The 288,358-nt window shown below is 32.8% G+C and overlaps 4 protein-coding genes and 1 pseudogene across 10 annotated transcripts; 3 read left to right on the top strand and 2 right to left on the bottom strand.

The window, feature by feature from the left end:
• Positions 1–7,907: 7,907 nt before the first annotated feature.
• Positions 7,908–55,158, bottom strand: LOC118187968 (polyadenylate-binding protein 2-like). Of its 4 annotated transcripts, XR_004758038.2 has the most exons (11): positions 55,030–55,158; positions 44,295–44,405; positions 41,909–42,014; positions 39,480–39,547; positions 32,617–32,723; positions 28,541–28,628; positions 24,506–24,627; positions 22,368–22,414; positions 21,238–21,312; positions 8,401–8,544; positions 7,908–8,000 (listed from the first exon to the last, which is right to left on the bottom strand). XR_004758038.2 is itself a non-coding variant. In XM_035358284.2 (9 exons), exons 2-8 carry the CDS (start codon positions 44,403–44,405, stop codon positions 22,408–22,410), a joined length of 609 nt encoding a protein of 202 aa, XP_035214175.1. In that variant the 5' UTR covers positions 55,030–55,158; the 3' UTR covers positions 21,108–21,312; positions 22,368–22,407. The 4 variants fall into 4 exon arrangements, 2 of the variants coding, with proteins under 2 accessions (XP_035214175.1, XP_035214173.1); XR_004758037.2 differs by lacking the exon at positions 22,368–22,414; XM_035358284.2 differs by lacking the exons at positions 7,908–8,000; positions 8,401–8,544 and having other exon boundaries at positions 21,108–21,312.
• A 17,800-nt stretch (positions 55,159–72,958) lies between these two features.
• On the bottom strand, positions 72,959–176,610 carry LOC118187967 (four-jointed box protein 1-like). Of its 3 annotated transcripts, none has more exons than XM_035358280.2 (7): positions 176,490–176,610; positions 102,210–102,331; positions 97,914–98,595; positions 87,754–87,930; positions 84,085–84,274; positions 80,615–80,773; positions 72,959–76,716 (listed from the first exon to the last, which is right to left on the bottom strand). In XM_035358280.2, the coding sequence occupies exons 2-7, from the start codon at positions 102,222–102,224 to the stop codon at positions 76,311–76,313; spliced, it is 1,629 nt and encodes a 542-aa protein (XP_035214171.2). In that variant the 5' UTR covers positions 102,225–102,331; positions 176,490–176,610; the 3' UTR covers positions 72,959–76,310. The 3 variants fall into 3 exon arrangements, with proteins under 3 accessions (XP_035214171.2, XP_035214170.2, XP_035214169.2); XM_035358279.2 differs by lacking the exon at positions 176,490–176,610 and adding an exon at positions 147,696–147,997; XM_035358278.2 differs by lacking the exon at positions 176,490–176,610 and adding an exon at positions 117,713–117,951.
• LOC118187966 (uncharacterized) lies at positions 137,254–211,675 on the top strand. Its single transcript, XM_085810331.1, has 5 exons — positions 137,254–137,737; positions 198,476–198,688; positions 203,690–203,745; positions 206,955–207,127; positions 211,318–211,675. Exons 1-5 carry the CDS (start codon positions 137,254–137,256, stop codon positions 211,430–211,432), a joined length of 1,041 nt encoding a protein of 346 aa, XP_085666457.1. The 3' UTR covers positions 211,433–211,675.
• Positions 211,676–224,110: 12,435 nt separating this feature from the next.
• Positions 224,111–267,533, top strand: Bem46 (abhydrolase domain containing 13-like protein Bem46). 2 transcript variants are annotated; one of them, XR_004758035.2, is made up of 10 exons: positions 224,112–224,260; positions 224,359–224,675; positions 235,065–235,296; positions 242,286–242,386; positions 244,711–244,964; positions 245,712–245,816; positions 245,915–246,022; positions 250,983–251,064; positions 253,714–253,795; positions 260,203–267,533. XR_004758035.2 is itself a non-coding variant. In XM_035358276.2 (9 exons), the coding sequence occupies exons 2-8, from the start codon at positions 224,375–224,377 to the stop codon at positions 251,046–251,048; spliced, it is 1,167 nt and encodes a 388-aa protein (XP_035214167.1). In that variant the 5' UTR covers positions 224,111–224,260; positions 224,359–224,374; the 3' UTR covers positions 251,049–251,064; positions 260,203–267,533. The 2 variants fall into 2 exon arrangements, 1 of the variants encoding a protein (XP_035214167.1); XM_035358276.2 differs by lacking the exon at positions 253,714–253,795 and having other exon boundaries at positions 224,111–224,260.
• An 18,175-nt stretch (positions 267,534–285,708) lies between these two features.
• Positions 285,709–286,849, top strand: LOC118187965 (protein lethal(2)essential for life pseudogene; annotated as a pseudogene).
• The last annotated feature ends 1,509 nt before the right edge of the window (positions 286,850–288,358 follow it).

The following is a 288,358-nucleotide window of genomic DNA, read 5'->3' as shown; positions in this document are numbered from 1 at the left end:
AATAGCTATTTTCTGTCTTTCCGGTACCGGATGCAAATGGAAGTGAGTCTCGAGGGTTTTCAAAAAAGAGGTTACGGAGTTCTTGCCATCAAATACCACTCCTGCTTTAATTGCCGCCCTCATCGTCTGTATTAGGAAACCAAATCCATCTAACAGGGACGTCACCATTGGGTCTACCACTTCTGAGCCTTGTGCAGATACTTCTTCGTTGGCCATTTTCTTTCTGGTTCGTATAAATTCGGGCGCCAAATGTAGTGTTCAGGTGAGTTAACTTCTGTCTGGATACAGACGTAGCACGAAATTACACAGAAGGGTTCAAACCCTTTATTAACTCTTTAAAATTTACACTGCGTCAACTCGACGCTAACAAACTTCGTCTCTACTTAGGCGGTAATTGAAAAACAGATCATTGAAAATCAAAAGTTGAAATGTTTAAGAAGTGCTAAACTAACCTACAGGGGTAAGCGAGATACCAAACTTCGACCTCCTCTATAACCAGTGGCAGCAGATAAATGCATTTAAGCCACTTAAACCAGCAATCAGCAATTGTACTTACGGCAGACACGGCTGCTCGAGCCCAACTCTCTAACTTCCCTTCTAAAACCTCGGTATTTAAACTTTCCTCCTCAAATAGAATTTGCATTCACGCTACCAAACTTAACTATTCTGGCACTGGCAATTAGGGGAATGAAGGCTTATAGTAAAGTCTGAACTAAAATTTAAATTATTAGTTAAAATAAATATAAATCCCTACAATGTAAACGTTCATTTTACGTGCTTTGCACGTGACACTATCATTTCGTCTGTTACTTATTTAAAATTTTCACATTATTCTATGTCTTAAAATTAGAAGTTAAAGTTAATGACCTAAAACTGCAAAAGTATATTACAGTACAAATGAAAATTGAGTTTCACTCACGTTTTTGTCGGATTTGCGTAATGCTTATGGGGTCCCACAAATTTTTGTAAATACACTGGTGTGCAAAACTTAAGCAATAGGTGTTTTTTTTTTCGCATAACTCCACGAGAAATAATCTGAGAGACATGAAATTCAGAATTAAGAGACAGCATTTTGTATTTAAACGATGACGAAAGCATAATTGCGCTAAAAATGCATACAGTATGAAATCAAACAAAAATAGGCTTTATTGAACTCATAGTATCGTTACACATGACTGTCTGTACAAGAGGAAGAACAAGCAGATATTCCTTAGCATGGGATATGCCCTCCCATTACTGCAATGGTTGCTTCGCGCCGTCTCTCCATACTCAGCACCAGACTGTCCAACAGATCTTGAGGTAAGAGTGTCCATTCCTCAATCATCATCTGCTTCAGTTGTTCGGTGTTCCTGCAGAATGTAATCTTGCCGCAAGCCATCTCCCCAAAGCATTCCACACACGTTCTATTGGATTTAAATCAGGGGAGTACGTTGGCCAATCCTTCCGATTGATATCTTCACTTTTCGGTAGCTTCTGAACAGCAGGAGTCCGGTGTAGCCGTGCATTGTCATCCATAAAATCGGTCTGCTCCAATGGCACCACAGAACAGACGCGTATGGGGAAGGATCACTTCCTGACAATAGCGATCTCCGGTTGCAGAAACTCTGTCATAAATAGGGAGCTCTGTGCGCCCGTTCAGCATAATGCCTCCCCAGACGAAATCTTCAGGACTACCGTAACCGTGATGTTACTGGAATGAAACTAGCCTGGGATCCTAGAATGAAACCATTACTGGGATGAGGGATGAAATCGACCTCTCCAAATCAGCTGGCGTTGAGAATCGCTTGTGGCACTAATCCATAAAAAGGACACGACTCCATTGATGAGATGCGCAGTTTTCGTGCTCCTTGCACCATTCTAAACGGTGTCGTCAATGGCCAACTTTCAAACGGATGCGTCTGGACACAATAAACTACGACACTTGTCGCCCCGTTGCTGTATACAGTTGTTGAGCTATGGCGCTTGCTGACTGGTTTCGGGCTCTTTTTACCTGCAAGACGATATATCGGTCATCCACTGCAGTTGTTTTCCTGGGACGGCCACCACCAACCTTTCTAACATCTGTACTTATGGTTTGGAAGGTTTTCTAAGTGCGCGCAACGACACTTTTGTTCATCCCGAACTCTTCAGCTACATTGGTCACACTACGCCCTTCCTCCAGCTTTCCCATCATTATTCCAGGTGATCTCTTCTAGTCATATTTCACGAAAGAACTCACTTGTACTTGCAGTGAATATCTTTAATTGCGTCTACGTCCTTCCTTTGATTGTAGACTTGAGCCCGCCGACCGCACGTGTTTTGCGTACGCTCACGTCGCCTGTGACGTTTTGTTCCTGACATTTGCATACGTATGAACTTTCTACTGAATTGAATGTTCATTCAGCATTCTCATCGCAAGAACCTCTTTTCTGGAATTTCATGCCTGATTAAAATTTATATTGCTGCCTAAGTTTTGCACACCAGTGTGGGTACTGGGGTCGCGAAAAAAATCTCAGTAATAAAAGGGGGTCGTGACTGAAAAAAGTTTAAGAAGCTCTGGTTTAAGGAATGGAAGACGATATGCATCTGAACCGGCCCTGAAGGCAAAACTGCTTCTATATCCCCATTTCTAATACAAACGGTGGCTGTTGGAAAGAGCGTTGCAAGTGAATGGGGTTTCAGTTCGCTAAATCCCATAGATATCGAACCTTGGTTAATGTCCATTCTAAATGTTTTAATTTTTTTTTTTTCAGATCTATTTTTTTATAGACTTTTCATTTGGTCAAAGTAGTCTATACAACGTACGTGTTTATTGTTATATCTGACACCCTCTGGACAAAGGATTTAGGTTTGTTGGGTCCAGTCCCTCCCCTTCATAAATGAGGACTTTATAGAATCACTAATCTTAGATAACAGTGAGATGAATCTTTTATCTCTCCATATCACACACATAAATTCATCATCGCTAACAGCCCAGTCATTTGAGTTTTTTATCCTCAGTAAGAATCTTTGGAATTCTTGTTTAGATTATCTGTTCCACTACAAAACTCATCTTTAGTTTCAAGAAACTGAAACAGTTCTTAAATAATCAAGTAAATTATTCATATACACCACACTATCCTAAATAATACTCCACACAGACTTTTAACAACTTGTTCACCCAAGTTTCTTCCAATTTATACATTCTTTCCCAAATATATTTCAAAGGGCTAATCATAACCACTCTCATCAAAATGCATCCAAACTTTGTATCCTCTTTTGATTGGCATGTACTATTTTACTGAACTTCTTTCTTTAACCCTTTCAGGACAGGCACAGTCCCCCAACCACTCTCTTGAGATGGCCCACTGACTGGATTCACTGCTTTGCTGCGATGGGAATTAGTGCTGCTAGACCTAATGTTGGGAAAAAATTTACATAAATTAAGTTTGTGGTTGAATTGTTTCCAATTTTTGCCAAGTTATGAGAACCCTTACATAGTTGTCAGAATTTATTTGAAAAATTTCATATTTTTCTCGACATTTGAAGTATAAAAAGTGCTTTGCTAAATGATGCACAAAATATTCGCCTCAATGAAAGCCAAACTTTAAGCAGAATGAATTAACTTCTAAAACATATATATCATATTACCAAAAATAAATAAAGTGATTAAAAGCATCGAGAACATCCCCATGCACTTATATCAGCAGACCCATTTTTAATACACAGCTCTGTTCATTTATATTACTCAAACCACGATTTCCACTTTGATTCTAAAACAAAACACCAAAAACAGAAAATACTGCTAGGAAATGAAGGTCAGCATTCTCTACTCTTGATAAATTCCACCATAACAGGACTACATACAGTGGCAAAGAAAGACACTAATTAAATGTTTATCAAAAAATTCATCTGCCTTGACAGTGCACTTAAATGGCGATTCATACATGAAACACTTCGTTCGGTGATATATTTGGTGGCCGATGTTTATATAACACACCAGTCCCGAATGGGTTGAACTAGACCACTGATTCATTTATTGATTTATTTTACCTGTTTTATACAAAGTAAAAAAAGTTCAGTGCAGTAACTTTTAGTTTACACAATTTATACAGTTAACCAAAATTTTCCTCTTCTCATTTTGACATGAGAATGTGGTCATTGAGATGCAAATACCCTAAAATCCACAAGAACTTTTTTACTGACATATGTTTTCATACATATGGGTCATACAAAATCTCTAACTTGGCAGTTTTCTGATTCCCATCAAAAGGTTCAATCCAAGAAAAGCACATATGTGATGCAGTTATGGGGGAGAGGAATATTTCAATTTCACATATATATTTGTTTGAAAAACATTTTTCTTGATAAATGGAAAAATAAACTGATGGGTGAAAGATTTTTCCATGTCAGTAATTTCCTCCATTGGACCATGCTCTCTTCAGAAAAGTCAAAAACATACTTTTGAACATTGGCCTTAGCAGTCCATGTCACTTCCATAACACTTGAGAGGCCCAGAAAATTTATTTCAACATCTTCATCACTTTCTTCTTACTCCACTACAGTCTCAATAACCAAGCAATCCCCATCAGCAGCAGGAAGAATACTTTCCTCTTCAAAATTTTCATCTTCAGATGCCTAGATTCTGAATCAAACAGAATCTATTCAAACACAGCTGAAGACTCAGATATATCAAGTCCTTTATGTACCATTTCAAAATTCAGCAAAATAAACGAAATGTAAAGAAAATTAAATAAATAAAATTCACTACTGGCCACCATAAATGCAACACACTGAAGGAAGCATGCAAATAAAATGAAATTTACACCATGCATTAGCGGAGGTGAGATATGCAAATGATTAGAATTTCAGCGCAGACGCACATCACGTGGACCTATGGCACCACTTCAAAGCACTATTTAAAGCTTGGAGTTTTAGACAAATTCAAGTTCGACAATTGTGTTTTTCTTGTGGTTTGAAAAAAAAAAAGGATCAATTATTCCTTGAAGTAAACAGCGATCATCGTTTGATCAAGTAATCAGAGTTCGACAGAGGAAGGATAGTGAGCTACCGAGAGTGTGGATTATCTTTCAGGGAAATTGGTAGTCATGTTGGATGAAACCAAACAACTGTAATGCAGATATGTGACCGTTGGATGCAGGAGGGTACGAGGGACCGACGTGTTCGATCGCATCCACCTCTGGATGCAGGAGGGTATGACGGACCGACGTGTTCGATCGTATCCACCTCAGTGCACCACTTCACGTGATGACAGAAACATTGTGCGCATGGTAGTGACAGATCCCTTAGTCACATCACAAACCATAGCACAGCACATTCAGTCTGTAATGCATCATCCAGTGTCTGTGTGTACCATTCGACACCATTTACAGAAGAGTGGTCTGTCCGCAAGACGTCCATTGCTTCGTCTACCCTCGACGCAGAAACACAGACGTCTCCAACGCCAATGGTGCGATTAAAGAAGGATATGGACGGCAGAATGAAATGAAATTGTCTTTACTGACGAGTCACGCTTCTGTCTGCAACACCACAATAGTCGGATTCGAGTCTGGAGGCACTGTGGAAAGGATGCTGAACAGCTGCGTTATGCACCGCCACACTGGTCCTGCACAGGGTATTATGGTATGGGGCGGTATTGGATATCACTCTTGCACTCCTCTAATATGCATTGTCGATACTTTAAACAGCCAATGCTACATCTCCAAGGTGTTGGAGCCAGTTGCCCTTCCTTACCTTCAGGGCTTGCCCACAGCCATATTTCAACAGGATAATGTGCAACTACACGTGGCACACATTGTCCAAGGGTTCTTCATCAATTGCCAGATTGAATTGCTTGCCTGGCTGGCTTGCTCTCCGGATCTTTCGCCGATAGAAAACACGTGGTTCATGGTTGCTGAACGATTGACCCAGATTACATCCCAAGCTGCCACACCAGATCAACTTTGGCAACGTGTGGAAACTCCTTGGTCTGCTGTACCCCAAGAACACATACAAAGTCTCTTTGAATCAATGCCGAAGCGTATGGCAGTGGCGATTTTCAACAATGACGGCTACTGATTCTGGAAGGAATAATACTTCACTGAAGTCTATAAATTTAATCATTTGATACTTGGTCAATATGTTATCTACTATATAAATTTTGTTGTGATATCTCGTCTTTCTTCAGTTTGGGTGGCCAGCAATGTATAAAATTTATCTACAACATATAGTTACTTTATAAGTCCTGAACTAATATACTGTAATAAAATCTAACAAAATTTGTTTGAAAAACTATATGAATGAAGATCCAAATGAATTGCAAATGCCTGCGATAAAACACAATCAGAAAATGTGACACTTCTCACAAATACAAAATTAGGCAAGAATCCTTTCAACCCTACAGCACATGTTCGCAATAAACACACCATACAAATACATTACCAGATTTTAGAAAGTTTGTATAAAAAAACATTCCCACAGTTGTTGCAAGAATTTCCCATACCTTCATTAATGAAATGCAAACCATTCTCAAGGCAGGTGGCATTTGCATTGCGAGAGTGTCGAATGACAGCAAAAATGAATCCCCCCCTAATTTTACTTTAAGTTAAAGCTGTATTTATATTATTTAGAATATTTTTATTTTTAAAATGGCATAATTTCGATCTTTAAGAGCAGAGTTAAATAAAAGTGCTGCATGCTTTAATCTGGCATCTGTTGCCATCTGTATTCAATATTTAGAAGTAAAGGATCAATTCTAAATATCATATGCCCTGGAAGGAATAGATTTAAATGTATAAAAAATTAAAAACGCAGCATAAACTGAAAAGCGAAGCATCTGCATTTAATAAGTTAATTATGCATAAATTAATAAGTTAATTAAAATAAAATATCATTTTAGGAAATGATTTCTCACATTAATAGATTAACTAACGAGCGTTTCTATGCATATTATTGTGAAAAACAATAACTTTTCTCCAATGAGATCTTATTCTCATAAACTTGCAGAATTTTTGTTCTTGAAAAAATTGATAGGCTTCAGTAGTGTCATACTGCCAACTCGTAATCTTATTTGCATAAATTAAATATATTTCTAGTTTGAGGAATGTTTTCATAATTTTTAGATTAGTATTCTAAAGTAATAAAACTGCATGAGAATATTAATAAATATTTCTAATCTTTCAAAACTTCTGAACTGTGTGAAAATTCTTCCAGCTTATCAACTGTAATAAAAGTATAAATAAGAGAACGCTACGCAAGTAAACTATAAAAGAGTATTAGTGAATGGAAAAAGAATGAACCTCGAATTATTGTAATTTATTAATGCATCTTTTAAGGCAAGCTGAAAATGGTATCAGAAAACCCAAATTTCGATGATAAATATTTTATTAAATTTTTTGTCGCATGGGAACCAAACTTTTTGTGTTTTGTTTTTTATAAAGACTGCAAGACTTTCCTACATATAAAAACCAGGGGAAGTCAAATTTTACATTTTGTAAAAAATTAACCTCTTTAAAAACATGAATCTTTGCATCATTTGAAATGTTTTTGTAACTGAAAGTACATATCTATGATCAATGGTTGAAAAAATAAAAGCCAGATTAGGAAGGAGTTTTGTGGGCATGATTTACAATGAAATTTGAATTACAAGAAGTGCATCATTTAAGTGCATTGCAATGACTTTCAAAAATCAACAATTACCCCTGAAATACTAAGCCATTCCCAAGTGCCTTTTCCTTTACATATTTATTTTTACATGAAACTTTCCTGAAGTTTTGCATTGAAACCTGACTATCAGTAATTAGAATTTTAAATATATACTTAATAGTAAGATTAAATTTATCTAAGTTTTGTCCAATATATATTTTACTATGAAGGCTCTGAAAACCTTTTCAGCATAGCTAATTTCTAAGTACAGACACAAGAAATTTACACAGAAACAAGAAAACAAATTTTTACATTTTTTTCACAGAACTTTTATTTCTTTTTCTTGTTTTTTATTTTCTTTTTTTCATTTTACTGCAGACTTAGCTTTCATCACTAAGCTGTAAGAAAAAATACTAAAAAATTACTTTTTAATAAAATATAAATTAGGGTAAAACTGCCAAGTACAAGAGAAATGAAGGTAAGAAAACTAAAAATCCAAAATTGAGCCTTTTAAAGATAAACACATAAATTTAGAAAATACATTACATAAATATTAAGAAAAGAGGAAAAGAAGCAAGACATATAATTTATTATTTGAGAAAAAATCAAGATTTACGAGAAAATAAATATTTAGTAAATAGAAGAAATAAGATACAAAAGTTTTAAGGTGCAATATATGCAAAGAAAACTGTTATACTGGAATAAATTTATTACAATAAAAATTCAATTTCTAAATTCTAAAGCGGTGAATTTAAAGTTAAAATTCAATAAGAATTGGAAAAAAAACCTAAAACATACCTTGCAGTAAAAGAAAACTTATTAGAATTATCACTTATAACTGCTCTTTACCATAAAATGTAGAATAAGTTATGTAAAATATTAAAAAGATTATCCATATATACAGAAGATGTTGTTGAAAGTAACTTTGAAAATGCTTGATATCTGAAAGATAAAATATTAATACATCATTATGAAAAAATCAAAACATATTTCAAATAAACACAAACACAAAAATCCAATACAAATATACAATAATGTTTAAAACTGATATAAATTAGTAATAATAAAAACTCAAAGCTGTTAAAGCATTAATTCCTAGCAGTATAATTTATTGTATAGTAGGAATAAGTGTTGATGCCATAGCAGATTATGTATGAGGAGCTTTAGACCGAAGTGAAATTTGAAGACATTTTCTTAAAAAGTTGAAAAATGAAAATAATAATTAAAAAAAAATCTGAAAGCTTTCAGATTTTATATTATGTCCAGAGGGTCATTTTTTTAAAGTTTTGTGCGTTACCTTTATTTAATAAATATCATGTTCTTCGCACTTAAAACATAAAATTCAATTCAACAGCAATATTCCAAAATATTTCAAAGAGCACATCTTTAGAATTTCCTATACAGTCTCGCACATTTGGAGATAAAAGTGTTTTTTCCCCCATCCAGTGTTGTCATTGCTTGCTTTGAAATCTTGAGTTTCTTAACCCTTTCCAGCACGCTACCTTTTAAAGTCAAAAAGTTTTGATTAAAAAAAAAAAGTAGGCAGTCTAATTAGGCCTAGAGGAGTACACAAGTAAAATTTTTTTAAGATACCACTTATTGTTTTAATTCTGTGGGGGTGCCCAAAGTGGGCACACTGATTGAATAGAGATTCGAAAAGAGTGCTGAAATGAGCATTGTTGCCAGTGAACTGACCAATGAGATGCAGAGAAACAATGAATACAGACTCTCAGTTGTCCTAGATTATCGTTGAGGCCGGTCTGGGCACATCTAGAGTTCGCCATTCGATTTTAGGCAAGATTTCAAGGTAAAAATTTAAAACTAATATAGAATAAGGAGATTAGCATACAGCCCAAAAAATAACAGAGAAATTTCTTTTCAAACAATTCCTTTTATACGCTAAAAAAAATCTGGAACATTTCTTTGAAAAATGAGGGTCTTAAAAAACTAAACATGGCTAAAATATATGGACTGGTTTGTATTGAGCTGCTATCTACTATAAATAAAGAAGGTTCAGAGTAACCTAGAAATCCTTTTTCATTCAATTTTTCTGTGCGTACAGAAGGAAATTTTTAGGTGTGTCCAGACCGGACACACTGTGCCGCAAAGGGTTAATCAAAAACTCATAAATGCTTTACAAAATATGAAAGAGGTAATAAAACAAATTCCAAATTTGGGCTTCCAAATGCCCATATTCAGGTGGAAACATGTTATTTGATGGCTCTAGATACCGTTGTTTTATCACAATGCGAGAAACATACATACATTTATGCAGATTCTTCATTATTTAATTTCTTCAAATATAATACAGAATTCTAATATTTGGTGGCAACAATTTAAAAAGTGATTCGCTATTTATAGTGAATCAATGCAAAATGCTAAAAACAATACAAAATAGCCCTTCTGGGCAAATTGCCACTTCGAGCTAAAAAAAATTGTACTCTGAAAACTTCAGATTACAATCTAATAGCCTAAGCTATTAATTAAAATTTCAAACAGAAATTTTAATATAAAAATGCCAGTATTAAAAAGATATTGCACTATAATCTTGGTATCCAAATATCAGTTTAACACCTGAAACAATTTTAAGCTTAAGAAATTACAACATGCCTACTAACTTATGAATCAGTCCTCCAGAAATTAAAAGTACATAAATTCTTGCATTTTAAATGAGCAATTCAAAATGACAGGTAAAAAAAACTATATTATTTCACCATAAATAAATTTCATGTTTTTTTTTAACTTAATAAAGAAAAAACTTAATTATTCAAGATAAAATTATGCATTTACTTCACAGGATCACTTGTACATGAGGTCTGCAAAAAATATTCTTTCAATTGGAAATACTTTTATTTTGGAAATTTTAAAGAATAAATAGAATGAAGAGGTTTTCTCCAAAAATTACTCTTAAAAAATAACCATCTGTCAATGAAAATACAGTATTGATGTTGTATAAATTATAATACATTTTAAATACAATTTAAATTCTAATACTTGTGCAATTTCAGGTACCGTGTGTGCAAAGCTTACTTGCATAACGAAGGTACATATGTGCCATTCTATCATTTAAAAAGGCTCCTTTACACAAAATGATTTTTTTTTTTTTTTTTTTCAAATAGCTGCATAATCTGGAGCTTCATACACTTATACACAAATATTTTAAATGTTACAAACGTATGAACAGAAGTATATCATTGTATTATCTGGTTTGACAGTTATATACTAGCAGCATCAATAGACATAAAATACCCCCCCCAAAATAAATTGGATTAAAATGTAATAGGGGGACCGGAAAGTAATGTCGCTTTCTTACATTAAATTCACATGAATAAATTTTTAACACGTTTTTATTTTTAATCAATAATGTAATCACTCGCGTTATCAACAACCTTTTGCCATCTAGTGTGCGGATTTTCAATCCCGGACCGATATAAATCAATTGGTTTTTGAGTAAAATATCTCAAGATGGCATTTTGGACATCATTCAAATTTTTTGGCACTAAAAAAATGTTGTAGGGATCGGAATAAATGGAAATCTGAGTGTACAATATCGGGCGAGTATGGTGGGTGATGCATTTCCCATCCCAATTAATTCATTTTTTCCAGTGTCCGTCTTGCATTGTCGCTTTGCAGAATGATGCCTTTTCTATTGCTTTGCTTATTTTTCCATTCTGCTTTAAATGTTCTTGGATGGCCGACCAAGGTTGGTTAAGAATGTTTGACATGGATTTGCTTCCACTTCTGCCCTTAGCATGTTGTTGTCGACATGCGCAGAAATGACATTACTTTCCGGTCCTCCTATTATATGAGCTGAGGTCTCATTAAGCTGCTAGTACACTGCGAAAAAAAAAGGGGGAGAAGGGACAGTTCTGCATCTCCCGTTCTACTGGACCAATTCACGAAATTCAAATTTCGTTTTTCATGTCTCGAAGACGTGACTTAAGATATAGACAGTCAAAAGTCGTTAATCCGGACTTCGGCGATTCCGGATTATAGATCATCAGTTTAAATCTCGTAAGATGGCATGCAGAAATTCTAAAATTAAAAATATGAAACCGTAATTTATGAAATAAAGAACAATTATGATCTAAAGGGTATCAAAATTTACATAAAAAAAAGCTTAATATTTATTTGTTTACTTTATTAAACACTTCTTTCAATGTAAGTTGTTTAAGTTGCTTCGTTTTATGTGATAATACTTTCTCTTTAATTAATAATTTCTTGTTCAGTTACAAAGTTTCGCTGTTCAAGTCCCGTTAATTGCTGTGCCGAGAATACCGACTAACTTGTCAATGGAAATTTTTTTGTTTTCACTAACCTCTCTGTCACATTCTTCATGTCTTTATCCATTTTTTGCAGCAATTCCACTTTTTGTTTGTGGGACATCGAAACATACTTTCATTTTGTAGATCCTTTGGAAGTTCCAGCATCGGAAATTCTATTTGACATAATCGAAAGTTCAAGTTTACTTTTATAAAATTGCTCTTACAGTCTGCAAAAAATAATAAGCGGGATCCAATTCGAAGATTAAGGAACAACGCAATCATTAACTGAAATAGATAATTAGATAATTTTAGCTTACACCGTCCATTATACATTAAACGTGCAGGCGAAAACGTATTCTGCACTTCCGCAGTAGTCAAGGTCTTACGCGCACGCGTAAAACGCCTGTGCGAATGTGCCAATGCGGCGCATGCGCAGAAAGTTTTTAGCTTTGAGGTCCGGATTAAGGGTGTCCAAATTAACGACTTTTGACTGTATTAGATTTATATATAACATCAATCTAACACAGGTATTTTGACACAAAATTGGATTTTTTCTAAAATGACATGCCATTTTTTTTTTTCTGTATTTCGATTCCACAACTCAAACTATGCCTAAATATTAAATTTTGTAAAATCTGGTGCAAAATTTACAGAGAAACTGAAAAATTTATCTTGCCATACTTTTTTCAGTTTTTGAAAAGAATAATTTACTTGGCGAACTTCTTAATTTAAAGCAACTTATTTTCCTTTTTTTTTTTTTCCATTGCAGACAAGCAGGAAGAAACTCAACGTTCATACTTTCAAATATTTCAACAAAGTGCTTGTTATCGTTTGGCGTTATTATCGCTAAAAAATTGTCAAATTTCAAAATGCTCCAATATGTAAATTCATGTATATTTTAGAAAAACTTTGAATAAAAAAATTTTTTGTAGGTGTGCCTAAAAATAGGTCTACTTTAAAACGATGTTTTTTCAAAAAATTTATAAAACATATTTAAAAATACAAATTTTTTAAATAAAATATATGTGAATTACATTTGGTTTAAGCCTAAATTTAAAATTCTGGAAGAAGGAGTTTAATAAAAAAAGAATGAAATAAGTTTAATAAAAAATATATTAATAATAAATATATATCAAATTCAATTAACAATGAGGAGCTAAAATTTTTTAGCTAATTTTTTACAACTACTCGTGCGATTTTTACAAAACTAGGCAGTTTGGCATAATTTGAGTCAGAGAATCGAAATATGGAAAAAATAGGTATATTATTTCGGAAAAAGTCCGATTGTGTGTCAAAATACCTGTTATCTAATACACATTCTAAGTTGTGCTTTCGAGACATGAAAAATGCAAGTTGAATTTTGTTAATTGGCCCAGTAAAATGGGAGATATAGATCTTTTCCTTTGCATAGTGTACATAAAGAATATTTGCATCATTTAAAATTTTTATTATTACTTTTCTATTCTTTAAATATGTTGGTAATACTTTTAAAACTTACTTCTTAAATAATTTCTAAATTTACAAATTAAATGCATCTTCGCACTTATTGATTCCTCTGCAATGTTTGTTTGTTTATATCCAAGTAAAACCACCTCCATCCAATTTCTCAAGTCCTTGACCAGCAGACTATTACTTTAAAAACACCAATAAGACTTCAACCAATTTCAAGAATAATAGAGAGCATGTCTAAAGATGAAAGGTATCCAAGACAATGACAATGTTTAAGAAGCTACGAAGACATATTCAGATAGACTGTTAAATACGATGAAGACTAAACAGTATTCAAGAAGAGATAAAGTCATCATTTTTTAAAGGGAAAAGATGACAAATGAAGATGGCTGACTGAATCATCTATGACAACTTTTCCTCTGATGCTACCTACTTTTCCCCCCCCCCATTTCTTAGATTCTCTGATGATGATCACTTATTCCAGCATGAAATAAAACTAAACACTTATTCCAGCATCAGGATGGATGAGAGTTGGATGGCATCTTCCATGACATACAGATGGCGCTGCTAGTCAAACAAGGACAAAGCTGAAACAAAACAGACGATGATGTGCTACTAAGTAGTGGCATGACGATGGACTTAAAATTTTCCTCTAGAGCAGAGGTTTTCAAACTTTTTTCAGTATTGTTAGATGATCATTTCTTCCAATCTTTCAAGTTAAATAACTTGGTGTCATTTTTTTAGACCAAAGACTCACTTGGGCAGGCCTCACACATAACATATATTTTAAATAAGTTTAGGGGTACTCAACTCCTTAATTGGACGAAACTCCGTTCTATCTATTAAAAACAAAATTCTTGTATACAAATCCATGTTGCATAACTTACACTTGCCCTGTCTAGGATTTTTTTATGTGATTCTACAACGAAGCTAATTCAGCACATCCAGAATGTGACTCTGACAGATGGCTAACTGCCTGTGGTTTATATGGAACGATGCAATTCACTATGAACTTGATGGTAATAAGATTAGTATTTGTATAGCAAAAATTGCAAAAAGGTTTTTCAGTAATATTTGTAAAGTGAATAACAGCTCCATACCAAGTTCGAATTATAACTGCTTGGATAGTGACAACAGAAAAAGATTGGCAGTGGTCCTTTTGCATTTGAATGCTTAAATTGTACATTACAGTGTGATCCATGTTGTAATTTTCCCCCAAAATAACTTAATTGTTTCATGATTTATTTTAATTTCACCCATTTTAACCTCTTAAACATATCACGCATATGTGTTGCCATTTATGGCCCACAGGGTTAACTACTCCAGGCCATCACCTCAACTGGGTCATCTAGGGGATAAACATCCTTCACTACATGTTAATTCTTTTACCTGAGTTACTGACCAATATTAATACCTTTTTCTTAATTTTAATTATTATTTCAGCTCAATAGATGTTTAGGCCGGGTATTATTTTACTTCATGATCCTTTTACTACCATATATTTTAAAATAAGTAACTAATTTATTTTCTATCATACCACCTGACATAGTTAGCTGTAGTAATTGTATATGGAGACTCATCCTACACGATGCACAAGATTTATTCTCATTTATTAACTTTGCCTCAAGTTATGTCAGAAAAGATATGTGCTTTCTCGTGTGATATGTGGCTTTCGCCCAAGCGCCTGTTAAAAACGTTTATTTAACACCTGAGTCTTCTCCTCTCCCTAGTTTCCAAAGCCCACCAGCTGCCAAGCAATAAAGTTGCTGAGCACCTGGTAGTTCCTAACTGGGTTCGATTCCAGGCGAACTAACTGGCTGCATGGGTGTTTAACATTTATACAAGTCAGTTTCTCTTAAGTCCTCCATGAAGGCATTCCTTCCCTTAGACAGATAGCCCTAGTGTTCTTTACTGTAATCTCAATAAACCAAACCAAACCTATTCTCTAAAACTCGAAAAATACCTATATATTTATTTAAACTAAGATTATTTTTTAATGTGAAAAAATGTTGATAAACACCAAAGCAAAGTAGTTTTTTTAACCTTTATAAACTTTATGAACTCAATGGGTAAATAAAAGATTGACTGTATGCCACACCCTAGTTGAGAATCCCACCTTTAGTGTGACAAATTTCTTGTATATAAATTAATGTTCCTGTTTTATCATTTCATGTATCATCTTCAAAAACATTCATTAAATGCCCAAATTAAATATTCATCCAGATTTCTGAACAGCGTGAAGAGTTAAGCCTTTATTCTATAAAGTGAATTTCACAAAGTGGTACCCTACATACAAAGTACAAAAGAAATACTCAACACATCAACCATTATCTAACAAGTAGCACAATATGATATTAAGTTGATGAATATGTGTTATCTTGGACATGGGATCAAAAGTTTCGATAGTACTGTGGTTTCTGAAATTCCGTTTTTTAAATGGTCGTAATTTTTTTTCACACTTGAATTCATCATATACTGTATAAAAAAATTTGCATTTCCTTTTTGAGCTGTGTTTTTGTAATGCAAAATGCTAAAAATTAATAAAATTCAGCTAAAAACTCCAACGCTTCTCTATCGTCCTAAGATCCTGTAATATTCATTATAGGCATAAAATGCAAGTAAATGTTCCTCTGAAAATTTTCAGTTGCAGTCACTGTTTAAGACATTTCTTCAATATCCTAAATAGTCTCAATGCTATAACTGTGTATAAAACTTTTTGCTACAAATGTTGTTACACAACTCTTTTTTTTTTTTCCTGTTTTAATATTTATTTTGTTCAACTCTTAACATTTTTCCAATCTTCTTAGCCCTCAGTAAAAGGCATCTTAATAGAAGAAATAAATTTACATACATATGAATAATTTATTTTACTATTATTACCACACACTTAAACAAATATTAATTTTTAACAATATTGCAATTTTTCTATCAGTTTCTATAATGTCTACTAAACATATGCTTGATAGTAGTTTGTTTTAATAGTGAAATCTTGCAACATGGAAATTAAATTAATTGGCTGCATAGATATATTACAATTTTGGAGAATCTTCAGTCACTGTTTTCTTCTTTTCTTTCAGTCATATGCTGCTGAACCTAAATTTTCTTCATTTTGATGTTCCTGCACAAAACACTTTCAAAATTCTTTTTTTATATATGTATAGTTTTTGTTGTTATTTACGTTCTTTTTTCTTGCCTTTCTTCTCCTATACGAACCAATCCAGATCTTTAAAATTTTTCTCTTCATTTACTGATGTTGACATGCCGACATCCCCCCCCTTTTTTTTTGTTAAATACTAAAACAAGGCACTTTCTTTTAATGAACTACATTATTTTCATACTTCAAATTTGGTACTTTTTGAAATACTGGCAAAACAAATTAAACACATTTGAATTTTTTTACCTGTAATTAAAAGAAAAAGATGCTATATGTTATAATAGCAACTGTTGCGAATATGTGAACTATGAAAAATACACATAACAATGTGAATATTTGGAATTATCACATACACACTATATATTGATACAGCATGATATTATTTTATCAATTAACTATGTCACTATGATGACAATTGTTCGCATTTAAAAAAGAATAAATTTTTATTACTGCTTCAAAAAAGACCATAATGTGATAGCTTTGGGAAGTAAGTTCTCATTTTCTCTGACCAGTTCTCAGCTTCAAAGTTACTCAATTATAGTTCTTTTTTCATGTGATTAGTTCTATGAATTTAGACTATATAAACAAGTATTTAAATTTTTAACAGTTAAATTATTTATATGAAATTTTTATTCCTTAGACTTATTTTCAATTTTTATTTAATAAATAAAGTAATTTTTAAATTGATTTCAATAGTGCAAAAGAAGTGGAACCATGTAATTTTGAATTAAAGCTTTTAGAAAATGTTATATTGATTTTAATTTGCTTCTCAATAATCTGCAAGCTAAGCCTCTTATTTTTTCTGTTCTTTATTTAAAGACTGTAGCTAAACTGAAATTGACTGAGCAAGTAATAAATAATATAACAACAGTATCTAAGAAAAATACTGTTTCTTTGTTTGGTAATGAAGGTAAGCCAGGATTTTAGATTTCACATATTTTCCCAAGTGTTTAAATACTAAAAATAATGTCTCCTGTGGTAATCTGACACTGCTATAGTTTTTGAATTCTATTCTTATAATTGCTTGAAGAACTTAATATAATAAAGTGTAAAATTTTAAAAATTTCCACATCATATTGAATTTCTGACAACCTAATGGACAGATTTTAATGAAATTTGGTATGAATATACATTTATAACAGAGGAAGATGCACCATTCAAAAGTCATTTTATGTACATGTGATTATCAGTAAAGCTTATAGTGTGAAGCTGTCCATAACTCACATTGTGATATCGAACTGAAAATAACTGTAATATGGGGTACGATCCACTCTCACAGGTAAACAGGTTGTGCAGTCTGACGGCATGCTGGATAGGAGGCAGATGAGGAGTCCTTGTAGCAGTCACACTCCTGCAGCAAGGCAGTTTCCAACTCCAGGATGGTTCTCGAAGAGAGATGGCGATACGAAATTTATCTCCTAAGATCATCCCAGGCATCAGGTATGTTCTATTCGGTTCATTTAGAGACATGGTTGGCTAATCTATGCGGCAATATCTTCAATTCCCAGGCAATCGTCAACCAGCTCAGCCTTGTGTGCATGAGCAGTCATTCATTAACAGGAACCCAGGTCCAACTGTGCTCTTGAAAAATCGAACACATGACTTAAGATCTGTTCTTTATACTTCATGGCAGTCAACAAATGCAAGAGTACGTGGCCCTCCAGCATAATGCCTGTCCAAACCATTACACAACTGGCTTATAAACTTGAACAAAGTATGACTTTCGAAAGCCTGTCCATTAGTCTGGTCTTCATTATTATTAAAGCCAAAGGCCTTCCATAACATACAAAATTGATGCTCCTTGCAATGAAGTTCAATTATGAGGACGTACTTTTATGAACAACCTACGAGCAGCGTTCACTTGGCAAAATTGTCAGCTGTAGAGTGTGTCTGCTGCTCAACTTCCCAGATTTATATCAATGCACAGCTGAAAGCTCCGGTGTTGAATGCTACGTTCATCATAGCATAACAGTGTCAGCAAAGCACATCCATAGGAATGCATTTTTGCAAGCACGTTTTAACTTTCAAAACTGCAGGTGTCAACCTAGTGCTCATGAGTACTCGACCGCGTTGTAAAAACATTACAAAAGCTCATCAATTCACGTTCAATTACCAATCTGTACAAAACAACTTTAGTCGCTTTGCACCCAAGATGTGTTAATACTAAGAAATAATGACTCTCATTATCATTGCGGATCTTTGTCGAGCATGTTTTCTTGAAACGTATTGAGTATCCTGAAACCATTTACATTAATTGCAGATGACATCATGCATTACACTGAGCTTTGTCACCACACGGTGCTTGTGATCAGCCTACCTCCAACTTATCAACAATTCTTTTCTCATTCCGTCATCCATATGTTCATGGCTCTCATTTTACCTGACACCTTATAAAATTTACTCAACTTTTGTGAGAAACACAGCAAATATTGTGAAGGAGTAAGAGCACACAAATAACCAAAAACCCTTATATCCCCTCCACAATCACAGACCCACACATTAAGCACACTTGTATTCTGAATGTTTGCATAACTCTTTGGTGGCATAATTAGCACCTTTAGTTCAATATTTTTCATAAAAAAGGACATAATTTGAAATTTCTCTTAATTTTGCACACTAGTGTACATTACAGAAACCCTTCAGCTCAAAACAGAACTGTGTCAAAGTTGCAATTTTTATTTGTTACTCAGTTGAAATAATTTCTTGTCGGATGTGAAATCCTTCAACAGCTAAACCTGTCTTCTTTAATGCTTTTGTGTACAAAGTTTGGTTTTCAGGAATTAATTCATTAAGTTCAAGAAAAGTTATTCCCAAAAAAGATCTTCAGTTGATCAAAACTAGCGTAGTACTTAGAAAGACAGAGCACTTTTAAGAAAATAACAAGCGAGGCGAGATGTTTGTAATATGGAGAAACTGTAAAGCGATATATGAAAAGTTATATTACATGAACTTACACAAGAAGTTTCGCATAAAACATGATAGTAGTTTTTAATACACAAACTAACATGAGGGATATAAGGCAGCCTAATTAGTCTAAAATCATTTGATTATTTCATCAAATCCAAGCTAAGCTTCCGCTCTTCCTCCAATGCAAATTACCACTATACATATTTCTACAATGGTCATCTGGAAAGTATGTTCCCAAGGACCATAAAATAAAATAAATCACCTGGAAAGATGTATTGTAAAAGATATAGCAATATTACAAATACTTCTTAACATAACCAACAAAATTATAACACTTGCCATATCATGGGACAAGTTTTCTGGTCCAGTGTCACAGTCTGCCACTTGGAAATCGAGCCAGCATGTGATAGTTGTCTGCACGTTTTTGTTTATCAGACAGTGATGTCCAGACAGGAATTTCTTCAGGTGCAAGAACCAGTGGAAGTTGGTGGGAGCAAGACTGTGACTATAAGACGAACGGTCAAACACCTCCCAGCGAAACTTCCTCAGCAGGTTTTTTTTTTTTTTTTATTTTTTTTTTTTTTATTTGCTGTATGCAGGTAAACACAACATCAGCACTAAGCATCCCATGTCTTCTATTCTGAATGGCTGCTCACAAGTTCTCTAGTGTTGAGCAGTAAAGTTCAGCATTCACCATAGCATCTGTTGGCAAGAAGTCAACGAGCAAAATATGCCTTTTCTGTCCCAGAAAATCATGCAAATCAATTTCTGCATGGATACAGTTTCTTCGAATTTGGTCTGGCACTGAGATCCAATGTGACACCAATGCATCGTTGATTTCTGAGGTGAAATGAGCAACCCACATCTCATCACTAACAATCCTGTTGAAGTACTTGTCGCCTTCATTGTGGTATCGCTGTAGAAAAGTCAATGCTGTTCCCATTCATTTTGCTTGTTGTTTGGGTGTAAGGTTCTTTGGCCCCCAACTGGTGCACAGTTTTCTGGAACACAGGTTTGTGATGATTTCATGCACCACAGTGCAGAATGCATTGCTGCACTTGTTCCACAAGGCCATCTCTGTTAAGGTATGGCTGAACACAGTGCCATTTGTCATGAACATTTTGCCTACCTTTGAAAAAATCCGGACACTAACAATAAACCTCCTGTTTGCTCATCACATATGGTCCACACACTAAATAGAACTGATGATAAATTTTAAACAGTGCTACCTTCTGTGTGTTCAAAAACTTTACCACGACCCTCACCTTCCAGTCGCAGAGAGAAGAAATAATAGCGAACATCCTTACACACTACTACACCGTTACTGTAAGCCATCGGGAAAAATTACAACTGCCGCATTCGATAACCGCACCCACAAAGGTATTTATTTCGAGGTATATTTTTATATCGTTTATACTTCAGATGCATAGAATACTGCACACTACTGATACTGACCCTATGCCATCATTGTTACCACAAGTAAGTAAGTACATGTTAAAAAATTTTTAAACAATAATTTAATAATTATCAAATACGAAACCAAGAATTAATTTACACTGATTTTCACTAAACAATTTGTATGGAGAGCAGAGTGCTGCATCCTTGGAATTTTCTGTTCTGAAAAGGGCATAAGTGGATGTCTCCTACATTTACATGATCTAACACTAATCTGATAGTAAATAAGCAATATTTAATACCAAAAGACACACTTTCTTTGAATGTATGAACCATTTTAATGGGAGGGGGAAAATTAAATTTATTTTTCTGACAGAAATTTAAATATAAAATGCCATAAATATTGGTAAAAAAAATAATTACAATATTTATTTAATACATTTAAAAACATAGCTGTGAACTCACAATAAAAACAAAATTTTGTCCACTTTTAAAACCTTGGAAAGCTTCAATCAATAAGGATGAAACCAACTCCGTCTCCTGTAAAAAAGATAACCTTTAAAATTACTGATTTTTCATATAAATATTAATAAAACAATGGGAAGGGGGGAATTTATATTGTCATTTCCTTTTGAAAAATCAGGAATATTTAAATGTACATGTTATAAAACTGGCATAGTTTCAAGTTTTGAACACTGACTATATGTTTATTTCAGTATCTGCAAATTAAATTAATCTTGTAAGAAACTACTATTTGTAACAAAATTATTCAAGAAGAGAGAATTAGTATGGAGACAAAAAACAAATGTGAAATAATAAATTTTAGTTAAATATCTATATATACATGATGGAACTAAACTCAGGAACAATACATACATAAGGAACATAAGGCTAATCAATGGGTGAGTGCCTAAAACTTGTTTCATACCAGAAACTGATAAAATTTAACTTAATGATGCTTCTTAATTGACAGCAAAATAATGCAGATGAGCAAATAGAGGGAAAATAGAAAACACTTCTTTTATAATTTAAGTCTCAACATAAAATAGAGATAATTAATGAATAGAGATAATAATGTTAATAAATAGAGATAATAATGTAACTAGGAGAATACAATTATCGTGCCTAGTGTAAATTTTAAAATGTCAGAAAATTTGATACTGATGAAAGTTCAGAGAAGATAAACTATTATTATACTACCATTTATACATTTTAAGCAAAATTTAATATAGATATTTACCCATTAAATACTAGTTACATTTTCATAAAATTCCCTACAAATTAAGAAATTAATCAAAAAAATTATAATGAAAATGACTAAGGGAAAAAACAGCATTTACACATGTAAATAAAGCTTCTTTAAAAGATGACAATATTGTTGTCTGGAAATATTTCAAGAGTTTCATCAAAATTTTGTTCAGAACACAGCTTTTTCCTTTGAGAATCAAGTCACCAATTATTCTTATAACTACATTTAAAGTCATAAATCAAGTCATAAAAGAGATGCTTTAAAGTCATAACTGAAAAAAAAAAAAAAAAAAAAAAAATTAAATTTTGATTAAAAATTCAGCAGTCAATTTTACAAGAGAACTTACACTTCATTGCTGAAACAAGGTTGCAGAACTGCATTTCACATCAGAATCTATATGGAATAATACCAAAATTTTAATTTTCATTGCTTATACTAATTAAGGAAATAGATTCTGGCTCAACAATTTCACCCAATTCTGCATTACAGGATCTTAAATGTAAATACGTACATAAAGAGGAAGTTCACATATCTTAAAAATAAGCGAGAAAAGTCGAGGCTAAAATTCTAAGTAAAATGTGTATTACTTAAATCCCTTCTTCATAGCTAATAGCAATAACCTTGTGATTAGAGTATATAGATCTAGTCAGAAGTTTTAGGTTTAAATTTAGCTGGAATTTGAGATTTTTTGTAAAAAATTTTTTATGTTATTTTATTCAGAAATAAAATTTATTGGTGAAAAATATTTTTAAGGGTATAGTGTTAAAAAAAAAGCAATTTTACATCATAAATAACTTCTTTACTTATTTTAATTTATTGCACTTTTCACAAAATTATACATAATTAATAGTGGTTTATATAACAAAATGTTAAAACATAAAATGACATCTAGAATATGAATAAACAATGGTTTAAATTGTAGTTTAAATGTCTATTTGTTTTAATGAAATACAAAAAGGCAATGAAGGAAAACATGGGTGCATGCAGACAAAATACGGAAGAAATTTTTATATGAAGGAAAGTGCCCTTTTCGTTTAAAATTCATAAGAAATATTACATTAAAGAAAATTTTAATTATTATAAATGATCTTTTATTCAAAGTACCCAGTAGCAATATTTTGAATGCTTTTATGATAAGTATAATTTAATGGTTTTTTAAATAAAATTTAATGCTTAATTTTTTATTATTTCTTTATACATATTTTTCTTGAGCAGTCCCCCCCCAAATAAAAGTTACATTAGCAAGTTAAAACCATTAAACAGCTTTGAAATGAAGACATTTGAGCCCTAGTTTCAGATGATTCCATTCTTCAAATATGAGAGCCAATATTCCGATGGTAACATAACCATTGTGGTTTCTTGATTTGGCGCTGTTAGCCTCTTTTTTTTTGGTTAGAAGGTTATAATTTGAAACTGATGATAAATATATAATATTTAAAGAACAAATCCAGGTAATACACTCTTACTGCAGTCGGACTATAACTATTACTGCAGATGGTTTCAAATTAGAAACTCCTGGACATTAACCATGAGATCATCAATGCTCGTTTTGAAAGAAAGAATTTAAATACTATGAATTCAGTGTTTCTCAAACTTTCCCCAATTTTGAATGATGTTATTTATTACAGTAAAGCAAAGGATAGAATTATACATATGAATCTATAAAATATATATATGAATATATACATATGAATCTATAAACCACTAACACTCAGTTTTTTAAAGGAAATATCAAGCACTAAAAAAAGTGACTTTGACTAAAAATTACATTTGATTAAAAATGGTGCTTAAACAGTTATTTATTACTAAAATCAAAAATAGCCCTTAAACAGTTATTTAATGCAATTTACAACCACACAATGCAATGACTGGCAATTTAAACTACAGAACAGCTCAGTAACAGGCCGAGAACAGAGCTATGGGTTGACAAAATTGTATCAGATAGCAGGTAAAATACTTCCTGCAAGAAAAACAAAGATTACAGTAATTCTACTTTAACTTCCCTTTTAATAGAAATAATTTTCATTTATTATGTATTATTTAAAAGAGGAGTTGAGTGAATTTATCTATACATTTTTGAAATTTTGGAAAAAAATTTCAATTTTCTCCAATTTTTTTAGAAAAATTTCAATTTTCTCTGATTTTTTGGAAAACCTGATATTTTTCAGGTGTGTGGAAGCCCTAAAATGCTACTTTGAATTTTAATGTTGATTATCTCTACTTTGAATAAAAACACAAACTCTCTCTTCACACATATATTCACATTAAAGAACCTCCTTAATTTTTGTAGAATTTGGGGAAAATTAGTAACACAAAAGTTATGCATTCCTTATGTAATATCGGAATATTTTCCATGAAGTAAAGTTATGACTAAAAATAAACCAACATGAATGAGAAAAGGCAGTTACATGATAATAGTCATTTTTAAAAATTTTTACTGCATCTTTTCTCCCCCCCCCATAAAATTTAAAATTCATAGCTCACCTGAACCTTCTAACAGGCCTATAACCACCAAAGTAAGAACCTCTGGAGGATCTTCTAAACCTTCCTCTGGGTGGTCTGTTAGTTGTACTTATGCCTGGACGGTTAGTTCTTTTAGGCATAACCTGAAACACATTTATATTGCTCATACACTATGTATTCAATAATACAAAGTTTATTACAATTCTATGTAGGCCAAATTCCATTCAAGACAATAATTAAATAACTATTTTTTTCAACAAAATATAATAGTAATAAAACAAAAGATACTACACAAAATCTTTAAAAAAAAAAAAAATTGTCCTTAGCTCTTTCCTCCATCATTTACTTTTGCAGACATTTTAACATTATAGCCTAAAAATAAGCAATTATTGATTATACCGTAAGTAAAGCATTTTGCAACAGCCATACTTATCCAGGGTTGCCACACAAACAGGAGAATGAAATTCCTTGACTTTTCCAGGCTTTCTAGGTGTATTTTAAGAAAATTACAGCCTATCCGCATAATGCATGTTGGCTGTGCTAAGAGGTAAATTAATTATGGTATTACTTGAAAACACAAAAATTTTCCAATTACATATGACTTATATGTATAATTAATACCCAAAGGATTACTATTTTAACTATAATAGAAATTGTTTTCTCCACTGAAGATTGAGATTAGAATCTGTCCAATCTGGATTTAAAAAAATCTTTTTTTTTTTGGCAGACATTTTGCAACTGAACGAAAGAAAGAAATAAAGAAATATATTTAATGATATTTTTAAATAAATTCAGCATGGGGTTTTCGTGGGTTTCCGCGTGTGAAACGTGTATACGAGCCAGTTTCCCTTAGAAAATTCTTCACGAAGGCATCACTTCCCTTAGGCAAACAGTCCTAGTGTGCTTTGCCATAATTAAGTAAACCAAAACCATTTTATGAACTCTTGATAACGTGACCTTCGAACTTCGTCACCGACTTCAAGCTTTGGCAACAAATATTTCGCGCGTGCGCAGCTGTTTCTCTCTACATTGGAACGGAGCTGCTCCTGTTGCAGAGAAATTTTTCTTCTTAACAATACATATTCTTTGATTCTAACTTCCATGGTACCGTATATTAGTATTAAACCGATTTTGTTTTATACGAGAATGTGTATTTTGTTTATTTCAACATGCACTACACATGCGCATGCGATTCTCGAGGTTACTGAAAACTTGCTTTGCCTTTCTAAAAGACAATCTAATTGGAGCTGCAAAAATTGGCTGTATGCCAGCTGCCCGAACGACGCTCACACGATACACAATTCGCCAATAAAGAGATCGTTTCCAACGTTGGCGCACAACTCGCTTTTTTAGGGGGGGATCGCCGTATAAAATTCCCAGATTTTGACTAAAATATTTAAATTCCCTGACTTTTTCCGGTTTTCCAGGTAGCGTGGCAACCCTGCTTATCATATTCATTTAAAAAAAAAAAAAAGGAAAGGAAAGTGCATCTTAAAGAACCAAATAAAAATAATCAAACATGTAAACTGAACACTACAATCTTTTTTCACTATCAAATATAATTTTCAATTTTGACTGGTTCTAAAGTAATTTTCAGAATAATCTGGTGGCATTATGGAAGTTCTAGAAAGTTCACAATTTGTCAAAAATTGCATCTGTTCAGTTAATAAGAATATAAGATCAAAAGGTAATTCATAATTTGGGGTGGATTTTAAAAACTGATAGCATATTAACAAGTACATTAAACAAAAAATGTCTCCTAACTTTGTACATAACAACTTTGTACCTACAAGTGTTCAATATGTGTAACCCAAAAGATAAAGCAGACATCATTCCCAAATTCAAGTTCTTGCCACACACACTCCCCCACCTTTCGAATTTCACTCAAAATACTTCTTTTTGGCCTGGTTTTAAACGTTTTAGCATGTCATAACTGATACCATCATTACCTTTTTCTGTCCAATAATGCATATATGCTAGTATAACTATCATATATGCATTCTTATTATTATTGTGATAAATCACAGGGCAAAGAAGGAATAAATATATACTTCTTGACATAACTTCATAAAAAAACAATCATATAGGATTCACAGTATTAGAAGACAGTCATCCAAATTCACCTACCATGAAGCTCATAACAAGCATTTTCATGAAAATATAGGGAGCTATGCCTAGTTGAAAAATAAAGTCCTGTAATGATCATATCAGTAGCTGAAATTACTCCCATTTGCATTACAAAGAAAAATTGCTCATGGTGACTAAATCTACTCTTACGCAATGCTGCGGCCTAGTAATGAATAGAAATTAGTGCTTTTTATGTACTGATACATATTTCTTTGCTGTATTTGTTATAGTTATTCCATTATAAATTTTCAAAATACAGGAAAGAATTACAAATCACCCTGCAAACACAATCTTTACACTGGGATTAAAGCAATTAAATAAATACATTAAAATATCCAATAATAAATGAATTGGTTAAAATACCCAAACTATCTCTCTGGTTCACTAACCCCTTTTATTGACCTCCATAATTCGTTAAGTGAGAAAAACTTTAAAAAAATAGCATTAACTTAGAAGCTTAAAAATATCACTGATAACTACTTTATCTCATTTGACAAAGCAAGTTTATTCCTAAGCATGAATTTTTAATAAAGTTTAAAATTATACATTTTATTAGGATGAATTTTTTTATAAATTTTTTAATTATGCGATTTATTTCTGAGCTACTTTGCAAAATGTCTGCACATGCTTATAACACTCAGCACCTTCAGTTTATAACCTTTTCAGCATGACAGCTCAGGGGGGAAAAAAAAAAAAAAAAAAAAAAGGATGCGAAATTTTTTTTTTTTTTTTTTGCTGACCAAAACTTCAGAAGTTTTCCCAAGCCTCGACCCATGAATCACGGCGTTTTTGTTGCTCCAAACCAGCCTGTTTTTTCTTTTGTTAATTTTATAAATACAACAAACACTGTTTAAAGTGATCCTGGTTAATGCTGTCATTTGGATACTGTTGTTGACATACCAAAGTTTGAATATATGTATACGAAAACATGAAAAATACTGTTACAAAATCCCCAGCTGCGGTAAGATAGCTTTCCCACAACGCGGGTTTAGGATTGTCTGATTTGGCGCAAAATATCTCATTTAGCTATAAAATTGGAGATATGCCATAGACAGAGCAAGAACACTCCAGAACGAATTCTTACCAATTTGCCCCAGAATGTTCTTGAAGGCAGGTCAAAAGCTATATAAGCCATGCCGGTACACAAAGTAGCAGTGCATCGAGTTTTATCATGGAGTGTATCTATAGTATGTTGAGTTTAGTAGTAAAGTCTTGAGCTTCGAGACCAATTAACCGGGTTGGGAGCTGTAGTTTAGCACTTTGCTGTGAAGCTGTCTTCACCGTTATAGCCTGAAGGCGGATTGTTTCATAGTCATGATGGTCATAGTTTTTTTATGACTGTAACGTGTTTTTCGAACTCTCATGTGAAATACTGGCAAATAAATTATGCTCAACAAGTGTTGTCTTCAATCATTCCAAATCCACGAACCCGTAGAATGCAATGATACTTCGTTTATCGTGATCATCATTTCAACTAATGTTATCAAAATAATACAACATGAATTTCTCAAACGGAACTAAATCTTCAGATAAGATCAAAATTCATTTTAAACATTGCAAAGTGTCAGGAAAATATCACCAAATAAGGGATTAAGTCAGCAAGCTGCTTGGTTTTTGTTTTATTCAACTATTTAAAATTAGGCAATAAAGCAACCTTTTTAGAATAGCACAGATTTTGAATAACTCTGTTGATTTCAAGAGCGATCAGACACAGGTCTCTCTCTTTTTCAGACATAAAATACCTGCCAGTGACTTTCCAAATTAATTCCAAGCACATCAGTAATCAAATTTCTGAAGAACGTCAAGATGAAATCAGTAAATTTCTTATAAATACTAATGGAAGAAACATCGTCCAAGTTTTAAGATTACGGGTATAGCATCAATCAGATAACTTCCACAAACATTTCAAATAGTATCTAATATACTAACCTTGATCTGCCGTCCTCGAAACAGGGACTCGTCTAAAGCAGTTGAAGTAGACACTGAATCTTTGTCTGCAAATTCAATATATGCAAATCTAAAAATAAGTAACAAATAAAATAATCAAGTAATGCTGAAATAACAAAATTATCCACTTTAACATAACCAGAAAATCCTTTAAAAAAAAAAAAAAAAAAAGAAACAACTCACTCACACACAATAACGGATTTTAAAAACTTGAAAAACTAATTTGCGTACTGCAATTTTCTCAATTTTTTAGAATATTTTGTTAATACTCTAAAATAATGTTTTTAATACCAAAGATAAAATTTATGTTAATCCCAAAATTTGATACCCAAAGCACTCTCACATGCTGAGTTCTGAAACCAGGCCCTCCCAACAACTACTTCCATAAATTGAATTATAGCTCACGGTTTGCAGCATTTGGATCACACAATGACATGTAACAAGGTCTTAAATTAGGAGAATCACATCCTGCATTTCAAGTATTAGTTAAGAATATGATAAACTTTTTCTAAAACAACCACCCATGGTTTCAGATTACCGTAATTTACGGAAGAAAGGCAGCATTGCGTAAACGCCGCACTCGAGAAAAATGGCGGGGAAAAAATTAAAATTACACAGAAATGCCACAATAGATTAAATTGCGCTTGACATCATCGTGGGCCGTATAGATGCAAAAACTCAACCCAAGTCCTGATATATGACATACCAGTTAAGAAAAATGCATGAAATGAAACCATAACTCAAAAATAAATCAAAGGTAAGAAATGTATAGCTTCTGTGCCGTTTAGAGACATTTTCAAAAATTTTCCGCTGCCTAATTAAAAACTATCCAACAAGTACTTGTACCCTAACTGATGGGATCTGTATTTGGCAGAATGCCAAGAAAAATCCATTCATGCTGAAGGGGAAATATGCCAGGCAGGAGGCAGGTGAAGTCGTGTCCGCCTTTGAAAAAAATTGCAGAAAAGGCAGGGGTGGAAAGAGGATGGGTCCTGGAAGATTCATCGAATGGCAGAGGAGAGAGACTATTCAAACTGATGAGAATGTTGATTTGAAAGGGGGAAGAATGTTATTTTTCTGAGATCTCGAATGGCAGAGGAGAGAGACTATTCAAACTGATGAGAATGTTGATTTGAAAGGGGGAAGAATGTTATTTTTCTGAGATCTCGTTTAGGGTGAATAAGGCATGTAGGTGCATTCAAGGGAAAGAACGTAAACAAAATAACGTTCGCAAAAAGCAACTGAGTGGTCTTTTGTGTGGAAACAGCACCAATCTATGCACAATGAATGACAAGGCCATCCAAACTATGTACAATGACCATCATAGGAAATATTTTATTTTTAGTGCACCTAAATGCCGCACCCGCTGAAAATTTAAGTTTTAAACACGTAAACGCCGCGGCGTTTCTTCCGGAAATTACGGTACTTTTCTGTATTGGTGTCATTTCATAAAAGGGCTCTGCAATAGCATATCTGCCAACATTGCGACATTAATCAAACGATTTTTGAAAAAATTCATTATAGAAAATGAAGAATTAGATAGCTGATTAAATTGAAAATTAGATAACAATAAATTTAATATATCTGCAGTAAATTTTTTTTGTTTCAGCTACTGAGTAATTTGGAAACTGCTTTATCTTACTTATCTTGTTTAAATTTCTGAATCAAGGTACATAGAAGTCACCAAAACAAAAGATAAAAACATTTTAAAACATGACAGAAGAAGATAATTAAAGTGATTATCTTAATGTTACTTTTCTGATAAATGTAATTTTATTGTGTTACCGATATTTTAATTATATTATTGATATTTTATTATATATTATTGTATTTGTTACAAAGTCCATATAAAATTTGTAAATTACCATCTAAAAATTTTTTGCAGACAACGCAGGCTTAAAATCATCAAAAGGTTAATCAGTTACTATATTTAGTGATGCACAGACAAAAAATTCATATTTGGAAAACAAAGACTTTATTTTTAATGAAATAAAGAGGGCAAATTGAATCGGTAACCAAATGCCTGTCTAGTACACACACTTAAAATACACAATTAGTACAAAATTGCACAACTTTGGCTTCTATTAAAAAAAAAAAAAAAAAAAAAAAGCAGCATTTAGGGAAAGGGAAATGAGTTTTGCAATGTAAGACTATAAAAATTGGATCTGCTTTTGTAAAAATTTCCAAACACTCGGTAAAGCTGACAAATATGTAATACCAATGTTTATTGATATTCTCCGATATACTGGTCACTTTCAGAGGTGGCTCCCAAAAATTGTTTACAGTATTTTCATAGCATGATATGTGCAAGCTAATGTAATAATAACAGTACCTGGACTGGGATACTGAACAACAAATAATGGTGAACAGTAAGATTAACTATTAATTCATTAAATGAATTTTAGAACAGTAACAATAAAAACGATAGTTTATTTTTCATACATAAATATCTATATATATGACAATTAAAAAAAGGAATCATCAAGACAGCAACTTATTTCATACTAAATTTTTAAATTGCACTGATCCATCATCTATTTTAAAGAAATGTTCTTGGCGCAAACTGAAAAAAAAAAAAAAAAAAAAAAAAAAAGAGCCAAGTTACATTTTTAAATTACTCCATAATTTATAAAATTTAGTATTTAGGCATAATTTGAGTCGCAGAACCGAAATATGAAAAAATTGGCATGTCATTTAGAATAAGTACAATTTTGTGTTAAAATACCTATATTAGAACAATGTTATATATAAATCTAATACATATCCTAAATCACACTTTCAAGACATGAAAAATGCAGTTTGAATTTCGTAAATCAGACGAGTAGAACAGGAGACATTGAACTGTACCCCCCTTTTTTGTGCACTGTACATACATACATACAGATTATTCATTATTTAATACAGTCAAAAGTCGTTAATTCGGACACCCATAATCCGGACCTCAAAGCTACAAACTTTCTGCGCATGCTTCGCGTTCACGCATGCGCACAGGCCTTTACGAGAGCGCGTAAGACCCTTACGGCTGCGAATATGTTTGTGCGCATGCGCGTTTAATGTTTAACGGAGTTATACGCTAAGCTAAAGTTATCTAATTCAGTTAATGTTGCAGATTGCGTTGTTCCTTAATCTTTGAATTGGATCCGGCTTATTATTTTTTGCAGACTGTTAGAGCAATTTTATAAAAGTAAGCTTGAACTTTCGATTATGTCAAATAGAATTTCCGATATATATTTACTACAAAGCGAAAGTATGTTTTGAAATCCGAAATCTGTTTATCAATTTCACGCTGCTCTGTGGCAGAGGTGGGGGCAGAAACGTCATTATTATATTATGATAGATTAGAAAGATTATGTCAAATAGAATTTCCGATATATATTTACTAATATGTAATTTGTATCTACAAAGCGAAAGTATGTTTTGAAATCCGAAATCTGTTTATGAATTTCACGCTGGGGATTGGAAGTTGATCTGTCAACACTATCCTTATCTTCAGAGCAGATGTTTTTATATTATTTGGATTATAATTCTGTACTAAGTTTAGTATTTCGTCTCGATGTACTCTGTCTTTGATATGATTTAAATCAAGTTCCTCGTCATTATAATTCGCTTCCGATAGTGAAGAAAGTGACCCAGAGGTTATTGAAAACGAAAACATTTCGATTGACAAATTAGTCGGTATTCTCAACACAGCAATTATAGGACTTGAACAGCGGAACTTTGTAACTAAACAAGAAATTATGTCTGTTTAATAGAATTAAAGAGAAAGTATTATCACATGAAACGAAGCAACTTACATTGAAGGAAATGTTTAATAAAGTAAACAAATAAATATTAAGCTTTTTCTTTTTGTAAATTTTGATACCCTTTAGATCATAATTGTTCTTTATTTCATAAATTACGGTTTCATATTTTTAATTTTGTAATTTTTGCATGCCATCTTACCAGATTTAAACTGATGATCTATAATCCGGAAAAATCGATAATCCGGAATCGCCGAAGTCCCGACGAGTCCGGATTAACGACTTTTGACTGTAATAGAGACTGACTATGAAATTTACCCCTTAGGATGGCCAGTATATTTATCACATTGTATAGTAACTCTGTTGATAGAACCACAGCCATGAAAATGCTGCTCAAGTTCTTCAGCTGTAGCACCATAATCCACCTATAAAATAGAATACAAAGTTTTTGAAAATGCAGCTATGCACATATTTACAGAAGAATTCTATAACGCATTTTTTGCACATAGTACTGTAAAACTCATGCTAAAATAAAACCCCAACAGAATTGCCTCCAAAAAGCCATTTTATATAAAATTATCTTTTTTAATTATTAAAGAATTTAAAGATTTAGAATTTGAATAAAATTTTGAAAATAAGTGCTTAAAGATTTAGAATTTAAATAAAATTTTGAAAATAAGTGCTTACTTAAAGATTTAGAAATTGAATAAAATTTTGAAAATAAGTGCTTAAAGATTGCGAGTTTTGCAACTGGAAAATATTCTACCTGGTAACTAATAAGTTGTAGTAAGATGAAGTAAATACAATATTACAAAGCAAGAGTGCAAAACTTATGGTGACTTAAATATCAATTTTAAGGGAAATATTTACAAACACAGGTAAATAAGAACTAGATGCAGCATAACAAATATATAAGAGTAAGCATCTGAGAACATGTAAGCATTAAATTATATGATACAGATAAGGGTGCATAACTTTTTTTCATATTATATATAAATATATACAAGATTTTATAAGCTTTACATATTTGACACTATTAATTAGTGTTGCTCATGAAAATTTCCTCAAACAGGTTAAATAAAATAAACATTTTGTCAATAGTACTATCTGCAGACTGAATTTTGGGCATTTTTAAGCTGAAATTTTTTGAAAATTACTGGTGAAGAAGCCTTTGAACATATTATATATTTCTTTAACTAATTTGAATATGTCTGAGAAAGCATTTAATTCCAAAGTCTCTGGATTTTTCCTGCTTTTTGCCTGTTTTCTTACCATTGATCTTGGGATCTTGTGTGTTGCTCTTAGCAGTGTTTCCTCCTTTGAGTGATATTTGCATAAGTTATTCCAGGTGTAACCTGTGTAGATTTCACACTATTTTTCACTTCATTACTGTTATTACTAGAATTATCCGATTTACTATTCTTTACCAGTTTGGGGAACTTTGTACAACCCCTATAATTGGCTGTATGTCCCGTTTCGAGAAAGTTACAGCACTTGACTTCAGGTAGTTTCTTAGTGATACAATTGGATGTTTTGTGGGGACCTAAAGCATTTAATGCAGTGCGGTTTAAATTTACAAAAATCAGAATGGTGGTGGAAGTGTTGGCAGTTGTGACACTGCACAACACCCCCACTGATTTTGTATTCAACTATTTCTACATAAAAAAGCAGAAAATATATGATATCATAAATTTTTTCAACCCCTTAAAACATTATCAAGCTGTACTACCATCCCTTTAAAAAAACATATGAAGCTGCTGTACATTCAAATAAGCCCTGTTCACATGCATTGCTGCCATAAGCAAGATGGGAGTTTCCTCCAAGAGTTTTCAACAGGAAGGAATTTTCTCTTTAGGACCCATTCAGAAGGCCCCCTTCCTTCCCTAATGATGTCACAATCAATGTCACAATGACAGATTTCTAATGCAATTAGTGCTTTTTAACACTGTTTACTTTTGTTATAGGCAATACTAGAACTCTTGCAATGGTTCTTGAAAAAGCTATATTTTATTATTATAAGCTTTTATTTTAGCTCACTCATGGTGTTTGCTGCCATGGTTAAAAGTTTGTTTTCTATTTTTTAACTCTTTCCTGATAAGGTGCTGAATTAAAATTGCCTGTGAATAACTGTACTGTTGTTTGCATTACTGGATAGAGCAGAGAGAAAATTCTTTTAATGGTTATGAATGAGCTCACATTTCAGTTACGCATCACAATGGTCGCAAATGAACAAGCTCCCATTATAAATTTATGATTGCCAGATACTGTACATATTCGGAAAGAAAGAAATGCTTAAGCCCCGTTCACAAGAGCAGATTCGACTGGTAGCGAAAACCGGTTCTTCCAACGTGTAAGTGCCTCACCGAATTGGAGGTAGAACTTGGTTGAATGTTCCTTACCTCTCGGGAGCAGGGCAAATGGAGAGATGTCCCGTACTATACTGCGCGATTACGCGGTTAACTTAATTTTAGTTACTGCTTGCTGGACTGTCAGCGAAACAATCGTGCTGATAGACATCTAGGGATGAGATAGCATCCCCCCAAAAATTAGATAGAACTGTACAAGATGCAGAAATTATAGACAAATACAGACAAGGTTATCTGATGCTAGGTAGTCGAGAAATATCGTTAAAATTAAAACTGAAGTTAAGACAAGTGCATATTGGCTTCAACGTGACAAGGGACTCGGTACCTTTTGAATTTTTTTTTTTTTTTATTTAAGCATTTTCATCTACTTTTTATGAATATTGTTAAATGGTTTTGTGAGACAAAATAATTTTAAGCTGAAAAAAAGTGTTAGCTAGTAATTTTTTTAAATTTAAATTTTTACAATTAAAATGCTTTTCTTCTTCTACAATTTTCAATGTCTCCCCCCCCTAGTTTTTTTCTTATATTTATTATAGAGTGTTCTTAATAACTTCAAGGAATGATTTTGCAATTAATGAATTAATTTCTGAGAAAAAAATAAAAATACACTTTTATCTAAAATCTTTAAAACAAATATGATCTGAGTCACATTTTCATTTCAAATAATTTTTCTTATCAGTATTTTGCAAAACCCATCTTTTTTTGCTATAAAGTATATAATTTAACATAAGCAGTAAAAATAATAAATAATTTAGTCCATACTTGTATAAGTTTTAGGAATTTAAGTAAAAGGATTTATCGAAAAAATGCAAAAGGTTTCTCAGTTTGAAGAATACAAACTGCCTAAATAGACATTTAATCATTTCAAATCTTTAAAATTTTATTACTGAATTTCAATATACACACACACATATATATATACATATAAATCAAACCTAGTGCTATTTATTAAGACACAATAACATGCCGAATAAATACTAATTCAGAAGTCAAACAACAAAAATCAGCGTTATAAGCGGTTTTGCAGCTAAGGATGGTGGTTCGGTAAAACCATCGAAACTAGTCCTGTGAAAAATTTTGTAAATATAACGCTGATTTTTGTTGTTTGACTTCTGAACTAGTGCTATTTATTCAATTGGTAAATATAAACATAAATTACAAACCTTTTTTTAAAACCTTATGTGGCCAGAAAAATTGCCAAAAATCATAAAATGCAAGCAAAATTTTTCTTTACTTATTTTTGTTTTGAAAAACACGTTCAAAACAATTGTAATACATTAATTAATTATAATATTGTTGCGTGCATACAGGTTTGTAATAGATTGATAATAGTTCGTAAGTGATTGTCATTGCACTCAAATCCGATGATAGCTTAATTAAATTTATTTTATCAACAGAAACACTTCAAATTTCTGGAATTTTGCACAAAAGTACTTGTACAAGTGTTTAGAATATCACTATGTATAATCAGTAGTTATGCTTCAATCTAATAAGAACGTTAAACACAACGGAATACAAAATGCATCTTAAGAGAAAGTTAACTCAGAAATATCTGCAATCTCACGCTGAACTAACAACTGGCAACAATAACAACTTATATAGTATAAATAATGTCATAAAAATAGTTTGGTATAATGAGATTATTATTTTGAAACCATGTTTCGAATTAATGCCCAAGAAAAATCAATATTTCCCATTCTGCTTCATTGCATATCTTTTAAAAAAGTAAAAAAAAAAATCATACAATTAATTTTTTATCATTTTTTTAAATGCGAAAAGTTTATTTTATAAGCTGTGAAAATGTCGGAAGTTTGTAACCAATATATTTTTAGATATGAAATTTTAAAATTAATGAGCGTCAAAAAGTCTAAAAATATGAACGATTTTCAAAAATTCTCCCAAAATATTTTTTTAAAAAGTTATGCTAAAAATTTCATTTAATTTTTTTTTCCTCCACAGTGTGTTATGGTACAAACTATAATATACTGAGATTCTCAGTTTATTTGGTAATATTTTCAAAAAATCGTTTCAACTTTAAGTTTGAAAAAAATCTAAAAAAAGCGTGACGCCACATCCACAAGCAGTGTATGTACAAAGTTTGAGTTCTATACCTTATCGGGAAGTAGTTTAAAAATCCATGACCATCTTTTAACCATAGCGACAAGCACCAAGAGTGAACTAAATAACAGCTTATAAAATAATAATAATAATTAAAAAGCATATATTTTTCAGGAACCATTACGAAAGTTCAGGTACCAGTTGCGAAAGTACAGATTACAAAATTAACAACATTAAACCACGTTAAAAATGTGTAAACAGTATTAGAAATCTGCCAATTCGGAGATGTGATTGTTCACAGAGGCTTTAGGCGCAAAGGGGAAGGAAGACGGTGGTCTTCTGAACGGGTCCTAAAGACGAAACTGTTTCATGTCTCCTTTTTCTAACAGCAGCTGTGCGAAGGAGTGTTGCATGTGAACGAGGCTTTAATCTTGCAATCGCTGAAGGGTTAAATGAAATTTTTAACAATTTTTTTTATTTCAGGGAAAATTTTTGAAAACTGCTTCAATTTTTAGAATTTTTTATGTCTATTATTCTAAAATTTCACACCTAAAAAAGTATCAGTTACAAAGCTTCGAAATTTGAAATTTTTGCAGATTATACCACTTTGCGCTCTATAAAAAAAAAAGAGAAAATGATAAAAAGACATTTACTGGACGATTTTTTTTTTTTTTTTTTTTACAGTTTAAAAAATTATACTATAAAGCAGAAGGGGAAGCATTGGTTCTTAAGCATCACATGGAGGCATCAGCTTCAAAGCTTTAATCTCATTACATGACATTATTTTTGGTGCTACTGTAAAGATTTCTCTAAAGATAAATTTTATTTACTTATTGATTTATTAAAGAATTACTGACAGATTAGTTTACTGTAAAAATCTTCTGACATTTTATAAACATTCTCCCTCTTTTTTTAAAATATAGGTTTTACATTTCATAATTCATTTTGTTTTTCGTAATTGTCACTCCCACCAAAAAAGGAGGGGTTACTTTTTAATATAATTTTCAATGAAATCTACCATGTCATTTTCTATAGTTTCCATTTCATTAACTTTACAAACATTTTTATCAGCATTTCACTTTAAAGATTGATTTTCTTAATTTTATTGTGGTACATTGTTTTCTTTTTTTATGGGCCTTAGAATTCTAACATGCAAAAATGTATCCACTACAAAGAATTAAAATTTTTAATGTTATAAAAGAATCGCTTCACTCCTTTTCAAAAAAAAAAAAAAAAAAAAGGATTTAAAAAAAAAAAAAAATATTACTTAGGTAACTTCCTAGTTTATCTTAAAACTACCAGCATTTTATAAACTTTTGCTTAATTCGCTTGTGGTATTTGTCACCACGACCAAAACTTTATCATCGATTTTTAGGCCAATTCCTTATAAGTTATGGAGCTCAAATTTTGCAAACACACTCATTGTGGATGACAACATTTTTCTAAGTTCTCTTACATTTTCTAAACTTGAAGCAATTTTCCACACATCTTCATTTAAGAAAACAAACTAAAAATTTCTGAATTTTATTGTCTGCACCACTGGATAGAATAGGAAAAAGTCATCTAAATGAAATATTAACATTACTAGTGCATTTTTTTTAACTTGGATTTTTTCCAACCACTTTGCATAACAGAATTATTGAGAGGAAAAGAGTCATTATTTATTGCTCAGATATGATTTTTTAATTGAATAATTTGATTGAAGAGATGTCACTGAGACTAAACAATCAAAGTAAAGTTTTTATTTAAAATCCATGGTGAAATAAAAGGGAAAAAAATTACCATATACTTAAATAGGGAAGAGATTAATTAATTCTCTCTAAAAAATTTATCAATATAAATCAAATAAATATTTTATACCACAAATAATATAAACCTGGGAACCTAAGAGTCGAATTGCACTGTCAAAAGTACAAGCTATTATCGTCATAAATTAATCAAGGGCACCCTATGCATGTTTTTTGTGACATAAAACTGAACTTTATGAAGAGAATTATTTTATCTTCTGTTCCTATTAAAATATATGATATATTATTTTTCTCCTCTTAATTCACTAATTATTTTGAATTTTAATTAAAAGTTTACTTTAAAAAACATTTAGTTTCTCTTTCTGTAGTTTTTTTTTTTTTTTTTTTTTTTTACATAATTTAGTATGCATTGCTCAAAGAAAAGATTACTACTTCATCACAGATGGTGGATTTGCTGAAAGAAATTTATGTGCTCCTTTTATAAATGCAACATCAATGTCACTAAAATTGGCATACTCAGAGCAATTTTATCCTTAATTTGTCGCACTGCAGATGATATTTGATTATTTGATGCAGATGATATTTGATATTATGATTTGAAGGGTACTTCTTATATACCTAGATGCAGCTAAACTTGTAAATACCTCATTAAATACTTCTGTATCATGTATACAGTATCATTTAATTCTTTTTTGAATGCTACTCTATCTCCAGATACTCATCAATATGATAGTTTCACTGACATTCCAGAAAGCGGTCAACTGCATATTGGGTATATAGTTTACTAGTGAATCAATTGTGCAATGCATTATGAGAAGTCCTGATTTGCCCTGCTCCACAGAGGTAGGAGCATTCTAATTCCAATTCGACAAGAAGTTAATGTTCGTTTGTGAAGTGAATGAGCTATAATAGCATTCTACACTTGTGAACGGGACTTCATACAAGGGTCTACAGTGCTGCTTAGTAGAGTATGCAATATTTTTATAGAATAATATACAAAATGACTTACATTCCCAACATATATCGATCGAGAATCTATTTCCATTTTTTCTTCATAAGTGAGGGCAAGAAGAGAAGCTGAAAATAAATTTATCATAACAGAAATGGGTTACAAAACATGAAACATTACAAGGCTTTCCATACAAGTGTTACTCAGATTACTCAAAGACAGTCAGTTTCAACTACAATCTTCCAATCACAATTACTTAAATATGAAAACAGATTTTTAGTCAGTACACATGTGAAATTTCTTGCTTATAAAAACAGATACAACTGACAAAAAAATCTATTTTCAGTTTTTCTTCTTAATAGATGACACAGAGACCATTAAAGAACTGCACTATAAAAGCATGAGAAATTTGCAGCAATGTGCAGCTCTAGAAGACATTTCATATGAATAATATTTAAAAATAATCATTTGCATTTATGACCATCAATGCCATTAAAATCTGAGATTAACCCTTAGTTTTGTGGAAAAGAAGTATTTTTAAAGCCAGAACTCAAGAATTTCTTAGGCACAAAGACTTACTGTGAGGGAAAGCTTATTCAAAGCTATAGGATATTAGAGAACAACTTATAAAATACAGCATTACATGAAATAAATACTTTTACAATGATCTATGATAAATCTGTTAAAGTAAGACTTTGCTTTTGGTAGAATTAACAGTTAACATACCTCTAAGAAAAAGCATGCAATTTAAGACAACTCCAATTTTATGAGACATATCCTTTAATAATCAGCAGATATATCCAGATTGTAGAAACTGAAAAACCCAATTAAATTATCTGAGATTTCTGCCTTTCAATTATCACGTAAGTAGAGATATTTGCATTGTAGCCATGAATCAATAATATGAGCAAAAAATTTTCCTGAGGAGGAACACCCACAAGTTCCTAATTTTGTTCAAAACTTATATCATAATAAGGTTGCTTACTTTAAAATTTTACATTAGCATGCTAACTTCCATTTGATTACTATTAATTATGCTTTAAATATTATTTGGATTAATTTTTATGAATATTTCTTGGTATATTATTTTTGTCTTTTACCAAATATATGTCAAAGTGTACTTTAACCTTTTCGTGATGGCGCTCATTTGTTTAAGACTCTTGTGCGGGACGGAAGGGAATCGAAGGCAGTCACTGTACAGGACGGAGGTTTTGCATCACTAAGCCTAATTTTATAAAAAAAAAAATCGGAAAAAAAAGTTTAACTTCTAGTATCATAATTTTTGGTATCATTTTAGATTATTACTTGAGCGTTTATATATATGACAAAATTAGCCCTTAATAATGTTTTTTCCTTTATTTTACATAAAAATATACTTAAAAATTTCCTTATCTTGTAAAATAATTTTCGGAAGCGCCATTCAAATTATTCCAAAGTTTTAATTGATAAAATCCATCAATAAGTTTAAAAAGTTAAATTAAGTTTAAAATTAATACAACAAAACAATTAAGACTATTTACAGTAAGAAGTAACAAAATTTAAAATGAAGACTGAGTGTGGTAAATCTCGAAGCATGGAGAAGTATCACTTTCTAATTCTTAGAAAAAGTATCGCTTTCTAACTCTTTAAAAAAAGAATCATCACTCTCATCTGCGTTAGTAAATGGTTCATTAACCATACGAGGGTATTCTTCCTCTGATAAATAGCACCTTTTCGCCATAATAGACTGGAGGTGAGGCTTTCCGAAATAAAAAGAGAAGAAACAGAAATATAGCTGAAGGCAATGCAAAACGTAACAGAATTCCACATAATAACCCTAAAAGACTGTATATAGTAGAGGGGGAAAAACAGAATAAAAAAGGGAATTTGATATAAATCAGACACACGAATATTTACATTAGCATGCTCGCACGCGGCAATTTAAAGAGCCCACCTCTGTTTATGCTTTCCCTTCCCCCACCCTCGCAACAGTTGATGAGTAAAATACCAAAGTCAGACAGAATATATCAAACTCAAGGTCAGAAACCTAAAACTATGTTCATTTCAAAAGTAATGGACATAAGATGCCATCTAGTAGCCTTCAGAAAAATGTTCGAGCTTAAAATGCGTATATGCATCATCCGTCCTCTGAATGCAATCTCTAGTGATGCGTGGATGGGACGTCCGGCTGTAAGATACGTTCTTAGGTAATGCGTATATGGGACGCCCGTCCTAAAAAGGTTAATAACCGCAAAACTCAAGATTTGCGAGATGTTAATATAGAACATTGATCCTCTTATTATTACTAACACCAAATATAACTTCAATTTTAGCAATTAAAGTTCTGTGTGTTTACTACAATACACAGGAAGATCATTAATTCCCCAATGCCTGAAGAAATTGCAGCAGCTTCCGAATTACCAAGATAATAATGCCATAATATTCTAGTGCCTTACAAGAATGAATAATACAATTTACTTATTTATTTATGTATGTTTTTTAAACCTAACCTGGGGCACTCCCATGACTCAGTTTTTCAACTTCACTCTGCATCTGCTTGATTTTTTCAGCTTCTTCTTCCATTTCTTTGACGCGAGCTTTAATCATTTCTAAATCCTGTTTAGCAAAAAAAAAAAAAATTATATGTATTTAAAAACATCGCAAAAACATCAGCTGATCAATCAATACATACAAACACAAAATATAAATACATATGTTCATAATTAATGATTAAAAATAAATAAATGAATGTTTTCTATTACAGGACAACATGATGGTACATTTTTCCTAAATGCAAGATCTTCAAAGTTAGCTATTTCAACTAACAAAGAACTAAAATAAAAGAACTTCATAAATATTTTATGTAGAATAGTTTAAAAACAAGCATGCTACAAGAGATGATAACAATTGGAAAATTTTCAAAACAGCTAGTTTACTTAGTACAAGTTTTCAAATTATATGTGTTATGAAAAAATATTTCTCTAAGGCATTGATTTTCAAAGTGCGGGGTGACAGGACATCTGAAGGGCAGCAGACGCGTAAGCGGTACTCCATCACCTGAATGCACTGCAATACCGGCAAGCTCGAATCTTAGTCTCCTAATTCTAATCTTCATATGAAATCAGGTGCTATAAAGATGATGCAACTACAAAATCTGCATAGCTCTCAAATGAAAAAATAAAGAATTTTTATAACGCGATAGATTACTGTTATCGACGGAGCTCATTTATTTAAAATATATATATACATACATAGTGCCATAGGAAGGGACGTTTTTAACTAATTTTTCACCATTCAGTAGCGCAAATAAAAAAATAAATTACTTTTGTTCTATTTTTAGCAAGGAATGTTATAATACAAGAATTCAATCTTTTTTACTAGAGTACAGCTTTAAAACTCAAAATAACAAGTTGCTTCATATATATCTTCCATTTTTTTATCATCGGGACTTCGGCGATTCCAGATTATAGATTATCAATTTAAATCTGGTAAGATGGCATGCAGAAATTATAAAATTAAAAATATAAAACCGTAATTTATGAAATAAAGAGCAATTATGATCTAAAGGGTATCAAAATTTACAAAAAAAAAAAAAAAAAAAAAAAAGCTTAATATATATTTATTTACTTTATTAAACATTTCTTTCAATGTAAGTTGTTTAAGTTGCTTCGTTTTACACGTTGTGGTTCCCTCCCCCCCCCCAAAACACACATTTCTTTGGCGCTTCGAGTTCTACTCTTCACGCATGCGCGATAAGAATATCATCTCTGCGCAACTGCAAAAGAGATTTTTTGACTTCTGTTTTTACAAGTTCATGTATGCGTTTTACTTATCGCTGAAATTCCTGTTATTTATTGCCATGTACATATTTTGATAAATTCAAGAATTTATTTTTCTAAATCGGGTGTCTAGCCATTAATCAGACCCCAAAATGTGCTAATACTTTTTCTTTAATTCTATAAACAGACATAATTTCTTGTTCAGTTACAAAGTTCCGCTGTTCAAGTCCTGTAATTGCTGTGCCGAGAATACCGACTAACTTGTCAATCGAAATATTTTCTTTTTTACTAACCTCTCTGTCACTTTCTTCATGTCTTTATCCACTTTTTTCAGCAATTGAACTTTTTGTTTGATGGACATCAAAACATGCTTTTGCTTTGTAGATCTTTTGGCAGCTCCAGAATCGGAAACTCTTTTTGACATAATCGAAAGTTAAAGCTTACTTTTTATAAAACTGCTCTAGTTAAAAAAGGTCTGCAAAAAATAATAAGTCGGATAAAATTAGAAGATTAAGGAACAACGCAATCTGCAACATTAACTGAAATTGATAATTAGATAATTTTAGCCTAGCTTATATCGTTCATTATACATTAAACACACATGCATAAACGTATTATGTGCATGTGTAAACGCATATGCAGATGCATAAAAGTATCACGTGCATGCGTAAACGCTACGCATGCGCAGAAAGCTTGTAGCTTTGAGGTCTGGATTATAGATCATTCCGGATTAAAGATTTTGTACTGTATTTACTTTGGTACCGCTAATTGCAATAAAAAAGGAAGGTGCACACAGATGTTATAAGAGTCCCATATACAAAATTTCAATGTTCAATGGCTAATCGTTTTCGTGTTAAGTATATGAAAAATCCAAGAAAATGTCAAGAAAAATTCACTTTGAGTCATTTTACAACCCGTTTTGGAATAAATAGTCTTTTATTCTGTCCCACCATACAGGCATCACACAAAAAAATAATCAGAATGGATAATTCTGTTGAAATCTGATAACCGAAATTTTTTGCAATTTCAATTGCCTTACTTCACAGAAGGAAGTAAAAAATGAATTGCATTTATAAATGCTTGGTAATTAAGAATCTTATATTAAAATGTGACTCACTGGGTCATCTGTTTCATCAGTCTGATTTGTGATGTTCAGATCATCTCCATTTTGAGCACTGTCATTGGCAGAAGCAAAGCTATCATCTGCATTTACGTTTTCGTCGCACATCTGAAAGTACATGAAATATTCATAAACCAAAACATTAATCAAAATAAAAAATACTATTCAGTTCTGATAGATGTACAAATAAAACATAGTTTTTTACACTACATTAAACAGAAATTAAAGCAAAATATTGCAACTCAATATAATGCACTAATCAACAAAAATTTCTCAATTTGTTACTGCTCTCCATGTATTTGAAATTAGCCATAATTTTCTCTTTTGAATTTAAAAGCCTGTGCTAAATAAGTCTTTAAAATTCCTCGGATGACAAACAGTTTCTTCAAAAATATCTTATAAATAATTATTTAGTACTTGGGAAGGATTTCCTATTTTCATTTCACCTATTCAAAAGTATAATTTTCCTTTCTTCCCTTATACCAAAATTAAATGCAATGAAAATGAATTAGAATATTAATTTTATAATATATGTCCCACAGCTATATTTCTTTAATATTTCATTAGGTAGGTCAAATATGAAAAGATTTAATATGCCAAATGTTGCTATATATATGGCAAAATTTACTGCGACAATTTGCCTAGCAGGGTTCTTTCATGAATGAGCTTTCTAAAAAAAAGTTTGATTTATAGCTGTTAGAAATACGAAAATCAGGGTTTGTACACATTTCCGCACAAGGAAATTAAGTACTTTTAAGGACCATTAATGAAATGCATTATTATTAAACATAACTTAATTAACATTAATATTTTAAGAATAAAATTAATTGTATGAAATTTATCAAGTAGCATTAAATATTTTACACTCATAATAACTGGACATATCTGAAAGAAGATAAGTGACATTTTAGTTACGTTTTACTAACAGTTAGCTTTTTTTTAATGCCCCATTTTGTCACATACTTGCTCAGTCTAGAGGTTTAGTAAATAGTAAGTAGATTTTATGTCAAGCAGCATAGGTTAAAATGAGCATTAAAATCATAATCAGCATGATTCATAACAAAAGACTGGCTGTTGTCACCGCTCCTGCTCGCCTATAGAGAGACCTACTGATCAGAGCAAACCTGAAAAGCCTGATGTAGGCACAGTTAGCAAGTTTTGAAATTTAGCTGACCTTGTTAGTGGTATAGCTTCGTGTAGAGTTCCAGAGGTTGTAACTCAGTTAATATACTTAAGGTTCTATTAAGCCACTAAAGCATTAGCGGTGATAAGTTATTTTGCATTAAGTCTCACTAGATGCAAAGAATAAGCTTTACATGAATTTTTATATTTTTGTGTTTTACCTTGTGACCACGGTAAAGGTTTAACACGTTGAGTCCGGGGCCGAATTTGCTGTCTTTTCTATTCAGCTGGCAGCGATCAGCCGGTGGCAATATTGCGATCAAGTGGTGCAATATTGCCGACTTAAATTATTCATAAATTATACAAAAAAGGAGACACGCACATAAAGTAGGAAAGTATTGTTCGAAATGTTATGATGACAATTCAAAACTATTTGGATGCAAGATAGCCAAAAATGTTACCAAAATAGTTGTTTCATATTGTAATATGTGTAAAGCAAAACCGTATTTTTGTTTAGAATGTTTCAATAAATTTCATTAAAACTACATTTGATCACATTTCATTGAGACTATACTTATTTTTTAACTTTAATACTGTCGGTCTCGCGGACCGTCGCGAGCCAAACGAAAATTCCAGTGCCGGTTCCCAGGGACCGACGCCAGGCTCAGCATGTTAACGAAAGGCAATAACTTGCTTTAATATAGAGAGATAATTTTTTTAAGAGAATGCATTTAATTCAGAAGTCAAACAACAAAAATCAGCGTTAATTTACAAAATTTTCACAGGACTAGTTTCGATGGTTTTACCGAACCATCATCTTCAGCTGCAAAACCGCAAATGAACAAGATAGGAAATAATGTTTAGATAAGGTAAGAAAGCCTTGACAAGAATAAGCAAGTGGCGCCATCTGTTGGCAAAACCAGAACTAAAACATAATTTCTCTAAAAGCCGAAGGCAAATTTGGATTGGAATTAGGATCGTTAACTAAAACAGAAAGATTTTTATGAATGTGAAATGCCTCTAGAAAATCCAGTTCTCCAATGGAAGATGTTTTTTGAATAATTTTGGCAGCAGAAAAATTGAAAGTGTGATTTTCGGACCAACAATGTTGAGCAACAGAAGACTTCTGTGTTTCCTTTTTTCTAACATATGCCTCATGTTCTTTGACGTGAAATTTTAAGGCTCTCTTAGTTTGGCCAATGTAAATTAAACCGCACTGGCAAGGAATTCTATAAATACCCCAGGAATTCATATCCGGAATGGGGTCCTTGAGTATAGAAGTTGGAATTTTATTGATGGGAGAGTAAACAACCCGAAAGTTAAATTTCTGCAAAATATGTGCAACTTTATAGCTAATTGATGGAAAGAAGGGAATGACAACAGAATTTTTATAATCTCCTAAAATAAAAGTGTGGCTTTTAGTGTGTTGAGATGAGAATTTTTTAACTGCTTGATTAATAATGTTGGGTGAAAAGCCCCTGTCAATAGCTATTGCTTTTAAATAATTTAGTTCTTCATCAAGGGCTAGTTTGGAGGAGCAAACTTGAAGAGCACGGAAAACATAGGAATAAAATGAAGCTAACTTTTGTTTAGTCGGATGACATGATTTAAAGTGTGGTGGAAGGCAAACCGATGAAGGTTTACGGTAAACTGTAGTACTGAAGTTGGATGTGTTACGTGTGACCAGAATGTCGAGAAACGGAAGAGAATTGCAAGTCTCAAGTTCAAAAGTGAACTGAATAGCAGGATCAATAGAATTCATTGTTGAAAGAACTCTATTTAAATCATCTTTATTACCTTCAAACAGGGTAAAAGTATCGTCTACGTAGCGGAACCATGCCGGGAAGTTTAAAGTTTCAAACAATTTTGATTCATAATAATGCATGTAGATATCAGCCAGGATGGGACTGAGGGGGCTTCCCATGGCTAATCCCTCAGTTTGCTTGTAATATTTATTTTGGAAAACAAAATGTGTTTGTTTCAAACAGAGTTGAGTGAGAGAAATTAGCTCATCAATTTCGATGCAAGAGAAATGAAATTCGCGAAGTCTGGTTTCTAGACATCTTAATGCACCCTCCACTGGGACATTGGTGAATAATGATTTTACATCAAAAGAAACCATGAGTAAATTACGAGGAGAAATGTTTTTAACCTTTTTTACAAACTCTATTGAATTTTTTATGGTGTAAATGTTATTGTCTAATAGAGTGGAAAATCTAGAAACTAAATATTTAGCTAATGGATATGAGGCAGTACCTAAATTTGATACAATAGGGCGGAAAGGAATACCACTTTTATGAATTTTGGGAAGAGCATATAATCTGGTACAATTCGCAACAGATGGGATAAGCGAATGTTTTAAGTTGCTTGAAATGATTTGCGAAGATTTAATCGCAGTTTTTATTTTGGATAAGTCCGAAGGTGAAGGATCTTTAGGGATCGGATTATATGGTCCTTCGTTTAAGAGTTTAGTGACACTATCGATGTAAGTTTTGTAAATTAACGCTGATTTTTGTTGTTTGACTTCTGAATTAGTATTTATTCGGCGTGTTATTGTGTCTTAAGAATGCATTTAGTTATAATTAAATTAGGTATTAGATAACCTTAGTCATTATGGATTTACATGGCCACTATTAAATTAAATTTAGTTTTTAATAATATTAGTTAAAAAACCCTATTAATATCACAATCTCATAAAATTTCACAGTTTAAAATACATGCAACTTATGACATTGACTTTTAAACAATATTAGGATAATTACACATTAAAAGTTACAAAACATAAAACTCAACAAAATAATTATGCCTCTTTTTAATTTGAAGGCCTACCCAGACATTTTGGCTAATTTATATCAATTTCCTTCTCCTTAAGCATATTTTCTAACAATTAGAAATTTGTTTCAATATGCAAAACAATGTTTTAATTAGCTTCTGTGTGTTTTATCTCCTAACTGCCAACCTCTCCACAATGTACTACCTATGAAGGTTTACTTAATCTGGTAAAAGTTAAATAGACCGAAACCCCCTTCCCCGACAGATGTGATCAAATTATCACTATGTCTGAAAGTGACTATAAATCAGATAATAAATTTAAATAAGCTTCTTATTCAAAAAGAACTTGGAACATATAGGCCTGATCTTATGCTAACAAAATCGATTACAGTTTGTGGTCATATAATTAAACAAGAGTCAAATTCAAACTAAAAATATGGACTAGAGGTCAAAGACGATACAATTTAATTTCAATTTAATCTGGTTCAGTAACTCTATTGTCATAATAAACTCAAATGTCAGCAGCAGTAATGGAAAGACTAATAATTACAAATTATCAGAGCTGACAGAACTAATGCAGGGGAGCAAGTGGAGGTCCGAAACGCACTCTTCTTACACTTCAAAACCCTCAGTTCAAAAACTGTCTTGTGAACAGTGATTTGCATTCTGATGAGGAAATAGAAATGGGAAATTATAGTAAGGCTGAAATTGTAAATAACTGGGTAATTTACATAATAATAATTGTACATATCTTTGAAGAATAATTTTCTTTTTCTCTTTACATATTTAGTTTCTTTTTTCAACACGCTTCCTTTTCACTTTAACATTTTGGCATTTAATTAAAGACTTCTGTTATTCTAAAAGACTAAATGCATTTAAAGTGTATGGAAAAAGCTGCTAATTTTATTTCTTTAGTACAGTCAAAAGTCATTAATCCGGACTCGTCGGGACTTCGGCGATTCCGGATTATCGATTTTTCCGGATTATAGATCATCAGTTTAAATCTGGTAAGATGGCATGCAAAAATTACAAAATTAAAAATATGAAACCGTAATTTATGAAATAAAGAACAATTATGATCTAAAGGGTATCAAAATTTACAAAAAGAAAAAGCTTAATATTTATTTGTTTACTTTATTAAACATTTCCTTCAATGTAAGTTGCTTCGTTTCATGTGATAATACTTTCTCTTTAATTCTATTAAACAGACATAATTTCTTGTTTAGTTACAAAGTTCCGCTGTTCAAGTCCTATAATTGCTGTGTTGAGAATACCGACTAATTTGTCAATCGAAATGTTTTCGTTTTCAATAACCTCTGGGTCACTTTCTTCACTATCGGAAGCGAATTATAATGACGAGGAACTTGATTTAAATCATATCAAAGACGGAGTACATCGAGACGAAATACTAAACTTAGTACGGAATTATAATCCAAATAATATAAAAACATCTGCTCTGAAGATAAGGATAGTGTTGACAGATCAACTTCCAATCCGCGGCGTGAAATTCATGAACAGATTTCGGATTTCAAAACATACTTTCGCTTTGTAGATACAAATTACATATTAGTAAATATATATCGGAAATTCTATTTGACATAATCTTTCTAATCTATCATAATATAATAATGACGTTTCTGCCCCCACCTCTGCCGCAGAGCAGCGTGAAATTGATAAACAGATTTCGGATTTCAAAACATACTTTCGCTTTGTAGTAAATATATATCGGAAATTCTATTTGACATAATCGAAAGTTCAAGCTTACTTTTATAAAATTGCTCTAACAGTCTGCAAAAAATAATAAGCCGGATCCAATTCGAAGATTAAGGAACAACGCAATCTGCAACATTAACTGAATTAGATAACTTTAGCTTAGCGTATAACTCCGTTAAACATTAAACGCGCATGCGCACAAACATATTCGCAGCCGTAAGGGTCTTACGCGCTCTCGTAAAGGCCTGTGCGCATGCGTGAACGCGAAGCATGCGCAGAAAGTTTGTAGCTTTGAGGTCCGGATTATAGATCATTCCGGATTATGGGTGTCCGAATTAACGACTTTTGACTGTAATACGAACATTCAGAAGAAATATGAAGTACATTTGGTAAAGTCTGGTCACAGAGCTGGTGTGGCATAATTTTTAGAATTTAGGGACACACTGAGTAGCAAAATATAGAAATGGCAAAACTTTTAGAATTTAGAACAGGCATTGGAAGCAGAATACAGAAAGGCACAAAGCAGCAGAATTTAGGATCCACAGAGACTGCTTCAGGTGGCAAAATGCCTAGTGCCAGATCTATGTATGATGCATTAAGACATATTAGATGAATCTTTTGAATTGTCAGTTTCCTTTATTAATAAAAAAAATTCCTTTCTATAATGCCTTTCTATGTGATAAGATTAAAAGTACTTTTGGTATTTTCCACGCTTGTATCTAGTGAAAAGTAGAGAAAATAAAGGGAAGATAAAAATGTTAAGTAAGCGGTTCTAGAATCAGAAGTAAAACATTCAACTATTATGTTTTCATTGTTCTTCCAGATGTTCTCCAAAATGTAAGAAACTGCGTGTTACTACCACGGAGACATTTTTAATTTTATCACATTTTTCTGGAATCTTAAAATCGTGGGTCTATAATTTTGCCTTAAAATCTTTCTAAACTTTCCAAGCTTCAATGTCTAAAATTCTAAAGAAAAATTACCCCTACCAATTCTGTAACAACAAAAAGCCAGAAATGTTTTTTAAAAAAATCAGAGGAAAAAAGAGCGAAATTAATTTTATAGAGAAAACTGATGCATTTTCTGAGAAATGGGAAAAATTTTTACCATGAAAAAATTAAAAAGACCTTTTTAATTAATTACATGGCTATTTTGCTTTTCCTGAAAACTGTTTTGTACACTGTGCTTTATAGCATTATTCCTTGCTTATTTTTCAGATTCAAAAAATTTTATAATATGTGGCCAAAATGGAACTTTATAATATGACAGTGAAAAATAAAAATGCTTTATTTTAATGTTACTTCTTAAATATAATTCCAATATTTACCATTATTTTAATGAAATTTATCAATGTTAGAATGTTCTAAAAAAATCATTCAAAATTTCCAGATCTCGGAATTACAAATTTTCTATAGAAACCGATCTTAAAATCGTCAAATTTAGAACCGTTTAATAAAAGAATTCACATCCCCAAAAGCGGAAAGTTGTTTGTTTGAGAGTTCTTCATTACAAAAAATTAAATAATTTTGAAATGCTTATGTTTCACTTCTTGCTCAGAAAGTCGAGTATCCCACCATTATTTATATTACAAATAGGAACAAATTATAACTCATGAACCCATTCAAAAAATAGCCATATTTGTCTGTGAATCGCCAAAAATATTCCTGCAAAACACTAAATCACACCCAAAAGTGGCAGTCGTAAAAACAGACAGACATTTCAGATGATTAAAATTAAGGACTTCTGCCAATTTTGGCCAAAATTAAGGACTTTTAAGAATCAAAAATCGATTCCAAAAAACTTAAGGACTTTTAAGGACTCTTAAGGACCGTACGAACCATGGGAAATGTAGTTAAATGATATTAATAATCAGCACAATCTATAACAAATCTAGGATTATTATATATAGTAGGTTTTATTATTTTATATTTCTTTCAAAGTAGTTAAATAATACTAGATTTATAGAACATAAGACTATCAAGTTACATTGGCACTACTAAAACACTTTGAGAAGAAATGAACTAAAATGTTTTTTCTAACTCACTTCTTGTAACCATAAAAATGCCGAAGACGAGTGCACATCAGCCACATAATATTGTTGCATTTTTCTCTCTACTTTTTCTGACACCAGTTGTTACGTTATTTTCTTCCTTCACGTTCGTACGGGGTTCGTGTAGATTTGGAGTGAATAACGACGACACTTTATGCAGTATCGAAACACACTTTATTTGCCAGTATTATCAGGACAGCTCCAAAACATGTTTTACAGCCGCCGAAGATTACCATAAACACGCTGACATGATCAGCGACACAGCCTTCAGGTTATCAGGGTGTCATGGTTGAGACAGCTTCCTGCAAAGCAGCCGACTCTGCTTTCCGGAGAACAGCTCCCGACTCTGCTTGGCCATTCTCGGAACTCCACACTACAAGTCGCGATGCACTCGACGACACACGAGCACAGCTCCTGACTCTTCGATTCAGTCTTTCCCGGAGCTCAACACGCTCTCTAGACGATGCACTAACCGCGATACACTAACACTTCTTCAGTGGACTCGACGACCCACTCGGCACTCGCTGATCGGCTGTCAACTCGATCGTCTCCACAGGGATTGACTTGCTAGACGAGGCACACACACTCTCCCTCTCGATGAAGCACACTTACTGACTGCGGACCAGCAGGGTTTATATAGCTTTCGGCTTGTGTTCGGGAACATTCTGGACTAAACCGGTAAGAATTCGTTCCAGAAGGTTCTCCAACCGTCCATGGTATATAGCCAAATGCCACCAAATGTGGTAACCCTTCCCTCCTTGCTATTTTATGGCAACCCTAAAACTGCTTTGCAGGGAAGCCATCTCACCGCGCCTTTACATTTCATAACAATATTATATCTATGATCTTGTTTTTTATTACTATTAAGCTTTTGTATGCGCTTGTAATAACATTAATGTATTTGTTACTTATATTATTTTAGTTGCAGGTAGAATATGTTATTAGTGTTAAAATCTACATCATATTATTAATGGATATATCCCTCATGACAACAACTAACTTTTGGAGACTCAAATGCTTTGCTGAGTGCACATAAGGTAAGCTGAATTTTGCTATCTTTATTCTTCACAGATTGGATAATTTAGCTTGAGAAGAAACACATAAAGCTAAGATAGAAATATTGTTGAACTTAGTTTACATAATGCCTCGAAAATTTCTAATTTTAATATTTTATTAGAGTTGAAAGATCACATCTTTGTTTTTAAAATAAATGCATGACAGCCCTTTTCAAAACTTACAATACAAAATAAAAAATAGATAAATACAAAATGAATATACAGATCTAAAAAAAAATTAATTAAAGAAAGTGAGAAAGATGAAAGAAATTTAAGTACTTTTCATTATGTAACATTTAAAAATTTTAACTAATTTAAATTTATTAAATTATTCATCTATATTTAGGGACCAAATCATTTGTTGATTCACTTCCTTAATGCAATTCATTCCTTTTAAATTTATTGGTTTGAGTGATCCAGTTTTGTATTTTACCGCAACAGATTTGAAAATCTAGGATTTACTGAGCAAACAGAGACTGTGTTCAAATAAGCATTTGTAGAAAGTCAACTATTTGCTAAAGGTTAATTAATTCTGCTACCTTCGATCTGCAAAGAAGAGAAAGGAACGTGATTTGAAAACTCTTGCATTTCGTTTTCACCAGTCCACGATTTATTTATCCCTGGTAAAAGAACTGACTTCCATTAATTTTTGTGAGGAGGTTCAATTAAATTACAACAGGATTGTAGAGTACAGCCAAGTTGTATCATTTATGGTAACCTGAGTAGTTGAATGTTATGGAAACCCTATTATGCTAGTTTTATTAAAACAAAACTAGCAGGTTGCTGTAGCAGGGTTGGTTGCCAAATTTTTGCCAAGTTACCATAATCCAAAGATTAACAACAAGCCTACGTATACATGGATAAAGTTAAAAGAGTGCGCAATGCCATTTTTGTGCAATTCGGGGATTTTTTTTTAAGTGAAAATAAGTCGATGTGTACATGGATACCGAGTTTGTGGAATTGTTTGTCTTGTTATTTTACTTTGTGTAGCGGCGATTTTTGGCGCAAAAATCGCTGCTTCGCAAGCCAAAATAACGAGTCAAAGAATTGCACAAAATCGATATCCATGTACCGCCAAAAATCGCCAAGGGGTACCCTAAACTATACTTTTACCGAAACTGTTCCTTTAGCATCTCTCTTGATGATAATACTGAAGTGAATGATGTCGCAAAACTTGTGTTTGTTTTTATGTTGCAACTGTATGTTATTTTTTATTTTAACAAATATGTATAGAAGATATGGTTAAAGATGGATATGTATAAATTAAATATTTTATTTACATTGATGGAATAGTTACATTTTATTTTATATTAATAAATACCCTTAAATGATGTATAATTAATGCATAATAAAGCTTGAAATCTGTATTCTTGACCTCTAGTCCCCAAGTCTGCATGCATAGCTGCAGGAATTAAATTATTTCAAATATTTCCTACTGTGCAGCATTCAGAATCATATTGGTAGATTGGTTTGGCACACCACAGCTACAAGGTTGCCGACTTCAGATCTAGAACATTCACTGAACCTTATCACATGGCTATGCTATGCTCCATTTTTGAAACCAGAAACAAATTTTTTCACATAGATGTTTTCTAATGAAACCACATATTATAATAAAAATTAACAACAAAAGTAAAGGATTATATTATTTGGCACTATTATTTTTCTTAAATACTTGTGAGCAATGTAAAATTCTGAAGTTATTTTTTTCTTCAAAAAAATCGATACTGATAACGTTAAAAAAAAAACGTGTTGCACATGTAAAGATAAGTCGGAACATACGTTTGTTACATTCATTTAACTTAATCGTAAAAATAATGATAGGGATAAAAATTTTAAACATATACGAGAAATAAAAAAATTAAGTTTGATAAATTTACAATCGGTTTTGAACACAAGTCTTAACTTTAATAAAAATATATCAAGAACAAGAAATCTACATATAATGAATATAAAAGTATTTAACCATTAAATCTTCCAAAAAAGGACTAATCAGAATTTAAAAAAAATAGAAGCTTACCTTGAATAGAATTATGAATTACACTCTCTTGCTAATTATGTCAATCAGCCACCGGTGTTACAAGCAAATGGCCGGATTTCAAACCTTACAGTTAGCCGCTCTCCCGCAACCGCAATCGGAAAAGACGCCACGCGTATATTTGCTATTACTTTAGCCTCATAGTTCAATTTCGGATAAGGTTCGGAGAACAGCCTTGACGCCAAAACGGGGAAAAAATATATTATACAAAGAAAGGAAATAATATATTTCCGAAATAGTCTTACTCTAAAATGAAAATATAAGCTACAAGGTTTCTTGAATATTTGCCTTACGAACTTCTCCATTTTATTAGAAATCCTCAAATCTTGCAACACCACTGGCTGTTTAGGAATAAATGAATTTCACTTGGATTATCGTATCTGGAGTATTATCGCATACTTGGAGGGAAAAAATCAAAGCAAAGAGTCATGTATTCCCAAAAATTAGCATATTATTATTTAAATGTAAGATAATTTGAAACTGACGTGAAATAAATGCAATTAAAAATGCATACTAGATTAATGAATAAGATAATGTAAACGCAAAAGAAGTTTTAAGGAAGTAAAAAGTAAAATTTGCATTCAAGCAGTACTAATTTAAAATCTTTGGGCCCTAGTCTGGACACCATCGAGATGGAAGAATGGGTCTTTCTTTGCGATCCTAAATTCAACATTCATATTAAATTGCTTTGAGTTCAAGAAATTATTTAAATAGTTTTAATTGTACAGATATGAATGTCAATTTTGAGTAGTTTTTAGAATCTGCCTTATAATTCAAGTTAAATCTACTTTTGGATATTACATCAGTTTTGCGTATTTTTTATTCATATTTAAAAAGCATTTTTGTTCTTATGTGATTACGGCAAAGCTTTGAGAGCTATCTGCCTAAGGTGAGGGTTGCCTTCGTAGATGACTTTCTAAGGGAACTAGCTCATATACACGTTGCACATTGGGAAAATCAAGAAAATGCCCATGCAGCCAGCCCGTTCGTTGGATTCGAACCTGGAACCAGTGTTCAGCGATTTTACCGCTCGGCCACTGGCGGATGGATTTAAAAAGGGTACAAAGAGGAATATATACTGCGCAATTGCTTTCACTGCATATGTTAATATATTTATAATACAGTTATATATATATATATAGATTGATTGCGCATGCTCGCGCCATGTTGGTTTGTGCTTTCTTCGGCTCCTGAAAATACGTTGTTTTTTCTGGTAAATACTATTTTATAGCTTTTTATTTTGTGATATTTTGAAGCTAATTGTGTTCCGGTTGTAATATTATATCACACTTTATGTTTCTGAGACTATTTGACGAACTTATGGACGTTTGCATTTTTATGTGTCTACGCGGCTCGTCGTGCTTTGTCTACGATTTTTGGATTATTATTTCTACGATATAAAAGGTATGAAATGATTATCACACTGTAGGTACGTTTGATTTCTACATTATTCTACTGTTTTAAAAAGGGTACTGATTGGATAATGCTTTAACAAATTTGTCAAGAAATTCAGACAGAGCCATTTAAGTCTACTGCTATATTAGCAGATGGACGAGCAATTTTAAGTTCTTTAGAAACTGTATTAGACTCAAGTAGAGTCACGAATATTTCAAAAGGAAAAATTATTTCTATGGCATATCAAATTTATGATTTATTGGTTACACAAACTTTTGATAATGCCATCCTTAAGGGAAGGCTTGAAGAGCAAACAAAAATGTTATCGAATTTTCAGCCACTTTCATTTGCAGCAGTGGCAGATCCAAAACGTTTTCCTCAGGAAACAATACAGAAAATACGAGATAGATCTACAAGTAGAAATAGGTCCGAAGAATTCCCAGTTCTATTCTATCCAAAAAAGGAAGGAACTACTTCCGAGGAGGTCAAAAACAAAATTGTAAACTCAATTAATCCCACCCAGTTACACATTGGTGTTAAAATACTAAGAAAAATTAATAAAGGAGGTGTTCTAATAGAATGTTCCAAGGCTTCTGATATTGAAGCCTTGGAAACAGAAGTTAATACAAATGATTTGCTTAGAAACGATATGGTAATTCAACGTCCTGTTAAGAAAGATCCAAAAATTATTATTTATGATGTAGATTCTGGTCTTTCTCGAGATGATCTTAAGATTATGATTAGAGACCAAAATATGGTCTTTGAAAATGGTGGTTTTGATTTAAAATTTTCGACAAAAAGGTAGAAATAACAAAGTACATTGGGTGGCCAGTGTAGATGCTAAGAAATATAGAGAACTTATAAAAGCAGGAAAACTTAGCATAAGATGGTCTCGTCTTAGAATTAAAGAATTTTTGAAAGTAACTCAATGTTTTAAACGTTTAAAGTATGGGCACTTTAAAACAAAATGCCTAGAACCGCAAATATTTGCTAAGTGTGGTGAAGTTGTGCATAAACACTGGGAATGTAAAGCTACTCCAAAATGTATTAATTGCAAAGAGGCAAATGAAAAATATAAATTGAAGCTTAGCGTTAATCATTCTATCTTAGATAAAAATTGTCTTTGTCACAAACGACAAATGGATCTTTTAATCAGTTGTACTAATTATGGATAGTAGACGTGACGAATACTTTAAAATGGTTCAAATAAATTTACATCACGCCAAAGCTGCTGTAAATCAATTATATATTGAAACTATTAAAGAGGCTATAATATAGCCTTGATTCAAGAACCTTATGTAGTGGATAATAGAGTTCGGGGAATCCCGATGAAATTTCGAACTTTTTGTGACAAAAATTATCCACGAGCGGCAATCGTTCTGTTTGACAGCTCTCCAGCAATACTTTTGAATGCTTCCTCGAATATAGTGGCTATCAAAATTATCATTAATAATAGAAACATAGTTATTGTTTCAGTGTATTGCTCCCCTAATGATGCCTTGAATGACTATTTATATTGTATTAACAGTATTATTGATTCGCATGAAGACTCGGAAATAATTATTTGAGGAGATTTCAATGCCAAGACTTCCCTATGGGGTCCTTATGATTACTCTTCTTAGAGTGATCATAAGGACCCCATAGGGATCCAAAATCCCATAGGATCCAAAAGGTGATGCTATAACTGACTTCTGCTCGACAAACAATTTGAATGTTCTTAATAATTCTGCTAGCCCGGCTACGTTTTTCGGTGCCAGAGGCAAAAGCCGGATAGACCTTACCATTGTAAGATCTTCTTTTGTCTTGAACTGGTCTGTTTCTATGAATATATCATGTAGCGATCATCGCTATATTGAGATTGGACTTTTAAACAACTTACTTAGAGAGAAGAAATTTGAACGTTTCTATATTTGGGATCTGACTTGGCTAAATTTTCGTGCAGAACTGTATAACTTTATAAATAAAGTTTCCGAAGAAAATTTAGAAAATAATTCTGATTTAAATATTTATATTAAAGATCATACCAATTCAATAGTGGATATCTGTAAGAATCCACTATTGAATTGGTATGATTATTGAATTAGAAAAATAAGAAGATGAACAAATTTAAACAGGTGCACTGGTGGTCCGAAAAACTGGCTGTTTTAAGAAGTCAAGCTCGACTGTATTGAAGAAAATTCAGAGATGTTATAATCGTATAGAGAAAAATTTGTTAAAGATTCAATATAAGAAGAAATTAGCTGAATATAAACGAGAAATCAACATTAGTAAAAATTGTGCTCGAGAACAACTATGTGACACTTTGAATATTCATCAACCTTTTGGCATTCCTCACTATATTGCTGTTAATAAATATAAACCAGCTTTACAAATTTCCTCTTTGAAATATCAAGATGGGTCTTATACTAAGAATATATAGACGAGACAGCAAATTAACTCCTACAATATCACTTTCCTTGTGACTTGTGATACTACTTATGGTGATCTAGCATGTCATTATCAATATAGATCAGATTCTAGGATATATCCAGAGACTGTAAATGATTATGATTTAACTTTGGATGAAGTGAAATTTACTCTTAAAAAGTTAAATAAAGGAAAAGCTCCTGGTAAGGATGGCCTGACAATGGATATTATTTGAGAAATCTTTGAATGTAATAAAAAGTTCTTTGTTGCTATTCTGAATGAATGTCTTCGGAGGGGGACTTTTCCTGAATGTTGGAAAGAGGCTGATTTGGTTTTGTTCAACAAAGAAAGAAAGGATAAAGAAGATCCTTCCTCTTTTCGCCCCATTTGCTTACTGCCTTCCTGGGGAAAAGTGCTGGATAAACTCATGACACAACGGTTACAATATTATTTATTATCAAATAATCTTTTAAATAAAAATCAATTTGGTTTTATGCCGGGTAAAAGTACTACCCAGGCTATAGATAATTTAATTTCTAACATCCTTCGAAATAGAAGAAATGGTAAACATACTGCAATTTTATCCTTAGATGTCAAGAGCGCTTTTAGCAATGTTTGGTGACCAATTTTATTAAAGGAATTAAAAAATATGAAATGTTTAAGAAATATCTTCTTATTAACATGTGATTTTCTGAATGAAAGAAAAGTTTTCTTACATGATGGTAATAAGTGGCATCACAGAAATTACCAAAGGGGTTGTCCCCAAGGCTCAATATTTGGTCCACTTTTGTGGAATATTATTGCTAATATAGTTTTAAACTTAACCTTACCACAAAATGTTAGTATACAAGCTTATGCTGACGATTTCGTTTTATTGGCCACGGGAAGGCCTTGCCATACTATTGATAAAGCTTTAAGTTTCGCCAATCAAGAGTTGGAGAGGTGGTCTTTCCATGTTAAACTCAATATTGATCCAAAGAAGAGTTTTCTTTTGGGTATTGCCAAAACTAAACTAACTAAAGCTGGTAATAAAATTGTCGATTGTTTCAGTGAGATCTTCTCAGCTAAAGATTTTGACTTTGAAAAAGGTTTAGACATTCATCCAGCTTTGTTGAAACAGTTGAATTGGCATAAAAGCCTCCTCAATATGACAGGCTACACGATTTTTACAGATGGACCTAAATTAAATGGTCATGTGGGGGCAGCCTTTTGTGTGTTCTCAGATGAGAAACTAAGCATACAAAGGAAATATAGACTTTCTGACAATGCCTCTGTCTAACAGGGAGAGTTAGTGGCCCTGCGAGAGGCCTTGTATTGGCTTATTTCTAATTCTGCGATAGATCCTGTAGAAATATATAGTGACTGCGAAAGTGCAATTGTTTCAATTACGGGTGTTTATCTAAGTAACGATCTAATTAAAGAGATAAAAGACATGCTCATTTTTCTTAGCGTTTTCAGAGATATTAAACTCTTTTGGACGAAGAGTCATATTGGTACCATTGGTAACGAGTTAGCAGATAGATTGGCAAAGGCTGCCACTGAAAATCACATTATTGATTTTGAAGTAAAGACTTCCTTTGACAGTTTGAAATCCTTGTTGAAAAGAAAAAGTTTGACTCTTTGGCAAACAAAGTGGAACGATCCAGATTCTAAAGGAAGATTCACTTATAATTTAATCTCAATTGTGAGAAAAGATGCCTAAGTGACAAGTATCTAAACCAAGCTTTAACTAATCATGGACACTTTCCCTTTTATTATAATAGGTTTTCAATTAAAAATTGTGCCTGTCCATGTGGCATGAGTAATGTCGATATTGAACATCTGTTGTTTAGATGCTCTTCTATGAAAAATATTGTTCTAAGATTTATTCCAGATATTGCTAAATTTAATACTCTAAAGGATTTAAGTAAAAATACAGTGACTAAATTGAAATTGTCAAATTTCATAAAATATGTATCTGTAAATGAAATGAATGGTTCCCAGACGAAAGCCCACAAAAAAAGGCCCACTATGATACTTGCCCACGCGACAAATACCTACAGCGATGAAAGCGCACATTGATAAAAGCCCACACTGATAAAAGCCCACATTGATAAAAACCCACATAGATATAAGCCCACGCTGATAAAAGCTCACACTCATAAAAGCGCACATAATGAAAATGGACTTACAGTTTTTTTATTACTAAAAGTGTATTTATAATTTTAATTATAATAAAAGGAGTATTCAGATCTGAATTTTAATGTCTCAAATATATGTCTGTTTGTATATTTTATCACTACTTTATTATTTAATTTACTGGGTAGAAAGCAAACTTTCTGCTCTCTGATTAAATGATTAGCTATAACGTTTCGATGATAAATCTGAAATTGCATTTTACTATTTCCTTACTTATTTAAATTTGGTATGTGTATGTGAATATGAAAAATATCATTGTGGAGTTTCTCACATGCTATTTTTAAAGTAATATGGCTGAGATTAAATATAATTATGTTTCATTATTAAAACTATTAACTTTTTAATTAAAAAACACTCAATTTTTTTAAAAGTTTTTCCTTTAGTTCCTTTTTAGTTTAGGAATATTAAAACAGTTAAGCACAATGAAAACTTGGCTAAGAGCTATTTTATTTTTTACTTTAGACTGAGCTTATTATCAAAGTTTAAACATATTTTTCATTGAAAGCTTTTTTGAATGTAATTAAAATTTGACGATTTCCTAGAGATACTTTCTTTTAGATTTCTGAATAAATTAAAACTGTCAGCTGACAGCCTGTCAGAAAATGAATTCCAAACGTAACCTCTTAATCTTTCAACTACAGCAATTTGGAATCGTGTTTTTAATTTTCATTTTATTTATTTATTTATTTTGGGAGGATGGAACAACTCTTAGAAGTCAACATACCTACAAATTTAATCCTCAAACTATAGTAATAAATATGTAGCATTTTATTAAAGTTTGCGAAGATTACAAAGAACTATACATATAATAACATCTAATAAAATTTTGTAACTAAGTAAATACATATTTATAGAGTCATCAGATTCCAAGTTCATCGTTTTTAGATTCTAAGTGTACATATTATATAAATTCATCATTCATTAAGTGTATTATGTATAGTAATAGAAAATTAGTATTAATGTTTCAAATTGTAATTTTTTAATAATTTGTCTTGCATTTGCTGTATATTTGTTCAAGACGTTTGGATATCAGTTATATAACATGAAAAATACACAGAAAGCAGCTAATCTTATATAACAGCTGATTGTGAAAGAAAAATTAAGTGCTCTTAATTACAGTTATAGTGCCTTTAAATCTCCCTATTGTAATAAATAGCCTTTTTCTAATTGAAATTAGCTTAAATTAATTCCGTTATCCATTAGCAAATAATTATAGTGAATTATATCTATTGACAACATTCCTAAGAAGTCGCCTTTTGAAAGAGACCTGTATTTTTTGTGAACATAAACAAACATTGCCAGTGAATATCGCATTTCTAAGACCACCATATATACAACCAAAATCCTTTAAAACCCTGATGGACATTATATGACAAAAATGGAATTAGATTCAAAAACACACTTCTTGAGCATGTTTGAAATTCATTATTCTGCTCGGAATAAAATTATCTAAAGGAAATGTTTAATAAATATTAGAACTCAAAGGATAAGTCAGGTCATAGTAGTTAGGGTCATTTCGTCTGACTAATATCTTTTCTTAATCATAAAGCGACATTTCGAACAGCGAATGAAACGGGAAAGACAGAATAAGTGCGGACGGCAGCAGACAAACGACACTATTTCGAACTCGGCATGAAAAGAGAAAGGACGAAATGGCACTAAGCCAAGGAAAGGCATGCCTTCGTGGAGGACGTTTTAAACTTGCTCGTATATATGTTATGCAAGGGGAAAACCACGAAAGTGCCCATGCAGTCAGCCTTTCCATCGGGATTTGAACCCCGGACCAAGCTACCAGTGTTAAGCGTTTTTACCGCTTGGCTGCTGGTGAGCCTTGTGCCTGCATGAAAAGCTTAAAAACTGGATGACTGATGCTTTCTTAATGTACAGCTTTTATTTCATTTTTTATTAATTTTTATTCATTTAACTAATTATTTATTTTTTCCGATATTTGAACTTTTTCTCATTTATTTTCAAAGGAACAATGTCTAGAAAGTTTTGCGAATCGAAAATAAATGATTAAGTCTTAGATGAGATACGTTCCACCAACCAAAAAAATTTTTCACGATTAGAATGTAATTATATGTCAGTTGCTATGCATACTGCTTATATCAATTATGCTTATCTCAATAAATGCTCAAAATTTTTTTGTCTTTTGAATTTTAATACATGTAATAATTTAAATTTTTTAGAAATAGTTCAGTTGTTTTACTTTTAAACAATGGTTTTGCTTCGATATAAGAAACATGTTTAATTAGTTCATCAAAAAGTTGTTAGAGACACTATCCAATCAGGAGCTAGCATATTTTTCCACTATGAAGATTTACTGCAAAAACAGTGAATTATCCTTTTAAAATGGTTAAGAAATATTTAAGTCTTATCTTAAAGACGAGTGAGAGTTTCATTAAGAAATGAAGCAAGAGAGTAATTAATTCTGTTTTAAAGAAAAATAAGTCAGAAATATATGTAGTAGAATTATTGTTACGGATTTTGTATGTAGTTGGCTATTTTTAGTAGAATTGAAATTAAAATTGTGCATCTCCCGCGTAATGCAGGGCGTGACGAGTTTTAAAGGAAAGCTGCTCCAGAAAAGTAAAAATACAAGCAAGAAAAAAGGACAATGAGGCTGACATTGTATTATTCCAATACATAATTAATAGCATTGATGAAAAGATTAGTGAAACAAGGCTTCTCAAATTAATTTAGTACTGCGCGCGAATTTAGAAACACGCATTCTAAAGAAATAAAAATATATCGAACTTTCCACAGATAAGGGTAATTTGGCCACCATAAACATATCCAAGAGCACGTCTGGGAGCATGTATTTGTCCCTGCAACCAGAACCACTAAAGGTAAAAGATTCAAAGCTAATCATGAAGTTTCTCATTCTGAAATTCCTCTTTCCAATAATTTTTCTATTTTAGAAAACTCAAATGAAGCTGAAAGTGATAATGATTTTGATCTTCGCAATAAGATGGCGAAAATTAATATCTCTCAAAATGATGAGACCAGGCTCAAAATGATGAGAGAGGCTCCCATGGATGACGCGCTCTCTGAAGAAGAACTAGTCAATGACAGCGCAGCTAACCCACAAGAATCAAGTGCTGTTGACCTACAAAATACTGCCAATGAAATGGAAGATTTTTTCTTTCCTAAGAATAATAGTGTAAGACCTCCTCCCATTGTAATTAGATATGGGAAATACAACTGGAACAAACTAAGAGAAATGTTTAAGGAAGCCCATATTCCCTTAAAACAAGGTAGAATGATAGCTCAAGATCATTATGCGTTAAAATTACAGGATATTGAAACAAGGTATTAATAACTGCGTTTTTAAATAAGAAGGACATTAACATTACCACTTTTATATTCTGCCAGCAAACAAAACTATGAAAGATGTAATATGCAGCCTACCAATTGATACCTCTGAGCAAAAAATAGCTGAATAACTTACAGAACGGAAATACTCAGTCGTGAAGTTTAATCAGATGGTCAGTCACAGAAATGGCGATAAAATCAAACTCTCTTTATTCTTAGTTACGTACAACGTAATGGATAAGGATAGATACATTTTTAATCTTACAGATCTTTTCTCTCTTAAAGTTGAAAGATGCAAAGGCAGAAAAGGGCCCATGCAATGTTTTAGGTGTCAGGGTTTTCAGCATGCGCAAGCGGGGTGTAAATATGAACCTAAATGCATGAAATGCGCTGGTAATCACTTCTCTGGAGAATATCCCAAACGAAAACATGAAAAGCCTCTATGTATGAACTGCGGATTACATCATACTAGCAATCACAGAGGATGTTCTAAATTCCCTAATTCCAATTCTCCAAACCTCCCATATAATACTTACCCATATAATACGAACAGGGTTATTATAAATAAATCCTATACATCTGCACTTAAAGGACAAACTTCTCAAGAAATTGATAGAGCTAGAAAAATTTATAACGATCTGGTCGAAATAATTCGCTCCTCAGGATTATGTCAATTAAACTTAAATTCTCGTATTAATACAAGTAATAAACTCGCATTCACACCACAAAATCATGGCTAGCACACCTAAAAGACGTGCTTCCCTGAGATCAATTGTTTGGAACGCAAACAGTCTTAGGGATAAATTAGAAGAATTTACTGATTTCATGATCGACAATGAAATAGGCATCTGCCGTGTCTCTGAAACACAGTTAAAAACTACAGATCTTTTCGCTGTGATAGGTTACATCACAGGGGGTGGGAGGCGTTGTCATATATGTTCATTGTAAATTACCGTCTTGCTTAATCGCAGTGGATAGAGCTCGCGTTTACTAAATTGTGGTCTCAGTGAAGCTTCCCAGTTATGGACGTACAAATTTCGCTGCGGTTTACTATCCCCAGATAATAAACTTGATACTAATACTCTTGCCAGCATCATCCCAAATACTAATTCTTTTATTGTAGGAGGTGACTTCAACGATAAGCACTCTGACTGGGGGTGCAGAAAGACAAACTACAATGGACTAATTATGCGAGATTTCCTAGAAAATCATCCAGTTGCCATTTTTGTACCGAATTCTCTTAAGTATAGGCCGCTTATTACTGGCCACACTCCCAACATCCTGGACTTTATTATTTCGAACGCGGGCATCAACATGGCTATGGAGGTGCATGAAGCGCTCAATTCTGATCATCTTCCTATTGTCCCCACCTTAGGAATTTTTAATGAACTCTCTGATAAGTTCATCCCCTAAACTGACTAGACACTCTTTCATAATACGAGTAGAGTCAAAAAAAGACTCCCGAGGTTCAATCCACTAATACGCGTTGCAGAGATTGATACGGAAATTGATATGTTCACTACTTGTCTGAACGATGCATACCAAGAGGTTACAAAAGCAATCTTTGAGACTAACAATATTACAAGGTTTCGCAGAAATATTCGAGAGCTAATTAAACATAGAAACAGATTCAGGAAATGCTGGAATCTCTCCTGCGACCCTGTAGTTAAAAATGAACTGAATCGCATCAGCAAGAGTATTGAAAAAGCAATCCATGAATTTAAAAGAGAAAAATGGAATAATAAGATTGAGAAATTAGAGTCGCACAGTGACGCGTTCTGGAGCTTTCCGAAAAAGCTAAAGAAAGCCATGAATGCGCTAGGTCCCACAATGGTCCTGTTACCTACTCTGGTGCTGAAAAATGTAAAATCTTTGGGAATCACCTGGAAATGCAATTTTCACCGAATTCAACACTTATGGATGTCAACTTTGCCTCCGTAGTAGAAAATAAGCGTATGGACTGGCTTAATGAACCAACTGCAGTTAATATCATTAGTCTCACCTCCCCAAAAGAAATTATAAACATTATCAAGAAGCTCAAGCAGAGAAAAGCTCCTGGCATAGATGGAGTCAGTAATTACATGCTTCGTAATTTGTCCATAATGCAGTCTCTAAACCTGCAGGAATCTTCAACGCTTGTTTGACTCAGTGGTATTTTCCCCAGCATTGGAAGATTGCAAAGATTTTACTGCTTCCAAAACCAAGAAAGGACAATACCAAAGCTGAAAATTTTCACCCTATCAGCTTACTACCCACGCTGAGTAAAATTTTTGAAAGAATCCTCCTCGTCTGTATGAACCCTTATATGCGTCTTCTACCTGATTTCCAGTACGGATTCAGGAAGGATCTTTCAACAACCAAGCAACTTCTTCGACTTCGCAGGGTCTGCCCTGCACCATAAATGTTGCACTACCATCCTCATTCTGGACGTGGCGAAAGCCTTCGACCGCATCTGGCATGAGGGACTTATCTATAAATTGATTCAATTAGAGCTTCCGAAGGAACTTATTCTACTACTAAAATCTTACCTTACTAATAGACTCTTTACTGTGAATTGTGATGAGAGCTACTCCACATATACTAGGATTAAGGTCGGTATCCCACAAGGCTCCTAGCGTACTTTCTTAAGGCAAATCTTAGTAACAATATGATTCTGGCATGCTACGCAGATGATATTGCAGTAGGTGTCAGATCAATCCAACCCAACAGAGCCATTAGCATTCTTCAGGACTTTATTATTCAAATTGAAATCAAGTTTGTGTAGTGAAAACTGGTGTGCTAATTGGAGGATCTCCATCAATGCTGCAAAATCTCAACTCCTACTTATAGGGCGAAGAAGACTTCATAATACCTCAGTGCAACCACTGTATCTTTTTGGATTAAGTGTGCAAAGAGTTGACAATGCGAATTATCTGGGGGTTATACTCAATCAGAGGCTCACCTGGCATATTCACATTAGACATATTGCTGTTAAAGCCTTAACAGCTGCTAATCAGCTATATGTCCTGTTAGGCAAAAATTATGGACTTATCCGTATTAGAAACGTCATATTTTCATTTCAATTCTACGTCCTATCATGAGTTATACATCACAGACTTGGGCCGCCGCTTCTCCTGCTAACATCAAGAAGCTGCAGATAGTGCAGAACAAAATTTTGAGAATTATTACAGGAGCCCACTTTTATATCAGAAATACTCTGCTTCCTCTTAAGCACCTGCATAGAATCAATAATAAATTTTTCAAAAAAGGACTCCTCACTGACGCGGGAAACTTCAGTGCCACACTAAATGACAGCATAGATCCGAAGGGCTTCTCCATCCGTCCATTTACTGCGCACAGATTGCGTGACCACACTTTCGCGACCTGAGCTTATTTCATTTCCCATGTATAATTGGCATGCGTTCTTAAATTTATGAGCTTGCATTTGTTTATTTTGCAGTGTATACTGTTTGTAACATATTCCTGTATATACTTTTAATATATCTGTTCATACTTTATTGAGTTGTCTGCACATTCTAGTATTTCCCATTACACATTTTCATCTTAGACTGTCTCCCTCACTAATTTACCTACTTCCATACGTCAGGTCTTATTTGTGACTCCTTCATGGACCATGGTCCCCTTTCCTCTTGTTTTTCTCCGTCGTTGCATCCTCCCATTGTGGGAATTCATATGATTGCTTCCACGAGAAGCGCCCTCAGGACTTTACATCAGCAGAGCTTTCGACAGCAAGCTTTCTTGGCTAGTAAAGCTAAAGCATTAAAGAGGGGACAACTTTCTTGCTGGAGCTATAGGCATGTTGGCTCGTTTGAACTCTCTCTCCTCGTGTATAATGGGATAGAGCATTTTTCCTCTTGACAAAATTCTGAAATTACGGGGCTAAATATATCTAAGTCCCACACTGTCAAGAATCGCAATTGTTAATGCTTTTATTTTATTAAAATTCAGGTATTGTTATAACTTGAGGTAGAAATTTATTTCAACTCGGGGTTTGTGTAGCGGTTTCGGCCACTACATCACAGAGCTATGAATCGACCGGACTGGACTAATATCGCACATGTTAAAATAGAATTTCTCAAAAAAAAAAAAAAAAAAAAAAAAAAAAATTAATTTTTTGCCATATAATTACTTGAATTTGTAGCAAGGGAAATAAAACGTATTTGACTTCGAACTTTTATTGGATTAATAACAATAAAATATTAATCTCTTTTTGGATAAAGTGCTTTTTTCATTATAATAATATCTCGTTCGTGTTAGTATTGTGAAGTTGTATTATTGTCGCAATTAATCTCATTTAATATCTCTATTAATACAGAAATTTTTTCGCACTAATTACTTTAAGAATACGAGGAAGATAGATAAATGTTTAATTACAAGTATTCAAGGAATATGGAAGGTAATTTGCGAAAGCTATAAAGTTTTAAATTTAGAATTTTTGCTTTTTGAGCTATTCATATCTGTCATTTCTCCGTATACATATCGTACTTTTCTTTAGAAATTTCCCGCAAAATTGCTGTCTAGGATCGTAAGTAGTTTGCAGTAATTGCCATCGATTATGCCGAAAACTGAAATCTTATTTTTTCCTTGACATGCAGCTATAATATCAAATTCGTAAGACAAAATATTTAGGCATTTTGGTCAGGAGCATTAAAAAGTAAAGGGCAATTTCAGTTAATTTTTTAACAAAACTAATAAGTTAGCTTTTCAATCATGGATATGCTTATAAATGCTTTTTTAGTTTTCCAAGATATAAATCACTTAATTCTCCTTATATTAAACAACATTATGCAGAAATTAATGCACACTTTAATAAGTGATCCGTTACGGTTGAATTTCTGCAATATCCACATTAATTATACACCCCTCCCCGGTGTTTAGTTCCAAAGCGAACGTGGTACTCATTTTATCGACCCACTCAAGGGATAAAAGGCTGAGTCAACCTTGCCCAGCGCGGGGATCGAACCCCTGATCTGTGGTAATGCTCAACGCGCTAGCCACTGGGCCATCGGTCATAAATATTGAATAATAATAAAGTTGTAAATAATAATCAGTGCATCATAATGATTAGGCAATGCAGGCAAAATTTGATGCTGTTTGGTGAAAGTGGTTCTAACTTACGCTTTTAGAGTCCAGAGGGATAGTTTGCAAAGTGTTGCTCATAATTAAGAGATCCCGAAATAAGAGATTCCGCTGTACAATTTATTGAAATTGTCTCTTCAGTCTTTTAAATCGGGATGCAGTTTGGTTTATTATGACGTTTTCAATGATTAAAAGTTATGATGACTTGTTTTAAATCGAAAAAGTAGTTTGAAAGAATATACATTAATGTGACAGTATTCATAGACATACTGGAGCACAGGAGAATTACCTACGGAAGGTCTAATATTTGATAAAAAGAATCCCTTGAGACAATATCTGAGAGTTTCCTCTGCCCCTGCCACAACCTCTCAAGATAACTTGTGGATTGGCTAGATAAGAATTTAAATGATCTCATTCCATAAAGAATTTACAGTTCAATTTTTGATGTTAACAAAAGTCTTCTAATAGCAGACGACAAGAAAGATTAATTACACTTAATGACTTCGTGCAGTGAAAGGTAGATAGAAAGCTCATCTATAAAATTTCGCACTTTTATGAGATGAAGGCGTAGCTAGAGGGATGGATTACCTTCATCAAAGATGAAAAACGGAAATTGATTAACATTTGAAATTCTTGATATTATATGACAAATATTTAAAGTTGAAAAAATCCAGATTTCATTTTATAAATACAGTTATGAGAATTTCGCTCCGATGCCCGTCTACGGCTGCAGCCTTACCATAAATTATGATTTAATTTTTTGACACTCCTTTTTGAAGGCCATTTTAAGGCTTCAAACCGTTTTAAGAATAAAAATAACTGCAATATTTTACATTATTTGAAAAGCTAAATATATTCTATTTCATCCACTCTTTGCTTATTAGTCGTCTGTTAAATTATACGTAATTGTTAAAAAGCTACATAAATTTTTGAGTTTGACAATTTTAATTTTAATTAAATAATAAATAAATTGCTTTTAACTCCTCACATGAGTTCAATTTTATTTTAAGGATACTGGTAAAAGTGAAATTACATCCAAAATGCTAGACAAATAATAATAATAATAATAATAAGTGGACTTTATTATTAATATCATTATTTGCTATTTTGAATTTCATCATTAATGTTATATTTGCTGTATTTGATGTATTTTATATTATTTATTATATTACATGAATTGTTTTGATAAACTAAATTATTTGATAGGACCAGATTTAACTAATTCGTATGTATTCTGGAGAATATGTATAATAAACCATTGCAATTAATGAAGAAAAATTCGATTCACAATGTCGTTCTTAAAAGTGCTGTCTTCAAGAGTTTCTTTTCTCGTGAAGATGTAATTGTCGTCCCCTTTGGTACACGTCGGCTAACGTTCTCGATAATGAGATAGCTAAATGACCGATTTGTTCGGCCATTCTCAACAAATTCTTGGCTAGTAAAATATCCGATCGGGAAACTGGGGGGGGGGGGGGAATACTGATCTGATAGCCACCAAAATGCAAAACCATTATTTAGACCGGCTATGTGTTCGGTACTGAGCTCCGAGAGAAACATTCCTGCGATATCTGATTGGTTGACTTGCGCGACGCCCAGTTCTTTGGTGAAAACCAAGCGCCAGGTTCGCAAAATATCTCGCGTATGTTGCCGGGACATAGCTTCGAGCTGGACTGTTTCGGCTAGAAACCTTGTCTTTTAAACCAATGTCCTTAAAAGTTTCTTCTAGCTACGCGCATCGCTAGCTGCGGTAAGCCTATAAGATACAATAAGCTAACCATAAACTTGACTGCTTAGAGGGAACAATAAGGAAATTTTGTCAAATTGATCTCCTGGATTTATGATAATTTGTTTTAGATCGAAAGAGTATGCACACAGGAGCAGAAACTTATACTTTATTAAACCAAGCCAGCAGAACTACACCAAACCTCAATATTTCTAACTTATAAACACTATTTCATTACCTAAAATTAGCCATTGTTTAGTTCTGACAATACAGAATATCTTTCAGTTTTCTTTATTATTTTTATTATTACTGCTATTTTTTATTTTTAATGAATGTCAGCTTATGGCAACATGCATAGCTTCGACTATATTGTCTGACAATAACTCAGAACAAGCCCACGAAATTCCTCGTGGTAAGGAGTGCGCAAGATTGCGCCTGTCATAGCAAGAGCCTTAAGCACCATACAGGTGACAGTACGACTTCGCTCAATTCCGCCCCCCCCCCCAATTTTGAGGGAGAGAACCTCTTGGGGGGGGCGTAGTTCTCCCATCTCTCTTCCCCTACCACAACCTCACGAGAGGACTTTCGGCTCGCCACATATTTAGAGTGACCCCTCAGGCCGCACGGACACTATACATTTATAAACATCCATACCTTCACAGGGATTCGAACCCGGGCCCTTCGGTACCGCAGTAGGTTCCGTCTGGGCGGCTATTGACGAGTAACATAGCGGAAAGCCTTATCAAGATATTCAATGAATGATTAGCCAATAAAATCCTCGTATATACTATTCAGGAAATGATATCAGTTCTGAAGCCAGTGTCATAACACTGAATTCATTTAAGCGCATGTTTTTCAAACTGAATTATGGAAGGGTAGTTTTAGAAAAGGAGGAAGTTCAAGCTACGCCTTCAGACAGCGGCAAATTTTCTCAGAGGAAAGGGAGGTACTAATTGAAAGACGAGTACTCTAATCTAAAATTAGATCTTATAGCCATCCCCTCCAAAAAATAATAATAATAATAAAGCCTGCAGGTTGGGTAAATTTCGAATAAAGCTAAGATTTCAGAATTTTGAACGTATTGAGAAAAACCGCTTTCAGAATTCTAATAGCTTAGTTTTTTTCAAATTTCATTATTATTTTCCTCGTCAAATGGCGTTACGTTGTTTTTCGCTTTCTTACACTCATTTCATTATAAAAAAAAGTGGTTAGTGCTATAAGGTATATCTCCCGCTTTCCTAGCGCTTTTCTAGTGGTTCTGCACGCTGGGCCTGGTATTCCATAGGTCCGTGGTTCGATTTCCGGCGAAAGCGGTTGCTAATTTGTCATCTTGCCTACTTCCAACAAAATACCTAATGTCTCTACGGTGCTTTTTTCAACTTCGCAAAAAACTTTTGCTCCAGAAGAAGGACCTACGTTTGATTGCCTCGAAATCGATGGAGTCAGTTTTATTCCAAATCTATGCCAGTAGTTTTATACCAAATCTATGCCAGTCTAAAATGCTTTCCCAGTTTTGGATGGAGGAACAATGGGTAACGGATGAATTCAACAAAAATTCTTACAGAAATTATGGCAATACCCCATCTCACACGGGGAAAAAAAGAGAGGATGCGAATAAGGAAGAAACCGTTTAGAAATGTTACTCCAGCAGTGTCACGCTTCATTAAAATAAAATAAACATTCTTACGAAATATTCATATAAATCAGTCGTATAAATATCAATAAGCCTTTTTCTAGAATTACTTCCTAGGGTGAGAAATGTTTCACAATTTCATAAATAATCATATTTTGCAAGTAAAATGAATGATAAAAAGTGTGTCAAAAAGTTTATTGCCTTTCTTACACATAAATAAATATGTTCACTTTTACAAATATCACAAAATATGGATCTGTCAACTCATTCGACAATAAAGATAAATGAAATGCAATGTAAATCCTTAATACATATGAAACACTATTTACAGGAATCCAGTCTTCAAAATTTAATGCAAAGTTATTTGTTTATATTTCCTAAAAGTAATTAATTTATAATTACTAATGCCCCAATTATAATGCTTAGAGAAAAAACAAAGTTAAAAATTTTTAAATAATAATAATTATTATTAAATGCATTTTCAGCCAGTAGTGTTTGCCCACAAATAATGTAACTTAAAACAAGATACGAATCAAATGTTAAACAGCATTCACTCGATATCAAAACAATGATTATTAGCAAATAAGTTTTAAAAATTCAACATTTTTATACTTTTTTTAATTAAAAAATTAATATTAAATATTTAGGAAAATTGAAAAATACGTTTTGTTGTAATATCTTATTCATGGTATAATGAAAATTTATTTTTCAAAAAATTAGTATCCTTACCATTTTAATTTGAAGCTTAATTAATATATTACGACCCATTCGCAATATGCTAGTTGCCTTTCATGATTATTTTATTTAGAACACTAATTATTAATTTCACAGCATTTTTCATTTTATGCTTTAATAAATTTAAATTTTCTTTATTTAATAATTATAACTTAGTTTTTTTTTTAAATTTCAGGCTTTTCAAATAGACGCACTGCGATTTTTCAGTAAAATTCTCACGGCAATGTTATTTTATTTTCTCATTACTAGAAAAATGAGAAATAAACAAAGTCTTTATTAGCCCGAAAGAGCGCTAGCTTAGAAGAGCTATTAATTTCGTTTTGTCAATTGGCGTCGATTTACTGTAAATGACTGTATCACTTTTCAAACTATTGCCACCAAATTTTATTGCCCTGTGTTTTATTTTTGAATTTCTTGGTTTTCTTGAAATTTTTAAATAATATCAAATAATGAATTCTTTTTTCTCCTCAAGATGGAATAAAAATACCAGCTTGCATGAAAATGTTAAAACAGTTTAGACAAATGTTTGTCAATAAATAATATTACAATAGTTTGAAAAATGATTTTTGGTGAAAATCAAATGTTAAACTACGTTGAGAAAGCAAATAAAATAAATACATAAAAGTAAAAAAAAATAAATGTCAAATACAAAGGAGAAAGTTAGAATAACTGTAATTTTGGTATTAAAGTATCCATGTAATATAACTTCTTATGTAAAATGCAGTTAAGAATATTAAATTTAATATAGGAAATTTCTTTCGTAACAATCTTGTTTACGATGGCAGATGCAACGTTGCTGCTGATGAAAATAATGCTGCAACGAAAGACTATATCTCTAACATGTATTGCAAATCAATGTTTTTTAAGTGAGCATACTCAAGTTCTATTTCACGATAAAGTATTTTCCCGTCGACCATAGAAAAGATCGCTCTTTAGTTAGTTAGATAATCAACAGGTACAGGTGACGTATATACCATATAAAAGAATTAAATAATTAAAGAGGTCAAACCTTGAGAAGAAAATATCTGGTAAACAAATCATTAAAATCTACACCAATCATTTCAAACCACGTTCCTTTTCAAGCCAGGAATTGTATGCCAGGACCCTTATTTTTAAAAATAATCCACTACATGCTGTTCAGTATAAGAAAAAGACCCAAATTTTAACCTTTTTCTTTTTTAGCTCAAAGGGGCAGTTTGCCCAGATGGGATATTAATTTCGTTTCGGCATTTTGCGTTGGTTTCCTATAAAAGTCTGAATCACTTTTCAAATTGTTGCCACCAAATAACAGAACATTATATTCAAAGAAATTAAATAATGAAGAATCTGCATGAATGTATGTATGTTTCTCGCATTGTGAGAAAACAACGGTACCTAGAATAATCAAATTTTGAATAGAAAGCCACACGAATATGGGCATCTGGAAGCCCAAAGTTGGAATTTTGGAATTTTTTTTATTATCTTGTGGCCTTGGCTACTAATGTTCAAAATTAATATATGATTAGGAACAGCATGAATTATAAACAAATAGCTAAGTTTATTGCTTTTTATTTTCCAGCTATCGAAATGCCACGCTACTAGAACAGCAACGTTTTGAAACCAAAACCTAGCAATCATGAATCAGAACTAGTTGCCATTCAGCATAAAGAAATTTAAATATAAATATGAACTTCTTATTGCCATTCAGCATAAAAGAAATAAAAATATGAATATTAACAAAATATTAAAGTTAATTTTATAAAATAATTAAACACATGAACAAATATATGAAATAAAAAATAATTATTTCTCATGCTATAACTGGGCCACTACAATCTATTTCATATTTTGTAAAACTTTAACGAATTTTTGATTAACAAACTTAACGATTTCAAAGCGTTCCATTAACATTAACATCGCGTGTATCTTCAAGCACGGATATTTTATGCGCGAGGTTTCTTTACGTTTCTTACTAGTATTATGTAGGTAGCAGTAACACAAAGACGTTTCAATGTCTAACGATATTTTGCGTCGAATGATTCTGAATTTCTGTATCACTTTTCAAATCCCGTTTTGAATCCACAATTGAAAAAACGCTCATTTGAGAGTAAAATAAATTGTTTCTCAAAATGCGAGTTTTGTATTTAGAGAAACTAAATTGGTTTATCGAGGACTAACCAGAGTTACACAAAAACAAGACGAAAATTTTATGAGTGTGCTGTGGCATCACGCTTATTCATTACTGGCGCTAAATTCCACTGTTTGGTGATACTTTTTGTTTGTCGAAAATGGTCGACGGGAAAAGTACATAAATATGAGATAACACAGTAACCAAAAATAATACTAAAATGAAAGTTTTAATACCTGAAACATTGGTTTTCACTTTTAATGTACTTTCCGTAATTCAGCTGTGTTTTTTTACATTTATTTTCCCTGGATTTATTCCTTGAACAAATTTCATTCTTGCTATTTCACTTTAACCAATGTGAAAATAATTTCTTAGCTTAGTAAATATTGGAGGCCATATAACATTATTCGGGTGGGAGTGAATCTGTATCATAGAACAGACGATCCATTCTTTTTTTAAAAACTGTAGTTTTGTTATACTACTGTAATTCGTGCAATATGTCTATTTCAGTGTATAGACAGATTTTACAAGGGCCAAGAAAATAGCGTTACATATTACAAAGTATATATTTGAATAACAGAAGACACAGTGTTAAGTCCGAAGTCCGATATTCGGAGATATATCAATGATATCTAAGCCTTCCGGAGTTTTGAAACCATCAATAAAATCTGGGAAATGTTCTTCATTATTCGCTACGAAAAGATAGAAAAACATCGATTTATATGATCATTCACTTCTGCGATTCGTTGCTGTAATCTTCTTGACACTTCTTCAGATCTTTCAATTGGAGTAAAAAGAGGTTCGAATTGCTTCACTAAATCCACCAATATTTCCCCTGCCTTGTTAGTTTGATGCAACCAGCGAATCCTTTCGACAGTTGAATGCCTAAATAAACAAGTTGTGTTGAGCATTTGTTTGTGAAAGGTGAGGAAGCGATTATCTTGCCCATAGAGTAGCGAATAACTATCTAAGAGTCCACTTTCATTATCAATAAGCCATAAAGCTCCATTGGATTTGGAACGTACAAGATTGTGGATTGTTTCGTGAAGTATGGACGGCTTGCTTTCTTTATCTGCAGCATCTTGCATGCTAGCAACCCTGGAAAAAGAGAAGAATTTACTAAAAATTTGGCTTATGTATTAAAAAAATGCAGTAAAATGAAAATGAAAATTACGCTAATAAAATAGAAATATAAAATCTCAACAAAATCATAATTAAATTAAGAAGGACGTAAATATCCTTTCTAAAGCCCCGTCTTACCCTTAAAACCTCCCTCAAGAGAATCCGCTATAACCCTGCCGATTAAATTAAAATTTGGCCGGTTTCCCCAACTAAGATTGGCGACATTATTTGGCGAGATTTTAGAGTTCCTTTTTTTCCGTTCCTTATTTTCCGGGTGACATTTTTTCCTTATTTTCCGGGGACATTCTTTCCGTTTCCCTTTTTTCCGGGTGACATTTTTTCTGCACACCTTCTTCCAACGTGTCCCGTTCACATGGGGCAAGCATTAACTGCCTCGCCGAATTGTAGGTAGAACTTAATTGAATGTTCCTTACCTCTCGGGATCAGGGTAAATGGGGAGATTTCCCGCACTATACTGCGCGGTTCACTTAATTTTAGTTACTGCTCGCTGGACTGTCAGCGAAACAATCGCGCTGATAGGTGTCTGGGGATGTGATAGCATCCCCCAAAAAATTAGATAGAACTGTACAAGATACGGAAATTATAGACAAATACAGACAAGGTTATCTGATCCTAGGTATTCCAGAAATATCGTTCAAATTGAAACTAAAGTTAAGACAAGTCATATCGGCTACAACGCGAAAAGGGACTAAATACTTTTTGAATGATTTTTTTAAAAAAAAATTTAAGCATTTTCATCTACTTTTATGAATATTATTAATGGTTTTGTGAGACAAAATAATTTTAAGCTGGAAAAAAGTTTTTGCTAGTATTTTTTTTTAATTTAAATTTTTGAAGAAAAATTTTACAATTAAAATGTCTTTCTTCTCCTACAATTTTCAATGTCTCCCCCCCCAGTTTTTTATTGTATTTATTAGAGTGTTCTTAATAACTTCAAGGAATGATTTTGCAATAAATGAATTAGTTTCTGAGGAAAAAAAATACACTTTTATCTAAAATCTTTTTAAAACAAATATGATCTCAGTCACATTTTCATTTCAAATTATTTTTTCCAGTATTTTGAAAAACCCATCCTTGTTTCTATAAAGTATATAATTTTATATAAGCAGTAAAAATAATAAAAAATGTAGTCCACACGTGTATATGTTTTAGGACTTTAAGTAAAAGGATTTATTGAAAAAAGTTCAAAAAGTTTCTCAGTTTGCATTTGCAGTTTAAAGAATACAAACTGCCTAAATAGACATTTCAAATCTTTAAAATAAATTTTAAAATAAATTAAATAAATTTAATAAATTTTTATTTCAAATAAATTTTTAAAATAAATTTTTATTTCAAATCTTTAAAATTTTATTACTGAATTTCAATACACACATATGTATATAAATCAAACCTAGTGCTATTTATTCAATTGGTAAATATAAACATAAATTACAAACCTTTTTTCAAAACTTTATGTGGCCAGAAAAATTGCAAAAACTCATAAAACGCAAGCAGAATTTTCCTTTACCTGTTTTTGTTTTGTAAAACACGTTTCAAAACAATTTAAATACATTAATTAATTATAATATTGTTGCGTGCGTACGGATTTGTAATAGATTGATAATAGTTCGTAAATGATTGTCATTGCACTCAAATCCGATGATAGCTTAATTAAATTTATTTTATCAATATAAACACTTCAAAGTTCTGGAATTTTCCACAGAAATACTCATACAAGTGTTTAGAATATCACTAAGTATAATCAGTAGTTATGCTTCAATCTAATAAGAACGTTAAACACAACGGAATGCAAAACCCATCTTAAGAGAAAGTTAACTCAGAAATATTTCCAATCTCACGCTGAACTAACAACTGGTAACAATAACAACTTATATAGCATAAATAATGTCATAAAAATAGTGTGGTATAATGAGATTATTTCTTTGAAACCGATGTTTCGAATTGATGCCCAAGAAGAACCAATATTTCATATTCTACTTCATTGCATATCTTTCAAAAAAGTAAAAAAATCATCCAATTAATTTCCTTTATCATTTTTTTTAAATGCGTAAGGTTTGTTTAAATATGAAATAATCATAAATAATAAATATGAAATAAGGTTTGTTTAAATATGAAATATCTTATAAAGGTTCGTTTTATAAGCTGTGAAAATGTCGGAAGTTTGTAACCTATATATTTTTAGATATGAAATTTTAAAATTAATGGGAGTCAAAAAGTCTAGAAATTTGAACGATTTTCAAAAATTCTCCCAAAATATTTTTAAAAAAAATTACGCTAAAAATTTCATTTAATTTTTTTTTCTTCCACGGTGTGTTATGGTGCAAACTATTCTGAGATTCTCAGTTTATTTGTTAATATTTGCAAAAAGTCGTTTCAACTTTAAATTTGAAAAAAATCTAATCCTCTAAAAATCAAAAGCGTGACACCACATCCACAAGCAGTGTATGTACAAAGTTTGAGTTCTATATCTTATCGGGAAGCAGTTTAAAAATCCATTACCATCTTTTAACCATAGCGACAAGCACCAAGACTGAACTAAATAACAGCTTATAAAATAATAATAATAATAATTAAAAAGCATATATTTTCAGGAACCATTACGAAAGTTCAGGTACCAGTTGCGAAAGTACAGATTACAAAATTAACAACATTAAACCACGTTAAAAATGTGTAAACAGTATTAGAAATCTGCCAATTCGGAGACGTGATTGTTCACAGAGGCTTTAGGCGCAAAGGGGAAGGAAGACGGTGGTCTTCTGAACGGGTCCTAAAGACGAAACTCTTTCATGTCTCCTTTTTCTCCCCTTGCTAACGGCAGCTGTGCGAAGGAGCGTTGCATGTGAAGGGGGCTTAAATGGCCTTTATTAAATTATTCATTTGCAAAAAACTCTGGAATATGAGGTGCTTTCAAGTTCAAAATTCTCCAAATTATTTTTGAAAACGATATTCAACATAAAATTGCAATATAGTTACCATACATATCGTTATGAAATGCCCAGCTACGGTAGAGTAGCTTCCCCGCAAAGTGGGGTTAGGGTTGCCAGAAACGGGTAAGAAAAGGCAGGGTTGCCAGATTTGGTGCGAAATCGCCCGTTTGACGACAAAACTGGCGATATGCCATAGAAGGAGCGAGAACATTCTAGAGCGAATTCTTACTGGTTTTTCCGAGAATGTCCTCGAAGGCAGGCCAAAAGCTATATATACCCTGCCTGTACGCTGAGTAGAGAGTATCTTGAGTAGTAGGGGAAAGACTGAGTTCAATATTAGTGTCCATGGCAAAAACTGCTGCGGAAAATAGGTCGAAACCTTTTAATTTGCTAAGATCTAATTCTTTCAGCACGACGATGACGATACACGTTACAATCACCAATGAAGGAAGTGTCGCGATGATCTTTAAGTACCTATTTTAAAGTAACAGACTATAGTAATTATTGCAATATTTCAAAATTTTCAAAAACAAAACAATTGGTGCGATTCATCTTACTGCGAAATTCACTTCATTGTTGAGGACTAGAACAGAATCCCGAATATCTGGATGTAGTATGCTTGCAAGAATTACTGAATTCAAAATTTGTTTGCATCTATACATTTATTCAATAAAATTGAAATTGAGGATAATACAAATATTTCATCGAATTGTATTTAAAAATATCACGTCAAAATTAAATAACTTATTTGAAAAATATAGTGAATTTCATCTTTAAAGACAATCATTAATACTGCGAGGATATGATATGAAGTATTTAAACTAAAGATTTAAATAATTATTACAATTAAGTTACGTATAATTGCTATAATTATTCAATAATCAAGCAAAAAAAATGCGACTATAAATTTCTATCAAAGATCTTACCTATCGTAATTCCCAGTGACGTAATCAAAAATGATTAAATCACTCCATTGCAAAAGCTCCACAAGTTTTGCCACTGGTAATGTGAGAAGCTCAGCACAAGATGGAGATAGGATTTTCTTTTCAGCAAGAGATGATAACAATATATTTGGCATTCTGTCCCTAGAAGGTAAAGGATAAAATCTAAATATCTTTGCTTTTTTTTTTTTTTTTTTTTTTTTTTTTACAGTAAAAATATACTTTTTAACTGCAGCTATGGAATATATTAATGTATTTTGCTGTATATAATCTAAAATTTGCAACAATACAGTTGTCTAAATGTCTAAGTAAATAATATTACTGTCTAAGCTTTTAAGAGCAGAAATATTTCCGAGCTTCTGAAGTGCATTATGCAATAAGCCTTTTTCTACGCAAATGGTTTGTAGCCTTAAAACAGCGGACAAATACGGATCCAGGAATCAGTACCCAGTGTTATAGCTCTCAGCGGTAATCCCGTTCTTCTGACAAACAGTGCTACCCCATAAAACGGTCGACTACTCACCAAAAGAAGACTAGAAGAGGACAAGTGCAACCGCTGTCAAGGCCCTCACCCGGCCTCATACCGAGGATGTTCACACCTTTCCAAGAACAAGATCACTAGAATCAGAAAGAACAGTTCTATTAAACTGGGCATGACTCACGCATAAATGAGCAGTAATCTGGCTCCAAAACCCATATACAGTTCCTTTGAATCGAGCCCCTAATTGTGCACCTTTCAGTCTGGTAAATGATAACTGTTCAACTAATAATAACACTATACGTAGTATAAAAAAAAGGGCAACATCAATCTTATTGGTAAATCTTTAAACATCTGAATTCTTGAATTTTTTTAAAATACATACGTCTGAAATCAATGAGATTTTCGATAAAAAAAACAATAATGAATGACGTTTCTAAAGTTAATATGCCTGAGTTCAGATTACTAACTGATCCAACTGACAAAATGTATATATTTATTGATATGACGACGAAATGAATAATTAAGGATCATTATAGACATTGCCATTTAATCACGATAGTTATTATTACTTACTAAGTCCTTTCTAATTTTTAGCTGTTTAATACTTCTTAATTTCAAATTTACACCCTTCCCACTCGTTTCGACTATGTTTCCAAATCTAGTATGGTTCTGAAAGAATCCACGTCCACCCATCACTGCTTGAACTGCATACTGTTTTGGCTTTTAACTCTAGCAAATACTGCTACTCCAAGTGTCCAGATGCATTTCTTTCCAATTGAGATACGACAAGTGCTATCATTGCTAAGAATTGAAAACTACAACTTTCTTCGAAAGACTACATTCTCCAGTTTGCTAAACCGTAATCTCACTGCTATCAGCTCTTCCAACAGAGCATTATTTTCGCGTAAAACTCGGAGCTGAGCCAACTTGTCATGAACAACTTCTTTCAAGAGACTAGGCTTCGCCTTTTCTCACCTACGCAACCTGTCTCAGCGTTAGCCATAAGAGAACGCTATAGTGTAGAACTATATCTAGGCAGTGTGGGGCTTACGGCCGGGAGCCTGGCACCGGTGACGCATGTTTTCCTAAGTAAGTCTGTGGCTTGAAGTTTCAATTTTTGTGTCCAGAAAGCATTTAAATGAGGTCAACCAGTCAGTTGCATTTGTGACATTTATTCCACAATCATTTCAGTAGTATTCAGAGATGTAGTTAACACTTAAGAGCTTTCTCTTCCCGTATTTGAAATATGTATAATATTGTAATTAATATTTAAGAAAATAATGAGTTTTCCTAAGCAGTTGTGTTTTCGACCCTTAGTTATAAGCCAATGAAAAGGAAAGGTTGTACCTTAAATTCCGGTAAACTTTTAAATGTTTACGGATTTAGATGTCAGTCATCGTTCATTAGATGGCTGCTCTAGATAGCGGTCATCATTGATTTTAAAGGCTTTAAAAAAAATTTCTAACTGTTACGTAATAATAGAAGTTTTGCCTTTCTGTCTATGACAGTTCCCGAGAGCATGCTGGACTTTACTTCCACCCTAAAGTTCACATCAGTTTTCTGCTTAAAAAAAAAGGCGGAGGCAAATTTCTTGGTTCACATGAAATTTACATTATCTACACTGGGAAAGCGCTGAATTGTTCTATAAACAGCTTCGAACTACTCTGAGTTTCCTTTTCTAAAACTTATATTAAAGGCCTAGAAAAAGCAAAATTTCCTGAATACTTATCAAATCGTGCTATTTATAACTTAGACGACTTTAAATGTCTTAAATTAGCGAGATGCTTAAGCCAAATGTGAAATGCACTTTCCACGATCCTCATTTTCAGCACTGCGTGGATCACGAGCGGCCAGCCTGTAAAGTAGCTGAACACTGGTAGTTACATCCGGAGTTCGAAATCCGTGAAATCTGTGGTTCTCCCCATGAATAACATGTTTTTCTTAACGGCCGAAAGTTTTATTTAATAGCCATTAGCCTTGCGCTACTACAAGGGCTGGAAGCACCTAATAGGTGCCCACCGTTACCTACTATGAAGGGACAGATAGCCACGTCCCAACCATGTCTTCTCCGGGATTTGATCCCGAGCCCAATGCTACGGCAGTCAGTGTCACGAACCACTATACCAGCTGGGCGGTTATGTATAACATGTATAAGAGCCAATTTCCCTTAGAAAGTCCTCCCGTTAGGTAAATAGCCGTCGAGTGCTTTGCCATAAGCAAATAAACCAAACCAAACCATCCATCAGAAATGCGTAGTGCGTTTGCAGTACTTGTGTTGACACAAATTGCAATAATACTTGCGAAAACCATTTAAATTTATTGGAAATCAAACTTTCAGAAGGGTTTATTGTTGTTGTTGTTGTTGTCGTGTCCATATTACACGGAACAATGGTTGCCATGAAGAAAGAAGGAACTCCGAAGAGAAGTTGGACTTTTTCTACCCCTAATTTTGAGGAAGAGCACCCCGGGGGGGTATCCGGAGTCTCCCACCCCTCTCCCCTTCCACCAATCCCCACGAGAGGACTTTCGGCTCACCGTATATTTAGAGTGCCGCCATGCCGCACAGACACTATACATTTACAAACATCCTCCGGGATTCCTCTGTCTTCTCCGGGATTCGAACCCGGGCTCTTCGGTATCGTAGTAGGCTCCTCTAACCACTAGTGGTTAACTCCCGCTGGGTTGGTAACCAATTCTGCATGGATATATCAAGTATACCTGAGTCGGAACCCAACTCAGCAGTTTACCTCCCCTAACCACTATACCGTATGGGTGACGTTTCTTGTATTTACAAGAAAGAAATGTAAAAATATGAAAGTATTTTAATTATCAGAATTATGAATACATATCAATTGCTACAGACGCACAATTAGCAAAGAGACAATAAACAAACATTTTACAAGTTTGATACTTTGTACTTTAGGGTAAACTATGTAAATTTTAATTTACATTAAAAAATAAGAAATAGCATTACCTTTCGAGGTTTTCAATCCATTGAATAAGAGCTACAGTTGTATTCACTTCCCATTTGGAAGCTAGTAGGTCTTTTTTTACCTGTTCTTTGTCCCAGATTTCACCAAAATTGTTTTTAACTGCAGCCAAAAATACTACAGGAACATTTTTGATTCCCAGAAGACGAGATAAATAAAATGACAAAATTTCGCCTAAAAAAATTAAAATTTACTTTAGTTGTATTATTTTTAAATAGGCGTTATTAATTCAGACAAATGTGAGATGGTTTAAAAGCTATAAAATATAACAACAGACAAAATACGTAAATAAATGTAAGACATATAATTGCTTTTATTCATAGGTAGGAGATATACATTCTAAAAATAAAATACCCCACAGCTAAATTAACTGCATGAATTAGAACATGTCTGGGCGGACGACTAAAATGTGTAACATATAGAATTTGAGAAATTTTTATTTGTATTTTAGAATAGTTTTTAGCATCATTAATTACACACAATAATTTTATTGCAGGAAAAAAAGGCAACATTCGTGAGACTGTCATGGAGTAAGTAGTGAAAAATCCGTTAAACTCTCACTGCCTCAGATTTATGCTAACAATTTCGTAAAAATTTCGTAGCCGAGGATTCACACTGACATTTCGGGAAAGGGATTCACCAAAAATAAAACGATTACATAAGTAACTAGCATATACCTAACTTTAAAGTCGTATTAAATATTTTTAAATTCAAATTGACATTTATAAGCCAATCAGATTCTGGAAATATATTCAACACCGTTCTTTTATATCAAGACTACAATTTAATTGGCGGTGATTTTATTACATTTTATTATAAAAATCTTCAAACTACTTAAATGAAATGAAAAAAATATACAAATATTAATAGACCATATATTAAATATAGACAAATATTAAATATAGACCATATATTTTTGTGAACATAAAATAAGAAAATTAATTTCGTAATTATATATGTTTAGGGAAGGCTTTTAAAACTTTTCAGATATAAAAATTTCAAAATTATCCATTAGCATTACAAAATCGCGAAAAATTTCAAAATATTATAATGTAATTAAATTTTCATTTGAAACATCATTTGAAATAATATACTATTATTATCGAAACTTCCAATGTACTTATTTTGTACAAACTAGAACACCCCACAGCTTAATACAAACCTATCCATCTTATGAGCAAATCCACAATAACGAATTAGTGAATGAATTTTCACCAATGGTTAAGAGACGCTCGTTCCTTGTATTATACATACATGTACTTTCTTTCCCTAAACAGTACATTTAAAAAAGATCGTTCGACATTGAAATTATCAATCGATGACTGGCAACGAAGAGTGATTTTTTATAACACTGGGAAAAGACTGGGTACTCTTAAGTCCAGTGAAACTTAGGATAAATCAATCTCCTAGTTTGGATTTTGGAATAGTTTTTTTTTTCCTCGGGATTTTGGAGGAAACTCTAACGGAAAGTAGCATAAAAATTATATAGATATAATAAATCGATTGCTACAAACATTAAAACTAAATAGGAAAATAGGAAAAAATCTGAAATTCGCCGAATACTGGAAAATTGCTCAGAATTAGCACCGAGTTAAATTTACTGCTCTAATTACACGGCGTGTTTCAAAAACTTCAATCGTTGCCATTTCTTTTCAACCACTGACGTTGAACTTACTACAAATATACTATAGATTGGGAGAGGGGATTATGTTATGACAGATTGGTCAGCATAGAAGTTATTTGTATAAAAGCGTTGAACTTAAAAATCTTTTTGAAGCACCGTATGATGGTACCCATGCTGATGGGCTTCGTTTCGAATCCCTGATAAGGCACGAAACATTCGCGATATCTCAGCTCCACCAGCGTTTTAGATGTAACATTCATCTGTCCTTTGTTGTGCACCCTAATAGCGTTCCAGGTGCTGAAACGGTGAAGAGACTGCATAGTACGCATTGATAAAAAAAAAAAAAAAAATCTTAATTTGTACCACTATTCTCTGTTTTCCACGGAAAAGAAATTTCAGAAAAAATTAAGTAAAAACTTTGAGTGAAGTGAAGTTTGAGACATTCTGTCGGCAACAGAAGTCGCATTCATCATCATGAAGTTGACAACGCCCCACGATATGGTGAACGGAGGCAGTGCAGAATACATAATTTAGCTAAAGCGAGTACCAAGGGTACCTAGGACGACTGCATATTTTGCATCCAGTAAAGTTAAGTTCATTGGAGCGGACGAGCCATTTCAGGCGTTGAAGAAAATATGAGCCGCATTTAAAATTAGCGTAGTTGCTTCTTTGGCCTACTTCTTTACACGCCAGTAATGAACAAAAAACTTAGCTTGCGACTAAAAATATGCACACTGGAGTTATACTGAATGCGAAGTACAAATTAACAACCTTAGCATAAATCTCGGCTCGTTTCTGATTAAGCGCTCGAGAAAAGATCAAGACTAGTAGAAACATATATCGGCTAGTTAAATTGCAATAACAAGAAAATTAAGTGAACGTAACCGCCAGCCAATGCTGCCAAACGCTGTCTGAAAAACTTAGCAACTCGAAGCATATGTTATAACTTACTGAAATTTGTATTCTGATGGAAGCTGACGAAATCCGACAATGAATAGCTACTAATTGTGATAATTCTGTGTCGATGACTATCTGCTAATCCTAAAGATATCAGCCGAGAATTATCATATACATATGATAGAATTCGTACCACTTTTTGTTCCATGATGTGAAAACCCGTAGGAATTTGTCAAGTACTTTATGTAATGTAGTTGCTTTGCGGCTATTACTGTTAACGGATTTTTGTTGCTCCGTCAGGATAAACAATTCCCGTAAAAAACATTTGCCAATGTAAAACCGCGTTGGTTACTGAATACTTCTGTGTTATCTCATTAATATTTGGGCTGTAGTAAGTATAAGGAGTAGAAGCCATGTGGCTAATCGTATAACATATTCATTATTTCACAAAAACACATATGTTAGCGGTCGACCAAGCCTATGTCTCTGCGTCACATTACTCATGCAACAGTGATTGTCACATGGCACGTATGCAATCTGCCAGGCATGTGCATCATCACACGACGAACTCTAAGTCGCATACATATTATGCTTGCCGTATATCGTGGCTAAAAATATTATGGATGCGCGTATCGCTTCCTGCGCTGTTTTGGAGAATGCGGGCGAATGAGAAACGTCACACCTTTCACCTGTTATTCTTTTAACATGCTTGATCACCTCTAAAATTTCGAGCCCACCAGCGGCCGAGCGGTAAAGTCGCTGAACACTGGTAGTTCGGTCCAAGGTTCGAATCCCGCGAACGGGCTCGCTGCGTGGGTGTTTTCGTGGTTTTCCCCATGTGTAACGTGTATACGAGCCAGCTTCCCTTAGAAAGTCCTCCACGAAGGCATCCCTCCCCTTTAGGCAGATAGCCCTAGTGTGCTTTGCCATAATTAAATACACCACCTCTGAAATTTCGTGGCGAGTGTTCTATGGAAACACGATAGCTTTCTTGTGAGGGAAAAACGATTTGAAATTCTTGCTCATCAGTAGAATTTTTATCCAAAATAAAATCAACGGATTGAGATCTCAGTTTTCTTCTTAAATTTGATAAAAAGCATACCAATGTTGTTTTTAATAATATCTTGTTTACCTTGCACTAAATACTGGTGTGGAAATCGATACCGTGCACAGGCCTTTGAACCATCTTCGAATACTACAAACTGATTCTTTGGTCTGCCGCAACGATTCCACGTTGGCGGTTCGACTCTTTGGACCTTTAACTTCCGCAACTTTTGCAAAGCATTTTGGACATCGAGGTCTTCTGCTCCTGGAAAACAATAAAAATGTACTTTATTTTTAGACACTGTTAAATATCTAAAATGTTAAAACACGTACACTGCGGAAAAAAAGACACTTCTATATCTCCCGTTCTACTGGGCCGATTGACGAACTTCAACTTGCGTTTTTCATCTTTCGAAAGCGTGACTTAGGATATGTATTAGATTTATATATACCGTCGTTCTATTATAGGTATTTTGACACAAAATCGGGCTTTTTCTCAAATAACATACCATTTTTTTCCATATTTCAATTCTACGACTCAAATTAGGCCAAACTACCAAGTTTTGTAAAAATCGCACGAATAGTTTTTAAAAGATTAGCTCTCAAAATTTTACCTCCTCAATGTTAATTGAGTATGGTACATATTTATTAATCTCTCTTTTTTTTATTAAAATTATTTGATTCTTCCCTTCACATTTCGAAATTTAGGTTCATTCCAAATAAAATTCACCCATTGTTTATGATTCATTTTTAAAAATTTGTATTTTTAAATAATTTTTATAAATTTTTTCAAAAACATTTTTGAATTATAATCTATAAAAATTTTACCATCATCTTAAAGTAGGAGTATTTATGAGCATACCTGCAAAAAAGTGACTGTTTTTTATTCAAAATTTCCGAAGATATACGTGAATTTATATATTGGCGCGTTTTGAAATTTGGCATATTTGTTGAAAGCGATAAAACATCGAATGTGGTTCAGACACTTTGCTAATATTATTTGAAACTAGAAACGATGTGACTTTTTTTCCGCTCATGCAGAGTGTAAAAAGGTAGGAACGAATTGCCTTTTTTTTCCGCTCCGGCATAATGGAAGGGAAAGGAAAATTAGTTGCCACATTAATTAAGACACAATAACACGCCGAATAAATACTAATCCAGAAGTCAAACAACAAAAATCAGCGTTATACCTACAAAATTTTCACAGGACTAGTTTCGATGGTTTTACTGAACCATCATCTTCAGCTGCAAAACCGCAAATGAACAAGATAGGAAATAATGATTAGATAAGATAAGAAAGCCTGGACAAGAATAAGCAAGTCGCGCCATCTGTTGGCGAAACCAGAACTAAAACATAATTTCTCTAAAAGCCGAAGGCAAATTTGGATTGGAATTAGGATCGTTAACTAGAACAGAAAGATTTTTATGAATGTGAAATGCCTCTAGAAAATCCAGTTCTCCAATGGAAGATGTTTTTTGAATAATTTTGGCAGCAGAAAAATTGAAAGTGTGATTTTCGGACCAACAATGTTGAGCAACAGAAGACCTCTGTGTTTCCTTTTTTCTAACATATGCCTCATGTTCTTTGACGCGAAATTTTAAGGCTCTCTTACTTTGGCCAATGTAAATTAAACCACACTGGCAAGGAATCCTATAAATACCCCAGGAATTCATATCCGGAATGGGGTCCTTGAGTATAGAAGTTGGAATTTTATTGATGGGAGAAAAAACAACCCGAAAGTTAAATTTCTGCAAAATATGTGCAACTTTATAGCTAATTGATGGAAAGAAGGGAATGACAACAGAATTTTTATAATCTCCTAAAATAAGAGTGTGGCTTTTAGTGTGTTGAGATGAGAATTTTTTAACTGCTTGATTAATAATGTTGGGTGAAAAGCCCCTGTCAATAGCTATTGCTTTTAAATAATTTAGTTCTTCATCAAGGGCTAGTTTGGAGGAGCAAACTTGAAGAGCACAAAGTTGCACATATTTTGCAGAAATTTAACTTTCGGGTTGTTTTTTCTCCCATCAATAAAATTCCAACTTTTATACTCAAGGACCCCATTCCGGATATGAATTCCTGGGGTATTTATAGGATTCCTTGCCAGTGTGGTTTAATTTACATTGGCCAAATTAAGAGAGCCTTAAAATTTCGCGTCAAAGAACATGAGGCATATGTTAGAAAAAAGGAAACACAGAGGTCTTCTGTTGCTCAACATTGTTGGTCCGAAAATCACACTTTCAATTTTTCTGCTGCCAAAATTATTCAAAAAACATCTTCCATTGGAGAACTGGATTTTCTAGAGGCATTTCACATTCATAAAAATCTTTCTGTTCTAGTTAACGATCCTAATTCCAATCCAAATTTGCCTTCGGCTTTTAGAGAAATTATGTTTTAGTTCTGGTTTCGCCAACAGATGGCGCCACTTGCTTATTCTTGTCCAGTGCTCTTCAAGTTTGCTCCTCCAAACTAGCCCTTGATGAAGAACTAAATTATTTAAAAGCAATAGCTATTGACAGGGGCTTTTCACCCAACATTATTAATCAAGCAGTTAAAAAATTCTCATCTCAACACACTAAAAGCCACACTCTTATTTTAGGAGATTATAAAAATTCTGTTGTCATTCCCTTTTTTCCATCAATTAGCTATAAAGTTGCACATATTTTGCAGAAATTTAACTTTCCGGTTGTTTTTTCTCCCATCAATAAAATTCCAACTTCTATACTCAAGGACCCCATTCCGGATATGAATTCCTGGGGTATTTATAGGATTCCTTGCCAGTGTGGTTTAATTTACATTGGCCAAACTAAGAGAGCCTTAAAATTTCGCGTCAAAGAACATGAGGCATATGTTAGAAAAAAGGAAACACAGAAGTCTTCTGTTGCTCAACATTGTTGGTCCGAAAATCACACTTTCAATTTTTCTGCTGCCAAAATTATTCAAAAAACATCTTCCATTGAAGAACTGGATTTTCTAGAGGCATTTCACATTCATAAAAATCTTTCTGTTCTAGTTAACGATCCTAATTCCAATCCAAATTTGCCTTCGGCTTTTAGAGAAATTATGTTTTAGTTCTGGTTTCGCCAACAGATGGCGCCACTTGCTTATTCTTGTCCAGTGCTCTTCAAGTTTGCTCCTCCAAACTAGCCCTTGATGAAGAACTAAATTATTTAAAAGCAATAGCTATTGACAGGGGCTTTTCACCCAACATTATTAATCAAGCAGTTAAAAAATTCTCATCTCAACACACTAAAAGCCACACTCTTATTTTAGGAGATTATAAAAATTCTGTTGTCATTCCCTTTTTTCCATCAATTAGCTATAAAGTTGCACATATTTTGCAGAAATTTAACTTTCCGGTTGTTTTTTCTCCCATCAATAAAATTCCAACTTCTATACTCAAGGACCCCATTCCGGATATGAATTCCTGGGGTATTTATAGGATTCCTTGCCAGTGTGGTTTAATTTACATTGGCCAAACTAAGAGAGCCTTAAAATTTCGCGTCAAAGAACATGAGGCATATGTTAGAAAAAAGGAAACACAGAAGTCTTCTGTTGCTCAACATTGTTGGTCCGAAAATCACACTTTCAATTTTTCTGCTGCCAAAATTATTCAAAAAACATCTTCCATTGAAGAACTGGATTTTCTAGAGGCATTTCACATTCATAAAAATCTTTCTGTTCTAGTTAACGATCCTAATTCCAATCCAAATTTGCCTTCGGCTTTTAGAGAAATTATGTTTTAGTTCTGGTTTCGCCAACAGATGGCGCCACTTGCTTATTCTTGTCCAGGCTTTCTTATCTTATCTAATCATTATTTCCTATCTTGTTCATTTGCGGTTTTGCAGCTGAAGATGATGGTTCGGTAAAACCATCGAAACTAGTCCTGTGAAAATTTTGTAGGTATAACGCTGATTTTAGTTGCCACATATTAAGAAGTTCGCCAAGGGAATTACTCTTGGCGCAAACTGAAAAAATTCGCCAAGATAAATTTTTGAATTTCTCCGTAAATTTCGCACCAAATTTTACAAAATTTAATATCTAGATATAATTTGAGTCGTACAATCGAAATATGGAAAAAAATTGGTATGTTATTTCAGAAAAAGTCCGATTTTTGTGTCAAAATACCTGTGTTAGAACAATGCTATACATAAATCTAATATATATCCTAAGTCGCGCTTTCCAGACATGAAAAACGCCATTTGAATTTTGTCAATCGGCCCAGTAGAATGGAAGATATAGAACTGTCCCCCCTTTTTTATTTATTTTTTTGGCGCAGTGTACATGTGAAGATACAGAACTCTTTCTTATTGTTATTTTGTAAATATTTTGAAATCAAAAAGAAATTTTCTTCATGAGAAATTGAATTCATATAAAATGAAATATGCCTTACGATGCGAAGTAAAATTGTTAAATAAGTACATTGTTACGTACACAGGATTATTTTTTAATAATAACGTCAGATGAGAAAGAAATCGACACTTCACTGAAATAAATAACAGCTTTATAGCAAAGTATACGCTATAAATAGCCTTAAGGAGAACAACAGGAGATAAAACAAATTTTCCGAAACACGCGAAGTATATCGTAGAATACTAATTTCGCTCACAGAGTAAATTTTAAAACAGCAGTTACCCTCGCAACAGCTCGATATAATCGCACAATGAGTTGACTACTGAAACGCGGCCCTGTTTATAGGAGCTACTTAGAATTTTCCGAATTTTCGCGAAAAATCATTCCTAGAGCTATGAGAACACAGTTCTGATAATTTTCAACAGATTTAACATGCATTTTGATTCAAAATTAATATTGGGAGTGGAGAAAAAAAAAAAGAATATAACTTTTTAATCATCAGTTTAAACTGCTTATCTCCAGAAAATTCTGTTAAAATTATTATGCAAAGAAAAGCACAGATATACGTAATGTATATTTTAAGTACTTCCTCTACATGTGAATTTTAATTTCGTCAAGTAGACTGTTTTTTATATTTTTGTTTGTAATGCTCCAAAAGAGACTCATCTAAGTTCTAATGTTAAATGCTTATCAAGTTTACGTCTGTACGTATTCCTTCAATCTCGATAACTCGGGAAAGGAAGTCAGAGGCACTTTGTATTTAGATTACAGCTAGCTGTATTAATCCAGACATCCACATTAATCCAAACATCTTAAAGCAACCCAAGCGAAAGTGTCGTATTAGAACATTGAACAGTTAATTTCAGATGATAATAATTATCTGCTTCCTGATCTTTTAATTAAGGTTTCGGTTTTTTATGGATGACAAAGCATGCGCAGATTACATGCCTCAGCAGGATTGCCTTTGAAAGATATCGAAGAGAGTTTTCTGAAAGGGAATAGATCGTAATCGTATTCACCTGAATTGAAAAAAAAAAGGGTCACGAAAGTTGATTTAACCAGTCCATTCAGTTAATGCGAAATGAATCCGAGAACAACTACAAGTGGTGAATGCAAGACAATAAACATTGGTAACTAACTAGGAAGGTATCTAACAGAACAATGTATTGCATGACCACATGGGATTTCTCCATGTGTTATGTAAATATAAGACAGAGTCTTATAGAAAGACCTCCACGAAGGCATTCCTCTCCCCTCGTACGCTTCTCTATAATCAATTAACTAAACAATCAAACTTTCTTGCCAGCAACCAAATTAACTTTCAAAACACACCAATCAAATTTTACATGCGTTGTTCCAAACGTCATGTAGAGAATTTCATTCATATAACAACAACAATAATAAATAAATAAATAAATTAGGTTAGGTTATGTAATTACGGCAAAGCCTCGAGGGCTATCTGCCTAAGAGGAGGGATGCCTTCGTGGAGGACTTTCTAAGGGAACTGGCTCGTATACACGTTACACATGGGGAAAACCACGAAAACACCCATGCAGCCAGCCCGTTCGCGGGATTCGAACCTCGGACTGAACTACCAGTGTTCAGCGACTTTACCGCTCGGCCGCTGGTGGGCTAAATAAATAAATAAAAAATCTGAAAAGGTTTCAGATTTTAAATTACGTCCAAAGGGGCGTTTTTTAACGTTTTTGTGTGTTATCTTTATTTATTAAATATCATGTTCTTTGCACTTAAACCACAAAATTCAGTTCAACAGCAATGTTGCAAAATATATCTTTAGAATTTCCCATACATAGTTCCGCGCGCTGGAGATAATTTGTTTTTTTTTTTTTTTTTTTTTCCGTAGAGTGTTGCTATTGCTCGCTTTGAAATCATTGAGTTTGTTAATCAAAAATTCGTTAAAGTTATACAAAATATGAAATCGATCATAAAACAAATTCCAAATTCCAAATTTGGGCTTTCAGATGCAAATATTCGCAGGAGGATTACGTCATTCATAATCGGATGGCTCTGCCGTTGTTTTATCACAATGCGAGAAACATACATACATTTATGCAGATTCTTCATTCTTTAATTTTTTTCAAATATAATACAGAGATAATATTTGGTGGCAACAGTTTGAAAACTGAATCGGACATTTATAAGTGAACCAACGCAAAATGCGAAAACGAAAATAATAGTCCTTCAAGGGCAAATTGCACCTTGGGACTAATATTGGCATCAAATAGAAAAAGAAACCTCCATATCGACAGGAACTAAGCAAATAAATAAAGAATAGCTTGTATAAACATTTTATATTACATAGAAAAAACAGATTAACTAGTTCAATAATATAATCCTTTATTGACAGTGTTGAAAAAATAAACATGATTATTTACTGATAACGCTGCAATGATAAATCAAGGCATATTGTGGTAAATTATTAACATTATGATAATTAATAAATTTAGTAAATCAGTAATTATAAATTATAATTTGTAATTTTAGTATTAATTAATTATTAGACGTAATGTTAGATTAGTAAAATTACAAATGTAAGATTACGAACAAAAATGACTTAAAAACACATTTACATACGATCAGCATATTTATTATCATTTCCTGAGAATCCCAATTAGAAACGCTGGTATCAATGCAAAAACTTTCCATAAAAAAAAAAAAAAAAAAAAAAAAAAAAGATGGACTTCTTTAAAAGCTTCTTATTTTAGATATTGTTTTCTATTTTTAGTTTATTTATTTATTTATTTATTTATTTCATATAACACCGCACTGAGCTCTTACTATGTTCCAACTCTTCCGAACAGAATCACCACTAGTACACAATCAACTTTTGTTAGACCCCTAACAGATGAGTTTATGAGGTAATAGATATTACAAAGCCGTATATGAAACAAGTCTTCCTTCTAAGATTTCAAACGCAGGTGTTCCACGAGTAAAATAAAAAGTAGTGTTGTCAGGTCAATATTTCCTTCAGGGTACTTGTAATGATACGCGGCAGATTTTTATGTACTTTGTTTATCTTCGTTAGAAGTGTACTCAACGAAGTTGGAAATTCAAGTTTAAGCTGGCAGATCACATCTCTCAAGAGACCGGAAGTGAAACGAAACGTAAGGAATACTGATAAGGGTAGTTCGAAAAACTGTTTAGGATTCTTGCATTTTTCGTAGGAAACTGAGAATGAAAAAGCAGCATTTTTTCTCTTTTATTCTACATGTGAATTTTTACGATGGACACCAAAATTATTAAGTGAGGAAATTTTTACCCTATTTTTAAGATAGTTATTTGATGCACTATATACAATGCACTTAAAACGAACCCCCTCGAAATAACGTTAACATATATATATACATATATGTAACATTTTAATTGCGTGGATGACACCGGTACTTTTTAACTTTCGATAGTCGTCATGGCTGAGGGTCAAAACATACAGACGAAGCTAACGAAACTGGATTTTGATGAATCACCAATCTTTATTTTCATACATATCAAATTATTTTGGTAGACATTTATCCAATCATAGTTAAATACGATAATTTTTATGTACACTGGCTTTAAAAATACGACGCAAGCTTCCTAGACAGGAAAGCATAAGTAGCGCGGAGATGTTGGCGTCGCAGAAGTTAAGAAAAGAAGTGACGTAGTTGACTTGCGAAGCAGTATTTATACTAAGTAGGTGCGTAAGTATAATTAAGTCGCAATTGGTTAATTTTAAGTTGTTATGTAGCGTGGAAAGATCTCGAATTTGGGAGAACAGATGAATTTAGGGGAAGAACAAACACCAGGTTTAGAATAGTGAATTTTAAGGTTGCCAGTCATTTCTTAGCTTAGACATCGTCATAGAATACCTTGTTATTTCATGTAATAATTGATCAAGTGTATAATAAATTCTAATTCCTCACATGAATTTTGTATAACCCAACTGCGCGAATCAAGAGGGGAAAATGATCCATTTCCAGGAAAAAATGAATTACCTATATCTATTTTAACTGTTATCATGAAAATTTACTGATAACGCTGCATTTATTCCTTACGTTATTCCTTACGTTTCGTTTCACTTCCGGTCTCTTGAGAGATGTGATCTGCCAGCTTAAACTTGAATTTCCAACTTCGTTGAGTACACTTCTAACGAAGATAAACAAAGTACATAAAAATCTGCCGCGTATCATTACAAGTACCCTGAAGGAAATATTGACCTGACAACACTACTTTTTATTTTACTCGTGGAACACCTGCGTTTGAAATCTTAGAAGGAAGACTTGTTTCATATACGGCTTTGTAATATCTATTACCTCATAAACTCATCTGTTAGGGGTCTAACAAAAAAGTTGATTGTGTACTAGTGGTGATTCTGTTCGGAAGAGTTGGAACATAGTAAGAGCTCAGTGCGGTGTTATATGAAATAAATAAATAAATAAATAAATAAACTAAAAATAGAAAACAATATCTAAAATAAGAAGCTTTTAAAGAAGTCCATCCTTTTTTTTTTTTTTTTTTATGGAAAGTTTTTGCATTGATACCAGCGTTTCTAATTGGGATTCTCAGGAAATGATAATAAATATGCTGATCGTATGTAAATGTGTTTTTAAGTCATTTTTGTTCGTAATCTTACATTTGTAATTTTACTAATCTAACATTACGTCTAATAATTAATTAATACTAAAATTACAAATTATAATTTATAATTACTGATTTACTAAATTTATTAATTATCATAATGTTAATAATTTACCACAATATGCCTTGATTTATCATTGCAGCGTTATCAGTAAATAATGCGTTATCAGTAATGATTTTTCCAATCAAGAACAAGAAACAGCCGCATAAAACAGCAATATTCCTGATTCCAGTTTAACACCTGTAAACAAAAACTAATTAAGATCGAAGAACTGCTGGATATACAGCAATCGTTCCGGTCGGTTGCTCAGCTCAAAGTTTAACTACCGGTAGGGGCTTATACAACACGTTTGCACAAAACGCAGTTTGTCAATAAAAAATGTATTTGTTTTAGAAATAATGATCTATGGAATTCCGAGTACCATTTTAGTTATCTTAGCCGTAATAAATTATTTTATTGTGTCTTTTTATAAATAACATTTTGCATGTTGTTTAATTGAATTAAACCTTTAACTGTCTGTCATTGGTTAATTTATAGAACTAGCTAAAGTGTGGAATTATTGCTAAGGTGTATTTTAATTTTATAAGTTATTTTAATTTTGAAACCTTTTCCTTTCAGTTCTTGTTTCACACTTACAACTCCCTACCAGAATAAGTTTTTAGAATTGCGTTGAATGCAAACGAGTTAGAAAAAGTATTTAAAGGAAGTTCAACTTACTTCGAGAAGAGTAACAGAGAGGCACCAACTCGTCCTACAGAAGCTAACATTTACGCCTTAAATCAAAAATAATGGATGAACTAAGAAAAGTTAAGTTACTCTAATGGCTGCACAGTTGGAATAACGCGCAAGCTGGCTGTGACCTAGGTCGGCGTAACAAAGTCTAATGGCGAAAATAACTGAAAGTCGCAGAATACTATTCGCAAGGGAATCAATTTAGCAACGTGGTCTTCAAACAGGCAAAACACGCTCTGGTTTTACCCCTTCTAAACCTTCTTTTAAATAGTTCTTTATTTCTAACGCAATGACGCGAGGTAGAAATTTACATTCTGGCAGGAAACTGGAGATGAGAGAGATAGGAAAGTAAATTAACATAAAATAAATGGTTAGAAACTTAGACGTGAACTCTGAAAGCTATATTCAGAATTGAGTACAAAATAATAAATTATTATTACCAGAGATAATGACGGAATTGCAGTAATGTGTGAAATATTGCATTTTGCTCTAAGGATATTCCTTTTTTTTTTTTTTTTTTTCTTACCTTTAGGAGTCTTTTCCTCCAATTCTTTTGACCAGTAAATAGTATCTTCAACAATTGGCACACCTTCTATGTTGATAAGTGTTATATTTCTAAATTTGTGTCTCATCCTTTTGCGTAAGTTTAGAGAACCGGGTGATATATACATAAACGTTCTTTTAGGACTAGAATAATTGAACTTTATACTGTTTTTATACTTTTCAAACATCTGTTGCACAGTGCCGAAGTTTGGTAGCTTATGTGCTGATACATGAAGATTAGTCTCATTGTAATCAAAATCGCCTTGCTCAAAGTTTCTGTTATACAATGCATTGTCGTCATAATCAACACTGTCACCATCCTCGTATAAATCATTGCCTTCAGGTTCATTGTAATCATCGTTATCTTCATCATTATCCTCATCATCAGAATCCGCAGCTTCATCGGAGGTTTCCACCACACGCGTCCTGAACCAAGCATCTTTGTAGATATTAAACCTAGCAGCAGAAAAGAGGTAATTGGAAGGACTGGAGATCACAGCTCTTTCATCCAAAGCTTGCACAACTCGAGTTCTTTTGACGTACGGTTGCCACTGCTGCACAGATACTGACACTTGAATGCATTTTTGAGGTGTTGTGATGAAAAGTAAGAAGGCTGCCAGGATCACGAAGGTTACAGTCGCAACAATAACTCGTAGAATATGAATCTGAAATAAAGAATAAATAATCATGTTATTTTTCAATGTTTACGAAATCATTTTTAATCTACTAATGTACAATTAATGTAATTTATAATTTAGAAGTGAAATCTTTTTAACCCTTAATCACGACAGTGCAGTATCATAACTAAACATGGATAACTAAGCTCCTCGTTTGGATGACATCTTCAATTCAATATAACAAACTAACTGATTCTAAATTTATGCCATTTCATGGCAAAATTAATTCAGAGCCGGTGCAGAGCATTTTGCCGCCCGATGCAATCTCTACGGTTTTTAAATTCTGCTTCCATAATGTTCAATGCATTTATAAAAATCTACCGTTCAGTATGACAGCTCCGACTACACCGGCTTTAACCCTTTGGCCTATAACCACGAGTCTGACTCGTGGTAAAGAATTTGTGTCATAACTAAAAGCCACGAGTCTGATTCATGGTAAAGAATTTGTGTCATAAAAAAAGCCACGAGTCTGATTCGTGGTGAGGAATTTGTGCATAAAATGCCGCGTATTATTATTAGAACAAGCGATTGGAGTTATTCTACATCGAATATTTTTCCCTTGATTGTAACGTCAGGATTTTTTTTTTTTTTTTTTTTTTTTTCAGTTGTTTCTGACGAAACTGGATGATCTGTTACTTTAGTTCCCCGTAAAGCTTCGTTACGTTCACACGTTTCAAATAAAATTTCGCATAAAGAATTAAAAAACTCTTATACCCATCATGCCAAACTCTTATACGCATCATACCCATCACGCAATTATTTTTGTCAACTGATCAATTGATTATGATTACACCCTAGACGTCTTAATTACTATTTGTACCTAACCATTATTATTTCACAATTCATTTCGTTACACTGAAATATATATGTCACAAAAAAGTATACATTTTGCATACATGAAAAGTATACATTTTGCGCCAGTTCGGGTACACGGCTGGCTGAACAGATGAATGGCACGACGCGCGACCGACTTTCTTGTTTACTATAGCTCGCGCAATTGGCCCATATCGTGTAGACCAAGGGGTTAACCCCGGCCCTGTCTGTAATTATTATAGTAGTGAGTAATTAGGAAAGATTACATAATTAGGAAGGATTAGATATTTGAAGTAATAAATTATCAGAAACTCCTAAACGCAGCTAGTTAAGCGCATCGGTATCCCTCTGTATAACAAAGAATACAATTCCCCCCCCCCTCTTTTTCTTTCGCTTCTTCCCACATACTAAAGTAAAGGGCTGACGAGAGCTTTGCTATCTTTTATTGCATTAAGATGCCTTTTGCTGCGAAATATTTAAAATATTCCGGAAAATATGGGTAATTGCAAGGGATGTTATAATGCAAATTTGCTCATCAAAATTTTAACGGGGTCAGAAATATGGGAAATCTGGAAGAAAAATCGTCCTAATCGAATCAAAGACAGAAAAAAAAATAAATAAATAAAACTATGTGTCCTAATAAGAATAAGGTAAGGTTTCAACAATTCCAACAACTAAACAACAAGCCAACAACTATTTAAATTTCATTAGAAAGAATGGATGTACAATTAATTGAAACATGATATAATTAGAGAGAATTAGTTTATTTTTCAATCGAAATTTTTTATGTGGGTTCCATATCGCATCAGACTGAAAAATGTATGACTGTGAATCTTATTTTTTGCATTGTTATTACAGAAGGATTACAGTGGTATCGTCCTCTCTGTTGTTCGATACATTACTCTCAACCTAATTTAACTGGCATCTGGTACTTCCGCTAGTATATTATTAAAAGTGAAGGCTTTGAAGGCAATTATTTACCATTAAAGTAGTGTGCTATCATACACATCAGTTAAAGCAACTTCTTCAGTTAGTTCACGAGTCATCTGATCTTTTTTATTTTCCTGCTTAGATCTTCCTCCAAGTGACTTTTTAACTCCTTGTAGGAATTCCCCTCCCCAATGGACTTGCTTATAACGGCATTGGAAATTCCTAAGGTCCGAAGTCGATGGCTAGAGTTTTGTCAGAACCAGACTGCTGACCGGATTCAGGATGAGTAGGACCAGATTTAAATAGACTATATAAGACTTCATTTATGAAATTTAAACATCATTTTACCATCTTGAAGCATATGATAGTAAGCAACGCTAATACACTGACAAGTCACTACGCTCGAGTGAGAAGACATAAACGTTTGCACCAATAAAGTAATTTTGCGGCATATGAGTACTAAATATCCAACACACAGAAAATTTTCTTACAGACATTTGTGGTAAAGGAAGAGGAATATGAGATCTTCAGATTCCATTCTCGATATATTCTCGGTAAAAACTTGTGTTTAACTGGGCTTGTTGAGTCAAACTTGTAGCTTAAGTTCTCAAGCCAGGTCGCCCAGTCGGTATAGTGGTCAGGGAAGCTGACTGCGATGCCGAAGGGCCTGGGTTCGAATCCCGAAGAAGGCATGGTTGTAACTGTCTGTCCCTTCATAGGAAAGGCGACGGTGGCCCACCTATTAGGTGCCTCCATAATAAAGAGACCACCACATCCGGCCTTGTATAGATTAATGGACTGGGTTACACTTACAATTATTCACAATCTGCCATTGGATTTAAAAAAAAAAAAAAAAAGTTTTCAAGCCAGTGACAATGGTCATTAGTCAGTTGGGATGAAGCTGGATATTAATTCCGTCACCACTCTGGTCAAAGCGCATGGTCTGGACCATACCCATCATTACTCATAAAAGCGTTTTGGAGATTGTGTGAGTGCATATGGGGTTAAGACAACAACAAATACTTCTTTATGATATAATGTCCAATCATAAATTTTAAATAGCTCTTTATGCTATATAGTGAGTTTTTTCCTTACGGCCACCTCTCTTAGACGAACACCTCTGAAGTAGACCAGCACTTCTGCTTTAATAAACATCTGTATTGAACGCTAAGGTGACCACCTCCACAGGAGATTACATTGTCTGGAACTGGTCGGTCATTTTAGTTACACTGTACTTACGTTCATTGTACTTATGCACTTTCATAGCTTATCATTATATTGTTGAGAATGCCCATCTTTCCCATTTTTAGACGGAATCCGAAGAAGAAAAGACATGCAATTCGAACTTTTAATGATGGCATGGCATTTTCTGAAGTTTTCCCCAAGACAAGTTAGGTTACTCATGAAGCCAACCGAACCATGTCAAACTACCAGTATTCAACGGTCTTTAACCTCTCGACCACGCGTGGGGTTTTTTCCCAAAACAGAGCAGAGTGACTATGAAAATACTGGACATCGGAGGACATTATCAATGAAGCAATCATCGCAAAATCCCTAATTAACCTATAACAAGAAACAAATTAGCATTCCAAAGCTAAAACACTCAATGCTTCGAGTATCATGTACGAACAATCAATTGTTCATCTGTACCTCTCGACATTACAATCAACTCACCAAATGTAATTCAATCATATTCAATTCAAAAGTTCAGTCTTGTCAGTATGCTTTATGCTTCATCCTGACAATGTTCATGTCTTGAAACGAAGGTTTTAATCGTAAGATGACATAAAAGAAAGAAAGAAGAGGAAAAAAGAAAAGAAAAAGCACAAAGTGACGACAACTTGGAATTATTTTCTTACTTTATAAACCATCATCTTGCTTTTAGTTTAGTCCTTCGCAGACGATGCAGCCTCCGACAATAAGGAATGATGTCTGCCATATTCAGATGTCATCGTCTGCCATCACAATAATGATGAATCACCTACAAGAATAAAATAAAAAATAAGAACGCGTATCTTCTTTATAATTCTATATTGTAATTGAAAGGTAGTCAAAAGTCACTGAGCATTGTTACATGGGATGCAATTAAGATTTTATTTTTCGTTTCAATCAACGAATTAAAAAATACAATTTGCATTTGGTTGGAACTTTAAAGGTCCAGTATTCTATATTTATTTTAGGATTTAGTAAATATAGTCGACGTGAATTTTACAAGAGATGCTGCATGGGATCTTGAAGATGTTTTTATGGGATCAGAAATGCATTCAATAATTTAATAATGTACTTTCTAGAGTTCTAATTAGAGCAACAAGAATCAGCAAAATATTTATAAATTTGCAGGAGTAGCTTTCGAAAGTTTAAATCTAGAGACAGCTTCTTCAGCTGCACAAGTGCAAATGACGAAAAGAGCCAGTGCTCAAGCGATAAATATGACAGGAAGGAAGTCAAGCTACTGGCGCCACCTACTGATGATTAATGAACGAACTATTAAATAATTTCTTTAAAAACGGAGGGTAAAGACGGACTGTAATTGGGATCGACAGCTAGAACTAAAAGATTTTTATGAATGTAAAACGCCTCTAGAAAATCAAATTCGCCAACGCCAAATTACTTTGGCTGCAGAAAAATTGAAAATATGATTTTCTGACCAACAGTGCTGGGCACCAGAGAACTTAATGTATTTCGCTTTTTCTAGCATATGTCTCATGTTTCTTAGCGCGATATTTAAAGGCTTTCTTAGTTTGATCAATGTAAATTAACCCACACTGGCATGGAATCCTGTACATATCCCAAGTATTCACATCCAGAACGGAGTCCTTAAGTACGAAACCGCAAATTTCATTGACAGAAGATAAAACAACCCAAAATAAGAATTTTTGTAAAATATGTACATTTTTATAGCGATCCGATGGAAAGAAATGAATGAAAACAGAATTCTTATAATCTTCTAAAATGAAAGGTTGCTTTTTGATGTACTGAGAGGAGAATTTTTAGTTCTTGACCAACAGCCGAATTGGAGGAGCAAACTTGAAGTGTCCGGGAAATGAAGGAATAAAATGAAGTTAATTCTGTTAAGTCGAATGACACGATTTGAAGTGTTGTGGAAGGAAAGAAGTCGCGACCCACCGTCGCCACTGAGAAACGAAAAATGAATTTATTGGAGAAAGTAATATAATAAAATTAAACTAAGCGGCGAAAAAGCCCTAGTAGGCCATGGCCTGCAGTGCCCCGATACCTGCTTTCTTGACCGTGGGCCCCGGTGTACGTGAGCATATGCCCTGGGGCAAGTGGTTAGCTTGTCTCAGGACACCCATTGTTTAGGCCCCAAGCGAACTTGGTACTCATTTTATCGACCCACTCAAGGAATGAAAGGCTAAGTCAACCTTGCCCAGGCCGGGGATCGAATCCTGGATCTGTGGTGCAGCTGTGCAACGCGCTAGCCACTGCGCCACCGGGCATATAGTAACACGATAATGAAATAAAAATAATTAATTACAATATTCACAAATTCCTTCTCAATTTGTAGTTTATTTAAAATGCCGGAAGTTGTATATAATTGTCTAGCAACAGAAAGAATAATTCAAAATTTTTTGCGACCGAGTAATGACTGTAAGACAATTTTTGACGATTCGCGAAAAGTGCGGAAGGTGGTTCCCAAAGTAATGATTTGCCGATTCGCACTTTGAAAACCATTAATTCAAACATTATATTCCATAATTATATATGTAGTCCAAGAAATAATACGTGCCGTGATCACTGCATAATGGAAGTCTTCAGATATCGCATCTAATATGAGGTAAATAAGTTGCCTGAAGGACAGGATATCGATGCTTTCATCCTTTTCATTCTTTTCATTAATGCCTATTATGATAGATTGCGTACACAACAAAAGATGTAATTTCCACACAATAGTTCTCAGTAAACCTAATGTATAAAATACTGATGTGACTATTGTGAATAGAAAGGTTTGGGTACAAATAGATCCACTCCTTTGGGGCTAAGGGAAACTGGCACCAAAAGACAGAGATAATAATCGCTTTCCAACTCGTAAGATCGGAGACCTATAGTGATAACGCTTTCGTTACAAGTTGTCAGTCTTTAATTATTAACACTGTAATTTAATTAATATAAGTGCTAGATGGTTTTATAAATTCCGCTGTTGATGCTGATAATTTATCAAAGAAGATTAATAGTGTAGATCAGCAGTAGATTAAAACCAGTTCTATTCCGTACGTAATTAAAATCGTTACAGCTATTAGGGAATACATTGTTGTCGAAAGAAGTTAAATAAATCTTCTAGAAAATGTACGAAGAATATTAATTTTATGAGCGGGAGCTTAAGCGACACATCTGCTTATGTACACATTGCGTCTTCAATGTTTTGAGCTAAATTCGTAAAAAGTCGGAAATTTAAGCAAGCAACATTTTTATTTCATCTTAGGATTCCATATACAATCCCTGTAAGCAAATATACGAACGTGCAGGCATTAGGCCTGGCCATTAGTCGCTCAGTGGGCACACAGTTCGTATACTTGTTTGGTACAAGCCTTCTCAACTTTTTTTTTTACCTCATGCACTCCTTTCACCGTTACTGTAGAAGACCAATCCTCCCTCCTTCACAAAACTCGAAAATAAATCTCTACATCTATCTGGATTAAAATGATTTTTTAACGGGTCTTAAAAACAACTAAAAAAGTATGGAAAATGTTGATGAATACCAAAACTTGAATATAAGTAGTTTTTTATATTCATAAATCCAAATTAAGTCCTTAGCAATTAAACAGAAGGCTAAATGCCTTCCCCCTGTATAGAGTTGTCTGAATACCTTCAATGTTATTAAAATAAGAATTTTCGAGGTAAGATTCCATTTTAAAGAACATAAACTAGACAAGAGGTACCAAATCTGGTGAATAATTAATTGATGAAAATGGAATTTTCAATGGCGTATTGTCATGCATCAGAAACCAGTTATTCGAATGAGCTTTCTTAGACCAAATGCACTAAAGTATGGCCAGAAGTCTGTTCATTAATGCTTATAAAATATGGAATTCATCGTCTATTTTCTCCCGCCTTTCTGTAGGCCTTCGTGGTGTAACGGTATCACACTCGGCGGGTATTCAAGAGGTCCAAGTTCGAGCCCCGGCGAGGGCATTGCTCATTTTTCACGTCTCCTGCTTCAAAATAACCTGATGTCTCTACAGTGGCGCCAGAACTAAAATGTGGTGAATGATGATTCTTCACCACCACTAACTTCACCGCGACTGGGTCCCCTAACTCCCCGTCGCCCTTTAAAAGGGGTAATATATAAGGTATTTCTTCCCTTTCTTCTGCATGCCTTCGTGGTGTAATGGTCAGAACGCTCGGCGTGTATTTGGGAGGTCCGTTGTTCGAGTCCCAGCGAGGGCATCGCTCATTTTTCACATCTCACCTGCTTCGAAATAACCTAATGTGTCTACAGTGGCGTTCGAACTAAAAGGTTTTGGCGATTGGTTACCCTAATCCCCAGTCTCCCTTTAAAAGAGGGAGTATATAAGGTATTTCTACCCCTTCTTAGCAAGGCTTCGTGATGAAGTGGTCAGCACACTCGGCGCGTATTCGAGAAGTTCAGGTTCGAGTTTACACCAGTGACGTGAAGTAGTTTTCTTTATTTCTTTCCAGGAAAAGACAAACTAAATATGACGTTCTTCAATCTGAATTGTGCCTGAAAGTTGTGCACATTACTTTCGAAGTTAACGCATGGACACACGTCGTTCATCTTTATTTACATTATTAAAAGAATTCGTCGAAACGTTTTCGTTTTTTTTCTTTGTTTGTATTGTCTTATCGTTGTCTATTTTCAGATACATTGTGTAAAAATATTTGGTAATTGTAAAATTATTATAAGTTAAAGAAATATCAAAATTGCTAAAATTTTTGGCTTAGCAAACAGCAGCAAAACCGCGACCATGGACACACTATTTTGGTATCCATCCAATTTACAAACATATAAGAGTAAAGAAACTGAGATCATTGAGCCGGGTAACAGAGTGGATATATAGATATAAATATATTTATATACGTTTGGTGCGGCCGATTGCAACCAAAATACGAGGTGCACATTTACATGTTATAGCAGTCCTGTGTACAAAATTTCAACGTTCTGAGGCTACTCGTTTTTGAGTTATGTGAGATACATACATACGTTCGTACAGACGCCACGAAAAATTCTCTCCAGAATTCATTTTAAAGCAGTTTTATAACATTTTTGGAGGAAACGAATCTTTTATTCTGTCCTTACGTACAGATATCACGCAAAAACTTCGTTAAATTGCATTCGATAGCGGTTAAAATGGATATTTTCGTTGAAATATGCTGCCTGAAACTTTTCGCGATTACAATACTTCCTTTTTACTTCGTACAAGGAAGTATAAACAATATTCTTTCAAAATTCTGTATAAAGGTGAGTTATAATAAAATCATTCAGAATAAATAGTCGTTCTAAACTGAAGTACGAAAATGACGTTTGTTCTTCTAAAATGACTTCCGCTTTGGTTTTGATTTCGCCTTTGCAGCTTTTAATTCTTTCATTTATGCAAATCCAATAAACTACATTTTCCTTATTTCTATTCCGAATTCGATACTGATAACCTTTATAAAGGGCTAAAGATTTTTTTTTTTCCCCTTTTGTTTCAATAATGTCTAAAACATCTATATTGATTAACATAAGATGTGAAAATAACAGCCAATATTGTAGCAAAATTATAAATTGAATAAAATTAATGATTTCGAGAGGAGCCTAAGCTTAACGAAAACTAACTTCACAAAGATACTGCTCAGCTCTTCTTAATGACTTATCGTAACATCTCCTGAGGATCTGTGGGAGGGAAACTCCGATTTCGCGGGAATTTTGAAAAACGCGGAAAGAGGAATCGCGGAAACAGAACTAATTTCGGGCGAATTTTATAGAAAATCGTTGTCGTCTAAAAAATGTGCGAATATACAAAAGTGCAAAATATTGCTGTTTGCATCACACAGGCAATTGGGAAGCCAGTATACCGTGTAAGATGAGAGATTATTGTATATAAAAGGAGAAAAAAAAATTTCTCTAGAAAAATACCACGCAAATACGAACCTTTTTAATTGAGAGTTTATAAACATTTTCAGGATAGAATAACCAAATATCCAGTTTTTATTCACGAAGCAACATGCTTTTTATTTGCGTTCTTATGAAATCGTAAAACGCTTCACAACTAAATGATTGGGAAATATTCTGAATGACACCGTTACAAGCACGTAACTGTAAATTAGCATTTATTTTGCTATTTTCACGTCACGAAATAAATCAAAGTAATCGGAGAAGATAAAATACTTTTATTCTACACGAGACACGCTAAACCCACCCATCTTTCAAACCACAATTCAAACTAATCGATTTGGGTTCATCCGCCATTGCCTTTTCTCAATTTATTTTCTTCCATACTTTTAAGATTTTAATGAGATGACTAAGATTGGCACAAGTGATAGTGTTATTTTCATCCGTCACTGTCACGGCTACTCGAAGGCGAACTGTAATTTGTTGAACAACTTGGAAGTGAAAGAGGTCTTGACCCGGTCGGCGTCAGCGTAACTGCCTTGACTTCTTCGAGGCGCCTGACTTGAAATCTGCCTTTCTTAACATAACCACACAAGGTTTAAAAAGAAAAGAGAAAGCGTGCATAGAGGTATTTTCTTGATTAGATCTGCTAAAATTGCACTTTCTTCTGAAGGTGCATAACCAGAAAAAAGACCTAAGCTACCTACGCTATTATAATTCGTTTAAAAAGAGCGCTAGGAGTCCCAATCCTTTCTATACAGGGCATAAGACTTTTTACTTATAAACGCTTAACAACTAATAAACCTCTTTAAACAAACTGATGATGCCTCCCCCCCCCAAAAAAATAGATAAATAAAATTAAATAAAATCTGAAAGGTTTCAGATTTTAAATTACGTCCAAAGGGGCGTTTTTTTTTAACGTTTTGTGTATTTATTAAATATCATGTTCAACGTACTCAAATTGTAAAATTAATTTCAACAGCAATATCGCAAATTAATTTTAAAATGAGCATATCTTTAGAATTTCCGATACACAGTCTGGCGTGCTGGAGATAATTTTTTTTTTTTTTTTTTTTTTTTTTTTTTTTCCCGTACAGTGAGTACTGTTACCCCGTACTCATTGCTCACTTTGAAATCGTTTAGTTTTTTTCATCAAAAAATCGTTGAAGTGTTACAAAATCTGAAATTAATAGTAAAACAAATTTCAAATTCAAATTAGGGCTTCCACATACCCATATTCTATGGAAGGTTACGTTATTCAAATTTCGATGGCTCTAGGTACCGTTCTTTTATAACTATGCGAGAAATATACATACATTTATGCAGATTCTTCATTATCAATATTTTTAAATATAAAACAAAGTGATAGTATATGGTGGCAACGATTTGAAAAGTGATAAAGTTTTGAACGCAAAATGCCAAAACGAAATTAATAGTCCTTCAGGGCAAATTGCCCCCTTTGGACTAAAAATCTGAAAGCTTTCAGATCTTAAGCCTAAATGGGCGTTTTGTGTGTTACCTTTACTTATTTATCATGTTCTTCGCACTTAACCTATCACTAATCTAAAGTACTAATTTCTCCCCTCCCCAAGAGAAACACGCCAACGTGATATACAAAATTAGCGAAGCAACAATCTTGTGTCTAGTGTAGATTTACACAAGAATTCAGTCGATTTCGAGGGCAAAGTGGTACAGGCCTCTCTTCATCAGGAGAAAAGACGTCATCAAGACGAAGATTGTATACATCATCACTGCATAAAATATTCTAAATAAGCCATTTTAGTACAATAACAGTTTGTCACTTTCATCTTCGTCTAGTCTCAAACGTAGATCTATCTGACTGATGATGGATGCATTAATTCAAAATACATGGTGCATGATGAACAGGAATGTTGTAGAAACAAAATTTTTGATGTTGTTTTTACAACATAAAATAAAAAGGGATCATTGAGTAAGTAAATTTTTGATGCTACAAATGCATTATTTCATGCTGTATAAATCCTCATTTCGTAAAGTTAATGAAATTGCTGCATCCTAGATAAAAGCCACAGTTAAAACTGACTTAAGTTGTAAATTATTAAATTATATATATATATAAAGGACAAATAAATAAATGCAGTAATCAAACAGTAGGTATGGTGCAACATGATTGGTCTCATAACCACAATCAACAAATAATCTACTAAGTGTTTGCACAATGGATGAAACTGTGTATTTAGTGGAAATTATTGATGCATCACTAACACTACATACAAAAGAAAATTTATTCATCCTTTCTATTGATGCCTTTAAAAAAGTTGGAAACCAATTTAAATGTAAAATTTGTAGTTTTGTATTATCGATAATGTAATTAATATGGTAAAAATTAGGAAAGAATTCGAAGTATAGCAGCTAAATAAAATGCAGACGATCTCTTGCTTAACCCGGTAGCACTCGCGCGGGGTGACTGAGTCACCCCAGCCTCATAAAACCTTTCATTCTGGAATTTCTATTTATCCGCTATGAATCAGCCCTTCAGTAGCTAACTTTTAAACGGTTTTCTTTCAATAGCACCTGCCAGCAGCAGGTGTTTTTCTTTTGTTGGGGAGGAGCAATCATTTCTTGGAACGCTACATGCAACTGGGGTAACCTGGGAACCCCCGTGACCAGATTTGTTCTGAAATTTCTCACTTTAGCTTCTTGCTTGCATAGATTGTGCATGTGTGCTATACTGTAGTCGTTCGAAAATGGCTCTCAAACGAAAAATGACAGATTATGAAAAAGAAATGGAACACTTGAGAATGTTATTGGATACTGTGGAAACTTCCGATGAAGAAATGGATACTGCTAGTGAAAATGAAGTAGATCAAGAAATTTATAGCAGTCATGACAGCGACAGTGAGTTTGAAGCTGAAAATAAAACGCTTGAATCTAATGAAAAAAGTGACAGTTATATAGGAAAAAATAAAACAGTTTGGAAGAAAAGTAAACCGAATCAGAAGGTAAGAACCAGTTCCTGTAATATTATAACCCACTTACCAGGTCTGAAATCAGTTGCAATAAGTATTATGGAACCAATTGAAAGTTGGGAACTTTTTATGGATTTCAATATTATAAAAAATATTGTGGACTGCACCAATATTTTTATTGATAAAATATCCGAAAATTTTCAACGGAGTCGAGATGCTAGGCATACAGATGAAGTGGAGATGAGAGCACTGTTTGGTCTTTTATATTTATGCGGATTGCATAAATCTTCTCATGCTAATGCAAAAGACTTGTGGGACGCTGATGGCACCGGAATTGAATTATTCCGAAAGACAATGTCTTACAAACGATTCACTTTTCTTCTAAGGTGCTTGAGATTAGACAATGTAAACGATCGCGAAGCTCGAAGACAGTTGGATAAGCTGGCAGCTGTGAGAGATTTCTTCAGCGATTTCAATAAAAAATGTCAAGAAATATATTCAGTTAGTGAATATGTTACAATAGATGAAAAGTTGGAGAAATTTCGTGGCCGATGTGCTTTTCGCCAGTATATGCCGAAAAAGCCGGCAAAATATGGAATTAAATTATTTGCCGTAGTCGATGCCAGGACATATTATACATATAATATGGAAATTTATGCGGGGAAACAATCGGATGGTCCTTTCAAAGTTGATTATTCGCCATCTGAGATCGTAAAACGACTTTGTGCTCCATTATTTGGATCTGGGAGGAATATAACCATGGATAATTGGTATACAAGTTACCCGCTAGCAAAAGAGCTCCTATCAAAGAAACTCACTGTAGTGGGAACTTTGAAGAAAAATAAAGCTGTAATTCCTGCTGAATTTTTAGAAACAAAGAAAAGAGAAGTATATTCTTCCATGTTTGGATTCCAAAAAGACATGACATTAGTATCATATGTTCCAAAGAAATCGAAATGTGTAGTTCTTCTGTCTACAATGCATCATGATGACACGATAGATGAAAACTCTGAACAAAGTAAGCCAGAAATAATCCATTTCTACAATGGAACGAAAGGAGGAGTAGATACTGTTGATGAAATGTCTACGCTTTATTCAACAGCTAGGAAAACAAACAGGTGGCCTATGGTGATTTTTTACTGTGTTTTGAACGTGGCTGGTATAAACGCGCGAGTGTCACTTATGTCTACTAAAAATCCTCCCTTGCAGTATAAAAGTAGACGAATGTTTTTGAAAACATTGGCATTATCTCTCGTAAACCCACAAATAAAGAGGAGATCAAATATGCAAATGTTACCCAGAGAATTACAAGAGAAAATGAATCAGAATTTCTCAACAGAAAGGAATGCCGTTTCTGAAGAGAACTTGCCAAAGAGAATGAAGCTTGGTAAAGGACGATGTACAATATGTCCTCGAGCTAAGGACAAAAAAACTACAATTTCTTGTATGAAATGCCAAAATTTTACTTGCAAGGATCACTCTAATTATGTTTGTGACAAATGTGTTTAAAATTCAATAAAGGTATGTAACTGATTTTTATTTTGTAATTGAGTAAGTTTTTTCCTATAAACATTAGTAGTAGAAATTAACGTAAATATATTTTCAAATTAATATTCATGCTTTAGAATATACTAAAAAACTGTATTTTATACCTTTTCAATTTATTTGCACTTAAGTTTATATGTGTATATTGAATTAAGCTTAAATTTATCGGTGGGGTTATACAGGTACCCCGCGCGACCAAAATGTGCTCTGTTTAGCGCGCGCCTTCCACCGGGTTAATATGGAACCAATTTCTGTCGTTTTGGGTAAAATCCAAAAGAATAAATACAAGTTTGGAAAGATCTTGAAAACAGCTTAAAAAATCTTGATAAAACATGCATAAAATTACATAAAACACGATATGAACAAGCGCCGCCATCGGCCCAATTTTAGCATACATTTTATCAACAAAATATAAAGCCTTATTAGCAACTGTTTTGAAAAAGAACTGGATATGATTGAAATGTTCACCACAGCAAGATTTTCATTAGCATTAATTGAAAGAACGTTTCCTATTTTGGGAATTGTATACAACTAATTCAGGTATCAGCTGCAATTACAGTTGCTTGACTTAGAATTGAATTGCTGTCGATATGTGAGTTAGAACTGCGTAACATAAAACACTATACTGAGTTTCTAAAATAAGAGTAATTTCAACATACAGTGGCTCACAAAAGTGTTCGTACACTTACGAGTTTCAGCAAAATATTGCTTTATTCATTAATAAAAATATATATTTTAGAATGAAAGATTTTTAATAATATCTTTAAATTTCTCTTAGCAAAACTATATTAATTATTTTATGAACATAACAAAACTTTTTTTTTTTTTTTTCGAAAATCAACAATACAAAAAAAAATAACGGAAAAATTATCTCACAAGTCTTAATACACTTTAAAGAAATCTGCACATATTAGTAAATATTGTAGTATTTTGTAGTATATACTGCAGTATTTATGACAGCTTTCAAACGTCTGGGCAGAGAGTTTACAGTTTTTTTTTTTTTTTTTTTTTTTTTTTTTAATGTTCCTCTGATCTTCCATCATTACTGTTTTTAGTTCGGTTTTTGTTATAATGTTGTGTCTTCGTAGTCTAACCTCTAATTCTCTCCAGGTGTGCTCTGTTGGTTTTAAATATGGTGAATGAGGTGGTGTTTTCCGAACTTGTGGGCAATTATAGACACCCAAAAGGCGAACGTTGAGGGCTGTGTGCTCAGAATCGCTATCCAATAAAAAAATAAAACTGTTCCAATATCCAAATTTTAGGCAGATAATTTTAAATTATCGTTTAAAATATTTAAATAAATAGCATGTCTCATTGTGCTATCAATAAATACTAAATTATTTAATCCTGATGCTGACATGCACCGTCATACAAGAACACCTCCACCACCATGCTTTACTGTACTAAACAAGCTGTCTCGTCTGTGCTTTACTGTCTGGATATTAAACTTCTTATTTATTTTTTCCCCCTCCATATAACTATACGCCCATCGAAATAAAAAATGTTAAATTTTCTTTCAATCTGCAAATAAGACACAATTCTAATACCCTTCGGGTTTATTTACCAGTGATTTTGAGGAAAAAATGCCTAAGCTTTCTCTTTTTCGCCCTACCAAAAATTTTTCTTTGAGCAAAGCGCCTATGTAATCCAGCTGATCTGAGTACTCGTCGAACAGTTTTAAATGAAACTGAAGCAGAAAATGTTTCAGTTAATTCTTTAGAAATCTTTAAAACACTCAAACATAGATATTTCACAGATTTCCTAACGATAAATCTGTGATCACGTTGAGTCACGCTCAGTCCTCTTTGCCGGACAACTACTTTATTTTGGATCCGATTTTCTTCTTCAAAGCATTTTATGACATACTGGCCTGTAGAATGAGATAAATTTACTAATTTATCGATATCCCGAATCGAATTTCCATCCTTATTATAAAAAATGACCAATTTTCGAATGCTGTTCCTTATTAAGAATTCCTTACGACCATGAGCCACCGTTAAACATTAAATAAAATAAAACGAAGTAAGTAAGCAAAAAATAAAGACAAACAATTTTTTAAACGTCACCAAAATGCAAAAATAGAAAAAAGAGGTAGATGATAATTTTATTTATGAAATTTTACGAAAATGGTTCGGTATACTATCACTTTTGTGGCGTGGTTTATCTGTGCCTCCTTACATTTTGAATTTTAGAGAAAGAAGATAAGTCAGTATTAAAAAATAAAAGGTTGTTTTTATTCAAAATCACATGAAGATGATATGAAAAAATATTGGGCTTTATATTCGGATTCAATTTCGGTTACAGCGCATTTTCTGTAAATTCTTAAAGCATGTGGACACTGTAAAAGGTCTCAAGGCTTTTCAATAGAGATTTTTACTTTGGGATCAGTTTTTCATTTCTCACTCAGAGAATTTTTTTATTGAAAGTACATTACGTATTGTTATCAACAATCTATTTAATAACATGCATAAAAAGAAACATTATGTTTTTCTCAACGATAAATATGCCATATCCCCGAAGGTTGTTATCGGAATATATTCTCAAGTTAATTCTCTGTTGCAGTTTTACACAAGACGTTCAATTGCCGTTGAAGAGTATAAATTAGAGGTAATAAAAAGACACATCAAACAAGTCAACAGTTTATTTTTTAAAAAAAGAAGAAAAAAAAAAAAGAGAGAGAGAGAACAAATTAGAGAGATGTAAGTTGAATGCAAAGCATTACTTCCCTCGTGAATCTGAATAACAAATGCATCTTCGCGCCCAGGGCGATACAGCTCGCTTTCACCGACAGAAGGACCTTGAGAGGCGCCAAAAGTATTGCATAAATTGTCTCTCAATAAATGCCGTTTTTAAGGTTTGAACATTAAAAATGAACGACTAGAAATTAAATAACTTCTTATCAAAATTATGTAACCTTGAAATAGTATTTCTATTTTGTAGAATTTTAAGAATCGCTTTAAAATAATAATAATAAATCGGAAAGGTTTCAGATTTTAAACTATGTCCAATGGGGCGTTTTTTTTTTTAACGTTTTGTGTGTTACCTTTATTTATTTTATTTATTAAACATCATGTTCTTCGCAGTTAAACCATAAAATTCAATTCAACAGCAATATCACAAAATAATTTAAAAAGAACATGTCCTTAGAATTTCCGATACAGTCTCGCGAACTGGAGATAAAAATGCCCCCCTCCCCGTACAGTGTGTTACCATTGCTCGTTTTGAAATCGTTGAGTTTCTTAATCAAAAGGTTATAAATGCTTTACAAAATATGAAATAGATAATAAAACAAATTCCAAATTCCGGCTTCAAAATGTCCATATTCGGGTGAAGACATACGTTATTCAAAATACGGCTCTAGGTACCGTTGTTTTATCACATTGCGAGAAACCTACATACATTCACGAAGATTCGTCATGATTTAATTTCTTTAAATATAATAGAGGGTGATAATATTTGGTGGCAACAATTTGAAAAGTGAAACGCCGTTTATAGTGAACTAACGAATAATGCCAAAACGAAATTAATAGCCCTTCTGGGCTTAAAAAAACTATAAAAGCAAGAAATAAAAATTTGTAAGGTTTTCATATTTTAAATTACGTCCAAAGGGACGTCTGTTTAACATTTTGTGTGGTACCTTTACTTTTTGAATATCATGGCACTCAAACCATAAAATTCAGTTAACATCAATATCGCAAAATAATTTTTAAATGAACTGAAATATTGAATAAGTGAAAGCTCTTGAGGTATTTTTAATGTTTTTAATTTTATTTTTTATCCAAAGGGGCAATTTACCCTGAAGGACTATTAATTTCGCTTTGCCATTTCGAGTCGAAAACTTTAAAAGGCTGTATCACTTTTCAAATCTTTGCCACTATATATTATATTATCGCCCTGTCTTATATTTAAAGAAATTAAATAATGAAGAGTCTGCATAAATGTATGTAAGTTTCTCCCATTGTGATAAAACAACGGTACTTAGAGCGATCGAAATTTGAAATAACGTAATCTTCCATAGAATATGGGCATGTGGAAGCCCCCAATTTGAATTTGAAATTTGTTTTATTACCGATTTCAGATTTTGCAACACCTCAACGAATTTTTGATTTAAAAAAAAAAAAACTAAACGATTTCAAATTGAGCAATGGCAACACTGTACGAAAAAAAAATAATTTTTATCTCCAGCGCACGAGACTCTGTATCAGAAATTCTAAAGACATGCTCATTTGAAATTTACTTAGCGATATTGCTGATGAACTGAATTTTATAGTTTTAGTACGCAGAACATGATATTTAATAAATAAAGGTAACACACAAAACGTTAAAAAAAAAAAAAAAAGTCCCTTTGGACGTAATTTAAAATCTAATACCTTTCAGATTTTTGTCTTTTCTTTCTTTTTTATTTATTTATTTTATTTATTCGCCCAAAAGGGTAATTTTCCCAGAAGTGCTATTAATTTCGTTTTGGCATTTTGCATCGTCCACTTTAAAACGGCGTTTACTTTTCAACTTGTTGCCACCAAATAATAGAGCTCTGCAATATATTTAAAGAAATGAAATAATGAAGAATCTGCATGAATTCGAATATGGGCATCTGGAAGCCCAAGAATTTGGAATTTGTTTTATTGTCTGTTTCATATTTCCTAAAACATTTAACGAATTTTTGATTAACAAACTCAGCGATTTTCAAAGCGAGCAATGGTTACACTGTACGGGGCAAAAAAAGAATTATTTCCAGCGTGAGAGACTGAGTATCAGAAGTTCTAAAGGTATGCTTTTTTTAAATATATTGTGATATTACCATTGAATTGAATTTTATGGTTTGAGTGCGAAGAATATGATATTTAATAAATAAAGGTAACATACAAAACTTTAAAAAAGCTCCCTTTTGGGCGTAATATAAAAATCTGAAGGCTTTCAGATTTTTTTTATTATTATTTATTTATTTTGTATTTTTAAATTTTTCTAAACATAAAACAATATTAAAATGAAAAGAGCGGAGATGGAAGAGTGTAAATTTAAGAAGCTCACCGCATGCAAATACACAAATTTCGACAGATTTGGTGCAGTGTATGGAAAGGAGTATGTTTTTACTCGTGTTTATTTCTCTGGAAAGGAGTATGATTCTTCTAGAAAGAAGTATGTTTTTACTCGTGTAAAATATTTCAACTGATTCTGTAACTCGAAAGCATGCACAGTCTCTGGGCAGGGGAAAAAAAAAGAGAGACATAACAGCGTATATAGCTTTAAATTTTTGATTCTAAATAAAAATCTATGCAAAGCTGTACATTGAAAATAATTAATATTAATTTAAAATTAATAAAATATAACTCAATATTAATAATAATTAACATTAACAAGAGCTTATTATATGACAGAGTTAAAATGTAATAATAACTCCTTTTTCACAATTTTAAATTTCCTGGCATGCACTGGATTCTCTTAGAAGATGCCCCTATTTTTTTTATAATTATAAATGGAGATTTATTTGATTATTGTCAAATTAAACATTTCTATTTTTTTTTCTGGCAATCAGTCTCACGATTCCGGGAGGAAAGATCCGAAACAAGCCCACACAATTAGTTCGGATAAACGGGGTTATCCGAAATGACGCCTCCAAATTAGTTCGGTTGTGTAGAGTTATCGGAAATGATTTCTCCCAGTTAAATCAGATAACTGGAGTTTTGTTGCTTTGGTGATACTGTATCTAAATATTCAGAAACTGAATGTAAATTTGAGCAAAACAAGCGAAAAGAAAATATTATTCTACAAAAATATATTAAATTTAAAATCTTACCTCCTAAAGACATTTAATAATCCCCGACAGAAAATAACAGTGTACAACGCAAGAAGTGACAAAGGGGGCCATAAAACCGACGATTACGACGAGGTGCACCATGCTTAACTATCTGCTTCCTGATAACATTGAACGTGACGAAGAACACTCTGACGAGCACCGCAACATGGATAGTTTTCCATCCATCCCCCATACTGTGCCCTCCCCCTGGGGAGGAGAGAGGGATGCTACTTCTGATAGGAGAGTTACTTACGAACCCCGTTTTCCTAAAATTCTCTCCCTACTAGGATGCTTAAACAAGATTAAAGGGATGTGTTAAAAATTGCGGAGGAAAAGCTTGAGCCTTGGGCATTTTCTTATCAGTATTATCGTTATGGTTAAGCTATAAAGATAAGAGAACCTGTTAACGAGCAAACGAGAGACGTCATTATCAGGGAAATGAAGTCGGGCTACGAAAAAAGTTTGAGGCTTGAGGCACAGCTACTAATCATTAAGATTTGTTTTATTTTTAAGTGATATTTATATAAGCTTTTTAGTTTCTTTTGCGCTTAAGAGAGCTTTGTTTTAAATTTTATGTATGGTAGAAGGAACTGGCGCCTCACTGTATATGCTCCGTTTTTCCTTACGTAAATTAGACCCTACACCCCATGGTATTTCTAACGCAATATCAGCAGTTTTATTTGTGAATATACAGTAAAAGGAATTTTTTCCCCTGCTTTATATATATATATATTTAAAATAAAAAAATATGTAAATAAGCTTTATAATTTAATTTAATAGTGGCCTCTTTATTCTTCACTTTTAATTTGGGTATTTCCTCTCTAAAAGGAGTAATAACTTTTCTGGACTGCGTCATTTCTAGATCATTCCATCTTGCATAGCTTGCATAACGCTTACGACGTAGCTAATTCGGAACCTGAACTCAAAATTCGAGAACTGAAACCTTTCTAATAAGGCAGAACCTTCTCTTGGTGAGCCTCCATACTGGATGACTAGCTCTCTTGCAGTCAAGACACTAATTTAGACTCCTTTTGCTTTGCGGTGTTGCTAATTACGCCGTTATCTAAAATGTAAACACTCTGTATAAAATTGTGGGGTGCGTGTTACACCCGTGATCTTGTGCGACAAAAAATATATTTTCGATGATTAGTTCGTGTCCAGCAATAAAAATTATATTCAATTCGGCCATATCTGTCTTCAAGCCTCTCCTTTTCGAGTGTCATTTTTCTAACTACGCAGAGAACCATTGTCAGTCCGTTGAAGCTTTACTCTAAGCAACATATTCATATATATAAATATAAGTAGTATAGTGAATACATATTTAGTAGTGACTACATATAATAGTGAATAGTATATATGTAGTATTGTGTAGTACAGTTAATTCTATTTCGTGTTTTTTAACTGTCTTCAGGTTAACCGCGATTTTGGGTTAAGCGTGGATGTCGTCTCTGGTATTTCCCCGGTTAAACGAGAAATAAATTGCAAGTAAATTTTTCCCATTCTGTAAATCCTGTTTCAGAAAGCTTATTTAATGTAACGCAAATTTTAATTTCATACTGCAATAAAGCTCGCGTATGGGCGAACATCATCTCTGGGTCAAAGGTATTTGAATGAAATATAGTAAAGTCCCTTGTTCTCCGGGTCAAAGTTATTTGAATAAAATGTGATAAAGTCCCTTGTTCTCTGCACCAAAGATATTTGAATGAAATATACTAAAGTCCCTTGTTCTCTGGCTTAAAGGTATTTAAATGAAATTTACTAAAGTCACTTGTGGCCAAAGATATTTGAATGAAATTTACTAAAGTCGCTTGTTCTCTGGGCCAAAGATATTTGAAAGAAATATACTAAAGTCGCGTGTTCGCTCGGCCAAAGATATTTGAATAAAAATTCACTTAGAGTCGCTTGTTCTTTGGGCCAAAGGTATTTGAATGAAATATACTGAAGTTTCTTGTTCCCTGGGCCAAAGATATTTGAATAAAATTTAATAATGTCCCTTGTTCTCTGGACCAAAGATATTTGAATGAAATTTACTAACGTTGTTTGTTCTCTGGGACAATGAAATGTACTAGAGTCCCTTGTTCTTTGAGTCAAAAATATTTGAATGAAATGTACTAAAGTCGCTTGTTTTCTGGACCAAAGATACTTGAATAAATGTACTGAAATCCCTTGTTCTCTGGGCCAAAGGCATTTCAATGAAATGCACTAAAGTCGCTTGTGGCCAAAGTGGCCCAGAGATGATTTTCGCGCAGATGCATGCTTTATTGCATTACGGAAATTAAAATTTGCGTTGCATTAAATAAGCTTTCTGAAAATTAATTACCAAAAATGAAACACCCGGAAAATTCCTTACATCTAAAAGAAATTTTTAAATACAGTTAACTCCTGATTAACCGAAGTGCATTAATTACGCTCAATTAAGGTTGAGTTCATTTATTCCGAAATGACCAAAAAATTACTGTTATAAACCCTCAGCATATACAAAGCTGTCAACAGAAAAACTCAAAAAAGAAAGAGAAAAATGCGTGATATTACTGAACTGATGTCAGATGATGTCTCCCAGATGAACTCCGTCCAAAAAAAGTTCTGTTTTTTTTTTTTTTTTTTTTTTTTTTTTTTTTTTTTTTTTTTTTACGCGAGTTCGAATTCAGTGACAGTGCCCCGGTTGTAAATAACGTTCTTTGGTACCATTCACAACTTTCGCCATTTTGAATGATACTGTCACTTTATTCTTTTTGTTTTGAATACTTATTTAATTTATGTAACCATGCGAACTTATTCTTCATATTAATACTATTTATAAATACAGGTAAACTGTCAATAGTATTTTTTCATTCAAGATAATATCGCTTATTTCTATCCCGTGTTCTTTTAATTGCCTTCAGATTAACAGTGATTTTATGTGTGAATGTCTTTATGGTATTACCCAGGTTAAACGAGAATTGAATCTCAAGGAAATTTTTCCCGTTCTGTGGAAAATTTCTCAATAGCTTGTTCTTAATATTCTAGAAAAAAATTTCTAAATTTTGATTATTGTACTTATCGAGTATTACGAAATTTTTGGGGGTAGGAGGAGGAGGGGAGATAGACACTCAGAGATGTAAATTAATGTATTAATTTTTAAATTACATAACTAATAATTTTAAAATGATGACCTTTCCGTTCAATTCTCAACTGAAAAGTCCTTTTCCGTTTCATCCACTGCCTTCCTCCCAGCGATTCCCTTCTTTCCCATTTCGTCTGCTCTTCGGAAAGTTATTTTACAGTTTAGCAAACATCTGTTTTTGTGGATTAAAACAGTGTAGACAAGGCGCCTCTTACTACTTGACCTTATTTGGCTTTTGATTTCTGCATTTAGACAAATTACTATGAGTAGAGTAATGAATTTGAGGCATATTCAAAAAGTCTACATCTTAATATAGTTGCATGCTTTTGATATATAATTAGCCCAAATGGGCAGTTTGCTCAGAAGGGCTATTTAGTTCGTTTTGGCATTTTGCGTCGTCCACTATGAAACGACGGTTCAATTTTGAAACTGTTGCCATCAAATCTTAGAGCCCTGCATTATATTTAAAGAAATTAAATAATGAAGAATCTGAATGATCACGCATTGTAATTCATGCATGTATGTTTCACGCATTGTGAAACGGTACCTAAACACACCAAATTTTGAATAATGTAGTCCTCCACTTGAATATGGGCATCTGGAAGCCTGAATTTGTTTTATTATCTATTTCATATTTTGTAAAACTTTAGCGAATTTTTGATAAACAAACTCAACGATTTTAAAGCAATGGCAACAATTTAAACAATGGATTTGGAGTGAATAACGACGACAGCACTTGATGATGACGAAGTATCGAAACACACTTTATTGGCCAGTATTTATCAGGACAGCTCCAAAACACGTTTTTACAGTCGTCGGTGAATTACTATAAACAAGCTGACACGATCAGCGACACAGACTCCAGGTTATCAGGCTATCACGGTGGAGACAGTTTCACGGCAAAGTACTACAGCTCCCGACTCTGCTTGGTCGTTCTCGGAACTGCACGACTTTCGAGACTCTCCACGCTACAAGTCACGATGCACTCGACGACACACAGAGCACAGCTGCCGACTCTTCGGTTCAGTCGTTCCCAGAGCTCAACACGCTCTCTCGAAGATGCACTAACTCGCGATACACTAAAGACTCTCTCGATGCACTCGACGACCAACTCGGTGCTAGACTTCGAGACACTCGCTCAATGACTGACTATCAGCTCGCTAGACGAGGCACAACACTAACTGACTGCGGACCAGCAGGTTTTATATAGCTTTCGGCTTGTGTTCAAGAACATTCTGGGCTAAATGGGTAAGAATTCGTTCCAGAAGGTTCTCCATCCGTCCATGGTATATCGCCAATTTTGTTGTCAAATGTCGCCAAATGGTCAATTTCTAGCTAAATGTGGCAACCCTGCCTGCAGCCCTAAAACTTCTTTGCGGGGAAGCTATCTTACCGCGCCTGTCAGTTCGTAACAATATAGATGTATGTGTTCATGTATGTGTGTATATATGTACGTGTATACACACACATATATGAACATAGACACGTGCATATATACATTCATTTCTGAATCCGATCCCGATAGCAGGAAGAGTACCAATATTATTTTAGGTTTCTATTTCAAAATCCCGACCTATCGCCAAATCAAATTTTATTTATTGTCTGCTTCATATTTTGTAAAACTTTACCGAATATTTGACTAACATATTCAACGATTTCAAAGCGAGCGATGGCAACATGGGGCTGTACGGGGGGAAAAAAAACTCCAGCGTGCGAGAATGTCAATCGGAAATTCTGAAGATATGCAGTTTTTAAATATTTTTAGCCCACAGTGGCGTTAGCCCAAATGCTCTCGAAACGTGTATATGTGTTTAAATGGGGGGGGGGGGAAATCGCCCCACTTGGCGAATGTAAAATTAGAAAGCTTTCAGTTTTTTTTTTTTTTTTTTTTTTTTTTTTAAGCATTTACTATTAGAGGCTGAAATTTGATAACTGAAATTCGTTCATTAAATTTACATGAATCACGTGAATCGGATTAACCAGTACAGTTTATCATTAGCATTAGCATATTACTCGTAAAATCATATGTTGCGTATTTAGGTAGGCCATTTACATAATCATTCAGCAGCAAAGTAATCAAAGAGGAGTTTTCAGGTACTCCTGCACAAAGGTCTTCTATTAATCCCACCTTTTTAAACAGAACTCGCATAATAAACCAAACATGGATATATCGAACAGCTTTATAAAAGGGAAGTGCTGTAACAATATATGAATGAAGACAAATTACATAAATGAAACCGAATGCAAGTGCAACATACGGTGACACGAAAGAGAATTCTGAGTCCTTCCTTCATCAAGAACATTTCAACTAAGAGAAAAATTATATTTCCAATGTTCAAGACCTAAACAGGATCTTAAGTTACAAATTGAGCACTTCGGAGACGATCCCTAGGGAAGGAGTCTGGGTGAGTAACAGGAACTCCCTCTCTTTCGCTCCCCTCATCGTCGGGTAGGCGGGCCGTCTCAGAAGAGGGCCGGCCGCCCCCTTCACCGATGATGGACAGTGACAGGACTCGCTTTTCTTGTTCCCATTTGTAGGAAGCCGACTCTTATGAATAGTCACTGTCAAAGGAGGCAAATCTCCATTGGCAGAACGAAATAACACATGTGAATGCGTATCTCGTTACTCAGCCGAGGGTAACGCGAGGTGACGTTTTCTCACCTACAGAAATTATGCTTACAATCTGAGATGCATCTGCAGATGCCAGATAGGAAATCAAGTTGCAGAGTTTTTTCTTTATCTCAAGTGCGAGTAATCAGGATTGCCGAGTGGATAATAACGAACTGGAGGAGGGGGGGGATAAAATGTTTGCCAAAAAAAAAACAAGGAATACTCAACACCGACAAGCTGTTCTGAATGTATAGCATAATGCTTTTTTTTTTTTTTCCAAAGAGCAACTAATGCTTAATAGATAACGGGGCATCTTCACACCGGTGTTCCGGCAGCAGAAAGATACCGGCGTCTTTCTGCAAGTCGGCAACCGTTCGCAAAAACAGAATCTTTAATAAGGGTGTCCCGGTATAGGCGTGCTCGCCCCTTATAAAGAACAGTTTCTAACAATCTTCATAAGAGATGAGAGCAACACTATGCAAGTAGAATTTTGGTTTGCTACTCCAACCAATAAAGCAAAATAAAATTCTGCTTGCACAGCAGTGATCCGGCATATAAATGCCGGTACTTTAATGAACATTTTTCTTTTTTTTTCTAAGGAGCAATTTGCCCAGAAGGCATTAATTTCGTTTTGGCATTTTGCGTTGATTCACTGTAAACGGCGAATCACTTTTTAAATGGTTGCCACCAAATATTAAAGCCCTTTATTTTATTTAAAGAAATTAAATAATGACGAATCTGCATAAAAGTATGTATGTTTCTCGCACTGTGATAAAACAATGGTACCTACATCCAATTTTGAAAAACGTACGTATCCACCCGAATATGGGTGTCTCGAATTTGTTTTATTATCTATTTCATATCTGCAAATCATTTGTGAGATTTTTATGGTTTAAGTTCGAAGAACGTGATATTTAATAATTACGGATATTTAAAATTTAATAGTTACGGGCCATTTCCAAATCGCCTTGAAAGATTTGAGCTAGGAGATTTGGAATACTGTCCGTGTGGTGAGACTGGCGACTCTGATCATTTTGTATTCAACTGCAGCTTTAACAGTCAATAATCATCTTCAGTCACCGACAGAGCAATATTGGCCAAGATGGGCAGACATACTCATTCGAAGTTAAAAGGAAACTATGCGAAATTATCAACTATTTTGTGGTTCAGATAACAGACGCTATACAATAAGATGGAAAAGGCAGTGCGTTACACCAAGCTCTACAAAGCTATTGCAGTACAAAATTATGATTTATGTATGCGTATTATCATGAACTTGTACATCATCGACCTATGTATCATGGTCATATCATGGACTTACATCTCGTGATTGTTATCATGGTTAGAGTAGAACTTATGAAACATGGACTTTTATGCTATGCAATTACGTATATATGACGTAAAATATTTCACATATGTATTACTCAATGTAACTGTAAATGTATATATTTCCGACTGTAAATGTATATATTTTCAGTAATAAACGCCGTCTGGGCCGCTAACTCTCCTCTTGGGTCTAACTACTTCAGGTGGTATCTACCAGGACGACTAAACACGGAGAGACTTTCAGTGTTTAGTCGAAAAAGGAAAACTCAGGACAGTGGTCATCCTTGGTGATGTCAATGTAAAAAAAGTATGTTGCAGGTGTTTTTTTTTTTTTTTTTTTTTTTTTTTTTTTAAACTTCCTTGGACGCAGTAAAGGAAGTACTGTAATCGTAAAAATTTCGGGCTTCATACTTCAACGAAAATAGCTAAGGTATTTCTCCCGCCTTCCTAGCGTGCCTTCGTGGTGTAGTGGTCAGCATACTGAGCCGGTATTTCAGAGGTCCGTGGTTCGATTCCCGGCGAAGGCTTTGCTAATTTTTCATCTCTCTGACTTTTCCAATTAACCTAATATCTCTACAAGCTATTTTGGTTGATCTCAAACCCCTTTGGACAACTTTTCTTTTTTTCATGACATCTATACCTACGGACAGAATAAAGGACTCTTTTTTCCAAAATGGATTTAAAATGAATCCAGAAAGATATTTTTCGCGTACGTATGCATGTATCTGACATAACTCAAAAACACTTAGCCGGAGAACGTTGAAATTTCGTATATAGAACTGCTATAATATCTAGTTGTGCACCTCCCATTTTTATTGCAATGGGCTGTGCCAAAAATTTATATATTTATCCATTCTCTTACCCGGCTCAGTGTACTCTGTTTCTTTATTCTTATATATTGGTAAACTGCGCATTTTTTGCTTTAAAAAGGATTGAATTTTGTAGTTCTGCTCCAGTTAAAGTTTTGAATACCTTTAGTTAATCTGCATGTAATTGTAGAATTATCAACAATTTAAAAGTGTATAAGTGGCGGCTAAGCCTAACATGACGGCTGTCTGCTTACATTTGAAACTTATAAATACAGTGAATTAAGTCAGTTGGTGCACCAACTTCAGTGTCTTTTAGCTGTGGTGTCCACATCAGTATTTTTTTAAGCAGAATATAATTGCAATAGAATCGACGATCCACTAAGCGCTAATCTTTGGAAAGTTTCAAGAGTTTAATCCTGCGATATGTGACCATAGGACATTAACATAAAATATTCATCATAATCCAAATGTATCTTACTGCTATATTAGTGTAAAGTAATTAGAAATATTTGAGGCAACACTAAATTAGTGTACAGAGAAACTGAGATTTTCCGAAGCTATAAAACGTGAAAAAACAATTATTTCCTCCCAAGAATTTGAACCACGAAATCTTCTACTGCGTACCCGACTGGAGCATCATTCTCATGAATCAAACTGATATATATCTGTAACGCATGTAATTCTTGCACTCAATTTGTTATCAAACTTAGCATTAAAAAAAAAAAAAAAAAAAAAACCCAGCCTCCAAATAATTTTACCCGTTTGTTACTCCTTCCCTCTGAATTCAATTAACATGATGCTCAGTGAGAAAAGCGTGGAGGAAAGGCGGGAAAAAGGGGGCAAAAAACGTACCCGACTTTGCTACGTCAAAGAATCTCTAATATTCATATGTTGCGTATTTAGATATTCTTTGGCTACGCTGCATGTAGCCTGAAATGCAGCGTACCCGACTTTGCTACGCCTGCATTCAAGGAGAAATGCTATAATTGTTTACAAGAATGAATTTTCCGCTGTAATAGAGGAATATAGCAAGAATGTATCTTCCGGCTTTAATTCTTTATAAGAATTATTTAGGACATATGACAAAAATATACGGAATCTGTTTATATGAACTGTCTATGCATTTCCAAAAGAAACCTTCGGATCTTACAACGGTAATACAGAATACTTATCGTTTTATTTTATTTTTCATTATGTGAAAAGCCTTTGCCAATGTATTCGTTTGGGCGTCTATACATTCTTCGACGCGCAGGTTCTCTTTTGCCCCCATTCTCTGCGATCCTAACCCCAGTTTCAAGAAGATTGACCTCTGCCCTTGCAGCTATATTTTCCCTTCCTCAAAAACATTCCTTGCCCCCCTTGATGCACAATCATCCTCTGGCTTCTACATTTTCTTATTTTCCTCTCTTTTTATTTCTCATTCCCTGTAACCGTACTCTCCAAGTCCATTCTGATCATCTTACCACAATGCCCGCTTCAGCTATAACGAAGAGGCTCATGGTTTGATTTACTGAAAGCGGGGGGAGGGCAAAGTGCTTGTACGCCGCAGGGCCCGAAAGGCCATAACCCTCGCCTCGAAATAAGCGGCCATCAGTGCTGGTAGTTTACGAGGCCTTAAATCTGGTAACAGCCGGCACGTAACCCCCCACCGTTTCTAAGATCGTTATTTTTTGCCCCCTTTTTCCAGCCCTTCCTTCATGCTTTTCTCACTGAGCATCATCTTAAGTACGTTGTTTTTGATCTCGTCAATTTAATTTATGTACATGCTTTCTTTTTCTAAATATGATTGCGTGGCAAATTTACTGCACATTTTATGGTGGCTCCATTCCCATATGAGACATAATTTAAAAGTATTAGTAATGGATCTTCAAAGCAGAAGGTGAAAACTGATCGTAGCTAAAAAATCACAAAGTAGTAACGGCATTGTAAAATTGAACTGAGAGGTGACAATTGTCTTATGAAATATAATTTCAGATTTTTATTTCTGTTATTGTTAAGGGAGATGAAAAATTATTCTGATATACAATCTCCAAAAAACAGTTCCAAAAAGTAAGTAAACAAATAAAAATAAAATTTCAAAGCTTTCAGATAAACGGCGTTACACTTTTCAAATTGTTGCCACCAAATATTTCAGCTCTGCATAATATTTAAAGTAATTAAATAATGAAGAATTTGCATGAATGCATGTATGTTTCAAGCACTGGAAAAAAACAACGGTGCTTAGATACGTCAAATTTTGAATAATGCAGACCTCCACTCGAATATGGGCATCTGGAAGCCCAAATTGGGAATCTGTTTTATTATCTATTTCATATTTTGTAAAACTTTAACGAATTTTTTATTAACAAACTCAGTGACTTTAAAGCGAGCAATGGCAACTATGTACGAAAAAAAAATTTTTTTTTTTAATCTCCAGCGCGCGAGACTGTGTATCGGAAATTCTAAAGATATGTTCTTTTTTAAAATTATTTTGCGATATTGCTGTTGAACTGAAGTTTATGGTTTAAGTGCGAAGAACATGATATTTTATGATATTTAATAAATAAACGTAACACACGAAACATTATTTAAAAAAATGCTCTTTTGGATGTAATATAATTATTTTATTTTAAGAAAGCTTTCAGATTTTATATACGTCCAACTGGCCTTTTTTTTTTTTTTTTTTTCATTTACAGACACATACACGTTCGAGACCATTTGGGTCAGGGATGGGCAAACTACGGCCCGCCGGAAGGTTCTATCCGGCCCGCGGACAGAATTTTAATTTCCCGGTCCGAGGCAAATTTAAGAGAAAAAAATATATTTATATATTATACATCCATCTCCTTTTCTACTTTGTTTAAATATTATTTTTTCTTCCTTTAAAAAAAAAAAAAAAAAAAAAAAAAAAAACTGAGGATCTTTTTACTTTTTCTATTTTTGTTCTACAAAATATAAATCGACGGAAATAGCAAGCACAGATAGCTTTCAATCCGTAAAGTGGTAAAAGCGGCACTCACAGGCAATTTCGAGATTTTCTTCAGTCCGTGCAATCTGAATACTCTGATGTACTGTATTACACGAAAGTTAAGGTGGCTTAGTGCTATTTTCGAGCGAGTCTGGCAGCTGAAAAACGACACTGTGTCGTTCTCCCATGAGAAAAAATGCTTTGCGGAATGCGAAATGTTCGAAGACACAGAATGGCTTTCGGACTTTGCATTTTCCACAGATCTTCTTTGTCATATGAGCAACACAGAACTTGAATGTCAAGATGCAAGGGAAAAATCAATTTATCGACGATATCTGGGCCCATCTCAAAGCTTTTAAACTAAAACTTAATCTGTTTGCTGGGCAAGAACGACTTGTCTCATTTCCCGAGGTTTTTAATATTCGAACGCAGATTTCAAGCTTTCAGTGCCATTCGAACAAAAAGTGTATAGTTTTACTATGCCTTTCGACGTAAAATGGAAGCAGTGAGGTCAGATTCGCAGCTTGAATTAATTGAGTTGCAATCTAACAATCATCTCAAACAGTTGTTTCTAAATATGCCAAAGTTAGAGTTTTACAAATCATTATGGAAAGTAAGTCTCTCAAATTTAATACCTCACGCCCAGAAAATCAGTGCTATGTTTGCTTCATTTAATATATATGTGAACAAGTGTTTTCAACGAGTAACCTTAGAAAGAATTATTTCAGAAGTAGACTGGCTAGATGAGTATTTAGCCTTGTTCCTTAGAATCAGTACATCTCCCTTCGAACCTCGATATAAGGAATTTTTAAAAATGAAATCTCGATTTACTTTATCTCACTCAAATATTTAAATTGTAATACTTGTATATTGTTTTTAAAATTTTAGAAAAATTTATCTTGGCCCGCCAAACTTTTTTTTTTTTTTTTTTTCGATTTTTGGCCCGCGACCGAAAAAGGTTGCCCATCCCTGATTTGGGCTAACGCACTTTTAGATTAAAATTTTGAAAAACAGCATATCTTTATAATTTCCGTTAGTCAGTCTCGGGGGGGGGGCTCTGAAGATAAAAATGATTTTTTTCCCTACAGTTTTGCCGCTGCTCGCGTTGAAAATGTTGATTTTTTTAATCAAAAATTCGTTTAAGTTTCACAAAACATGATATAGGCAATAAAACGAATTCTAAATCCCAAATTCGGGGTTCCAGGTGCCCATGTTCGAGTGAAGGACTATGTTATTCAAAATTTGATGACTCTGGATCCCATTGTTTTTTCACATTGCGCGAAACATACATACATTCATGCAGTTAGTTTCTTTAAATAAAATACTAGGCGATAATATTCGGTGGCAATAATTTGAAAAGGGATACATCTCATTTAAGTGATTCAACGCAGAATGACGTTTCGAGACTCATAGCCCTTCTGGGCTAATGCCCCTTTGGGGTTAAAACAAGAGATTAAGAAAGCCTTATTATTTTCTCCTCCCTAGTTGTAGCTTACTGCTCTCTAAGACGACCTTTCCACTGTTCTGGTCTTTCTTCGAGACAGGTAGCTTAGAAAGATAATGTATTCTGAGAAGTATAATAATATTCTGAGAAGTACTGGTTTTTTTAGGGGGGGAGGTTCGCCTATGGAAGATAATCACGTACGAGAGGATGTCGCTATGAGAATATTCACAGTATTTATTTTGTGCAATTTCTTTTTCACATTACATACGTAAAAATTAATAAATGCAAGTTTAAAAAATTGCTGCTTTTCATTATGATATTAGCAGCGATGTTTACATATTAAGAACTATATAGTCAACTGCAGTAAGAAAGTATTCAACTGAAAAAGTATCAGCAGTGCCTATTACGGCGCAGGCTTACAGCTAAATTATGTAGTAGTAACAACAACTGCGCTACTTCTTAAACCACTCAATAAGCGGTTATTATTAAATTTATAATTCGAAGTCTCAAAGCTAATTATTATGTTGTTCATTATCAATTATGCTGATAATTATTACATGCAATTTTTATCAGAATTGCGATCGTATAAAGTATGCTAACTGCCGTTGTTAATGACGACCATTACCGTCGGATATAAAAAGCGCTTTATTTTGCAAACCATAATCACGAACTAATTATCATCATCACAAGTGGTATGGTTATTAATATCAACTTATATTACCTTCATTTACTCGCCTGCTTTTATCAGCTACATAGGCATTAAAAATGTAAATCGCGTGATAATTAGTGCAATTTAAGACACGGTTATTAATCTTAATTAAAAGAGAACACCATTATGTGGTTAGTTTTATATGAATTCTCCGTAATATTTTATTTGGAACACGCAAGCATTTGAGCCCTGTTTTAAAAATTGACCTAGAATTATTTTATTATTTGGTTCGAGGTTTTCGCTTTTTTTTTTATGTCATAAATGGACAATAAAAAATTTCAATTTCTAGCTTTTAATGCCTGGGTCTTATTCAAAAATCCAATTATGATCCCATGAAATGAATTAACAATGAAGTTCACCAGTTTTTGTTCTTTAAATCATACTTTTGAATCATACTTACACTTTAACATCGCTGTGAAGAACTAACAAATTTCCTCGAGCATATTGTTGTGCTCTAAGTGGTTAGCAAGTCGAGCTAGTAAAGTGAAGATCCACGGTTCGACCCCCCGCAAAGATACAGTTGGATTTTTGTTGTTTCCCAGATCTCTGCCCGGGAAAAAAAAAATTCTACGACGGCGCCCGAAGCAAAAATAAGTAAATAAGGAAAGAAAAATGTAAAAATACGAAAAAAAAAAAAAAAGTCTGAAAGCTTTCAGATTACGCCCGAAGAGGCGTTTTCTTCATTTACAGACACATATACGTTTCGAGAGCATTCGGGCTAACGCCACTTTGGACTAAAAATATTGAAAAATAGCATATCTTTAGAATTTCTGATAGGTAATCTCGCGCGCTGAAGATAAAAATATTTTATTCCGTACAGTGTGTTGCAACTGCTCGCTTTGAAATCATTCAGTTTCTTGATGAAAAATAAAGTTTAAAGAAATATGACAAAGATAAGAAAACAAATTCGAAATTTAAGATATGGACTTCCAGGTGTTCATAATCAGGGGGAGGATTACCTTATTCAAAATTTGATGGCTCTAGGTATCGTTGTTTTTCAACAGTGCGAAGAACATACATACATTTATGAAGATTCTTCATTATTTAATTTCTTTAAGTATAATAACAGGAGATAATATTTGGGGCAACAGTCTGAAAAGCGATACAGCCGTTTGTAGTGATTCGACTCAAAATGCCATTTTGAGATGATAGCCCTTCTGGCTAATAATATAAATAAATGCACAAAGACTCGCCACTGCCTGAATTAGGCTGACTGATCTCTGAGTTGTCTGCTGTCTAATACTCTTTAGGAAATTAACTGTAAAATATAATTCTTTAGTCTCGGATTTGGACGACTGGATCTCGTGTCTCTGTCCAGTCGCTCTTTAAATGGGAGGAAGAAAATATAAACTGTTGCATCCCCTTGTGGGTGCAACTGTGTTGTAAGTGATTGGTATGCCTAACGGGCATGTCAAAGATTCATGTTTTCAATCCGAGCGAAGGTATAATTATTTTTACATGTGTCTTGTTCTGAAAACCTAATGATGTCTACAAAACGCTAATTAATTCGATAAGAGATTTATTAATCGATTGAATATTACCAGCCAATTAGCAGCAACTAATCGAATTTTAAATCGGTTAATAATACATATCTTCTAAATTCTCGAGAAATATTTTCAGTCTTATTTTAAATGTATGGACTCAAAAGAAATTTGTGAAGATACAGCACATTTCTGCCATTTTAAAATCTTGCTTATGATTTAAATGCAGATTTCTGTACATCGCCGTTTTACGAATTATACATGTTTTGTTTAATATATATGAATTTATATATTAAACAAAAAATGAGTTAGTCTAAATACGATCTTTCCTTCTTAAGACTGCTGGATAAATTATCATACCGTTTTTATCTTAAAACCCAAAATGCTAAATATATGGAAAATAGTGTTAAAAGAATAATCTCACTAAAACATTTATTCTCAATTCAGTTTAAAATTACAAGAAATTAAAACATTAGAAAAATTAGCTTCCGATTCTTGTGGACTGGATAGATGATGATTCAAATTAGTTACAAATTAGTCAGCTCAAATGAGTTAGTTCATTCTTATTAGTTTAAAATAATTAAAAATTTAAATTTAAAGACTAACAACATTGCTCTGCTATCCCGTGCCTAATAGCGTAAAGCGAATCACGAATAACCCCCCTCCCCCAGCTCATAGTACAGCGCTAAAGGCAGGTAGCAACGGAAAAATTTGACCAAGGCAATGATGAAGTTGAAACTTGCTCTTAAGGACTTGACTCTCGTTTGTAATTGATACTCGCTTCACTTACGTTTTCTGGTGGACTAGGCGAATCAGTAGAAATGTAGAAAAGACTCATGTATGAAATAACATGTTAATTGAAATAAACCTTAGCAAGGAAGTTACAACATTAACTCCAAAATTAAAATGTGAAAGAAGGGTGAAACCACCTGGATTCACATAGGACATAAAATTAAGATAGAGTTAACTTGAAAGACAAAGGCAAAGAAAAAGAACTTTAGAAAGGTTGCAAGAAAATGAAGTACAAGACCTAAAAAGGAGAAAATTATTTCTCGTTTTGAAAGAAACTTACAAATGCTTGGTTTGAACCATGGCTAAGAAAAATATTCAGATAGCTTAAAAAAAGTATTCATACATGCCAGTGTCTTCAAGAATAAATGATGAGATATCATCAGGTCTTGATTAAGCACATATTATGACAAATGAATTGAAGGTGCTTTCGTTTAGTTCAGTCACTCAGAAAATTATCTGTGCTCGCCTATCTGTTTGTTTGTGGCATCATCTCCTCCGGAATGGCGAAGATTACACTTCCGAATGATGTACACCCAGATTCCAAAAATTCGTGCGAAGCCACTTCGACCATTCCCATTTTCGTACGACTTTAATTAGCCCAGATATTAAATACAAACTCTGAAAATGCTGATTTTGGCATTCATTTTTCCGAGTGGCAACAGTCTCGCGCGCTGCAGATAAAAATCTGCTTTATTTCGAGAAGTGTTGCCACTGCTCGCTTTCAAATCGTAGTTTGTTAATAAAAAATTTGCAAGTTTTACAAAATATGAACTAAAAATAGTATTGCCAAACATTTAATATATTACTCCGGATTCCGAAAATTCGTGGGAAGATCATGGGATCATTTCGACCATTCCCATCTTTGTACGACTTTAATCATCCGAGATATTAATTGAAGCCGCTGAAAATGCTTAATTTTTGCACTCATTTTTGTGAGTGGCAACAGTCTCGCGCACTGCAGATAAGTCTGCTTTATTTCGAGAAGTGTTGCCACTGCTCTCTTTCAAATCGTAGAATTCGTTAATCTCAAATTTGTAAAAATATAGCATTGCCTAACATTAAACATATTATATAAGTTTATATTCTGACGTTGAAGAAAGCACGCGATTTCATGTGATGTCATTCTATGTCGAAAATTTTTCGTTAATGTCAGCATTTTAAATAAAAGTTTGTTAATGTCAGCATTTTAAATTTCGTTAATATCAGCCTTACCTGAAACAAAAATGTTGTTGTTGGCAACTTTTTTGTTTCAGGTTAGTATAATTCACACGATATGTTATTGTCATGTTAATTTTTTATTGATGTTGAGAGAAAGCTGTTATATTACATTAAATTTAAACCATGACGTCATACGTATTAACTTGAAGTGTCAAAAGTTTTTTTTTTTTTTTTTTTTTTTTAGTCCAAAGGGATTTGTCCCTGAAGGACTATTGTTTTCGTTTTGCGATTTTGCGTCGGACTCATAAACGTCGGTTCACTTTTCAAACTGTTGCCACAAAATGTTAGGGTCCAGCATTATATTTGAAGAAATTAAATAATGAAAAATCTGCATAAATGTATATATATTTCTCGTATTGTGATAAAACAACGGTACATAGAGTCATCGAATTTTGAATAACGTAATCCTCCAACGAATATGAGCATGTGGAAGACCAAATTTGAAATTTGAAATTTGTTTTATGATCGATTTCCTATTTTTAAAAATTTGACGAAATTTTGATTAACAAACTCAAGGATTTCAAAGCGAGCAATGGCAACGTTGTGCAGAAAAAACATTTTTATCTCCAGCGCGTGAGTCTCTGTATCGGAAATTCTAAAAATAGGCTCGTTTTAAAACTATTTTGCGATATTGCTGTTGCACTGGATCTTATGGTTTAAGTGCGAGGAACATGATATTTAATAAAGAAAGGTAACACACAAAATGTTAAAAAACGCCCCTTTGGACGTAATTTAAAATCTGAAACATTTCAGATTTTTTTTTTTTTTTTTTTTTTTTTTTTCATGGTTTGGCAACAAAAAATTATTTACGAATTGGTTGTTGCTTGGAAAAAATGGAACTGATTTCCTTCATAATGAAATGTTTTTATACGTTTGGTTTTCAGAGGAAAACATAGAACTTACAAATTTTGTTTTGGCTGCAACCCACTCATCTCGCGGGCTTGCTCGCTAGTATTTATTTATTAAGTGTCATTTGCTGTTTATGTGCAGTATTTTTGAAAATACAGGGTTCTGAAATCCGATGAGTCATTTGCAATAAAAGTTTCTCACAACTATCGAAGAAATGTTTACTGTCATTCACAACAGTGCCACAACTTGTTTTTAATCAAACTCATCACTGAAGTTAGCAGGAAATGACAGCTTGACTTTAGCATCACATCATGTTCCTTCAAAAAGTTCAGAAAATAAACTGTTGCCTCTTCTCTCCCCCCCCCCAAAAAAAAAAGAATCGTGTAAGAGCATTAACGAAAAATCGATGAAGATATCGCTCTAATTTCGTTATCGCTGTTAATAAATAGATTGTTCCTCTGTTTCACATACGATAATGAGATTACCTTTTAGTTCTTGCATTTTTATATTTCCTAAATCTCTTATCTCACGATGAATTGCAAAGGTTTATTCTACAGCGAAGATTGTAATTAAAAACTTTTGTTTCTTATAATCAGCTTCGTAAGAGAAGATAATTGCTCAATTACTCAGAATATTTAGCGTTTCAAAAATTCTCCTTATCTCCATTATGAAATGAAGAATGTGAGAATAAATGAGTTCGTCGCACTGTGAAAAGACGATGGTGCTTATAGCCACCAGATTTTAAAGGCACATATCTTCCTTCACTTACGCGCTTTAAAACCTGATTTTTACTTCCTTATACGAAGTAAAAGAAGTATTGTAATTACGAAAAATTCGAGGTATCATATTTCAATAAAAATATCCATTTTAACCGCTATCGAATGAAATTTAACGATGTTTTTGCGTGATATCTGTATATAAGGACAGAATAAAAGACTCTGTTTTCACAAATAGATTAATAAAATTGCATTCAGAAGCATGCATTTAAGCATGATTATAAATGAGGCATGAATTCAGAAGCATGATTCTAAATTGCATTCAGATTTAAAATGCATTCAGAAGAGATTTTTTTCGTGACGTCTGTACGTATATGTATGTATGCATCTCGCATAACTAAAAAAAAAAAAAAAAAAAAGTAGCCTCAGAACGTTAAAATTTTGTATATAGGACTGCTATAACATGCAGTTGTGCACCGCTCCTTTTTGGTTGCACCAAAAGTATATAAATATATATGTATCCACTCCGTTACTCGTTTCCGTGAGCTCAATTTTTTAAAATTCTTATATGCTGATAAATTGCGCATTTTTAGCTTTCAAAATGATTCAGTTATGTTGTTCTTATCTTGCGGTTAAGGTTTTTATGCCTTTAGTTAATCTGCATGTAATAATTTAGAATTATCAACAATTTAAAAGTTGTTTAAGTGCGACTAAGCCTAATTTGTTTTTACCATAGCAGCCATATTTGCTTACATTGGAAACTTAGCAGAATAGTGAATTAAGTCAGTTTCTGCACCTTCGGTGTCTTTTAGCAGAGTGGGACCAAAAGGAAACTTTCAGTTTTGTGCACCGAAAAATCTGCCTTCCTAAGGCCGAATCGCTTGCTTTTAAATAGAAATTTAATTTTAATCGTAATTTTTTTTAAAAAATTGTTTTTAACTGTATTTGGTGTTTCATGTTTTTCGATATTTTTCACATTTTAATAATGATATTTTTAGGTTTTATGTATTTTTGCCTTCCCGCGAGGTGAGAACTGAATTAATTGAATGAGAAATGCACCTCTAATGAATCTCGAGGAAATAAGTTTAAATGAAATGCAGCAAAAAATGCAGCAATTTAATATTCCGTACAAGGAAATCATGCGGTGTCCTCATCAGATTTTTTAATTTATAGTTTGTGTGCGAGTGTGTGTTAAATTTCTAACTTAAATTCTCTATTTGAATTGAAAAATCTGGTCACTATAATCAATATATATTCTAAAAGTAAGTGTACGATGTGCGTACCGCTAAAACTCAGATACGAGTCCTGATAAGATCAAGGGAGTTATATGATGTGGTAGCCCTCTGTGCTCCATCCATGAGGAAGGTTCCCATTTTTACCTGAAGGGCGTGCTTTTGAAGATATAAGGGCTTTGAATTTCGCCCTTTTCGATGCAGCAGGCGGCACCGGGAAAACGCTTCTAATAAATCTATTACTGGCAGAAATACGTGCTAAACAACACATCACTGGCATCATCCGGCATTTGCTGTCACAAATATGGAAGGAGGACGGACTGCTCATTCCGGCCTGCAACTACCGTTGAATATAACTGAAGAACAATTCCCGGTATGTAAAATCTCAAGAGCACCTGGAAGGGGTGAACTTCTAAAACAAGCTAAAATTATCTTCTGGGACGAATGCACAATGGCACATAAAACAACGCTAGAAGCCATGGCCAGGACATTACAAGACTTGCGAAGAAACTCTGAAGCAATGGGAGCAGCTCTATTCATACTCTCAGGAGATTTTAGAAAAATACTTCCAGTTATCCCGAAGTCAACACCAGCAGATGAAATAAGTGCATGCTTAAAAAAAATCACATCTCTGGCCACACATACAAATACTGCAACAGAATTCCCTGCAAAATTCTTGAACTCTTTTCAAGTACTAGGAATACCATTACACTACCTTCGACTGAAAACTGGATATCTGATGATACTACTCAGAAATCACAACTCACCCAAACTATGTAATGGAACAAGTATGGTCGTTAAACACCTATCGAATAACGTCATCGAAGCCGAACGTATGACTGGAAAGGGCAAAGTACACACAATATTCATCCCCAGAATACCATTGATATCTACTGAACTGCCATTCCAATTTAAAAGACTGGAATTTCCATTCAAATTAGCTTATAGTTTTACAATTAACAAAGTGAAAGGACAAACTTTAAAACATTAACCTCAAAGACACCTGCTTTTCTCACGGTAAGCTATACGTAGCTTGCTTTCGAGTAGGAAATTCGAAAAATTTGTACACATAAATACTACGGATAACAAAATGAAAAGTGTCGTTCATAAACAAGTACTGTAAATAGTCAGAATATGCTTTCAATAAAAGAATTTTACCTCTTATATTTTAAAGTTTATACATTTATTCTAACTACCACACAATCTGCACGAGCGAAGCCGGGTACCCTAGCTAGTACAGAATAAAACTGAGTTTTACGATCGAGAAAGTATGATAATATTTTCTTGAAAAGCGTAAAAGAGAGGAAAATATTCCGTGTCTAAAAAAAAGAACTTAACAAAGGTATGGAAATTTAATATTTCAGCATAACTTTTCACTACAGACTTTGGTTTTGAAACATTTCTTCTAATTTTCTAAAAAATAATTTATTTTAATAAATAATAATAAAATATAATTAACAAATAAATATTCATTTTAATAATAATAATAATAATAATATATAAATAATAATAAGAAGAAATAATTCAACAAAAATCTTTTCTTTTAAATTAGCAGCTAAGCAGACTAGTAACGCACATTCTTGTCAGACAAAAATTTATTACTCAATAATACCGTTCAGGCGGTCAAGTCGCTGCAAACAAGTACAGCCTTTAATTTACCTGCTTAAATAACTCAGTAGTTGAATCATTTATTTTTAGATGCTTTGGGGGGATCTGCATGTCAATCCCATTCAGGCACGCAACACTTTCACGAGCCTTCGGAAGCAATTAATAATGATGATATGTTGAACTAAAGAGAAAACGACAGAGACAGGCGCCTGCAAGATCGCCCACTATCCTTGACATTTTGAACTGCTGCCTTTCATATTCATGAAGCGGCTGCGTGCAAAGCACTGTTAGAAATTACTGTTTGAGAAGCAGGTTGGTACTCATGGACTGGTTTGCCCAACCAACCAACAACCATTTGCCCGGAGAATTTACACCAGAAAGGCTGCTAAAGAACGTATCATAATATATCTCAGCACATATCTGACAGAACACCTTCATAATGGTACTCCGTGATAAAGGTACCAGCACCTTCAAGCAATTTGGCCACCGCTAGAGAACATTAAAACCTCTACAACTGTGGCCTGACATAAAAGTGTTCCCAACTATATAAAGGGTGTTTTTTATGATTCAGAAACTAGTGCTGGCACCTTTATGGTGTTCCGTCCTTTGGAATAGCGGTCTACATGCATAAAGGTACACCATGCTTATGACAGGACACAGTAGGAGGAAAACAAAATTCCTACATAAGGCTGAAATTATACCGTATTTACTCGCGTAATGGAGCAGAAAATATCGTCAAAAGTGTACAATATTCTGTAGTAGATTTCGCCACATAATAGTGATATCTGGACTTCCACAACGAAAAATTGGCAAAAAAAGTGAGACTATTACGCGAGTAAACACGATAATTTAAGTACTAGTAAAGAGTATCTAAAATTTACAGATAAAGCATTTAAATAAATATAATTAAAAAAAAAATCTGAAAGCTTTCAGATTTTACATTCCTCCCAAAGGGGCGTTTTTTTAACATTTTGTGTGTTACCTTTATTTATTAAATATCATGTTCTTCGCACTTGAACCATAAAATCCAATTCAACAGCAATGTCACAAAATAATTTAAAAAGATCATATCTTTAGAATTTCCGATATACAGTCTCGCGCGCTGGAGATAAAAATGTCTTTTTTTCTCATACAGTGTTGCCATTGCTCGGTTTGAAATCGTTGCGTTTGTTAATCAATTCATTAAAGTTTTACAAAATATGAAATAGATAATAAAACAAAATCGTTGAGTTTGTTAATCAATTCATTAAAGTTTTACAAAATATGAAATAGATAATAAAACAAAATCGTTGAGTTTGTTAATCAATTCGTTAAAGTTTTTCAAAATATGAAATGGATAATAAAACAAATTCCAAATTTGGGCTTCCAGATGCCCATATTAAGGTGGAAACGTACGTTATACAAAACTTGATGGCTCGATGTACCGTTGCGTTATCACAATGCGAGAAACATACATTTTATGCAGATTCTTCATTATTTAATTTCTTTAAATATAATACAGGGCTCTAATATTTGGTGGCAACAATTTGAAAAGTGAACCGACATTTATACTGAACCAACGCAAAATGCCAAAACGAAATTAATAGCCCTTCTAAACTAACGCCCTTTGGGCTAAAAAGTAGAAAAAAAAAGAAAAGAAGAAAGCATGTGGAGTTTGTTAGATTTTTTTGAAGTCAAAGAACATAAAAAATCAACTGTGTTCTCGTCGGGCTTTGACCCATGAATCTCCTGCTAGCTAGTTAAACTTGGAAGCCTATTGCAGCACGACAGCATGCACGGATGACCATGACAGTTCCTTACATTCTCCTCTAATTAAAATACGACTGGAGAGAGGGAAAAGATCCGATTGAATAAATCCACTTAGATGATCAGTTCACCGTTATTTAGTTCAGGTACCATTACACAGACAATAGATTATTCGAAGCAGGAAACAAGAAGCAAGAAAAGTCACATATGCTGTCAGGAGGATTCAAGCCCTGGATCTTCCAGTTGCTATCTGAAATATAATTCTTATATTCTTCCCCACTTAAAAGGCGACTTTAATTTTTCACTTTACTCCGCCAAAAGAGCAGCTGGACCACTTGGGAATGGTGCATATCAGCCTGCTTAAGCGTTGCCAGTAATTCTAATTTCGTTCATAAATCCGGATACATGCCTGCTTACAGCTGTGTTTATAGGACTTAAGGAAACGGAGAGGGGCACGAGATCCAATTGAAATGAATCGGTTTTATGATGGCATCATAAAACGCTATGTTCTTATGTGTTTTTATCCCTTTAGTTAATCTACATGCAATAGTTGTAGAATTATCAACACCAAACAGAGTTAAACAGTTTAAAGTGGCGCTAAGCCATTTGTTTATGTATGAAAAGTTAACTTAGCAGTAAAAGTTAACGTTAAGTTTGGTACACCGAAAATTGTGTCTTGCTGTGCTCTGGCGAATTGCTTAAGCGCAGAAACTCTAGTTTTAGTTGTAATTTTTTCTTTTTCTTTTTTTTTTTTAACTGTATTTGGCGTTTTATGTTTTTCTGTACTTTACAATTTTTAATGAAGATGTTTCGAGTTTTTATGTATTTCTGCCTTGCCCCAAAGTGAGAACTGAATTGATTGAATGAGAAATACATCTCTAACGAAATCGAGGAAATAAGTTTGAATGAAGTGCATCCAAAAATGGGTATAACTTAATAGACAGTACAAGGAAGTCATGTGGTGTCCGCTTCAACTATTATTTGTATTTGTAAGATATGGAAAATCACGAAATTTCAATTTCAGGAAAATGTACATAAATCTGTTCGCAAAAGCAAAACGGGCAAAAGTGGTGCTGAAATTTAGCAGTGACAAAGCGATGCTGTACGAATGTACTGCCAGAACGATGAAAAAAGATAAAATGAAAAATTTTAAAGCATGCAATGCTTCTTAAACCTATTCTGGCATGTGCATGTTTAGTCTTGTCTATGTGCAGGATGAATTAGAAGTACGACTATATAATTTAACAGAAATGTAACTCTGCTATTGTATTGTTCTTGTACATTAACTTCGTTTCAAATAACAGTCGCATGCCAGAGTTTATGCCATTAGCCAAGATGACGTTGAACCGGCAGTAACAAGATTAATGTTGCATCGTCGGGGTGCATAGCAGAATGACCATAAGGCCGTGAGCCCTAAGAGACGTGATTTTGAAGAAGCACTGTTGCCGTCAGCTATGGGAAATTTATGTAGTAATATTTTGCCTTACGGAATAGTCTTCGACTATAACTCAAATTCATCTAGTAGTTATTAACCTTTGTTGTTGTAGCTAATCTCACTTGTCTGACCTAACGCTACAAACCCATGAATTTTATCGTGGCAATGAGTCCGTCTATCATTGGCATGAGTTGAGTCTTGAGTACCATATGGATGACGGTATGACTTTGCAAAGTTCCGCCCAAATTTTGAAGAAGAGTTTATCATACTTCTTCCTCTACTACCAAACCACTGAGAAGACTTTTGGCTTGCCGTATATTTTGAATGTCTCTATACCGCACAGACAATATACATTCACAAACATCAATGTCTTGTAGGGATTATTTAAATTTTCTAATAGTTATTTTTAATTTTCTAATAGTTATTTTCTAATAGTTATTTTTAACCTTTCCTTTATTATCTTGTTTCCTAGCTACAACTTCCTGCGAGAATGAGTTTTCAGTATCGCGTTTTATGTAAATGAGGCAAAACAAGTATTTAATGGGAAGTTCAGTCACTTCCAGAGAAGAGCTCAGAAGATCTCAGTAGAGAGTGTTCTGCCTTCTAGCCACGTCATTGCTTTAAGCCTATCGATTACTATTCTTGCTACGTTCGGCTATACTCTTACGTGCCTGCTAGTATTATCCGCTGAGTTTTAAAAATGGGCCAAATCAGTTAATTATTTCTGTACAGCTTCGGCTAAGTTTTAGTTGAGTAAGTTTCTTATTTTCTATCTTAAGTTGCAGCCCAAGTGGGTATTTTAATCCTTATTTGGATTTTGCTTTTGCTGTTGTAAGCAGAACAGTTGAATAGTCGCTATACTCCTCTCTAGTTGTCAAGGATACATAATTTAACTATAATCTTATAGCCGGAACTCGAACCTCGGCCCTTCAGTACCGGCAGTCAGCATCGCTAACTACTATTCCGTTTGGGCGGTTATTAACATATAGAGTTTATAATAAATATAGATATTCTTGAAAAAGTTACTTAATTTTATTTATGAAGAATAATTACAGGTTAAAGAGTGCTTGATTAAAGATGCAATTACAAAACTCATTCAGAAGACTTTATATGCTATATTGTTGCTGAAAGAAACTAATAAGATATTAAACAAAAAAGTGTTTGGAGATATAGAAAGTTTTCGTAGGCAATAACTTTCTATATCTACGAAATAAATTTTGAAAAAGAAAAGTACTACTCTAATACTATTTTTGAATTAATACATAACAAGAAAAATGCCAAAGTCTTGAGAATTGTTTAAACTGATTCTGTTTAAATTAAATTTTCTACGTTCATAAAGTCGCTGCAACTAAATAAATAATTGCGAAATAGATTTTCGGTGAAAGCTATCTTATAGATTACTTAGAGAACACTTTTGAAAATGTTAATGGAAGTTTCATGTTGTTTTTAAGAACTTCCACATTTCTCTCCATTTTGTTTGCTAAGAAAAGGTGCACTTTTCGCTTCTTTCTTAAACACTTTAGCATTCAGGTGCCACTTTTTGGTATTAAACAGGAAAGGGGAAAAAAAGAAAAAAGAAATATATCCTTGGGTTGAAAGTGTTTTTCCCTCCCCCCTCTCGATCTAGGTTGATAAATTCCATTAAACTCTGTCCTTTTTCAAAAAGAGAGAGGGGGGAAATTAACTGAAAAAAAATGGAGTTTTTAATCACGTCATAAATTGTCTAGCAGCTTTTTTTTTTTTTTTTTTGTTTGTTTGTTTGTTTGTTTAGCCATTACAAAGAAACTGTATGGAAAAAAAATAATAAAGCGGCAAAACGCTAATAAAATTACTTCATGTGTAAATTTACGAGTTCTTTTTAGTATTTTATCCTTATAGAAGGAAGAGTTTTTCCGACGAAGGATTACTTGAAATTGGAATTAGGAGTTACCAAATTCATTCAAAAATCTGATTAGAGAGCACATTTTTTAGCAGTTTAAAAATTTTTCTTTTTGTTTTACATTAATAATCATTATTTTCTAAGTTTTAAGGCAAACCGTTTTTTGATTTTAAACGATTCAAGATAAATACTAAATTATCTGAATTCAAGTGACAACACAACATTTAACCATTTTTAATTTTTCTGTATTTCAGAATAATTTTGAAACAAAATTCAGCTTCTTAACGATATACAAAAGTATGGTATAGAAGCTAAAACCCGTCCATCTAATATTAGTTACTATGTTCGCACAGCTGTAGTGCTTCGGTTTTACAGCGCCGGGGGACCCTGGAGATCACGCGCCACTCTTGTTTGCAAAGAATGGAAAACATTTCATTCTAAAAATTCGTAACATCAGTTCGGCGCCCTCTGGATGGAAAAAGCGAAACCGTTTCGACGCATTTTTTTTTTTTTTTTTTTTTTTAATATATAATAGAAAAGTTCATTTTAAAAATTAATGGCTTAAAACTGCAATAGTGCATTGCATTACAAGTGAAGAAACTGATAGTTTCACTCACGCGTGTGTCGGATTTGCGCAATGCTTATGGGTCCCAGAAAATTTTCGTAAATATTATGAGGTCCCAACACCATAAATAATCAAGAAACACTGCGTTAAACCCTCAGTATCAGGTGACGGATATATGGCCACAGGCGCCGCGGTAAATTCCCCGAATTCCCAATAGCTTCATCTGTCCAAACCCTTACCATCCTTAAAAGAGTGAACATTAAAATGCAATGAAAACATTGCATCAGTGTTGCATACACTTACGTATCATATCAAAAATGAAAAAAAAAAAATCATTATCATTTTATTCACGATTGATTATTTTAGGTAACAACAATTACAGAAAAAAATATATACACACACACACACAGATATATACATAATATATATATATAATATTTTTTTCTGTTCTTCTATTATTAACTATCTTTTTTTTTTTTTTTTTTTTTTTTTTCCTATTTCCATTCTATTTCTGTTCTTTTAATTATTATGTGAATATCAGTCGCATGGTCTTTAAATGTCATTGTCAATCGCAGGGTGTTTAAAAACTCTTAATTCTTCCAAATTTTAACTTTGACTTTCAGATTCCCTAGAAGAGTTGCATGAAATTCCAGGTTCTGTCAAATATCATTGCAAGTGAACAAAATTTTACCTAAACTTTATGGAATGAAAAAAATAATTATGTTAACATATTTTTACATGATTATTTTTCCAGCTAAATAACACGAAACAGAACCATTACGCTGTTTAAGGATGAATGAGTACAAAGATTCAGAATATACTCTTACACAACATTCGAAATATAATGATATAGAGCAGAGGTCTCCAAACTACAGCCCGAGGGCCAAATCTGGTCCGCGAGCACTAATGATACGGCCCTCCAAGGGTTTCATTAAAATAATTTTATAAGATTTAAAGTGACAAATAACAGACGCATTAAATATTTTATATAATAGCCAATCTAAAAATGCGTGGCCTTCTTTATAAAACATATTATAAATATTATATAACCGTTTTTAAATTTACAATGAGAGAAATACAGTAACACTCTATACAAAAAATCTCATGGGGACACATATGACTTCCTAATATGTCCTTTAAATTATATACATTTTTTGCCGCACTTTATTTAATCTTTATTTCGTCGAATTTCATTAGAGATATAGTTCTCATTCAGTCAATTCAGTTTTAATTTCGAGACGAGGCGAAAATACATAAACACTCAAAACATCTTCAAACAAAACAAGACTTTAAAATGTAAACAAATGTCGAGTCCGTTAGGCTTAGTAGCACCAACAAGTTTTAAATTATTGATAGTTCTACTACTATTGCATGAAGATTAACTAAAGTCATAAAATCCTTAACCAGAATGTAAAAACTCATAAATGAGTCACTTTGAAAGCAAAAATAGTACAATTTACAAACATATAAGAATGAAAAAAAAAAAAAAAAAAAACTGAGCCCACCGGGTTGGGTAACAGAGTGATTAAATATATATAGACTTCTGATGTTGCCGATTGCAACCAAAACGAGAAGTGCACAACTACACGTTATAGCAGTCCCATATACAAGATTTCAATGTTTTAAAGTACTCGTTTTCGAGTTATGCGAGATACATGCATACGTACGTACATACGTCCCGAATAAAATCTCTTCTGAATCCATTTAAAATCTATTTTGGGAAAAAGATTTCTTTATTCTGTTTGTACATACATACATATGTCACGCCAAAAACAAATCGTTCAAATGGATTCGAGAGCGGTTAAAATGGATATTTTCGTTGAAGTATTGATTCGTTGAAGTCTCAATTTTTCGCAATTACAATACTTCCTTACTTCGTACAAGGAAGTAAAAATTCTCGTTGTACTTTTAAGATTTAATAAAGGTTTCGTGCATTATCTTGCCTACTTTCATCGTAACACAAAACTTGCTCAAAATATGAAATATATATGAGCGAATGTTTGCACCTGATCAAAATGTAAAGAAAATCCGCTGATAAATCGAGAGAAAAGTAAAGTACTAAATCGAAGAGATCTCTAATATTCTGGGACAGAAATATACTTTTGCAAATGTTTAAAAAAAGCCTTAAAAAATTTATGTTAGGTGAAAATGCATAAAAGTCTAAAAAACAAGGTTTTTCGTAAGATCATAGGGTGCCTCGTTTAAAAACTTGTATGCTGTTCATCATAGTTGCATCGCCATGGTATGATGAATTAAGTGGATCTTGACCCTCGAAGCTTCGTGAAGAACAAATATGGCTCGAGGGCTGAAAAATTTGGAGACCCCCTGTAATAGAGCAACATTCATCCGGTCTTTGATATCCAGAACTTAAAAGTACCTGCATCGGTTATTTTCTTTTTTCAATAAAATTTAGCCTTTTTTTTTTTTTTTTTTTAATTTACTCATCCGTTTTTAACTCTTTCGTTGTTATAAATATAATAGACTGATAATAAGCTTCTATAATTTAACTTCAAACTAGTATAAAAATAATTTTAAAAAAATTTATTTATTATTTTATGTCAGTCAAAAAATAGATTGTTTGAAGTTTAGTTGGATAGGTTGCTGAGCTTAGTTTTTCACAAATAAGAATAATTTCTTTGTTTAATTTTAGCACAGTTAATTAATTACGGACTTAATTTTAGGCTTTACGTAAATAAAATTTAGTCTCGTGTCCTTAGTTAGTTGGAAATGAAATCAGTCCATGTGTTTCGACAACTAACTCTATTGTTCAATTTTGCCTAAAAGGGTAAGCTTTGTTATCTTGTTTTGCACAAATGAAAGTTTTACTTTTAAAATTATATAACCTCGGTAGCTACAAAATACGATGCATGGTAAAATATTTCATCATATATATCACAGTAAGTTCATATTTTGTCTATAGGAAAAAGATTATCTATTTATCTGGATATTGCGAATACACAGTTTGGCTTCGGTTCCAATCAGTTCTGCTTTTGTAGAATTAGAGAATTATTATTGATGTTTAGTTTATAGTCTAGTGTTGTTATTGACGTTTTACTGATACTAACTGCTTGTGGAAGCAAGAATTTTTTTAATTTTTTTTTTTCAAATAGCTGGATTCTTTGAAACTAATATCTCGCACCCCCTTTCCAATGGCCAGAAAGTTTTTTTAATAATTGGTCGGGAATGACCGAACTCATCGGTCATTTAGCTATTTCGACACAGCCGCCCAGGGTGGCATCGCAGAGGTAACACTGCCCCAGTTGGAAAATGAGCAGTTAGGAACATCTATGCCTTTCCTATGCATGATAACACTGCTCCAGTTGAAGATGGGCAGTTAGGAATATCTGTGCTTTGCTAACCACAGGACGGCTTGGTAAGAATCGAATAGTGTGGCTTAATATAAAACTTTTCCAACATATATATCGGAAATGAAATTCTTTTAATACCATGAAAATTTTATTCACACAGAAGAACTTATGCTACTGAAAACTAAATTTACGTGTAATAACTTACCATAGCTCTGGATAATCTTTTCATTGATGTAAGCAGGTAAGGCTAATGGCAAAATCAGAAATCAGTCACGAATTCTGGAAGAAGTCCTCTGTCCCTTCGTCTCTCATTCACGAGGAGCCGAACGAGCGGTTTGTAATCACCTCGTTCCACAGGAACGAAAATCCCATTCATGACAATTCTCTTATCAAGGAGTTGGCCAGAGGTATTCTAATTTGGTAAACACAGCGTGTCGCGCTGAAGAGCAACGACATCGCGAGATAACTTGCAAGCAGACTGGTTCTGGTTTGTGTTATTAGTAGAACTTAGCCATCCACGCCTTTGAAACGAAACTTCCCGCCGTGCCGCCAGGAGGCTTGTTGGTAGGGGATTGCCTACAAAGTGCATTGAATCTTTCAGTGATACTGAAAGTAAAATTTAAGAATGAAAGAGAGACGCAGTGCTGCTGGAAGCTGGTAGAGGATTAGCTATTCAGAATTCTAAAGATCTGGATCGCTTTATCTTATAAGTTAGGTATAGTTTTAGCTTGTTGAAGGACCTGTTTACAAGATCAGAGGCTAGTCTACAAAATATATTATAGAGGACCTCTTCCTTTAATAACTTCAACGTAATAGATAAATGATTCCAATGTAGTAGATGCGATGCAAATTATATTTCAAATAAAGCGTTTTGTAAAATAACCTTACAATTTAACATTTTTCAATCACAGTTATTTAAACAAACAAAAAAAAAAAATCGTTTTGCATTTTGTTTTCATGGTCTTCGTTTAGCGTATGTTACATAATGTACATATTTATAAACTTTGAGCCGATAACGTTTTTTCTGCCCCCCCCCGAAATAAACAGAAAATTGGAATTTCTATTTATTTTAGGATAAATCTCAGTTAAGTTACAGAGATATGATCAGATAAATGCAGTTAAATCATTTATCAGTTCGAAGTATATCAATAAAAATGTAGAATTAAAAATTCGTTTTCTTTAAAAACATGGAAGAAAAATGATAGTTTCTGCTTCTAATTTTATACTTTGGAAACCTAGAACTGGAAAAAAAAAACTTATATTTTCCTATTTGACATTATATAGAAGGGTTTGGAGTCTCGTTTTAAAGTGGAGGAATGAACCATTGCTCTTCAGAAAAACCCGGCTTTAGCTACTTACTTTAAATAACAGCAGTCATAAACGCTATTTTGATTTTTTTAGTTAAAATCAAATTGATTATAAATTACAAGTGCCAAAATTGCATAGAGTAAATTTTGTTATTTTATTGTTTTAGGTCAATAATAAATAGTTGCTCAGATTAGTTTTAGTTTTAGCTTAACAGAATCAGTTACGAATTTCACTTAGCAAAATAAAAAAAATAAAAAAAAAAAATAATAATAATAATGAAAACTGTTTTGTTTAATTTTCGAGTAGTTAAAATTAAAACAAGATTAACTACTATTTATTGTCACAGCGTAAATAAAGATGTATTTTATTATTTTATTTTAATTGAAAAAGAAAAGGGGTTTTTACTTAAGCAAATAACTAATTACTTTCATTGTTTAATTTTACCGCCAAAGTTGGTTTTGTATTTTATTTCATTGAAACGAAAATATTTTTTTAAACATATTATTTTTGTTAAAAATAAAATAAAGAAAACCAACTTTCCATGTTTGCATTGTAATAAATATATTTTTGATCTACTAGAACGAAAAAATTCAGTTATACGAATCTTTCCAATACCCAAAGGGAATGAAACGCCTTCATAATGGTACCCAGTCATAAAAGTATCGGCCTCTTTATCTAACCCTGCAACTTTTCTTCAAGGCAGAAAAATCTTTGGAAAGGATACCGCAGAGCCTGGCGCAATTTAAGGTTTAGGTTCTGGCGCAATTTAAGCTCTGCGGTAAGCTCTGTAGGTTTACGATTTATCTCGAAAATTAAGAAGGACCCGATACTTCTTAATTTTCGAGATAAATCGTAATTCTAGCCAGAGCGCACTGGAGCCCTAAATAAGAGACACGTGTTTTGCGCAACTGAACCGTCATTTCAGCAGAATGTTTTATTTTACATATAAAATTAAAATCGATTCTAATATCTCAATGTATGTCTCTCTTTCCGTGGAAAACCAGCCCTGGGACGGAGGTTGAAACTTTTAAGCAAAGAAAAGCTTCTACCCACATGTTAGATGTTAGAGGCTTATTCTTCAGGAATTGCAAGGAATTTGTGACAGCGGGTAAATTTTTCGTTCCAGCGCTATCTTGCTACGGAAAAGCACATTTTCAGATTTTCTGGAACCAAATAAGTGAAACGAAAATGGTCACCTCACTAGTTACCTTTTTGTCAGCTAACTATCGGATTCGGTGAAAATCTTTTTTTTTTTGGGGGGGGGAAGGGGGATCATATATTGTTTGACAGCATGGAACTCAAATAAGCAAAGGGACGTAGTCAGACGATGCTGAACGCTTCTCTCTTTGTGTTCATGTCTAGGCATCCTCCGTTAAAATTTCCTCCATGCTCTGATACTGTTTATAGCATTCTTTCTATTCTCATTAGCCACGCTTTAAGCGTTTTAACTTTTCTCATTGGTGTGCCTGGAAAAGAATGGTCTTTGTTTCTGTCATCAAGCATAGAAAATCCCCGAAGGAACGAAAAACACAATTTTCGGGGAAATAATATATTCAGGACTTAAATCCAGCTAGAGCCCGGTACAGCTATTTTTTTATTATTATTATTATTGAGTGAAATTGTAATTACAGCCAGAACCCCAAATGAGACGACGTCGAGTATTTCATTTTATTATTTAACTATTTACCATCACTTTAATAATTTATTAAATTTTTATTTATTTACCTATTTACCATTAGTTTAATAATTTATTAAATTTTTATTAATCTCATTACATTGTATTTAATTATTTTAATTATTAACTATACTACTTTACTATTTTTAGTCCAAAGGGATTTGAATCCCGAAGGACTATTAGTTTCGTTTTGGCATTTTGCGTCGGACTCATAAATGTCGGTTCACTTTTCAAACTGTTGCCACAAAATGTTAGAGTCCTGCATTATATTTAAAGAAATTAAATAATGAAAAATCTGCATAAATGTTTGTATATTTCTCGTATTGTGATAAAACAACGGTACATAGAGTCATCGAATTTTGAATAACGTAATCCTCCAACGAATATGAGCATGTGGAAGACCAAATTTGAAATTTGAAATTTGTTTTATGATCGATTTCCTATTTTTTAAAACTTTGACGAATTTTTGACTAACAAACTCAAGGATTTCAAAGCGAGCAGTGGCAACGTTGTGCAGAAAAAACATTTTTATCTCCAGCGCGTGAGTCTCTGTATCGGAAATTCTAAAGATATGCTCGTTTTAAAACTATTTTGCGATATTGCTGTTGCACTGGATCTTATGGTTTAAGTGCGAGGAACATGATATTTAATAAAGAAAGGTAACACACAAAATGTTAAAAAACGCCCCTTTGGACGTAATTTAAAATCTGAAACATTTCAGATTTTGTTTTTCTTTTTTTTATTATTATTTGTTTTTGTTGTTAGTTTTCATTCCTAACGATCTTACATAGGGTTCCGGTTCTTCGAACTTACCGACATCTTTCTGCCTCTGTATCACTGTGTAAATAGGATTTTCGTTTTCATTATTATCAGAGTTGTAAACTAAAACCTTATGCTATTTTGCTTGCTTTGCTTATCTAGAATAGTTTCGAAGCTTGATAAAAATGTTGATCAACATTTCATTTTAATAATTCACTCAAAAGCGTTAAGTGGCGTTAATTCATCGTAAAAGTTAAAAGCGTTAATTCATCGTAATGCAAAATGTGCTGAATCCGAAGAGAAAGACGAAGAAGATTTAATCAAAATCATTTGGCTTTGAAGCTGATCAAGCACTAAATACATTTATGAAAATCCCCGAAGGAACGAAAAACACAATTTTCGGGGAAATAATAAATATTACTGATCTACAATTTTTTAAACAGAGGAATCCCTGAAGCATACTACATATAATGTCAATAATGGTAACGGAAAAAAAAAACTGACTAAATATTATAATTAAACTAGGAATAAATTTATTTACCAATATGTTTTACTCATTCAATATATTTGCAGATTTATTACATGTAATATTTTCATTCTTAAATACATTGGTTAAAGTGAAGAAAAAATTGTTTTGCGGCATTATACAGTTTAGTTTGATAATCAGGTATGTTTGATAATCCGACATCTCTAGTGTCCTTAATATGCTGGATTTTTGCTGTTAATATGTTGGTAACATTTGATTCTGAGTCAAGATTTACATTACCGAAACAGGACACCAATCCCCCGAAATCCATTTTCCCGTTTCTCTGCGCTGTTCTTCTTCCATCCTACTGCGTTGATTGAGGGCCGTCGCTTCACAGCCGGGTTTTTCCCTCCAGAGATGCACTCGGAGGGAATTTCTCCCCCTCTTCCTTCAATCTTCCCAGCGGGTGCTACTCTTACAAAAGCTGCTTCACTTCTTTTTATATGACAGGAGGTAGAATAAGAACAAGGGGAGATAGAATCCAAGATTTCTTTCATTCGAAGAAACTACGGTTCCATCTCAAACCAAAATAGAATTTTTTAACCCATAAGAAGATTAATGGTACTTGGTTGAGTTCTGTTCAACTAAGGCATTTATAAGGAAAGATTCAATTCGTTTTGCCTGGCAGTTAGAATTTAAGGTTAAGTAATTCTTCATTTAATATATTCCCATAAATGTATTCCTTCCCATAAATATATTCCCCATTATACAGACAATAGTTCGCTGCCAACTTTTTTTTTTTTTTTTTTTTGAATGCTTCATATTTTGAAAAAGTTGGCTGTTAAATTTTCTGTCTTCCTATCACGTTGTCAGAAACAGAACCAATTGGCGGATTTTTTTTTTTTTTTTTTTTTTTTTTTTTTTTTTTTAAGGTTGATCTAGTATATAAGTAAAATTTGAATTATCAAAATCTAAACACTCACACTGATGTTCAGAGAAAATGAGACAGAGATAATAACGAATAAACTGAATGAAAAGGAAACACTTTAAGTTTTTCTATACGTTGTTTTCCAATATAAAAATAGAAATAGTAAATATTAGAGTGAAGATTTTGAATTCGTATTTGGGAGGGGTTGAAAGTTCGAAAATTGTTCGAGCCCGTACCCTCTAAATCTTTTGAATATATATTTCTTTGGCAATATATTCGTAACAATTGTAATTTGTTTCAGATATTTCTGAGATACTTCGGAGAAATTGTGCAGTATTCTATTAGTTCATTTTGCTGCTCTTATTTTCATTCTGCGTGCAGTTACAGTTAAAATGAAAACATTTCTAAAAAGTAAGTGATTTAAATACTTTAAGAAAGCTCTGGATGCTTTACTGAGGAGCCGCTGGATTTGGTTTACTTGATTGTGCCAAAGTACGTGCGGGCTATCTGAAAAATGGAAAGGCTAGTTTCATGGAGAACTTTTTAATTAATGGTTAAAAATGACACCATAAATGGTGATAGAAGTGGAAATTTAGAAAGGGGCGAACAGTATAATATTGATATAAGAAGGAAGATGACCACGCATAGACAGTGCGAGTTGTGGAAAACTATAAAGATAATGAGGGAAATAGCAATTTGCTTTGTCGTGCAGAATAAAATAATCAGATTGATAAAATATATTTTAAAGAAAGTTTTCAAACGTATGTCTTTACCGCCTGCAATGAAGTGCTTAGCTGATTTGTTACTAATTTCCAATATATTGTAACATATTGTGGTTATTTTATCACATTATGTATCTGAAAATTTTTTTCAGAAATTAACAATAGCATAGAATGCGGCATTTAACATACATTTTAAAAACAGGATAACATATTCACTGTACAAAACAATAAATGCAACTTAACTCAGTTAAGTAAATCAATGTTTTCGGTTTATAAACTAGACTTCACTTCTTCAATACGATGTTTTGGAGGTGGCCTCTTGACAATCAAGACATTATTACCATTTCCTGGGTGTATTTGCCATGGCGCGACACTTACGTCACATTCGAAATTTTCTGATGACTTAAAATGTCAGGTAGGATGTGCGTGAAACTTAAGCTTTCAAAACATTCCCATAGCAATGTCTAGTCCTAGCGCATTCCTTGGATGATTTTTCTCTTAGTTTGTTGACATTCAATGGCTCTAACTGAATTACCCGGACATGATTGCAGCGGAAACTTTTTTTCTCTGTTTTGTTGTTGTTGTTGTCTTGTCGATGTAATTCTTGGAAGAATGGTTTCCAAAGCCTCAAGGAGTCTGGATTTCTAATTTTCCCCCAATTTTGCGGAACAGCCACCCCGGAGGGTTATCCGAGGGTCTCCCGCCCCTCTCCTCTACCAGCAAACCACACGAAAGGACTTTCGTCTCGCCATATATTTAGAAAGCCCCACATGCCGCAAAGACACAATACATTTACAAACATCCATACCAAGATTCGAACCCGGTCCCTTTGGTACCGCATTAGGCTCTGCTAACCACTATACCGTTTGGGCGGCACTTTTTTTTTAATGAGGGTATTTGAAACCTTAAGTTTTCACTCTCGTCTTATAGTTTTGAGGCTGTCTTATAAAAAATTAATGCAATTCATTATTGAGATTGCGAATATTTCATATGGCACTCTACGTAGCGTCATGGCAGGTACAATTCGGAGATGGCAGCAGTGCTGTGATTGCCATGGAGGATATCCTCAGAACGCTGTGTGAAATAATGAAGTCTGATATGAGAATTCAAGACACTGACTTGCCTAATCGTACATTCCCTTTGTACTTATTGCGGCGTACAATAAATGAATGTAATTCTGGATGATGTTGGAACGACAAAGGAACCTGAAAAGTTTATTATTGATTATCATTCTTAATTATAGCGGGCCTCGACTTCCGCTATGCCGCCCATTTTAAAAAATTCAATTTTTTAAAGATTCTTTTCGATATTTAAGAAATTGTTCGCTGCCACAGTCACTCCCACGAAGGGCGGGAGCTCACACTCACTCACACATCTCCTCCTAGAGTACAGGCCATCTCGGAACCCATCAATCTTAGAAGAATATGCTTTAAGCCTTTCTTATAAGGTATATGTCGGAATCATTGTAACGTCACTTGGGTTGCGATCCGTGGCGGTGTGGATCGAATGTATACAACGTATTAAACAGGCCTAGTTTTCCGTTAGGACACGTGTCGATGCGTTTTATGTTTTGTCAATTTATTTGTTTTATGTTTATATATTTAGCCCTTAGAAATTTATAACATGAGTGACAAACGGAGAAACTGTAGTGCTGATACGAGCAAAAATAAATTAAATACTCATAAATTTCATACGACCGAGACAAAGATGGAAATAGTTGTAACAGAAGCTTTGAAAACAATGGATCTTTTGCTCTAATCTGCCTTTCGTACGATACAAACAGGACTAAAATACGCCTAGTTTTGAAAAACAGGAATAAAATTAAGGGATAAGCTCAAAATTGTGAAAATATGTCTGCAAAGATTGGTTCCACACGATATAGTGATAGATGAAATAGTAAATTTTTGTCATCATGAATTGCCGATCAGCATCAAAACATTGTTTTTCTCAGTTTTTCAATTATTCAAGCTAAGACTCAAGAAGACTCTAACACGGCGTTTCAAGCGAGTAACGGCTGGTTCTACAAAATTAAAATGAGAAAATTTATTCATTGTCAAGAATTATTGTAGATGAAGCATATTCTCCTAGTCAAGTGTTTAATATAGACTATTTCGATTTATTTTGGAAAAAAAAAAAAAAAATGCCTAATCGTACAATCTTATCGAAGAAAGAATCACTTGCCCCTGGAGGTAAACCTTCCAAAAGCCGATTGACGTCGCTTCTTGGAGGAAACTTAACTGCCGATTTAAAAACCAGTTATTTGTAAAACAAATAAAATGGTCTGAGTTACTATGTTAATATTTAAAGACTGTCCACTTTTCATTTCGTGCCGGCAGTTAAGCAATATTGAAAAGATGAATGTTTACAATGTTCAGCATCACTTGTTTTGGATAATGCTCCAGGACGTCCAAAATCACTGCAGATTTCATATCCTGAAATCAATATTGCTTTTTGCTCCCCAATACTGCACTTTGATTCACCTGTCTCATACGGCTCGTGAATCAAAGAGCGATAGCTGCTTTTGAACGATGCTATATGAGGAGAATAAGAAATCAGGCCATCAAGGCAAATGGCGGGGAAGGTTGTTGGAAGACTATGTAGTGACTTATCGCTGAATCCGTGTAAATGAAAAGTCCACAGAAGGGTTAAACTCTCCCTTTCTTATCTCAAACTAAGAACACAGATGGTTCCTTTCTTGGGCTTACAGAAAAGCCTCTACTTGAGCTTTAACCCAAGAAAAGTAAATAAGCAACTATCCTAATGCTAAACTAAACTGAACTTAGCCGAAGCTTTACGAAATTATCTAACGTAGTTGGCCCTTAATTAAATTAACCAGCGAATAGCAGCAGGCACATTCAATACAGCCGAGCGTAGTTAGCTTTAAACAACGAAGTAGCCTAGCGGCAAACACACGCCACCAAGGACTCCTAAGCTCTTCTGGGGGGGGGGAATAACTAACTTACTGTATACGCGTCTCATCAACTTAATCACACTACACGACTGGTACTACCCGACTCAATCCCCCGATATTAGGCAAGAGGCGGGCTACCCAGCAAAAAGCCACCATGGAGATGGTTCGTATACTCCAACTGAGGTCCCGGTGCCCACATCACCAGGAACGACAGCTTCAAAAGGATCTCCACCTGCAAAGCAGTCCCATCGCTACACTAGTCAAATAAAACCTCCGTACCAGCTATCAGAGACCACGATGGGGTGGGTTTGAATACCTGGAGCAATGACTGGTCGTCTATAAAGCTACCCGCCAGTACTACACGGGCTACCCCTCCCTCCAGGCCTTACACGGAATACCAAGGACAGCGGTGACTGGACGCTCAATGGCCCTGACGCTATTTAGCACCGGTTACGGGGATTTACGCCACCCGACCCATGAAGAGTGGAGATATGCCCCACCCCACGGGTCATCGGGAACCGCCAGGCTCAAAATTATTATATCCCGTGGCCGAGACTGCCTAGGTACAGATCCTAGCCAGTACTTCTCTACCTTACTCTACATCGGCCCCGGGGGAAGAGGGGAGTAAGAGTGGTGTGGTGTATTTAATTATGGCAAAGCACACTAGGGCTATCTGCCTAAGGGGAGGGATGCCTTTCGTGGAGGACTTTCTAAGGGAAACTGGCTCGTATACACGTTACACATGGGGAAAACCACGAAAACGCACATGCAGCCAGCCCGTTCGCGGGATTCGAACCTCGGACCGAACTACCAGTGTTCAGCGTCTTTACCGCTCGGCCGCTGGTGGGCTGAGGGGAGTAAGAGAAACCTTCCTTTAATACTCTTTCTACCTCATTTACATGCAACGCGATACTTAAAAATTATTATGGTAGGGAACAGTAGGTGGGAAACGAGAATAGACAGTAAACCATGTTTAAAAATTAAAATAAATATTAGAAATTTAAACTAACCACTGCAACTATAATATACAGAACGCGCAATAAACAATATTGGAGACTCGTCAGCTAAAATAAAAGAGTCAGCAGTGAAAGGTTTCTGGAAACAAGTATGCCCACAAATGATGGGTGATTTTTATAAATACTGAAAAACAAATCCGGAAACTATCGCAGATGATATAGTTAGCCCAATGAAAGAATTAAACTGGATGTCACCAACAAAGATGTTAATGAGTTGATTGAATCTCACTCAGTATATCTGTCAAATGAATATTTAATAGAGGAACAACAGTTAACTGAAATACAAAATGCGAGTGAAAAAGAAGCGGGTAAAATCGCCAAAACTTTGACAGTTAAAAATATGAATATTTTAATTCATATTTTTAAAATATGAATATTTTAATTTATATAAGTCTTCGTGCATCATAACAAACTTTTAACTGTCATGAAACAATGTGATCCCAAGACCAACGTATTTCTGAAGTATATAAGGCGATTGAGGAAGATACAGCATGTTATACTACTTTTATGACGAAAAGAAAAAAAAAAAAAAAAGTGATATTCAAGTAACTTTTCAAAGGTTGATAAAGAAAGCATCGGAAAGCGCTTAAACAAATATCGTTAACTTAATTATGCAATATTATTGATTAAATAATATTATTGATAAAAAAATATTTCAAAATACAAGAAGTATTTAAAAATAATTTTTAATGTTTTTCTTAACATCCCAGAAGCTGCCAAAAGGGCTATTAGTCTCAAAACGTCATTTTACGTCGAATAACTAAAAGCGTTTCATCGTTTTTCAAATTATTGCCACCAAATATTGTCGCTCTGTATTATATTTCAAGAAATTCAATAATGAAGAATCAGCACGAATGTATGAATGTTTCTCGCACTGTGAAAACCAACGCTACCTAGAGCCATCCAATTTTGAATAATAGTCCTCCACTCGACCTATATGTGCCTTAATATGGGCACCTAGAAGCCCTAATCTTGAATTTCGAATTTGTTTTATTATCTACTTCCTATTTTTTAAACTTTAAGGAATTTTTGATTAAGAAATTCAACAATTTCAAAGCGAGCAGTGGCAACACACTGTACGGAGTAAAATATTTTAATCTTCAGCGCGCGGGACTGCTTATCGGAAATTCTGAAGATATACCGTTTTTAAACATTTTTAGCCCAAAGGGTCGTTACCCCAAATGCTCTTGAAACTTGTATGTATGGGTAAATGAAAAAACGCCCCTTTGGACGTAATGTAAATTCTGAAAGGTTTCAGATTTTTACATTTTTTAAAAAAAAATTTCATTTGTTTTTATAAAAAAAGAGAGTTTTACTATCTTTTTTAAAAGTTACAATAATATACAAACTTAACGATATCGTCTGTTATTAAGAGTGCGAAGCAATGGCCGAGTTTTGAAGAAAGTTATGAAAAACTAAAATACAAGACTTAAAATTTTGTTCTTGATTTTAATCTTAAAAAATTTAGAACTGAAAGATAAAAAGCACCAAATTTTGTACGTTTTAAATACTATGGGAAGCTTTGGATGACCTGTTGAGAGTGGAGAGCCGGGTCGCATGCCCTTGCATTAATCAGGCTCTAGATTCATCGCAAGTGACTATATCTCAATACGAGTGCCACAGATATAGAGTTAAAATTTTGTAAAACTATAAAGTACTCTACTCCAGACCTTCTGTTTCCAAGACTAAAGATTTGAGATTTATAGCAGAATATGTTACACAGACATACGTTATTTCCAAAAGAACTCATCCTTTTTAACCTTGGGGACATTTGAATGTCAGACGTGTTTAGAACAAGTCTTTTAATTGGGCCAAGACACAACAACCATTTCTTCTCAAAAGAAATTACGAAAGGAAAGGAGTGGCGACGTTTTAATATTCGAACTAAGTGACAGAAACAGGTTTCATACGCCCAACGTAACGCTTCTCAATACTTGATGAGAAGTACTAGATCTTCTAAATTGCCCCATGTATAATTTATAAATCCGGATTCATTTGGTAACATTTATGCTGAGAAGCTTAAATTTTACTAATGGTTTTCTTAACCTCTTTGCGCTAGGTGCATTTAAAATGCCACGAAATCACAGCCATATGATTATATGATTAAGTATTGTTGCCCTTCTTCAGCAAGCACCAATTACGTGTTTCGTATGTACGTGTTATATGTAAGAAACAGTTACGTATTATGTTCATTATTTGAAAATATTTGGACACACGACTAACGATCGCTTGGTTTGAAGGCAGTGTTTGTTGTTGTTGTATTGTGACTTATCTCACTTGTCTGACAGTAACATCAGAACAAGCCCACGAAATTCATCATGGCAAGGAGAGCAAGATTATGTCTGTCGTTGGCAACAGACTTGAGCACCGTACAGGTGACAGTAAGACTTCGCTTAGTTCCCCCCCCACACTTTTGATATAAAGCTGCCCGGGAGGGAATGTGTCCGATGGTCTCCCACCCCTCTTCCCCTACCCTCAACCTCTCGAGAAGATTTTCGGCTCACCGCGTATTTAGAATGACCCCATGCCGCACGGACGCTATACATTTACAAATATCCATGCCTTATCCGGTATTCAAACCGAAACCATTAGGTACCCCAGTAGGCATTCAACTCATATAATAAGGCTAACGACGCTGTACTGAAAATAAAAGGCTTTTATACTAAATAAAATATCGAATATTTGCAGGAGGGAGGGAACGAAAACAAAAGTTTAACAGCATGAATGATTTTTTTTTTTTTTTTTTCGATTTTAAACTATAATAACAAAATTTTGAAAATATAAAATTTAATACAGATATTTCACATTTTTCCCTTAAATAAAAATAATATCTATTGCCATTAAATCACAAAATCAATCTTTATTTTTTAATAAAACGAAAATACTGCACAAAACTTATTTTGCTTTTAAAAGTTGGCATTTGTTTTTGTATTTTGAATATCAGAACCGGAAAATAAAGTTAAAATAGGATTTTTTAAATTAAAATAGTATTTTGAAAAATAATTATGGAGCTGATAAAAATGGCGAATTTTAAATCAAAATTGTCAAGCAGAAATTGAAGAGAATTATATATAATTAATTATCTTATTTTTATTTCTATATTAACACTTCTGTTGCTTCTCGAGGTACTGTTGATGTCTTAGTATAGTTCATGTATTGGTGCATCACAATTTCACTTTTAGTAGCCTACCATCAAGAATATTATGATAATTAATTTTCTTAAACAATATTTTAGTGCATTTAACACAAAATGTTTAATTTAAGAAGTTTTTTCCATATATTTTATTTTATACTTTTAGCCTATTGGCCGCGAGAAAAAAAAAAAATATTAAAGGAAGAAAATTATTGTATCTGAATAATGTAGGAAAGTTATTTTTTTTTAATTAGCCTCAAAACGAAGTTAGTAGGACTTCATGATTTTTAAAGTCTTCTTATCTATCCGATGATGTAATATTCCCATCGAATTAATTTAAATTTCTATTTATTTAGATATCCGATTGCATCATCACTTAAAATCATAGCATTTCTAACAAACAAACAAAAAAAAAAAAAAAAAAAAAAAAACTTTTGGTTTAAAAATTAAACATAAACAAGGGCATAAATGATATTAAAAAATGCAGCCGGCCCGTTCGCTGGATTCGAGCCTTGGATCGAACTACCAGTGTTCAGCGACGTTACCGCTCTGCCGCTGGTGTGCCAGAAAGTCTGAAAGAACTTCATTTAGAAGCTAAAGTTTTATATATCTCATTGAACAAAACTCGGTGTTCTGCATTAGCCAATTTAATCGTTAAAGAAGGTTATTTGAAAAACTCAACAATCAACAAAAAGTAATAATAATAATAATGAACTAAAATGGAACGGAAAAAATCTGTGGAATAATGCACAGTCATCGTAATTACATATGAGTGGAAAATTTCGAAAACATCTGATAAGGAGATCAAAAATAAATTTCAAGATTTAAACCAACCAAAGAGTGAAAACATGCTAAATAACACCTCATAAAAATAGAATTCATAGATATCGTACTACCATTAGGAATGGCATGACAAGCAATAAAAGTTGTGTGAGTTTTATTTTTTCTGATGTTAAAATTTAAATGACCAGGTTATTATAATTTTGAAAAAAAAAAAAAAAAAAAAGAGTGGTAGCTAAAACTAAAATGTTTTGTTATTCTGCCATTTCGTTATTATTTCGTTTCGTTATTCTGCCGTTATTTGTTTTGTTAGCTTGTTTGCATCTTGCCGAGTGGTCTTGAAATTTTTTCGATTTAGAACACCGTTAACACTATTAATTTTCTTTTGGAACCCCTTAAACTATATATATATATATATATTTGAATCCCTACCATCTTTAAAAATAAATGTTAAAAAATGTATTGAAACTATATCAATGATCTGTGCACTTTATGTAGAAAAAGAAAACAAAATCATTATTTCATTATAATTTTACTTATAAAAAACAGCTTGCTTTATATTATTTTAGATAGCCATAAGAATAAAAATAAAAAGTCTGACGTGTGCACCCCATGGCTTCCTTGTACGGAATATTAAATTATACGCACTTTTCCCTGCATTTCATTTAAACTTATTTCCTCGAATTTCATTAGAGATATATTTCTCAATCAATTAATTTTTACTTCACGACAAGGCAAAAATATCTATATTAAAAACTGAAAGGTATAGAAATTTCGCACTAAATGAATTTAAGATCATGTGTATATATTTTGCATTCTATGCAAACTATTTGCATTTTTTGCATTATACGCATTCTTTGTTGTTGCGAAGGTTAGTTTCTCTAGATTGGCAACAAATTCACTATTCTACTAAGTTTCAAATGTAAACAAATATGGCTGCTATGGTAAAAAAAAAGAATAGGCTTAGCCGCACTGAAACACCTTTTAAATTGTTGGTAATTGTACAACTATTACATTCAGGTTAATTAAAGGCATATAAATCTTAACTGGAAGATAAGAACAGCATAATTCAATCATTTTTAAAGCAAAAAATGCATAATTTACCAACATATAAAAATAAAAAAACTGAGTTCACGGAGACGAGTAACAGAGTGGGAATATATAACATATATAAACCAATAATTCATAATAATTTATAATAAGAAAATTGTCCATATACAATCTCCAAGGAACACAAATTCAATTTAAAACCATGAATGAAAAAAAATTAGTTAGAATTTAAATTAGTATTTTAAATGGTAGTTCCAATCTCCTTGTTTAAAATATCTGCTAAGAAAAATTTCTAACCGCAAAAATACCAAAATCAAAAGTAAATTTTGAGTATTGAAATATAGATATATATTGTTGATTTAGCGCAAGTCATAGGCTTTTTAATTTAAAGTACTTTATTTTGAATATATATATAGCGATATATATTTACTTTTGGTGAGGCCGATTGCCACCAAAAAAGCAGGTGCACAACTACAGCCTGTAGCAGTCCTATATACAAAATTTCAACTTTCTAAGGCTATTCGTTTTTGAGTTCTGAGAGATACATACATACATACATACGTACAGACGCCACAAAAAAAATCTCCTCTGAATCCATTTTAAATGGGTTTTATATTTTTTTTTGGGGGGGAAAGAGTCTTTTATTCTGTCCATACGTACAGATGTCACGCAGAAACATCGTTAAATTGCATTCGATAGCGGTCAAGATGGATATTTTCGTTTAAATATGGTAGCCGGAATTTTTCGTGATTACAGTACTTCCTTTATTTCGTACAAGAAGTAAAAAGACATATTCAATTAATTATTTTAGATTGTTAGTCCTGCGGTCTACGTGATATTTTACAAATTCTTTTAAATTTTCGTTTTAATTTGCAGAACCTCTAAAAAGAACTACCTAAAACCCCTGTGTTCGTACCATTTGAAGATCACTGATCTTGGCTGAACATCATGTAATATGGCTTGCTAAAAACCTGAAGACATTAAAAATGCGAATTACGCTAGTATTCCTTTAGGGCGGGAGAAGACTGCTTCTAATAAACTGCTTCTTCTTTAGTTTTGTAAATTAAAGTTCCCTGCTTCTTGTCTGATCACCAAATACTTTTTGCCAGATTCTTAAAATTACTTTTCCTTTACAAATTCCGAAAAGAAATAATTTAACATATTAAAATACCGTCTGTCTACTTATTCCCTGGCATTTAATGTTGCTTTTAAAAGAATACAATGTAGTATATAATCTTTGAAGAATTCCTCCTCAGGATATAAGCTAGGTGCTGGCATCTGCTGCGTTAATGATATCTTTGTTGTCCAAAAACCTCGTGCTTAGAATGGCAATGACATTTTGCTGGAGGTAGTAACGCAGAAGCAGGAAATAGAGATATTTGATTGAGTGGATGAGGTAAACAGACAGTCTATATAGCAAATATGATGGATTTTGTGGGAAGTGAACAAGATATGTATCGTGTATTTCTCTTGACAACTTCAATTCGTTATAAATTAATGTGATTTTTTATGTTCTGTTTGATAGCGGAAAGAAATGCAGGGAGGGATCTTGGGAAAAGAATGCAGCAATTTTTTTAAAATCTATGACTAAAAAAATATCAAATATTTCGAAAATGATTTAAATGTAGCAAATTAATTTCAGTTTTGTTGGATGCGTGGTAACAACGCTAATGTGCTTCTCTATCGTCTCTTCTCTTTCCTTCTTCTCCCTCCTCTAAAAAGATAACAAGATACCATTATTTTTTCTGATGTCTTCTGTGGAGACTATTATTTAGATAATTTTCAAAGTAATGTTGTCTGATAAATTGGAACTAACAGCAAAACCAGGAACAGTGTCATTTCCATGTTGGATGTTCCTCCTTTTCCATTACAGCCTGCTGCAAAAACAATGAAACCTAGATGGAGACTTTTGCCGACGTCTGAGTAGAAACGTAGGGGATAATAAGCTGGTCTTGTACAAACCTAGATGGAGACTTTTGCCGACGTCTGAGTAGAAACGTAGGGGATAATAAGCTGGTCTTGTACAAACCTAGATGGAGACTTTTGCCGACGTCTGAGTAGAAACGTGGGGGATAATAGGCTGGTCTTGTACAAAACACTTTTACATGATCGACATGTGTTATGGGGATATAGCAAAAACGTTCATAATGTAAGGGGGAAATTTGAGATCTTCAGCAGCTGCGGCAGAGGATTACAGTGATCACCATTCTTTAGCCCTCTGCGAAATTAAGAAGAAAAATAAATAAATAATAATAATAATAATAAAGACTGAAAGGTTTCAGATTTTAAATTACGTCGAAAGAGGTGTTTTTTTTAACGTTTTGTGTGTTACCTCTATTTCTTATCATGCTCTTTGCACTTATACCATAAAATTCAGTTCAACAGCAATGTCGCAAAATAATTTTAAAATGAGCATATCTTTAGAATTTCCCATACACAGTTCCGCGCGCTGGAGCTCAAAAGGTTTATTTTTCTCTCCCGTAGAGTGTTGCCATCGCTCGCTTTTAAATCGTTGAGTTTGTTAATCAAAAATTCGTTAAAGTTTTACAAAATATGAAACCGATAATGAAACAATTCCAAATTTCAAATTTTGTCTTCTAGATTTCCATATTCGCAGTAGGATTACAAAAAGTCCGTTGTGGACACCACATGACTTTCCTTGTGCGGCCTATTAATTTATACGCATTTTTGTTGCATTTCATTTAAATTTATTTCCTTGAATTTCATAATAGATATATTTCTCCTTCAATTAATTGAGTTCTCACTTCGCGGCAAGGCAAAAATACATAAGAACATCTTCATTAAAAATTGAAAGATATAGAAAAACATAAAACACCAAGTACAGTTAAAACAATTAAAAAAACAATTTTTACAATTAAAATTAGAGTTTCTACACAAAAACAAGCAATCCGGCCAGCATGCAAGAAGGCAGATTTTTCGTTGCACAAAATTAAACATTTCCTTTTGATTCTACTCGGCAAAAAGACACTGAAGTTGCAGAAAGACTTAATTCCCTATTCTGTTAAGTTTCAAATGTAAACAAATATGGCTGCTAAGGTAGCATTTACACAACTTTTCAGTTTGGGCACAATAACACTCCGAAGAAATACTAATTCAGAAGTCAAACAACAAAAATCAGCGTTATAATAATATAACGCTGATTTTTGTTGTTTGGCTTTAACAGTTCTGAACTGAATTGAATTTTCAGTTGTTGATAATTCTACAACTGTTTCATGCAGAATATTTAAAGACATAAAAAGCTTAACCGGAACATAGAAACAACATAATTTAATCATCTTTAAAACAAAAATCGAAGAATTTACAAACATATAAGAAAAAGAAAAACTGAGCTCACGGAACCGAGTAGCAGAGTGGGAATATATATATATATGGTACGGCCGACCGCAAACAGAAAAAGGGGTGCACAACTACATGTTATAGCAGTCGTATATACAAAATTTCAATGTTCTGAGACTACTCGTTTTTGAGTTATGCGAGATACAAACATACATACGTGTACGTACGTACAGACGTCACGAAAAACTTTCTTCTGAATCCTTTTTGCAACCCGTTTTGGGAAAAGAGGCCTTTATTCTGTCCTTACGCACAAATGTCACGCAAAAACATCTTTAAACTGTATTGGATAGCGGTCATTTTCGTTGAAATATGCTAGCCGAAAATTTTCGCGGCTGCAATACTTCGCACAAAGAAGTAAAAAACTGAGGTCACCGAGGCGGGTAACAGAGTAGGTATGTACATATATATGTATATGTATTATTATTACGAATTTTGTGTTTATTTAGATATTTTTGGTAGAATTATACTTAAAATTGTTTTATTTCCCCGTGCAATGAAACGCGTGACAAATTTTAAGCTATGCGGAAAAGTAAAAATACAGGAGCACGTGCATTTAACATTGAATAAATTGATATCTCTTTTATTTGTATTTAAATTGAGTAATTGACTACTGTGTTAGCTGTAACCGTAATACCATCCCCTTCTTGGTTTCCAGAAATCTCGAGAAACAAAGAAATTTCTAGCGACCGATTGAAAGCTATAAAAAAAAAAAAAAAAAACGAAGAGAGACATCTCAGCTCAGTTGCTGTGTTAGCTGTAACCGTAATACCATCCCCTTCTTGGTTTCCAGAAATCTCGAGAAACAAAGAAATTTCTAGCGACCGATTGAAAGCTATAAAAAAAAAAACGAAAAGAGACATCTCAGCTCAGTTGCTTAGTTAGTATTGTTGCGAGATAAAAATTAATATACACACAAAAGGTTTGGTTTTTTTTTTTTTTTTAATTTTTCGGGGGGGGGGTTATTAGATTATGGCAAAGCACTCGAGGGCTATCTGCCTTAAGGGAGGGATGCCTTCGTGGAGGACTTTCTAAGGGAAAGTGGCTCGTATACACGTTACACATGGGGAAGACCACGAAAACGCCCTTGCAGCCAGCCCTTTCGCGGGATTCGAACCTCGGACCGAACTACCAGTGTTCAGCGACGTAACCGCTCGGCCCTGGTGGGCCACAAAAGGAATCATAGGAATAGGTCAAAAATTAGAAAACAAAAGTTTTTTAAAAAGTCCTGCGCTATAGCTGGAGGATTGAAGTAAATTAAACTTAAAGCATCTAAAGTCAAAATAATCATCAAATGGAATCAAAGCAAGGCAATTCCTCAATAATATATCTCTGTTCATCCCCACTGACCAAAATTATATATATATATATATGTGTAAGATATAACAAAATATGATAGCTGTTTCAAAAAAATAATTGTCGACCTCAAAATTAACGTTCTAGATTTGGTGATCGGCCCCTAAATTCATCTCTTCTCACAGGTTCCAGATCTTTCTATCTTACGTAACGTTTTAATGCAGATACCTCTTGTCCAATGAAATTAGTTGTAAACCAAAAGTCTGAAGTGAAACTTTTCCGCTTCCCAACCTTCTAGTTCTTAAAGTGCTATGACACTCTCCCTTTTTTCGCCTAAGCTCTCCTGCTGGCAAGACGCTTTATATCCATGCTGCTGCCAATTACTTGCTTAAGAGGACGTCGTACTTCAAAATGAACTTGTATTCCAATATAATTAGGAAACATCTTGTCTGCAAAAGGATGGTTTGTTATACTTAAAATAATAAAGATTGTGATTTTTCACGATACTTTGTGCTAAATTGCTTCATCATGAAATCCACTCTGCCACCTTCAAGCCACTACAGTCTTCTCAGTCATCTACGCAGTATCTAAGCTGTTAAAAGTTCCACTGTTTTCATCTACGCATTTTAAAATTATTACATATATACATCTATATACTTTTGGTTCGGCCGATTGCAATCAAAAAGAGAAGTGCACAACTAAATGTTATAGCAGTTCTATATACAAAATTTCAACGTTGTGGGGCTACTCGTTTATGAGATATGAGAGATGCATACGTACGTACCTACAGACGCCATGAAAAAAATCTCTTCTTTAAATGCATTTTTCAATCCGTTGTGGGAAAAAGGAATTCTCTATTCGGTTCGTAAGTACAGATGTCAAGCAAAAACATCGTTTAAATGGATTCGAGAACAATCAGAATGGATTTTTCGCGATTACAATACTTCCTTTATTTCGTACAAGAAAGTAAAAACGAGTCTTTGAAGCGCATAAGTGAAGGCTACATGCCTTTAAAATCTGGTGGCTATAAGCACCACTGTCTTTTCACAGTGAAATGAACTTATTCATTCTCACATTTGTCATTTCATAATAATGGAGATAAGGAGTAATTTTTTGAAACGCTAAATATTCTGAGTAATTGAGCAATTAAAATGGCAATTGAGCACACAAAAATGGGCATATCGTCGCATTAAAACAGTATCAAAACGATGATTCGAAGCGTAATGCTTATATTTGCAAAATGTGGACTTTATACATCTAGCCTCATATAATCAGATCGCTTGTGTTTAACTCGGAGTTCAATTCTATTGATTACATTTAGGATCATTTGCAAGAAAAAATTAATAAAGTCAGAATTTCCAACTGAAATGTACTTGGGGAATTTTTCTCCATGAAATGCGTGAAAATAAAAGCAAATCTCAATCAGAATCTAATACACTCAACTCCTAGAAGAATCAATAAATTCAGGAAAGGAAAACGAAGTCCAATATATTATAAGGCATTATAGTGTATGTACTAGAGTATACGTGCCCAATACATTGTATGTATGTATTAAGCATGTATATTCCAATATACATGTCCAATACATACATTTTTATAGAGTTTTTAGTCCAAAGGGGCAATTTTCTCAGAAGGACTATTAATTTCGTTTTGGCATTTTGCGTCGATTCACGATAAGCGTTGTTTCACTTTTTCAAATTGTTGCCACCAAATATTGTCGCCCTGTATTATATTTAAGAAATTATTAAATAATGAAGAATCTGCATGAATGTATATATGTTTCTCACATTGTAATAAAACGACGGTACCTAGAGCTATCAAAATTTGAATAACATAATCTCCATAGAGTATGGGCATCTGAAAGCCCTAATTTGAATTTGAAATTTGTGTTATTATCGATTTTATGTTTTGTAACATTTCAACGAATTTTCGATTAACAAACTAAACGACTTCAAAGCGAGCAACGACAACACTGTACGAGGGAAAAAAAAAAAAAAAAAAAAAAAAACCTTCCAGCGTGCGAGATTGTATATCGGAAATTCTAAAGAAGATATGCTCATTTTAAAATTAGTTTGCGATATTATGCTCTTGAACTGAATTTTATGGTTTAAGTGCGAAGAATATGCTATTTAATAAATATAGGTAACACACAAAATGAAAAAAAAAAAAAAAAACTTTGGACGTAATTTAAAATCTAAAACCCTTCAGATTTTTTTTTTTTTTTTTTTTTTTTTTTTTTTTTTTTTTTCTCTTTTTTAAATACGTTTGTGTGGTCCAGTAGAATTTTTGACAATTACTTTCTCAATTGTACATGAAAAGTGTAAAATATAATATCTATTTAACTTTATTTTAAATTCATTTTAAGCTTTTCTTTTTTTTTTTTCCTTTTCAGATGATGACACGTAATAAAAGTATTTTGTTTACATTACATTACATTTTAAAGATATGACACGTAATAAAAGTATTTTGTTTACATTAAATATTAACTATTTTTTCAAAAAAAATGTTTGGAAACTTGTTCTGCCCCAATACGTTTTTAACCCACTGTAGTAAATGTATAATAGAAATCAATAATAATTATTAAAATACAATTTGATAATCTTGCTTGCATAAAAATCGCAAAGATGGTATAGGGATCCATAGCCGGCCACTTCTGATCTATTATTTAGCAATCAAACGCACAAGCGCTTCCCAATTTCTTCATCAACGAAAGTCAGACCTTTATTGTCTCCATCGTCATTAAGTAAATTGCGTTCTGCTTTCTCCCTTCCTCCTGCTTTCCGAGAATCTTTCGTTACCGCAAATACTTCTTTCAAAATGAAGTGGACTCAGGATTCTTTCCTTTGCCCCCTTCCAAATTGCCCCATCAACTTAACTGGGAGTGTCAAGTTGAACGATTCCTACCTTCCGGCTAGACGCGAACCTGTAATTACAGGTTGTGGTAGACTGACTTTTAAATTCTACCTGATCGTTAAAAGAAAGAAAATGGTCAATTTACACTCCATGGCTTGTTTACATACTGACTTGACGGGGATATGAAATGTACCTTCTTCCTTTTCAATTTTATTTTTATTTTATTCCAGGAATGTTTTCCTAGAATAAATTTTTATGACCTTTTAATGGTGGCATCAGGATACCATTCTGAACCTTTTTATACTTTTATATGAAATTGATAACGGTTCATGAAGAAAAAGTTATATTTTATTTTGCATATTGTCAGCTAAAATTTTCCAGAGTATTTTAATTTCATTAATGGGGGAGGGAGATTCTTAATGCATAGTACGGTTTTTTGTTTCTCTTTTACAGTGATGCAACATTATGATAAATTTAAGCTGTGTAAAAAACATCACACTTTACGGAATATTACAAAAGAGTGAAGGGAATACTTTTATAGTTAATTATGTAAACAACAGGACACGATGTAACCATATCAACTGAGAAGGGGAAAAAATGCACTTTGTTTTCAAAATTCATCTCTGCTGGAGATAGTTACTTCGAAAACCTTTGCAAGGTTTAACACATTTTGAAATATATCCTGTTAGTATACTGTTTCGTATCCACCAAAATAAGTAAATGAGAGGAGTTTTCAACGTAAGTAAAAAATCTGATGCGTACACCACATGACTTTCTTGTACGGAATATTAAATTAAATACGGAATATTAAAATATAATCTATTACATTTTGTAAGTTTTGAACAGCTCTTTGAGAGTTGATGGATTTGCTGAGAATGGCAGTGTCGCAAATTGTAATTCAGAATGCACAAAATTTCTATCATTTGAAGAATTATCTAATCGTTGCCACATGTTCTATTCGAATACTATAATAAATCTAGAACGATGTATAAAAGAAATTAAGCAAACAAAACAAAAAAGAAACAGTTTTTCACAGACGATTTTGAGTATTTCTCATTCAATTAATTCAGTTCTCACTTCGCGACAAGGCAGAAATACATAAAAACTCAAAATATCTGTATTAAAAATTACGAAGTAAATCTTAATTACTTATTTTCTCGAAAAATTCCAGAAAGGATTAAGCATGATTTAATTCGCAATAATAAATGAAGGCGTTATCTTTGTTGTTGCGAAGCTTAGTCTCTCTAGATTGGCAACAAATCTACTATTCCGCTGTTTCAAATGTAAACAAATACGTCCGCCATGATATTTAAAAATTAGGCTTAACCGCACTTAAACAGCTTTTAAATTGCTGATAATTCTACAAATATTGCTTGCAGATTTCCTAAAGGCATTAAAAACTTTAACCGGAAAATAAGAACAACATAATTCAATCATTTTTAAAGCAAAAGACGCACAATTTACAAACATATAAGAATAAAGAAACAGATCACGGAGCCGAGTAACAGAGAGGATATGTATATATACATGTATTTATATACTTTTGGTGCGGACGATTGAAATCAAAATACGAGGTGCACACTTACATGTTATAGCAATCCTATATACAAAATTTCAATGTTCTGAGGCTGCTCGTTTATGAGTTATGCGAGATACATACATACGTACTGACACCACGAAAAATTCTTTTCAGAATTTATTTTAAAGCAGTTTTATAATTTTTTTTTGAGAGGAAAAGAGTCTTTTACTCTGTCCTTATGTACAGATGTCACGAAAAAACATCGTTAAATTGCATTCGATAGCGGTCAAAATGGATATTTTCGTTGAAATATGCTGTCTGAAACTTTTCACGATTACAATAGTTCCTTTTTACTTCGTACAAGGAAGTAAAAAAGCGAGTTAAGAGAAGGAAACCTAGCAGTGCTAGCCGGCAAAACTTTGCAAACAAATTAAGCCAGTAAAAAAACTGCAAACAAACGGCCAGAATAATTTGCAAAACATATACAAATTCAATTAAAAATACAATTTTGTTATATTTTTAAGAAATTATTTATTTCGGCATTAACATCGCCTGTAGGATTAGAAGTTACAGTAGGTTTTTAATATTTAATACTTGAAGCTATTTGAGTTACATAACTCGTACAGTTACAATTTTGAAATCCTTGACCACCTAAATCAGAATACTTGCAAGCACATTCTCTTAGACTCACTTCAATATCTGGAACTTTCTTGACTTAAATAAATCTTTCCTGCTGACAATAAAATCACTCCTTGTCAAGAGTTTGTTTAAAATACCATATTTTGTACCTAGTTTATATAAGTTCTCATTTTCCTTAGAAATTATAACAGCTATAACATTCAAGCTATCAGCCTTACTCCTGTCTATCTTTGAAATTCTTCTCCGAAAGGTTTCTCCTACATTACCTTTAGAGCCCTTAGGGTTTTTTGATCCCGGAGACGTGAAAAATGAGCAATGATGCTCTAGCCGCGTTCGAACCTGGACCTCTCGAATGTGTGTCGAGTATTCTTCCAATTACACCATGAAGGCATATGGAAAGAAGAGAAAATACGTTTTAATAACTGGAAGTTTTTAGCTTCGTAAGCCGTACCATTTTCCCACTTGCTAATTTAGTGATTGTTTAGCAAAGCGTCGAGCTTCTTGAATATTTTCTGAGACTTCATCGTGTGCAGGAAAAGAGTCTTCCTTGCTTTCTTCATAATCTTCCACCTTCAATATTGTTACGTTTTTTATTCTTCTGACACCAGTTGTTACGTTATTTTCTTCCTTCACGTTCATACGGGGTTTGTAGATTTGGAGTGAATAACAACTACACTGGAGGAAATATCGAAACACACTTTATTCAGCCAATATTAATCAGGACAGCTCCAATAACACTTTTTACAGTCGTCGAAGATCTACTATAAACACGCTGGAACAATCAGCGACACAGCCAGGCAATAACGGTGGAGACAGCTTCACTGCAAAGCACCAGAGTACAGCTCCCGACTCTGCTCGGTCCTTCTCCGAATTGCACGTACTCTCGAGACTCTCCACGCTACAACTCGCGATGCACTCGACGACACACAGAGCACGGCTCCCGACTCTTCGGTTCAGTCGTTCCCGGAGCTCAACCCGCTCTCTCGACGATGCACTAACCGCAATACACTAAGAGACTTTTTCGGTGCACTCGACGACCCACTCGGCACTCGCTGCCCGGCTGTCAACTCGATCGACTCCGCAGGGATTGACTCGCTAGACGAGACACCAACTCGATACTAACTAATCTCGCACTCGCCTTTAGACGAGGCACACTCTGACTCGCCCTCTCGACGAGGCACACTCTCTAAATACTGCGGACCAGCAGGGTTTATATAGCTTTCGGCTTCTGTTCGAGAACATTCTGGGCTAAGCCGGTAAGAATTCGTTCCAGAAGTTTCTCCATCCGTCCATGGCATATCGCCAATTTTGTAGCTAAACGTCGCCAAATGTGGCAACCCTGCCTTCACCATTTTATGGCAACCCCAAAACTGCTTTGCGGAGAAACAATCTTACCGCGCCTGTACATTTTGTAACAATATCAACGTTCTTTCCTTTCAGAATCATGTTGTTCTCCTTCTATTTGCCTAACACTCTTATTTCAGTTTTTGACTGAACCTGCAACAACCTCCAAGCCTTTACTATAATTTGCCAGTTCTATACTTCCATATCGTTATCATTCACCACGCCTATATCCTCATCTTCCATTGAGATTACTGTCTGAAGTTGGACATCATTATTTAATTCTTAATAAGCAAGATGTTCGTTTGTAATTTCTGACAGTCAACTGGCACAACAACCTCAAAGTCTATACTGTAATTTGCCAGTACAGTAATTAACTGTAATTAACTTCCATATTGTTATCATTCACCACGCCTATATCCTCATCTTCCGTTGAGATTACTGTCTGAAATTGGACGTCATTATTAAATTCCTAATAAGCAAGATGTTCGTTTGTAATTTCTAACTATCAACTGGCAAGTAGGTTCATATGGACTGCGATCTATTCCAGAGTGATATGTCATATTTCATAAACTGAATGAATTTTATTTCTTTAGATTATTTCGCTGTATTGTTTGTTTCAAGCCAAGTGGATAAAAAACATCTTTTAAAAGTACACTCTACACATGCGCGCACACACATACACACAAAAAGGGGAGAGTTTTATACCTTCTCTTCTACTGGGCCGATTCAAGAAATTTAACTTGCGTTTCTCATGTGTCAAAGGTTAGGATATATATTAGATTTATATATAATATTGTTCTAATATAGTTATTTTAGCACAACAGATTTTTTTTGAAGCGACATACTAATTTTTATTATATTTCGATTCTACGACTTAAATTATGCCAGAATGCCAAGTTTTGTAAACATCGCATGAGTACCGTATTTACTCGCGTAATAGTCGCACTTTTTTTGCCAGTTTTTCATTGTGAAATTTCTAGGTGCAACTATTATGCGGAGAAATCTGCTACACAATAATGTACACTTTTGACGATTTTTTCTGCTTCAAAAAGGGGGAGCGACTTTTACGCGAGGGTGACTATTACACGAATAATTACGGTAGTTTTTTTTTTTTTAAAGTTACTTCTCAAAATTTTAGCTCCTCAATGTTAATTGAATTCGGTACATATTTATTAATATCTCCTTTTTTATATTAAACCTACATGATGTCTTCTTTCAGAATTCGAAAATCAAGTTCAATTCAAATAAAATTCGAAGATATTTCCTTATTTATTTTTAAAATTTGTATTTTTAATAAATTTTATAAATTTTCAAAAATGTTTTTATAACAACCTATAAGAGTTTTACCATCGTTTTAAATTAGATGTATTTCTAAGCATACCAGCAAAAAATTAGAGTTTTTTATTCAAAAATTCTTGAGATATACTTGAATTTACATAAATGTGCGTTTTGAAATCTAGACTTTGTAAGGTGGTCTACTACAGTAGGATTACAATGCTAAAATACTGTAAACATTTAAGAGCGTTAATTAAGAAAATACGTTGCTTGAAATTTGACAGAAATACAAATTAATACTTAGGTTTTTATTTGGCAAAGTTAGAAATCAAGTTTGGAATAACGCCATGTGTGATTTACGGATGTAAAAATAATAACTAAAACATATTAAGAAAAATTATTTGAAAAAATAAACGATGGAAATTTTTTTGCGCTTGTGCACCATGAACGGGATAGGGCAATAGGTTGCCATAAATTAAAAATTTATCCGATTTGAATTTATCTTTATTTACCAGTGCTGTACAGGAAAAAAGTGGGAGTTGCCATTCGAAAATTAAGGAATTTTTCATTGTAACTGTAATCGTGAAAGCTCTGTTGTTTTGAATCCTATCTTCAAATAACAATATCTTAAATTTTATTTCGATTGGTCGAGCGGATAAGTCTCAAAGGGTTCATGTACCGGAGAAGATTTTTTATGATCACGATGTATATTCATACAGTGTCCAGAAAAGTTCTTACTCGGCTTTTATTTTTGGAGCTGTTGATCGTAGACATAAACTACAAAACGTTTCAAATGATGCAAATATCCATCTTCTGGCATTTTAACTTTTTAACTTTTTTTTTAACTCAGTTTGTCAGAATTACAAAATCTAATTTTTTATACTTTCACCAGGTGCCTATGCTTAGATTTAGGAAAACTTTGTTCTCAGTATAGAAAATAAAATATAAAAGGAATTACTCCTATGCGTTAGAAACTGACAGAGATATTTCATTTTAAATTTGGGTGATCATATTTTCTGAGTTCTATTTTAGGAGAGGACAAGGAGATTTTTCGACCTCAACACTCTTCTAACTGTATTAAAAAAAATTTTAAAATATATATATATATATATATATAAAATAAGCTTTTATTTAAAATTTACAAAATAATTAATGAACTAAATGGAGAAAAACAATTTATCCTATAATTTAATGGGAAACTTGATTATTGCAAAATTCATCTACAACTTTACATCGCGAATAATAAAAACGTGAGGCCTGCTTTTTAAATTAATAAAGATAAAGGTTTATATTTATGACAATTATCATTCTTGTTTTAAAAGAGGGCAATGAGTTTTTTCCATTCTGCGCAAAGGTCCGAATTTTGTAATCGGTACATTTTTAGATATTGAAATTTTAAAATAATAAGCGTCAAACAGTTAAAAAAACGATTTTAGAAAATTCGCCAGTAAATTAGAAATGACGTTAAAAATTTTATACCAGTGCCATTTAAAAAAGTTCGTTAAACGGAGATACGTGCGAAAAATCAGTTAAATATTAAATTAAAAAAAATCCTAATCGAATTTTGAATAATTTGCGTCACCGCATTGCATTGTCATCCACAAAACAGTGTATGTACAAAATTTGAACTGCATAGCTTATCAAGAAGCATTTTAAAAATCGGGGATAAACTTGTCACCATAACAGGCAAACACCATGAGCGAACTTAATAAAAGCTAGCTAAAAACTTAAGGTAGAGACTGGTTACGGCGTATTTGCAATCACCGGACTTAAAAATTTTAACAGTGACATCATATAAAAATATAGAAATCACTAGCAATAATTTCTTTAGGTAATTAGTTCCTAAAAATAATAGCAATAATAAATATATAATGGTATTAATAAACATAGAAATAACATTTTAATAATTTATACAGTAATGCATATGTAAATAATATCACCAAATAAAATATATCTTGAATTGATACGTACTTTTAAAATATTCTCTAATAAAAACACTTTAATTTTTTTACGCTATTTGCAGTGTATATTTGCTCTTGTCACTTGAACCAAATAAATTTTACAGAGAAACCGCGTACTGCTCTTGGTGACGAACAAAAAAAAAAAAAAAAAAAAAAAAAAAAAAAAAAAAAAAAAAATTGAACAAATTTGAGAACCGTCTTTTAGAGGCGCCATCTATTGAGAGATATAGTAGTTATAGATGAAGGATACATAGCTACAAGCCATTCTAGGAGCACTTAACATGTAAATAGTAAACCAAACATCTCAAAAACTGAATTCAAAGGTTAAAGAAAAAGAAGTTTTCTTTTTTTCCCCCACTTGATGTTTTTTGAATACTATATCTAACACCCTTAAAATGATCCAATTGAGATAACGTGTCATTCATTATAAGCTCAATTCTTATAAAATGCTCACTTTACTTAAAAATATTAAACAAACATCGATTATTATGTATTTAAATTAAATACGAAATTAAAGTAAGGAGAAAGCAGAAAGTTTTTTTGCTTTTTTTTTAATTTTATGCGTGTCTTCTATACATACAAGGTAATAATCTGGCAATAATTAATGTATTACTTAATCACTGACCTAGAAATATGAGTTAAATTTTTAAAAAATTCTGGTGTTAGTTTAGAAAGAGAGTCAATAGCCAAATATGCATTGGCAATTGATCAGGATATAAAGATCTCATTGATTGCATAAAAATTATTAATAAAATTGAAAAATAATTGTTTAATGATCATGTAGTAAGGACGCAATCATGTAAAAGAAATATAAGGAGATCTGCGAGTTTGTTTTTGAAAACTTTTTCATATTTGTAAAAGTACAAAATAATTGTGCAAAAAATAATGAAACATTAATTCTTAGTCTAATTGTTATCTTTAATTTATTTATGAGTAGTTATTTGTAAAATTATGATTATATTGTGTGCTGTATAGAGAAAAATGCTAGGAGGCCGATGGCGACGAGTCGATATAAGAAAAAGGTGTGGAATCCCTGGTCTAAGGCTTGATTTCTAATTAGAATTGCTGGAGTCTAATGGAAGGCCATCGGGAAAGACTAACAAAAGTAAATAATTAAAATAAGAAAATAAGAAAACGATTAAAATAACAAACAAACAAACAAAAAAAAAAAAAAAAATTACTTTTACATTACTTCCAAAAAGGGCGGTTTTTTAATGTTTTGTGTGCTACCTTTATTTATTAAATATCATGTTCTTCGCACTTAAACCATAAACTTCATACAACAGCAATATCGCAAAATAATTTTAAAATGAGCATATCTTTAGAAATTCCGATAACAGTCTATCGCGCTGGAGATAATTTTTTAAACAGTGTTGCCATTACTCGTTTTGAAATCGTTGAGTTTATTAATCAAAAATTCGTTGAATTTTACAAAATATGAAGTAGACAATAAAACAAATTAAAAATTTGGGCTTCCAGATGCTCATATTCGGGTGGAAACGTATGTTATTCAAAATTTGATGGCTCTAGGTACCGTTGTTTTATCAAATTGCGAGAAGCATACATACATTCATGCAGATTCTTCATTATTTAATTTCTTTATACATAATTCAGGGCTCTAATATTTGGTGGCAACAATTTGAAAAGTGAAACGACATTTACTGATCCAACGCAAAATGCCAAACGGAAATTAATAGTCCTTCTGGGCAAATTACCCGTTTGGACTAATTATAAATACAATTAAATGTAATATAAAACGTTAAATAAAAATTTAATGAATTAAATTAAACTAATATCAAATATTTAAAAAATAATATAAAATGCCGGGTCTTTTCTTATTTGAGGTTCTGGCTGGAACTAAATTTCTTTCAAAAACCAAGAAATAACATAGTCGGGAACTTTCTGAATTTATGCCTTTAATATGTAATGTTGAAACGCATAATGCAATGTTGAAAAGAAAGAGAGAAACAAAGATCATTCTTTTCAGACGCACCAAAGGAGAAGAGTAGAATGGTTAAACCGTTAAGAAAATTTTAACGGAGAAGTGTAAGCATGAAAACAAAAAGAAAAGAAGCCAATGGTATCTGACCACGATCCACTGTCGATATAATTCTAGTTGTTAAAGTTGTTAAGCAGAATGTGAGAGAAGAAAAACTGCCCGTGAACAGAGTCGTAGCAAGGTTTTCAGCGCCCAGGGACAACTGAAGATTTCGCGCCCCCTACTGCTTGCCAAGGATGGAAAACATTTAATTCTAAAATGTCGTAACATCAGTTTGGAGCCCCTTGGATTCTGCGCTCGGGCACAGATGCCCCCTCTTGCCCCCCTCTAGCTACACCCCTGCCCGTGAATCCGAGGATTGATTTAAAAACTGAAATTAAACTTAAGGTTCTGTACACATGAATATTTGCATCTTCCATATGCTGCGCAGTCCCATATCCAACAATGTCTACTGAACTGTGTGTTCCAAAACACTTGCACTTGCAATTGCATTATATTGGGCTGCCCAGCTGGGCCACTCTCTGTACCAGCTGTCTCTGTCTCAGCTGTACCAAGCGGGACGTTCTTCGATGTCTTTTTTCTTTGATACTAACATGGACGTCCAACACAATGGCGTCTACTGCTGGTTTCACTGCCATTTATCCTACTTTGCAAAAATACTAAAAATGGCAGATCGTGAAAAACCTACCAGTCGTGCACTTTCAGAGATACTCGTTCCGAGTCTTTGGGCCATTACAATCTGCACTCTATCCAATTCACTTAGATCAGCAGCTTTCCCATCACTGGTAAAAGTGTAAGAATGATTCCTTACCTTATGTAACAGTAGTTAAATACCATTCCCTCTTAATCATGTGCCCTCGAAGTCATTCAGACGAGTTCATTGAAAAATGTGAGGATGCTTATAATGTTTCGTCTCGTCAGTGTATATAGCATTGCAATAACTTCAAACTCTCTTTTTAACTACGCAGTGGTATAGCTCAAAAGTGGAGTGAATCCTAAAATTTCTTAAATCAAAATTCTGTTTGAATCTCTCAGAATCATCACTGAGAGTCCTAAGTGTAAAAGCTGCTTTTGCAAGAGGGTTAAACTTACATAGGGGAATAAACTTTTCAAAGCAAAATTTGGAATCTATATTTAATGTAAATTATTTAAATATACATTTTTAAAACGCACCTACATTACTAAGAAGATATAAATGAAATTTGGAAAAAGTATATCAGAATAAAAACTTTTCAATCTTGAGATTCATCTCTTCAAATTAACAAAATACATTAGAACAGCAGTTCAAATATTTTACATTTTAGTAGAGTTTTTTTTAAATCAAAACAAATGCACAGGAGAAGCATTATGTCAAGAATAAAGGCAGATTTATACTAAATATGAAACATTTAATTCTTTTCAGAGAATTTAGATCATGATACTTGTGATCCAGGAAACTACAACTATCACATTCTCTCTCTCACTTAAAAGTGGAATGCCAAAATTTCTTAAAACAAAATCTGTTTTTATTCCCTCAGAGTCATCTCTCAGAGTTTTATGTATAAAGGCTATTGCTTCACCCCTTATACTGAAAAAAAAAAAAAAAAAAAAAAAAAAAAAAAAGAAGAAAGAAAGAAAGAAAGGAAAAATTGTGTAACACAGACTTCACCCAGAATTCTGTTCATTGACGAATCTCGACTATTTGTTTTCCAGATGATTCTGTTCTAGATGTGTTCCAATGTGGGGGAGTAAAACACAATAAACATGAAAACATCAATAAAAAGCATTGTAGGTAGGTTGCATAATAAATTATTTTAAATTTGGTACCTTTCTTGAACCTCTCATTTTCCCTTCACCTTTACTCACCAGGATGCAAATTCAAAGTCAAATGAAAAGAGTATGAGAACAGACGAATCTAGAAGTTAATCAGAGCGTGACTTCGCTAGCCAGCGCATTTTACTAATTTGTCCTTGTGTCGTTACGCTGAGTTGCTGATGCGCCTTGTGGCCATTTAATAAGTCTATCTCCGAGTAGGGCTACTTAGCCTTCTCCTATTTACTTTTGAATGTATTATTAAATTATTCTTAACTTTGGCCAAGCACAAAGGACGTGCATTTGTGTCAAGAGTTTGATGAATAATAAAGAGTTTATTTTATCCTTTTATGTGTTGATATCATTCACGCCTGTGCGAGAAGTCGCCAGGTCTCCTAGTAAGATCAGTTTACTTTTATAATAGCGATGAGAAAATCAGAAAATTCTCTCTATCTGTAATTTATGAAAAATACGACAAACTCTCTCGCAACGACCACCTCTGTAAGAAGACCATCTTTTAATGTGATCAGTAGCTTTGAAAACATAACTAAAATCATTATTGGAAAAAATATATGTAATACGATCACTTTCACAGTAGACCGAGTCATCTGAAATCATAAATGGCTGTTTTAGAGAGAATTTACTGCATAATATTAAGTTATTAGAAACTTACATAATAACTACTATAGAAATATTAAAGTACAGGATATAAAAGCATGATCAAATAAAATTTCAAAACCTTCAGTTTTTTTTTTTTTAATAATAATAAAAAACTAACGTGGACTGCCATACAGTTATCGAAAGCATTACGCTACATCAATAATAAATATTTCACAATAATGACTGTCAACATGCATTATCTATACACCACTGATATAAAGAAAAAATGTATACGATTTAAAGGTAAAAACTCAGTTAACATCGCTGTTCACCTGATAAACATGATCTCTAAGCGTGGTAGATATCTTTGACACCATTACGTGGCGACGTAGAATGAAATGTGGTGCTACCTCAGATATTGTTTCTTCAGACCTTTCCCAGTCCAAAAGTGAAGAGTCAGCAATAATTTTCTTAAATATGATGAGCAAATATTTCCGATGCTAATATGAAACATAACAGTATTACTTAAAAAAAAAAAAAAAAAAAAAAAAAAAAAAAACTGGAGAACAATTATTTGTTGAGACAGAGTACACGAAAGATATTGGCCTAAGAGGAGGGATGCTTTCGTGGCGAGCTTTCTGAAGAAAGCTGGATTTGCATTTATATTACACCCCGAGGGAAAATATGAAAGCGTCCATGCATGCAGGCCTTTTGCCAGATTCGAAGTCATATGAAGTACCATAGTTTATCTAGATGCACCTATGTACCAAATTTAGTTGCTCTGGGTCTATTAGGTTAAGCGCAGCACGAAAGAAAGACGCACAGACAGACTCATTCTTATATACTATATATATATATATATATATATATATATATGTAATTATTTTTCGTCTGTGTGGTAACTAAAGCATTTCTACACCTGTCGGAAAGTTATCTTACATTTTCTGATATACAATATTTATCAGGGCGAAATTCGGCAAAACACGCATCTTCGTATACATGTTTGTAACTAAAAATTATCTTGTCTGTTAAAAAAAAAAAAAAAGTAGTTATTCAGACTTTATCTTATGACATAGAGCACATTTACGAGCTGCTATAGGCAGACTTAAAGTGACACTTAAGAGACCCTACGAAGGTTTACTTAGTAATCAAGATTTCGAGTATTACGACCCTCTTCAAAGTTAAGGTATCTATTCACATTTAAAATTCACATATATGAGAGCTAGGGCGATAAATATGAAAAATAACAAAACTAAACTGAGAATCACAAAAGAATAGCATTATCTTGATGTTGAAATCAATCCGTGTCGAACGTCATGTACACGTGTTCTCTTTCCTTTCACCTTCTGTTGGTATCTTTCTACTGATAAAATGACTATAAACACGTACGATAAGAGAGACTCAAAACTGCGCACATTCCTTTCTGGTGATTCTGCTTTCAAGATTATTTGCAAAGTACAGAAAAAGCTCGGCTTTCTGAAAAGCTCTGAAATGCTGTATGGCAGATAAGAGAAAATTCCAGATAGTTAAGCGTATAGAAAGTGCAGTTTACGGTAGGAAAACCAAATTAATGGAAGAAAAAATTTCAGTCCGGAAATATACAGACAATGACCTTATTTACTATCCGCTTAAACATCAAAAGCTACATTAAAATTATGAAAAAAAAAAAATACATGTGTCGGAAAAGAATGCATTTCAATCGCATTAAAAGACGACGACGGAGTTATTTACGTAGGCTTCAAGCATATCAAAATAAAACATCGAATCCAATTATGTAATTCCGTCGGCCATGATGGTGGAGATCCCGCCAAACTTGCACCAAGTGCAGCAGATGTTTGGGCTGAGCGGTAAAGTCGCTGAACACTGGCGGTTCCGACTCTGTTCGATTCCAGGCGAACGAGCTATCTGTATGGAGATTTTCATGGTTTTCGCCATGTTTAACAGTGTGCATGAGCCAGTTTTCCTTACAAAGTCCTCCAGGAAGGCATCCCTTCCCTTAGGCAGATAGCTCTGGTGCAGCGGTTCTCAACCTTTTGACTAACGCATACCATCTAAACCAAAACCTGAAAACCTTTAGTACCACCACCACCCTCGAACAAAGATCAGATCGCATAAATTTACGAGTGTTAGAGAAAAAACTCAATCAGGATTTTAATTTTTGAATTTAATAGTTAAAAATACTTTGCTTCTTTGCGTACCACCTATTTTTCTCTTGCGTACCATTGGTTGAGAACCCCTGCTCTAGTGTATTTTTCCGCGATCAAATAAAGCGAAATTGAAAGAAGTTTGAAAGAACTGACCGCAATTTTATTCAGTTAAATAATGAAGAGATACAAATTACGGTAGAGCTACTAAAAGAACTCTTCCCTGTCATGACTTGTACCTTTGTACCGCTGTTGTTTATCCGCTTCCAAATAAAGTCACTTTTTATGTCCACTAACGCACACTTTTCTTGATGCGTGGATCCTATAATTTTGTAAATACTCAACTACACGCTGTTCCGTTTAGTGAAGGCTCGATATTTGAATAATTGTCTCAAAAATAGGAAAAAACGGACAAACAGGAGTTAATTTACATCCTTATTTGCAAAGACTAAGCCGTTTGTAGAGAACTGATCGGGTTTACATAAAATAAAGGCAAAAGTTTGGTTTGGTTTATTTAAATATAGCAAAGCACTCTAGGGTTATCTGCGTAAGGGAAGGGATGCCTTTGAGGAGGATTTATTGTCCGCCGACAGTTTTTGCCTGCTCCGAGTCCAGTGCTTATCCTCATTCCATGCTGGTTTTACAAGTCTCTCATTTGCTTAATTTTTTGTTTAAAAAAGATAAATAAAAACAGTTCCTAGTATTTTAAAATATTTCCGTTATTTGAGCTTCCCAGTTAAATGAATGCCGGATATTCGGGCTTTTACTTTATTCTAATCGAGTTTTGGATTAAACTGCTTAAATTACATTAATTGAAAAGACGTTTTGTTTAATGAATTTTCCTCAACTTTCATTTCATTCGTATTATATATTTGATAATTCTAGTAATTTGAAATTTCCTTTTTGAAGTCTGCAGCCATTAGATGAATCTTCTGAACACATTTACTGTTACTGAAAAAATTATATAGGCTTAAATCAAAAATTTTTTAAATATTTTCTTTGGGGGGTTATATATATGTTTGCATCTATTTCTTATTCTTCATATAGATCGTGGAAGAAAATACGAAATACAAACTGTAAAATTTTCTCGTTTTATATATATATATATATATATATATATATATATATATATATATGTGGGGAGGATGAGGTTAGGATTAATAATGAAGAAGGTAGTGGCATTTTAGAGATATTTAATAATGAAAGAATAAACCTGAGGGTGATATGTACATGATGAAAGGAAATGAGGTAAGATAAAGAGTTCGGTTCATCATAAAAACGGAATCACATCATCTAGGAAATGACTATAGTCCCTTTTGTGCAATCATATTGATGCTTCCGTCGTCTAGCTGCATCCGTCGTGGTGTCCTAACCTCATCTGGCCGGATCATCTCAATTTTTTCACTCAGCTTGAAGAATCATCTCACTCTTGTTGCCGTTGCCAGATAGCTTGTCGGACGACCACATACATGTATAACAAATGAACTATACAAATATAATAAAAGGCAGTATATATAACAAATGACCTATACTAAATGAAACTCATGTACCAGTTTGAAAGCAAAATATTCTAGCGTTTAAAAGGTTTGCTGAAAATGCTTGTAAAACAGTTTTATTTAAAATGTAAAATATTATCACTCAGTCACCACTAGAGAAGTAGCTATAGATCATACATACATCCTCTGTGTAGTCTGGGTGAATTCTTTTTTCATCATCTATAACAGATTGTCTTATGAAGCATGCCTATAAGAGCGGAATCCACCATATTTTCCAATTTTTTAAACAAAAAAATTCTAAAATGTGGCGGATTTATCTGTTTCTGGTTAAAGGAACCGAAGGTTTTTTTTTCCAAAACGCAGTTTGTTCAAAATGCGATGGCAAATGATCGGAAGCGATGCGATCGTAAATGGTCGGAAGATGCTTTGATTTCATATGAACTACGCTGTCCCGAATAATGTCACTTCATAGCCCTTTACATAAAGCCTATCTCCCTAAAATCAGTAAAATTACCTAATAACAGTAAAGTAATCTACCTAATACAGTAAAATAATCTACCTTTCTAATAACAGTAAAGTAATCTACCTAATACAGTAAAATAATCTACCTTTCTAATAACAGTAAAGTAATCTACCTAATACAGTAAAATAATCTACCTTCCTAATAACAGTAAAGTAATCTACCTTCCTAATAACAGTAAAGTAATCTACATAATACAGTAAAATAATCTACCTTCCTAATAACAATAAAGTAATCTACCTAATACAGTAAACTAATCTACCTCCCTAATAACAGTAAAATACTCTCCTACCTCTCTAATAACAGTAAAATTTAAATGCTTCGCGTTTGAAGTCCATGGCAGGCCATTTCCGCGAACTGTTTGAACAAAGGGCTATAATACAATAGAATCCTGCTTTTCTAAACTAATTGCATTAGAACTCTTTCGAACAGCACCATTTTAAAGATAAATTACTCACGATAATTATTTTCAACAACTTAGTAAAAAACAATTATACATGGGGTCATAAAAAACCTCCCACGATATATGAACTTCGAACGGCCTATCCGCTCAACCAATCGGAATGAAATTTCAGGTATTGTTAGTTGAAGGTATGCGCTCATGATCGTGATGTCTTTAAAAAATAGAACTCTCAAGGTTACGGTTACAATGAAACATTTCTAAATATTCGAATGGCAACACCCACTCGTTTTCATAGTAAATTGATCAGTGCATTGAAAAATCATAAATGGCGTTGGAACAATACACGTTTGACGAAAATGGCTGGCGTAAACCCTTTACAAAGAACATTGTAAAGGACCAATGAAAACACAAGAGACGAGAAGGAAAAAACTTTTATTGGAATCAGCAAGTTTTCGACGTACCCACCTTCGTAGACAATAACGAATGTGGGAGATTGTTGACAACAATGACGAACGCAACATCGCGGGAAAAATCTATATACCATCACCTTTTATGACATCTTTCAGCGTGGATTTGATGTGTACATCATAGAATTCAGATAACCCCAGAAGCAGAAATCCATCGGAGTGAGATCGGGGGGTCGAGGTGGCCACGAAACTGTAAAGTTATGGGAGATGACTCTATCTTGAAACTTCGTACTCATTGAAAACTTGTAATTCCAATAAATGTTTTGGCTCACCAGCGGCCGAGCGGTAAAATCACCGAACACTGGTAGTTCGGTCCGAGGTTCGAATCCCGCGAATGGGGTGGCTGCATGGGTGTTTTCGTGGTTTTCCCCATGTGTAACGTGTATACGAGCCAGTTTCCCTTAGAAAGTCCTCCACGAAGGCATCCCTCTTCTTAGGCAGATAGCCCTAATGGGCTTTGCCATAATTAAATACACCATCTTACACCACCAATAAATGTTTTCGCTCCGTCTCCTTTCTTGTGTTGTCTTTGGTCCTTTATAATGCCCTTCTTTGCAAATGTTTTACGTCGGCAATGTTTGTCATACGTACATCATTCCGATGCTATTCATACTTTTTTGATGCGCTGATCAATTTGCGCTGAAAAAAGTGCGTGTTGACATTCGAAAATTTTGAAATTTTTTCACTGTCATCTTAACCGTCAGAGCTCTATTATTTTAAATCATCACAATCTCGAGCACATACCGTCGAATAACATTATCTAAAATTTCATTTCAATTGGTTGAACGAAAAAACCACTAGGGGTTCATATATTGAGGAAATTTTCTTTTATAACCACCACATCATTTTGTTAAGAAATGTATTCTTAACAGTACGTGTGATATATCTATAAAAATTTATATTGAATATGAGTTATGATTTTTATGTTAAATGAATAAATTAAAAAGATGAGCTTTTTTTCACGCAGTGCTTGCGAACAGCTAGGCTTAGCTTTTGAACTGAAAAATCTAAATTGCTACCCAGTAATTGAATATTATATTTTCTATTATTTCGACATCAATGAAGCGAGGTTTCATATTAATTTCGAATTGTTTTTATGAGATTCGCCTGCCATCTTTAATTATTTGAACAATGGATTATTTTACAGCTGAAAAATCGTGTTGAATAGACTTATAGATGTAAAAATATATACTGAGGGGGCAAACTGAAGCATAACAATAAATTTCGCTCACAAAAACAGTCTTTCATACTTACCTGATGTAGTCAAGATGAAAAATAGGCATCTTCAAAAAGAAAGTGAATGAGCCAATTAGAATTACATTTATAATAAAATATCACACAAATATGCCATTAATAAACTTCTTCCTCCATATTAGAAGTCAACCAGTGGCCCAGCGGTAAGACCGCTGAATTCTGGTAGTTCAACCTAGATTCAAATACCGGAAACTAGGCGAATACCAGCCAGTTTCTATTTCTTCTAAGACCTCCACGAAGGCGTCCTTCCCTTAAGCGCACAGCCCTAGAATTTTTTGCCATAATTCAAATAAATCAGTTCTTCGTATGATATACTTCTCTTTAGAATTTCGAATGCAGATAAACATCAGTATTTCTCAAAATATGATGTGAGTACAAAATATCAATCTTAAAATGTGATGAATGTGGGAAGTACTCTCTTAACAAATGGATACTGCGAATATAAGGGCCACAATTAGGGTATTATTATTTTTCTTGGAAGTTATTGCTAATAAGTACCCTCGAATACTACAAATATTCAGCGAAGGCCTTTGATTCTGTTGAGATGGCCATGATTATGATATCAAAGGAGAAAGAGGTTTTAAAACCAGAAATTCATTTCATCACTAAGTAAACAAAAAATTAATCTCGGATGAACTTCTCCCTCCGCCTTTTTAAAGAAAAGTATTTTTATCATAACAATTTTAAACAATAACTTAATCTCAGAGTATAAATGTGTTTTGATCTATTTCGTAATAATGTCATCTAAAAAGACCTTGGCATCTGAATTGATTAATCAAGTAATATTAAATAATAGATGCGTTTAAGCCAAAAAAAAAGATAAAAGATTATCTGAGGAAGAATAGAAGTCAGTTACATTCGAATTAAAAAAAAGGGGGGGCGTTACGATTAGCTAAACGATTGGCCCAGTTACGCCAATATGACGTACTCTTACGTAACTTTCCTTCAATATGCTTTTCTTTTTGTAACAGTTTGCAAGATAAATATAATTTCTTAATTCAGGTTTTGTCCGGTTTGCAAAATTATGTCTCTCACATGCAATCAAGACTTACGCTTGCATAACTTGCGATCGCACCTGCTATCAGTGTTGTAATCATAAACGAATCTTCGAGACTTGTTTGCCCAAATTCCTCAAACATCTGAATGTTTGATTTACATGCGATTTATCGCCAAATGCGATCTTATCGACAAAATAACTTCTTCACATAAGAATTCCAAAGGATCATTTTCAATTCTCTGATAAATTCCATCATCTGATGCAAAACGCCAAATCAAACACTGCATTCTCAAGTAAACTAAGTCAGGTGTCTTTAAATATGGGGGGTTTTCGCATCCATCATAGATAGGGCTTCATTTCCTCCTATGTCTACCGGGGTTAGAGTCCCAGATTATACAGGACTCTCAATTTACCTATAAAACAGTTCTCATAATAAGCCCAAAAGGCGATAGCCCAGAAGGGCTATTAATTTCAAAACGGTATTTTTGTGTCCATTCACTTTTCAAACTGTTGCCACCAAATATTATCACCATGCGTTATATTTAAAGAAACTAAATAATGAAGAATATGCATGAATATTTCTCGCTGTATGAAGAAATAACGATACCTAAAGCTATCAAATTTTGAATAACGTAGTCCTCCAACCGAACATGGGCACTTAGAAGCCCGAATTTCAAATTCGTTTTATTACCTATTTAAAATTTTGTAGAACTTTAACGAATTTTTTATTAAGAAACTCTACGATTTCAAAGCGAGCGATGGCAACACTATACCAAAAAAAAAAAAATCTCCAGAGCGCGAGACTGTGTATCGGAAATTCATATACTGTTTTTAATTATTTCTGATATTGCTATTGAATTGAATTTTATGTGTTTTAAGTGCGAAGAACATAATATTTAATTAATAAGGGTAACGCACAAAACTTTGAAAAAACGCCCTTTTGGGCGTAATATAAAATTTGAAAGCTTTCAGACTTTTTAAAGTGTTTTCCTGCTTTTTTACTGAAAAATTAAGTATTGTATTATGCAATTATGGCAAAGTACACGAGGGCTGTCTGCCTAAAGGGAGGGATGCCTTCGTGGAGGACTTTCTAAGGGAAACTGGCTCGTATACACGTTACACATGGGGAAAACCACGAAAACGCCCATGCAGCCAGCCCGTTCGAGGGATTCGGACCGCACTACCAGTGTTCAGCGTCTGTACCGCTCGGCCGCTGGTGAGCCTGAAAAGTTAGGAGAATGAAGTTAAAGCCTTTGCCCCAGACTGTTTCGAAGAGGGCCATGCTTTTATATGTGTACATTTTAATTTAAAAGCGAATATAATTATAATTCTGATGCTTAATTCCAATATGTTATCATAAGAATACTTTGCGTGGAGTTACTTATTTACTGTCAGAGAATTATCGCCTGATGTGAAACAACTTGCACATTAGGCGAAGATGGAAAACTAAATGAAACTTTAATTCCTAGTGAGTAACGAGGATAAAAAGTTTGATTATTTCTTGGCAATAACGGTTAATACTTAGGCGACTTGTCTTGGAAGAGTACCACTACCAAAAACAAATCCTCTAAAACAAGACACCCAGATCTACCGAATTCAAGCGGTAAACAGGATTCATTGCGGCCTCCGGCAAGTGCTGCCCTTTTTCCAAACAAAATAGTAATATTTCTGTTAGTTCTCATGATCAGCATGGCGACTTTTTACTTCAAATATTCTAAATAAATTCAATAATACTAATTCAGAAGTCAAACAACAAAAATCAGCGTTAATTTACAAAATTTTCACAGGACTAGTTTCGATGGTTTTACCGAACCATCATCTTCAGCTGCAAAACCGCAAATGAACAAGATAGGAAATAATGTTTAGATAAGAAAAGAAAGCCTGGACAAGAATAAGCAAGTGACGCCATCTGTTGGCGAAACCAGAACTAAAACATAATTTCTCTAAAAGCCGAAGGCAAATTTGGATTGGAATTAGGATCGTTAACTAGAACAGAAAGATTTTTATGAATGTGAAATGCCTCTAGAAAATCCAGTTCTCCAATGGAAGATGTTTTTTGAATAATTTTGGCAGCAGAAAAATTGAAAGTGTGATTTTCGGACCAACAATGTTGAGCAACAGAAGACTTCTGTGTTTCCTTTTTTCTAACATATGCCTCATGTTCTTTGACGCGAAATTTTAAGGCTCTCTTAGTTTGGCCAATGTAAATTAAACCGCACTGGCAAGGAATCCTATAAATACCCCAGGAATTCATATCCGGAATGGGGTCCTTGAGTATAGAAGTTGGAATTTTATTGATGGGACAGTAAACAACCCGAAAGTTAAATTTCTGCAAAATATGTGCAACTTTATAGCTAATTGATGGAAAGAAGGGAATGACAACAGAATTTTTATAATCTCCTAAAATAAGAGTGTGGCTTTTAGTGTGTTGAGATGAGAATTTTTTAACTGCTTGATTAATAATGTTGGGTGAAAAGCCCCTGTCAATAGCTATTGCTTTTAAATAATTTAGTTCTTCATCAAGGGCTAGTTTGGAGGAGCAAACTTGAAGAGCACGGAAAACATAGGAATAAAATGAAGCTAACTTTTGTTTAGTCGGATGACATGATTTAAAGTGTGGTGGAAGACAAACCGATGAAAGTTTACGGTAAACTGTAGTACTGAAGTTGGATGTGTTACGTGTGACCAGAATGTCGAGAAACGGAAGAGAATTGCAAGTCTCTAGTTCAAAGTGAACTGAATAGCAGGATCAATAGAATTCATTGTTGAAAGAACTCTATTTAAATCATCTTTATTACCTTCAAACAGGGTAAAAGTATCGTCTACGTAGCGGAACCATGCCGGAAGTTTAAAGTTTCAAACAATTTTGATTCATAATAATGCATGTAGATATCAGCCAGGATGGGACTGAGGGGGCTTCCCATGGCTAATCCCTCAGTTTGCTTGTAATATTTATTTTGGAAAACAAAATGTGTTTGTTTCAAACAGAGTTGAGTGAGAGAAATTAGCTCATCAATTTCGATGCAAGAGAAATGAAATTCGCGAAGGGAATGACAACAGAATTTTTATAATCTCCTAAAATAAGAGTGTGGCTTTTAGTGTGTTGAGATGAGAATTTTTTAACTGCTTGATTAATAATGTTGGGTGAATCTTGTTCATTTGCGGTTTTGCAGCTGAAGATGATGGTTCGGTAAAACCATCGAAACTAGTCCTGTGAAAATTTTGTAAATTAACTCTGATTTTTGTTGTTTGACTTCTGAATTAGTATTTATTCGGCGTGTTATTGTGTCTTAATTAAATTCAATAATCTTTACAAATAACCTTTTTAACTTCCCTTCTATGGATTTTTAATTTGCATAACCTTCTGGCTTGAGGGAATATGTATGACGTAAATCAAAGGAAAAAAATGTTAGTGTTTAAATTCAGCTTAACTACAAGTATAACTTAAAATAATTGTCATATCATATTCTTAGCAGCAACAAGTGTTATATTTTAAATTTTTGCGGGTAATGTCCGTAGGTTTTGTGACTATGAAATATATTGTAATGGCATGTTATGAAAATATTTCATAGCATGTCAGAGTAAGGTTACTGATACCCTTTTATTAGACGCACGGTTTGAATTTTTGAACAGAACTTGAATGTAAAAAATTAAGAAAAAGGCTTTCATCTGTAAGCATGTAGAGTCATTAGGTTATTTTAAGCAGGAGTCATGAAAAATGAACAATTCTCTTGCCGGGACTCGAACCTGGACCTCTCGAATACGAGCCCACTATACTAAACCGTTACACCACGAAGGCGTGCCGAAAGGAGGTAGAAAATACGTTTTTTAAAGGGTGGCTGAGAATTAGGGACTCTATAGCTGGTAGTGAAGATTCATCATCCACGACCTTTTAATTCGGGCGCTACTGTGGAGTCATTCGATTTTTCTCTGCCACGCGTGGATTTTGGAGCTTTTAGACTAACTCAAATAATTTTTCCAACGCTGTTGGATTTCGAAGCTCAAAGTAGTCCTGATTCTGGGGTAAGAGTCGGCAAAATTATTTGAACGACTTCTTCGTCCGGCGTCTTGCCGTACAACATATTAAAAATCTGGACTTTCTGCAAAATAAATTCCGTCAGATCCTCGATTTTATACTGAAATTTGCTGAATAGCTCTGACTCGAGCTTGGCTGTATCCTTCACTATGGGGAATGCTTTAATTAACTAATTTAAGTTAGTGAAGTTCCTTTGTATCCACAGTTCATTGTATATTCACTGCATTCATTAATTTTAAAATTACGGTGACAACCTTCAAAGCAGGCGGACTTTCGACCTCTTATACCATAAGAAAGTCGTAATTTTCATGTGATAATAAATACAGTGATTTTAAAATGCTGCTTAATTTTGTTTTTCTGAAATATAAAATCATGTCATATGTTTTATTTTAAATAATACCTACGATTTTCGACATTTATATAACTGGAGCCGAAAGACGGAAAACACAACCGACGAACTTAGTACGCTGCAATTTCTGCAGAATGCAGAAAAAAAAAAAAAAAAAAAAAGTAAAAAGTAAGTTATAGAAATATATCTTCAACTATCTGGAAAAATCTCTTATCCGGAATCGGCGCAGTGCCATTGCTCCCGTTTAAAATTGATGCTAGTGTATTTTAATGCTGTAAAGCCGTATGCCGTAAAGTCATTATATGCTTATAAACAGTTACTGTATAGTTGATGTATATAAAACAGTTACTGTATAGTTAATGCATATAAAACAGTTACTGTATAGTTAATGTATGTAAAACAGTTACTGTACAGTCGTCCAATTTAAGATCTCAACTAGATGTTATAGCAGTCCCATATATAAAATTTCAACTTTCTGTGGCCAATCATTTATGAGCACCTACAGACGTCACAAAAAAAAGCTTAAAAAATGGTCCGAATGGATTCAGGAACGGTCAAAGTGGATATTTCCATTGAAAGATGATAGCCGAAATTTTTCGCTCTTACAGTATTTCCTTTACTTCGTGAAAGGAAGTAACAATGTGGAAAGAAGATACAATATGTATGAAAATATAGAAGTCGAATTGTAGCACAGGCAATAAATTGTTTTCAGATAAATAACATAAAAATAATTATTTAACTATAATTTCGCTTTAACCACTTGAGTATATTTTGTATTTGAAAAACATATATATCAATACACACAAAGTAAATTGATCTATAAAAGTTAACCCTTTCACTACGTGTGACCTCAGTACTTTAAATCATTCACAAATTAGTCAGAACCTGACTACTATGCTAATCTGCTAATGCGCCATCTTACGTACAGCAAATGAAAGCTAATTCATCAATAATCAATATAGAACTGAGGCAGACTGAATTAGTATTACAGCGCTCTGGACCTAAATTACCAGACACTCTCTCTCTGTCTAAATTTAGATCGCCGTCTCTTAATTAAACTCACTTAATTTGCGTTTCTCCTGAATTAAAGGATGAACGTACAGATACAGAAAAGATTCAACATAAGAAATAATGCGTTAATTTAAAATAAACGTTACGCTTTCCGCGCCCAAAATGTGCAATTTCAAAAAAAAATTTCCTACAAAGCTCATTAATAAGTGTTCATCAGTTATCTTTACTACGAATAAAAATTCTAAGATTTTTTTTTTCTTTGGTTTAAAAGTAAAATTCAGAAGAAAAGTTTTTAAAACTTATCTGTTTGAATCGGGTCTATCAAAGGCCGAGTGGATAAGACCGCTTAACATTGGTAGTTCGATCCGGTTCATATCTCGGTGATGAGTGGGAAATTTCGTGACTTCTAATACATGGCGTAAATACGAGCATGACTTTTCATGAGGACCCATTCTCTTTTAGAAATTCTCCATGAAGGAATTTCCAGCCTAAGATAAAGGGCCCTCCCGTTCCTTGCATTAATCATATGATCTTTTAAATCATGTTACATTAAAATAAAACATGTAAGAAGAGATGTGGATCATCTCTCTCCCCCTCTACGATAATCGAGTTAAATCAAGAACGTAAGAATAAAACGGAGTGCTATAAATTCCGAGTAATGATGTCATATATAATTAGAAAAACCTACTTCAGTATGATTTAATTAATTTTAAAAAGATTTTGCGCGTCGAAAGAAGGTAGCGTAATATTTGTACTGTTTTTAAACTTTTATGCAGAAACATTTGGCATAAATTCAAAGCTCATTTCATTTCATCTCAGATCATGTTTCTGTATTGAGAAATGTTTTTATACATATGATTCTCAACTTCGTGATTTATAGATAGAAATGGTAAGAAGTTTCACTTGCTCATTTTTCCTGTTGCTGCAGATTTCATACTGTTGCGTGCGAACGGGTTCGTAATAAATTGAATGCGCAAGTCCGATGAAAAGTGAATAAAATTTATTCTTATCACAACAAATAAAACAAAATGCTGAAATTTCCTCAGAGATATTCGTACAATATCGCAATATCTCACAGTAGTTATATTTTAAACTACTAAAACGGTTAATAGAACTCGAAACACAGAGAAAGCTAATCCGATCTCACCGCGAATTCGCTACAATAATCAAACAGTTTTCTAACAACATTGTAAGAAACTCATAAAACAACTGAAATGAGATGTTTTCCTCCAGCTTTTATACGCTAAAAGAAACATGCCCATATTCGCAGTAGGATAAATCAGGCACGAGAATGTTCTGGTGTTTTCTCGATTTTTCTCGATAGCAAAAGAATATACAATTACGAGATATCTATTTATTAAAATGTTAAATGCGCTTGCTCCTGTATTTTGATTTTTCCGCTGTAGCTTTCTCTTCAAGTCTCGTGCTACATTGCACGTTAATATAAAACAAATTTTAATTACACATTCTACTAAAATAGTTAAATAGAACATTTTTAGACGACTTTGCTTTGCTATAAAAAAAATCGCCTGCTTGAAAGCTTTTTTTTAACTCAATAATATTTTCCAAAGTGTAAATTATCGTCTGCTACACGAAAATTTTATTTTCAGGCAAAATAGCGCTTTTAGAGAAGCAATGCACGAAATGTTATGTTTATGCTCTTTCCGAAGAAAATTATTCGTATTTAGTTATTACAGAAGATAAAATGGAAATAAAAATCTGAAAGGTTTCAGGTTTTAAATTGCGGCCAAAGGGGCGTCTTTTTAACATTTTGTCTGTTACCTTTATTTATTAAATATCAACGCTCATCGCACTTAAATCGTAAAGTTCAGTTCAAGAGCAACATCGCAAAATACTTGTAGTTTTAAATTGAGCATATCTTTAGAATTTCCGATACAGAGTCTCGCGCGCTGGAGATAAAAATGTTTTTTTCTGTACAACGTTGCCATTGCTCGCTTTGAAATCCTTGAGTTTGTTAATCAAAAATTCCTTAAATTTTTATAAAATATGAAATCGATAATAAAACAAATTCCAAATTTCAAATTTGGGCTTTCACATGCCCATATTCGCAGTAGGATTACGTCATTCAAAATTCGATGGCTCCATGTTTTATTACAATGCGAGAAATATACATACATTTATGCAGACTTTTTATTATTTAATTTCTTCAAATATAATACAGGACTCTAACATTTGGTGGCAACAGTTTGAAAAGTGAAACGGACATTTATAGTAAACCAACGCAAAATCGCAAAATGAAAACAATAGTCCTTCAGGGACAAAGCCACTTTGGACTAAAAATTGCTGTGTAAACCATGATTTTTCGGTATCTAAAGCAGCGATAGCTAATATTGTCAACGAGAAAGGAAGAAGAAGTCAAAGTTTGGCTTCAAGTATAAAAATCTGTTCAAAATACATATCCAAAGAAAAAACTGAATCTTCGAATGTTGCAAAAATAAGATATTTAAAGTTAAAAGAAAATCCGCCAAGTCAAACGAGAGCTGCAGAATAATTAAATGCTCAGTGTCATCCGTAAACAAAACGATTAATGTTTATTTGAATCTTAAAAAGGCGAAAAAATGTAATGTGCATCGTCTTTCTCCACGAAATATCGCAAAACGCGCTGCAAAATTCGAGATGCCGATTACTCGTAGAGCGGCATCACGACCAATAGATAGCCCTCGAGGCTTTGCCATAATCACACACATAACACACTCACGACCAGTGTCGCAAGAAACGGTGGACATATTGTTTCGGTTCTACGTATTCGTGGATTTGGAGTGATTGTTGATTGATGACAACACTTGATGAAGAATTAAAACACAATTTATTCGTCGGTGTTACAAAGGAAAGTTCCAAAGACGCGTTAAAGTCGTTGAAAAATTATGACAGACACGCTGAAACAATCAGTAGCGCAGCCTATAACGGTGAACACAGCTTCATGGTAAAACACTAAAGTAAAGCAGTCTTATCCCTGTCGGTTGCTAATAGTCTTTAATTCACGTCACACAAAACGTATAATATACTTCATTTCAACTAAAATTGTTTAATAAGGATATAGGTTTATTTATCATTGCATTATTTCTAAGAATCTCATTTCCCTTTCCTTTATATTCTGAGAAATTATGTTCACATGGATTGCGATAAATTTTAAGCATCTGTTTTTTGGGGGTCTTATCTTACTTGTCTGATAGTAATATCACAACAAGCCCACGAAGTTCTTCTTGGCAAGGAGTGCAAGATTGCGCCTGTCGTTGGCAACGGCCTTGAGCACCGTACAGGTTATAGTATGACTTCGCTGAATTCTGCCTCCAATTTTGATGGAGAGCTCTGAGTATTTCTCCAATTTTGATAGAAATACTCAGAGTCATCACGAAAGAGTTCATATTTTATTTAAAACTCAACTCTTCTGTACGAGGTACATAATGCATGGTACTCGAAATGTCTTAAATATATTAAAAATAATAATATTGCAAATGCTCATAATACCTATATCAGTTGGAATATATATTATAAATTAAAGGCGTTTCGATTTATACATGCAAGATAAATGTAAATTAAAAAAAATCAGTGAAGTGTTAATTTATTTATTGCTTTTACGCAGCTTTTAAGCAAAACAGTTATAAGTCGACAAATAAAGATTTCATGTCAAGTCGATAAATAAGTCTAGAAACTTTAGAAAAACTCCGTTAAAAGCATTTTTGAGTTATACGTATATACACAAGTGTTGTTCAAACTTTGTCATGACAGTAAACTCATAAAACTATAATCTCCTCTTCAGGAAATTAAATATTGAGAAAGCATTGAAAATATATGAGAATGTTGCAAGCACTTTATGTGGGAAAATACGAGTATTATTGTTTCATTAGAATTTTGACACATAAAAATCAAAAAAGTCATCAGATCATAAAAATTATTGGTTGAATATTAAGTAAAAAGCACCCTGGAAATTAAGAAAAACGTAATTGGAGGAAAAAAAAAAAAAAAAAACTTTAAAATCTGAAAGGTTTTAGATTTCAAATTACGTCCAAAGGGGCGTCTTTTTAACGTTTTGCGTGTTACCTTTAATTTATTAAATATCATGTTCTTTGGACTTAAATTATAATATTCAGTTCAACAGCAATGTCGCAAAATAATTTTAAAATGAGCCTATCTTTAGAATTTCCGATACACAGTTCAGCGTACTAGAGATAAAAAGTGTTTTTGTTTTTTTTTTTTTCCCGTGCAGAAAAAATTAGAGGCCATTGCTCGCTTTTAAATTGTTGAGTTTGTTAATGAAAAATTCGTTAAAGTTTTTCGAAATTTGCCCATATTCACAGTAGGGTTACATCATTCAAAATTGGATAACTCTAGGCACCGTTGTTTTTTATCACAATGCGAGAAACATACATACATTTATGCAGATTCTTCTTTATTTAATTTCTTCAAATATAATACAGGGCGATAGTATTTGGTGGCAACGATTTGAAAACTGATACAGCCTTTTAAAGTTTTCAACGCAAAACCGCGAAACGAAAACAATAGTCCGCGCCGGGGACAAAGCCCCTTTGGACTAAAAAGTAATTATTTACTTAATCACTTTTTTTTTTGCAATCCGTATGTTATTCCAAAATTATTATTATTTTTTTTTAACTTGCAAAACTCCTAACCCCAGGGTTCTGCGGAACTAATTTGAAAACAACTTACATAAAGTAATTAACAAAAACTTAAGTTTATTCTTTAGCGAAAAACAAGTGATTAAAATTAGACTTTTCCGTAATATTTTTTCTCCCTCCATATCTTATCTGTATCTGCAAACGACGTCGCCGCTTTCTATTGGTTGATCAAATAATCGGTTTTCAATTTAAACACGTCAGGAAAGCAGTGAGTGTTTCCTTTAACCAGCGTTTCGCTGCTTTGTCAGCAAGGCTCTTTCTTTCCTTCTGTGAGGTTATCGCAAATTTCCGAAGCTGTCTTACGTGTCGTGTTATAGCAGCGCAAGACGTCTGCATCTTGCTCCTACTTATTTATTGAATGCTGTGCACAGTCCCTTAGCATCAACATCGCCACTAAGTGGCAGCCGTGAGTCTGTGATCAGCGAAGAAGCGTATATTCCCTCTGAGGTAAAAATTGAATGGAAGTACAAGAAACGTAAAACGTTCGGTAAGAATGCTTTGTAAATATTTCTTGAAATATTTAAGCTTTATCTGGAATTTATAACTTGCTTTGTGTGTAGTAAATGATGTAACTGCGCAACTATGTTTCGTAAAATTCCTTAAATGTATAAAATTCAACCATCAAAAGCAAAAAACTGTAAGGAAGAATATTATTTAATCCTAATATTTAATTTTAAATCAAAGAAAACAAGTCTTAAAACTGGTGTATTTTAGAATTGTTATGATTCTGTTTTTTAATACTAAAAACTTCCTCAGTATTTTATTTAAATGCTAGAAATATCTTAAAATACAATTTTCATTTAGTTTTAATTCGACGACTACTTTATTTTATTCTTTAAATTACAAATCATTGATATCATTTTAATGTATACGTTTTGTGATATTTCAGGATTTTAATGTTAAAAAATTCCTAATGCTTTAATAAATAAATTTAAGGCTAAAGTGCAGCATCGCCCACTTATTTGATTGGCGTCTATTTGGCGCTTTTTACAAGAGTAAGAAGAACTGGATTTTTGTCAATCTTCTTTGACTTTTTAAGTGAAAATAGGTCAATGCGTACATGCATTAAGTCAAGGGAGTGCGCAATGCCATTTTTGTGCAATTCTGGAATGTTTTTTTAAGTGAAAATAGGTCGATGTGTACATAGATACCGAGTATGTGCAATTCTTAAAAACGCGCCAAGCAGTGGGCAATTCTGCATTTTCCCCAAATCTAAAATAATGCTTTAATATGCAACAGTTTCAATCGCTCAAAATTCCATAAGTAAATATGAAGGTCAAACTGTAAAATTAAAACTCGTTTTTCTCACAAAATTGATTTTTCCCCCCCTCTTGGAAATAAGGAGTCACTAATACTGGTATTTCCTGCCTGGGCTCGATTCCAGGCAAAAGCACTGGCCGCATGGGTGTTTTTTGTTTTCCACATGTGTAACGTGTATACGAGCCAGTTTTCCTTAGAAAGTCTTCCACGAAACCATCTCTTAAGCAGGTAGCCCTAGTGTGTTTTGCCGTAATCTCAATAAACCAAAAATAAACCAGTCACCTGGAAATATGTTTTTGTTCTTTCGTCTTGATTCATGACTTGGAAGATCTGAAAGTTCAAGCAGTAAAGTATTTGGAAATACTTCCTCGGAAAGATGTTCACGTTGAGCTTCTCAACCTATTTTACAGCTTAGCTAAAGATAGCACAAGTGATGTCGTGTACAAGCAGATTTTCTATGAGCATAGACAGGATTACAATGTCTATGTTACAGTGTATACAGATGGATCAAAGTTCTAGGATCACGTCGGCTCTGCCTTCGTGTGCGAGAATACTATTGAGAGAAGAAAACTTCATCTCGCTTGTACCATCTTTACTGCAGAGATCGTTGCTTTGCTATTAGCTCTATTTTTCATAAAGTAAACGACAAATACTTGTGAGATTTCAGCAAAAGATTTCGTTGGTAAAGAACCACATTTTAACATTTTTAACTTTTTGAAATCTACAAAGTTTTACTTCTTTATTAGAATGCCCTGCATCCAATATGGGTTTCTAATCTAACTCTTATCTAGTTTTATTCATATCATCGAAATTTATCTTTTAACTAAAGATTTTCTATTTGTATTTCATGGTTTTTATATCCTGGTTTTTCGTAAAAGAATTTTATGTGTTTGATCTTATTGCTTGCTATTTTATACCTATATGTAATGTTGTCTTAAATTTCGACTCCTGAGTAGACACTGAATGGTGCATGTGTTGCATTTCTATTATCTTAAGTATAGGAATCGCACAACCTTTTGTCTTGCACAACATAAACCCCATGAGTTTTGTGTCAAAAAATATCAGCCAACCAACTTCCGTCTTGATTCATCAAATTCGACTGTGCATTATTAATGTAACAATTAAAGGTAAAAACTTAAAATCTTGGATTATTTTCCGAATTGTAAAGCAATAAAAAATGCTGAGCTGATTGAACGTCAAAAAAATTCTTGTATGCATTAAAATTTTCGGAACTCTGTTTAACTTAATTTTTTGCAGATATTTTGTAACTGCAGATATATAAATAAGAATTATACACTCCTTCAGAGCCGGGACAAGGGTGAAGCAAGTGAGGTATTTGCCTCAGGTGAATTGCTAGAAGGTGCACCAAATTGGCCATATGAATTCGAAAATTACTTTAATTATGTTTTAAAATTGTCAGTTATTATTAGGGGAAATAAGCTTTAGTAAACTAAAATTAATAAAACAACAGGAAGAATTGCAAGAAACTCGGGAAATTAATGCAATGTGCATTTCGATATTTTTTCTTATTTATCAAAAAGGAATTTTTTAATACTTTTCATTTGAAAGTTGTAAATAATTGGCTATATTATTTTCCTGAATTTATAAAGCTGAGATTAAAATATACTTTAAGAATTATGGTAAAATTATGCTATAAGAATTTTGAAATTTTGATTAATACCCTTATTGGTACTTTTCCGTTTTGCCGGCGCAAGCGATAAAGTCGCCAATAATGGTACAACCGATGCCAAACGGAATATTCTCGCTGGTAACCTTTTACGCCTCATTTTCAAAACAAGTCGCAGCTTTTTCTTATCAGATTGATTGTTTCTTCAATAGTGGCATATAATTACATAGAATTTTTATCAGATAGTTCAGTTTTATGTCTAAGGCCATTTTCGGTAATTAAGTCAATCAGGATGCAATCACAGGCTTTACCTGAAGCCGAAAATATGAAAAAGGTAAAGTCAAGGGTTAAATTCATCAATTCTAATGAGAATGCATTAGCGAAGTAAAGCACTGCGGTTTTATATAATTTCTGAGTAAGCTATTCGTACGAATTGAAATATTTCTTGCATTTAAACTTGCGTTCCAAATTAAGATTTAACTTGAAATTAATGTAGATAATTACTGAAAGCATTAGATTTTTGTAGAGTAGTTTACGTGAGATGAGATCGCTTGGGGTCACGTGATATGAACCCGCGAATCAGGATGTTGAACCATTAAAGCGTAGTAAATTCTTAAATTAATGTCTTTTTACAAATTTATTGTCTTTATTTATTGGCTTTTTATAAAATTTTAAGCGATATTAAAATTTTTATGCCTTCAAAAAAAAAATTCTTAGAACTAACATTTTTTTTAAATATTTTTTATGTGTATACTGTATATTGTCGCCAATAAAATCTGCTTGGCAAGATTTGCGCCGGCCAAACGGAAAAGTACCCATTTATTTTTGTTTAATACATATAAGGGCGCGCATTTACTTTTTTGCCTTGGGTGAAAAAATACCTCGGCACGCCTCTGCACTCCTTACATATTTACTTTTGAAAATGCTTATTCTGAATTTAAAAAAAATATTTATACATTTTTTTCGGCAACCAAAATGTGTTAAAACGAGATTATGTACGTTTTAAACGGTTTTGATTAAACTAGGCCAATAGGCGATAAAGTCTGAAAAATCCCTTAAAACGTTTCTTAAATATTAATTTATAATGGTCATCCGATGTTTCCCTGAATGTTTGCGACTTTAATGCCTTTTAAAGACTAAAGCATTCGCGCTTACCAGCGGCCGAGCGATTAAGTCACTGAACCCTGGTAGTTCCGACCTGGGTTTAACCGTAGGCAAACGGGGTTAACCGTAGGCAAACGGGCTGGCTGCATGGTCATTTTCGTGATTTCTCTTTGTGTAATGTCTGTACGAGCCAGTTTCGCTTACAAAATCCTCCACGAAGGCGTCTCTCCTTAAAATCCCCCCCCTCCAAAAAAGAACTCTTTCGCAAAACATTGCAAGATGTGGTTTACTTGTGGATTACCGGTATTTCAGAGAACAGGCTGGGCTGCATTAGCATTTTCGAGATTGTTTCCATGTGCAACGCATATGTGATTGAGTTTTTTTCTGGAAGATTAGGCCCGAGGGCATCCTTCACTTAACAGAATAGCTCTCAACTGTTTTATTTAATCAAACCAACTAATCGAATTTTATACCGATGTGAAATTTAAAGGCTTGTTAATATATAAGAAATATTTTGATTAAAAATTTGGGAAACTGATAAACTGAAGGGTATTTGCAAGGTCAATAAACAAACAAGGTTAAGCTGTTGCGAACGCTCGAGTACAGTGACGTCACTTGAAGTATAGAACTGAAAGACACAAAGGGAGTAAGGGATAGTTGCTTTTCACCAAATTATGTGCATGGACCTTATAAGAAAGGAGCCTTATACTCCTATAAGTTAGGTACTTATACCCTTACCTTATACTCTTACTATAAGGTCCATGACTATGTGACGTCAGGGAAGAGCAAACCTAGGAAGGAAGAGCATAGTAACCTTGGGAATTGTTGGTCGGCCGATACCTGCCTAAACATCGCCAAACGTATTGCTCGTGACTGACAGACAGTTCTAGAACTGTACCAAATTCTTCTACAAAGATTATTTTTATTTCTTTTTTTGTGGAGGAATGAGGCTAAGAGACGTGTGGATGGCTTTTTTCTCCAACTTCGATCTCGAGTTCCAAACGGTGGAAAGCGCCTGATGATCAGCAAAATAGGGGAATATGCGACAACGTAATGCTGCTCGTAATCTCTTGAATCATCACATGAAAAAAGAAAATAACAATTTGTTTGATGCTGTTTTGAACGTGATTACCAAAAATAATTGTGCCCCCGGAAATCAACGAAACTAGTTTCAGTTTCTTTGATCGCTAAGGGCGCCAATCGGTGGTGCGTATTGTATCAGCGTGTGCCGATTTGGTTATTATGGCAAAGCTGGCAAGGGCTATTTGCCTAAAGGCGATTCCTTCGTTGAGAACTTTCTAATGGGAGCTGGCACGTTGTACACGGAAAGAACAACGAAAGCGCCTATGCATTCTGCCCATTCTCTTGGAATCGAACCCAAATCAAAAGCGGATGTCAGATAACCAATACATATTTAAAAACTACCGACATGAACTCTTTTACATAAATCTAGTTATTGACATGGAAAAAAATAATATTCTTGTTTTTTACTTTTAGAATGCAGGAAGGAGGAGGCTGATGAGATTCGAAGGTTGTATCCTTCTAGTGTACCCGTAAGTTGAAACTTCAGTAAATCTAAAATTTTGCAAGTGTAATAGAAAGGTATTTCAATTTACAAACCTTTTGGTTATAGGGTAACAATTGCCAAATTTTCTTTAGATTGCACCATCTTGATACTTACTGCAAGAAAGCATACTTTCGTCATCAGCTCATTTCTATTGTAATATAATTTTTTTTAAACGTAAGAATTTTATCCCTTTAGTTATTTCAACAGGAATAGAATGACACATTTTAAAAACTTTCATTAAAAATACTTTGTAAACAAGAATACTTTAAGAGATAAAAGCAAAATGGTATGTAACTGTGGCCAATAAGCATCGCTGACGCATATATTTCTGTAAAAAATCATTTAGAGCGTGCTGCCGATAATAAACTCAGTTACGACTCCTTTTACTGGAAGTAAGTTACGAAATTTCAGTAAAATTTTGGAAGTGTTCGTGCTTCAGATATAAATTTGTAATTATACTCAGGTCTGAATCGTTGACTTTAAATCGCTTACTTCCACCTTTAAGATATTTTTCAATAAATGTTTCTGTAATTTGAGACCGTTTGTAGAAATTCGGTAAACTGCGCACGCCAGAAGCATCCCTAAAATTAAAAAGGAAATGTAGGAAACAGAGCAAGGACAAGGATGAGAAAAGTGAGGTACTTCTTTCATTCTTTCACTTGAGGCACTTGTCTCAAGTAAAAGGCTAGGAAGGTGCGAAATTAATTGAGAAATTTTAGAAATACACTTAAATATAATGATTAACTTTCAATTTTCAAAGACTCTGAGAAGTAGAATTTTAATAAAGCAATGAAAAGTACGTTACTTTCTTTAACACTTGCACATTCGCCTTTTTCATTAATCAATGAATCAGATATATAAAGGAGGTGCAAAGAATGATTCCCGAGTTCAAAGAATGATTCGATTACATCCCAGACACATTTGATTACAAAACCTTTTTTTAAATTTTCTTCAACCTACCTGGTTTTTGGCAAAATAATTTTTAATCATCTTGTATAAGGTATCAAATGATAAATCATTGCAGTGGGTTGAAACTAGTACCGTCTTTATTCACAGTCGATGAATTCGATGGATTCACAGTATATGCTCATGCTTAAACGGTTTTACCATTGGTTGCCCTAAATATGTCTTAAGTCTTGAAATAAGTCTTTTCTGTCTATGTTAATAATGATTGGTATACATGATATGAAACAATATTGGAGTGAGGTGCTGACAGAGGATTTATCGTAGCAAAAGGTAAATTTAGATGTCGCTAAAGAGAAGCGATATTACATACTTTCATCACAGTAAACCCACGCCCTTTTAATTTTTGTGTAGGACTTTCACGCTTAATTCAAAATCCTAGTTAATATTAGGGGAGAGAAAAAAAACGCAAAATAGAATTACTAATAGCATAAGTTATAGAAAAATACTATTAACAATTCATTTATATTTTCCAGCAGTTTAATTTGGAGAATAGATTTATTTGTTTACATAAATTAAATCAGTAGTCAAAACAAAAGCAACGTTCAATAAACAAAGGTTAGGTAAAAATAAACTATTATGCAAGTGGCACTGAAAGACAATGCAATTGTCACTGAAAGACAATGCAATACAATTGAACAAATATCGCAGAGTTTAAATTGCTTCCTCTCAAAAAAAAAAAAAAAAAAAAGTTCTGATTCTTGGCAGTTCATCTTCCAGACATGTTCTGCTATTATTCCACACACTTTTTTCTTCCTTTTTATATTTTTCGTATAGTTTAATTCTACACTGATGATTCGTGACAGTCATTCCTCCACCGTTCCGCGATAAACAAACTTCTTGCTAATCAAAACCGTAAAAAACAACCTTATATTTAGCGTTAACCGTAAAAAACAACCTTTACGCTAAATATAAGGTTGTTTTTTACGGTTTTGATTGTCACATTAGCGTGTTTCTCTTCTAGTCTAAACTTCTTGCTATTTTAGACAGAATCATGTTAATCAGTGATGCGGCTCTACCCCTGGTTCACCGGGAGACAACTGCATTTTCTTAACTTTCCTTTATACTTATTTTTATGCCTGGTAAAACGTATTTGGTCAACAGTAAGCTTACATTTGGGAGAATCGAATATCGTCGTGTATACATTTTTAATAACTGATGGGAGCACTTCTTACCCGTTGAATTGTTCAAAGACCCACTGTATGTATTTACACACACTTGGAATTTAAATTCGAACAAAACTAGAATTTAAATCAACTATTGTATAAACCAAACCATTTAAGCATGTATATTTTTTAATATAGAAACTAACCATTCTGTAGAATATCCGTTTCTGAGGGAAGGCATTTTAATAATTTGACTTTAGAACTGATAAAAGTTGAAAGATAAATTATAAATGTATGTGAAATTGAATTCATCAAGACTTGATATTCATGTCTCATTCTGAAAGTATTATTGAACACCTACCTTTCTTAAAATAGGGAGGGGGTGACTCGTAACCCGACCAGTTGCCGAATAGTTAAGACCGCTGAATGCTCGTAATTCGATCAGGGTCCGAACCCAGGTGACAGAACTGGCGATCGGGTGCCATGTTATTACTCATGTGTAATGTGAACAAGTTTTCATACAAAGTAAGGAGTTCGTAGTTTTCCTAAAGGATTCCTTCGCCTTAGGCAGACAGCCATCGTGTGATTTGCCAAATTGAAATAATATAACCTTAAAATAATATACAAATATATAGTCCAAAACTTCTTTGTATATAAAATATTCGACAGAATTTAATTTCGTAAATTTCATTCGAAAACAATGCCCAACCATGTTTCTTCACTGATATTCTGATAGTGATCTGAAATTTTTAATTTATTTTTATTTCAAATTTTTTCAGAAAGTTGGTTACTTGGCAATAAAATATAAACAAACATTATTTTCAGAATTGACATGAAATTTATTTGGCGTTAAGTAATTAAATGTGTACATAGATGCTTATTAGAAATTAATACCTTTGCAGTAAACTTTAAATTATTTTTCCTCTTATAATTTCCATAGAGTAAAATATATTGTAAATTCTAACTCAATCATGATATGTAATTTTATTAAAAATAATTACCTGCTCAAACATTTTAAAGGTTATTGTTATTGAAATGAATGCTCCTTTTTGAAAGATAAATAAGACGCGTAAAACTTAGTATTAAAGTTCTTATGTAGTTTATCATTACTTATTTCCCTCATTAGATTATCTTAGAAAGGGTTTTAAATTCAAGGACCCCTACTGCTCAGAAGGAGAAGTATCTTGTGCCTCGAAATCTAACGGTTGGAGGACTGATACACAAGATTAAGAAAACGATGATTCTACATCCTGATACGTCATTATTTCTTCTGTGCAAAAATGGCATACTTCAGTCAAGGTAAGACCTATTTCTATCCATACAACATGAGATCTTGCAATATATTATACAAAATTAATTTAATCTCTCATTCATTATGTACGATCTAATTTCGTTAACTTGATGTTTTTGATGAAATTGGGGTTGAAGGCTATAAACTATATTAAATTATTGTACGAAGGTCAAAATTTTGCTGTAAATGATTTCATGAATTTAATTTGACATTTAGAATGCTGCAATTATGCTGTTGCAATTAAAATGAAATTGCTTACGTTATTGGCATCAGCTTTCTAAACTGAATTTGACACAAATGTCAATGCATTTCAAAACCTTAATACAATATTGCAAGTATCGATTAATATTTTAAATATTGTACTCAATATTTCATATTCAAATACTATTTAGACTGCTGATTCGAAGCTCTTGTCTCATTTTCGCAACCATCCGTCATCTTTATCTCATTTTGATATAAATATTTATATCAAATTAATAATCTAATTTGATATATATATACATGTATATGGTATAAATGTTAATTAATGTTACTTTTTTCACGTCTTAAAACAATATTGGTTATCTTATTTATTGCGTGTAAGAGAATTTTAAAATTATTTTTCTCAGTTTTTCTTTTTACCTTGCAGAAACAAGTTACATGAGTTCAGAAATAATGAAACACTGGTCAGATTTGCAAATAAATCTGCGAATTTTAAAATTGCTTTCATATCGTTTGATCCTGTTTAAAGTACGAGTTCTCACTTTAAATATTTGAAATTTCAATTAAATTAATTTATTAAAGATAATAATAGTACTTGGATCTTTTCAGTGGCGGGCCCGAACCGTCCACAGACGTTAGCCACTACTAAGCCCAGAAGCGGTGGTCACTTTATTATGGAGGCACCTATGCCTCCTAAAAGGGAACATACAAATACAACCATGCCTTCTCCGGGATTCGAAACCGGACCCTTTGGACCGGACCCTAACCCCTGTACCGTCTGAGTAACGCGTACTTTAATTATAAGCTACTGTGATTTGATCTTTTTGAAATATGACCGTGAGAGAAAATTCTGTATCAATGGTAACCACTTTCAAACAGTTGAGTTCACGAGAAAGTAAAGATTCTGAAGAACAATGTAATTTGAGTGCACGATATACGTAAAAGAGGCATATCGTTTTAACAGGGTGACGTTATAAGGTATTTCTCCCATTTCCCTAGCGTGCCTTCGTGGTGTAGTGGTTCTGCACACTGAGCCGGTATTTAAGAGGTCCGTGGTTCGATTCCCGACGAAGGAGGTTGTATATTTTTTATCTTTTCTGCTTCCAATTAACCTAATGACTCTACGTGACTAGAGTATACAGCCAAACAAAAAAGAAACAGAATTGGGTTTTATTGCTGACAATTTGAATATCAAGGGGAAATGGTATTTTGAATATCAAAGAAAGAAATCCAATTCAATTTCAAAAGTGGACTAAAGTTGCATCAGTCGAATTCAAAACATAATCTGTATTTTCTCAGAAAGCTTGAACATGTCATTTAGCAAATCTAGAGCTGAAAAGACTGTTTTTCAAATAATTAAATCTCGTATAGTGTATGTAAACGTCGGCAAATACTGAATTGAAGGGATTATCCCAAACTCATCCTTCAATTTGGCAATAGTAATTATTTTGGAAAGAGAAGTGGGTCTGGCTCAAGTTTAGTGAGAAATTAACTTGATTTCGGTATGTGCGAAATGTCGCCGATTTAACCTCGGCTGGAACGTAATTTAACAATGGTTTATCGTCCAAAGAAATCATAATTTAGCTCTGTAGACAAATATCATTAAATTTATCATTTAACATTATTAGCACTGTAAAAAAGTACTTTAAAAATTTACATTGCAAATATTATTAAAGTAATTGAGAAAAATCTAGAAACAAAATATTTGTCAAAAGGGTACAATGCTTTCCCAAATTCAGAAATAGGAATTCAAATTTTGTGAACTTCAGGCTGAAATGGAACATAAAAACCGTAACATAAAATTTAACGCAATTGGGTAACAGGTGTACTTAGCAATTTTTATAAAACTATCTAAAGTGTACAAAGAGATTTAATAGTTAAGACTTTTTAGAGGTCAAAATTTGAAGGATCGTTTAGGAATCGACCAGAGTGAGACTTTACGTATCAGTTTCGTGACTTCATCAATATATATTTGCGTGTTTATTTGTAGGAATGATTTTCATCATTCGAAACTTTTGAAATAATACTGTTTGGATCATAATAAAGTTCGCATAATCTTTAAGATCAGCATCGATTTTCGATTCTGTGTTGCTATACGAAGCCTGTATATAGGTTACACTATGAATTGCAACCGAGGATTAGTTATTTTGAATTTTTGTATTTACGAGGAAGATTTGAGAATCTCAAACTCTCAAAAATATAAAAATCTACTCTTGTAGAAATTCATAATAAAACAATAGCTGCTGATGTTCTATAGATAATCCCCCCCCAATTAGATATGGGAATCTTAATCACCAATCAAGATCTTTCTGAAGAAATGTGGCAGCAAAATCTCAATGTTATATAGACAATTTATATAGTTTCAATTTCCTTTTTAAATTGGTTTAATAGCTAAAATTTTTGTCTTTTTCGTTAACTCACCTAGCAATTTTCTGTGTACTCTCTCGTCTTCAGCTCATTACGATTTCGGTAAATATTTAAAATATTTCTGATTTTAAGATATATGCATCTTGGATTTGCTATTTCAATAAATAAAGTATAAAATAGAATGACACACCTAGAAAGTTTTTGACAATACTTGCTTGAGAAAACGTTTTTATTAGAGGATATTTAACTTAAAAGATTGGCCACTAAGCAACATTGGCGTGTATCTTCCTGTATGAAATTGTTTGGCGCGTGGGAACATTAAGCGAAAATCCTAAATAAATCTGTGTTCACTATTACGAATGGTGTGTGACTTATATCTTCCTATATTCTAATATGCACTTTAAATCATCGGTAATTAAATTTAATTTTTTAAGTTACAGTAAAACTTTTAGTTTCTAACTTACAGAAGGAATAAGGGATATTTGCATGAAAGATACGTTAAGATGTTGATAGAAAAAACACCAGTATCCAGAAAGCCATGGCAAGGTATGAATAGTTTAACGAAACATTTCTAGAATAATTACCGCAGTTTATAATACGTTTGACGTGTCTTTGTGGTTGCGAGAGGCTTACTTAAGCAGCTTACTGTAGATTCTCCAGTAGACATCGATTAGGCATGCCCCGAAGATATTCTGAAATGCATGCAATTATCCCGTCTGTCTTTATTCTAATCCTTTGCTTGTAAGGGATTCTGTATGGATGGACGGTTTAATTGATATGATCTAGTTGCAGCTAGCTTCTAGAGTGCAATAAAAATGTTATGATTTTGTACATACATCAATTTCCCCAAAACTATTTATATATTTTTTATGTAATGCTGGGGAAAATTTAGACGCGATATTTTGCTGGAAAACTAAGAATGCCGGGCCAAGTTTATTTAATTATTAGTAAGTGGCTATCCTGCGAAATTGACAAGATATCGCCAAATTGGCGATTGTTTTGGCAACTAATTTTTGTTGCCAAAACTAGATTCTACTAGATTTCTCGACGGCTGCGGGAAAACGGTATAAGACAGGAAAGAGCAACAATTTGGTTGTAGTTTAGAGAGGAATTCGCAGTACTGGAGATATCGTTCAGGATACGGGTATCCGTCCTTTTAGATTCGTTTTGCATCGGGCTGTGTTTAACGTTCTTGGTAGTGTAACCTGCTGATTACACTGATACCGTGAAGAGCTGTACGTGTTTTTGTGGGAAGTACCAGAGCTGTGAAGTGTTTTTGATAAATTTTAATAAGCTTGTCTTTGGTTCTGAGTGTATTCAATCTATTATGAACCCGTACGCACTCAACAATATGTTGCCATTGAGCTTCGTGCGGTCTCAGTGAGTATACTTTTAAGAAAATACCATCAAATTATAAAGTGAACAATTTATTTTTACGATTTCTTTAATATTTGGAAACACTTTATAATAAACCAAGAAGTCATTTAATGCTTCATAAAAGAAACAGCCTCATTTCATAACTTGAACTCCTAAGTTACTTACTGATTTAAGTAAACAGCAAGATCAATTAAAATTCTTGTAACCTTTAAAACCTAAAATTTAATATAATTTATTTTGTATCTATTTTCAGTTTGACTATGGGCGAACTTCTTGACGAAGAGCGTGATGAAGATGGATTTCTCTACCTTTGCTATCTAGCCAGAAACAGTTACAATTGTACTAGAGAGGCTGGTAGAATTTTATAATTACTTTCTGTACTTAATCCCGAAAATATGTAACTTTAATGAAATTTTTAATTGTTTAGATTCTACCATTGTTAATAAAGCCATTATGTTAATTAAGGAGAGTTGAAATTTTCAACACTCTCCTTGCTTTATTATGTGATGAAAGTTTAACTGTATGTATTACTTGTATGAGTTTAGTTGATTGAAGCATTCTCGGGAAATACTTTCCTTTATGTTTTTTAAATAAATTTTTTATGAGAACAATTGTGTATCTTTTGAAACACTAGAAAAGATGAGATTGTCATAAACCATTCAAATTCTGTCCTTTATTTTCAAAATGAATCATCTGCTTCACAATGCACCATTATCTTAAGCTATTCAAAACACTAATAAAACACGATGGGTTTGTATGAAAACTTTTCAATAACAGTGGCATACTAAGAGCAAAACGAAATTTATACGCTATTGAAATAACAAGCTCGCAACAAAGTGAAAAGCTCAAGAATAACATAGATGAGGCAAATTTTCTTAACCACGTTAGAAACATCTCAGATCGCCTATATCATTCGGAGTAACACACATCACCGATATCACTGAGCAGGAGCTCAATATAAAGCAAATTTTGAACTGACTCCCTTCATCGTAGCCGTATTTCTAGATTAACTCAGTCCCTCTGGAAAAAAATTTCGTACTCTAAGAAAATGCATTTTCTGGAAACTTTCAGAATATTGCCAAGGCTCATCAAATAGTTTCTGCCTGTATCTCGGATCCGCATTGGATAGCTTCGTAATTTAAACTTGAACACATTCAGAATTACAAGATATGAAGTATAATTTGCGAAATGAGCATTTACCGAGCACAAAAGTGACCATAAATTTCGATTAAACAAAAATATAATAAATTAAATAAAATGCGACGGGTAAACAGGAACATTACACTATGAAATGCACGAAAATTAAAGTATCATATTCATATAAATTTAAATATGCATTAGAGAACGTTGGACAACAAAAATAAAAATTTTTAATGGATTTAGGTCCATGGCTGTTAATCTGCTCCTATGCTAAAAAGGCTTACCAGCGGCTGAGTAGTAAATTCGCTGAACGCTAGTAGTTCGGTGCGTTGTCATATCCCTGCACGGGTATTTTCGTTGTTTTCCAGATGTAATAAAGCAGTTTTTCTTGGAAAGTCGATCACAAAAAGGCATCCCCCCATAAGTAGATAGCACCCCCCAGTGCTTTGCCATAATCAAATAAAATCTGTGTTAAAGAATTTCGAGGAAAATGTTCGCTAGTTTTTCTAGAAAGTAAAAAATATCACAATCATCTTCGAAGAAATATCTATTGGCACATCTGCATTAGCGCTTCTGAAATCCGTAGAAATGTTGGAGAATCTCTTTTGATATTTATCATAAATTTGCTATCATGTTATTTTGAGTAGCTAGAAAATATCGACTCGTTAGAATTATGAAAACAACGAGGTTGCAAGATGAATCTGGCATAGAAAAATAGTTATCGCATAACAGCGATATCCCGTTTTACCTTAGATATCAGAAGAATTATGATGGAAAATGAGTATACAATCAATTATCCAATGAAAGACATCTCGTCACAACACAAACAGTTTAATATTACAATTCTATTTACAAGTCTAATTAAGTGTTAGTTTTAGCTTTGACACCTCAAAGCAATACTCAGAACATAAATGGCATAAAATATTACTCATCAGTTTTTAAATACTCATGAAAAATATCTCAAAAAGTCATTATTCTCATTACTTCAAACGAAAGTAAAAAACAGAACAAACTCGAAAACGTAGATGTAAAAACTCAACTGTTGCCAATCGCGATTTACTAAATCACATCAAAATAAAGATAATAATCAGGTAGAGGTTCAACTTCACAAGCGGTTTGTTTCCAATCAAAGATTCTTGGCTGAAAATGTGACAGCCAACCGAATGGTTGAAATATGCTTTAACTTCTGTTTACATTGTTAGCCGAACTATGCAGCCCTGGATGTCACTTTTTGCATTTTTTCTGTAAAGAATGTTAAGTTCAGAGAACGGACAAGTTCAGAGAACGGACAAGTTCAATTATTGCAGTTTTTCACCAAGCAACATGACTTTACCGAAAACTTCTTGAATTGACTTCGTTTTCTTATTAGTGACTTCGTGCACACACACACACAAAAAAAAAAGGTTATATATCTCTCGTTCTAGTGGGCTGACTGACGAAATTCAAACTGCTTTTGTCATGTCTCGAAAGCGCAACTTGAGATATGTATTATATTATATTAGATATTTTAACGTAAAATCGGACTTTTTCTGAAATGACATGACAATGTCATACAAGTTGTGTTCGAAAAGTTCGGTGATTGGTCTCCTAATTAAAAAACGGCGCCGGATAGGATCTTGCACTCACGCAGACGCAGTGAGAGAAATGTCATCTAGAGCCATCTAACGGTCATTTTACGACAGGTAAGAGGAAACGAACGCTATGAGCAGTTTAACACAGTCAGTGTGAGAAAGATTGGTCAGTGTGACATGGAGCAACGCATAAACATAAAGTTTTGCTTCAAGTTAAGCAAAACGGCGACGCAGACACATGACATGTTAGTGAAAGTTTACGGTCAGGAAGCAGTGAGTAAAAAGTGTGTTTATGAGTGGTTTAAACGCTTTACAGACGGAAAGGAGGATGTCAAAGATGAGCCTCGGTCGGGGCGCCTTACAACAAGCACAACTCCAGACAATATTCTTCAGATCTGGCTCCCGCGGACTTCTTCCTGTTTCCCCGCCTCAAAGGAGTTCTGAAAGGCCAACAATTTTCTGACATTACTGAGATCCAACAACGTGTGACAACGGTGCTTCGAGCCATACCGAAATGTTCTGATATAGGTATTTTGTAAAATCGGACTTTTTCTGAAATGACATGACAATGTCATACAAGGTGTGTTCGAAAAGTTCGTGAAGTTCGAAAAGAAGCATTTGCAGACAGTTTCCAACAATTGTACACCCGATGTCAAAAGTGTATTGTTGCTAATGGCGAATACTTTGAAGGCCAGTAAAGCTTATTTTGCTTGTTTCTCTTGTTTCCTTTTTTTATGGTAAAATTCACCGAACTTTTCGAACACACCTTGTATATATAAAGCCTGATAATCGGAATTGTATCTTTGCAAAGATTTGTAATTACACAACTGTTAATTGATTTCTTATGAAATTAATGATTCTGATGACATCGTGGAAAAAATACAGAGTTTAAGTCGTGATAACTTGGCTGCAAATTCTTTCCGATGGCTCGTGTAGTAAGTAAAAATATATTATTCAACAACTTTTTCATCATCATTGTTCCAGCACTGTACACACAGACACCTATGCAACTACTCAATTGTATGGCCATTTGTGAAAATTTCATTGAATTTGGAAATTGTGGTAGCCCATGAAGCGGTTGTTGATGCGAAATTCGGCATGCTTTGAGAAACCAGCTTCTGCCGAGACCAGAACTTAAGTCTACGGTTAATGATATACTCTACCATAGTCAGAAAAATGTTCTGTCTGGCTATTTTAAGAATTATAACTCATTAAATTTATGAGCATTGAATGGCTATCGAGGATGCCGTAAGATAAATATTTTCCTCTCTCGAGCACGTTTCCAAAAGACAGCATGTACACTGCGGGGGGGGGGGGGGGATGGACAGCCCTATATCTCTCGTTCGACTGGGTCGATTGACGAAATTCAACTTGCAATTTTCATGTCTCGAAAGCGCGACTTAGGATATGTATTAGATTTATATATAGCATTGTTCTAATATAGCTATTTTGACACAAAATAGGACTTTTTCTGAAATGACATGCCAATTTTTTTCCATATTTCGATTCTACGACTCAAATTGTATTAAAGTGCCAAGTTTTGTGAACATCGCAGGAGCATTTTTTTTTCCCCTCAAAAATCAGCTGTCCCAATTTCAGCACCCCACGTTAATTGAAGTTGGTTTATATATTGGGTCAGTCTATAAATTCGTGCGCATTTTTTGGTAAATTTTTAAATAATATAAACACAATTTAGCATTTTAATCAATTGTATATTTTCCTCCATTATCTACAATGTCTCGCCATCTTACAGGCAGAATCTTAAGGAGCTTTCTTATGCCATTGCTGTAGAAAGTTGTTTTGATGCAAAAAGACTTGAAAGTTCATTATGTGCATCCTGTTTAGAATTTCATTGTTTTCCCAGTTAAAAATTTTCTAAGGCACGAAATAAGTGAAAATCACTCGGGGCAATATCTGGAGAGTAAGCAAATTGTAGCAAAAGCTCCCAATTAAATTCACTAAATTTTTGCAGCGTTGTTCGAGCCGTATGCGGTCTAGCCGTATGCGGTCTTTACAAACATATAAGAACAAAAAAAATCTGAGCTCCCTGCGCCGAGTAACTCATATATATATATATATATACATATATTTATATATTTATGGTGCGGCCGATTGCAACCAAAACAAGAGGTACACGCTGTCCTATATACAAAATTTCAACGTTCTGAGTGTACTCGTTTTAGACGCCACGAAAAAATCTCTACTGAATCCATTTTAAATCAGTTTTATAATTCCGTTTGGGGAAAAAGCGTCCTTTATTCTGTCCTTAGGTATAGATGTCACGCAAAAACATCGTTAAACTGCTTTCGATAACGGTCAAAATGGATATTTTCGTCGAAATATAATACACGAAATTTTTCGCGATTACAATACTTCCGTTTTATTTCGTACAAGGAAGTAAAAATGCTTCTTGACTTTTATCTCATAATAGGAAATAGTAGCTCTGGAGATAGTAACATGTGAAAGAGAGAGTTATGAAGAAAATGCAATCAAAATACGAAAAGTACCTGAACTATCAACTCACCAGATTTTTTTTTTTTTTTTTCATAAAAGTAATGAATTTTTACTCACTATTAACATCAGAATAAATGTACGTAAGTGATGCTCAACTTAAACCGTTTAATTTATTAGATACAAATTTCATCATAGAATTTTTTTATTCAGTTTTTGCTTTATCTAATGTATAAGTCATTATTACACACGTTATTTAGTGATTTACCGTGATTTGCAAGGTATCATGTAGTGAGTTTCACTTATGAAGAAATACTTTGCTAATATATTGATCATTTCTGCTAACCTGATAGTCGCTACCCATTGTAAAAGCAACGTCACTGGAATAAGTCATAGAAAAGGAGTTATTTGTTATTTGTTTATCACACAAACGATTAGTGCATGAAGCGTATGTTGAGATAATTTTGGAATTATTACACACAGAATGAAATTTTGAAAAAAAATCTGGAAGGTTTCATAATTGAACGGTCGCCCAAAAGGGTTTGTTAAGGTTTCTTACTCTCTCGCTGAGCTTGCAGTCTACAAATCTGCTGTTACACTCACTCCAACTAATACCCCCTTTTTTTGTCTTTTTAGCTTTATTATTAAGCACCATTTTCTTTATACCTACGCCATATACAAATCAACAGTAAAATTACGAAATTTCAAAAGCAGCATAGCAGTATACAGTTAGAATTCCCAATACAACATTAAGTGTTGGCATACATATTTATCTTTTTTTCAGCCTATTCTTCGTTCATCGTATCAAGGTTCAGTTTTCTTACCATAACATGGCTTTACAGAACTTTTTTTATCTTTTATTATTAACGTTTGGTGTGTTTATTTATTAATTATCACGTTCTTGGTACTTGTCACATATCATTCGGTTCAACATCAAAATCACAAAATATTTAAAAACAGCAAATCTTTAGAATCCCCGCTAAAATGTCTTGCGAGCTGGAGATAAAATTCTTCTTTTCCGTACAGTGTTGCCACTGCTCGCTTTAAAATCTCCGAGTTTGTTTATCAAAAATTCGTTAAAGTTTTACAAAATATCAAATAGATAATAAAACAAATTTCAAATTTCAAATTCGAGCTTCCAGGAGCCAGCGTTCAGGTGGAGGATTATTTTATTCAAAACTAGCGGAAGTACCCGATCCCAGTTTAGTTAGATTGAGAGTAATGTATCTAACAACAGAGAGAACGATACCACTGTAATCATTCTCTAATAACAATGCCAAAAACACGATTCATAGTCATACATTTTTTAGTCAGATGCGATATAGAACCCACATAACAAAATTACGTTAGAAAAATCAGCAACAATGTCACGCAGTTTTTAATGATTTTCGTCTTTCTAATGAAATGATCGTAAAAGCTCAAGTTCCATCCAATACTTCAGTTATATTCAATTTTAGTGGCTTAAATGTGGCAAAAAACTATCATAATTAATCGAAAAGCAATAACACGGACAGACAAACAAACAAACGGACATTCTTCTTTATATATATTGTAAAACTTTCAAATTTTTGATTAACAAACTCTACGATTTGAAAGCGAGCAGTAGCAACACTTTTCGAAATAAATCATTTTTTTATCTCCAACGCACAAGATTGTTGCCACTCGGACAAATGAGTGCGAAAATTACTGTTTTCAGAGTTTTTAATTAATATTTCGGTTGATTAAAGTCGTTCGAAGATGCGAATAGTCTAAATGGCTTCCGAGGAATTTTTGGAATCGGGAATAATGTATTTAATGTTTGGCAATGCTATTTTTATTTCATAGTTAGAAATTTTTTATTGATAAACTCGAGCTGTGGCAACAACGTTCGAAATAAAGCAGATTTTCATCTTTAGCTTGCGAGACTGTTGCCAGTCTCAAAAATGAGGGAAAAATTATCGTTTTTTCCGAGTTTTTAATTAATATCTCTGATTTTAGCTTTTTTGGGGTTGGGGGAAGTGGACGTCGACCTTTTCCAGGACCCAGGAAAAAATCGTGGAAACTTTGGTGACGATAGCTATAGTAGTGATTGAGTCATTAGAGGACAAACAAACATACTTTATCCTTTATATATTGGGTCAGTCCATAAATTCGTGCGCATTTTTTGGTAAATTTTTAAATAATATAAAAAACACAATTTAATATTTTAATCAATTATATATTTTCCTCCATTATCTACAATGTCTTACAGGCAGCTTTTTTATGCCATTGCTGTAGAAAGACTCTGGTTTTGATGCAAAAAACTTGAAAGTTCACTGTGTACATCCTGTTTAGAATTTAATTTTTTTCTCAATAAAAAATTTTGTAAGGAGCGAAAATCACTTGGAGCAATATCTGGGGAGTAAGCAGGATGTGGCAAAAGCTCCCAATTAAATTCACTCATTTTTTGCAGCGTTGTTTGAGCCGAATGTGGTCTAGCGTTATCATGATAAAGCAACACTTTCTTGATATTCACCAACCGTGGGCGTTTTTTGATCAATTCTGAGTTTAGATGGCAAAGTTGTTCACTATAAACTTCTGAATTAATCGCTTGATTTGGTTCTAACAGTTCAAAATGTCCTGAACGTGGTTCATTATCCACGCTGCTTTTTCCAACTTAAAATTTTTTAAACCATTTCTGGGGAGTCCTTACACTAATAGTGCGTTCAAAATGTACACTATTAATTTTTATCGCTGCAAACCTGGCAGATTCACCACACGAAAATAAAAAATGTAGCACAGCACGTTTGTACTGATTATCTATATTCATCTTCTATGGGTACTAAAATGCATTCGATATTTACGAAAGTTGGTGTTGAACTGAATAATATGTTAGTCAAACGATGACAAGTTTCAACAGGTTCAAAATTGTATTTTTTTAGTTAATGCGTCATAGTCAATTCCACGCATACTCTTAATGCGCACGAACTTATGGACTGACCCGATACTTATTAATCTCTTTTTTTTATTAAACTTATTTGAGCCTTCCTTTCACATTTCGAAATTTGGGTTCATTCCAAATAAAATTCGCTTATTTTTTTATGATTTATTTTAAAAAATTATACTTTAAAATAATCTTTATAAATTTCTCGAAAAACATTTTGAATTATATTCTATAAAATATTTACCATCATCTTAATGTAGATGTATTTCTAAGCATACCTGCAAAAAATTATTTTTTATTCAAAACAGTTATAACAGTTTCAAACAGTTATACAATTTATATTCCTCAAATATACGTGAATATTATATTGGCGCGTTTTGAAATTTGGTATATTTGTTGAAAGCGATAATAACACCAAATGCGATATAAGCACTTTGATAAAAACTATTTGAAAGTATTATCAAAGTGACTATTTTTCCTCTCAACCACAATGTAAAAAGGGAAAGGAAAATAGGTTGCCGTATATTAAGAAGTTTTCCAAGTGCAAACTGAAAATTTTTCTTGGCGCAAACTGAGAAAAATGCGCCAAGATAAATTTTTGAATTCCTCCGTAAATTTCGTATCAAATATTGCAAAATTTAATGTTTAGGCATAATGAGTCTTAGAATCGAAATATGAAAAAAATTGGCATGTCATTACAGAAAAAGTCTGATTTTGTGTCAAAATGTCTGAATTGATACAATGCTATATATAAATCTAATACATATTTTAAGTCGCATTTTCGAGACATGAAAAACACAAGTTGAATTTCGTCAATCGGCCTTGATAGACCTTGGACTTAAGGTAACCCCATAGCCAGAAGTCGCATGGGGTAAGATCAGGCGACCGAGGTGGCCATGCATTTGGAAAGTAGCGGCTAATGACTCTTTCTGTTGTGAATTTCTGTCGTAGCATTTGTTGCACCCGTACAGCAACGTGTGGAGGGGCTCCGTCTTGCATGAAAATGATTTCCCACCGGCACTGTCTTTGCTGAAGTGCCAGAATGACAAAGCTGTTCAACATGTGGCGATATTTCTCTCCGATAACAGAACAGGTTTCCGGTCCTGTCGGGGTAATGTTCTCATAGAAGAATGGACCTACGATAAATTTTATTCCGTATTAATTTGCATTTGTTAACACTCTATTTTCTACTACACAGCACCAAATATTCCCCTAGCGGTGACTTTTGGAACTAATTTTTGTTCGCGGAATCCTTCGTCCCCCGTCTTGTTTAATCTTCCTACAAAATGTGGCGTCATTCTCGCAAATAGATCGCGCTACAGAACACTGTGAGCACTGTTAGTTTAATTATGGCCACCCGGTATATTACGAAGGTACTGAACATTGAAGGTCTTGAGAATATGGAGAACAATATTGTTCACGCAAAAGAACATCTTTGGCATCTATTGATGTAAATTTGAAATTATATTAATCTCATTTAAAACTACATCTGATATTGCTGGTGCTAATATAAACAGTAATTCTATGACAACTGGACCAAAAGCAAAAGTTCATCTACCTGAAATTCCCTTCCCTTCCCTTCTTTAGTGGCTTGTATTGTGATTTTGTAAATTTTAAAACTCGCTTCCGAAATCTGATATTTAATAATAAGCAACTTGATAAGTCATAGAAATTATATTACTTGAGAGCTGGTCTTAAAAAGAGAAACTAAGAATTTAGAATCTTCAGATGACGATTTTGATTCACCGTTTCCAAACACGTTTTTATAGATTATGAACATAAACGTCTTTTAGCTCATATCTCTAAATCATCTTTCAGAGGGATACAGATGATACCAGAAGTAGTCATTTTTTTATTTTATCGGCCTGTCTTTAAAAGTGATAACATAATAACAAAAATTAGACGTGTATTTGACGCATTTGCTGAGAAAGTAGAAAATGTTCTTTAAATGATCTCTTGTATAAATGACCTAATTTCATAGAGCTCATTTCTGCTGTTATTGATAGACTTCTAAGTCATCCGATTGGACTTTCAGCTGATACAGAAAAAGTGTTTTTATAGTTGGCTAAATAAACATCAGTGCTTGAACATCGAGATTTTTTACGACTTTTTAGTGCTCGATATCACGTCGAGTCATTTCTGTTGGCAGCTTCAGTTTCGCATTTGCTGGATCATATGCCATTTGAATTAGAAGAATTTGCTCAGAAATTAAAAATATCCGTTTTATGTATACACTTGAGTAATAAGGTATTTTCTTCTCCTACCCGGTTGCCTTCGTGTTGTAACTGGAAACACACTCGACACGTATTCGGGAGGTCCGGCGAGAGCACTTCACATTTTTTCTGTCTTCAACATTAAAAAAAGCTATGTCAAGGTGTCAGATATGTTAGTGTCAAGGTGTTTCAGCTATGAGAGAACAACAGACGTTTATTGAAAAAGCTAAGAAGATTACATCTCGAGGTTGTTTTAATTTAAGGAACTGAGAAAGCAGTACAGATCGTAATGTTGTATCTAAAAATAAAAATGTGACTAAATTATTACGTATTGCATAGGATTTAGATGAGGATACCTTAAGATGATGCAATTTCAATTTGGAAAAATTTAGTGATGAGCGAATATTTATAAAAGGAATTATATTGGCTTCGATACAGATAATATTTTATTCCATTGGTTTATTGAGTGCAGTAGCTTTAGCGCCAAAAATTGTTCCTTTCATTCAACTGTTCATGAAACTCATGCACCTGCCGTGCGCCATACAGCTTGGTTGGTGATGATCGATTGACCATCATCTACCACGCAGTGTATGTATTTGTCATCTATAAACTACTCTTATAACGAGAATCTGTTTACAGTTGAAAAAAATACATAGAAAATGTGTGGCAGGTGCATAATGGTAAAGTACCAAATTTTTTAACTTCTTCTTATAAGCATTCTCTTCAGAACAATCCATAACTACAGGGTTTATTAAGCACTCTAAAAATGTCTTCCGAGATACAAGATATTGCAAGAGGAAAAAGCTTAGCGAATATGTATCAGATGTTTAACGAATGGACTCTAGCGCTCTCAGATATGATTTTAATTTGTCATATAATTTCCATGTGTCTAATTTCCGTTTTTTTTTTAAATAATGTTTTTTTTACAAGGGTTAAAAATTCGCTTATATTGAACTCAGTTAGCAATTTATTCAGACTAATCTTGATTTTAAATGATTGTCTTATCCTAATTTTCACATGTCTATGGGTAACTGTCAATAATATCGTGACTTCTAGAGCCTTTAGATATACATTATATGAAGTACACTTATCTTCTGTCTCAATATTTTCGTCTTCACGTATTCTTTTAAACTGACTCCAAAAAGCAAACCAGTCTCTGGTTTTCCCACCAAATTTCAAAAGCTCAATTTTGGCAATTATAAGTTTCGTTTTTGAGCGGGAAGAATTCACGGAACTTTAGGCTTTCAAAATTTTCTTAAAATAGATTTCTACGTTTACTTCTGCTTTTACGAAATTTTCATTACAATTTTTCTAATATCTCTTGTTCATTTTAATACTATTTATTATTTTCATCTTCTAGTAATAAAGAGCTTATTTCATTATCTATTTCAGTTAGCTGAGAAAAAATTCTACGTAAATTAGCAAAATTAGATCTCTTTTTAATAAGTCATTCAGTCATTAATAGCTTTTCGTAAAATTAACTCTTAAAGATAGTGTTTTTCAACAACCAATTCCATTTTTAGAATGATACGTAATTCAGTAAACATGCCTTCAGATTATTTGCGATTGGATCACAAAGTTACGAGGCCATCCAGAAAAGTAGACCATCCAGTAGTCGATTATCTAGTAAAAAGCATAAAAAAAAAAAGCAATCAGACAGGTAATCCACATATGAACGAAAACATTGCGCGTCTCCCATTTCCAAATACAGCCCTATTATGCTGCCAGGATTATCACAGATTTTACAGACTAATAAATATTCTAAAGTATGGTTTATGTTTGAAAATAGGTTTGGATCTTAAATAAAATATATCTCTTTTGTAACCAACAAATATTCTTTAATAAGCCTACTAAACACATATATTTTTAGCTCATTGTAAAAGTTGTTTTTCTGCTTCTTCCAAGAAACAAAACTTACAATAATTATTATAGGGAAAAAAAAAAGTAAGCAAGTAAAATTAAAATGAAAGGGCATATAAAACATTAAATAAAACCTAACAAAACAAATCAGCATTATTGTTACCCTTAAACGCAGTGATATGTAGTTTTTATTTTGAGACTGATCGCTCAACCAGTAGTCGTTGATTCATAGCATTGATTAATATTTTTTAATTTGTTCCGAAACCTTCAAATATTAAATGAAAAATAACAAAACTACTTTCGAAGAAAATTAATAAAATTAGAAATGGAAAACTAACTTTAACTCGTCGCCAAAAAAACATTTTTTTTTCAAAAGCGGGCACTTGTCTATGTCGGCATTGGCCACTGCTAAAGCCAAATGTGGTGGTCTCTTTCTTATATAGGCACCTAATGGGTGGGCCACCTTTGCCTCCTACGAATGGACAGACAGTTTTTACATCCATGTCTTCTCCTTGATTCGAACCCGTGCATTTCGGTCAAAGAACGTCTTTGGTATCTCAGTCAGGCTCCCACAAGATCAGTAAAATATGGGCTACCCTAACCATTATACCGTTTAAGCAGTCATCGCGAAGCTGTAATCGGTGACATAAACCCATGGTTTGCCAACATCTAATTATTTTACATTTAGCATGCATATTTTCACGACAGTCGACGTTGATATTTCACTAATTGCATCTAATATTTACATATAAGCATCATAAAAGTGAAATCTGACGTATCTCCATTGATAGTTCAACCGAATTCAAAACAGCACTACAAACTTCTGCAAAGTTAATGGTTCAGCAAAGATTCAAAACAGTGTATGTGTTTAATAAATTATTTTAAAATAATGTTAAAAATTACTCATTGTTAAAAAATGATTCGGTATACTCTAACCTCTTTGTTCGAAAAGGTGAAATTCGTGAGAAAATTTTCGCCAACAAGCTGAAAGATCTTGATTTGGCTGTGAGAAATAGATCCGTGTATATTATTGTATGTCAATATGGTAATCGTTTCAAGGTACACCTGTGTTTTATAGTATTTTAAGATTATGTTATAGGCTGCTCTAGTTTAATAATAAACTCGCTTTTATCTATTTTATTTATTTCAAATTGTAGGTATTAATATCTATCAATGGCGAAGTTGAAGACGGATGTTGGGTCATTTGGCGCTACAAAAGAACCTTTTCCTATCAGATGTGATAAAAATGATTCCTTTCGTCTTCAAAACAATGCCACTGTGGAAATTCCTACTGAAGTATCCAAGATTCCTAAGAAAACAGGTTTTAGGGATATTAAAATTGTAAGCAACCTAGCTCTGTTTATCATTATGAAATGCTCGATGACATGCAGTGCTGCCGTATTTGTAATTTTTGTTATATATTGGTGCTACGGAAGTCTCATTGCATTAGTATTGTTCCTTTTCGCCTTATCAGGTATGTACTGAATATTTATAATTGTTTTGTCAAAAAATCAATTATGCAGATTTTTGTAATTGTTTTCTAGGTAATGTTACAATATCATTTAGATGTGAATTTCTAAAAATATTATGTGAAAACTATTGAATCTGTATTCGGTAAAAGTTTACAATTGGGTGCCCTTGTTTTTTAGCGATTCTTTTTTGACGCCAAGATCCGCGCCAGAGAGGCACAATTTCAAGATGGCCGCTACACAAAACCAAAATAAGAAGTCAAAGAATTGCACGAACTATGTGTTCATGTACACTTCGATCAGTTTTCACTTTAAAAAAAAAAATCCCTGAATTGCACAAACTAGACATTGTGCACAGCCTTAAATTTGCCCATGTACACATCACGCTATTTTCATTTAAAAAAAATCAGGAAGCTAAAAGTTAAAACTATCATGGTAACTAGAAATGAGGTTTAATTGCTAAAAAAAAAAAAAAAAAAAAAAAAAAAAATTTGCTAATCGAAGGGGTACCCAATATTGTGTTGAATCTACCTGAATATTATTTCATTCAGTCGTTCTCGCCTTTAAATTAAATCTGACTCCATTCTATAACACTTACAATTACATTTTTTGCTTAGAAAGCCAAACTTTATTTGCTTACACACTTAAGGAAATCAAAACATTATTCTAATCTTTCTTACTGTTGCCAAACTACAAAAGCAAAACTCTGTCAAATAAGGAACACAATGGCTGTTGAATATCATTAACAAATATAAATCATGGAGCTCACAACATACTCCCACCTTTTGATTCTCTTAAAATGGTCTATCAAAATCAAAACATTAAATAAAAATAAAAATTTAAACTTTCTACTCAATATACTCACAACATAAGTTAAATAATAATACAGAACATATACTTAAAAAATTGCCACATCTAGTTTTTTAGTTTGAAATTAGTTTCTTTAAAGTCACTGCCCCTTTTAACATTTTCGGATTTATGAGGACTGTTCCCTTTAATCGGAAACAGTTGGCATGAAATTTCTTGTACAGACAACTTTCCTTTCATTATACTTTAAAAATTTTTACAATTATTGTAGAAATGCAATATCCAGGCTATTAGTCTCAAAATCTATGAATACTTGGAAAATCGTCGTAAGTACCATAGCTCATAGCAGTTTCTCCCTTCTTTCGCTCTTCGTAAACTTTTTCACTATTGGTTTGAATCTGAGATTTGGGCCAGTTGTCTTCGGATTGCTTTAGCCACTCTGGTCTCTCCCACCATTTCAATGTAAGTAAAAATCTTGAAGAACAATCTCTGGATGGAAGGTCTGCAGGATTATGACTGCCAGGAATATGTTTCCATGAATCCACTGAAGTGATACTTCGAATTTCCTCTATTTTTAATTAATATTATTCCTCTATTTAACTCTATTTTTAACGAAAGTATTCCAATTATCTTCATTCTTAATCCAAAACAAAGCGGTTGAAGAATCTGTCCAACATGTGGTTGGGACTTCTGTCAAATTGATTTCTTTTATAATGTAAGTTATATTGCATGCTCCTACACAACTGGCTAATAAATCAATCTGGGAATTGTTGCTTTCTCTAAGGGAGTTACTCTGCTTTTAGCTTGAATTAAATGAATTTTTACTTCACCACGGTTTTCTTTACGAAGAAATACAACTGCGCTGTATGCAGATTTACTAGCATCTACAAAAGTGTGAAGACTTAATCCATATCGGGAACCATCATAATCAACATATCTTGGAATTTTAATTTCCGATAAATAAATGAAGATCTTCCATCCACAGTGAAAACCATTTACAAACACTTTCAGGACATACCTCATCCCAGCTTAATTTAAAAGTCCAGCTTTCTTGTATTAGCATCTTCATGCATACAGTTACTGGGCACAACATTCCAATGGGATCAAAAATACTGTTGGCAGCTGAAAGAATATTTCTTCTTGTTACAGGTTCTTTCTTAAAGGAAACATTTTCTATGTTACAAAAAAAGGAAATCTTTATTTCTGTCCCACAATAATCCAAGAACGTGAGATTCCTTTTCCATTTTATCTCTTGTTAAAGAAGTATATTTCCATCCATGTAAGTCAAAACATGCTGAAGCTAGAATTTGTTTAGCCTCATGTACAAATTGCAGTAATTCCTTTTCATCAGATAAAGACATTACACAGTTATCCACATAAAAGGCATTTCTTAACTTCTGCACAGTTTCTGGAAAATCATCACGTAGAGATTATTCCTTTAAATTAAAAAGAATTATTCCTTTAAATGAAAATTAATAGCTGCAGCTAAGCGAAACGGACTGCATGTGAGTCCAAAGATTACCCTTTTATGGCGGTAAATTTTTAATTTTCTTTTCTCGAAATTCTCCTACCATAAAAATCTCAAATAGTCTTGATCTTCTTTCGCAACAGAAATTTGTGAGAAGGCATTTAGGTTGATCTTTGGATTATGGTAACTTGGCGATTTTTTGGCGAAAATTTGGCGACCAACTCTGCTACAGCAACCCTCTATTTTTTTTTTCCCCCGCCGCCATTTTGTCTTCACGAAGTAAAGACATGTTTCTTTTCTTTTTATCTACTGAACACTCCTTCCAACAATCTACTAGCCGAATTACACTTATGCTACAAATTTTATCTAACAAAACTGCTTACTCATGACAAATATTCACAGCAAAATTGGGAAAAAGTGCACAATACCATACTCCTTACGCGTTTTTCAGAATAGCACATACACATAAACCATTTACACGTCGACTTATTTTTACTTAAAAAAAATCCCAGAATTGCACAAAAATGGCATTGCACACACTCTTAACTTTACACTGCTATTTTCTCATAAATTACAAAAATTTGCACGAAAATGCAAAAAAATTCTGTGAATCTTTAAACTCGGTAAAAAGCACATATATAAAATTAGCTAATCGCGAAAAAGTATATACCCTTTCCAAGGATGAACATTTCCACATATAAAATAAATAAAATATCCAAAAACGTTTACCTCTAAATTATCTATTATATTATAAACGTCACCAATGAATTCATACCGCAAACATTACAAATGGTTACAAATACTTAGTGTCAAATATTTAAATTATTTCCATTACTTCAACTGAAACGTATACCAAATTCCTACAAACATAAAATTCACAAAATAACTATCATTTAATTAAAATATCACTAAACCATGTACACGTCAACTTATTTTTACTTAAAAAAAATCCCAGAATTGCACAAAAATGATATTGCGCACACTCTTCACTATATCCATGTACACTGCTTTTTTCTCATAAATTAAAAAAATTTCACGAAAATGCATGAAAATACTCAACGTATTCTACTCAAACGTATTCCAAAATACTACAAACATATAACTCAAAAAATCACGATCATTAAATTAAAATATAATTAAATTAAAAAACACTACTTAAAATATAAATAAGCACATACATTAAATTAATAAAAATTAGATTACAATCCTAATTACTTTAAACTAAATCATTGCTAATAACAATTTTCCAATAATATCATATTAATTTACTTACTCCTTACATTTAGAACAATGCATAAAAATAATATCCTCAAATGATTAAAAATACTAACTTACCTAATCTTCAGAATCTTCATTACGTGGCACGCACACTTCCACTATTTCACACAACACACAAGGAAGCTTAATACAAAATAATATAGTACTACAGTTTTCCAAATTCCCCCCCTTTTCTGATTAAAGAACTGTAATTCGTCCATTAATGTCACATGACATATCTTTTCCCTCACACAAAATAATGCGTAATCGGAACTGAGTACCTCTCACATTATTACCAAAGTCCTAGGTAGTAACCTTTATTGCCTCCAAAATGTCGCCAAACTAGCAGTTACCATATTCCAAAGATCAGCCAGCATTTCTTATGTCTGAAATGATGACAATTGATCTTTCTCGAAACCTCAGTAGAAGTGGAAGGATTTTCACTAAGAGGTTTGGTCCTTTCTCTAGAACATCACTAAGTGATGCAGAATGTCCGGATCTACATGAAGCATCGAAAACAGGTGGAACCCTTTTGGTGGAGTTTTTATTGAAAGCGCCTCAATGGGGTAAATAATGGCATGGGATTTTATTTTCTTCCTCAGGTGGTACTTCTTCAATAATATTTTCCGCTAACCATTCCTGGAAAACAGCATCATAATCTGCATGTGTGCCTTCCTTAATAATTTTCTCCGCAGTTGATGCACACCTGCTCTCTGCAACCATTTTATTTTCCTTCAAAATCTCCTATTCTTCTATCCAAGGGAGCTTCACGATGTAACGACCTTCTTTATCCCTTCTCACTGTTCGCTGAAACTGTTGCATAACTAACTAATGTGTCTCTTCTTAAGATTTTATTTCAACAGGATCTCTGATGCCTAGATTATCCAAGTTCCACAGATCAGCAATTGATGCATTTTTTATCAGTAGAGAGGTGATTAAGTTTGTAGAAGTGTTAACAGGATTGTTATCAAACATTTTGCCCATAATCAGCCAGCCCAAAAGCGTTTCATATGCGACTAAGCCACACATAAGATAATGAGTTTTCCCCCATAAACAAATGACCACAAAAATCAACTCCAATCAATATCTCGATATCGGAAAAATTCTCTGCATAATCATTAAGCCATATCTTCTTTTCCTTTAACTCTTTTACCCATGATCCTCCTTTCTTTAGTCGCAGAATTTTTCCACAAATAATAGACTGATCTAGAGCTTCTATTTTACAGGAAAATGTATTGTTTAAGAATTCAGTGTCAAGTTCATACTGACGATGCTCCTTCATCTCTGTCGTTAATCCTCTAAAAAGTGTGTGAATCAAAAACCTCTTACCATTTGGTTCCATATCCATCTCTTCTACAGTTGTCTTCAATATGTATGAATGTTGGGAACCACTATCGATGAGTGCCCATACTTGTTTTTCTTTATTTTCTGATTTCAATCTAACCTGTAACGTCTGAAGTAGAACTTCACCAGAGAAACAATAATTTGACATCTTGTTATCGCTTGATTCTTCAGAACTCAAAAAAGATTCTTCAGATTTAAGAGAATTATTCATTAATTTGTTAGTTTTCAGTTCTGGACACATTAAAACCAAATGTCTTTTCCCACAAAGAATACATTTAATATTTGTCTTGCAAAATTTTGACCGATGTCCAGCTCTTAGACATATAAAGCAGACTTTCTTGTCATTTAAAATATCTTGTTTCTGCTGGAAATTCAGACTTTGAGCCTTAAAACAATCTCTGCTCTCGTGTGCCTTTTCACAAAATACACAAGCTACGTTTTGTTTTCTCTTTTCAAAAACTCCTGAAAATAAATCTGCAGCTGTCGGTTGATTAAGAGCTGTATTCATCTTTTCTTTCTCCCCTTTTTCATATTTATTTGAAAAGCCAGATTTCGCTACGAGAACTCACTCCTCTCCTTCTACTTCCATTTTCATAAACAGTAACAAGCTTTTTAGCTTCTCACTGTATTGATTCTCCGTTGACTCATCCAGTGTACTAACTATCGGATTTCGCAACCACACCCTAAAAATGTCCTCTGATATGCAAGATTCAATGAGAGGGAAAAGCATGGCAGAGTATTTATCCGATGTCAAACCAATGGATTCCAGAGCTCTCAAATAGGATTCCAGTTTATCATACAGTCTAACAGTGTCTAATTTTCGGTTATTGCCTGTAGCATTTTTTACAACTAACTTTAATAGTTCTCGTACATAGAACTCATTAAGTAATTCATCTCGACCAAAACGAGATTTTAAGCATTCTACCACTTTATTATAATTTTCACCTGTTGGCAGATAACTGTTAACAATATCACGAGCTCTCGTGTCTTCCGACATGCATTGTATTAAATACTGAAATTTATCCTCATTTTCTATATTTTCATCTTCATGAATTCTTTGGAACTGACTCCAAAAGGCAAGTCAGTCCTTAATTTCACCGGTAAATTTAACGAGTTCAATCTTTAGTAATTTCAGTTTCCTATTAACCTGAACGGGACAAGAACAAACTAACGGGTTACACTGATCCTGTAAAATTCTAGTTATACAAATATCTACTTTTGCTGTAATACTATCCATCTTCTCATTGTATTCTTTAATAATCAAATACTCGTGCTCATATTCTTCTGCATCACCATCTGCAACTAATAAATCACATATTTCAGAATCGAAACTAGAAAACTGAGCATATATCCTTTTTAAACTAGTAAAATTTGATCGAATTTCTACCTCATTAGGTTTTTCCTGATTTAATAAATCACTCAAGGCATTAAAACTTTTAGTAAAATTAGCTGTAACAGGTGAACGTTTCTTTACTAATAATTCCATGCTTAAAAGTTTAACGGTATTTACTTTCAAAATCCAGTGAGATCACGTTCGGTTCACCACTAATGTTGGGTTGAATCTACCTGAATATTATTTCATTCAGTCGTTCTTGCTTTTAAATGAAATCTGACTCCATTCTATAACACTTGAAAAGAAATATTTTAAATAAATAATTACATTTCTTGCTTACACACATAAGGAAACCAAAACATTATTGTAATCTTTCTTACTGTTGCCAAACTACAAAAGCAAAACTCTGTCGAATAAGGAACACAACGGCTGTTGAATATCGTTAACAAATATAAATCATGGAGCTCACAACACCCAATTTTACACTAGAGCCTTTATATTAAATAGATAAAAGCACATGAAATGTTGCAATGATGTAAAACTAGGATAAAACCCTAACCTGACTTTAAGTTGCACTATGAAATTTTGGTACTTCGAATTTTAATAGCTAAAGTACTGAGGACTTACTACTAGCTGATTACTCAAAAAAGGTTCCAAAATGCTGTGCCAAATGGTTTGTCTGGTAACTATTCTTTAATACTGAAAATCTTTACAACAATATTTTATAACTTAATGTTTTGCTCAACAACAACACTCATGGACTTTCTGAAAACTAGCACTAAAGTAATAATGAAGTATAGCTAATGGAAAAATGATGCAGTTTGGGATATATAATGGAAAATGAATACCAATATAAATTTCACCTATTTACAATTTTAACACTTTCGTGCACTGATCACAATACGTGATAAAGGAGTTAGTGGCAGCAACCTAAGCTATAGATAGCAACATTAATTCCAATAACTCCTACAGCAGAACATTTTTCCTACCCATCCTAATCAACAGACAAACTGTTATTAAATCACTTCTTACCACATATCAAAGATCAATTGAACTGCAATCATTATTCTAGTGACAAAAATGTATCTGAAAATGATCAGTTTGATATAATGTTGTAAACAAAATTTATAAATATCCAAAAATATTTTCTAGTAATATGTAGCAAAAGGAAATTTAACTCTTAACACATAACTGACAGCTGCCATAAAAAGTATCCCAGATTAAAGTATTCTGCAATACCAGTGTTATAAATATAATAAACCACTTTCCTTAAAAAGCTGAAAATGAATCTTTAATCAACTAAAACTGCACATAAAACAGAATATCAAATGTTACATTATAAGAATAATATTTAAACTAAGAATGACTGTTGCCATTCCATGTAATATAATTTTAATTCTGCCAATAATATTAAATATTATACCACATTCACCCCTCCCTAAGATTATTAATAAGTTATATAGTCTGCCAGATAAGAAGGCTGACGTCTCTGCCTTTTTGGATGCAAGGATTCACTCTCATGCAAGTTATCACTTGAAATCTTATAAAAATCCTCATGTCTGCTAGATCACAGTAAATCACAATCCTGGGAATACTCTTCTATCGATTTTCTTACAGTTTTCAATATGAGTTCAGGAGCTTCAGTGACCAAATCTTCATTCTGTTGAGCAAAAGAATCTGAAAGTTGTTGGTTTTCATTTAACCTGATATCATGGGCATGTATAGGAGTATCTCCTCTGGGTGCTAAATATTGTATTGAAACATTGGTTTCATGACCATCTGGAAGTTTAATGCAAGCGTAAATGTGGGTTAGCCTCAGTGAGCTCTACTTCCTGCACAATAGGCTCATATTTATTAGCTCGTGTATAGTTCTTCATTAATACTGTTCTGGGTTGTGTTAACCACGTAGGTAAAGAACATCCATTATATGATCTTCTAGCATGGATGAACATACACTCGTGTGGTGTGGCATGTGTTGCTGTACATAAGACTGACTGGATCAAATGCAAAACAGGGTGCAGAACACCCTCCCAATGTTCGATAGCCATGTTCTTTGATTTTACTGCCTGCTGGTTGGTTTTCCATATGATTCCAGTATACCTTTCTGCTTGGCCATTTCCTTGAGGATTATATGCAGTTGTGTGACTTGTTGCTATACCAAGTGAAGTTAAGAAGTATTTTAATTCACGAGATCCTCTATCAGAATGTATGTAGGCTGGCATTCCCAAAATTGAGAAAATATTTTGCAGGTGAGCAATAACGGTAGCAGATGACATATCAGGGCAAGGTATTGCAAAAGAAAATCTTGAAAAGTCATCTTCAATAGTAAGAAGGAAACGGTTCCTGGAAGCCACCTTTGAAATATACATTTAGTCTTTCAAAAGGTGCAGTTGCTTTAATTAAGTGTCCTTCAGATCTATAGAAGTGAGGTTTTTACTTCACTGCAGCATACGCATGAATTAACAGTTCTTATAATTTTTTCTAGTGAAAAAGGAAAATTTTTAGATCTTATCCAGTGATACATTTGAGTTATTCCGGGATGACAAAGTTCATCATGTAGTGCCTTTAGATATATTTGTTGTTTTATAGCTGTATTTATTCTTGGTAAAGTGTCTGCAGTTTCATATTTATTTCCAGGGTGACATATAATATCAAATTTGAAACAAGCAAGTTCTAATCGCCAATGCATAATTTTCTCATTTTTAATTTTACTGGAGTGCTGCTGATCAAACATAAATGTCACGGATCTTTGATCAGTAAAAGCTTCAACGTGCCTTCTAATTAAATAGTGTCTCCAGTTTCATAAAGATTTAACAATAGCATATACTTCTTTTTCAATAGAAGAGTGTTTTAATTCTGAAGAGTTTAGTGTTCTAGAGAAGAAAGCTATAGGACGACCAGCTCAGTGTTGCTCCTATTGTAAATTCAGAAGTGTCAGTTTCAACTCTGAATGATATATTATCCTCAACTGCAGCTAAAGAAGCTTTGGTTGTGTCTCCCTTAAAAGAAACCACAGGCTTTCTCAGCATCTTTACTAAGAGGAAAAGGTCATTTAGTCAAAAGAGGGCAGATCTTTTCAGAAAAATTGAGAATCCAACGGCAATAATGAGCAAATATTCCCAGTGCTCGCTGTAGAGATCCTACATCTTTAGGAATTGGTAAATCCATTAGCAGTTTCAGTCTATCAGGATCAGGTTTTTATAATATTATTAGCTATAGAGTAGCCCAACAATTTTACAGATTTCATAGAAAATGTGCATTATTCCTCACTCAGGGTTAGGTTATACAGGCAGCAGCCATAAATCTTTCCAAGTTATTATGTTCAGCTTCATTCTTGCTACATATAGTTGCATTATCAAGATAGGAAAAGGTTCCTGATAATTTTTCATTTGAAATTATTTCATCATTTGTTCTTTGGAAAGAAGCATCTCCATTTGTTACACCAAATGGAGCACTTAGAAATTGATATAGTTTACCATCAGCTTCAAACACTGTATAGTGTTTCTCTGATTCTTTGATAGGAACCTGATGATAAGCACTGATGTGAACAATGATGCAGGGGCTACAAGAACAATTGCTAATGAACAAATTCTAAGAGGTGGTCTGTCACCTTTAAATTCTATCTCAACTGAAGAATGATCTTTTACTAAATTATGCCCAATAAGAAAGTTTGCACAGAGGTTTTTCATAATTAATACCTCTACATTTACTTCTTGTTTCTTTTATAAATTCGTAAATTTAATAATTTTTTTTTAATATTTACTTCTGTAAGCCTTATATAATACTTTGTGGTGCATAAGGAGTTAAAATATTTTGCAAGTGAAAAAAAAAAAAAGTAGCATGGTCATCAAAAATTACAAAGTTAACAGAACACTACTAAAGTATAGCATGCAGCTGTAACCTAGATTTTTCAGTACTGATACTGTATTAACGATAAAAAAACTTATGATAATAAATGTAATGATAAAATAAATCAGTATGTAGCTTCTTACTGGTAATTATATTTCCCTGAATCTGCTGATAAGCCAATATTTTCCTCTTTTTTCCTTGCCTTACGCTTGGACATCATCTTTATTTAAAGAAAGAGAAATAAACATAGTGTTAATAATGGTTATATAAGCAGCATGACTTTTTAATTGAACAAAATTATATATATATTTAATTCAATTACTTTGATTCTGATAGGACTGGTATTCCAGATAGGAGATTTCTTGTTATATCATCCCAATCAGCCACCTCAGTCTCGTCTGTATGTTCCTCTTCCATCATTATTTGGCTTGCCCGCTGAAAGCATTTTCCTAAAAACTGCAGATGATGTGAAAATACATGCCTTTTTTATAAAGCAAGATGCATCCATAATCCGTCAAGTCCCAACTGTGCTTTATCTTCATGGGAATGCGGGTAACATTGGCCACAGGTAAAGATGATCTGTAATATTATTAATGTAAATTTCAAAATCTGTGAATATGTGGTTTCCTCATAAATCTTTTTTTTTTTTTTTTTTTTTTTTTTGCCCATTCTTGATAAAATGTTTTTGTTATTTTATATGTTCAGATAGAAAGTAAAATTTAATTAATTAACAGAAATTATTAATATAAATTGAAATTGTGAAACTGTCTATGAGTTGTCTGTTTGTTAGTTTGTCACGTCTTCACAAATTTGCTTGAAATTTTACATGTAGACAAACAGTGAATTGTGTTATAACTTGTGCAATTAGTATTCTTAAATTTCAGTTCTGTTTGTAAGAGTAATATGGAAAACTATAGTGACAAGATGTTGAATTTTTTACACTAGTCCTGAAATTATCATGGCAGAAGCGGCTGCAAAACACAAGCTACTAAAAAACAAGATTAGGTGATGTGATATTTTTGAAGTACGCAGAAATAGTTTTATTTAAAAATTATTTTAATTGGGAAAAAAGTTTGACAACAATGAGAAGCCAAGAAAACAAATAAAACCAAATAATTGTGTATCAGGTGTGTAATATATGGCATTAGGAATATTTTTCATTATTTATAGTAATATTGCAGATGTTTATAAAAATTATTTGTTGAATATATTATAATTTAAATGAATTTAAAATTATAATTTGAATGATAAAAATTTTATAGACTGTCTGATAGCAATAGTATGAAAAATGGTTATTTGTCAGGTCCTATTTAAAATTTTTTAAGTGGCTAGTCTTAACCTTTGTGAAGTGGCAACACTTAGACGATACATAGTATTGTAAAAAAAGTTTCTAACATTAAAAATTAAAATATAATGTGTTTTATGTGTGCCAGTTACAAGAGACAGAAAGAAACATAGTGATTTAAATTTTGTTTTTATTGGTGTCAAAATTATATGTGTGAAAGGTATTTAAGAGGCCTATTATTAGTATACAATTATGCTTTGAAATTGTGTGTGAAACTAAATTTAAGAACCTTGGTATTATTATATAATTATGCTTACTATGCTAAGAGTATATTTACATCAATCATTGTTATCGGTAGATTATACTAGTTTAATAGTATATTAGTATTATAATATCAAAGATTATATTATCGGGAGATTATAATAGTTTAATAGTATATTAGTATTATAATAGTGCGGTAAAAGTATATTTTAGGGTACCCCTTGGCGATTTTTTGTGGCACATGGATACCAAGTTTGTGCAATTCTTTGACTTATTATTTTGGCTTGCATAATAGCGATTTTTTTCACCAAAAATCGCCGCTACACAAAGCCAAAATAACAACACGAATTGCACAAACTCTGTATCCATGTATACATTAACCTATTTTCACTTAAAAAAAAAATAACAAACAAATTGCACAAAAATGGCATTGCACACTCCCTTAACTTTATCCATGTACACGTCAACCTATTTTCACTTAAAAAAAATCCAAGAATTTCACAAACTTGCATTGCACACTCCCTTCACTTTGTCCATGTACACATCAATATATTTTTACTTAAAAAGTCAAAGGAGCACCCAATTCTACAATACAAGCAAACAAAAAATACATAATCTCAATAAACTACATTTTAAACCAAACAATAAAATAACATAAAAAAGGAAAAACATGTTATACATTTAAGCACTACAAAAAGCAAATATCCACTTACACTATTTAGAAGTTCCTTCGTCTTCCTTCGAAGTAAGTCTATGGCACACAAAATTTCTTAACAGCATCCAGAAACTTCCTAAAATTATCTGAACTTGAATCCACATATTGGCATTGCCACATCTGAACCTTTTTTCCTACAAACCCATTCAAATCCATCTAAACGGTTTTTACGTTCAACTAGACGCAAATCCTTCCTGCATACAGGACAGTTATAATTGCTACTAAGTAAACCTTCATTTACACACCAGTCAATTAACACTCTTTTCCCCCTTTTGTTCCAAATCGTAGACACTTCAAATTAATCTTACTTCATTCAGCCATTCTACCATCTAAACAATAAAACCAACACACACCACAAAAGCACAGCACTTACAAAACATCCCATGATTCAAAATTTTCCAGGATCATGCACCCGATTACATCACAATAGGATTTCCATAACAATCAACTACTTAGGCTACCATACATGAAACAACAACTTTGCGATAAATGAAACAACAACTTTGCGATAAATGAAACAACAACTTCACCATAATACAAGGGGTACCTTAAAATCTGCTCTAACCTTTGTATGCATTGATGTGTTTTAATAGTGTTTTTCCAAAATTTTTGTATAATTATATTAAGTAGGACCATCTCCCATTCATTTTTAGTTCATGCAGTTTAACAAGAGTTGCCACTGCACAAAAGTAAACATCTCTAATTTATCAAGAGAGATGAGAAACAAACCAAAATTTGAGACGAAAGATAGAGGTCCCTCTTTGTCATGAGCAAAAAAATTCTGCAAAGGGTTCGAAGTTCCACTGTAAGCCGAGAATATCACACAGGTGGTGCGATTTGTTCCCGCTAAGTAGAGATGTGCTCAGTGAATTCTGGAACATAATTTTCCAAGGAGACAGGTGTTAAAGGTGCAGAAAGGCACCTAGAAATCGTAGGTCTAAACAGTATAGCATTTCATCTTGAGTTGGTTGCATAAAGAAGGGAGGAGACATGAATGTATTTATACAAAAAATAAAGGGTAGAGCAAGGCAAAAATTAGATCGCAGAATTCACAGCCAGCCAAATCAACCATCCTCACTGCCAGCATTCACTTCAGCTGTGATGGATGCCTGGAAGTCATTTTCTATGGCCACCTATCAAAAGTGGTAGAAAGTCTCTTCAGGCGTTTTCAAGCTGTCATTGCTGTAAAAGGAAGACCAACATCATATAAATATGTGACTTAGAACTCTCCGAGTCCGTTCCAGTGGGTGTTTGGATACTTTTGGCAAGATAGTGCGTACTGTCAACTCGATTTAAAAAAAAATATTCATTCCATCTGTTGCTAATTGCACTAAGTTTGTAAAGACCTTATTATGTATTAATTAATTATTTTTATTATAAGAAACTTTCTTTTCCTTTTTGATTTCAATTTCCTTCCTGAATTCAAATTTAAATGATGTGTATGCAAAATGCCAAGAACGAGTTTATGCCATGAGTGAGATTTGTGCTGTACGTTTGCAAGTAGCTGAATACGACCAAACAACACAAGGCAGACAAAGGTCATGACCGAAGAACATCTGGGATGGGGCATAGCCGGTAGTCTCGTGGACAGCACTGCGATAGGCCAGTAAGAAGAGTGGTAACTTCTTGTGCCAGTTCTTTTTATTTCTGGAAACCACCAGGGAGAGGTTATTTAGGAATGGGTTCGATTAAACTTCTCAACCATACTGCCTGAATGGGGATGTAAAGGTGTCGTTTGGGTTTTGCCAATGCTGAGTAGCGTGTTACAGCCGAGGTATTTCTTCCTTGATCGGAATGTGACTGAAGAGACACACCAAACCTGGAAATCCAAAGCTGTAACATTACCTCTGCTATTGTGACAGCCTTTTCATCAGGAATAGACCACTTGGTGAAGTAATCAACGACAACCAGGATGTATTTGCTGTCATCAACAGAGCTCTAGAGTGCTTTTCAAGTCCTTGATATCGGCTATTCGCAGAGTTTTCTGTATTTCAGAACGATGAAGCACTGCAGGAACAGTATTTCCCTTGTTTCTGTTGGGCATTCTAAAAAGGTAAGATGAGACAGTCTTTCAACATCCGTGGCGAGCTCCTGAAGTGTTTCGGTGAGCTTCTGTTGATGGGATTTTAATTGAAACCTGCTGTAGTCTTTGAAACATTTCTCCTCAAGTGCAGATCCAATGCACCAGATAGAGCTTCGAAGTCTAGCCTTTGGTTTTCAGGAAGAGTCTGAAGGATATCCTCTGCATCTGTTCTGAGAGAAGTGGAGAGATGGCAGGCCTTGCCTTGGGAATCCCATCCATTCATTTCTGCCTCTATAGAAAGTTTTGACTTTTATACTTGACAGAAGGTCTTACCATCATATGGCGATAGCTTCAGAGAGGGATGAGAAGGCATGGGTAGAAATTTAAAACCATCAGAATTATTCCTTCTGTTGGTATGCACATCTTTAAGTTGTCAACTTCTTTGGCAATGGCAGAGACTCTCTCTTCAATTTGTTCTTTGATGGAAGAACCTCTTTCTTCAATTTCTCCAACCCTGTTTTCGACTGTGTCTATTCTCCCTTGCATAGTCTCAAATTTGTTTTCTGTTATGCAGGTAATTTCACTTTTCAGTTTCTCCTGACCTGCTTCAGTCTTTTCTTGTACAGCTTTCATCTCTGCTTTAATAGATTTCCTGAACAGCTTACATATCTTCTTTTTAACAGATACTTGACCAGCTTCCATCTTTTCTTTTGAATGACTTTCATCTCTTTTTAACAGATACTTGACCAGCTTTTATCTTACTTGAATGGCTTTCATCTTCCCTTTAACAGATTTTTGACCAGCTTTTAGCTGTTTTTTCAATGCAGCAAAGGCTGCCATCAACTGCCTTAATTGTTCCTCCGTCATTCTTGTCATAGGCATTCAATCCCATTTCTGACACCAAAAAGTGTTGCATGCATACAGCTCTATAACAGACTGAATGCATACAGGTTTGATAATCGTTAATAGCATTTATTTTCATCAAATAAACACTTCAAAGTCCTGGAATTTTCCACAGAAATACTCATACAAGTGTTCACAGTATCGCAGAATAAAAATCAGTAGTTTCACTTCAAACTATTAAGAATGTTAAACACAACACAAAGAAAAGTGCATCTAAAGAGAAAGCTAATGAAGATATCTCAGTTTATGCTGAACTAACAGCTCTCAACATCAGTAACTAAACAACTGAGAGTAGATACTCTGTCTGGCCTTATATAGTTTCTGACTGGCTGCTGAGATATTTCTAGTACTTTCTGCTTCTCAAAATTATTGGAAAGCAGTATGAGAGTCAAATTATATTTACAGTTAATATAGTGATCAATTACATTTATTCAGTTACACCTGTTATGGTGATACAGGGACTGGACCAAAATGTTGTCAAAATGCTCTTGGCGACTATTGACGATTTCTCACCAAAACAATTGTCAGTTTGGTGATATCTTGCCAAATTACCAAGATGCCCATTTACACAATGCTAAATGGATTTGCTCATATATTTCTACTTTTCTGGCATAGCTTCTCTCTTAAGATTTTTCTTGTTACAATACAAAGAAAAATGCAGCAGTCTCATATAATTGCACTAAAATCATTCTATCTATGTATAAAATTCACAACAGTATTTTATGGTAGACTTTTGCTTATTTCACAGTTGCCAGATGATAAAATCTGTTTTGGTTTCTTTCTCAACATTCGCAGAAAAACAAGTATGGATCAAAACATGTTAAGTCACAAAGGCTGATGCGGCTCACTGTGTAAGGTACTATCTCACAGTATGTGATATCTTCTATCCTGTAATCATTGGCTATTTCCCCATTATGAAAGAGTACCAGAATTCTATTCATTGCAATCTTGCTTTGTTGAAACAACACAATTAAAATTAAAATTTAGTGACTTCTGGCAAAATATTTATTTGGCAACAGTTAATAAAAGCAATTATCAATATAATTTTGTAGTTTGCTTCAATACTAAATATAGGAACATATCACCGTATCACCTAAAATTGACAAAAACCATCTGTATTTTTCTTTTGACATTTGAGAAGCTGCACTGATTTTAAGGACTGGCAGATTTTTGGTCTTCTGTTATATTAGTTTTTGAAGCATGAAGTGAAATATGAAAAAGCTTAGTTTGCTTTATTCCAAATAAATAGACTGACTTTCTAAAACAAAATTTTCTTTTATCCGTTTTCTAAACATTCGTAAGTGCAAGTTTATTTCATTGTTTGATTATAGCAAAATGCAGGTGGGTAATCTGCCCAAGGAAAGGGAGGCATTTGTCAAGAAGTTTCTGAGAGAAGCTGTCTGATATTCATATTGCAAAGGGAAAACTCGTAGGAACACTCAGCAGTGAATGCAAAGTGACCCAGCAAACCATAGGAATATAGATTACTTTGCATTTAAAGGAGATTTGGGACATGACCATGGGAAGAAAACTGAGAGGAGTAAATAACTTCAATTTTATAAGGAAGAAAGGTTAGAGTAAAGAGAAGGGTACCCCTTGTATTATCGTGAAATTGTTTCATTTATCGTCAAGTTGTTGTTTCGTTTATGGTAGCCTAGGTAGTTGAATGTTATGGAAACCCTATTATGACGTAATTGGTTGCATGATTGCAATAAATTTGTAAGGGCTTGTGGTGTGTGTTGTTAGGGAGTATATTGCTTATTTTGTGGTTTAGACAGTAAAATGGCCGAATGTGGTAAGATTAATTTGAAGTTTCTGTACGATTTGGAAAGAAAGGAGAAAAGAGCATTACTTGACTGGTCTGTAAATGAAGGTTTACTTAGTTGCCATTAATAGGTGTCCTGTTTGTAGAAAGGAAATGCATATGGTCGAACAACGCTATGGAGGATATTTTTTACTCTTATTTTGTGAATTTAATATACTTTTACCAGGAAAAATGTAAAGAAGCTTATTGGAGGATCATGAATTTTTTTTACAGTTGTAGTGAATTAAAGAAATTAAATTTTTACTGTGAAAAATGATTTTTAATTTTTAATGCATTTCATCTGTGAGCAATATTTGGCTCAATATACCAAAAATTTTGAATGAGATAATTTTGAATTGGATTATGTAACGTTGATTAAATGGGTGAACATTTGCATTTTTTTATGGAAATCTCAAATATTATGCATTTAATATTGACATTTTAAGTGAGATGTTAATTTGGCATTTTTTCATCTAATTCTCACTTAATGCTTCTGTTGTAATATGATCAAGCATTTTCATATTAAGAATGTATTGTTACTATAAAATATTTTTGTAATTTAACAGGTTACCCAATGCACAGGGATTTTTCCAGTATTGTGGCTGTAATGTTTTATTGCTTGAGTATCGTGGTTATGGACACAGTGAAGGTACTCCAAGTGAAGAAGGTACTTTTTATTCTTAGCTTTCAATGGCTTTTCTGTATTGACTGAATATGTTTGTGAGATAAAATTTATTATAATGTACAGATTACAGTTATATGACATTTTGATATTGTTACAAAAGTTAGTGAGTTTGCATTTCATGATTGTTGTACATGATTAATGTTATATTTGTACTTGACTGGAATTTTGTTAATAATAACTAAAGTTGTATGATTTCTTTTGCTAAGGAAAAAATTCTTACAAATTTACCGAATGATATTTAACTGTATTATGCTTTTCCTTGATAAGAAATTTTGCTGTTTTAGCTCAAATGTAAGAATGTTTTTTCTTCAAATACTGTAAAAAGGTAAATTTTATCTTAGTTTAATCCCAGCTCTGTATTAAATTTCTTTCTTATAAGTAGTAAATTCTGCTTTAAATTTTATTGTTCACTAAAAATATAATGATGTAGAGATGTTTTTATTCTAAAATATTTATTCTTCTGTGAAACATTAATAAAATTTCATGTGGTCCATTCTTATGAAAACTTTTTTAAATAAAAAAGATATTTTTTAATTTTAAGAAGGTAGTAGGTGCATAGAAATTTTAAAAGTTGTTGGAGTATTACTATGAGTAATACTATACAGATTAAAAATATAATCATTCTATTTTTTCTATTGTATTATAAAATAGAATTATTCTGTTTTTAATCTGTATGATGAATAGATTCAGTTATATATACAGTATACAGTCAAATACCAAAAATCTGCCAACTCCCGAAATTCATGCAACCGCTCAAAATGTAAACATTCAGTTTATATGTTTAGGAAACCATACCATGGATAATGAAATACCGAAGAAAAGAGAAATATTTACCAAATATTTATATTATAACAGAAGTACTTACCAAATTGTTGACATCCTGGTAAGTTCCCCTTCTTCTTCAATCTGCATTGAAGTAAAGAAGCAGATGATTTCACTAAACTTCTCTCTCAAATTCATGACTTACGTGGTTGTGTTTTCTGAGCTTTGTTTCTCCTCAGGGTTGATTAGTGCTGCTGTTTTGTTGTTATGCCCAGATTTTTTGTAAATAAAATTAAAAGTATTTTTAATTTCGGTCTTTCTTAAATACAGTGGTAGGTAAGAAATGCATTCTTGATTTTATTTCTTGCAATGTTGAAAAACATAACGTAGCATTGATGGTAATGTAAAAAGTGGAAATTTTACAAAAGGTGGAGCGAGGTGCTACTCCTCAGTGATCCTACAATGATTTTAATGTGTGACAATATTGTGGCACTTTTTTGCCCCAAAATAACTAAATTATTGATTCATCCAATGGACCAAGACATAATACACAGTATTAAATGGCACTACAAATCAGAGTTTCTGAAAAAAATTCTTCTAAGAGACTATTCTATTTCATTTTGTGATTATAAAAGAAATTTCACCATCAAAGATTGCATCTGTTTGTTAGCAGAATCATGAAACTGTTTCCTAAACAACATTAGTAAATGGCTGCCTTAATGCGTGGCCATTCTTCTCTGTTTATTCAAACTAAGAATGATGACAGGGAATTTTCTGGTATTGCAACAAAGGTTAAAGCAAGAGTATTGTTTCTGTATTCAAAAGAAAGTATAAATGAGCTGGCTTTGCTAGAAATCACTGAATGGATGATGTGTCCAGATGAGTCAATACTGGCATATGAGATGACCAATGATAAAATTTTTGGCTGTGTTTTGAACTAGACACAACAAGAAAATGATTTTGACACCAACACAAATAGTGAATTTGTGAGAAAATATCTTTTAATAAAGGTTTGGAACATGGTGAAAAATACCTAAATTTTTCAAAACAAAGCAATGACAGGGTTAAAAAAAAAAACCCACCTCTATTTAATTTATCCCCCCCCCCGGGGGAAAAAAAAAAAAAAAAAAAAAAAAAAAAAAAAAAAAAAACCTTACTTTGGAGCACCCTAAAGTTTGAAACCAAACCTCTATCAGAAAAATGTTTGATACATGTAAAAAAAAAAAAAAAAAAAAAAAAAAAAAACTATTACTTTATTCTTTATAAATATCTCTTATTTTCATATGTCTTTACTGAATATGTCCGTAATGTTTGTCTATGTCCTTATTTATTTTAAACTTTAAATCTAAATATTATTATTTATCTTTTCTGTTCTGAAATCCCCAAAACCCGCACAACCTCTTGTCCCAGGCATTGTGGATTTCTGGTCTTCTACTGTAGTTGTATTTGATGTGACTTTTTAACACCATATGATAGAACTCTTGTAGTAATTAAATTTTGTTTAATTGTTTGAAGAATTTTATTTTTATTTTTTTATTTTTAAGGTCTCTACTTGGATGCTCAAGCAGGTCTTCAATATTTGCTTCAAGTTCCTTACATTGACAAGTCAAAAATAATTGTATTTGGTCGTTCTCTGGGTGGAGCTGTTGCCATTGATTTAGTTAGCCGACCGAGGTTTGGAAAATATGTTTTGTTGCTGATAGTTGAAAATACATTTACCAGTATTCCAGATATTGCCAAAGAAATGTTTAATTGGAAAATTATAAAGTGTCTTCCAGTGTGGGCTTTTAAAAATCAGGTATGCTAACACAATTCTTTTTCTTGCCATAAAATTTAATTGATTATAAATATGATAGCTAAATTTTTGATACTTTCTGATCATTCACATCCTCACCAAGAAGTTGCAGTTTCATTGACAGTTTTGGAGAGCATACATTAATTCATCAGCAGCTAATTTTTCACCAAGTGAAAGGCAGTAGCCATTTTCAAAGTAGCAAGCACCCTAAGAATTCCATATCGAAGCAATTGGTCAATAAAATAAAAATGCAAGAAACATAAGTAATAAAACACCTTTTTTTAAAAATCTTTCTTTATTGTGTTGTTGTTCTCCCCATGCACACAGCAATCTGTTTTTGCGTAAAAACACCAGAGAATTGCACAAATTTGGCATATGTACAACTTGGCACAAGCCGAACAGACATTTGCTTTGCACCTACCTGGGTTGTCTTGGTAACATCATGGGTTGCTGCATAATTTTTTGGTGACGTATTGCTTTGTCTCATGAGAACTTTTTCATAATTTATGCATAGTCAGAAAGTACCAAATCTTCTGATGAATATTACAATCCAGGGAATTTGGAGTGATAAATCTCTTGTATAAAATATTACAATTCTTTGTGACATCATAGTGATGATCAGTGATAGTTGCATAGTTATTATTTATTAAAATTAATGGCATCAATACATGTATTTAGCGTTTAATCTTTTGCATTTATTCAGTCTGCCAAATTTCATATTCCACTTACCAAAGCTATTTCTTGTTTCAGTTTTTATCATTAAAGAAAATTAAAAAGGTTAAAAGGCCAACACTCTTTATATCAGGAGAAGCAGATTTACTTATCCCTCCACATATGATGAAATTATTGTGCCAGGTAATGTGAATTTTTTTAATTTACATATTTTTTATATCTGTATTTTTTTAAACATATTTTTGTTGCAACTATTTAATTGTTTTAATGGAAATGTTTAGATGTGTGGGAGCCCTCTAAAACGATTCCAGTCCTTTCAGTATGGGACACATAATGAAACGTGGCAATGTAAAGGCTACTATCGAGCCATTAACATATTTATTGATGATGTAAGTATATTTTTAAATAATTTTAAAATATATTCTTTTAAAATTTTTATGTAGTGGTTATGTATTATAAATTTTTACAAGAATATGGGAAGCACTTCAAATACCATCTCTTGGTAATTGAAAAGTTAAAAAGTCATTTCTTTTTATATATGATGATACAATGATATCACTCGTACAAGTAATTTTTAATGCAACTTTTCTGTTTTCTGTCTAAACCATAGGTTATCAAAATTTTTTGAATGTCCCTCGTCTCTAAAAAATTTCAATACAGTGAAATGCGTTTTACACGAAAACGCTTAAGACGAAATATCGGTTAACATGAAATAATACAAGGGTCCCGACAAAATGCTATGTATTTTCTTGCATTGTTTTTCTCTTAATATGAAACGAAAATCACTTAACACAAAAAGATTTCCTTTCAAAATACTTAAAACACGAGCCATGCAGGCAAGATTAACCCCTTAACTGCCGCAGAAAACGTACAAGATTCATTTCCCAGTGCCATGGTTTTTCACACAGGTGCTCTTAGTTATGTGATGTATTAGGGGGAAAATAAGTGCAAGTTTTACTTTCTAAAAACTGTTTACTTTCACAAAATAAAGAATAAAAGAAAGAAATAAATGCACAAAATTTAATGTTTTGTGTAAAAGTATAATAAAAATAATGCTTTATTATAGAAAAGATCCCTAAAATGGAGTTTCGATCAATTCATTTTTAGACCAGTAAAGTGCAATATCAGGTTTCAGTGTTATATCTTGTGAAATCAGTATGCCTAAAAAAAAAAAAAAAAAAAAAATATTTCTTCTGAACTGGTTGAATGCCACGATTTTGTTCTTGATTTTTCATTTGCAAGGTGTTGGTTCATTTACTTGTCTACAAAAATTAGTTTCAGTAACAATATGAAGCATGAGTAGTTCATCAAAAAATAATTCACAAAAGATAAATGGGCTTGAAACATCTGTTATATCTTTCTTTATTCCTGGAACCTACTAAAAAAAGTAAACAAAAACGGAGGACACAGAATTAAAAAAAAAAAGTTTTATTCAAAAAACTCCAGCCAATACTGCACAGTCATTACTTTCATCACTTTAGACGCACCCCTCTCTCCAATTTCTCCCCACACTTCTCTGAAACAGTATCCTCCTTCGCATACTTTGTCAAGGTGTTGTTGCGAATAATTTTACGGATAGCAGCACAAAGCAAATGATAGTAGTTTGGAAGGGCGTATATGTATGCCCATGGCAGTTAATGCATCGGCTGAGCAAGGCGTATATATACCCCCGTGGCAGTTGAGGGGTTAAAGAGGAGTCTAAAAGGAAAGAGTTGGCTTCACAGATTTTGTAGAAAGGATAAAGGATGCTAACTTGGCTTTGAAATACCCTCGGAATAGTCTGTGACACGAGCCAGTTTTGTTTGTCTAAGCTACTTTCATCCTCCACACCTACGAATGACATACAAAAACCTCCCATCTCTCATCAGTTGGCTTTGGAACTTGGTGATGAGTGCATTGTAGTGTGTATAAAAATCGGCGAGTTTCATTCACACCAAAAGAAATGGACAAGGAGGATATTGAAACCGAGCCGACATTTATTGAAATGTTTGAGAAACTTTCTGTATTATTGGACTGTTCTACTGTATCATCGGAATAATTCATTGCAGTAGATGATGATAATGTGTGTACAGCCCCAATTATGGCAGACAAAGACAGTTTATAGTTTGTTCAAAGCTCAGAAAACATCATTGATGCAGATTTGGACTACGAAAATGAAATGAATAATGCAGCTTCTGTTCCCACATCATCCGAAATTAGGAACATCATGAAAAGTATGCTTGGTTATTTAGACGCACATTCCAATGGTGAAATCAATAACAAAATGGACGACATCGAACAATTGTTTGACAATCTGATGCTAAAAAAAGACAATGCAAATGAAAATATCAGATTATTTTCCAAAACCTCAATAAATATTTTGTTTTTCAAAAAACTTATAAATTTTGTATTAAATTAAGTTCTTGTGGATGCTTTTGTTTCATAGATTTTTATTAAATACATGCATATATACATATCTATGTAAATAAAATGTACTCTAATAAACTTAATTTTGTTAAATATATATATATTGTAATGTCCTTTAACACAAAAAAAAATGTTTCAGTCCCCTCAGTTTCATGTTAAACAGTTTTCACTGTTATGTTCTCTCACCCCCTAAAGCAGTTAAAAAAAGTTTTGGAATCAAACTTTAATAATAAACAAAAATTTGATGTGGACGGTGTGACTTTCTTGTACGCCTATTAAATTATACACGTTTTTGTTGCACTTTGTTGAAATGGGACAGTTCTATATCTCCTGTTCTACTGGGCCAGTTGGTGAAATTCAAATTGTTTTTCATGTCTAGAAAGCGCAACTTAGGATATGTATTAGATTTATATATAGCATTGTTCTAATGTTGGTATTTTGACACAAAATCGGACCTTTATCTTAAATGACATGCCAATTTTGTTCTATATGTCAATTCTGTGACTTAAATTATGCCAAACTACGAAGTTTTGTAAAAATTGTATGAGTAGTTTTTAAAAAATTAGCTCTCAAAATTTTAGCTCCTAAATTTTTATTGAATTTTGTATGCATTTATTAATATCTCTTTTTTATTACACATACTTGATTCCTTCTTTCACAGTTCAAAATTTAGGTTCATTCCTAATAAAATTCACCTATTTTTTATGATCTATTTGTAAATTTGTATTTTAAAATAATTTTTATAAATTTTTCAAAAACATTTTGAAGTATAATCGATAAAATTTTTACCATCATATTGATGTATTTCTAAGCATACCTGCAAAATATTAGAGCTTTTTATTCAAAATTTCCGAAGATATATGTGAATTCATATATTGGCGTGCTTTGAAATTTGGCATATTTGTTGAAAGCGATAATAACATCTGATGTGGTTTATGCACTTCATTAAAAATGATTTGAAAGTAGGAATGATGTGACTTCCTCCCCCCCTCATGCACAATGTAAACAGGGAAAGGAAAATAGGTTGTCATAAATTAAGAAGTCCGCCAAGTGAATAATCCTTGGCACAAACTGAAAAAAAAAAAAAAAAAATACATCAAGATAAATTTTTGAATTTCTCCTGAAATTCTGCACTGAATTTTACAAAATTTAATATTTAATCATAATTTGAGTTGTAGAATTGAAATATGGAAATAAAAGGGCATGTTATTTCAGAAAAAGTCCGATTTTGTGTCAAAATTCCTGTATTAGAACAAGTTATATATAAATCGAATATATATCCTAAGTCGCACGTTCGAGATACGAAAAATACAATTTGAATTTCGTCAATCAGCCCAGTAGAACGAGAGATATAGAACTGTCTTCCCTTTTTTTTTTTTTTTTTTTTTTTTGTTTGCGCAGTGTACATTCCTTGAAAGCAATAATGAACTTTAGCCAACTTTTAACCTTATTAGTTATCTCGACTCGCCTTTCTTCATGATATTTCTTTTCCTTTTTTGGGGAAGAGAGGACAAGACACAAAATATCAAAAGTAAGCACCCAAGGTGGAAGTAAATAGAGTAGCTCAGAAAACTTGAAGTTACTTGAAAAGGCTTGAATGTTGTAAAAAAGACTTTAAAAAAAAATTCTCATAAAATTTACATTTTTGCTGTTAAACATAGTTGTACAAAACAGAAAAACCGTGTTTGAATTTTATTACCTAAACTATCAATTGTTGGCAGTATTTGTTGCAAAACAAGGTAGTATTTTTTAAAATCAGGTTTGCAAAATCTTTAATGTAGTAATTACAAACAATGTGCCTAAGAGCTCAATATTATTGATGGATAAAGAAACCAAGTAAAATTAAAAAACACATTATTTTATAGTACTTGAAGATTATCATGCATCTTTATACTTTCGTTTCTAAAATTTTAAGCCACAAGATCCCTGCTTTTTATTCAAAAGTTATGACTGCAATCTTGTATTTGACTTGTAGGACTAGCACTGAATAAACTTAACCCAGTTTCAAAGGTACAACTTGTTTCTATTTTTTATTTTAAATTTGGCCTATTCAATGTCGACATGCGAGCGACAGCGAGTATTTTTTGAGTTGCAAAAACTTTAAATGGAAGTAATTAAAAACAATGTGGCTGAGAGCTCAGTATCAGTGACGGATTAAGAATATTTGATGTGATACTAGGTAAAGATTATCAGAATGCTACTGGATGTATTTTATTATTAAGAAAATGAGAATCAGGATAACCAATAAATACCAATTATTTTCTTTACATTTCATAATATTGTTTCTTTTGTCAGTGGAAATACTATGTGAAAACTTGATATAAAAAGTGGTACAAAATATCTGAAAGGCATTCTTTTTTTTTTTTTTTTTTTCAAGAAAATATGTGTCTTAAAATAATTTAATTAGAATGAGAATGTTGAGTATCAAAATAATTCATTTCACTTTTTTCCAGGTAAAAATATAACCTGCATTTTTTACAATTTTTAAATACGTACAATAGAATGTGTGCAGTTGCTTGTTGGGATGACTAAATGTTTCTGAAATTTTCTGGAGTGAAAATTAATTTTCATTTGAGAATTCTATATATGTTAATTGTAATCTGTATAGTTTGTGAATAGTATCTAACTTCTGCTTGTTGGAAAGTAAATTTAGAGAGCATTATTTAATTGTGATTTAAATAAAGTTTCAGTTATTTGAATGTTTTAAATTAAAGAAATCTACCTTTTCTAGAAATAAATCAATAAAATAATACATTTTGTTTGAGAGAAATATTCAATTTGATTTACCAAAAATTTCAAACTACCAAAGTTCTGTTGAGTTTTAAAAAATGGCACATTATTCATTATTTATTTTGAACCAGAAGCATGATGTTGCAAAATGATTTTTCTCCTCCTTCTTTGCATCTGTAATAGGTTCAATAATAATATTTTTGGTTTTGACAGATCATGTTGGCTCAACAAGAAATGCAACTGTGGCCATCAAAAGCTTTTGAAGGTGAAATATATTGAAGCTGTATTATAAAAAGTATGATTTTCTTTATATATACATTATTTCTTTATCATATACATTGCAATATGTGAAATTAATTTGTAAAAAGTGTGAGGTAGGGAAAATTGATTTCTTTAGTTGAAACATAATAACATACATATCAAAACAATTGAATTTATAAAAATATTTTCTTTGTTAATGAATAAAAGTATGAAAGAATTGTAAAAGCAATATGTATTAGTTTTGTTTTTATGATCAGAGTTTTTAGAAAATACAGCATGTTATGTGTACATATATTCTAATTCAGAATCTGGATAATTTTTTCCTCAGCTTTCCAGGCATAAAATACTGGTAGTTCATCCCAGTTCTATTTCCAATGATAATTTTGGCTGTTTACATGATGTTTTTTATGTTCCTGATTTCATTTACAATGCAAACACAAGCCTGTTTCCATTAAATTTTTCATGAAGCATTCAATACCATATTGGCCATTGTTAACTTTATAGCTAAAATCGTGTATATTGGGATAGCTATTTGAGTTTTCTTGAAACTAAAAGCATTTTATGACTGATTCTTTTTCATTTTTTGATCAAATTGAATAAAATACATATTTATTAAGAACAGAATTTAGAAGACATTATTATTAGTAATAAATTTAAATAAATAACTTACAGAGTTAGCAAGTGATAAGTTTTAAGATGTATAATGTACAAAGAGAAAAATAAATTGTTTGTATCCAACAAGTAATTTAGTGGACACTGAAAATTAAGTGGACGTATGCTTGCAAAATCCAGTAATATTTATTAGCACATCATGCAGAATATCATGCATCAAAATTTCAGCCAGTTAACTGAAAAGTTGAACTATTGAAATGCTGTGAATAATCAAATATATCAGTAGAAAAGAAACTAAGGCTACTTTATAACTTCTATGGTAAGAAATAGCTCAAACTTCACTTATCACTTAACAGCTATCTACATAAGTTGAAGCTTTGTTAGTAATTGCCCCTGGTACTAACTACTTAATTATCAACAAGGAATACAACTCAGATATAAAACATAAATAGAACTTTATTTGTGACTCAGAACTAAAATGATGACAGTCTAAGTATTTCTCATATAACTTAATAATAACTGGTTGCTTGCTTTCATGCTAAGATTCTGTATTTGGTTACAATAATATCCTAAATTCGAATATGCAAACATCTGGTCTGGCACTGGAATGGGTACTTTCTTAACAATTAATTGTGCTCTGTTTAGACATGTCCACAGCTTCTTCGCAAATACTGCAGGCATCTTTTATGGGCAAGGAAGCAGTTAGACGATACAAGATGCTCTATGTTATGTTAATGGCTAAGATTAACCCTCTATTTTTAAACTGTACTGCTTATCATACAATTTGCATAAAATTTCTGGTCTGAAAGAGTATCGTGATGAATTAAGAGAAGAGAAATTAACTTAAAACTGTAAACATTTGTCTCATATTATCATCCCTTATCTCACCATGAGTGTTGGTTATATGTTGTATTTATGATTTTCCCTAATATACTGATATGAATTAGTTTCCCCTAGAAGAGTCTTCATGAAAGTATTCCTCATAACATACATCAATAGCCCTTCAAAGCTTTGCCATAACAAATAGTCTACCTAAAGACTTACCTTGTAATGAATAATCTGCATCATCCAGAATCAGTTTAGCATATTGCTTGTTTATTATAGCCATTACTTATAAAAAAAAGGGGGGCAACTTATAGGCAGTGGTGATATATCAGGTTCCTACAAGTTAAGATCAAATACCAAAATAAGAAAGTATTTAATTTTTTAAAAATAAAATGTGTTTTAATGTTTTTTTATATTACTAACATGGCTCTCTCAATTTTACCAGGAGACTCCTAATTTTTCAACACATTTCCCAGTGTTCTAGTAAACCATCAAATCTCGTATTTTTAAAAATTTTCTAGCTTTTACTAAAGAAATTCACTAAGCAAAATATTTCCCTGCAATACAAGAAATGTATTGAATGATGAAACTTAAATTTTTTAAATCACATTCTCCCACCTCTAGGAAATTTCAGAATAATTTTATTACATTTGAATTACATCGTTTTTTGATATCGCATTTTATGACTTTTTGCTTATTAAAATTTCTTTTGATCTGAATTGTCTTAGTTGACTTTTCTCAGATCTGAATTTCTCTGATCTCTCTGAGTTTCTTTTGATCTGAATTAGTTTATATTCTATTATAGGGAAACTACATGAGATTTTTTCAGAATAAAGTTGTAAGAATATTAAAAACTGGAATTAGTTAAAGAATATAAAATTCAGAATATCTACTTAAATATTAATAATTCATTAATTAAATATTGATATATTTAACAATCTGAATCATATTATTAATAGTTCAATAACCAATTAATAATAGTAACCTGAATCATGCATTTTAATGTGAATTTCAGTTGAGTTTGGAATTCTTTTCTAATGGCATCTACTGGTTTCTCCCGGTTTTCGCATACAAAAACCTCTGGTTTTTCAGATTTCAAGGTTGTTAGCTATGTGCTAATATTAAACAAAGAATCTTATTTTATAATTATTATATAATGAAAACTGACATATTTATATAGTATTATCTGGTTATATGTTAACGTAAATGTAAAATTAAGTATTTTGATAAACATTTCTAATTCCAGCTTTTAAATTTTTGGGCCTTTTGAAACCTGCATTTATCATTTATGTCTCATTTACAAGCTGTGATCAGTTTCATTGCATTATGTAAGTAGTTTTAGAAATATTAAATTAAAGCGAAATGTTTTTGTTTTAGACTATTGGAAGTTTTTTTAAAGCAGCTCTACTAAAATTATGTAAATTTCATACATATTAATGTCAATGAATTAATTAAGTTGATAGTTATTTATATAGTATTATCAAAATTAGACACAAAAAATTCAATTGAATCTGTAATTAAACACTATGTTGAAAGTTATCAGTATTGTAGTTTATTATGAACAAGGATTGAAGTAAAAGGGATTTTGAATTTATTATTTTACTTATTTTAATATTTTTATAGAGAAATTTTATTTTATCATAAATTCATAAATGTGTGTATACTTTGCTATATTAAGAGATAATTAATATCTTTGTCATTGCTGAAATAATTTGTAAGAAGCAACTGTGTGAGAATGAAAAAACATGCACTTTTAAGAGGTTTAGTTACATGTGCATCTCCCAGTAGGCTAAATATCATTCTGTTCTACTGAACAATATCTTAATTTAAAAACATTTGTCATTTGGATAGTACAGCAATATCAGCAGTATATCGTATTATAGAAAAAATATGTTACACATTTTTTAAAAAATATGTATTTTAAAATTTCTCATATATTTTTCCTCTTAAACAGGAAGACATTTAATATACATCTATAATAGTCTACCAAGCATTTTCATGGTGATTTCTTTTAATAATATTTAAAAGTGGTTAATGGTTCTAAAATCCATACATTGTCATATATGCATTTTTAAACTTATGAACAAAAAAATATTTTTCTTGATCACCAACATTCTCTGCTGATTTTTTATTGATCGCTTGTGACATTATTTTGGTTTTAGGACCAGAGTTTTTAGATAACACAGCATGTTATGTGTACGTATGTTTTTATTCAGAATCTGGATGATTTTTTTCCTCAACATTCCAGCCATGAAATATCAATGGTAGTTCATGGCTCTATTTCCAGTGATAATTCTGGCTGTTTGCATAGTGTTTTTTTATGTTCCCCTCTCATTTACAACACGAATACGAGCCAGTTTCCATAAAATTTTTCATGAAGCATTCTGTTTTATATTGGCCATCGTCAACTTTATAACTAAAATCTTGTATATTGGGTAAGATGTGGTGAAAGAATTCCTCTCTCCACTGTTTGTAAATATTGAATCTACTCATATATGCAGACTACTCTTGCATGCAAGGATGTTCTGTTCAGTTTTTGTCCATTTATCTGAGATTCTTAAACTCTTAAATATTGATTATAAATAGTCTGAAGTTTGATAGACCTTTTCATGCATTTGAAGACAAAATTTGCCTAAAAAATTAAAAGAAATTTCAGCCATTTATATGAGATTCAAAGGACAAAAAATGGTGATGCTTCTGAGAATGAAAGAAACACCTTTTGGAGGGATTATTTATAACTTCCAGATTTAAATCTAGTGTTAATAAGTGAGTGTATTATATTTGTAGCTTAATTACACAGGGTTCATAGCGGTCCTTATAAGTGCTTATAAGTCCTTATATTTGAAAATAAAATATAAAGGCCCTTATAGGTGCTTACTTTTTCTTTAAAGCCCTTATTTTTTTTTTTTTTTTTTTTTTTTTAGTGCTTATTTTTTGCTTTTAGTGCTTTTTTTTTAATGAATGTGCTATTTTCCTCCGTACCAAAGCCGAAACTAAATAAATAACTTTTCTTCCTAATGTGGAATGTCAGATGGTGAGTCATACTCCTGGAAATAGCTTTTTCCCCTTTCTCTGGATTAACATAACCTTTGGTGTGCACGAAGAGTACAGACAGGTGCCCGTCTTTCTATTGGTCAAAGAATTGCGAAAGCAGTAGAAAATTCCGCTACATTCAGCATTCTTTTCCTCCCGCCCAAATACTATACACGTTTGAATTTCTATCAAGATCTTAAAAATTTGCATTCTCGTTCCGCGTGGTCAGTTCATATTCGTGTTTATTATGATCGTTATGCTTATATTATGAGCATATGTATGAATGTTTATAATAATGTAGTTGCAGTAACTGCTAAAGTATAGTAAACTTCCAAAAATGGTTCTGTTTTAACACAGATTAGCTTTCTAAGGAATAATATTCGGAATGGCTTAAATAAAGGGAAAGTAATCGAATAAATCAAAATAATTTCATTTTTTTCGAATATATTATACAGTACGAAGGTTGGGAGGTCTTGCCTTTCTCTCCAAAATCTTGAATATTGAAACTGTTACAGTTCGCTGCAAAACAAGCAACGGACCCCCCCGCCCTTTTTTTTTTTTTTTTTTTGTCACTTTGGATTGAATAGGACTAAAAGTTCTGCGGTCTACCAACCCAAGCGAAGAATGATTCTATTCCGGAAATTTAACGCCATCTGTTGAAAATTAGAATGGAAAACACCCCAGTTATTTAGTTCTTTATTCTCCCAATACCGGCAGTTGTTGATTCCGATTGCGTCATATCACGTAGGGAAGAATTACGGCGCACGTATTGCGCAATAACGTTTGCGATATTTTGCAGAGATAATTAATTTTGATGTTCAGTCCGAGATTTGTTTATGAACACTTAAAAGAGTTTTACTGTGCTTGCTAAGCAGAATATTTTTTACTTTCGTTGGTTTATTTTTATATGATGCACATATTGAAATGTCAAAAGCATTTATTTAGCGGAAAAATCTAAAGAGCAGCTACAGTCTTCCCCCCCCCCCCCCCGCCTCCGCTCCTTCAAGTTTCGCTGGACTATCCGAATATTCGCCAATTTCCAAGTGTGAGGGTTAGTTAACCTTTTACTGTTAAAGATGACTGCATGAAGCAAATTTCTGTTTTCTGGTTTCAGAAATGTTCCTCTTTTTTACTTAAATTACTTTGCTTGCAATATCTGTTAAGAAAAAACCGATATACAATGAAAATTTAGAAAATTTTCAGAATTTAGATTTAAATTATTTAAATATCAATATGAGTGGAAAAATAAATTGTATTTATTATTAGGTTCCAAGCGAATACAATAAATATACCTTATTATTATTTATTTTCTCTATTTTGAACTGAAATTTCATCATTAAATCTTGTAATATAGTTTAGTTCTTCATAGTTTTTTTTTCCCTCTCATTGTAAACAAGTTCTGTAAATTGAACTATTATTTAAAACTAAAAACAGGAAAAAAAAAAAGTAATTATTTTTTATGGTTGAGGTAATGCTTGTTGTCTCTTAATAAGTACTTCATTTCTCATATTTTAAATTACAAGTCTAATTTTTAAGGTAATACAGTTGTGTATGATGTAATTAGATAGGTGCTTATTTTTTTTTCTGAAAATATGCTTGAAAAATGCTTATAGGTGCTTATTTTTTTAACTAAAATGTGGCTATGAACCCTGTTACATATATTTATATATAAATTCTGAAACCAATCAAAGTACATGCAAACAAATGTATTCTATCAATTTCAGTCTACTAATTAGATTATTATTAGTAGTGGCTGGAAACTTCAAAACTATATGTAACCTAGAAAATTTTCTCGATTTTATATCACAGTTTTTTATGTGTAAAAACTGTAAACGCCTCAGCTTGTCTTTTCAAGGTGGGCAATTAAACATTCTTTATTCAATGTATCAGTAGTTTTTGTGATGATAATGGGTTATGCAAAGAAATGCCAAATCTATCTAAAAATTTCAAAATTTAATTAAATTCAAGTAGCACTAAAAGTGATTTTTATATTTTGGCTGTATAATTACTTCAAGATATTTTTTCCTGGAAGTTTTTCTTCCCTGACCTTTTTAGTTCTAAAAGTTCATTTATATATGCCAACTTATATGGTAAGGAAAGTGTTTTCAGTCTAGAAATTTAATAATGAGTTTTCAGTGAATAAGCATGGATTAGAATCATCACAACACATTTTTATAACGATGTGTGTCTGTATGTATGTGATTTTTCCCCCTTGTCTTCAAATACTCTTACATTAGACTTCCAAAAATGTTTTGCCCATATTTGCATTCATGTTAAGAATTGATTAGATGGTACTTTACTTGAAACACATAACAGTTTTTGCATACTTTTCTGTTATCAAGACTGGGTTCAGAAATGCACATATTTATGCATATTTGTGCATACAAACACATACCTATGTATGTATGTACATACATATACACACAAGCATGCATACATTTCAGAATTTGGTTCCGATAACAGAAAAGTACCCAGTTTTGCAGCAGTCAACATGAGATATAGTTGCAATTGAACCAGTATTATGTACTGATACCTAAATATTGCAAGGATATATGTGCAGACCAAAATGAATTAAGATTTCTGATACTATAGAAATAACATGTAAGAAAATTAAATTAGGGTTTTAGCTTCAAAGTATCGATTTTAGTATATTATAAACACTTAATTTTCTTTAATTAAAAACCAATTAACCTGTATGCTATTCAATTGGCCAATAAAATACAATTTTTGCTTAAAAAAGTAATAAAGGAGCAAAAATTTGGTTATGCTGATAAAAAATTCAGAAAAAAGTTTTTTTATACATTACTAACTATATCTAATAAAATGTAATTCAGAATTTCTTTAAACAGACCTCTCTTTGTATTGGAACAACAAATTATATTTTGTTTACAAATAATCAACCAGTGGTCATTTGTGATGCTAATAATCATTTTTGTGTGTGTTTAAGTGATGCATTAAAGCTCATTGCTTTTAAAACATCTAGAAAATCTTTTAATTTGGGACATGCTAAAATGCCATCTAATGGTTAATATGAAGAAATTGTTGAAAAAGTATAATGCAGACAAACATGCAGTTCAGCCTTTAAAATGTGTGTATTAATGAAACATTCAAAGAAAATTTAAAATGACAGTGAAATATATGGATGTTAGAAGGTGAAAAAACATTTACAAAAAGAGGCAAATGTGTCATGCCAGTCTAGAAGTAATGTAAGACACAATAACACGCCAAACAAATACTAATTCAGAAGTCAAACGATAAAAATCAGTGTTATGTTTTCAAATTTTCACAGGACTAGTTTCGATGGTTTTACCGAACCACCATCTTCAGCTGCAAGAGCGCAAATTCGATGGTTTTATCGAACCACCATCCTCAGCTGCAAGAGTGCAAAGTTTTGCGCTCTTGCAGCTGAGGATGGTGGTTCGGTAAAACCATCGAAACTAGTCCTGTGAAAATTTGAAAATATAATGCTGATTTTTGTTCCTGTGAAAATTTGAAAATATAACGCTGATTTTTGTTGTTTGACTTCTGAATTAGAAGTAAGTGAGAAGTTAGTGTGAGTGGATAATAAAAGCATGGAATGAAATTAAACCGAACGCAGTTCAAAATTCATTAAAAAATGTAATATATTTAACAATTAGATGGAACAGAAGATGATTATTTATTTATGGATCAGAGTAATAGTGATGGTGAAGATGAAACAGAATTCGATGATTTGCCTGAAAATATAACCGAAGACGAAGATGTCCAACTTCATTCAGCTATGCCATTTCTTTTAAATAAATAGTTCTTAGTTACCTGTAGAAATATAATTTTTGTATGCTCAAGTTTTCCTCATTTTTATAACCGGGATATAACAAGCACCCATAAGTTTCGATCTTATTTTTTTATTAAAAGTGCACGTAATACATCAGAATATACGGTAATATAAAATTTTGTTCTCAAAATGTTCCTTAATTGTTCTTTTTATGTCATTATCATTGTTTAATATCTTTTCAGGAAGGTCAATTTTCAGTTTACAGAACAAATAATAATAACTTGGAGCTAAATCCAGGCTGTAAGAGGGCTGATTAAAAGCTCATTAAATCTAAATTTTTTGTTCTTAAAAAGTGCATTGACACATTGCTGTTTTTAGATTGCTAGAATTTGGGGTATCTATCTTGCAGGGACTTTGTAATTCACAAAACAGTTATTTAAAATAGTTCGCCTTGATTTTTAATCTTCTGTCAGTCAACATTTTCTCCTAGACATAAGAAGGATTGTCCGATTTTCATGCCTCCAGTGGTCGACCTTCATGAGAATCATTGTGTATGGTTTCTTGCTCCGTATGAATTTTTTTTTAGCTGTTCCTTCTGTAAAAGAGGAAGGAAATTAATCGACATACACGTGATCTAAGCATTGTTTACTTTTTTTAGGGTTCAGACCTTCTTTAGTCAAAAATTTGATCACAGAATAATGCTCAATTTTAAATATTTCAGAGCAAACTAGCAGATAACTTCATTCAGCAGCAGTCAAAAAAGAAAGCTGAAATATTTTGTATTTGTGTTATTATATAAATGTAAAAAATCAAATAGGAATTTTTTTAGATTAAAGAAATTAAATTATTATTATTAGTATTATTTCATTATAACTGTTTTGATTAAGGAAATAATCTAAAATATGGCATTTATTTATAACTTTTAAAATTATCCATTTGTTTTTTTAGGTTGAAAGGCTCTACACTAAGTATTACAAATAGTCTACAAAGAACCCCATATCATTAAACATGACTGTAATATATACTCTTTTTATATGTATTTTGTAAAGAGCATTTAAAATGTTATTTTTATGTGTATAGTTTGAATTATATATTGTTTTAAAAACAGACTTATCACTATAATAATAAAAGGTGTAAAAAAGATTGTTTTTACTACTGTACAGTGGAATAAATATTGTAGAATTATGTTAAAAAGTTAAGTTTAAAAGTTTTTTAGTCGTATCTATAGTGACATGAAGAAATGCTAAATAATCATCTAGCTAAGCATCTGATAATAAATAATAGGTTATTGGTTAAAGTTGAAATTATTTTATATCAAAGGCTGTTGATTGCAACTATGTTATAAACTAAAATGAATTATTATTTAACATGACAAAATAAAGTATAAATGACATTTTTTTCTAATTGCATGTTAAATATAACACAGATTTCTCTTATGATTAAATACTGCTGAATTTGTACTTCCACAGAGTTATGCAACCTTTTCCCCTTTCAAGTCATTAGCTCATTCTGATATGACATGAGTTAATCATTAGATACAATTTAGGTGATCTGTGTAATTTTTTATATTTTATATATATTTATATTTTATATATATATTTTATATTATATATATATATATATATATTATATAAAAAATAATGTATTAGGCATAGTGATGCTAATAAGTACCATGATTTTTAAAAACTAACAGAATAACTTTATTCTGTATATGAAATTTTAATTAAATAGTTCAGGAAAACTTTGATATTTTATTCTTCAAACTTGTATTGCCTGTAGCACTTTTTTGCTACATTTAGAATAGAATTATATCTGGTGTAAATGCATTTTAGTTGATGCAGTAATACCATCACAATATTACCATATTTCTCCCAAAACAAGACTAGGTCTTATATTAATATTTACTCCAAAAGTGCTTTATTTTCATAGGATATCTATTTTCATTCCATTTATTCATGTACAATAATCTACAGATATTTATATATTCATGTACAAGAATTTACGTTTATTTATACATTCATGTACAAAAATTAACATTTATTCAAATACAGCCAATGAAAATTCAATGAGCCATATTGTTTCTTCTAAAACATCCTGATGAAGTTCCAAACTTTAAATTCCAGATTGAATTTCTTGCAACTCTGTCTCCTGTAGAATCATTGGCTGTAATATGTATTATCTAGCAGTACAACTCTTTTTTCACGAGCATTTCTTGTGCATATAGCTTACTTTCAGTGCACTGGCATTACTGTCAGTTTTGGCCAAGGTTGGTAAAATCAACAAGGTTTGCATATAGGAAGGAAAACATACTCAATGATTAATGTCTCCTGATGTTGCAGGGTGAGGGTATCTCACTAGATCAATGTTTACATCAATTATATCAGAATTTCACATATAAAAAGGGTTTTAAAATATTTCATATTGGCATTTATACACTTACACACGTACAAATATTCAAAAATACTTTAAAATAAAAATATAGAATAAATGAATAAATAAATGGTGCTATAAAAAATAAAATTACAATAAACGTGTGTATCGTATTGCTCGGACATCTTTAAACTTAGGCACATAATATCCGGTCTTTAGACTTTGTAGTCTTATTCTTTTGTATCAGACCATCAAAATTTTACTCTGGAGGATGATTGAGGATTTAGGATAGATACTCTTGAGGATGATCCCTTGTTTTTACCCGTCTTGAAAATTTGTGATAAAATATATGATATTTTTGGTTTCCACAACTTGTTGGAAAGAACAATAATGCATTTCATTCCAGTTATCTGTTGAAATTTATGAAAAACAAAAATTTCAAAGCATGCCTTTTGCATTTTTGAAATATTCTACATAATATAAAAATATTTGATATACTTTATCCATAATTATTTTCATCTAATTGGTATTAAACACAGATTATATTATGTTAATATATTTTATTAAATGTTTATTTTTTTAATCTGTATTTTGCAAATTTAAATGTATTAGTAGAAACACTTTGACATAAATGGGTATAAAATGCCTATATTTACAAGCTCTGAGCTGAAGCTAAATATTTTACCATTAGCATAATAGATGAAATACTTATTAACACAAGGCAGAAATGAATATCATGCATCTTTAAATAAAACTAAAACATTGGAAATTTACTAACTTTGAAAAAAGATTTTCAATTTCAGGTGACAGAATTTTATAGCCATTCGGTATTCCAGAACAATAATTCCTTGCATTACTCTGGACTCTGGTCACCATGTGATGTCAAATGGCTAGACATGATGCACGCATTTTGCAGCTCGATTTCAGAATGCACAAACCTTTTCTCCTATGAATTCTTCACTCAAATCAAGACTGCTAGTAGGCTAGGCTTCAGAAAGTTTCCTTGCTGATTCCTTTCCATTCTATTTTTAATGTAGCTGTTGTTGTTTCTAAACCACAAGTTCTATTGGGAGAGCTTTCGATTTCGAAGTTCAATTCAAATTCAAATCACGACTTGAAAGAGTTAGTCTTAATGACTATTTATTTATGGACATATGTTATTTTACAATATTTACATAATTCAAGATTAATTTCAAATTGAAAGATGGGGATTTTCCTCCCTTCGAATCTAAATCCTATCAAGAGAAGCCAAGTAACTGACTGCTCACTTGTTTTTCAACTCCCTGTTGCCACTGGGCAGAAGTCAAACTTTCACTCATTTCGTGTTCGAGTTGTAACATTTCTCCCACCTTTTGATTTTTGATAAAGTATGAGAAAATCAAAACAAAATGAAATTTGAAATAGCAGTATAAGATGAGTAATTGAAATCTTACCACAAATTAACATCTTTACCTAGGCATAACAAATATATTGAATATTTTAAACTTACTTAATATTCTGTAACAACAGGCAAAAAATTCTTTTCTGAAGAATACTAGTAAACAGATTAGTTCACTAAAATTGAGAAATTGGAAATATTCTCTGAACTGGTCTTAGCAGTTCACCACTAGATGTTTTCACTTTAGCCACTCTGATGTTGTTGTCCTTTCCTGGGTATATTTTGATCACATGACCCATTGGCCAGTCTGTTATTTTCCTTCTATTGTCCTCTACAAACACTAAATCACCTTTCTTGATGGTTTGCGAAGGTACAGTCTTTGGCCAATGTACTAACAGTCCAAGATATTCATCTCTAAATCTTTTACAAAATTCCACACATAAATTTTGGTGGTATCGCCATCTTTTCGATAAGTTGATTTTATCCAAAGTATCCAGATCCGGAAAACCTTCATTTCGAACATCTTGAATGAACTTAAATGGAGTGAGTGCACTTTAATCAGTGGAATCTTCTGACTCGTATATTAATGGTCTGAAGTTGATATTTGCTTCTGCATCATACACGACAGTTAACATCTCTTCATATGAGAGTAATGTTTTTCCCAGCATACTTCTCAATAATTTCTTGATCATCTGAACCAGTCTCTCCCATCAGCCGCCCCACCATGCTGTGGTTGGTGCATTTAACTTCCATTGAATTTTCATTGTCGAAGAACTTCTGATAATATTATAATGGTTCTGGTCAACAGATTGGAGTAGATTCCTTGCCCCTACAAAATTTGTGCCGTTATAGCTGTATATTATTCTAGGCCTAGGCCATCCTCTTCGTGCTATGAATCTTTGAAATCCGAGGAAAGCTTTCAATTCTAAATGAACCACACAATAAACTCCGCAGGTAAAAAGTAAGATCCAAGTCTTTCTGTTTTTCTTTAAATAAAATGGTCATTTTATTATCCAAAATTTTTGATTGATATTGGTCAAAAAGCTTGAGTACCAGCATGTAAACATTGTAAATGGTAGTCTTGTATCATTCTTTCTATAAATTCATGTTTGGATGGAAGTACAGTGGGGCAACGGAAGTTTTCATCATCATGTCTTCTCAAAATCTTCGTTTTCAATCTTACAATTCCTTCTTCATATGTGAAAGTAAAATGTTCCTTCAACTGCTCTTCATTAGATAATGCTTCTTGATGAACGATCTTCAATAATTTCTTCTCAGTAATGTCCAGTTCTTCAAAATGCAAGGATTTGTCATAATTTCTTTCTCCATTTCTACAATTATTTATGAATTGCAGAATCTAAGAAATCATTCTCACAATTTTAAAGTAACTTGAAAAGTAATTCAGAAACCATTTTTCAGCGGTGATATTAGCGGTGATATTAGGTGATAAGTCGAAATAATGTTCTTTCATAATTTCTTCTTCGTTAATAATCACTTCACTAGTTGGCCACTGTTCATCATTCTTCAAAAGCTATTCTGGCCCTTGCCACCAGTGAAATTTCACAAAACTCTTAATCGAACATCAACGTGATTTTATATCTGCAGGATTCAAATTTCTTGGAATTTGATGCCATTCAGATTACAATGACAGTTTTCATATTTCTTTTACTCTATTTGCAACAAATGGCACCTAATGCTCATCTCTTTGGATCCAAGAAAGAGCAGTGCTCGAATCTGTTCAATAGTTTCTAGGAACATTGTCTAATTTGAGTGTTTGTAAAGCAAGAGCTGCAAGTGTGACTCCTGTACAGCTAGCTAGCAATTCTAGACGATTCATGGTAATTTCTTTTAATGGACTCATTCTACTAAGCTAGAAGAAAATGTACCGATACATTGTTTCTTTTCTTAAATAAATCACACATCCATATGCTTGTTTACTTGTGTCACAGAATGTATGAAGATTAAGACTTTCATTTCCATTTATATCGAAAGCCCCTGGAATTCTAATACCGAACAAAAGCGACAAATCCGTGAATATCTTTTCCCAAGTCTTTGGATATATTTGCATCCCAGCCAATTTCTAACAACCAGGTATTTTCTATGATTAGTTTAGGTGTTAGCGTTATAGGACAGAGAAAACCCATGTGATCAAAAATATGATGTACCACAGACAATATATTTCTTCTAGTAAGATTCACTGGTTTGTCAGTAGCAGTCTTTACATCACCGAAAAGCTGTTGTCTTCTTTATCCCAAAAAGTCTTCATATTTCAAAAGAGGAGTGTGCTCCCACTCATTTTACATTCAAGTTGTATCAGTAGCCATTGGTTTCTGTATGTAGATGGACCTTGAATGACTTGTGTATTGCAGTATTGAGTTTAAAGATAAGCAGTCAGTCCTGGTGGAACCATTTGATATATACTTTGTTCTGCAAAGAAATTCTATGTTTTTAGTGTGGTGAGTGCTAGTTGAATCTCAGATTAGCAAATCTTTCCGATCATCTCGCAAAATAAATGGTAGCATTTAATCATCTCACTGCCTTATAGCTGCCTGTGTGCTCCAAGCTTTCTTAATTTCAAGGACCTAAATATCTAAAACATATTTAAGCTTATCTCTCTTGTCCTCAGTGATGAATAGAGGTAAGATGTTTCTCTCCATCAAGATGGAATTTTTAAAATAAAGTTAATGTGCAGTTTTGTAGCTAGTACAGATAAGGCACTTCTCTGATCAATTTTAATTTGAGATCTTTGATCCATTAAATGCTGCAGTTTCATCCATAGCAATCATGTTGAAGCATTGGTATTTAGAATAGGGAGTGCCATCAACAAAAGACTTGAATGCAAGTACATCTTTATTAACTCTGTCTTCTAGCTTGAATGGTGTTGTGTCTTTGAAAAAAGCTATGCATCTTGTTTTGTGATGGTGTGAATCTTTCTGGAAAAATCTAATCGTGACACTATTGTAAATGCAAATGCTTGTTTATCAGCTTTGTGAATAACTATCCATTTGCAGGTGATAATTTCTGGCTCAGGAAATAATGGTTACTGGTCTGATGCACTCTTGTACTTTTTTGGATTTTCCTTCTCCACTTTTTGACTGAGATTATGATACTCTGATTGCCATTTTAAACCTTTCAGATATCTAATTTCTTTTGCAGAACACTGATAGAGTCTTGCTGTGGGAGTGCTCCATAATTCCTTTTTCGCACTCAGTGGAATAATTCTTTTTACAATCACTTTAGAGATCAAAATATTATTCCCTTAAATCAGATGGTGATGAATACTTACAAGATAGGGGTAGCCGAAGAAAAAAAGTCTGAAATCTTTCAGACTTTAAATTATGCCTAAAGGGGCATTTTTTAATGTTTTGTGTGTTACCTTTATTTATTAAATATTATGTTCTTCATATATCAAAATATATTAAATTCATATATCAAAATATATTTAAATTCAAGATATTTAAAAGAGCATATCTTTAGAATTTCCGATACAAAGTCTCGCGTGCTGAAGACAAAAATCTTTTTTCGTACAGTATTGCCATTTCCCATTTTGAAATCATTGCATTTCTTAATCAAAAACTCATAAATGCTTTACAAAATATGAAATAGATAATAAAACAAATTCCAAATTTGGCATTCCAGATGCCCATATTCGAATGGAGAACTACATTATTCAGAATTTGATGTCTCTAGGTACCATTGTTTTTTCACAGTGTGAGAAAAATACATACATTCATGGAGATTCTCCATTATTTAATTTCTTTAAATATAATGCAAGGCTCTAATATTTGGTGCCAACAATTTGAAAAGTGAATCGACATTTATAGTGAATCAACACAAAATGCAAAAACGAAATTAATAGCCCTTCTGTTCTAACGTCCTTTGGGTTATAAAAAGATAGACCACATGAAAGGGACAAAAATTGACAGGCACAAAATTGAGAAAAGTTTACTTCACATGAGTGCATTAAGTCTGTTACAAACAACATATTACAACAACCACATTCTTTTGCTATCAGTTATCCACAAGTTGTGTCTTCATTCCAGCAAGTAATTTGGAAATAAATCTAGCTGATGATTTTAACTGAAGCTTATTTTTGGAACTGGGCTTATTTTATAAACATCCTAAAAAATCATCTTAGAGCTTATTTTTCAGTTAAGTTTTATTTTTGGAAAAATACAACAGTCAGAACATCGCAGTGGATGTAAGTTAAGAGGATCATTTTATTAAAATAAATATCTGATTGAAAGAAATATATTTTATTTATTTTTCAATATTTTGTTTCAAATGAAAAATTGCAAAATTCACTTTATTGTTCCTCTAGAAATTCATTTTTATTTTTGATTGAATTGTGATTTGGGATTGTTTTTGAGATGATAGCTGCTTCATTTATATTATTGCATTCCAATTTTGCTTACTGATTGATAATGTTAAAACAAGTTGATATGATATGTTTAAAAATAGTGACTATCAGTATCTTCATGATAAAGTTATTCTGGAATTTAGTATAATAAAAGTAATTCTTATTTTATGATTTAATGTACTACAAGATTTTTAGGAAGACATTGTTGCCTACTTTGAGAAGCACTGACAAAGAAGTAAATATCTTAGTTTGCTGAAATATAATTTATTTATATATATATTTAAATGTAAACTCAAAGCATCCATTTATTTAAAATATGACACATCTTCATGTGAATATTGAATAACAAGCATGCATTTCATAATCAAAATTACACCTTTTATCTTTAACTGCTATTATCTCCAGACACTTATATTAATTTAGTTTTTATCAAACAAATGTTGCGTTACAGAAATGTACATAATGAAGTTACTTAACATACATAATGATGTTACTTAATGTAGATGGTACCGCTGAATCCCACTATAATTGACTAAGGGGCAAAAAGTTTAATCTGATAAGAAAAAGAGGGTGATGTCATAAAATAGTGTAAAAATAGGTTATGAATCACAAAAGGGAGTATTAATTAATATTGTTATATCTTCCAAAAGAAATGAATAATAATTCAGAAATTTCTTTTATAGCAAAAATTAAGATAACAGGAAAAGGTTTAAAAATGCGTGAAAATACTGCTGAATGGCAAAAAGCATTGCTGAAATGGTTCGCCAATCAAAGAAGCCACAATCTACTGTTATTTGAACAAATGCTAATTGTAAATGTGCAATTGGAGGAATGGGTTTAAATGATGTCTTTTATGCTAAATAATTTATCATGTCAAATTATTAATTGAGGGTGAAACTAAAATAAAACATAAATTTAGTAACAGCATAGTCGCTAGACACATAGATGAATTTTTGATGTTGAAAATTTCCCCAGTGCATAGTGAAGAGAGTTAGGTATGAAAATATTCCCAGTATGGAGTGAAGAGAATTAGGTACAATATTATACATTACACCCTGCTGGAAAATACAAAAAATTAACATAATTTGGCACTTAACGTATGATTCCAACCAGTTTAGCAGAAGTCGCCAAAGTCTGGCAGCCATGCATGAAACGGTTCTTTAGGTAACAATATCCGTTAAAATTACAATTTGAAAATTCACTGAATCGGCTCTTTCTTTTGTTAAAAGTCATTAAACTGCATCAAGGCGGTTGTGCTAATTCGTAAGTACCCATTTAAATGTCCTGGTTTGCTCTTTCAACTGACTTAAAAGTCTTAGGTTTCCTTTAGCAATTTTGAGTTCATACCACATTCTACATATTTCTTCAGCACTTTTATTAGAAAAATCTCTCCCTCTTTTTTTTTTTTTTTTTTTTTTTGAAAGGTGCATGGTTTTTTAGATATTGTGAACACATCCAGCAGACAAGACAATAAGCAACTTCAGATGTAAACTTAAGTCTTCATCCACTTATGATTGCATGTCAGTGAGATCAACTCAAATTTTAATTCAGTACTTTTAATTTTTTTATAATGAAACCTTCTCTTGGAACACCTTCTTTTGACAAGATTCACAAAAATGTAAATATATCATTACAATTTAGAATGTAACGTTCTTATACATTGTCTTAACCTTTTTTATCATTTTGTTTTTCGCTTTCTGGCCTGCTGCAATATGAATTTCATGAATTATCAAAAGTTCTGCAAAAAAGTGTAAATAATCTAGTCTTTTTCATTTTTAACTGGAATGATAAGTTTTTGAACACTGTCAGTTATTATAATATATTTAAATATTGTTGATAATATTCTAGTAATTTTCCTTTCCACAAGTAGTTAAGTGTTTAAGACCATTGGTACTATGTGTAACTAGTAAGCCAGTTTCTGTTAGAAAGATTCCCTAAGAATAAATTCCTGCCCTTGATCAGATAATCCTCATTTTATTTACCATATTCAAATAATCTAACATCTGGTAATTTGCCAAACATTTATACTTTGCTTTCCTTAACTGCAAAAACATGAATTATACTCTTCTCTTGTAAAAACTTGATAATTTTTTTTTCCCTTTTTTTGATTTAAACATGTGCTAGACGTTTAAATGTGACTTAAAAATGCAGGGGCCTCCATCTAAAACAAGCAACAAACTGATTTTATTTAGGTATTCCGAGTAGACAAAAACAAACTTGCATGCTCGCTACAGCTTATCATATGTTTGTTTGTACAGCAATAAGACACTGCCATAGGAGAAACATACACATGCATAAGGCGAAATCTCAAACTGAATGCCTTAAGCATTTACTGTTTATTGTTAAAAATTATTAATAACAATCAATTCATATGATAAATTCTCAATTATTTTTAACCGATTTATTTGATTATTAACTTATTAATCATATTGTTTGTATAGCAAATTTAAATTAAATGTGTTTTAAGTTTTTTTTTTTAATTTCTTGTTGATTAGTTTAGTAGGAATTTATTTTTGGCAGTTAAATATTATTTTCTGTTCTTATTGTTAGCATTTTCATGGCTGAGAACAGGGTGTTTTTTCTGAACATTTGGACAGAAAGCAGGAGTGAAATTATTTGGTCAGTGTTAGTGTTTCCTAAATGGAATTTCTTAGCAGGGCTGTGAATAAGGAGAAAGAAGATGTCAAGAATACATCTCAAGGAGAAAGAAGGAATTTAAAATTATCTTTGTTTGGCTTTTGTTCAACTAGAGAGAGAAGTTTCAGGAGCCATCGAGGGTTTGTGAAATATTAGCATCCTTGCTTCACTTTGTAAAGGTTGCAGATAAACAGGTTTTCTCAAATGGGAAGGCATCGATAATTCTTTTTGGCTGCAATTAAAAAAGGTAGGAGTGACCTTTCCCTCTTTGTGTGAAACCAACACCCCCTAGACTTAAGGCCTCAGCATTGAGTTCGTGATATCACTGCAGTAGGGAAACTTTCATCAAATTAAGGATGCATAGATATGTCTTCTTAAATATCCACTTAATAGGCTTACAAATTAATTGAACTTAAGTTTTCATATTTGATTCTCATTGTTTATAAATCTGGGAAATACCTTGTTCTCATTATAATAGGAAAGACAAGTTTTTATTTTTAGAATGTTTTTAATATGAATAATTAGATTTTAACTTCCATTAAAAGTTATCATTACTGATTTTACGAAATTTATTCACTAAGAAACTCTTTTTAACAAAACTTCACAATTAATGAATTGGAATTTAATTTATATAGCATAATTAAACAGAAAGATGGTTTAAGAAATGAAGGCAGGATATAGATTGGGATCCTAAAAAATAAAGATGAATCCTAACTGTGCATTTAAATTACAAATATATTTTAAGATAGGGATCCAAAAAATTAAGATGAATCCTAACTATGCATTTAAATTAGGAAGATATTTTAAGTGAAATCATATAGCAAGCTAAAATCATTAATTGAGATCTAATATCATCTTATTACCACAATTTTAGACTTTAATAAACATCTTTGATAAGTATAAATGATATGTATTTTTGACAAATGTTGCTGATTAATAATAAATGCTAATATTTGAAACAACACTATGCAGTGATTTAAATAAGTTTTCATATTTACGAGATATTAATCACATACAGAAAATTATATATTATTTTGTATTCTAAATAGCACAATCTCTAATTTCTACAAGAAAATTTTATAATATGATTTAATAATATGTGAAATGTAAATGTAACAATTCCTACACTGGGATATTGAACATGGCAAATGAAAAGAAATTTATCATTGCATCATTACTGTTAAATAAAACTATTAAACTATAATACCCTTAAGATGCACTGAATTTACAGATATTATATTATATTATTTTATTTTATACAGAAATACATTAGATAATATGTACATTTCTGCCAGTTCAAAGACAAAAGATAGTTCAAAACAGAGGAAGAGAGGAGAAAGAAGAAAACTATAGAAATTGTCCCTGCAATCAAATTCAGAATTACTGAAAACTTTCTATAAACACAGAAGTGCAAATATTCTTTTCTTATCACACACTGCATTTCATCAGGTAAAAATGTATGGCATGATATTTCATAAAGACTAAAATTTAAATTTTTTCTGAAGATAGCATGAAAGCAGTTTTACATAATAATAAAGAAAAAAGCATAAGTAATCCATTCTGCACAGTAAAAATATGAAAAAAGAATGTCATGACATTTAACTTCTATGTATGTATATATATGTATAGTATATTCATTTTCTTCACAAAAAACTTCCTCTGACACACTACTATACAAAACACAAAAATGAAAATAATACATTCCGGGCAGGGAAGAGAAAAAGAATTTCTTGATTTTTAACACACACACATATATATAGTATTTTCTTTTCCCATTTCATGGTTTTAAAATAAATTTCTGTTCCCTGGAAAGTTTTCTTATAAATTATTGATTTATCTATATATATATTGAGTTAATGAACCGAAATTCATTATTTTCGGGATTAAATTCCATAGTTCTGGATCACTTCATTTAGATACATTCTACTAAATTTATATTAGGAGATAATATAATCAATCTTACTTTAGTAAATAAATTACATATATATACAGTACAAAGTCCGTTATCATCGGGAACTTCAGCGATTCCGGATTAGGGGTTTTTCCAGATTATAGATCATCAATTTAAATCTGATTAGATGGCATGCAAAAATTATACAATTAAAAATAAGAAACCGTAATTTATGAAATAAAGAACAATTATGATCTAAAGTGTATCAAAATTTACAAAAAAAATCTTAATATTTGTTTACTGTATTAAACATTTCTTTCAATGCAAGTTGTTTAAGTTGCTTCATTTTTTTGTGCTAATACTTTCTGTTTAATTCTATAAACAGACATAATTTCTTGTTCAGTTACAAAGTTCCATTGTTAAAGTCCTGTAATCGCTGTGTCGAGAATACCGACTAACTTGTCAATTGAAATTTTTTCGTTTTCAATAACCTCTCTGTCACTTTCTTCACTATCAGAAGTGGTATTTTCTGGATCTAGAACCATGCTACAGGTTTCACCATCTGTTAATTGATTGATGATTGGGGCATTGTTGTCGCAATGAAAAACTTCTGTTATGTCATCTTCATTTATTACCGCTTCTCCACATTTCTTTGCAAAATCATATAACTGGAAAATTTCATCTTTAGTTTGCGATGCCCGAAAACCTTTAAATTCGCGGCTATCATCTTCATTGTCCTCATCATGAAATATGGTAACTGGCCATAAATTATGCCAAGCATTTTTTAACGTATCTGGAGATACATCCTCTCAATGCGCATGCGTAAAGCATACAAAAAAAGAAGTTTGTGGCTTTGAAATCTGGATTATAGATCATTCTGTATAATAGACGTCCAGATTACGGACTTTGTACTGTATATATATGGGTATATACTAGAATGGACTTTATATGTATGCATATAATATAGTCTTTATGAAAAACTGCATAATGCAAAAAATTTAATTAAAATTAAAACATTCTAAAAAATCATGAATTTCAACACACATACCTATGAAAAATTGCACTGACATCTTGATGGGGCATGTAAATGCATGTAAATAAAAAAGAATGCATAATAAATGCCTTCTATAAAAACGAAACATAGAATTTCATAATTTTTGATGCATGCAGATATATTGATATACATACATACTCTGGAGTAGAGAAAAATTTAAACTTTGTTTTGAACAGATTGTAATTTTTGCCCTTTAACTGGCTTAGGCAGATTATTCATTTTTTTTTTACTATAATTATTTAACTTTGAAATTGTTTCCATCTTAACTGTATATTTTACAATCATTTCAGTTAAATGACTAACTTCACATGCACCCACAAATATATCAATTCTGTAAAGTTAATTTCACTGCTATTTGTCTTTGAATTTTACTTTTTAGAAATTTTTGTTTGTTGTCCACTGACAGATGTTATGCATTGTATATAATTATACATTATTAAATTAAGAACATCAGCTTAGGGGCATAATAAGTAAACCTCCTTGGCTGATATTGATTGTATTCAGAAATAATTATGATTAAGTTCCAATACTTCATTGGTAACTAAAGTTTTGAAACAAAAATTGCATTTAAGTTTATGTAGAACAGCTCTTGCACAATAACCTGACAGGTACATTAATATTAGTAGCAAAGTTTCTGCATTTTCAAAGTCATTTTCTGTAAAACTGATGTCAAATTCTGTACAAAACTCTACTTCAATTTCATCAACTTTCATGTTACTGTCAGTGTTGTTAATTTTTATTCTTTCATATGTGCTAGAAATCAGAGTAAGATGGAAGAAGTTCTGAAAATGTAATTTTGTTCCTGCTTCATAAATTTGTCTTACCGATGTTACATAATTGTGATCCAGCTAAAGACCTGTATTTTCCAAATCATGCATCCAGGGTATCAGTTTGAATTTTCCTGGGAAGAATGTATTTAAATTTAGCTTCTGAATTTAGCATTAAATTCCTATTAAACCATGAGTTGTATTTAGGGGCACTGGTAAAACTCACTATTGGTTTTGGTAGATTTGATGGGGTTTAATATATTTTCTCATGCATTTGGTGACCATTGATGGGAGGTCAGGATGACAGGCTTTGTTGAAAGCAATGGCTTTCCAGCTGGTTTTGAGAGAGAAGAAAGGAGAAAATCTATCTTGTATCGGTCAAGCATAATTTTAATTTTTATCTTCCAGCCTATGATATTTTGTTGGGCCTGAGATTCGAGATTTCATTTCCATAGACTCCTTGCAGGAGTGTAGAAATTCAGTTTTAAAATTTAAATTCAGACTGAAATTGTTAGAGATAAAAGGAAGAAGAAAGGAGGGAATGTGGCTTACATAGGTCAGGCAACACCATAAGTTTTATTTTTCCAGCAGTAGGTTTGTAGAAAATCTGAGGGTTCCTTCAGTACTTTGTGTTTACCACCATCACATGATGAGCAGATGCATGAACTCGCTAGAATTTCGGCTAGACTTCCAACATCTGAGTACAAAAACATCTAGTTCCTGTGATCCTATGTGAAGTTTGATTGAAAAACAATGGAAGATTCAACTCCTGATGGTATCATAGCTTTCAGCATCTACCTGTGTTTATGTTCCTGAAACATTCTTTTTCTCGTGCATTTTGCTCTCAGTTTCTTTGATCATTGATTTATTGAGAAATCTTGATTAATGAGAGTGCCATGAAATTAATAAAGTGTAGTCGAATTTATTGTATTATTATTTTCTTGGATTGGATTGATTAATCTTGTGTATGCATATTTTGTTTTTGGGTGTTTTATGAGGTTGTATATTAATGCATTGAATTTGTGGCTACCTCTAGAGAGTTCAGCATTATTTTGTATTTAGTTGTGGTGATTTACAGCTATAGCACTTTAAAAAGAGATAGCATATTTATAAGATTTGTGTAATGAAATGAGGTTTTCAGTCTTTTTTTAATACATGTTTTAGTTTTATAACAAGGGTGAAAGATTTATTCTTCTTTAATTTCAGTGTAAAGATTTAATAAATTTGAATTTATTTACTTAATTTAAGTTATATTATTATTGATTTAATGTGGAGGATCCATCATCCAGTTCCACATAGATAAGAGTTTCTAATTTAAAATTTATTCCATTTTTATTCTTTTTGTGAGGCACCAGTGGTTGGTTAGTTTACTTTGTATAAAGTACGAAGATTTCATTTGATTTGAATTTTTTTCGATATAACGGTATTGACCTAACACAAATATTCTCATTTCTTGCTGCACATAACAGTTTCTGTGCTATCATTATGCGCATAAGAGAAAGAATTAAAAAATTATACTAAATAATGGTACAATGAGCTATTATTATAGGGAAAGGAACACATACTATCATGATCAAGCTTCAGGAAATATTAATTACTGTCTGAGGAAAAATGAGGTCATACACTGTGTGAAACACATCTAGCCATTTAACGTTTTTTTATGTATGATAATTGTGAGTTAGAAGATATAGCATGCCACCTATAACTTACAAATACAAGATGTCATTATGATTGACTCAAAAGTTATATAGCTGCTAAGGCAGGTGTTAAATGGGGTTGTGACAGAGAAACTCTTAATGTATAAAATGTGAATTTGACCAATACTAAATTATTGTTGTGAGATATTGATCTCGGCTATGCGAGATGTGATGCAACATCTGGAGGTATTCCAAAATTAGGCATTGCACATTATAACCGGAGCTGCTATAACAACTCTCATTCTGGCAATCAATTGGTATCAGCAAACCAACCAATGACAAACCTGGATGCCTATTCTATGATCACTGGATCTGTCTACAACTTGAGCGAACAATATTGACTCAAAAAAACCAGTATGGACAACCCATCACAACGTATCGGAGAAAGCCATTCTGTGGTCCTCAGTTGGTGGGTGGGTGGGTCTATTTGACTTTACTGAAAGGGGACAAGGCTTCAAGGAGCTTTAGATCAATCGCAGTACAGACGAATGACGAAATTTATAGTGCGCGCTGGCTGAATTTCTAGGAATATTATTTCGCTAACTCACACGCTGCATTTGTAGTTTGAAAAAAATGGCACAAAACAGTATTATTACCAATACGCAGCAGAATATGCTGCAATGTTATCCATTTTTTAAGGATTCCGTTTTTTAAGGGGAATGTTAACGCAGGAATTTAGGACTAAGAAATATAGAGTGATATGGGATACCATGAAAGCAACAGTAAATACATAAGAGTAAATGAATTAAGCTTACTTGAAATCTTTTTAGAAATAAACAATTTTATTCATTTAAATTTATAATATGATTAACTTGCATTACAATCTAATTGCAAACTAAATTCTTTTTTTTTTAATATACTTACATTAAGCTGTGTTCACGCATTTTATTTTACAGTTAATATTAGGAAAATATTTCTTTAAGTAAGAAATTAGAAAGAAAATAATTCTTCCTTTTTTTTTATTTTCTTTTTCTATGAAAATTATTTCTTTCAGGAAAAGGACTAAAATTCATTCGCTATTACAGTACGGCCGATTGCTGCTGCATTCAGCTATCACACACGCATCAAAATGTTTTATTTTAAATAATTTATTCTATAATTAACATGAAGGAAAATATTTTTTCAATATAAAATATATACCAAAATTATACTAATCTATCTTGTATGTGTGATTAATTCATATTATAATTTTTGTCACACAATTACTAATACTTTTCTTTTAATATTACATTGCTGTTATTTTAATTTCTTATATATATATATAACTGCTTATTTAAAATATTCTTCCTTCTCAAAAGATTTTATTCTGTGAAAATAATTAAAAGATAGTAATATTATTTTCACAATGCAAGTACCAAAGTAAAAGTAATCAATGTACGACGTATATAGGAAATTGAGGAACACGAGTTAAGATGAATCATTCTTTGACAAAATGTTTCTTTGACTTTTTGCGATAATTTAAACTTGGATCTTCGTACTTTTTTTTTGCTCAAAATAAATAATCCATTAATTAATTCAGCGCGAAAAAATATTTTCTTTACCTTTACACAAAACGATATTCGCGCTAATAACATTGTAACTAAATGACTTAGATAATTTCATATAAGAAAATCTTTTATATTAATTCAGATTATTTTATAAATTTATCAGTGTTTTTTAAATATACTGAAGATGATTTTTTTCCAGATTCGCACTGTTTCTTTAAATATTTTTTTGCAGTTGAAATCCGTGTCAAACCAGCATTTCGACACATTAAATAGAAAATTAATAATAATCAATATCTCTTTTATAATATAAAAATGAGAACTCATTATGAACAGTATCTTTTTCTAAGTTTGCAAAGAAACAATGATTTTTTAATACTAATGGATTACAAAAGTACTATTCCATGAACAAAAAAGAGGAAAAAAAAAAAATTTTCGTCTCTAGCGCGCAAAACTATGTATCGGAAATTCTAAAGGTATGTCTCAGTCTTATAGCATTGTTACATCATAGCATAATACAATAATAATACAGTATAATTCTGCTAATAAGCCCACCAGTGGCCGAGTGGTAGAGTCGCTGAACGCAGGTAGTTTGGTCCGAGGTTCGAATCCCACGAACGAGCTGCCCGCATCGGCGTTTTCGTGGCTTTCCCCATTTGTAATGTGTATACAAACCAGTTTCCCTCAGAAAGTCTTCCCTTAGAAATCATTTTTTAAGCGTAATAAAATTACACACACACACAAAAAAAAAATTCTGAAAGCTTTCAGATTTTATATTACTCCCAAAAGGCCGGTTTTTCTTTTAATTTTTTGCGTGTTACCTTTATTTATTAAATATCATGTTCTTCGCATTTAAACCATAAAATTCAATTCAACAGCAAAATCATATAATTTAAAAAGAGCATGTCTTTAGAATTTCCGATACATAGTTTCGCGCGCTAAAGATGAAAATGTTTTTTTCCTCTTTTTTTTTCCGTACAATGTTGCCATTGCTCGCTTTGAAATCATTCAGTTTCTTAATCAAACACTCATAAATGCTTTACAAAATATGAAATAGATAATAAAACAAATTCCCAGTTCCAAATTTTGGCCTCCAAGATGCCTATATTAGGATGGAGGATTACGTTATTCAAAATTTCATGGCTCTAGGTACCGTTGTTTTATCACAGTGCGAGAAGCATTCATACAGTTATGCAGATTTCTCATTATTTAATTTCTTTAAATATAATACAGTGCGATGATATTTAGTGGCAACGATTTGAAAAGTGAAACGCTACAAAATGGCAAAGCGAAGTTAATAGCCCTTCTGGGCTAAAACTTATTTTTAAAAGTATCACACTAGTAGTAGTACCACTACTGAAAAAATATCATAAAGCTATTTTATAGTTTTATAATTTTTTATTTTACTGTAGTGTGAATTTCGCGTAACAATGAACGACATTCCTTTTTGTGTACAGTATTGTTCGTAAGGTATTCAACTGTTAGATTTTAAAATAAACGTAATTCTTGCTGTACATAAATCGAGTAGAAGCTTATCGGATGTCTATATGTGCTTAATAAACTTATTATCTTCTACATTTTTAAAGCATATAATTATAATTTATATCTATAATTTCAGGAATAGTATAAATAACCTTTCTTTCAGTAGAAACTGCGTTCTTGTTTTCTGAATGTGGCTCCAAATACTCTATCAGTTCATCGCAAATTAAAATAACTATAAATTTTGGCAATCTGAAATACGCAATGAAAACATCTTCTGGCAGAGCAAAAGCATCAACATATTTTCTATAAATTCGCCATTGATTCAGAGATCTACGACCGTATTCTTCGTTTAAATATGAAAAAAATCAGCGGCAAAAACATATACAAAGCCATTGTCTACTTAGTACGTCAACTGCACAACCCTGATTGATGACGCGGCAACACTTTTTTGTGCACTTTCTACAACTTCCGTACTCAGAGAATATAGGATGTCGGGCAGACCTGTTTTTCACTAGCAGCGACATCTGGCGGCCCACAACTTGCTGTCAACTCTCGTAGCGTAGAATAACCGTCCTGATTCAGAAAAATGCTTTCATCCTTTTCCAGAGACTTATTCGACTACCAAGTAACCCTCATTTGAAGAATTACAGTGTTCGTACACTTATGATTTTCATTGAAATAGGGCTCTATCCATTAATTAAAAGTAAACTTTCTGAATGAGATTTTAATAATAAAGTCTATAATCTATTAATAACAAAATTACAAGAAATATTTTTTAAATATAGCGTAACTTTATTTTTAAGAAATTAACAGTAAAAAAATGACAAACATTTTATCTCGCAAAAGTCTTCGTACACTTCAAAAAAATCTTGACATATTAGTTTACTAATATTATTATCTAATTACTAATATTATTAATAATATTATTTAAATTAATATTTAGTAGGATATCCTTTAGCATCTGCAACATCTTTTGAGCATCTGGGAATAGATTTTACTAGTATTTTTGTAATTTCTGTATCAATGTTCATCCATCCTTCCATCATGACTGTTTTGAGTTCGCTTTTCGTTTTGATGTCGTGTTTTCATACTCTAACTTCCAGTTCTTTAGAAATATGTTCTATGGGGCTTAAATCTGGAGACTGAGGTGGTGTTTTAAAAACATGTGGACAATTATAGAAACACCACAGGCGAATGTTGAGAGCCGCATGCTTAGGATCGTTATCATGATTAAAAATAAAGTTGATTCCAGTACCCAAATTTTGGGCTGATAATTTAAAATTGTCTCTTAACATATTTAAATAAAGAGAATGATTAATTATGCCCTCAATAAATACCAAATTACCAAGTCCTGATGCTGCCATGCACCCTCACACAAGAACACCTCCACCACCATGCTTAACTGTTCCAGCTAAGTTCTTAGAATGAAGTTCCTCATTTTTTCTTCTCCATACAGATATTCGACCATCAGAACCAAAAATATTAAATTTGCTTTCGTCAGCAAATAGGACATTATTCCAGTATATTTCGGGTGTATTTATTATTGATTTTGCAATGAAAGCCTAAGCTTTCTGTTTTTCTCACTAACAAAAAATTTTTTAGGAGCAGAATGCCCATGTAATCCAACTTCTCTGAGAACTCGTAGAACAGTTTCAGGTGAAATTGAAGTGGAAAACTTTGCATTAAATTCTGCAGAAACTTTTACAGCACTCAAATGTGGGTTTTTCACAAATTTTCTAATAATATATCTTTCATCATGTTTAGTTAACTTTCTCGGTCGACCTTTTCTTACCTTGTTTTTAATCCAATTTTCTTCTTTAAAGCATTTTATCACATACTGCACTGTAGAATGGGATAAATTAACTAATTTAGCGATATTTCGAATTGATTTACCACTACTATGATGAAAAATTATAAATTTTCGAATGCTGTTTGTAATTTCTTTACGACTGCGACCCATTTTTCAATAATAAATAGAATATTATGAAGTAAACAATAAAAAATTAAAGCAGACGATTTTTTAAATGCCACCACAATGCAAAAATTAAAAAAAGCGGCAAACGGTAATTCTAATTTTGATTTTATCCAAAAATATTTCAGTGTACAAAGACTTTTGTGAGATAAAATGTTTGTCATTTTTTGATTATTAATTTCTTAAAAATAAAGTTTTGATATATTTAAAAATATTTCATGTAATTTTGTTACGAATAGATTATAGATCTTATTATTAAAATCTCATTCAGAAAGTTTACTTTTAATTAATGGATAGAGCCCTATTTCAATGAAAATCATAAGTGTACAAACTCTTTTGGGAGCCACTGTATAATTATAATAAACAATGAAATCTGAAGACATAAAATGGCCTAGAACTAGAACAATACAATCATATAAGAACACTGAAACTGGCACTGCTGTTTTTGCTAAATCCTTTGGATTATAGCTTCCTTGATGTGCGGTTGGACCTGGAAATGAAAGTAGATAAGATGAAAATATGAGTCCAGAGCAAATAACAGCTATAGCTTTGGAAACAAATGAGCAACATTTTCCAGCTAAGGAATGGATGCATGTATCTACGGATGGCTCTCTGACCGATAGGATCCAGGTGGCTGGAGTTGGAGTTTTTAGCAAGCTTTTCAGTTTTTACATACCTATAGAGGTTTACTCCACACACTTTGATGGAGAACTGAAAGCCATTCATGTGGCTCTCCAACAATTATCATTGAGACAGAGATCATTCAGGAGGGACGTTGTACTGTGATTTGACTTCAGCAAACAGGCCATCTCCTCTTACTAAGAGTGTAAGAACATATGCGTTCAACAGTGTCAGGAAGTCATAAAAGAACTTTCCCACAAGATTTCTTTTCAATGGATGCCTTCACACTGCAGTTTTTATGGGAATGAGATGGGTGATATGCTTGCGAAAAAGGGGGCTACGGTTCTCCAAAAGCCAAAAACAAGTTCAAGCCTCCATTCTATTAAGCTTCTGACATCACTACCATGTCAAAAGATGTTTAGAGATTTTGCCAGTCGGGCTTATGATGGCAAGCCTTGGAGTGTTCTCTCAACAAACCCAGCTTTTGTTCCTGACGACCCAGGAACAGTTGCGGTTCCATCTTTTAAACTATTGATGAGGCATGACTGTCTACAGAATCATTTATTTCGCATTGGACTAGTTGATTCGCCGTTGTGTGTTTTATGTGATAGTGGAAGGTCAATGACGGCGAAACATTTGGACGAGTGTGAAACATTAACAAATCTTTTCTTGCAGATTTCAGCGCTACTGGCAAGCAAGACGTTTAATGGCCTAATGGCCAATGTAACTGGTATTTGACAAATGATTGACTCAAAACTCATAAAGTTCCTTACTTTGTTTATCTAGAATACAGATAAGAAAAATTCCTATATTCAAAAAAATGCATACAAAGCTGAATTGTTACAATGAAGAAAAATTATTTGATAACTGTTCATCCTTTTTGCTGCAGCTTTGTAAAAATTATGTTTTAGACATTAAAATATTTTGTAAGACAGTAACTATCAAAAATAATGTGTGACAATTTATATTATTAAATACAGCATTTCAATTCAAATTATCAAGAACAAAATATTTCCAAAAACACATCTTAAATTTGAGACCGTCGTGTCCAAGTCCTTTTTGTTTGCAAGTCAAAACCTTACTTCTGAACTTTTCATAAAAATATTATGGAACCTTTTGTATTTATCTTATTAAAACATAATGATTATGTCACTAACTGGAAGTTTACTTCTATAGTACCATGAAAAAAAGCTTATACTTACAGAATTCTTCCATCCTGTGTGCGGAAATTGTTTTTACTGTATTCTATTTCGAGAAATTCTATGATGGGAATGCCTAAGATCAATTTTTAAAGAATAGTCTGCAGCTAGTTTTCTAACCTTTTTTTTATGTACTGCCTCGAATATTTTTTTAAACAATGTCAATGAAAAGAATTATTAGTTCTGCTAATTTTTTTTCAGATAAAACAATATAGGTTATTCTAACGAGAATGATACTATGAAAATTTTCTGATAAATTACATATTTTATTATTTACATTGATGGATTATAAAGTTTAATAAATAAGATATTCATAGATTATACACTATCAGCTGTCCATTATACACTGTAAACAGTCCATTATAAACTGTTCAACATATCACATTATATGACTAGAAATCTTATCTTGTTAAGTTCTGTAGGTTGAATGTGAATAAGATAATGCTATAATAGCAGTGCACATTGTACCAATTAACTGATTAATATCCTTAAAGGGTTGACTCTCTATGGGTATCATCAATATATAATCTAATGAAGCTTTGCAGCATGTTGTCAATAAGTGATTTAAGGGTTAATCCTCGATTAAACATGTAAGTGATAGTTGTCCTGTACAACACAAACAAACACACTGCCTAATGCAGACTTAGGTGATCATTAGCCTACCAGTGCCAATGCATGTAAGACTGCTGAGCATAGGTACTTCATCCTGGAATTGGTTACTGACAAACATGAAGTTTTCATGACTTTTCTGACGTGTAATATCAGCATAAACAAGTTTCCCTCAGAATGTCATCCACAAAGGCATCCCTCCTAAGCTAGCACTGTGCACTTACTGATAACAGATGATTAGAATTCACACATAAGAACAGGCTCTACATACATTCTGAGTAGGGTAAATTTGATTGTAGCTGCTCTGTATGTTAAAATGCAATTATTAGATTTAAAGTCAAAGATGTAATCTTTGATTGTTATATTTCTAAATTTGTATTCTTTTATTAACCATATGTATTCATTTCTCTAGAAATCACCAATTTGTCTGTCATCTTAAATTTTTTAAATTACATAATGTTCATACCAATTATTAATCATACCAATTATCAAATTATCATATTATTATACCAATTATCAAAATTACATAACATAATGTTCAAACCAAATTGAACATTTCTGCTCTCAGACTGTAGTTTTCTGTTATGCATTATGCTGTTTATAAGAAATAAATTTTATCTAATTATTTAATTTTAAAATAGATGATGAGGAAGTATTATTTATTAGCATTTCTTCAAGTATCCATTTCCCTACCTAATTAAACAGAAGTTATTATTTCACTTAACTTGTTGGCATCATTGTATTATTCTAGCTATTTTAGCAACATGTATATACTATGCATATATTATACACATATGTTCTTGCATTCAATCTAAAATAGGATTAATACAAATGGTAGAGACATTTGTCTGATGGTAGGAAATGCATTCCTACAGACATGAAAAATATTCATAAAAAAATGAGTTCTATAGATAATGAAACTCAGCGGTACCTACTTAAAGCAGTCAGGTAATTAAAGTCTGAGAATTCAGAAGTTTCACCCTACAGATTTTTTGTGATTATATTTGTCAGTTTTGGCAACTAACTGTGGCAGCCACTTTAATAAGTAAGTACCACTTCTGTAAATGACAGCTATATGAAAGCTCTCATGAATTTATTCTTTAGATTACTTTACATTTGTACAAGAATTAATAATATCACCAAATTGTTTCTTATGGAATTAAATACAAAGATGTAAGATGTAATGTGCTATATCTTTTAAACACCAATGGATTACCATGATTGTGAAAAACCAGATACATGAAGTCACTAGTTTTTTAAAAATAATTTTTCCATGATTTATGTCATCAGATTTTTATTCCATAAGAACATAAATCTGTATATTTGTCAATTCTAATAACTACATTATTATTTTTAAAGCTATATTCGTATACAGTGCTCACATCTGAACTTGATTAATCACATCTGAATTAGCCAAAATCTCTCTTAAAGACAGGTGGTTAAGCTAAATTTTAACTGGATTATTTTTCAAGCTTTTAGCTATGAAACTTAAGGTAAATTCACAAGGTACAACAGGTTATTAAAAAATAATGCAGAAATCAGTCTCTTTCAATATCTTCTTTGAATCTATCAGCCTTTGCTTTATGTAGATGTATCAAATAATCATTATTTAAACAATTTTCTTAATTTTTTGTAAAAGGTGGACAATAGCTACTTTTTCAGTATAATACATACACTACATTATATAAATCTACTCTCATGTAAATTTTACAATTAATCATTTGCAAATATTAAAAATTAACTTTTTATTTCTAAATCAATTATTTATAAACATATTCCTTTTCAGCAACTGAACATTAATGTTATTCAATAAATGACTGGGTTCTAATCAAACTTGTTCTGATGATTGCAAAATGGCACAATGTGACAAATCAAAGGGAGTCCTGATTTAACCTATTGCAGAATGGCATAAAGTGGCAATGTAAATTCTGATTAAGCATATTACAAAGTGATAGTGAACCAAACCATGTGTTAAACCAAACTATGTGTTAAAACCAAACTATGTGTTATGAAGAATATGCACTTTTTTAATGATTGTCATACTCAATGTATGAACTTAACTGTTCGTTCAACCCTGACAGATGTAGTTTATGAAACATCTTATTTCTGTAAGAAACTGAAGACCACCATTCTTCTGAAGCTATCAAAAACCTTAATAAATATTCTCTTCCTCTGAAACATCAAATTATTAATATAATACCCCAAATTATGAAAAAGCAATATTTAACATAGGTATCATTTATGCAAATATACTTGATGATAATACATTATTTCATTATATACTCATCTAAATATATAATCAAGTAGAAGTTGATAAAAATTTTGTTCTCAGTACTGCCCCATTACATATTTTAATGGAGGAAAAAAATTCCATCCTCCTTAATGTAAAAATGATTCTTCCATCAAATGCCTTAGTGTAAATTATATACATTTTCTAAAGAAGTTTAACATAAAATTTTTAATTTTATTTTCTTCAACATATTTCATTCTGTTTTATGGTCTAACATGAATTTCATTGCAATGTTGTTTATTTCTGCAATTTCGCGCTTAATTTTTGGTAATGACATTAACGAAATCATGCATATATTTAGTTTATCTCAATTATTGAATTTAAATAAATAGTTTTAGACTTGCATTTGTTCAGGAAAAAAAAAAGAAACCTTGGTTAGGCAGTTTTTTTCTCTGCAATACAGCCTAATATTGCAGATCATACTAGCCCCTTCCACATCAACAAACCGCTGGAAAAATCCAGAAAGCGCACGAGCCAATAATGGTCTTTCAGCGCATGCGCATATCAAAAGCAGCTGAAACGTAAAAAGGCGTATTTCCGAACGGCACGTGTAGGAAATCGCCAATTTTCTATGCCAAAGAACTAGGTGTGCCTATATCAACTCTATGAATTTGGCGATATACTCTTGTATTGGCGCAAGCGATAATTCTAGAAATCCAGTATTCTTACACATAATGCGCTCTCCACGCTATACAAGAAAATACTAGAAAGCGTGCCGCTAGTATAAATATCGCGTTGGGTTGCCAGAGCGGCAGATTAGAAACAGAAAGTGCTGTCTGCGATATTTTCATTTTGATCTTTGTGCTCACTTTTGCGGTTCTGTGAGATTTGAAAATTTGGTGGCGTTTATTACGAGGTATCGTTGCTGAGAACTGTAAATATTGTTACTTGCGGATCTTTCGTGGGAATATCGTCGTTTGTTCAGTTAAGAGTGACTGTGAACCTTAAGCAATGGCTTTGAGTGCCCTTGTTCCAGCTCTTCTTGGACGAGACTGGTGGGATACATGGGATTATCCTAACCGAATCATGGATCAGTTTTTCGCCAATCCATTGCTGGAGGAAGATCTGCTTCCACCGTCAATTTTCAGAGGATTTTTACTTCGCCCTCGAACACAGGCTAATATTGCAGCTTCTGGACAATCCGAAGTGAAGAACGACGAAAAGCAGTTTCAAGTCGCATTGAACGTCAGTCAGTTCAAACCAGAAGAAATTGAAGTAAAAATCGTAGACAACTATGTGGTGATTCATGGCAAGCACGAAGAAAAGAGTGATGAACATGGATTCGTTTCTAGAGAATTTACTCGTCGGTACATGCTACCGCACAACTGCGAGTCAGAGACTGTTACATCTTCCCTTAGTCCAGATGGAGTGTTGACTATTAATGCACCCAAGAAAGCTATTGAACCTCCACCGACACAAGAAAGGAAGATCCCAATTGCAAAAGAAAAATAGGACTGTGCGCCTCTTTTTTGTAATTGCAGAAAAATTCTTCATTAGTTCGTGACTCTTCATAACTGTGTCTCCTGTTCATGTGACATACATGGTTATTTCTCTGATGTTTGGAAGAATTTGATTGTAACATTAATGAATTTCACCCTTTCATGTTCAAAACTTTGTGCCTGGAGGACATTTATGCGAGTAGTTCTTGCTATGTTAATTTACTATTTTGTAAACAGTGTTTAATTGCAAAATTTAAGGAATTCTATAGTGTTGTTCCATAGTTTTGGATAAATGTTATGAGGTAAGAAATGTTATTTTCAATAAAAATGTTTAGTATGTAAGAAGTGTCTATTATTGTGTTATGTTAATTTTAGTGTGACTGTATTAACTGCAAGTGTTTTAATGCAAGGAAATTGTTGGAAAGATGAAGAAAAATTGCAGAAGTTAATTGAGTTAAATTGTTATAAAAAATAAGCTGGTTAGTGGTAATGGGTCTAGATGTAATACTTTTTTGATGTTCAAGTTGTAAAAGTTTTCATTTGTAATGAAAGTGAATTGGGAATAGAGTACCAGAAATAAATAATTTAGGTATTGTAGTATTACAACAGGAAAAGGTATGTCATTATTTTCTAAGTAAGCGGAAATAAATGTGAAAATAATGTGTATTAAATATCCTGGAATTAATCTATAATCTGTATTGACAAACTAGTATTTATTATGAAGGCTTGAAATTAGCTCCATATATAGTCTTAGGTTCATAGCAGTCATTTATGAATTGTTAGAAATTTATGTAGTAGTTATAACCACAATTCAGTTTATCCATGAAGGTAACAGTTGATGAAATGCAAATAGTTATAACAAATAGCTTTAATTTTTTTTTTTTTTTTTTTTTTTTTTTTTTTTTTTTTAAGTGTTGGTAGTGTAGCAGTCTTTTACAGTGTGCAGTCCTGAAGTTATGAATGGTGAGGGAAGATGCAATTTATTTTGTTAAAGGATTTGAAGGGCAAAATGCATGGGAAGGGATTTTATTAGATGGAGAAAGTGAATGATGTAATTTTTTTTTTTTTAATTCATGAGTACTTTTTGAGGGAAAAAGTAATGTGTTGATAGTATGTTTGTCATTTATAAATCTATCAGGTGACAGAGAAGAGATAAAGTCATCTAAAAGAAAATTAAAAGCTGTTGACTAATCATAGTATTGGTTTAGAAATAGTATTATTTAATGATTGTTATGTAATCTAAGAACATAAGTGTGTGTGGAGGGAATTTGGTCTGCACAAATTTCTAAATGTATTTGCTACTATGGGGGAGTGCTAGTTGATATTCAATTTCTGAGGCTGTCATTTGATGAAAATAAACTGTCATGTGACTTTATGTCATAGCAAAATACCTGTATAATTCAAATATCCATGAAGTATGTTACAAGTTTTGCTCAGGTTCGAATTGCAGGTTCTGTTAATGATGGTACTTATGCATTAGCCAGTACATTAACTAAAATAACCTAGCTTTGTGTTCTGAGAGTCTTTTTAACTGTTCTAGTTTCATATAGGAAGATGAGATTTTTAGTTGTTAAGAGAGTGGGGCTTAGTATTTTTTATTTCACTTTTTACTACAGGTCTAGTATGTATTTGCAAAGAGTTTCTTTCTTTTGCTAATGCTTTCCTGGATAAAATCATTGGGATGATGTCTGCCTGGTAAGTAATACGTGACAGATATAATAAATAAATAAAAACTGCACTGACAAAAACTTATAAATTATTATTGGATAATTATAATTAAGTATGAGTTAATTAAAATATAAAAAGTATTACTTATAAATTATTATTAAGTATGAGTGGATATTGGCTAATAAA

Source organism: Stegodyphus dumicola, chromosome 1, assembly GCF_044657685.1.
Source record: "Stegodyphus dumicola isolate Sdum_Otavi_A_Nest chromosome 1, ASM4465768v1".
NCBI lineage: Eukaryota > Metazoa > Arthropoda > Arachnida > Araneae > Eresidae > Stegodyphus > Stegodyphus dumicola.
This window is presented reverse-complemented; position numbering and strand designations above follow the sequence as displayed.

Coding starts and splice junctions, on each gene's coding strand:
- LOC118187968 (XM_035358282.2), bottom strand. CDS start 44,405: ATGTGCGACGAAAACGTAAATGCAGATGATAGCTTTGCTTCTGCCAAT. Junction 28,629..32,616: donor TATACTGGCCATCCTAAGGG/GTAAATTTCATA, acceptor ACTTATTTTTAG/ATTTGCATATATTGAATTTG. Junction 24,628..28,540: donor TTCGAGGACGGCAGATCAAG/GTTAGTATATTA, acceptor AATGTGTTTCAG/GTTATGCCTAAAAGAACTAA.
- LOC118187967 (XM_035358280.2), bottom strand. Junction 87,931..97,913: donor GGAGGAAAAGACTCCTAAAG/GTAAGAAAAAAA, acceptor ATTGTTTTCCAG/GAGCAGAAGACCTCGATGTC. Junction 76,717..80,614: donor GTCACTGGGAATTACGATAG/GTAAGATCTTTG, acceptor CTCTTTTTCCAG/GGTTGCTAGCATGCAAGATG.
- LOC118187966 (XM_085810331.1), top strand. CDS start 137,254: ATGGAAGGAGGACGGACTGCTCATTCCGGCCTGCAACTACCGTTGAAT. Junction 137,738..198,475: donor CAAACTATGTAATGGAACAA/GTATGGTCGTTA, acceptor TCCTTCTGTGAG/GTTATCGCAAATTTCCGAAG. Junction 207,128..211,317: donor AATGGCATACTTCAGTCAAG/GTAAGACCTATT, acceptor ATCTATTTTCAG/TTTGACTATGGGCGAACTTC.
- Bem46 (XM_035358276.2), top strand. CDS start 224,375: ATGGCGAAGTTGAAGACGGATGTTGGGTCATTTGGCGCTACAAAAGAA. Junction 235,297..242,285: donor GCGGGTAACATTGGCCACAG/GTAAAGATGATC, acceptor GTAATTTAACAG/GTTACCCAATGCACAGGGAT. Junction 245,817..245,914: donor TGATGAAATTATTGTGCCAG/GTAATGTGAATT, acceptor GGAAATGTTTAG/ATGTGTGGGAGCCCTCTAAA.